The sequence below is a fragment of the Myotis yumanensis genome, unplaced genomic scaffold (genome assembly GCF_028538775.1).
Source record: "Myotis yumanensis isolate MYYU_CA2020_CCGP unplaced genomic scaffold, mMyoYum1.0.hap1 SCAF_10, whole genome shotgun sequence".
In the NCBI taxonomy this organism is placed as follows: Eukaryota; Metazoa; Chordata; class Mammalia; order Chiroptera; family Vespertilionidae; genus Myotis; species Myotis yumanensis.
The window spans coordinates 2,794,796-3,065,551 of NW_027223761.1; the positions used below are offsets into that span (position 1 = coordinate 2,794,796).

Consider the following 270,756-nt stretch of genomic DNA (forward strand, 5'->3'; position numbering starts at 1 on the left):
GCTCCAGGCACCATAGTTATAACCATAAGCGTACTGTAACCGTAACCGTAGCCGTAACCGTAACTGTAACCGTAACTGTAACCGTAACCATACCTGTGTAACGACGGCCATTTCCGGGGCGGGGGGGGGGGGGGGGGTCAGGGGGAAGGGCCCGGAAGCGGCTCTCCATGCTGATGAGCCGGGTGACCTTGGGCAAGTCATTTCCCCTCCTGAGCCTGATTCTCTTCCTATGAGATGGGTGGGGAGTGATCCCTGCATGGCAGGACTTCTGGAAGCTTCCATTTAAGCATCATGCAGGGCTTGTGAATCTTAGTACCCCCTGGAGTGTGAGGGCTGGTCAGCTCAGCCTCCCCCCCCCCCCCCGCCCCCCCGCACAGGCCTCCTCCCTGGGGGTTGTGCCCGGAGGCCCAGCAGCTGCCCCTGAACGAACCCACCTGCCCTTCACCCTTCCCCGCTGGGCCTGCTGCAGGCCTCCCGGTGCCCGGAAGCTGGTGTTCGGGAAACAGCCCACGGCCCATGGCCCCAGGCGGGTGTGAATCATGGTTTCTCTTCTGGTGCTTCTGTGAGTGAGATTGGATTTGTTCGGCCATGGAGCCTGCGTTCTGATCGAGAAAAGGCCGCCCACAAGGCAGAGCAGGACAAGTGCTAACCGAGCCCATTTTTCAGATGCAGTAACTGAGGCCAGAGCGGTTAGGTGAATTCCCCAGCACGCGGCTCACCGACAGTGCCGTTAGGACTGGACCCCGGGCCTCCTGGTCTCCGGGCTCCCCTTTCTCAGCAGGGCCTCTCTCCTCGGGGGCGGTGCTGCCCCGGCCTCTGGGGGCCTGGGAGGCGCGCAGACCCCGCTGTGTCCTGGGCCCGCAGCCCGCGCTCTGGGAGCCTCAGCTCCCGTCTGTAAAAGGGGCACAGGGCCTATCTGCAGGGTCAGCATTTGTAAAGCCCCGGGGCTGTTGGAATCTCCCCGCTCTAGTTTCTTTCTTTCGTTACCCAACCCGAGCCTCTGCTCTCCAGCACCAGCACCTGCTACAAAGCTCTTTCTAGAACAAATGAATGAATGAACGGCAGGCACATGAGCAGGCAGACACTGACTCCCCCTGCTCTCCGATGCTGAGCCTCCAGGCACCTGGGAGACCCCGGCAGGCAGCTGGGACCACAGCGGGGACGCTGCACGAGGGGCTGGGCCTGAGGGAGCCCAGGAGGAGGTGCATCTAATCCATCTTCTGGGAGAGTCAGGAAGGCTTCCTGGAGGTGGTGACATCAGACTGAGACTCGAAGGGTGAGTAGGAGTTTGCCAGTTTGGCAGTGGGATGGGTTTTCTGGGCCGAGGGCACAGGCGTCTGGGTTGCATTATTGCAATAACCGTGTTACTCGGGGTGAGAAGGGCCTAGAAGTTGGGGAACCTGGGTGTCGGTCCTGACTCAGCCCCTCACCCTCCCCGACTCTGTGCCCAGGCTGGCGTGTCTCTCCCAGGCCTCAGTTTATCTATGAAGTAAAGGGGCTACACCTGTTGGCTCCCGAGAAGGTGGGGAGACCAGGCGAGAGGCAGATAATGGCCACCCCTCCCCTCGGCGTCGGACCCGGCCTCCAGGAGGAGGGCAGGGTGATGGTGCGCTGATGGGAGAGGCGCCATTCCGCTCAGAAACACACAAGCTTTGAGGGCCACGTGTGTACAACAGTTGTGGTCCCATTAAATAAAACACGAGTGAGTGGAAAAGTCAGATAAAACCTTTTCTCCGTTCACAGATCATTCTTCCAAGTGAGGGTAACAGGATTGTGGGGGATGGACGTCAGCTGGGGAGGCAGAGTGAGCTGGCGGCTTTGTCTCTATATTCTGCATTAATTGTTTTTCAAAGAATGTGCGTTACGCTCTTGTGCTGAAACGCCCCGTGAAAGGGGCCCGCCAAAAGCCTCTTTAAATAAGAGCCCCATGTATGACCTGTGAGTGATATGTGTCCCATGTATGACCTGTGAGTGATATATGCCCCATGTATGATCTATGAGTGATATATGCCCCAGGGATGACCTGTGAGTGATATATGCCCCAGGTATGACCTGTGAGTGATATATATCCCATGTATGACCTGTGAGTGACATATGTCCCAGGTATGACCTGTGAGTGATATGTGCCCCATGTATGACCTGTGAGTGACATATATCCCATGTATGATCTGTGAGTGATATATGCCCCAGGGATGACCTGTGAGTGATATATGCCCCATGTATGACCTGTGAGTTACATGTGGCCCATGTATGATCTGTGAGTGATATATGCCCCAGGTATGACCTGTGGGTGATATATATCCCAGGTATGACCTGTGAGTGATATATGCCACATGTATGATCTGTGAGTGATATATGCCACATGTATGATCTGTGAGTGATATATGCCACATGTATGACCTGTGAGTGATATGTGTCCCATGTATGATCTGTGAGTGATATATGCCACATGTATGACGTGTGAGTGATATATGCCCCATGTATGACCTGTGAGTGACATATATCCCATGTATGATCTGTGAGTGATATATGCCCCAGGGATGACCTGTGAGTGATATATGCCCCATGTATGACCTGTGAGTTACATGTGGCCCATGTATGATCTGTGAGTGATATATGCCCCAGGTATGACCTGTGGGTGATATATATCCCAGGTATGACCTGTGAGTGATATATGCCACATGTATGATCTGTGAGTGATATATGCCCCAGGGATGACCTGTGAGTGATATATGCCCCATGTATGACCTGTGGAGTGATATAGGCCCAGGTATGACCTGTGAGTGATATATGCCACATGTATGACGTGTGAGTGATATATGCCCCATGTATGACCTGTGAGTTATATGTGGCCCATGTATGATCTGTGAGTGATATATGCCCCAGGTATGACCTGTGAGTGATATATGCCCCAGGTATGACCTGTGGAGTGATATGTGCCCCAGGTATGACCTGTGAGTGATATATGCCCCATGTATGACCTGTGAGTGATATATGCCCCATGTATGACCTGTGCGTGATATATGCCCCATGTATGACCTGTGAGTTATATGTGGCCCATGTATGATCTGTGAGTGATATATGCCCCAGGTATGACCTGTGAGTGATATATGCCCCATGTATGACCTGTGAGTGATCTACGCCACAGAGCACTTTATATATGATTTTCCTCAGCAGTGAAAAGAAGCAGGCTTAGTGGGAGAATCAGGAAGAACAGTGGAGTAGAACGAAAACTCACACCACCCACAATCTTTTTTTTTAATTTAAACTCTTTATTGTTGAAAGTATTTACATGCCACCCACAATCCTACTTTTCGACATGACCACTGCGAACATGTTAGGGAATTCATTTTCATTCTTTTTTCTATTTATAATTACAAGTATGCTTTGTTTTGAAATTAGCATCATACATATGATATACGTCTTTATATGTAAAAGACGTCTATGTCCATTTATATATAAGGTGTGGAAAGGTATACAGGATGGGGCAAAGGATGTTTGCAGTTGTTTGGATGGGAAATAAGACAAAAATAAATAATAATACCAGAATATACTCTGTTTTGCGTACTCACAACTGTAAACCTCCTTTGGCCCCACTGTGTGTGTGCGGGGGGGGGGGGGGGGGCACTACTTTTTCTCTTAAAATACATCCTGCGTGTCTCCCCATGTCATAGACTTATGTCACATGCTGTGCAATAGCTAACGTGTAAAGCCCTGGCGCTCCTTGCTTCACGGGCCCTTCCTGCTGGGCATTTGCGTTGTTCTGTCTCCTTTTTGCTGCGAAACATACTCTGTTTGTGAGTGTTTCTGCACAAACATCCTTTTCCCATCTTCATTTCCTTGAAGTAGCATTGTCTGAATCGCTCCCACCGGCTCCAGTAACCCTGAGTGCCCGGTCGGGTTTGTTTAAAAGGCGGGCAGACCGAACGGGGCCACCGTCACCTCAGGGTCAGCGTTCTCTCATTCTGTGAGTGGTCCCTCCAGGTGCCCCCGATAGTCAGTGAGGGAAGGCCAGGAGCCCCTGGGAGCGTGTACTGGCGAGGTGAAGGCACATTGTTGATGATTTACTGGTGTCAGGGCTCCCCTATATACGACGCCGGTGGGGGGATCCGGACCCCGCGGTGGCAGATTCTAGAGCCGAGGTCACTGGCTCTGGGTTCAAGACGAGGAGGCCGAGGTTCTGAGAGGTGAGGGGTGGGCCCCGCGAGGCCGGCCTTGGCCCGGAGAAGAAGCAGGCCCAGGGGCATCGGGGAAACAGCTCTGGCCTGGGGTGGAGGGTGGGGCGTGGGGAGCCCTCCCTGGATGGGCTCCCAGGAGGCCCCAAAGCTTCAGAATGCGCCCCATGTCCTTGCTTCTTTAAGCCCCACGGGGGGCGGGGCCAGGTTGGTTGACCCCACGAGATGGTCTAGATCAGCCGTGGGCAAACTACAGCCCGCGGGCTGGATCCGGCCCGTTTGAAATGAATAAAACTAAAAAAAAAAAAAAGACCGTACCCTTTTATGTAATGATGTTTACTTTGAATTTATATTAGTTCACACAAACACTCCACCCAGGCTTTTGTTCCGGCCCTCCGGTCCAGTTTAAGAACCCATTGTGGCCCTCGAGTCAAAAAGTTTGCCCACCCCTGGTCTAGATTTACAGTGGTTCTCAACCTTCCTAACATCGCGACCCTTTAATACAGTTCCTCATGTTGTGGTGACCCCCAACCATAAAATTATTTTCGTTGCTACTTCATAACTGTAATTTCGCTACTGTTATGAATCGTCATGTAAATATCTGATATGCAGGATGTATTTTCATTGTTACAAATTGAACATCATTAAAGCATCGTGATTAATCACAAAAACAATATGTAATTATATATGTGTTTTCCGATGGTCTTAGGCGACCCCTATGAAAGGGTCGTTCAACCCCCAAAGGGGTCGCGACCCACAGGTTGAGAACCACTGGTCTAGAAGCAAATATTGATTGGCTCTGTGTGTGGAGATAATGGCAATGGTGCTGGTGATGGCGATGGTGAAGGTGATGGTGCTGATCACAGTGGGATGATGGTGGTGCTAATGATGGTGGTGATGAAGGTGATGGTGGTGATGATGATGGTGGTGGTGGTGCTGATGATGATGATGGTGATGATGGTGGTGGTGGTGATGGTGGTGATGATGATGTTGGTGGTGATGATGATGGTGATGATGGTGGTGGTGATGATGGTGGTGATGATGATGGTGGTGATGATGATGGTGGTGATGGTGGTGGTGATGATGGTGGTGATGATGATGGTGGTGCTGCTGATGGTGCTGCTGATGGTGATGATGATGATGGTGATGATGGTGGTGAAGGTGATGGTGGTGATGATGATGATGATGGTGATGATGGTGGTGATGATGATGGTGATGATGGTGGTGAAGGTGCTGGTGCTGATGATGGCAATAATTGGTGGTGATCACAGTGGGATGGTGACAATAAAGTTGGTGATGATGGTGTTGATACTGAGGATGGTCATGATGGTGCTGATGATGTCGATAAGCTGAGGACAGTGAGGTTTGTGACGCTGATGGTGGTGACGGCTACCCCTTCCTAAGGGCCTTCACTGTGCCAGGGCCTCTGGGTGACGCATCATCTTGTTTCTTCCCCAACGTGTATCCACTCTCACGGAATGACTGGCGGTGGCTGGCTCACGGACGAACTTCTTTACCCCAGTAGTTACGTGTTTGTTCTAATGTATATTAACTTAATATACTCGTGTAGGGGAGAAACATCTTTACCCTCCCAGGTCCCTTTGGCTGGTCGAATAATGAAATAGCTATGAGAGACATTAACAGAGAAAATGACCAAAGTGAAGTACATACATACGTATGGGAACTCCACACATGGGGGAGTCAGAGACCCCACGTACGTGAGCGGGTCCGGGGCAGAGAGCTAAGATGAGGCATTTGTGGTAACCCTGAACTTGAGAGGGGAGAAGGTCATTTGAAGGGTAAGGAGAGCAGGTGTTCAGTACTAGAAGCTTGCCTCGACCCTTGGATGGGTCATAAAAGTCATTTCTGGTGACAACTCTTATCACGGGCAAGGCCCCCATTTCAGTTCTTTCGGGGGGAGGCCACGGTTCCTCGTGGGCGCACAGGGTCTCAATGCCTTCGTCTCCGAGTCATTCACAAACCGCAGTGGCACCCGTGGGGGAGGCCTGTCCGAGGTAATGAGCACCCAGACTCCTGCCTTGTGAGCGGGAAATAAAGTTTCCTTTTTAGGTGATTTGGGTAAAACTGCTGATTGATGCCAATGAAAAATGTTCACACCTGACACGTGGACGAGGTAAACCTCATGAAGGCGGGCTGAAGTCACGACCGGGGAGGGCAAGGGGCGGGGCCATTCCTCGTTTACCACATTCAGCGGGGGACGGGGGGCTGAGCGGGAATCGGCTGAGCCCCCCTGTGTACCGGGAGCTGGGATCGCCCCGATGCTTCATGGCAAACCCACTGCATTTACTCGTGGGGCGCAGCGCGGGAACGATGCGCGGTAGCTGGGCGGTGGTCCTGACTTCTGGCGCCATCGATGCTTTTGCCTCGTCTTACACTGTGTCTGAGTGGTGTCACGCGGTTGGACTAGTTTGCGTCTGGCTTTTTTTTTTCCGCTCAACATGACGCTCCGGCGATTCGTCCAGGTGCCGTGCATAGCAAGAGCCTGTCCTTCCTCGCTGCCGAGTCGCATTCCAGTGTGCGATGGTCCCGCAGTAAACGTACCCGTTCTACCGCGACGGACACCGGGCCATACAACGTTTTTTTAAAAATATGGTGTGTTTTTACTGATTTCAGAGAGGAAGGGAGAGAGATAGAAACATCAACGATGAGAGAGAATCATGGACCGCCTGCCTCCAGCCCGTCCCCGACTGGGGATCGAGCCCGCAACCCGGGCCTGTGACCTTGACCGGAATCGAACCCTGACCTCCTGGTTCATAGGTTGCCGCTCAGCCACTGAGCCCCGCCGGCCGGGCCAAAGTCCTCGTGTTTTAAGCTTGAAGCTCTGCTGCCTCCCACAGATGCCGGCGCATCGCAGAGGGGCCCGGGCTCTGTAGGAGCTAAAACCGAGGTGGGGTGGGGGGGGGTGTCAGTCCACAAACCCGCAGTGACGGCCGGTGCCGCCCCCGTGCCCAGCTGCTCGAGGCGGGGAGCGGTTTGGACCATCTTCATGCTTCCCTGTGGCCTTGCCCTTCATACCGCACTTTCCCAGGCAGCCTCTCCCGCCCCAGTTCGGGGGTGGGGGTGGCAGGGGGAGGCCCGGGGTGGGGGGGGCTTGTCCCCCTGCTTTCAAAGGAGGAAACTGAGGCGGAAGGAAGCGACTCCCACACCACCTGGCAAAAACGAAACCGAACTGGGATCTGCAGGGTCTCCTGGTGCTAATTCCTTGGCTGTTAGCACTCCTCCCCACAGCCTGGTCAACGGGGTGGGGATGGGGGTGGGGGGGGGGGCCGGCATGGAGACCCGCAGCCGGGATTCAAGCGCCTTCTGAGGAGCATTTCAACCAAACAAGCCTCTGGCGCTTTGAAGTGAGAACCTGCCTTCTCCTGAGCCTCACTCACCTCATGTCATTTGCAAAACAGGGGAGGGAGCTGCCCTCCAGGGGAAAGGGTGCTGCCCTCCAGGGGGGAGGGTGCTGCCCTCCAGGGGGGAGGGTGCTGCCCTCCAGGGGGGAGGGTGCTGCCCTCCAGGGAAAGGGTGCTGCCCTCCAGGGGGGAGGGTGCTGCCCTCCAGGGGGGAGGGTGCTGCCCTCCAGGGAAAGGGTGCTGCCCTCCAGGGAGGAGGGTGCTGCCCTCCAGGGGAAGGGTGCTGCCCCTCCAGGGGGAGGGTGCTGCCCCTCCTGGGGGAGGGCGGTGGTCCCCCAGGTCAGCCACCCTGACTGTTGCCCTGGCTGCGCGTTGAATTTCACACTCATTGTTGCTGTCAATCATGAGCCCTCGGAGGGAGGTAGTGCAGCTAACGTTCCCCCGCTTTTCAGAGGCGAAGTGACCCCCATACTCAGGGTGAGTGTAGGGACCCACAGAGACCCAGGGCTCCCGACTCCCCACCCAAGAGGCACCCTCCTCGTCCCCCGGAAGGCCAGCCTCCGGGACCGGCCCCCAATGGGGCCCTGGGCCTGGCACGCAGGCTTCCCCAGGCACAGCCAGAAGGGCCGGGCCGGAGGGGCGGGGGGCTCCTGGTCCCGCCGTTGGCAGACAGGGCAGGGTGGGCGGGGTGGGCAGGCAGGAGGCTGTGGCACAGAGAACCCCACGCAGGCTGGTTCTAGGGCAGCCTCGCTGGTGGGCACGGGGGTTCAACAGGCTTTAAAGGCCCTTTCTGCTCTGAACAGCTCTGCCACTCGCCCGCTGAGCTACTTCGGCAGGACAGGAGCAAGGACGAGAGGACAGGAGTAATGGTGAAAGGAGTGATGGTGACAGGAGTGACGGTGACAGGAGTAACGGTGACAGGAGTAATGGAGACAGGAGTGATGGAGACAGGAGTGATGGTGACAGGAGTGATGGTGACAGGAGTGACGGTGACAGGAGTGATGGTGACAGAGTAATGGAGACAGGAGTGATGGTGACAGGAGTGATGGTGACAGGAGTAACGGTGACAGGAGTGATGGTGACAAGATAGGGGGAACATCTATCAGAGACGGAAATGAGATGGACTTGTTATCAGCTTCCCAAACTGAAATGCAAGCTCCTTTCCTACGGGCTCTGACGCGGAAAAATCCAGACGACATCTGAGAGGCTTAGGCAATAAAAAGGCACCGCTTTCCGACCGGGGTGACCTGCCCCACCCCCCACCCCCAGGCCCGGCAGATGGGCCCCTTCCTCCTGACCCTCCGCCCAGCCCTCAGCACTCGCCTCTGTGTGACTCAGTTTCCCTCCCGACCCTCGACCAGGGAGCCTGGCTTCCTTTCTGATTAGGAAAACAGCACCCAGTCACTACCCTTTGTCCGAAGGTGGGAGGACACAGAAAATACAGAGAAAACATTCATCGCCCCAGAACCCCACTCCCCACGGCCCAGCTCCCGCCCCCCGGCCGCCCCTCGCGCCTCTGCCGCAGCGAGCCCGCCGTCTCCACGCCGCCGGCTGAGCTCAGTAGTTCACTGTAGCTTCACCTGTTGTTTTAAAAGCGTTTTTATTTTTGTGAAAGTTGCGGCTCACGGAGAACGTGGGGAAGCAGAGAAAGGCCTTTCTTGTCTTTGAGGGAAGAGAGGAACCGCACACTCCCGGCCCCTCGGTCGCCCCGCCTGGTCCTTGGACACGGGCGCACACGGGCGGGGCCCTGGCCTGGTCCCGGCCTCCTCCCACGGCGGCTCTCGGACCCCACGGGACGCTCCTGCGTTTTCCCACGGCCTGGTGGGGGGCGGGGGGCGGGGGTGGGAGGTGGGGGGAGCCCTTCACCCCAGGCAGGGACGCCGAGCCCACCCGGTCTGATTCCGAGCCGGCCGCCTGGCTTCCAGTCTGTCCCCTGGTCACTCGGTGACGTGCCGTCTGGACTTTTGGTAACGCCCCTGGCTCTGCTCTCCAGAGACGCAGCCGCCGGCTCTTAGCGATCCAGGAATCACTGGGCCTGAAGGCCGCGCAGAACCCAGCCCCCCCCCCCCCGCCCCCACCCACCATGCTTATTTCTGACAATTCACCTTTTTGTGTGCACAGATAGTCCCCATATTTTTATGGTTGAATGATTCAGCTTTGAATTATTATTTTTTCATTAATCTCATGTTGTCGTATTTCCCGAGTCCATGGACCCGCACGGAAACACGTAATTTCTGTTGATGGCTTATCGGTCCACGCAGGAGGGCCGCAGGGGGTGTGGGCGCCTCCCGGGTGGGATTTCAGGCGGGCTCTCTCTGAGTTTATAAGTAGCGCAGGGATCGGTAACTTCCCGTGTTCAGTCCGCCTCTGTGTGTCTGCCTGTTTCTTTGGGATGTATTTCCAGGAACGGGATTACGGATGTCGCAGCTCTTAGTCACTCTGCCCAAGTATTTCACAGGTGGTCGGGGCTCTTCACTCTCCAGCTGGCAGCGCCCGCTTTATCCCTAATTGGATGAATGTAAAATACTACCTTGGTTTGACTTGGGTTCCTCTCATTCGTCATGAAGTTAAAAACTTTAATGTGTTTGCTAGTCATCTGCGTGTCTCCTGTTGTGAGCTGTCTACGCGCTTTCGTAACTTTCTGAAGTGGAGCGATGGGCTCCGTGGTGCCGTCTACGAGGACAGATGCTGGCCGACTGTGGCTGCTGAGCTCCTGGCGTGCGGCTAGCGGGACTGAGAAACTGATTTTTAAATTTTACTTAAGTTTGGCTTTAACTGAGTTTACTTCCGGTTTTCACTCAAATCTAAATTAATTTAAAAATAAAGGCAAGCAGCCCGTGGCTAGTGGCTGCCGATCGGGTAGCACAGGCCGGAGTCTCTCCCCGATGACGGTGGCCGTCTCGGTGGCTGCTTTGTATTGATTCGTGTGAGCTCTTTACATATGACGGCCACCCATCTCGGGGCCTATGTGCTGCAGACAGCTCCCCCGCTGGCAGTCTGACCTTTACCTCGCTGTTCGCTGTTTACTGCGCGTCAGGACGTCGGCTCACCCCATCTCGTGATCTGCTCTTTTGTGGTTTCTCCCAGCGCTGCAGGCTAGGAAGTCCTCCCCCTCACGGGGTTTGACACAAACTCTCATCAACATGATGCGAGTCTTTCTGTGATTTTCACCCCCCTTAGCCCTTTCATCCACCCAGAATTAACCTTGCTGTCTGGTATGAGGAACGGCACGGCTTAGTCATCCCTGTGCCTGGAGTAAAATATGTGCTCCAGCCCTAGCCGGTTGGGCTCAGTGGATAGAATCCCGAAGGGTCCCGGGTTCGATTCCAGTCAAGGGCACGCACCTCGGTTGCAGGCTCCTCTCTGGCTCAGGCCCTGGTCGGGGCTCGTGCAGGAGGCAACCCATCGCTGTGTCTCTCTCACATCGATGTTTCTCTCTCTCTTTCCCTCTCTCTTCCACTCTCTCTAAAAGTCAATGGAAACGTATCCCTGGGTGAGGATTAACAAAATTAATAAAAATGTACTCGATACATCTTATCTCAGATGGGACACTTGGTGCCTGAAGGTTAGGGTGCGTGGGGGATGGTAGACAGGCGACAGTACATAGCAGGTACCCCTACTTAAAACATCTGTTTTTAAATCTTGATGTTTATGAAGATTTTAGGGACATCAGAGAACGACTCTGATTCAATGCTATTTTCAAGGAGAAACACAAAACCATACTTACACTGTCGTATCAGCTATTTAAAAACGCAGCAAATACTGGAAAACATTCCACAATATTAGCCGTGTCGGGGAGGGGGAATTTTCCTCCGTGATCCTCCTCCGTCTTTACAGCTGGACCAATGATAAGATAATAGCGCTGGCACCGCACAGGGCGAACAGGAGGAAGCCGGACGATTGAACACGTGCTCGCGGGAGAATCACAGAAGGAGCCCAAAGAAGCGACTGAGCCCCCACCTTCGTGTAAATTTTTACACAAAGAAACGCTGCGTTCCTGAGGGACTGACAGGGCAAAGAGGGGTGTCGCTCACTCGGAAGGGACCCAGGCCAGGCTTGGGTGCTCACTGAGAGAAACGGAAACAGAGCAGCCAATCAGGGCAGGCGGCAGGACTCGATGAGACAGGCTTGGGGCTCCGAGTTAACCTTGGCAGCAGCAGGTTCCAGTGACGGTCACTCAAAGTCACCAACAGGCCACGTGGGGCATCGGGGGGGAGGGGGGCCTGCCTGGGGCCCCGACATAGGCGTCGTCTCTGAGTGGCCGGCATTGTCCCCCTGCCTCTTAGCGTCTCTATGCGTCACAGCGACTGCAGGGCTGTGATGAGCGGAGATATCAACCCGGGACTGGAGAGACTCGGCCGCCTCCAGCCCCACAGCGTCACGGCCAAGTGGGCAGTTCACAGGCCGAGCTCTGGGCAGGGCCGGGGGTGGGGAGGGATGGGGAGGGGAAGGCCCTGGCTTTCGGGCCAGGCCAGCTGGGAGCCGGGCTGAGTTCCCTTGGCGCTCACAGCACGCGGGGGTCTCAGGCCAGTGGCACTGTAACCTCTACAATAGAAGAATGGAGACTCTGTGGGGGGCCTGTGAGGACACACTGTTTTATTGTTAACTACACACACATACAACATACGCACAGTATCTAATGTGCAAATTACACATATCATAGAAACATATCATTGAAGGAACACCCACATAACTCTTTTTTAATTTATTTTTAAAATATATTTTTATTGATTTCAGAGTGGAAGGGAGAGGGAGAGAGAGCTAGAAACATCAATGGTGAGAGAGAATCATTGATCGGCCTCTTGCACGCCCCACACTGGGGATCCAGCCCACAACCCGGGCATGTGCCCCAACCAGGAATCGAACCGTGACCTCCTGGTTTGTAGGTCGATGCTCAGCCCCTGAGCCACGCCGGCCGGGCCCCCCATACATTTTTAGAGGCGACGTTCCCTCGTCTCTGTCCCCCACCACCAGGCCCCTCCCCAGGAGGAACCAGGACGGAGAGTTGGGTCTGAAGCTTCATGTGTCTTACGTGCTCACTTACAAAATGTGCCGTGTTATGCTTGCTACCTCCCACACCCTTGCTGGTCTCCTTTCCTCTTCCCATAAACCATGACTGTCCTTGGCAGGACACCGGGATTTCTGCCGGCTCGTTCCCGCCTGCACAGTCACCCGGACGTAGATGCCGTGACTTCGTTTACCCTTTTCCTCTTCGATGTGCGCCTGCCGCCGTGTCTGCGGGCGCGTGGATTCCCAGGCGGGTGTAGGAGAGCCTAACGCTTTGAAAGATGAGGCTGCAGTGGGTCTTTTAAGAAAGCTGAGCCCGGCCGGCGTGGCTCGGTGGCTGAGCGTCGACCTGTGAACCAGGAGGTCAGGGTTCGATTCCCGGTCAAGGGCACGTGCCCCGGTTGCAGGCTCCATCCCCAGTGTGGGGCGTGCAGGAGGCAGCGGGTCCATGATTCTCTCTCATCATGGATGTTTCTCTCTCTCTCTCTCTCTCCTTCTCCCTTCCTCTCTGAAATCAATAAAAGTATATATTTTTAAAAAAGAAAGAAAGTTGAGCCGTGGACGCGACTCCTGTCAGGGCCGCGCCCTCTGACGCCCCCTCCTCCACGGCGCTGGTGTCGCCGGTGGTTTGCGCTTTCATCTGTGTCTCGGGCTTGAGTATCTCGTTGGCTTCTGCGTCTTCATTTCCTCCGTGGCCTGTCCCTCCGGCCTGGGGCGCCGAAGGGCTTTCTGCGCGATGGCGGCGGCTCTCCCTCCAGCCCACGGGCTGCGAGGATGGGGCCAGCGGCCATTTTGTTGGCGACAGTTTATTTTTGTGCCCTTTCACTTTATAAGTCAAAAGTGTTTATGTCATCAAACTTCTTTTTCTGTCTCTTGATGGCTCCTGGTTCTTTTAAAAATGTGTTTTTATTGATGAGAGAGAGAGAGAGGGAGAGGGGGGCTCGATCGGGCTGTAACCCGGGCGTGTGCTCCGACGGACAATCAGACCTGTGACCTCACAGCACGGACGGTGCTCCCCCAGCTGAGCCACACTGGCCGGCCTGGCTCCTGGTTTCATGTCGTGCTTAGAAAGGCCTTTCTACATTGAAATTATAAAATTTTCCCTGATGTTTTTTCCTAGTGATTTTGTTCTTTTATTTTATTACACAAACATCTTAATTGCACCTGTATTTTTTTTTTTTTACTATGGTATTCTAATGACTTCTTTCAATTTCTTAAAATTATCTTTAGCCCTGGCTGGTTTGACTCAGTGGCTAGAGTGTCAGCCCGCGGACTGAAGGGTCCCGGGTTCGATTCCGGTCAAGGGCACGTACCTCGGATGCAGGCTCCATCCCCGGCCCTGGTCATGGCCGGGGTCGTGCAGGAGGAAACCAGTCGATGTTTCTCTCTTTCGGTCTCTCCCTCTCCCTTCCACTCTATCTAAAAACCAACAGAAAAATATCCTCGGGTGAGGAGTAACAAAACAGAAATAAAGGCATCTTTAAAGTTTCTATTTATAATTTGTTTTTTTTTCCCTCCGGAAGGAGACGCATTGCTTCAACACCATTTGAAAATTCTACACTTCCCCTCACGGGTTAGGACACGATCACATTATCGAATTTCCTTATAAATCTGGGTCCTTTTCTAGATTTTTCTCTTCTTTTCAATTAGTTAGTTTATTCCTCAAATGGCACACCCTGTTTTAATCTCCGTAAATCTGTGGATTTAACTATACTCTCGACATATGGAAGGACATTATTTTTCTTTCTCAAGCAATTCTGAGCTCTTCTCACTCATTTTCGAATAAATTTGTCACATTTCCCACCCCAGGAAACCCCATGAGATTGAATTTCAGTGAATGTACGGATTGCTGGGGGGAGGGGGGCACCAGCATGATCATAATATTGTAATCATGACAGACCCCTTCCCATGGGGTCTGGTATTCGGGTCAGTAACATGCGTGCTCTAGGCCTCCGTTCCCCATTTGCACAGAGAGGAGGTGGGAGTGGCGGTGAGGTGTCCCCGGGCTCTATGGTGGGAAACCGACAGCAGTGGCTCTAGGGCCCCCGCACCACGCTGGGCGCCAGACACGGGGGGCAGCTTCCTGAGCCTCGGGAGCTCCTCGCCGAGGGGAGACGCAGGGGCGGGAGCCCGCGGCCAGGGCCCCGTGAACAGGCGCTGACCCACGGACAGAGGCAGATGAGAGGGAAACATCAATCGGTGGGCGGAGGGCGCTGCGAGCGGAGGGAAGGCCTTGCGGGCGCAGTGAGATTCCAGGACAAAGGGACAGCGGGTGGCGCCCACATTCCCAGACAGGCCCCCCCACCCCGGGTCTTTCTGTTCCCAGCAGCAGCTGGTGTGACAGCGTTTGCCTCTGACAACACGGAACGTGTCCAGGCTCGGACACCGCTGCTTGGGGCCGGGAAGCCTCGGGGCCGGCTCTGTGTGGTGTGGACCCCGATAACTGTGCGGAGACGGGAGGAGGGGGCCAGGGCCCACGGCACATTGGAGCCAGGGCTGCAGGAGGCTCTGTGGCGAGTGCAGCTCACCCTTCCCCGGGGCTCGGGGGCTTGACGACCCTCTGCCCACCCCAGGCCGGGGGCGCAGGGTCTGTGGACTGAGTGGGAGTGGGAGTGAGCAGCGGGGGTGCAGATGGGGCTGCCCCTGTGGGGCGAGTGGGTACCCCCTCCTGCTGACCCAGGCGCCTGGGGAGCCCCGGCTTCTATCTGGAAAAAGCCCCAAGGCGCCCGACAGGGCTGGGGCCTGTCCGTCCGACCGAGCAGCCTCCCGCCCTCGGGCTGCCGAGGAGCAGCGAGCAGAGGGTCTCTCCTCCTGGCTACTCTGTGCTCCTGGCATCTCGCTGGTGTGACCTCAGTCGGGAGGGTGCGCTGGGGGGTGACGGCCAGTGACTGAGCCTCAGGGAGGAGTGGGCGCCACAGCCCCACTCACACTCTCGGGGGCCGGCTTCATTCACAAGCTCTCGGGATCCGCCTCTTCGATTCCCCCACGAGGGAGGGCGAGATCCCATGGAACATCCCCATGTCGCTCAGTCTGGGCAGAGGAGTCCCCCCCGCCCCGCCCCCCCAGCCCCTGCCTACCCCCTCACCACCCCCCGCCCCGCCACTGAGAGTGAGACTTGGCCCTCATCCCCAACGAAGGCAGGAAACGGAGGCCCTGCACCCTCCCCACCCCCCCCCACCCCCCACCCCCCCCGGGGCTGTCCCAGGTGAGGCCACTTCTCCCCAGAAGCCGGTTCCCGCTCACCCTGCAAGGTGGGGGGGCGGTGGGGGGGATCCTAGAAGGGGCTCCCCCCCTCTCCCCCAGCCTCAGCTCCTGGACTGAGATGTTTATTTCAGAGCAGGGATGTGGGTCGTCTGTGCGTGGCTGCTCAGCATTCGTTCACGCATCCCTTTGCTCACTCATGGAATAAGGGGCACCAGCACCGCCTTCCCTGGGGCACAGGGGTGGGGTTTGGCCAATGCCCCCAGGCTGTGGGGAGGCGGGTGTTTCTTGGAGAGGCCGGTCCATCGGGGGCTCTAACATGGGGTGTGCTGGAGGTGAGGGGGACGCATTGCCTGTGGCCTGGGCTCACTCTTGCTTCAGACCATGTGCCCTAAAGCAGGCGCGGCTGGCCACCCCGCTGGGCCTCGGGGTCACGGGCACATCTCGCCTGGGACGTGGTCGGCCACACCGAGGGCCACAGCAGTGGCCCCAGAGCTGTGTTTGCTGAGCCTCTGCTCTCACCTCGGGGGGCGACTCCCCTCCCCCAAGCAGGAAGTGGTTCTCTGCTCTGACGCTCAGCGCTCGGCACCAGCTCCGGGAGAGGCAGGGCCTCGCTCACACCGCTGGACGGGCGGTGCCCACCTCCCCTGCACACGGCCGGGCGGTGCCCAGTGCCAACCTCCCCTGCACACAGCCGGGCGGTGCCCACCTCCCCTGCACACGGCCGGGCGGTGCCCACCTCCCCTGCACATGGCCGGGCGGTGCCCACCTCCCCTGCACACGGCCGGGCGGTGCCCACCTCCCCTGCACACAGCCGGGAGGCCCAGGAGCTCCTAAGTGCTTTCCTCCTGCAGGCGCACCTCCGTCTGACCCAGGAGGGCATGGCTCCCTGCTGGTTGCAGAGGCTCTGTAGGTGCAGGAAGAACAGAAAGGGGGCGGGTGACCCATGGGCTCTCTGGCCAGAGACCAGCGCTGTTGACGTTTCTGGTGGCATCTTCCTAGACACCTTTCCGTGCGAACACGCACACCTTTTAACAAATAAAACGGCTCACGCAACACACAGTTTCATGCTTGTGCCGCTCTGGGGGAAGCAGGATTCGGGGTGTGGGCCCAGGGGTTCCTCCTCCCGCCTCTGGCGCGTGTCATGGGCCTCAGCCTGGTCTCCGGCCTGTGCGTCCAGGACGCTGAGGCGCTGCTGGGGTTTGCACCGGTTATGCTGGGACAGCGACGCCGCAGCTCCCGGCAAACTGAAAGGCAAGACGGGTGCGAGGGGTGAGAGAGCAAGAGGCACCTTCCAGGATGGCGGCGAGGAGAGGGGGGAGCCATGGGCACCAGGGGACACACTGCCCACCCAGATCCACTCGGACGGGGCACCAGGGGCAGGGGACACACTGCCCACCCGGATCCACTCGGACGGGGCACCGAGGGGACAGGGGGACACACTCCCCACCCGGATCCACTCGGACGGGGCACCAGGGGACAGGGGGACACACTGGCCACCCGGATCCGCTCAGACGGGGCACCGAGGGGACAGGGGGACACACTGTCCACCCGGATCCGCTCGGATGGGGCACCAGGGGACAGGGGGACACACTGCCCACCCAGATCAGCTCGGACGGGGCACCGAGGGGACAGGGGGACACACTGCCCACCCAGATCCGCTCAGACGGGCCACCGAGGGGACAGGGGACACACTGCCCACCCGGATCCGCTCAGATGGGGCACTGAGGGGACAGGGGGACACACTGCTCACCCAGATCAGCTCGGACGGGGCACCAGGGGTCAGGGGGGAAGGGGAAGAGCTTGGCTGCCGAGGCCGCGGCCCCAGAGGGAGGTCGCTGAGCCTGGACTCATTCATTTATTCAACGTAAGCACCTACTATGTGCTGGACACTGTCCTCGGCGCTGGGGAGAGAGCGGTGAACCAAACAGACCCCAAGCAGCTCTGCCTTCGGCTTCTTACCTTCTAATTGGGAAAGACAGACAATAAACAAGACCAGGAAGGAAAGGTGTGTGTGTCCGAGGGGCATGAATGCTGCGACGGGGCCTGGGGGAGGAAGGGCACTTCAACAGGGCGTCCAACAAGCCCCCCCACCCTGGGGCGAGGGAGGGCGCGAGTGGGTATCTGTGGGAAGAGAGGTCCAGGCAGAGGGACGGGCAGTGCAAAGGCCCTGGGGCAGGAGGCAGCGAGGCGGGAGGGGGCGCAGAGGAGAGCAGGCGGCTGCACTGAGGGGGCGAGGCCAGAGCAGGGACGCCTGCCAGGAGGTGGGATGTGGCGGAGGCTCGGACCAGGGTGGTCCCCGCGGAGGTGGTGGGAGTGGTCAGACTCTGGCTTCGTGTTGAAGGTGGAGCCGGCAGGCTTTCTGCTGGACTGCACGTCGGGGTGAAAGAAAGAGGCGTCGGGATTGAGGGAGCCCTGTCTTGGGGAGAGGGGGGCTCAGGGCTTGGCTTTTGACCAAGTGGCCACCCACCGAGACTCACGTGGCCTGTTCCCAGCCGGTGCCCCTGTGCCGGGGGGCGCCGGTTGCCCCGCTGCTCCTCAGTGTGAGCTCGGAATGGGAAGTGGCCGATTCTTTGCGGCGCTAAGCGGGGGCCGGGGCCTGTGTCCACTGCGTGCCCCCCGCAGCCTTGTTCCCCAGCCGCCCGGCGGGCCGGCCCGCGGTGACGGGGAAATGCGGGGGGTTGCAGCCTCGCATTTCACCCGCAGGATTCAGACCCACGCAAAACCGTCCTTGACTGAGACGCTCATCTTTCGGTCCCGCGGGTGAGCTCTGAAACACGCTGCGAATGAGTTTTAAAGAACCACGTTTATTTCGCTTTTATGTGTAAGCGCACGCACAGAACCCCACCAGCTCGGCGGTGGGTGAGCTCCGCCCGCTGCGCCTTCCCGCGCGTGGAGTCCGGCGCCTGCTCTCGTGTGTCCAGTTCTTTCGCTCACGGTCATGCCGTGTTCACTCACGTGTTCGCGTGCAGCGTGGTGTGTGCGTGTCTCTCGCTGCCCCGGGACCCATGGCCTGCGTCTCTCCCTTGTTTAACGTGCGTGATTCTGCCCTAAGCAACATGGAGGTCTGGACGCTCTTTCTCAGCACTGAACCCGCGTGAGCCTGGCACTGAGTTTGTCCCATAAATGAATGAATTGTTCTTCTTCCTCCAGGGGCCCCGCCGCACAGTGTGTGGTCACCCCGTTGGTGGGCCCCCTCTCGGCCATGCTGGGAGGACCCGTCCAGGACCAAGTAGCTGCTCATGGGAACCTCCGGGAGGAGGGCCCGGCGTCCGTCCTGTCCCTCCCCCTGCTCCGGGTGTGCGTGTCCCCTCTCTATCGGGCACGGCAAACCCCCAACCCCTTGTTTCAATCCTGGGCCGGGGCTGCTCGAGCCCCTGAAGTGAGCCCTTGGTCCCCCCCTTGGGAACAGGAGGGGCACCCCACTATGCGGAGCTGAGGCAGGATGCAGACCGGATGCCAGAGCCTGCTGTGTGACCGCGGCCACACCACTGCCCTCTCTGGGCCTGGCCTCCCTCATCGGCACGAGCGGTCTGGCTTCGTCCCATTCCAGGTTCTCTCGGGGTTTCTGCCCACGGGTGCTGCCACGGTTGGCTGTGGGCGCCTGCCGGCGGGGCCCGCTGGGGGCGTGTGAGAATGTCCCTCCTCTGGTGGCTGCAGGGACGGGCTGGCAGGGCCCCGCTGCCGTCCCAGAATCGCTCCTCCAGGCAGAAGCCGCGCTCAGCCAGGCAGGCGGCTGATGAGGGGCCCAGCCCTGCCCGGCCTGGCCTTTGATGGTAAAATGTGAAATCAGGAAGCGGCTGGCTCTTGAGTGAAGTTGTATCGAAATGAATCCTTCAAGGCAAATGGGATCTTGGTTTTCTTTTCTGTTGCGAGGCTGCTGCTTCCTGCGTGGAAACGTGAGCGATGACAGGGCGCTTTCGGCCGAGAGCCAAGAGACACGGGGGAGGGAGCGCACGCTGGGTGGGAACGTTAGACCCGGGACCTGTGTGCGGCCCTGGATCGCCTGCCTTCATACTCCGGGGCGGCCCACACGGTCTGTCATCCAGGGGGTCCAGAGGGGAAGGGGCTGCATGTGTTGTCTACACGGGTAGTAAATGCACGGCACACATAGGACCACTGCACTCCTGTGCCCATAACAGACATCACTAGTCAATCACAGCACTTTCCTGCTGAATTCGGATTCATTCCCAGCGCTCACAGCGTTTCCTACCACGAGATGGGGGGTTCTAACTGAAACCCCTTTGCTAACTCTGGTCTAGGCTGCCAGCTATCTGTGCCTGCTGCCCTGTCTGCAGACTGGGCCCCAGAACTGTGCCTGTCGGTGGCACGGGCGAAGTGGAGACGTATCTGTCTTTCCCACGGGTGGTGCCAGGGGGGCTCGGCCCTGTCGCCTCTCCGATGGGGGCTGGCCTTCTGCCTGCGTCCACCCAGGCTTTCCCACAGCTCCTGGTTCCCTGCTGCCTCTGGTTGAAATCAGAGCAGGCCGGGGGTTGGAGGGTTGGGGGGTTGGGGGCTGACCATGAAGCGAGGCTGCTGAGCACCCCACGGCCCGGCCCCTGCCACTGCGTCCTTCCCCCTGCGGTGGAGTCCGCGTACTCGGTGCTGCGGGGCCTGCACGGTGACTCCGAGGGCACCCTCCTGCCGTCCCGACGGGCTCCTCTGGGCTGTTTGGAGTTCTCTGTGGGCCTCTGGCTCCACAGGAAAGCCAGCTGCTCCCTAGGGAGGCGTGTCCCGAACCCCCAGGAGAACACAGAGAAAGGCTTTTCTCCCCTCCCGGCCGGGCCCGCCTCCCCGCTCGCTCTGGCCAGCCTTCCTTCAGGAGCCGCCCGGGAGCTCCGTCCAGCAGGACCCCGTCAATCACCACCGCCCGCCCCCCGCACTGCACACCCCTCTTCCCAGCTCTCCAGCCCCTCGTGTCCTAGACACCCCGCAGGTCGTATCAGGGAACTAGCTGGGCCAGCCAGGGGAGACCTCAGGGAGGGGTGGGGCCTCCGGCGAGCTGGGGCAGGAGGGCGGAGAGCCACCCAGCCTGACTGTGGCCACAGAAGGACAGAGGCCCCGTGTTCCCAGATCCCGATTTTCAACACAACCTGGGAGATTGAGTGTCTATGAAATCTCCCCCTTTGCAAGCCTCGACTCATCTTTTTAAAAAGCACCGCGTGGGCCTCCAGCCCGGCCTCTCTGTGGGCCGCACACCCACGCGCTCGAGGGATGAGGGCAGGTCCCGGGAATGCCACGCTCTTTCGCCTCCGTGGCTCCCTGAGGCCTGGTCCCCACGCTACCTTGGCAGGTCAGCGTGTCCTCCTCACCCCTGCTGTGCTCATGCCCGCCCTGGGACGTTGGGCCCGATGGGGGCACATCCTGGTGACGCAGGTCCCTCCTCCCTCAGGTGGAGATCACGAGTGAGGGAAGGTCACGTGAGTTGGTGACCTGTGACCGTCAGCATCTCCCTGGCATAGGGTAGGCGCTGAGCAGGGTGAGCTGACCTCTGCTCTTGGCGGTCACCTCCTCCGAGAAGCCTTCCCAGATGGCCCTCGACCAGGGACCGAGTTCGGGGGGAGATAAAAAAGGTGGTCAGGTGAAAGGAGGCGCCAAGGTGCACGCCATGAGTAAGCTTAAAAAACAAAAGTAAGAAAATAGAGAGTAAGCTTAAAAAGCAAAAGTATAAGAAGGCCTAAAAACAAAAATAAGGTGGGGAGCCGAAGTGTGTCTTTTCTCAATCCTTTCATCCCCCCGGCTCAGGATCACCAGGGCCTGAGTTTGGGCTGTAAGAAGTGGCGTCGGACCCGGGACTGAGTTCGGGGGAAATTTAAAAGTGGTCGGGTGAAAGGAGGCTCCAAGGCGCGCGCAGAGAGTAAGCTTAAAGAAACGAAAATAAGAAAATAAGTTAAGCTAAAAGCAGAAAGTTAAGCTAAAAGCAGAAAGTAAGGCTAAAAGCAGAAAGTAAGGTAGGGAGCCGAGGTTTGGTAATAGTTTGGTGTAAAACATGGGGCAATGCTTAATAAGCATTTTTAAAATTTTCTTAAGGAGAGAATAAGTAAAAAGTAGACAAGAAATAAGGTAGAAAATCATAAAAAGAAGAGGATCCCAAAAAAACAAAACAAAACAAAAAAGCGGTAGAAATAAGGGGTAGAAGATAAGAATTCTCTTAGATTTTGTTAAGCTAAAGATAGGTAAGATAGAAATAAGCTGTAGAAATAGAGAAATAGGTAGAAATAAGCAGAAGTAAGTAGAAATAAGTGGTAGAAAATAAGAGATCTCTTAAATAAGCTGTAGGCAGTAGGAATAGAGAAATAAGTAAGCTATAGAAATAGGCAGTAGAAATAGAGAAATAATTAGAAATAAGCGGTAGAAAATAGGCGGTAGAAAATAAGTAATTAGGAGATACAAAATAAGGTAGAAATCTCCTAGGTTTTGTTTAAGCCACTGTAAAGCAGAAAGATGGCTGTGGTGGTTGATGTTTAAGGAAGTAATTTTTTTAAAAATATATTTTATTGATTTTTTACAGAGAGGAAGGGAGAGAGATAGAGAGTTAGAAACATCAATGGGAGAGAAACATCAATTAGCTGCCTCCTGCACATCTCCCACTGGGGATGTGCCCACAACCCAGGTACATGCCCTTGACCGGAATCGTACCTGGGACCCTTCAGTCCACAGGCCGACGCTCTACCCACTGAGCCAAACCGGTTTCAGCAAGGAAGTAATTTTTATTTTAGACCTAGATTGTAAGCTCTTGCGGCAGCTGCATTGGTTCTAGGCTTTGGTTATCTTGCTTGTGCGACCTGACGGCTCCCTGGGACTTTGGGTCTGTGTGAGACACCAAACTCAGAGTTGGAGGTCTCCAGCTCTGCAGGCCATGCAGCCGCGGATAAAGAAAGAGGCTGAGAAGGGACCGGACTTCCACCGGCGTGGACAGGGCTGATTTGACTGGGACTGGTGCGGACTCAGTGTCGAGGTCAACCGTCCAAACAGCGTGATCCAGGGGACTAGTTTTGCATCGGCGACATCTTTGCATCGGCGAGATGTCAGCATGGAGTCAGCTGGAGAAGATGGCAACTGAGGCCAAGCAGATGTTAGAGAAGCAAGTGGAAGCTGTGCTACCGTTGGTGAACTGTCAGTTTTCTGTAAAATCTTGCGGAGCTGAATCTAAGGACTTTGAGTAAGATAAGCTGAAAACGTTAACATGTTTGTAGTTTGGTTTTGCATGGGTATTGCTTTGTTATTAGCCGGAGTTTTGTTCTCTCTTGTTAACATTGCTCTGTCTGTGGTTTTGTTAATAGCCAGAAGTTTGCTGTGATGTTTTGAATAATTTGTTAAGAGTTTTTTGGATAATGTAAACAGGCGTGTTTAAAAACAAAAGTAAAGGGGGAGATCTGGGGCGCAGCTACAGTGTTTTGGCCAGGTCCAAGCCTCGGACTAATGAATGGACAGGGTCCTCTCATTGCCACGTGCAAGTCCCAGCTGGAGGGCAGGGCCCTCCCAGCACAATCATAGCCAACAGCTATGGTTGTAAGCTTGAACCTATGGTCCAAACACGTGGCCCCACGTGCCTTGTGCTAGAGTTCAGGTGCATATAGTTCAGTAGGGTTGGAACTCACGAGAACGCTGTAAACAACGTGATCACGCCCCTACTTTGCCTCGTGGCATCTGCTATAAAATAAAGACACGGCTTGTGGGCACTGGTGCTGTCTCCTCATCAGGGAGCAGCGTCCCACCGAGACCCAGCTTTCTTTCTCTTATCTGTCTTTCCTTAATCCTTTGACCCCCCGTCTCTCCCCCCCACAACTCAGTTTACCTTTGGCCGCAACACCCAGACTCTTTGAGGACAGACCGCCCCCCTCCCCTGGCCCTGCAGCACCTGTGCACCCGCATCCCCGCACCCCTCTGCCTGGCTTCTCCGTCACCCTGGACTGGGCGCACCTGGGGAGGGAGCTGTGTCTTCCCACTCGGCCAGGGCGGCCGCTGTAGAGGCTGATGACGGGGGTGGGCCATGAGCGAATGGGGGTGGGGGGCCTGGTGAACTGGGGGTGACAAGCCAGGCCAGGGGTGAGGCTGGTGGGCCCCCCAGGGCGCCACCTCCCTCTCTCCCAGCAGCAGCCCTGGGCCTGGAAGCAAAGACACAGGAAGTGAAATTGACAGGCAGGGACCAGCCCCCTTTCGCTCCAGGTGTGAGTGAAAGAGACGAGCCCCCGGAGGTGGGAGGGGGCGGGCGTGAGTCACCGTGTGTCATGGAGGTTTTTCTGGATCATCTTTCCGTTTCAAAAGCACGAAGCCCCGTTACTACGGCCCGAGAACCTGGAGCGCCGAATGACTGTGTCCCCGTGGGCCGCGGCTCGTCTCGCCGGGTAAAGTACCTGGGAGTTTTCTTTGCTCCCAGCCAGGTTGGCGGCTGGGCTGTGGGCCTCATGCGCTGTGACGGTTCCAGGCAGGCGTGTTCCTGCGCCTCTGAGCCCTGACTAATTCTTCTCCCCTTTGAGCTCATGTTTAAAAAAAAGAAAAATCATACAAAAACCCTCTGTGGTCAACCAAGATGTGCTTTGAGCCCAGCCCACTCCGGCACGTTTCTGGAGGCTGCGAAACTCCATTGAACTGCCTGTCATCACAAGGGAGCCGGCGAGTGGGGGGAGACAGTCAGATCACACGAGTCCTGTTTCTCGCCGCGGCACAAACAGGCGCTTGCCGGAAGCGGCCCGTGGGAAGGAGGGGGGCCGGCGAGGGCCCTGGGGAGTCTTTGCTGGGAATGCTGGAGGTTTTTTGCGTTCTCACTTTCCATTACTCGCATACGGTTATGACCCGGGACTTTTTGTGTGTGGGGTCCGGGCTGGGTGTTGGTGATTTTCAGGAGTTCTGGTAGGAGTCAGGCGGGGCCCGTGCATGGGGCGAACCTGACACTTGCCCCAAACTTGTGTCCCATGCATCATTGCCAACGACCCTCACTCCTCAGGTGGGTCACATGTTCGAAAGGTGCTCGGTGCGGCTGAGAGAACGTGGGGTTTAGAGTCCACGGGGCTTGGTCCCTCCCGGGCAACGTGGTGGGATCAGTCCCCCCACCTCTCTGAACCCCAAGTCTTCAGGCATCTGTGATAGAGGATTAAAGGGAAGGTGTGCAGACAGGTCTCGGGGCAGAGCGGGCGAGACGTGGTGGCTGCCAGTGGCTGCCCCTCCTCCCACTCCCCACGCTCCAGGCAGATTGACCTTGGAGCCGGCAAAGGTCGGCCTCAGAGGCATTCGCTTGCAGGGGTCCTTTCACGGCCCTCGATCACATCTCATTTGTTTACTCTTGGATCCCAAATGATAGGAGCTTCGGCCTGATAAAGCCTGGTCTGTCCCTGACCCTGAGCCTTGATAATGCCGAGTAATGATGAACCGGCTCATGGACTGTTGGAGTCTTGGCTCCCTCTGTGGAGAGGGCCCCGCTAGGGATGTATGTGTTCACCTTGCTTGTAGTTGCTGTGAAAAGTGTTTGCTTAACACCCCAAACGGGAATCAGATCGGAGGAGCCAGTGGACCCGAGTAGATGGCAGCTGGAGAGTCCTTGCTTCACTGTGACATGTGTTTGATCGGCTTCCGTGGCAGGGAGAGCAGTGTGGAGGGCTGGGTCCTCGCTGGGGTTTTCGGCCACATCCCTGCACCCCTGGTGCCACACGAGCCACAGGCGGGACTGAATGGACCACGCTGACTATGAGGGGTGCGGGGCAGGGCACCCTTGTCCCCGCAGGAGAACATTGTGTTGGGCTGGTCTTCAGCTGGTTACTAGGGCTGGTTGCTCTGTAATTCAGTTGCAATTTCGATTTGGTCCCGGGAGGAGGTGTCACCTCCGCTCGCTCACTCCGCCGCCATCTCGGACCCCTCCCTCCTGTCCCCTCTCAGCTGGGCACGGACGGACCCGGAGGGGCCCAGCCCTGCGCTCAGGTCCTCTCTGCCCCGAGGGGCAAGGCTGGGGTCCTTGAGAGGCAGTGCTCTTCCCACTGCCACCTCGTTGCTCCTCCAAGAGGCCACCAAAGACAGGGCGGCCGTGCCTACAGGTGTCTGCTCTGGACAGAGTGACCGCACTCGAGCTCCACCCGCCACGGGCGGACGGAGCTAACAGGACCCGGGGGGCCTGTGGGCTGGGCTCAGTGCCCGGCAGTCGCCACCTCTCGGTCCAGCCAGGCCTGCTCCTCCCCCGGGTCCACGGGAGAGGCTCTAACCCTGCCCCACCCGCTCCCCTGGACTGTCAGGTTCAAGGTGAACCTGAGGAGGGTGGCAGTGGTCCCACTGGTGGGGGTGGAGCCGTGATGCTGTTGCCAAGAGCACAGGCTCTGGGGTCTGTCTGACCCGGGTTCCATCCAGGTTCGAACTTAACCTCTGTGAGCCTCAGTGTTCGTATCTGTGTAAGGGACGTAATGGTACCAGCTCCTTCTCAGCCTGGGCCTGGGGACTAGCCCAGAGAATGCACTGAAACCACGCAGCACACAGCCTCTATCAACATCGTTAATAGACCCTGGCCAGTGTGGCTCAGTGGATAGAGTGTCAGCCTGCGGACTGAAGGGTCCCGGGTTCGATTCCAGTCAAGGGCACATGCTTGGGTTGCGGGCTCGATCCCCAGTGGGGGCGTGCAGGAGGCAGCCGATCCATGATTCTCTCTCCTCATTGATGTTTCTATCTCTCTCACCCTCTCCCTTCCTCTCTGACATCAATAGAAATATATAAAAAAGAAAACATGTCAATCCCACGGGGCTGGTGTGAGTGCTCGGAATGGGTTAGCGGGGGCCGTGGGGAGCAGGTCACAGTCTAAGCTGGGTGAGGCCCCCGGCGGGCACCCTCACTAACTGGGTAATGGGCAGGGGCGGGACCCGCATGCTCAGGAGCGCGGTGTCGCAGGCCGGGGCCACGCGGGAGCTGGGCGGGCGGCTGGGCGGGTGGGGAGGCCCCTGAGGCCCTCCGCCATCTCCTGACTCTGCACTTGTCTCAGGAGGGGGTGGGTTCCGAGTTGAGTGGCGAGAGTGGGCGGTGCGGGGACGGTGCACTTTGAGATCCAGCTAAGACGTGTTTTCCCAGGAGCCGCTCTGCTGTCGGGGGGCAGATGGGACAGGCAAGGAAGGCTCACAGCGGGTGAGCTTGCCCGGCCGGCCGCCCCGGGGACATGCGGCTGGGGGCGCTCTGCCGGCCGCCCCCAGAAAGCACCAGAACATGGCCGAGCTGTGAGGAGCCTGAGACCCAGCCTGCATCCTGTTAGGTCCAGCCCCCGACCCCCCGCTCCCAGCCTTGGTCAGAATTCCCTCTGTCCAGGCTGCACCCCAAACCAATTAAGTCAGGATTGCCAGGAGGCCACAAATAGCAGGATTCTTTTTAAAAATTATATATATAATTTTATATATATATTCTTTAAAAAAAATGATTTCAGAGTGTGGAAAAGATGAGAGAGAGAGAGAGAGAGAGAGAGAGAGAGAGAGAGAAACATCAATGAGAGAGAATCATGGATGGGCTTCCTCCTGCACGCCCCCTATTGGGAATCGAACCCACAACCCAGGCACGTGCCCTGACTGGGAATCAAGCCGAGACCTCCTGGTACGTAGGTCCATGCTCAGCCCCGGAGCCGCCGGCCGGGCCGGACAGCAGGGTCCTGTGTGCTCTGAGCTCAGCCTCTCTTCGCATCGTGATGAACGGGTCACGCCTGCAGCGCTGTCTGCCCGCAGCCTCCTCTGAGCTGCGGGATAATCATGGCGAGGACGAGGGTGAGGAGAGCTGCCCGCACTGAGCACATGGCCGTGGGCAAGGCGCCTACCTAGCGACTTGCATCATTAACCCATTTAACCTTTACATCCGCCAACGCGAGGCTGTTACCAGGGAAGAGAAAGCAGCCTGCGGCCCGAGCTGAGGGGGACTGTGGTCGCAGCGTGGCCTCCCCCAGCCTCTCGTTTTCCGGATTCCGTCCCAGGCAGGGCATGGTGGCCGCGGGCACAGCAGGCTGGGCATGGTGGCGCGGGCACAGCAGGCCGGGCATGGTGGCGCGGGCACAGCAGGCTGGGCATGGTGGCGCGGGCACAGCAGGCTGGGCATGGTGGCCGTGGGCACAGCAGGCCGGGCATGGTGGCGCGGGCACAGCAGGCTGGGCATGGTGGCCGTGGGCACAGCAGGCCGGGCATGGTGGTGCGGGCACAGCAGGCCGGGCATGGTGGCGCGGGCACAGCAGGCCGGGCATGGTGGCGCGGGCACAGCAGGTGGGAGAGGAGAATAGTTCCGTGCAAGCGCTGGGCGTGGCCATGCTCAGTGCGTCTTCCCTCCAGGCACGATGTGTTCCTCCGAGCTGGTGGGTAGGAATCAGAGGCCCCATGTGCAGGCGGCCACGTTCACAGAGCTTTTACCGAGGCCGAGGGAGCCGTGGGGAACGGCCGCTCTGAGGCTGGTGCTGGGCTCTCGGGGTTCTCCCCGCACCCGTGCCCGCGGCTGCTCAGATTGCAGGGCCGCGGAGGGGGCATGGCCGCCCTGAAGCCCACGTGCCAGGTGTGAGGACGGAAACACGGCCCCCTGGGAGGGGCACCCTCAAGCCAGCAGGGGAGTGACCTCGCGTCTTAAGCCGTCGTTTTTAACTTGTAAAATGCTGAATGTGCAACGTGGAAATATAATTTCAACTTAAAAACACCGGTTGCTGATTATTTGCTGAAACGAATGTTTATACCTGAATAGCTCCTCCTCCGTGGGCCGGGGCGCTCAGCGGCCCTTGCTGTCTTGTCGAACCCTCGCAACCTGGTGCGGCCATTTCTCTGCTTCTCCCCCTTCAATGCGCAGGTCAGGAAACGAGGGGAAACTTGCAAAAACAATGCTGAGGAGGAGGCCTTCCATTCCTCAGGGGTGGGGAGCCTGCGTCTGGGCAAGTGAATGTTTTTAGGTGTTGGGCGTTTGTAAAATGTTAGCCTGTGACCGTACAGGGAAGGGTAACAGAGAAACACGTTTCCTCCATCCTCTTAGGTCCAGTGCCTGGGCCTGTGAATCAAGCTGGTAAAGGACAGATTAATGGGAGAAAGGGTTTGTTTTGCACGAATTTATAAAAGTGAGAACACGAAGGGGAGATTAGCCTGGCTGCTTCTATACCAGCAGTTCTCAACCTTCCTAACGCTGCGACCCTTTCATACAGTCCCTCATGTTGTGGTGACCCCCAATTTCACTGTTACAAATTGAACATCATTAAAGCATAGTGATTCATCACAAAAACAATATGTAATTATGTATGTGTTTTCCGATGGTCTTAGGCGACCCCTGTGAAAGGGTCGTTCACCCCCAAAGGGGTCGCAACCCACAGGTTGAGAACCGCTGTTCTATACCATTTTATTTTTTTAAATATATTTTTTATTGATTTCAGAGAGGAAGGGAGAAGGATAGAAACATAGAAACATCAATGATGAGAGAGAATCATCGATCGGCTGCCTCCTGCACGCCCCCCACTGGAGATCAAGCCCACAACCCAGGCATGTGCCTTTGGCCAGAATCGAACCTGGGACCCTTCAGTCCGTAGGCCTAATGCTCTATCCACTGAGCCAAAGGGCAATAAACTGTGAGCAAAGACAGGGCGGGAGGGGGAGGCAGGCTCCAGGGGCCTCGGGGGAAACTGGGGAAGTAAGCGTGTGGGGGGGAAGCTTGAGGCGGACAAGGGCCCAGGGCAATGGAGTGAGGTTCGTCTTGCAGATGGAGTTGGTCCTTCCCCCCTGATGAGCCCCCCCCCCCCCCCCCCCGCCCGCCCGCCGGTCAAGTCGCCTGCTCTTCCTGGTGGGGGAGGGGCAGGCACCTCTGCGATGCAACTTCGTGGCCCGTCAAGGGGAAGCGGGGCCTCCTTTTTAGGTAGAAAAGAGGAGCGAGCAGAGCTCATGGCTGTCAACTCAAAGCCATGTCCCCGCCGAAGCGGCCTAGCTCAGCGCGGCACCGTCCACCTCGCCCAGCTGTGGGTGACGTTTAAATCGGGGGAGTGTGCTTGCGCTTCTTTTTTTTAAAAATATATTTTATTGACTTTTTACAGAGAGGAAGGGAGAGAGATAGAGAGTTAGAAACATCGATGAGAGAGGAACATCGACCAGCTGCCTCCTGCACACCCCCCACTGGGGATGTACCCACAACCCAGGTACATGCCCTTGACCGGAATCGAACCTGGGCCAAGCCGGCTAGGGCGCACTTCTTGTTGTAAATGCACTAACTTTAAGGTCGAAATTTAAAGGGGAAAGATCTGTGCGTTTAAATGTCCACGGCAGGCCACCGTGCCGCCGAAGACGCGACGAAGGAAGGGCCACAGGCCGCTCGGATGAAGCGCCGTCCACAATGACAACCCGGAGGGATGGCGGCAGAACAGCCCAGGGGAGTCCCGGGGTGTGGCATGACATGGCATGACATGGCATGATGTGGCATGATGCTGCGTGATGCGGCATGAGGCACATTGGGAAACTGAGTCACACGGAGCAGGACCCGAGGGGGCAGGCTCGGGGCGCCGTGGCCTGCGGGGACACGAGGGCTGTGGGCTTCTCTCCGCGTTGGGCCCCTGCGGGGGGTCTCGCTCATGCTGCTGTGAGACGTGGCTGACCCAAGGGGACAAGCTCAGTCCATTCATTTTAAAAAAAAGGGAAACAAAGACAGTCACACGAAACGCCTGGTTTTTCCATCACAGAGCAGCCTTTCACCACAAAACAGAGAAAGGAGAGCAAAGGGTCCTCTTCCCTTTCCTGAAACCGCGGTGGCGGGTTTTACAGAGAAACCGAATTCAGCCCAACCTGCCGTGAGCGAGGGGAACAGACGGCGGCGGCTTGGGGAGCCCGGGAGGAGCAGGAACCACAGGCCCCGGCCACGGCGATTCGGGGAGCGCTTGCGGGACGCCGGGCACCGGGCACAGCGCACCGGCTGCCCGAGGATGCGGTGGTGAAACCGAGCCGGTTCATGCCCACCAGGAGCTCTTAGAGCCACAGCAGCCCCGGGAGGAGAGAAGCGGAGCCCCGCGGAGGAAGCCAGCAGCCGCGTGCAGTGTGGGTGGGCGCCAAGCCAGGCCCCGCGCCCCCAGGAGGAAGCTGAGGCCGAGGGAGGCCGAGCCACGGGCTCAAGGGCAGGGTGCACGCCCAGGCAGCGCGGCGGCTAAGGACCGTGTCGCGGGGCGCGCATGCTCTTCAGGGGTGCTACTTTTTATTTATTTTTCATGTGTTTTTCAGAGAGGCAGGGAGAGGGAGAGAGAAGCATCAGATGAGAGAGAATCACAGCTCGGCTGCCTCCTGCACACCCCCCACTGGGGATCGAGCCCGCACCCCGGGCAGGTGCCCCGACCGGGAATCGCACCGCGACCGCCTGGCTCCTGGGTCCCCGCGGGAGCTTGTGTGGCGCCCTGTCTTGTGCTGCTGGGCCGGGCCCTGGGCTGTGCGATCACGAGTCGAACACGCACAGACGCTGCGGGGAGAGCTGACCGCGACCCTTCGCCAAGGCCAGGTCTGCGCGCCAGCGCTGGGCGGGGGCGGCGGGCGCAGCAGGAAGGGCAGCCTGCCGCGTTCCCTTCCAGCAGAACCTTCCACATCCCCGGGGCCTGATGCCAGGCCGCTCCGTGGTGTGTGGCCTTGAACTCGGACACAGTGAGAGAACTGAGCGGCATCAGCATCGAGAAATCCCTGCCAGTCCCGTCCGCCCTCCCTCGTGGTCTGTGAAAGGGACACACAGGGTGCCAACGCCATCGGGTTTTAGCAGGAAATAGTACCCACGGTGGATACAGTAACCACACGGGGGTGTCTAGGCATTAAGAGAGAGATACGTCTCCTGTAAAATCCAGCTTTTGTGGCTAGTAATTGTTTATCAAAATCGCAACACCCATGTCATTTTGATGTGTTACTACCAATAATTGTAATAATTATAACATACTCTAGGGGGGATTTTTTTTAAATCAGAGCCTTATGAATGGTGACGTTTTAATATTTTAATTTCCATAGGATTTTGTTTCAAAGCACGGCAGCATGAGGACTGTGAGACTTACAAGCATGCACCTGTATCAGGACATTAATAGGTTGGGGGAGTAGAATACGAGTTCAGGAAGGAGAGGGAATGGTGTAAAGCTGGTAACGGTTAAAGGGCGGCTCGCTCACATATCTTTTAAAGTGGGAGACACGCTTGTACCGCTGTTTGCTTGGGCCTCTCCTGGGCCGGAGAACTGCACCGACAGGAGACGATTAACAAGAGGAGCCGTGCCCGTTGGCTTAAGTGTCACCCAGAGACCCAGAGAAATGGGCTCCTCGGGGCTTTTCTGGCGGCTGAAGGAAGCGGCGATTGTGGAAAAGGCACGGGACTGGGTGGGAGGCTAAGAAAGACGAGGACTCGTTTAGCAGGGCTGTTGGCACAGCGCTCTCCCCGCCACAGTCTCGCGGCCTTCGCGGGAGTTCCCTTCCGTGCAAGGACGTCTTTCATGTGGGAATTCTCCTGCTTTTCAGGAGGAAGGAGGACGGTCGGGGTGTTTTTCTTGTATTTGCTGTTTCTCGGGGGCCTTTAACGCCGGGGGGGGGGGCAATGTGACTTTTAAGGGGGGCAATTCGAGAATGAGTTACTCACAGTGAGCTTTTTGCATTTCTTATGGTCCTAGGGCCTCATATACAGGATATAAATATATATTGTGACACATTTATGCATTTCCGGTCTCTAGTATATGTCTTGAAACTTTATTTGCTATTTTTTCCTATCACTTCATATTATTTTTTTTTAAACAATTTCTTAGCGATTTCTTCCCCAGGACTTCCACTGTCCTTCCGTTCTTTTATTTTTCTCCTTCGTGGATGCCATGTTCTTGGGAAGCTTGTTTAGACCAAGTTCATGGCCTTGTAGGCTTCCTCCACGTGAATAGGGGTTCGCTTTTTGAATAATAAGAATGATATGTCACGGGGTTGGGGGGGCTTCAGGGTTTTAGAGACGCTCAGGTGGGGCGCGACCAGAAAAAGGTTGGGGACCACTGCTCTAACGCAAGCTAATCCTTTTGCCGAAGGGGCATGTCTGGGGATGGTTCATTCTGCCTCCCTTCAACACCCACATTCGCAGCAGCGTGAACAGTAGCTGAAATGTGAAAGCAGCCCGGCCAGCGTGGCTCAGTGGTTAAGCATCGACCTACGAACCAGGAGGTCGGGGTTCGATTCCCGGTCAGGGCGCATGCCCGGGTTGCGGGCTCCATCCCCAGTGTGGGGCGTGCAGGAGGCAGCCGATCCATGATTCTCTCTCCTCACTGATGTTTCTCTCTCTCTCTCTCCCTCTCCCTTCCTCTCTGAAATCGGTAAATATATATATATTTTTTAAATGTGGCAGCAGCCCACTGACAGGTGAGTGGGTAAGCTGAGCATGGCCGATCCATACAGCGGAATGTTGTCCAGCCTTGAACAGGCGGGCGATTCTGACACCCGCCACAACAGGATGACCCGCGAGGACGTGAGGCGAGTGAAACAGACCAGCCCAGAAAGACAAGTATCCTGAGTTCCCGCTTACGTGCGGCGCTGAGGGCAAAGCCGCCGCGACAGAAAGCGGGATGGTGGTTTCCAGGGGCCGAGGGTGAGGAAGTGGGAGTTCCTGCTAAACGGACAGCGTTTCCGTCCGACAAGATGACAGGGTCCTGAGACGGAGGCGGGGATGGCCGTGCACACGACAAAGGCAGCGCCACCCCTGGGCGCACTTTGCACGGCTCAGGGCCCAGGCGGTCAGTTCTGGGTTGTGTGTATGTCACCACGATGAACAATTTTGAAAACAAACAAGTGACAAATGACGACAAAGGCCGAGGGTGGGTATTACCCAAGTCCCACCCCCAGGTTCCATTAAAGGAGGAGGTAGCCGTCTTCTTCTAAAATGTCAGTCCGCGGCCCATGGCGCTGAACGCACGCGGTGCCTCACATCCTGCCCCACCGGGCTCCTGATGACACGGGTTAGCAACAGCGTGCACGCGCGTGAGGCTCGGCTGCGGCTCCTGGGGACCGTGGCCGTGAGTGAGGCCAGCCCCCTCCCTGCCCCCGGCCCACGGGCGGGCGCTGGCCCGGGGCTGGGCTCCACACGGCCTGCAGGAAATGCCACCCATCCATGGACCATTCACCAAGTGGGGGTGGAGGGGGGACATTAAGAGAGAGAGAGGCATTTCCTGTGAAATGTAGCCTTTGTGGCTAGTAATTGCTTATCCAAATGGCAATACCCGTGTTATTTTAATTGGTTGCTAATAGTAATTGTAATAATTATAATCTCTAGGGAGATGTTTTTTATCAGAGTCTTATGGCCACAGGAGCTGAGAATGTTCTCATATTTTTAAACGGTTGGAGAAAAAGTAACAAGAAGACTATTGTGTGGCATAAAAATGGTGTGAAATTCCGATTCTGGCCCCAGAAGGAGTGGGATGGGCGCACACCGACTCGGGGTCACCGCTGTCTACCGCCGCGGCCCGGCCTCGGGCAGGGTGGGTCGTTCCCACAGAGACCGTGTGGCCAGCAAGTTCTGGAACGCTGGCCACCTGAGAAGGTTTGCCGACGCTGCCCGGGGCCCAGGCTCAGGAAGGCGGCTGGTGGCCCCGGCCGTGCCCGCACAGAGACCAGTCGCGCCCTCGCCCGTCTAGGCTCCGGCTGCGGGGACAGGAGTTCTCTTCCTGCTTAATCACGGGGCCTCCTGGGGAGCACGCACAGGGGGCGGTGGTGGCTGACCCTCCCGGGAGCACTCGCCTGGGGCGCCAGCCGTCTCCCCAAAGGCGCAGCCCCTTCACTGAACTAGACGACGTGCCCCAGACGGCGGGACTCCAGGCACTGGGGTGACGGTGGGCGCCCCAGCATCGCGCCATCTCGGAGTCTGTGGGGAGCAGACGCAGGTTTGTACAGACCAGTCTGTCCGGTTACAAACCCCACCAACCGCCCCAGAGGCCAGTCCCGGCTCCTGCCAAGCCTTCCGGGCCTGGCCGACGCCTCGGGAAGAGCAGGCGAGCAGACAGACCCGGCACTGAGTTAAACTAGGCCCCCTGCCCCCCCAGGGCCAGGCTGGCTGACGGGCACAGCACATCTGTTTTTCACCCCTCATGAGGGGCTGGCAGGAGCCGTGGAGATGCCAGGCCAGGGACAGGCCACCCCGCAGGCCCGTGTTCCAGGTGCCCTGGGCTGGGGGGTGGGGGTACGGAGCCACCCCACCCACTCGGGGGCACAGTAAACGGAAGGAGGGGAGGGCTGTGCGTTCGGGGACTCCCTCCGCCTCTCCCCGCTTCCCCGGCTGGGCCGCCACCCTTCCTGTGGGTCCACCATGGCCAGGCGGCTTTCTGGGAGGGAGAGGCCGGGGGGAGCGGGGTGGGGTGCAACCCAGGGCCACCGGATCCCCAGCCTGGGTGCCAAGCTGCCGGGGCCACCTCCAAGGGCTGCCCCGTCTCTCCTGCTCCAGCCCCAGCCGACTGTAGCCGGTCATCGGGGTTCTAGGCCTGGGGTTGCCAAAATTTCCAATTTTTCCAAAGAAACCAGAAATCTGGACTTGCGTACGAAATCTGACTTTCAACTGTTGGCAGCTCATGTAACAAACATCGACTGGCCTTGAAAAGTGCCACTGCAGACGCCCAGCCGGCGTGGCTCTGTGACTGAGCATTGACCTATGAACCAGGAGGTCACGGTTCGATTCCCAGTCAGGGCACAGGCCCGGGTTGTGGGCTCCATCCCCAGTGGGGGGCTGCAGGAGGCGGCCGATCCATGATTCTCTCTCATCATGGGTGTTTCTCTCTCCCCCTCCCCCTTCCTCTCTGAAGTCAATAAACATGTATTTTAAACGTGCGGCCTCAGGAAAAGCGTGGGCTCCAGGCTCCAGGGTGAGGCCCATGGGAAGGACAAGCTGACCTCTGACCCGGCTGGGACTGGGTCTCACCCTGGCCCCGACCGTGTGGCCCCCGGCCCGGCCCTGGAGCCCTCTGAGCACTGATTGGATTTTTTAAAATTATATTTTTTTTATTGATTTTAGAGAGAGGAAAGGCGAGGGAGAGTGGGACAGAAACATTGATCGGCTGCCTCCTGCACGCTCCCTACTGGAGATGGAGCCCTGACCGGGGCCCGACCTGGTGACCTCTTGGTTCTTGGTCCACACGCAACCACTGAGCCACGCCGGCCGGGCTGAGCATGGGTGTTTTCATCTACAAAGTGGGGGACCGGCCCAGACTTTGCCAGGGCCATGAAGCTCCTCTCCCAGGGAGAAGGCTGTACGCGAGTGTGCGTGCCTGTGTGTGCAAGTGTGTGGCAGTGTGTGCATGTGTGTGTGTATGGCAGGGTCTGCATGTGTGTGCATGTGTAGCAATGTGTGTGGCAGTGTATGCATGTGTGGCAGTGTGTATAGCAGTGTGTGCGCATGTGTGTGTGGCAGTGTGTGTGCTTGTGTGTGCATGTCTAGCGGTACGTGTGCGGCAGCGTGTGCATGTGTATACGTGTGTGACTGTGTGTGTGTGTGTGTGTGTGCACGCGGGCGTGTGTGTAACAGTCCTCACAAACATTTCCTGGCTTGGAAATGGCCGTGTTTTCGGATGACAAGAAGAGGGAAGCGCCCTGGCCAGTTTGGCTCAGTGGATAGAGTGTCAGCCTGTGGACCAAAGGGTCCCGGGTTCGATTCCCATCAAGGGCACGTATCTCGGTTGCAGGCTCCTCCCGGCCTGGGCCCTGGTCAGGGCATGTGCAAGAGGCAACCCATCGATGAGTCTCTCTCACATCCGTGTTCCTGTCTGTCTCTCCCTCTCCCTCCCACTCTCCCTAAATATCAATGGGAAATGTCCTCGGGTGAGGATTTAATAAGAAAAAGAAGAAAAGGGGAGCTGGGTCTGGGGTCCCCCCGCTGCTGCTTGTCTCGTGCCCGGGACGCTCGGTGGGGAAGGTGCCCGTGTGGGCGCTGCCAAGGCCTGTCTGTGGCCCCTCCGCCCACCGCCCACCCCAGGAAGCCTCTCAGACCGAGATGGTCTAGATCCCACTGCTGGGCCTGGGCGGGCGTGGCTGCGATGGCGCTGATAACCCCGAGGCACGACGTGCCAGGATGCGCTCGCTCTCTGTGGGCGTCTTCCCCGGGTCTGGGCGGGTGGCGGGCGCCGGGTGGGTGGCAGCGCGCAGGCCCTGGACTCCGGGATCCGGGTTTGAACCCCATCTGCTGTGGTCACTGCTGTCCCCCAGGCTTCTCATTTCCCACCGTAGGAAGGAGATGTGACCGCCGTGAGTGCCCGGGCTGTTCGGTGCAAGGCGGCCCGGTGTGTGCCATGCCTGGCACGGGGCGGGCGCGGGCGGAGGGGCTGGAACTGGAGCGGGATCGGTGCCTGCACATGCAATGGAGGCGGAGGAATGCGCCAGGGGCCGTTCACTCCGAGCCGGGGGTCGGGCGAGGACTCCCTGCCTCTGCTCTTGGAAGACGGTATGACTCCACCACGGGCCCTGAGGCCGGCTTTCTCGGCGTTTCATCGTTTCTTCCTGCTTCGTTAGAAAGTCACATCCAGCCCGGCCGGCGCGGCTCAGGGACTGAGCATCGACCTAGGAACCAGGAGGTCACGGTCTGATTCCCGGTCAGGCCGGGGCTGCGGGCTGCGGGCTCCATCCCCCGTTGGGGACGTGCAGGAGGCAGCCTGTCCATGATCCTCTCTCATCAGGGATGTTTCTGTTGCTCTCTGCCTTCCTCTCTGAGATCAATAAGATATAAACATCTATTTTAAAGTCATATACGAGGGACTGTGGTGTGCAGAGGTGCCACCCCTCTCACGCGGGCTCCGTGCACGGGGCTCAGGACCACAGGCTGGGCCTAGGCTTCCGGTGCACGGGGCTCACTATCCAGCAAGGACCGATGGGGGAGGTGTCGGGGACCCTCAGGAAACCGGGGCACGCCCTACGGGGGCTCCATGGGGCGTCGGGAGGGGCACGGGGAACAGGGGAAGGCCAGGCGGAGCCCCCTCACGGCTTTAAATTGGGGCAGAAGCGAGGGATGACAGTGACAACCATTCACAACCTTTCAAAAAGCCTTTTTGGGACACAGATGTTCAGGTTGCGGTGGATTCTATTTATAGACGCGCAGCCAAAGAGCACGGCCGCCTCTCAACAGACAGAACCAACCGAAGACCTTCCGACACCGAGAGCCGCCGCATCCCCCTCCCCAGGGCCGAGCAGGGCCCTGCGCCCCACCCTCCCTGCGTGGGGAGAGCAGGCCACGGCCAGGGCGAGGGCCAGGGCGAGGGCCAGGGCCTGCCGAGCCTCCTTGGCTTTGGGGTGGTGCCACCGGTTCTCCTCCTCCCTGAGGCCCGGTGTCTCCACAGGATGATGCTTCATGTCGTGTCTGAGCAACGCAGCCAGCAGGCCCGGGAGGCGGAGGGGCAGCGGGAGCGCTGAGGCTCCTTCGCGCCTTTGGTGGGCCCCGAAGGGTGTGTAGAGGAGCGTGTGTGTGAGGGACGCGGGGGCCGGAAGCCTGAAAGGCCCTGGATCAAAGCCCTGAGCACCCGTCCCCCCTCCCTCCCTCCCCAAGAATTTATTAGTTGTGTTGCTTCTCTGTTTTCTTTTCTATTTTATTTCCTGGTATATTTTTTGTTTGTTTATTAATTAACTAATCCTCACCTGAGGATATTTTCCCACTGATTTTTAGGGAGAGGGGAAGAGAGAGGGAGAGACAGAGAGAAGCATCGATGTGAGAGAAACTCATCGATGGGTTGCCTCCTGCACGAGCCCCGACCAGGGCCTGGGCTGGGGAGGAGCCTACAACGGAGGTACGTGCCCTTGACAGGAATCAAAGTCAATAATAATGTATCAATGATCAATTGTGATACACCTAGTCAATAATAATGTACCAATAATCAATTGTGATACACCTAGTCAATAATAATGTACCAATAATCAATTGTGATACACCTAGTCAATAATAATGTACCAATAATCAATTGTGATACACCTAGTCAATAATAATGTACCAATAATCAATTGTGATACACCTAGTCAAGAATAATGTACCAATAATCAATTGTGATACATCTAGTCAAGAATAATGTACCAATAATCAATTGTGATACATCTAGTCAATAATATTGTACCAATAATCAATTGTGATACATCTAGTCAATAATAATGTACCAATAATCAATTGTGATACACCTAGTCAAGAATAATGTACCAATAATCAATTGTGATACATCTAGTCAAGAATAATGTACCAATAATCAATTGTGATACATCTAGTCAATAATATTGTACCAATAATCAATTGTGATACATCTAGTCAATAATAATGTACCAATAATCAATTGTGATACATTTAGTTGATAATAATGTACCCCTTCCTCCCTCCCTCTGTCTCGCTCTCCTACCTACCTACCCACCCATACACACCCAGATTCTTTTTCTGAACTATAGGGTGTCCCCCAAAAATGTGTACACACCCCTTGAATAATTACAAAGGCCGTGTTTGTTAAAATACATTTCATTTTCAACATTGAGCTACAGCTGTTACGGGGCATATACATTTCGGGGGGGACACCCTGCATTTAAAAATAGGTTGTCCCTGTACATCTGAAGCTAACACACAATAATAGTGACTGTAAACTGTAATTAAAAAATAAAAAATGTGGCTGTCCCTTCGCTCCTGAATACTTCCAATGAAGGTATTTTGTAAAATGGCTCAAGTCTCCTTTACAATAAACGTGAGTTTTGAAACACATGAGTCCATTGCGAGAAAAGCTGTTAAACAGGCGAGAGAACAGATGGTCCCCTGAAAAAACAAAACCTGAGGTGTGGTGTCAGTCAACGTTATTCCGCCCGGAATGGCCACCCCCACCCCCGACGCTAAGGGGGTCCCCGCAGCTGGAGGCGCAGGATGGCCTGGCTGCCTCTCCTCCTTCCGCACTGGGGGGCGGGGGGTGTGGGCCCGGGGGGTGGGAGCCAGGAAGGGGCACCTGCTCAGCCAGGTTGGGGCTGGGTCCTGGGGGGACAGGGGGAAGGCGGGGGGGCATGGCTACCCTCCCCCAAGAAAGGAGGCCTCCCACCCGCCCCTGCTGGCTCTGCGCCTGCTCCCCTTCTATCTCCTTCCTTTCCTCCTCCCTGCCTGCCCTGTGCAGCCCTACTGTGTGTCTGGCTCCCAGGGTCCTAGCTGAGTGTCCCTAGTCTGTGACTTATCTGGGCTTCACTTTTCTTTTTTTAAATCCTCACCCGAGGATATTTTTTCATTGATTTTTAGAGAGAATGGAAGAGAGAGGGAAAGACAGAAACATCGATGTGAGAGAAACACATCGACTGGTTGCCTCCTGCATGTTCCCTGACCAGGGCCGGGGCCCCGGAAGGAGCCTGCAACCGAGGCACGTGCCCTTGACCCGAATCGAACCCGGGGCCCTTCGGTCCGCAGACCGACGCTCTATCCACTGAGCCGCACCGGCCAGGGCTGGGTTTCACTTTTCTTACCCAGTCAGAAGGCGACAGAGATTCGGCCACCTCACTGCCCCGAGGGTGGGAGGACTGAGTGAGCACACGCCAGGGGTTCAGGCCGGGCCTGCTGCCTCTCCCAACGTCTGCCCAGGCACGAGCGGCCTCGCTTATTTCTCTCTCTCTCTCTCTCTCTCCCCCTCCCTCCTTTTGTCTCTCCTTTGTCTTCCTCTGTTGCTATTTCGGTCCTTCCTCGATGATGCTGGTGCGGGGTGCGCCTCTTTTCATGTCAGGATGCAGAGCCCGTCAAACTGGTAAACAGCTGAAGGATGTGGTGGGAGATGAACTTTCCATTGAGGCCACTTTGAATGGGTCTCCCCGCTCCTCCTCGTGTGGAGCCTCCGTCCCACCTTCACGAAGCCGGGGGATGGGAGGGGGTGCCTGGGGCCACGCTGAGAAGGTCCACACGGCGTGGCCACAGGGGCTCAGCCACCTGCCCATCCCCGAGCCGTCGGGAAGGCCGCAGGGAGGGACGGAAGTGGACGCCACAGAGGGGGCGAGAGGGAGCGTGGGAGCCGAGTGGGGGCCGCAGCTGTGCCTCCGAGGGGGGCGTCCAGTGGGAAAGGCCGGGAACCAGCCGGGACGCCCCGCCTGGGCGCGGGACCGAGCGCCCGAGCTCCTGGACTGGCCACCAAGTCGCCGGAGCCCCGTCTGTGCAGCCCAGGGACAGCGGTGGTTCTGCCGAGCCCTGGCCTCGTGCGGGCTCCCCCGACGCCCGGCCGCAGCCACAGGCCGCAGGGACGAAGCAGGAACGGCGCTGCCCTGGGGGGCGGAGCAGCGCGGGAAGGGCCTTCATGGGGAGGCCGCCTGGAAGCAGCCAGGCCCGCCCCTCGCCCGCCGACCCGGGAACGGCTCTGAATGTCCGGCCTGGTCCCCCCGCCCTAACGTGCTGCGGTGCGAACGGCACTGTGTCAGAAATGTGGTGCCCGGAAAGGGCGGGCACTGCGGCTGTGCCCACGGGCATCTCACTTCACCTCCCTGGGCCCCTTTCCTCCCCTCGGGACTGGTCGTCTGAGAATTGCCGTGCTCAGCCTCTCCTTAGGCTGGTCCCCTTTGACCTCGCGAACCCCCAGGTTTCTGATTCGGTCTTTGATAGGCCATTCCCGGGCCTTGGCCTGCCCCTCCCTCTCTCCGTCCATTGCAAACTCCTACTCAGCCTTCGCAACCCCACTCGGGCATCACACCCCAGGAAGCCTTCCAGGCGGCCTCTCTCCAGCCGGGCCCTCACTCCCCGTGCACCATCCTCTCCCGGCGCTCCCACAGCTGTGAGTCGGCCACCCCGCCACGTGTGGATGCCCGACATCGGGGCTCAGCGGCACCTCCATTCCCCTCCCAGAGCCCCGAGGCTCAGTATGCCCCCTGGCCCCCTGAAAGGGCAGCTCTGCTTGTGACTTCCCTCAGGCGGACGGTCTGAGTCCCCTGGAGGCACAGACATTGGGGCCCTCCCTGTGAGCAGCCCCCCATCCCACCCGGGGGCCGGCTCTGGCAGGTGCCGGCACCAGCCCTCAGGATGGCCCCTGCCATGTGTGCCCGGGGCCTCCGGGCTGCCCGGGGCTGGAGGGGCAGGCAGCCACATCTCAGGAGCCCCAGTTCTCTGTGCTGGTGTGGGAAAACTCGGGGAGAAAAGGGTGTCACCATCTTCCTGGGGCGGGGGGGGGCTAACTCTCTGAGTGGCCATGGAGCAGGCCTTCCCCGGCCAGGCCTCAGTGTCCTGATCTGACCATTGGAAAGGTGCCCAGTGCCTCCAGCATGAACGGCTGTCTCCTCCCCTCTCTCCTTTAAAAAAAATATTTTTATTGATTTCAGAGAGGAAGGGAGAGGGAGCAAGAGAGACATCAATGATGAGAGAGAATCAGTGATCCGCTGCCTCCTGCGTGCCCCCCACTGGGGATCGAGCCTGCCACCCGGGCAAGTGCCCTGACCCGAATCGAACCGGGACCTCCTGGTTCACAGGTCGACGCTCAGCCCCTGAGCCCCGCGGGGCGGGCTCCCCTTTCTCCTTCTACGGAGACCTCCGAGCCTCCGTCCCTCGCCGTCACCTCTGTGGTGCCTGCTCCTGCGTAAACACTTTACAGACAAACTTCCCAGCAAAGGCTCAGAGACGCTGGGTGACTTGCCTGAGACCACACAGCCAGGACAGGGTGGAGTCGGGACTTGAACCCAGGCCACCTGCCAGAAAGAGGCTTCCACTGAGTGCCCTGGAGTCTGTCCCGCCCGCCAGCCCTGGCTCCTCCCCCAGGAATCCCCCTCGGCCTGGGGAGGGGCCCATCACAGCAGCAACCACATCCTGTGACGGTTGCCCTGGGGGGGCGGGGGGGGGCAGCGGCTCCACCTCTGGGACAGGTGAACAGACACAGGCCCCCGCCCTGAGAGCAGGTCCGCCGCCAGCCCCCCTGCACCCCTGCACCCCTGCCTGGGACGGCCCAGAGGACACTGGGCCCCAGCCTCACCCTCAAGGCCGAGGGCGGGCATCGGCCACAGCAGCCGACTGAAATGCCAGCGCCTGAGCTGGAGGGGAGTTCCTCTGAGCCATGTCCACAGCCCCTCTGTGTCCACAGCCCCTCCCCCGCCCCTCCCGGGCCTGGATCAACTTCTTCACCAGGCAGCTCTGAGCATGAAACCCCTCCCACTGCCCCAGGTAGGACCCACTCAGCCCACAGCCTAGTCCCCTGCGCCAGGCTGGGCTGGGCAGGCCAGGGAGCCTGGTGGCTGCTGAACTCTGAGCCGCTGCCTCCGGGGGACAGGCCTGGGCCTTGTCCTTGCATCCCCAGCATCCGTCAGGGCACTGGCCACAGTGCGTTTCCCAGCTGCCTCAATGGATAGACCTGCGCCCACCAACACACGCACACGCACACGCACACACGCACAGCACACATGCACCACATGCACACATGCACGCATGAACAACACATGCGCACAACACACACATGCACACACGCGCACAGCCTGGGTTCTATAGGAGGTCAAGGACTGGTCACTCCACGCCTGCTTTCACTCAGCAGTTAGTTTAATCCCAGGCTGCCCCGGCCTCCGTGGAGGCTGTGTGTGTTCAGGGCTCTGGGTCTGGCGCTGCATGTTCACAGGCTGGTCGGGGAGGCTCCCACCTGCCCAAGCAGACAGACGGCACGTGGCCCCTTCCGGCGACTCCTTGCGCCTTCGCCCTCAGGGACGGAGCCGCGCTGGGCCGTGCCGGGACGAGCCGTGGGAGGCTCAGATGCGGATCCGCTGCAGGGACGGCTGCGTCACGGGGCCTCCTGGCAGAACAGATGGGCCCGTGTCTGCCCCTGGTTACTCCAGCTCTGGGCTGCCTGAGCCTCGGCACCAAAGCACCAGAACCTGAGGTCGGGGTCCCAGGAGTCACCCAGTTCAGCCCTCGGTGCAGCTGCTGAGCGGGGCGGGCGCGTCCAGTCCACCCTGGGGGGCGGCACCGCACCCTGCGGGCTGGGGGGGGGGGGCAGAGGCGGTGCAGAAGGTTCTGTCTGGTGGACGGAGACGGAGGGTGGCTTCCTCTTCTCTCTCCAGGGGGGCCCTCAGCGCCGGGGCAGGAGCACGGTCAGGTCCGGGAGGACAGGGCGGGACAGGGCGCAGGCAGAGCGCCCGGAGCCTCGCGGGCCAGCTAAGCTGCCCCGATGTCATCGTAGTCCTCGTTGTCAGTGGAAGCAGGCTGGGGGCTGGGGGACCCTGCGAGGCCGGAGGCTCGGGTCAGCGGGAGGCCCTGCCAGTGCCCAACTGCCCCACGGGACGGAGCTGAGTGGTCGGGTCCACGCCCCCCTCCCCGTGGGCCTGTGGGTGAGGGGGACAAGAGTCCCACCTGGCCCTCTGTTCTCTGCATCTCCCTCGCTCGGATGCCCGCCCAGAGGGCAGAGCCTGACCTTAGTCCAGGGCTGTCCTGCTCCGTGGCCCCAGACCCCGAGGACCATGGAAGCTGGGAGCCCCTCGGCCACCCCAGCTCCCCCGGGCCAACCACTGCTTCCGCTTGAATGCCTCCCCCAGCGGGGAGCTCACTCCCCGTCCAAGCCCCTTTCAATCTCTCTGTCCCACCCACCTCCATTTCCCTCTCTCTCTCTCTCTAATCCCTTTACCTCTTGTTTTTTCTCCTTGGGCTGGTGGGCCCAACGGAGCCAGATGTGCCCCACTCCCCAGCCCTCTCTGTCCCCGCTCCCAGGACCCCCGCCCCTGTCCCTGGCACCTGGACACCCAAACGGCTCCTGGGGAGGGGGTGGGGGCAGCGGCGGCGGCTGAAAGTTCTGGTACCACTCCCTGGAGGAGGTGCTGGAGCTGTCGTCAGCCGAGGGCCCTGCAGGAGACCCCAGAGCCAGTCACCCTCCCTGGAGGCAGCCGCCCGCACACGGCCGGCCGGGGCTGGGAGGCCTCAGGACTCCGCTGAGTCAGGCCTCTAGTTTGATGAGTGTGGCGATGAAGGCCCAGAGAGGGGAGGACACTTGTCCGAGGTCACACAGCTCGTGTCTGCGGAGCTGGAACCGGAAGCCTGCGCCCAGCCTGGTCAGGGCTCCTAGCTTAATGGGTTCTCCGCCAGGTTGGCCGCAGGATGGGAGGCTGGGCACACAGAGCCCTCCGGGCCCGGCTTACCTGAGAAGGTTCCCTGGGAGCCAGCCAGCTCCAGGCGCGGGGGCTGCTCCGGGAGGGGGCCCCACGGCGGGAGCCTGCTGCTGGGGCTGTTGCAGTAGCCCTCCCCGGACGACGTGCTGGACCCGCTGCTGCTCCGGGGGCGCTGCTGGGGGCCCAGGCTGGGGGGATCTGCAACGCAGGGCCCAGGGTTGGCAGGGGGACCTGGGAGGCACGCGTCTCTTCACGTCCCCGCCAGGAGGGGAGGACGGCGAGGAAGGACGAAGGCTTTGGCTTAGACTTGGCAAGGAACTGACCGCCATGAGGAGATGTTCACACCGGGAAGGGCCTGCTGAGGGGGCTGCTGGGGCTGCCCGGGGGGGCTGAGCTGCATCACCCCCTCCCGCCCCCGCCCCCGCCCCCGCCCCTGCCAACCCACCTTCCTCCAGGGGGGGCATCCGGAACCGGTTCTGCTGGGCCTGCTCCTCCGTGACCCGGTATCGCTGGGAATCTGCAAGCAGAGGGCGGTGAGGAGGGGCCGAGGCTCCATCTCCTTGTTCCCTGAGCCTGGAGGGGGGCCTGAGGCTGGACCGGCGGGAGGACCACCCCAGGGCAGGAGGGACCGTCCAGGGCTCACTTCCTGGTCCAGGAAACGAGGGCGAGGACAGGCTGCCTCTGGCCAGAAGCCCTCGGCCTGTACCCCTTGTCCCCAGGTGCCCCTCCTGCTAGTTCAGAGAACCTCGAGGCCCGGGCCTTCCCTGCCAGTGGGCAGATCTGGGTAGGAGACAGCAGTCATGGCCCTTAAGGAGCGCCCAGAGCGTAAGCTGGAGGGTCTGGGACCTGCCACAGGTCCCGCTCCTTCCTTCAGAACCCAGGGGAGGCAGGCCCACAGGAGCTCGAGGACGCAGGTCTGAATCTGCAGTCGGCTCTTTCGAGCCTGGGACCCCTGAACTCGTGGCCTCCCGGCTTAGAGGCCTGGGCTCAGGCTCTCCGCTCCCAACACCAGCACAGGCACCAGCAGAAGTGGAGCCATTTGCATCCCGGAGGCCCTGGCGTCCCCAATATCCACTTCCCCTCCTGCCGTGGGAGGCCCTGGGCCTTGATCTGGACACAAGGCAGCCTAGGACAGAGGCTCCGTGTCCCTGCCTCCCTTGCAGCTGGTGGGTTAAGTTCCACTGGCGAACCCTGAGCGGGAGCCACGTAGGCACCTCCGGCCTTAAGGGGAGGGCACGCCCCACCTTCCGACCCCCTTTCCCGCTGGCTGGGACGTGGGCATGGAGGTGAGCCATGCTGGGCCACATGGACGAGGGCAACACCTTAGGGACTGCAGAGCAACGAGAGGGAAGGAGCCTGGGCCCTGGGCACATGTCTGAGGACACTGTCCCTCGGGTCTCCGTCACACACAGCAAACTGTCACCCGCACTGATAGAGCAGGTGCGGGCGGGGCTCGGGATTCGCCACAAGCTCCCAGGGATTCCTCAGTGGGTGCGGGAGTCTCTGCTCTCGTTCAGCCCCCCAGCTTTGCCCGGGCCCTGCTACCCTGGGAGGCAGAGCCGAGAGCCACAGGAGCTGGAGAGCAGGAGGAGCTGGGCTCACGGTGGGGATTGGGGTGGGGGAGACTGCTGGGGAGAGTGGGGCACAGAAAGAGCGTGTGAGCGTGTGAGCGTGTGAGCGTGTGAGCGTGTGAGCGTGTGAGCGTGTGAGCGTGTGAGCGTGCAGGAAGCCGACTGGACTGTGTCTCCCTGACTCCCTTGTGTCGCACAGACACAGCCACCTTCGGGCGAGTAGTGAAGGACCGGCCTGAAGGCCCTGGTGGCCAGAGGCGAGTGTGGGTGAGAAGGAGGCGGGGACAGGAAATGCCTGGAGCATGGAGAGGCCTCCAGGGCCACAGAGCACTTTGAAAACGTCAGTGCGGGGCCACCTACAGTGGGCCCGGTAGGTAACAAGGGGGGTTCCACCCCGGCTGTGCAGGGGTCATCAGGTGGGATCTACTGGAGGCCCCCGGGCAGCAGGGCCTCTCCCTGGCTCAGGCTAGAGGGCCCTGGGCCTGGGCCCGGCACTCACTGTAGAAGGTGGTCAGGGCCACGGGAGGCTGGGCGCTGAAGTCATAGTGCTCATAGTCTGAGTCGGAGCTGGAGTCCGAGTCCGCGGGGGGCGGGGCCTGGACCTGGATGGGCAGCTTGGGAGCTGGGGAGAGAACAGAGTGGGTGCCAAGGGCAAGTGGTGGGCGGAGGGCGGAGGGCGCAGGGAGAGGCGCAGACAGTGTAGATGGCGGGAGGCAGAGAGGCAGGGAGAGCGCCAGGCAGCCCATCTGGCACAAGACCACAGCCTGGGTTTTCCCAGCTGTTTCCGCCCGTTGCAAACACGGGGACTACATCAGTCCTCACAGCAGCTTCGGGAGGTAGGGTCCGTCGGTGCCCCATTGTGCAGCTGAGGAAACTGAGGCACAGAGGCCCTCACCCGGCCCCTCGACCTCATGCTCAGTGAGTGGCCGCTCTGAGCCAGCCCTGCTAGGATCTGTGTTCATGCTCACGTATGGGTGCTGCAGGGCGTGTTATTAATGCCTGGCTGGGCTCCGCCTGGTTTTCAGACAAAGGCGATTTGATAGTCACAACACAATGTGCGTAGACTCCAGCTCTGTGACCCGAGTTCCGAAGGGTACGGCCCGTGTGCATAAAGCATGGTGACGACCCAAGTTCCGATGTCCCAGGGGCCCTGCAGGGAGGCCGAGTGGACAAGCCACCGAAAGAGGAAATGACAGCCCTGGCCCGTGTGGCTCAGTGGACAGAGCGTCGGCCTGTGGATTCAAGGGTCCCGGGCTCGATTCTGGTCAATGGCACGTGCCAGGGTTGTGGGCTCGATCCCCAATAGGGGGCGTGCAGGAGGCAGCCAACCAATGATTCTTTCTCATCATTGATGTTTCTCTCTCCCTCTCCCTTCCTCTCTGAAATCAATAAAAACATAAAATATTTTAAAAAGAGAGGAAATGACATCACAACCTACTAGCCAATTAGCAGAGCAGAGATTTCCGGGGGGAGCAAGGTCCTGTGTGGGTCCTGAACTCAGAAGCCGAAGGCAGTGGTCGGCAAACTGCGACTCACGAGCCACATGTGGCTCTTTGGCCCCTTCAGTGTGGCTCTTCCACAAAATACCGACTTCTGCGCATGGGCCACGAAGGTTCAATCACACTGTATGTGCGCGCCGCACGTGGTATTTTGTAGTATTTTGTGGAAGAGCCACACTCAAGGGGCCAAAGAGCCGCATGTGGCTCTCGAGCCGCAGTTTGCCGACCACGGGCCTAGGGGCCTAGAATGATGGCCTGGCAAGCTCCCCCGTCAAGGCCCGGCGGAGGCTGGCCCAGGCCTCCTCCTGGCTGGGGCCCTGCTTGGAGCCCTTCCTGTCCGCTCCAGCCTCCCACCCCAGGGAGTCACAGCCTACCTTCCTCCTTGGGGACGGTGCTGGGGACCTCCTGGTAGCTATTGACCCCGGCTGGGGCGGCGGGCCGGCGTTGGTGCGTCACCGCGGAAGGGAGGGCTGAGGGAGGGGGCAGAGACCCTGCAAGTCATCACTGGTTCCCTTCCCGTCTGCCTGGCTCTGTCCGTCTGCCCCTGCCCCAATGAGGCACACACACATGGTCTGGTCCTCCCATGGGGCCACATTGGTCCACTTCTGCTGGGCATGCTGGGAAAATCCTTCCCATCAAGAGGTTCTCCCAAGTCCAGGGCTGAATCACTGCTACTCCTTCTGGGGTCCCCCTCCCCCTGAGAGGGCTGCACCCCGGGCCTGGGCCTTCCCCGCGGCTCCCGGGGCGCCGCACCCACCGTATTTCCCTTTCACTCTCAACAGGAGGACCAAGATGCTGATGAGCGCGCCCAGCAGGAGGGTCCCCAGGACGAAGCAGAGGATGAGGAGCATCAGCTCCCGAGGCGTCCAGTCCTCTGTTGGCACAGTCAGCGACGGTTCTGGAAGCAAGAGCCCCGAGTCAGGGAGAGAGAGGAGCGGACACAGACTTCTCCTCGCCCTCCTCCTCGCCTCCCCGTCCTGCCTGCAGCGGACCCTCTTTTCGTAGGACCTGGGCTCCTCTGCCCTTTAAAACATGTCTTCCCCTTCAGCCTGGAGGTGCCTCCGTAAACACGTCCTGAATGAGTCACGACTGGGTGACATTTTCTCCTGGCCCCTCCCCCCCACCCCGCCCCCGGAGCTCTCTGCTCAGCTGCGTGACCACAGTGTCCAGGCCGCCAGGCCTCTGCCCAGCGGGGTGATCCACAGTCCACTCAGCCCAACACAGTGAGGGGCCCGCTCTGCTGGAGGGACGGTGGGGACTGGGGGCCCGAGGCCCTGCCAGGGGCACCTGGTTCTCCGTCGGGGGAGGAAGGCTGGCCTCCCAGAGAAGGGAAGTGAGCCACCTGCAGTGCGCGTGCGGGGTCCAGGCTGGACTCAGTCATCACAGAGCAGCCGACGCCCAGACAGGGCTGACGGGCCGGCTCCCCACTCCATTCTACGCGCTTCATACAAACTCATCCGCAGGGGCTCCCAGCAACACTGGGCGAGTGCCACGCTTACCCACCCCACTTCCCAGCCAAGGGCCTGCGCTCAGAGAGCGTGAGACCTGCGCCGTCACACGGCTGCGGGAGGCCCCACTGGGGTTCCTCCTCGGAGTCTGCCCTACGCCGGCCATGCTACACGCCGCTGGCGGCAGGCCGAGCGTGGGTCTGGGGTTCAGAACTTGGATGCAAATCCAGCCCCACTGGCTGCTGCCCTCTCACCCCTGAGCCTGGCCTCCTCCCTCCGCGTAAGGGTTCGGACAAGACCCCTCCGGGCGGCGGCTACAGGACGAAAGGCTGGGAAACAAGGACCGCCGAGTGCCGGGCCGGTGCCCGGACCACGATAAACATGCTGGCCGCTCACCTCGCCCCCCACCTGGCCCATGTCAGACCCAGCGCTGCCTCCTGCCCGAGCAGAGCAGCAGGGGAGCGGGGAGTGGACTCCTGCCCTGAAGCAGCAGGATTCAGGGAGCTGTGGAGCTGGCGGGGCGGGGGTGGGGGGCCCCAAGGCACCCCGAGAGCCTGGGGGAGGCAAGTCCAGTGTCTGGAGGTGGGGACAAGCCTCGATCAGGCCCCACCCATGCAGACACACACATGCGTACACACATACACACACATGTACACACACACACGTGCACTTATGTCCCCGAGTCTGAGGCACTCACCTATGGTGACCGGCTGTGCGCTGGTAAGAAGGTCAGACGTGGACTGATTGAGCAGCTTCCGGGAACCTGTCGGGGAGCACCATGCATTCACTCACACATGTGACAGAGCACCTACTGTGCGCCACGACAGACAGTGACCTGGGACCGGGACAGGGTCCCAGGGGGCATATGGCTAAGGAAACCATCTTTTCCACCCCCCCACCCCCCCCACCCCCCCCCGCGCGCACACACACACACACACACACACTAAGGAGAGCATCATGGGTTTCATGCTGGGAAGGCCCCTTGGTTAGAATGTGGGGCCAATAACAGCGCGCTCCCCCTTCCGTGCAACCTGCTGCAGACCGTGAATCCCTTTCCCATTTGGTGGGTTTGCTGGGGGAGGTGGGGGCTTCAGGAGGGGGACGCTGACCCTCGTCATTATCATAAGCACTTGGCAGGTAAGGGAGGGCACCACCCCAAGGTCGGGGGCGGGGGGGGTGTTCCGGGATTTCCCAGCCGCCGGGCACGTACTAGCGTCAGATCCTCCTGGCCTGAAAGTAAAGCCCAGACACGCTCATACCGCGTTTCCTCAGGTCTAACCCTCCCGCGTGTTCACCTTAACTCCCTGAAATCGGGGTGATGGCGTCAATCATCACAACTGATGACAGACACGTAAGAGTTTACTTGGGCAGCACTTTGTCCGTCACGGCGCATACGACAGCGACGGCGTGCCCTCTCGCTGCCATCAGGGCAGTCGAAGGTCAGTACGACCCAGGTCCCACGTGGGTGTGAGTCTTCGCCAAAACAAGACAGACCCAGCGCTTGGGGAGGCCGGGCCCAGGACCAGGGCTCCAGGCACGGTCAGTGCTGTTATTACTATTCATGTCTCCTACTGTGATTTTTACTATGATCACCAGCCCTGGGGTGGCAAGTTGCTTTCATCTCCTGGGCCAAGCCCAGCCCACAGACACCACGGACCAGCACAGAAAACGCATCCTAAGCTCCGGTGCCTGGTCCTGAGGCTGCGTGGGGGGTTTGTGGGACAGACGCCCTAGTTAGCTAGCGGCGTCTGCCGGGGCCTGGAGGCGAGATGGTCCCTCTAAGGCCAGGACGTATCATTCCCCATCTAGTCCACGCTGTGGGACTGGGGCTGCCGTTCCCAGGCTGTGGATTCAGGTGGAATTCCTGGTCCACACCTGTGGGGGGGGGGGGGGGCGCAGGGGGCGGTACCTGAGCAGAGGACCCTGGCTGCCTTCGACTGGCTGCACAAGTTGGAGTTGTTGAACCGCCAGGAACAGTCCGAGAGGGTGGACTCGTCTCCCTGGCACGAGTAGTACATCTGGCCCGGCAGGGAGTGGGGCAGCCCCCTGGGTATTCCGGCCACGGTGCCACAGCCCAAGGCCCGGCAGAGCACCTGGGCCTCCGATGTGTACCACTCGCTGTCGCACACCGTGTTCCAGGCCCCACGGAAGTGCACCTCCACCTGCCCCTCACAGCGGTCGGTGCCCCCCGTCAGGTGCAAGGTCTGGTGCTCTGTGGGGAGCGAGGGGGGAGAGAGAGTCAGGTCAGGATCCTTTAGGCCCAAAGCCCCACCAGCCCAGACCCACAACCGAAACAGCCCACGGCCAGTCAGTCTCCACACACGTGCTCTCCCTCCGGCGTCTGCAAGCCCCTCTCCTCTGCCCCGTCTGCTCTAGCTCCTACGTCTTTGTTACTCAAAGTGTGGTCCATGGACTGGCAGCGTCAGGGTCACCTGGCTTGTAATGGGCAATGAATACGCTCTACTTCTATCATCTTAGTACACGTTAAGCCCAGCTGGTGACTCTAACCTGACTTTTCTATCAACACTGGAATCTGCATGTTAAAGTTTTTTCAGTATCGTTTACAGATCAGCAGTGTCAGTTCCTGCAGGAACCTAAGGAGCAACTGACCTCAGGGCCTCAGAAAACCAGATGGCCACTGGAGGACGCTGACCATGAACATCTATACTGGGACCAGCAGGGACACTGCCTGCCTGTCCACAGTCCCCCCCTCCTGCTCCTGCTTTCCCTCTCCCTCCTTATAAAAGCCTCTGCCCACACTAAGATGTTAAGATGGGCTTTGGGACAAGAGTCTCCCATCTTCTCAGGTGGCCAGCACTTGAATAAACCTATTTCCTTCTCACCAGCACCTGTCTTTCGAGTTTGGCTTTTGTGGAAAGAGGCAGCTGAGCCTGGGTTTGGTTACAGGATCTTGTGAAAAATGCAGAATCTCAGGTCGTGTCCCAGAACCACGGAATCAGAATCTACATTTAACGAGACCCTCCTTACTCCCGGTTCCTGTGCACATTATAGAGAAGCATTGGCTGGACCAGAACTTCATGGCCTCCTCTGGGCCAGCAGCCTCCTCAGGGCCTCCCTGCCTCCGTTTTCCCGTGCTGCTCCGACCAGGTGACTACCTCCCACTCAGGAAGAGCCTCCCCCTAAGGTGTGGGCGGGTTTAACCCTCCGGCTCTGGGTTGCCCGCTGCCTCTAAGCTTCCCTTGGCTTTCTCTCTGAGGGCAGTTACCACTCATTGCCTGGGCTTATGCTGGTCTGGTCTCATCCTCCCTCCTGGACAGTGACCATGCAAGGACAGGGACAATCTCTCCAGCACGAACTCCAGGCCTGGCGCCCAAGAGGCCCACAGTGAGTGCTGGTGGAGGACCGGGATGCAGAGGCGTCACCCACTGACCTGAGCACACCACGCCAGCGTCCTCCTTGTGGCCACAGTAGCGCTCTCCAGGCCGCCCCGGGCAGTCCCACAGGTAGGCCTCGGTCCCGGAGCAGTTCACCTGGTCCCGGTGGATGGGTCCTCGGCCGGGGGCGAAGTGCAAGCCCGGCAGGGCCTGGATGGCCCAGCCGCAGCTCAGCTGCCTGCACACCACATGGGCGTCCTCCAGGTCCCACGTGTCGTCACACAGAGACCCCCACTGGCCGTTCTCCAGCATCTCCACGCGGCCAGCGCAGGGGCTGCCACCATCCACCAGCCGCAGGTCGCGGTTCTCTGTGGGTGGGAGGGAGGGGTTATGGGGGAGTGCGGGGAAGAGGGAGAGGAAGGGAGGGTGGTGGTGGGCAGGGCTGTGACCCAGTGAGAGGGGCTGTAACCCTGCGGGCAGGACGGGGCAGCCCTGCAGGGCAGGGGACTTGGTGAGCAGAGGTGGGGGGACTAGTCAAGACTTGGGACTCAGTGGGCAAAGCTGGACATTTTGCAGGCAGGGCTGTGGAGCCAGTGGGAGGGGCTGGGCACCTGGAGCGAACTAGTGGGCGGGGCCTGAAGAGCAGGGCCCAGGCCTGGGAGCTCAGTGCTAAGGGACCCTGGGAACCTGGCATATTGATGTATTTTGGGGTCAGGGGTGGGGATAAAGGAGACAGAGGTCCAGAGAGGGATGAGGGGCGGGACCGTGAGTAAAGCCTGCAGACGCCATGAGCACTGGGGACTTAGGGGTCGGGCTGAGGACCAAACAGGCCAGTGGGAGATGGGGGCGCGGAGGGGGGAGGGGGGTTGGCCTGCAGGCCGATCTGAGGACAGGCTCAGAGCTGGACATGAGACTAAGCTGTGTCCTTGGGTGTGGGCACCAGTTGTGTTTGCGATGGTGGTGGGTGGGGCTGGACATCCGGAGGGCAGCTTGGGTGCAGTGCCCAGGGCTGGGGCAGCAGTGAGGGCAGTGGCTGGGGCAGGCTGTCTGGGCCCCGCATGGCTGTACCTGCACAGGTGACCTGGGCCGGCTGCCCGTCGGGGTCGCACGGGTGCTGCTCCATCAGGCAGAGCTGCCACTCGCTGCTGCTGCACTGGACGCTGGGCGCCAGGGCCCACGTGGCGTTTGGGGTCCCGCTGGCGTTCCCCAGGGCACGGTCCAGCGGCAGCGGGGTGGGCGGGGCGGGCCACCACTTGGCCCCGCCGCAGCCCAGCGCGCGGCACGCGGCCTCGGAGGCGCTGTGGTCCCAGAGTGCCCCGCACGGGGGCTCCCAGGGCCCGCCTGCCCGCACCTCCACGGTCCCGCTGCAGCGGTTGCTGCCGTTCACCAGGCGGACCTCCAGCCGCTGCCCTGTAAGCACCAGGCCCGGCTGAAGCCCCGCAGGCCCTGCTGGTGCCAGGACGCAGGGGGGCAGCGGCTCCCAGGGCCGCCCCCTTTCCTGCCTCCTGACTCCGGGCCTCAGGGGCTGGACTGGTCATCCCAAGTCCCCCTTAGGCCTGACCCCTGCTTCTTCTTAGGTCAGGAGGAGGGGCTGAGGGTGGCTCTAGGGGTGAAGGAGAAGTGGGCCTGGGACCCAGGGGGCACCCCTGTGTGAGGAAGGGCAGGGCTCTGGGCTCAGAGGCCCCTGGTATTGCAGGGCCAGGGGTGCCTCCAGGCCTCTCTGTCCTGAGGGTACTGACCCCAGTGGAGGCCCCTGTTACCGGGAACCCGCAGGGCAGACGGGGTGGGGCAGTGACGGGTTGATGGGGTGACAGGGTGATGGGGTGACCGGGTGATGGGGTGTGAGGTGGTTCTCCTTCCCCCAGAGCCCCTCCTTGGGGAGCCTCCCAGCATCACACCCCCAGTGTTAGCGCTCAGCTTGGCACAGAGTGGGTCCTTTACAAATGTCTGTGGAGCTCACCTAGGACCCACCTGGTGGGAACCCCCGCCCCCCCACACACATACACCCATCCCCACCCATCAAGGCTTTTCAGCTTCTTCTCAGCAGATCCCCTAAGATGCTACCCGCACCCTGGCCATGTGGATGTGACTTCCCAGTTCCCTCAGATGGTGGCTCTCAGACTCCCAGGGAACCTGAGGAGGCCCTGCAGACACTGGGTGAGGAAGGGGGTGTGATCTAAACTTAGGGAGCCTCCCTGGCAGCCTACAAGTCCATGTCCCCTTCCTGTCCCCCCAGACACCCCTGCTGGGCCTCGGGACGCTGACCAGGGCCCCGAAGGCCGTGTCCTCACCTGGCTCCAAGGGCTGGCTCTCAGCATGGCTGGGTTTGGGGCTGGGCTGGCCGGATGGGGCTGGTGATGGGTGACCTGAAACCAACCAGCGGCAGCCGTGGTGGGTGAGAGAACTGGGCACGGAGGGCACAGAGGCAGGAGGGGCACTGGCTGGAGCCGCTGTGGCTGATGGGGCCTCGGAAAGACAGGGCCTGGGCCTGGGGTGCCCTCGCCTCCCCCAGGGGAGGGGAAGCCTCAGGCTGCGGAGCCACAGCGTCCACCACGTCACATGTTAAGTGCGTGTGTCCTCGGGAACCACAGCAGAGCAGAGAGGAAGGGCCGGGCGGTGGGGCTGGACCACGCACGCGCGAGTGACCCCTCACCAGCCCGGTCCCTCTCCCTGCCAGAGCCCAACGCGCTGGCAGTAGCTCAGGAAGATATTGTGGCTGAACGGGTACAATCTCTGTAAGACACCTGACATACCAAAGAAGCTGGAGCCCTAAGCGGTTTGGCTCCGTGGGTAGAGCATCGGCCTGCAAAGGGTCCCGGGTTCGATTCGGTCAAGGGCACGTGCCTCGGTGGCAGGCTCCTCCCCAGCCCCGGCCCCTGGTGGGACACATGCAGGAGGCAACCCATGGACGTGTCTCTCTCACATCGATGTCTCTCTCTGTCTCTCCCTCTCTCTTCCGCTCTCTCTAAAAATCAATGGGAAAATATCCTCAGGTGAGGATCTGAAAAAAAAAAAAAAAAGCAGCAGCAGCAGCTTGAAAATGGCTTTATTTTTAGAAAAACGTTTTGGTGGAGAATGTGTGTGGGAGATTCGTGCCAGGCCCTCGGGGAGCGGGTGCTCCTGGGCTGCGAGCCGTGGACGGCACGAACTTCCAGGCGGAGGGGTCAGCGCTGGCCGGGGCCGACCGTGGGGCCTTCGCATCTATCAGCGCGTTTGCCTTCCCCGGCGCAGGGAGGACGGGCCAGCCCCCCCTCTTCACAAATGAGGAAGGGGCCGAGGGACAGAAACCGGTGCCCGGCCAGACAGCGCGGCCCCGGGACTCTCCTCTTTCGTGACTGAGGATGGAGACGCAGGGAAGACGCAGTGACCCGAGCTGCCTCTGCCGCGCGGCCCGGGCGAGCCCGGAGCAGCTGGACTGCGGTTCCCGCGCGGCACTGGGCGCGGCCCGGGCCACGGCGCGTGCTCTGGGGGCGCATGGACACTGTCTGTGAAATGCTTAGCTCACGGTCCACGGCAGCTGCCGCTCCTGCCCCACGCGAGGCGCTGCCCTGCTCGCCGCTGCCCGGTCCTGAGAGGAAAGGGCCCGCTGGCCGCTGGCCACACAGCTGACTCTTGAGCCACGCGGGGGTCCGGGGTGCTAACCCCCCACACGCAATCGAAAATCCACGTAGAACTTTTGACTCCCCCTACACTTAACCACGGATAACTTCCTGCTGACCAGAAGCCTTCCTGCTGACATACACAGCCGGCGAACACGCATGTTGTAGGTTATGTGTGTCACCTACTGGGCTCTTACAATGAAGCAAGCTAGAGAACAGACTCTGTCATCAAGGGATCCGTAAGGAAGAGGAAATAAATGCATAGCGTTTGTTTTTTAAATCCACGCATGAGTGGACCCCCGCAGTGCAAACCCCTATTGCTCGGCGGCCAGTTGCATCTTCCACCCGAGGCATAAACCGTCCGTCCTCTGAGGCTACGGGGCCATTCCTGCCCCCCCCCCGCCCCCCCCGCCCCGGGAGCCTCAGCAGAGCTGCCCCCACTCAACCTGCAGTCCCTTCCCGGGCTCTGCACTGGGCCCTGTGGTCCAGGAGATGAGACGTGGACGGCAGTTGCCATGGAAACAGGAGTCCCTCTCTGAGCACGGGCTCCTGTGGTGCTGGCCCGAGGCTCGCTCAGGTTCCCGCGCCAAACTAGCCCTTCTCTGCAGCTGCCAGGTGGTCAGATGACCCCCAGGCTCAGAGGGGACTGAGCGGCTCAACGCAAACCCCTCGGTGCGTGTGCACCTGCCCCTGGGCAGGGGGCGCGACCCGCCTCCGTTTACCGAGGACTCGGTCTGTGCCGCGTGCTTCCCTCCAGAACCTCATGCCCGCCCCCTCCTCCAAGACGAGAGGCCGTGTGCTCTGAGGGCGCTGGGAGGGTTTCTTTAATGTGGTTCTCGCCCCACTTTTACAATAAGGATGATTAATGTTTACGTCACGTCTCATTTTCAGCGGGAAGCGGGTGGGAGTGACCCTGAGAGATGACAGAGCCGGGGCCAGCTCTCACTATGACCCTGGGTAAGTCCCGGCCCCGTTTCAGGGCCTCAGTTTCCCCCTGGTACGTGGGTGGGGTGGGCCGGTGGAGGTCTGACTGTGGGGGGCAAGGGCCTCTTAGGCTGCGGGCCAGACTGTGCTTGCCTCCCTCCCAGCACCACCCCCACTGCTCCGCCCGGCTCCCGGCTCATCTCCCCAGCGGTGAGCGGACCCGTTAGGATTCCAGGCTAACAGCACTGAACCGCAGCGTAAGCACGTGATTCCTTTTCTAATTCCTCGGCCCTCGAGCACCGGCGGTGCCGCTCAGCCTCTGACCCCTAACCCCGTTAACGAGGGCGCTGACGGGCTTGGCGGGCGGGCTGGTGGCTGACGCCGTCCTCAGCGTCTTACTCGTTTCTGGGAATCTATTCTGGTAACTGAAGTCACACTGGCTTGAGGGCTGGGATAGCGATGGAAGGTTTCGAGGTTTAAATAAACGTATGTTGAAAATGGAGCTGGTTGTAAAAAATATTTGCTAAATAATAGGATACACGTTAAGGCAAATCAGATCACATTCGTTTACGCATAAAGATCTCCAAGGCTTTCCCGTTTGCCCTGCATCCGTTCCAAGCCCTGAGGGGACCTGTGGTCCCTGACACCTGCCAACCTCTCCGCCCCACCCCTCCCTCTGCAATGTCCTCCAGGGGTCAGCCTCACCCCTGCCCCAGAGCCTTTGCACCTGCTGTTCCCTCAGCCCTGAATGGCCTGTCCCCGGGTCTTCGCCCTCCGACTCATCTCATCAATCTGATCTCAAACGCCCTCGGAGGCCTCACCTGTGTCCCACCCCAGCCACCCTCCGTCTTCCTCTCTTTGCTCTGTTTTCCGGTTGCACATATTCCTCTGAAATGAGGCTGCATCCAGGATGTGCTTGCCTGTTCGCCTGTCGGAATATAAGCTCAGTGAAGTCGGGGCCTTGTCCCCTGTCCTCAGTGCTGGAAACCAGCACCCAACACTTAACAGCAGCTCGACAAGCGAACGGCAAAAAGTCTAAAGATGGAGGGAGAACGGCCCTGGCAGCAGAGAGGAGCCCGACCAAGTTCCAGAATCTGAGGGAGGCGAGATGCCGGCTGCCCTGTCCGAGCTCATCCCGCAGGGAGCCCGCACCTGGCCCGTCAGCCACCGCCATCAAGGCCCTGAGCCGCTGGCTCCCAACCCCTGAGCCGCCAGGAACGCCAGCAGCGAAGGCAGCAACTGAACGGGGGAAGGAACACAGAGTCACAGCACCGGGTCACAGGGGTGACAGCCGGTGGGAAGGCCGGAGAGGCACCACGCTGGCAGGTCTCCGGAGCCGGCCACAGGCCACAGGCTCATTTACAGGAGGAAAGCAGCTGTGCCGAGCTGACCGGACCCGGCCACACAGTCCCAGCGGGACGCCAGCCCGGGCACAGCTGTGAGAAACCACACGGGGCTTCCTTCTGCAACAGGCACGGGTCGCACTGCCGCTCGTTCTCTTTCTGCCGCCATCTTGGCTCCGTGTTCCCCGCACAAAATGCCCGGTGAAGCCGCAGAAACCGTCCCTGCTACAGAGCAGGAGTTGCCACAGCCCCAGGCTGAGACAGGGTGAGTCAGGACCGGAGCTCGGAGAACAAGATTCCACACAGGCCACCACACAACAAGCCCTGCTGGCGGCGGCTGGAATCGATGAAGAACCAGTCGGCAAAGCAAAACAGCCGGAGTGGAAGGAAGGCACGGAAGGCTGTGTCCAAACTGGGTCTTCGACAGGCTACAGGGGTCACCAGGGTCACCATACCGAAATCTAAGAACATCCTCTTTGTCCTCACAAAGCCAGATGTCTACAAGAGCCCTGCTTCGATACCTACATAGTTTGGGGGAAGCCAAGAACGAGGATTTAGCTCAGCAAGCACAGCCAGCAGCTGCTGAGAAGTTCAAAGTTCAAGGTGAAGCTGTCTCAAACATTCAAGGAAACACACAGGCTCCACTGTACAAGAGGAGGGCGAAGAGGAAGAGGCTGGTGAAACAGGTGTGGAAGTTAGGGACATAGAATCGGCCATGTCACAAGCAAATGTGTGGAGAGCAAAGGCAGTTCGAGCCCTGAAGAGCAGCAGTCATGGTACCGCGAATGCTATTATGGAATCAACCATGTAGCCATCTAAAAAGGAGGACCCCGCCGAAACCGGTTTGGCTCAGTGGATAGAGTGTCAGCCTGCGGACTGAAAGGTCCCAGGTTCGGTTCCGGTCAAGGGCATGTACCTGGGTTGCGGGCACATCCCCAGTAGGAGATGTGCAGGAGGCAGCTGATTGATGTTTCTCTCTCATTGATGTTTCTAACTATCTCTCTCCCTTCCTCTCTGTAAAAAAATCAATAAAATATATTAAAAAATATAATAATAAAATAAAAAGGAGGACCCTTCGTGTGTGTGTTTCAAAAGAGTTACTGCAGCTTGGTTTGAAATGTGTACTGTTTCTATCATTAATAAAGTTATGGCTTCTTGTGGGGTGAAAAAAAATAAAATAAAAACAACAGGAACTAAGCCCTTTACAATGGAGTCCACGCTGTCCTCCCAGAGGGACTGCCCCGCGGGTCTGGCTCCTCAAACCTGTGGAACGTTCGGACTGAGCAGAGGAGCCTCGGCCTGGCCTAGCGCAGTGTCTCCCGGACAACTATCTGTGAAGATCGCGGGAGGGAGGATGTGGGGGCCGCCGGACTGAGCGGGAAAAGCATGCTTTAGAGCCAGGGTGGCCGAGTTAGCTTCTCTGCACCCACCATACCCCTTCCTCCTACACAGGCCTGGTTTCTCTCTGAATTACTGCTTCCTGAGTAGCTATTCTTTGGGATCTCAAATAAATGCCCATGCCCTCTCACTCTGGCCATTTATTTATTTATATTTTTATTGATTTCAGAGAGGAAGGGAGAGAGGGAGAGAGAGAGAGAGAGAAACATCAATAATGAGAGAGAATCACTGATCGGCCGCCTCCTGCACACCCCATACTGGGGATCGAGCCCACAACCCGGGCATGAGCCCTGACTAGGAATCGAACCCTGACATCCTGGTTCATAGGTCGATGCTCAACCACTGAGCCACACTGGCCGGGCTGGCCTTTATTTTTAGGTAAGTTTCCCAGCTGGTCCCAGGTGCCTCTGCATGTGATGCCCGGAGGACCCAGCAGCCCGTCCGTGCTGTTCCTGCCAGGAGGCACTGCTTAAACCCAATCGCGGGGCATCAACAGACAAGCCCAGATGAGGGACGTCACTGGCCTGTTCCCTTCAGAAGGAGCAACGCCGATGGGAGAGAAAGGAGCCCTGAGCGGCGGCCTGGAGCACAGGACCGTGAAGGGGCTCGGATGGCACGCGGCACATTCACGGGTTCTCTTTTGCCTTCGAGGGCGTCGTTGGAGCAGTTGCCAACATCGGGAAAAGGCTGTGATTATCTGAGAGATCTCATCCACGTTAATCGCCTGCTCTTGATACGGGTGCTGCACTATGTGAGATCATTTTAAGGCACGTCGGTGTAGCTAGGAGAAAGGACCGCCGTGCCTGTCACCTACTCGCTATCGGTTCAGAGAGACAGAAAGTGATGCCGTGATGGGGGTAAGACGTTCACAGCCGGGGAACTGAGCGAAAAACACATGGAATTTACAACTTCTCCGTATGTGAGAAATTACGCTGAAATAAAAAGTTGAAGAGCCCCGGCCGGTGTGGTTCAGTGGCTAGAGCGTCGGCCTGCAGGCTAAAGGATCCGGGATTCGATTCCAGCCAAGGGCACATGCCTGGGTTGTGGGCTTGGTCCCCAGTAGGGGATGTGCAGGAGGCAGCCGGTCAGTGATTCTCTCTCATCATTGATGTTTCTCTCTCCCTCCCTCTCCCTTCCTCTCTGAAATCAATACAAAAAATATATTTTTTAAAAAGTTAAAGAAATTGCACATGTTGTAGACCCGACTGCCTTCTGCCTGCAGATGGCCCGGGAGGCCTCGCTTCTCCCTCTGCTGTCTCCTGAGCTCCTGCCCCAGCCCTGCCCGGCAGCAGTGGTGACTACGAGGCCCTCCAGCACCCCGAGGAGCCCTGTGTTTCCCCACATACCTCACAGCCCACGCCTCATGGAGCCCCACCCCAGCCTGGGCTCTGGAGCTGGCCATCAACCCGACTTACAGCTGGGGAAACTGAGGCCCACGCGGACACGCGGTAAGAGCCCTGAGCGCCACTCAGGAGACCTGAGCTCCAGTCCTGCCACGTACTAGCGACAGGCCTTGGGCAGGTCTCTCAGCCTCGCTCACCCTCAGTTTCCTCATCTGTACAATGGGTTTGTCATGTGGGCAAACGAGCTCAACGTGCAGAGGAGCTCTGTTAACCACCAGGCCTGCGCCCGGGGCACGAGCCCTTGTCCCGCTGCACAGCCGTGTGAGCTGACACTTGGAGGGCGCTGCCGGCTCAGCATCCCCAGGCGCCTCAGCCAAGCGGCCTTTCCCCGCGGGAGGGCGGCGAGCGGGGATGTTTCCCTGCAGCGAACACGCCCAGGGAGGCCAAGCAACAGTTCCCGGCCCCCCCAGAGCTGGATGGGGAACCCACGCGGCCTGGCACTGGGGTCTCTGTGTCGCACCCGCCCGGCTGGTTCTAGCAGCTCTGCTCCACGCCCACAGGGTCTGGAAGAGCACACGGAGGCCTGGGGTCCCAGGCCGGGTCTCTGTCCAACCGGCTCATCTTTGCAGTGAGGAAACTAGGGCCCGAAGGTTACTCGGCAGGCTGGAGTCAGAGCGTCCCCAAGCCCCTCCCGCCCCCCTGCCCCCAGCAGCTGGGGCTCAGTTTCCCTGAGCTGAATCGGGGGACACGAGTTGGGGCACCACCTCTAATGTCCAGGCTCCGCAGGAAAATCCCAGCTGCCCGGGCGCCGGGGGACGGCCTGGCACCGCCGTCCTGTCCAGGGCGCGGCCTGGGAGGTGAGCAGTGGCTTCCCGGCTCCGTCAGGCCTGGGGACAGACGGCCACCCCCGCTGCCCTTTCTCCGGGCCAGTGTGCCACGACCCAAAGTCTGGAGAAGCGATGGAGGTGGCCCCGATGTGGCACTAGAGGCCATGCCGCTGCAGGGAGTGGGGCCCTGCCCCAGCCTCTCTGCTGACTCGGCGGGGGGGGGGGGGGGGGGGGGGGGGGGACACTCCCCGAACTGGTCCTCGGCATCCCTGCCCGAGAGGGCAGCCAGCGTCGGCCAGACCGAACGGCCTGGTTCTGTCTCCGTCTATTGTCGCCATTGCTATCCGTAAGGTGGTTTGCACTGGCTTCATCTTTACCAAGGTTTTTCCCCCTAAAAATAAATGTATTTTCACTTTCAACTCAATTAAGAAAGACTATTGAGTAAGTCGTCAGGGAAGATGGCAGCTCTAGCTAACACTGAGCACTCAGGGCACCGCAGCCTGGCCAGGGCCGGTGCTGAGGGCGGGAGGCGGGATGGGGGCGGGCACGGGGACGGGGGGGGGGGGGGGGGGGAGGGGGCGCTGTGACTGGGGAGGGAGGTGGCCCGGGGATCCCAGGCCCACCCCTGTCCGCCCAGGGCAGGCCGGGCACCGGCGTGGGCGTTAGTTAGTTGGCGGTTTCCCGGCTGTGGTCCAGGCGGAGGGAAGGTGGCTTCAAACCGGGTGGTCCTTTCCTGCAAACCCCTGTCCCGAAGCCTCCACTGGGGCCCCCGGCTTCTCCCACCTGCTTATTCCTCTGCATTCAACATCGGGGAGACCAGTTCCACTCCTGGGCTCCCCCACGAGGAAACGAGGCCGGCGTGGAGCGGGCCTCGGCAAACGCAGGCTGAGGGAGGGGGCGTGGGCAGCGTTTCTCCCCATCGGATCCTCGACGTGTAGCCCCAGTGCCCAGCTGCCCTGTCCCACGTCACCACAGACGGCCAGGCTGTCCGTCCCCACCAGCCGCTGGCCTGTGACCGGAGAGCCAGGCTAAGCCGGAGAAGTGTGAGACAGCGGGTGTCCGTATGGATGTATAAACGCAGGGAGAACGTGAAGAAAAGAGACTAGGATAGTAAACACGGTGCTGTAATTTAATCCAACCAAGCGGGGGTCGGTAGGGGTCGGCGGGGGTCGGTGGGGGTCGGCGGGGGTCGGCGGGGGCGGGGGGCAGACCGAGAGAACTAGGTTGTATGACTTGGACCCAGTGGTCATGGGTCAGGGCAGCCCCATGGGAGGACATGGGCTCTCGAAAAGGCACTGCGTGCCGGCCAGCCATGCAGCAGTCACAGTTACACCTTATATTTCGGCAAAACAACCTAAAGGCTGACTTCACCTCCGTCCACTGAGATGGAAACTCCACCCAGATCCAGACAACCCCAGGCCCCGCCGACAGGAAGCCCTCAAAGATTCGAATTTAAAAATAAAGATGAGCCCCGGCCGGTGTGGCTCCGAGGATAGAGCGTCGGCCTGCGGACTGAAGGGTCCCCGGTTCGATTCCCGTCAAGGGCACGGACCTCAGTTGCAGGCTCGATCCCCAGCCCTAGTCAGTGACTGACAGAGGAGAGAGCCCTTGAGAATCGCTGGTAGAAATGGCCGGGCTGATCTACGCAATGAGATTTGTATGGTGCCTTCTAAGTTAAGGAAAATAGATTTTTTTTAAAAATTGCTAAGAAACCACAATGGCTTTTCAAAGAAACCACAGATCGCCCTGGCCGCGCACACCGGCAGCCCTGGGGGACCTCAGCGACCACAGTCCAGAGGTCCCGGAGCCCCGGCCTCAGCACCGCCCAGCACCATGGCCTGGCTCTGTCCCACGTCCCACGCACAGGTCGGATCTGACCAAGCCCTCGGGATTGTCTAACGGTTAGACAAACTGGTCGGCAAACTGCGGCTCGAAAGCCACATGCGGCTCTTTGGCCCCTTGAGTGTGGCTCTTCCTAAGCCTTAGGCATACCCTAATTAAGTTAATAATAGTTTAAGTTTAAAAAATTTGGCTCTCAAAAGAAATTTCAATCGTTGTACTGTTGCTATTTGGCTCTGTTGACTAATGAGTTTGCCGACCACTGGCCTAACCAAAGCACCCCATTCCACCGTCAGGAACCCCGAGATCCGGAGAAGAGAAGGAACACACAGTAAACCAGAGGCCCGGACCCGGCAATACGTCCGGCCGCCCCACCCCACCCCGTCCTCCCAGTCATGGGCTTCTAGCTCATTCCCTCTGCCTCTTCATCCCCAGGTGGCTGATCAGAAAACAGAGGCACACAAAAAGGAAACTGAGGCACAGAGCCGGAGGGAGGGGGCCCCAGGTCTCCAGGGCGCACCAGCCGAGGACTGGGAAGTGGCTCTCCAGGCCCCAGGCTCCGCCCTGGTCACTCATCAACAGCGAAACCCAGGCCTGACGAGAGGCCGGCCCAGAGCCCAGGCCAGTCTGGGCAGAGACACGGCTGCGTGAGGCCCGGATGGAGCTGAGAGCTGGGCCTGGGAAGGGGAGCAGGACCGCGGAGTCCTGCTGGGCACCACAGCCATGGCCAGGTCTGCCAGGGCCCAGAGAGCCAGGCCCCAGCCTCCTGCCGCCCAGGGCGGAGCCTGGTGACCACACTCTTCTCCGTTCGTTTCCTTCCTTTCGCTTCCCCCTGGGAGTCCTGACCTCCTTTCCCGCCCCGGCTGCCCAGGGAGGACCACAGGCCTGGCTCCATCGCGGGGTCCGGGCTGCTAGGCCAGGCGGAGGGAGAGCCGGCCAGGCGGAGGGAGAGCCGGCCACGTCTCCCCCACGCCAGCCGCTCTGGCCGCACCAGGGGCTCCGCTGGCCTCTCCTCCTGGGGGGCGAGGCCCACAGTTCCTTCGCCCGGGAGGCCCTTCCTGCCACCGTGTGTCTCAGCAGCGGGACAGACACCCTGGGCCCGCAGAGGAGTCAGGGAGCATCACTTAACGCCATTAAACCAAACAGCGAGCAGACGGCTTCCTGCTTAAAGGGGTCCAGGCCCCCCACAATGTGGAGGCAGGCGCCTCTGTCAGTCCCTCTGCTCCCCTTAAGCGGACGCCAGGGTGGGTGGGCTCCGGCGCCCGGCTTTCCCACCCTTTTCACGGTTCGTGGAGAGAACTTGGTTTCACCACCACTTGCTCCTCCGCCCGCCTTCACCTCTTACTTATGGCGAGTGATGTTGGTTTTCCATTTGCAACAGCGACATCGCTTCCTTTCAAAACTAAGCTTAGTCCCAGGTGAGTCCAGCGAACACAAATGCGGTTTTAAAAACACGCAGTGAGTCCCCGTCCAGGAGCGCCGGGATGAGCTGGGGCTGAGTGGAGGGAACGTGGCTCCGAGGCCCCTTCGCTCACCGCCTGAGCCCTGCCCAGGCCAGGTTCCTGCTGCCCGCCAGGCACCGGTCAAGGTCGGTTCCTCCAGCCCGAGCACCGAACCACAGACCTTCAGACTCAGACTGCCTTCTGGGCCGAGGCCGGCGGTCGGGCCTCTCGGAGAAAAACCGAGAGTGGGAGGACGGAGATGGGGCGGAAGGGGGCCGCTCTGACCATCCGCCTCAGCTCAGGGCGGAAGGCGGCTGAGCCCAGGTGCTCCCGGTCCTGCGGGAGGGCCAGGCTGACCCGCACGGCTGAAGGCCCTCACGTGCCCGCTCCTGGAGCTGAACGCTTTCCCGGAACCAGCGTGAGGGCAGGAGCTCGGAGAGGCGAAGGAAAGAGCTCCCAGGCTCCCAGCTGCCTCGGATCCCTCTGTGGGCCTCCCCGTCACCAAACTGGAAGCACCTGGCGCCCAGCTGCAGGTGGACCCAGACTCCCTCGGCCCAAAATTCCGTGTTCACACCCGTAAACCCCCAGTAGCCTCCAATGGCCATGGCCCAGCTCCCAAGCCTCCTGGTCACCGATGGCCGGCCCGGTCATGAGGGCCCTGGCACCCGGGCGAGCTCAGAAGGGAAGGGAGGCGGCCACCAAGAACTTTCCTGGTCATTTGTGTCCTAAACTGCCCCAAACGGCTGTGCCCAGGCCCCCAGCGACCGGCTGCCCTCACCTCCCCGGCTGCCAGGACCTGCCCAGACAGCTCTGCTGTGAGTGGCCCCACCAGGGGAGCCCACCTTAGGCTGTGGCTGGTCCTCTCTCTGGAGGCCAAGGGCCCCTTCCTGAGAGTCGGCAGGACTAGGGGTGGGGGCTGCTGAGCCTGCGGTGGGAGGCGTCTCCCCCCAGGGCCTGGGAGCCCGCTGGCAACAGCACCCTTTTCCTGACCTTGGCCTCAGGCCCAGCCCAGCCTCTCCGGGGGGTCCCGTCCCCTCTCCAGGCCCCGAGACTGTGGGCATAACGGGGGGGGGGGGGCTCCCTGGTGCCGGAGCACAGCCTTGGGGCAACCAGTCCCCAGAAAGGCGGGTGGAGAGAACAGTTAGGAAGTGGCCCAGAGGCCAGAGCCGCGTCCTCCAGGCGGGTGACAGGCGGCGGGCGGCGGGTGGGGGCCGCGGAAGGGGGGCTACCTGAGAGGCCTGCCGTGAGCGATCCAGCGACCACGAGGAAGAGCCACAGGCCCGGGGCCATCTCTCGCTGCTCCGCGTGTCCGCTGGAGGGAAGTGGCATCCCAGGGCCAGGAAGCGGGCACGGCGCTGAGTGCCCTTCTCGCCGCTCGGCCTGTGCTGCGCCTGCTGGTCCCTTCCTCTGCGCAGGAGCGGGCGCCCTCGCACGCAGGCGGCGCCCCAGCCTGTGAGCCTCAGCCCTGGCCTCTGCTTGTGGTTTGTTCTCCAGGAAGCCAGGCCGGTGCTGCAGGGGCTGTGGGAGGCCCCGCTGCCTCTGCTCTGAGCCCACTGAGCCTGGTTGGACCCAGGAGTCACAGTGACACACACACACACACACACTCACACACACACATGTGCACACTCATGCACGCACACACACATGCACACACCCACGCACACGCGCACACACTAAGGAAATCGAAAGTGGACACGGTATGCCTCGTGTCTGGAGACCTGACACATAGTAGGTGTTCAATTGATCTCTGATGGAAAGGTGCACGAGGGACCCACTGCGTGTCCCATTCGGTGGAACCTGGCTCTCCTGGGATTACGTCCCCAGAGTCGCCTTGTTCCTGGGGCAGTGATGGCTGGGGAGAGGGAAGGAGGTGAGGCCGGGATTGAGAGCCTCTGGTGTCCTGGCAGAGCCTAAACCGGGAAGGCCTGAGAGATGGTTTGTCCCCACCCCGGTGCAGGCCGCAGCACCCCCTGCGCTGGCACTGGAGAGGCCGGTGCCCCCCACACACTGGGCCCCAGCTTGGCGCCATCCCTCTGAGGAGCTGGGCCCGGAGGCTGAGCCGGATTCCAACAGGTAGGGCTGGCGGAGGCCTCGGGCCGGCGGGAGCAGGGGGAGCAGGGGGTCGGGGGGACAGGAACACAGGGATGTCCAGCTGGGCCGCACTGGACACTGGGAAGGAGGCACGGGCACCTGTGTTAGTTCCCGTCCGCTCCCTGTGGGGCTGAGGGGGCAGAGGAACAGACCGCCCAGTGGGTTCTCCAAGCAGAGCCCTTGCAGGGGTGAGGAGACGGTCCAGGTTCCGGCCGGCGGCCCTGTGTCCCCCATCTCAGGTCCACCTGGCCCCGCCCTCCCCTGTCCCTGCGCCTTCATTTCCCCCGCCAGCGTCTCCCATTTCCTGGTCTGTGGGGTCCTCCCTTCAAACGACTTGTGACGGCAGATTCTGGAGGATTCTCGGTGGGGTCCCACCAGGAGGGCCTGTGATGTTGCAGATTTTGGAGCCACAGGAGGCCAGGCTCCTCCCACCTAGACCCTCCGGTGCCCGTGGGTAGAAAAGGCTCCGGCTCTGGCACCGGCTGAGGCTGCCCCCTGGTGGGAGGTCGCTGGAAGCACAGGTGGAGGATGGGTGCCTCCAGCCTCCAGATTGCATTTCATTCAAATGACACTCAGCGAGCTGTGGTGGGAGGAGGTCTGGTGTGGGCTCCAAGGGAGGTGGGGGGACCCGCCTGCCCTCGGGGAGCACGCAGGCACAGCGCAGGGGGCTGGACACAGGCCAGGGCCAGGGGAACGCGCTGGGGGTCTGCTGACGGGCAGGGTCTGGAGAGACACGCGTTTGGAGAGTCCAGGAAGGACGGCTCGACGTCTGTTTCTGGCAATATGGCAGACACCACAGAAAAGTTCCAAAACCAAACACAAACAAAAAATCTGGGCAAAAAAATCTAAAAACATACTGAGAAATGCTTCGCTGAGGTGGCAAGACACTGCGGATAATTATCAGGGACCAAAGATGAGAGGAGAGCACAGACCAGAGGGCCATGGAGAGCGGAAGCTGAGCGTGCCCCGAGGCACCTGCTGACCCAGGTGGCAGGAGCCTCCGTTGGATGGGACGAAGCCTTGAGTCCTGAGCAAAGTGGCAAACAATAAAACCCAGGCCTCATGGGAGCGGACGAGGCCCGCCGCTTAGGGGAGCGCATCTGCTTTGCTCAGTCTCTTGGTTCAAATGTGTGTCTCCCCCAGGAACACCCTCACAGACGCACCCAGAAATCTTACTTAACCAAACATCTGGGCACCTTGTGACCAGTCAAGTGGACACGTACCATTCACCATCACAGCAAGGCATTTAAGTGAGAAACACACAGAGCAGTAAACGATGGACTTGGACCTTCAAAACCCTTCGATGGAATTATGGAATCCGTAATAGAACGTACGGATGCTTCACAGGCTTAAAGAAGTAAAAGTTAGTCATCCCCGGTATAGACAAGGACTGAGACTATTTTAAATGACCAGGAAGATTTGAAAGGAAAAAAAAAGTAGTACTTCTACCAACCAAAAATATCATCTTCCAAACTAACAACATAAAGATGGATAGAACAGCAGATGAACACAGCTGAAGAGAGAGCTAGTGAGCAGGAGGACAGACCTGGAGAACTGACCCAGAATGCAGCAGCACAGAGACACAAAGGATGGAAACTATGAAACAAGGGTTTGAATAGGTTGATCTGGAAAATTTCCAGAACTGATGAAAGGCACAATCCTCGGGTCCTGGACGCTCCCCCAAACCACGCGCGATAAATAGGAAGAAATCGACAGCAAGCACTTACGGTGGCAACGCTGCCAACCACTCAAGAGAAGGCGGATGAACTCTGGGCTGGTCTTGCGGCCGACTTCTCAACCTCGGCGACTGAAGCCAGGAGAGAGTGGAAGAACAGCTCGAAGTGCTGGTGAACAGGAACGTCCACTTTGCAATGTTTCCAGACTGAGGTTGAACAGGTGCAGGTCCAGACACAAACTGAGAGCATCTACAACCAACAGGCCCGGGTAGGATCCTCGGGAACAAGGAAAACCGTCCCAGAAGGACGTGTAAGACCCAACTGGGAACGGCGAGCAAGACGCCATGTGGACAGGGAGACGCATTGCGTGAGCACGGATGGCATGAAGCAGTTCTAATTTGTGGGGTTAGAAAAAAAGATCAAAGTTAAAGAACCAGAAAACCATAACAAGCCAGCTGGTAAGGAGTGGCGAGTACAGAGGGTCTCTTACTTGGCGGGAGCACAAAGCAGTGGCTAACGTTTGACTTTGTTAAGGGCAGTGCACCTATTAAACTGGCAGATCAGTAAAATGGAATGCGGGGGAGCCCGCTCTAACGCCAGGAGGAGGCGGGAGAGGAACAGGAATGACATGAGAGGCGGGACCAGCAGCAGGACGGGCGGGCGGGCCTGGCTGGCGGCAGGCAGGGCTCTCCTGGCAGAGGGCACAGGGCACACGGGGGCAGGCGCTGTGCTGAGAGCCTCGTGGGGACCTGATGGGACGTGCCTCACAGGCGTGACTCTGCTCGGGAAGCCGGAGGATGTTCCCCGCCAGGCGCCCAGATCGAGCCCCGTCACCGCAGCTTCGAGGAAAGACGGTGTAGGTGGTGTTCCGTGGAGAAACACAGACGGAGGAACAGAAACCAAACAGCAGCTCGTCCCGCTCGCAAACCAGCCGGCACCAGCGCGTGTCCCAGGAGCCCGTCCCAGGGGCCCGTCCCAGGGGCCCGTCCGGGGGCCCGTCCGCAGGACTCAGCGCGAGTGCCGAGTGGGGCTCCCGTCTTGTCGCGTAGAACGCTCAGGAGCAGGCACGTGAGGATCGAGGCTCACAACGTTAGTAACGTCCCTGCTCCGGTGAGGGCGCCTTTACGTAACAGGCGATTCGTTTTCCTCTCCCACCCCGGGTGCTGGGGGGATGGACCCCATGGGGTCTGGTGCCATCTCGTGCCCACGCTTCCATTCGGGCTCCGGCACCAGCAGTCTCACCACCGTTGCTTTGGGGCCACAAGTTCCATCTTCCTACTGTGTTGCCATAAGAAGGCCTTGGCCTCAGTGATCCCTGAGGGGGTCAGGGGCTCGTAACGGTCCGTGGTCCGCAGGTGAGCACCAGTGGTTCCGAGGGAAGGTCCATGGCGCTCAGAGCTGAGCCCCGGCATCTTGTGTCCCGCTCGTCCCTTCAGCGTTGCCCGAGACGTAGACCCCTCTCCCAGGGGCAGCTTTGGGGAGACCTGACAGCAGGGACACGCTGTCACTTGTCTCTTCCCTCCCATGGGTAGGCGTTCAAGGCCTTTCCCCGTCCTGGCCACGCCCCGTGGAACCTTTAAGTGTGGTCCCCACTGAACCCAACACTCCCTGTGGGGCCCAGAGTCAAGCAGCGATACCCGGCACCAAACTTGACCTTCGTGTGATCATCACAGCCTCAGAACCACATTAGAGGAACTCGGGAAAATTAGGGAGAGGAACAAAGTCACTGTCATCTCATCGCCTTGGCAACCGCTGTGACGCTGTGGCCCAGGGTGGCCCTGAGCGATGTGACTCATCCTGAACCACCACTGCTGAAAAGCCCCCGGATCTTTCGGATCTTTCGGTCCTGCTGGTCCCTTCCAGGTGGGTCTGAGGCCCCGCAAAGAGGGCCTGGCCTTCGGGTCTGTCCACTCTGCCTGCACGGAGCTGCCTGCGGTGGTGTCCTCTGGGCCTCGAGTCCCCAGGCAGAGTGTTTACCAACCCTTCCAGCTCCATGCGCCCTGCAAACAGGGCCACCCGAGTCCGCGCCAACGGTCTCTTTCATAAGTTCTCCGGCGGGAATTCGAGTCTTGGACGATGGCGCTCAATAGTGAAACTGCCCTCGTGACCTGTCTCTTCTGTACTCGCGTCCAGTGGCTGCTGTAACCGATTTCCACGAGGGTCAGCGGCTGCCCTCCCGCCGGGGCCTCTGGGAGACCCTGTCCCCGGCCTCTCCCCCCTGTCTGCTCTGTTCTGCTCTTCTCAAGGCGTCTGGCTCACCCAACTCAGTGGGTGAGTGTCGACCTATGAACCAGGAGGTCACAGTTCCATTCCTGGTTGGGGCACGTGCCCGGGTGTGGGCTTAATTCCTAGTGTGGGGCGTGCAGGAGGCAGCCAATCCATGATTCTCTCTCATCATTGATGTTTCTATCTCTCTCTCCCTCTCCCTTCCTCCCTGAAATCAATAAAAATATATTTTAAATAAACAGATAAATAAATAAAGGCACTGACTCTCCTGGTGGTCATGGGAGGGAATCAAACAGCAGTTCGAAAGCTTGTCCTGCAGCAGCACGGCCGAGCGAGGGCGCTCTGGGGCTACTACGCGCCTCCCCGGGAATGGGAGGGCTGCATGGGCATCCGCTGCTGGTCAGTCCAGTGTGTGGGGTACCTGCTAGGCAGCAGGGCATGCTGGGAGTGAGCCCTCGCCCCCCACAGAAAGTCGCGTGGGTGGACCTGCCTGCGCAGCCGTCCAGAGCGGCCAGGGCTCTGTCCTTCTCACGCCACGGCCATGATGCTTTCATCCTGGCAGGTCTATGTTATGGTTTCCACCTATTCCCAGGCCAGGATCCCCAACAGGTGCGGGGGGTCAGGTATAAGAGGAACACCGCTGGCATGTGGCGGGCCTTGGTGGGCCTGGGACACAAGCTCGGCCACACTGCGGGGGCCACACCCTGGCGGTCCTTGTGGAATTGCCATGAGGCTGTGCATGTGCGAGGCCGACAGTGGCTGCATGGCCAGGGGTGATGTGGCAGCGATGTGATAAGATTAAACAATTTTTAAAATTAAAAAACAGCCCGCTGGTGAGGCTCAGTGGTTGAGCGTTGACCTATGAACTGGGTTCGATTCCCTGTCAGGGCACGTGCCTGGGTTGCGGGCTTGATCCCCATTGGGGAGCGTACAGGAGGCAGCCTATCCATGATTCTCTCTCATCATTAATGTTTCTATCTCTCTCTCCATTCCCTTCTGAAATCAGCTTTCCTTTGGCCTTCCCTCTGCTGCCCACATGGTTATGCGGGACTTTCCCTCCGGCCGCTGCGCCCTGCAGGTCCCCGGCAGCAGCTTAGCACTCTCATTGGCAAGGCTTGGTCCCTGGGTAGCAGGTGGCCTACCCACCTCCCTGGCGCCAAAGCCAAGAGAGGACAGAGCTGTGTCTGACGTGATGTGCACTTTGTCACCACACCCTGGTGACCCTGAGCTTCCTCTAGAGAGAGGCCGAGTCGGCTGAGCTGGACCAGCGGGCGAGCTGGGGGCCCGCCCGCCCACCTCCTCCCGAGCCCTGGTCCCTGCCCGCGGTGGCTGACCCAGAGGCTCGGGACAGCTCTGCCTTCTCGTCACCTGCGTTACGCCCGGCCCTGCAGGGGCTTGTCCCATCTCTCACCGCGTGGCTTCTTACCCCTTCTAAAAATTGTAACAGCCCTGGCCGGTGTGGCTCAGTGGATAGAGCGTCGGCCTGCAGACTGAAGGGTCCCAGGTTCGATTCTGCTCAAGGGAACATGCCCGGGTTGTGGGCTCGATCCCCAGTAAGGGGCGTGCAAGAGGCAGCCGATCCATGATTCTCTCCCATCACTGATGTTTCTGTCTCTCCCTCCCTCTCCCTTCCCCTCTGAAATCAATAAAAATATGTTTAAAGAAAAGAAAGAAAGAAAAAAAATTAGGCCATGAAAAGACATGGAGGACACTCAGGTGCACAGGACTAAGTGGGAAGGAGCCAGTCTGCAAAGGCTGCCTCTGGCGGGACTGCAGCTGCGTGACATTCTGGAAAAGGCACAACCAGCAAGGCAGTGAACAGGTCAGGGGCTGCAGTGGGGATGGGGGGCGGGGGGCAGGGAGGACGGAGACTAGCAGAGCACAGAGGGTCACTGGGCAGTAGAGATGCCCGTATGATGTTATAATGGATACGGGTCACCATGCCTTTGTCCAAGCCCATACGATGCACAACATCAAGCGTGAAGTCTCGGGTGATGATGGGAAAAGAAGCTACCATCCAGGTGAGTGACGTTGAGAAGGGCGGAGGCTGTGTGTGTGTGGGCGCGGGGGGCAGGGTGTATGGGAAATCCTTGTATCTTCCCCTCAATTTTGGTGTAAATCTAAAACTGCTCTAAAAAGATAAAGTCTTAAAGAGAAAAGTTTGACAAGCCCCCATGGGACGTCTGTTCTACTGGGAGGAAACAAACCAGTCATTGAAGGAGCCCTGTGTGCCCTGAAGACATTAAATCAGGACAACGCTGGCGGAGAGACCGTTCGAGAATCCACCCGGTGCTACTTGGGGCCATCAGGGGAGGCATTTCAGCAGAAACCTAAATAAAGAGCAGCAGCCGGCCATGCAGAGGCCGGGAGGAAACGGCAGATGCAAAGGCCCTGAGACAGGAAGGAGCTTGGCCCATTGGCGGGGGGGGGGGGGGGGGTCGGTGTGGCTGGACTTGGGTGGACGTGGGCTGCTGGAGGCTGGAGGAGGGCAGGGGTCAGTCTCGCGGGGCTTTGGCCGGGGGAGGGCTGGCTCTTCCCCCAGGTGCCCTGCAGGCTCTGAGCAGGGGAGTGCTGAGGCCCGGCTCTGATTTCGTCTGAGGTCCGGTCCCTCTCAATCTCAACCCGCCTGTGGGTAAGGATGACGCCACATGCGTCCCGGGGATGGCGACTTCCTTCCTGGCGGGGAAACTTGCACAATCTGAACTGCATTTCGAGAGCTTCCCTGTCCCTCAGGGGCCGGGCAAGGGTTCCCCCTCGTTCAGTTCCCATAACCCCTCATCCTGCCTCCCTCCCCCTCCCCCGGGCCTCAGTCTCCCTGTTCACAACGTGGGCGGGCGGGACCCAGTGGCACAGGGCCTCTCCGGGGCATCATTCCAGCTTGGATGGCGGCTGGGAGAGGATGCAGCCAGAATGGGCTCAGGGGGAAATGAAAGTGAAAATGGACCGGTTCCTCCGGGCGCGAGGGCGGGGGACAGGCAGGGCAAAAGGGAAATTTTTAGAAAGCTGGGCGGCTGGGACCCTGTGACCAGGCTTTCATTTCTCCTAAACACCCCGAAGCACCACGTGACGCAGCCCGGCCACCGCGGCCAGAAAGGGGAAGAAGCCAGGGGACCGTTTCTCAAAGCGCAGAGGGCTGGACAGAGGCCGGCGGGACCTGGAGGGGAGGTGGAGGCAGCTGAGGGAACAGCAGAGGGCCCTTCCCAGAGAGGGGCCAGGTGTCAGTCACCAGGGAGGGGGCACAGTTAAGAAGGGGCCAAGGGGGAGACCCATTAGCTAGAAGGAAGGGGGGGCAGAGAAGCGCTGGGCGGAGGGGGTGAGGGTCGGAGGAGGGGGAGCAAGAGCGAGTCCAGGTGGAAAAGGAGGAAGAGTTGGGGGTGGGAGGGGGAGGAGAGAGAAGAGGGGAAACCTGGGCGCAGCAGAGGCGGGCAGAGAGGACAGGGAGCAGGCCGGAGCGGAGGGGGTAGAGGACAGGGAGCGGAAGGGGTAGAGGTGGGGGGAGAGAGGACAGGGAGCGGAGGGGGTAGAGATCGGGGGAGAGAGCGGTAAGGGGTGAGGACGGAGGGGGCCAGTGGGGGGAAGGAGAGGACCGGGGGCGGGGCGGGGCGGGGCGGGGCAGCGGGATGCCCGGACCGCGCGCCCCGGGGGAGCCTCGCGGGCGCGGGGAGCGCCAGGCGCTGCTGGGGCGCGGGCCGCGGGGCCCCGGGCGGCGGCGGGCGGCGGCGGGCGCGGTGCTGCTGGTGCAGGCGCTGGAGCGGGCGGCCTTCTTCGGCGTCGCGGGCAACCTCGTGCTCTACCTGAACGCCAGCTTCCACTGGGCGGGCGAGCAGGCGTCGCGCGCGGCGCTGGTCTTCCTGGGCGCGTCCTACCTGCTGGCGCCCGTGGGCGGCTGGCTGGCCGACGTGTACCTGGGCCGCTTCCGCGCCATCGCGCTCAGCCTGCTGCTCTACCTGGTGGCCTGCGGCCTGCTGCCCGCCACCGCCTTCCCCGACGGCCGCCGCTCCTTCTGCGGGGAGGTGCCCCAGGCGCCCATCACGCCCGCCTGCCCCGCGCCCGGCTGCCCGCGCCCCGCGCCCGCCCCGTACTGCGCGCCCACCCTCTACGTGGGGCTGCTGCTGCTCGCCCTGGCCGCCAGCTCCGTCAGGAGCAACCTCACCTCCTTCGGGGCCGACCAGGTGAGTGGCCGGAGGGCGCCCCCTCGGGAGGCCGGGGCGGTGGGAGGGGAAGCCAGGGACCTGGGCAGAGACCCGGGGTCGGGAGGCCTGGCTCCCAGGGTGACCTCGAGCAAACAAACCACTTCCCCAGTCTGGGCCCAGTTTCCTTGTTTGAAAGAACTGCGGGGGGGGGGGCACCGCGACCATAGTCACTAAGCCGAAGTGTCCGTCTTTCTCTCGGTGCCACTCTCAGTGTTTCAACTCATCTCATCCTCTTGACCAGCCAGGAGGCGGGTGGTATTGTTGTGCCCATTTTACAGATGAGGACAGTAAGGTTTCAGGACGTTAATCGCCCTGAACAAGGTCACGCAGAGAGCAGGCCGAGGGGGGCAGGGTGGTGGACTCCAGGCCTCACGGTGAGCCCCACCTTTACGTGTCACAGGGCCTGGGGGTCCGGGCCTTCCTGCCAGCTATGCCCGAGGTGGGGTCAGGCCGGCTTGTCGAGCCCAGCTCTGCCACTCACTAGCCAGGGCCCTCGAGCAGTGCCTTCACCTCTGAGCCTTCTCCGGACCCTCTGGGCAGAGCAGGGCACACGGGAGGCATCCAATAGATATCTGCTGGATGGAGGAGAAAGGGCCTTACCACGTGACTATATTTCAATCGCTCCGCTCAGTGGGATATTAGGCGATAATTTTAAATAACATGGAATATGATTGAGAGCCACGGGCGGCGTTCATGGGCAAAAGCAGACGCAGGGCGCATGCAGAATGTGACCACCGCCGGGCCGAAAGTCTCAGCGCCAACCGAGGGGACAACCGGCCAAATCGCTACCAGTGGGTAATCCCGTCACTCACTGCGCTGACTGCGCTTTTCCCAATTGTCCCTGCTCTTCAGCGTCTTCAGCTGCGTGTCTACAGCCATAAAAGGGGCCTTTTTTTAAAGGGATCATAGCACCCAGCTGGCACCCACCAGCCGGCACCCAGCAGTTCCCAGGGTCCTTGCCAAGGGCTTGCTCATCAGCCTGTCGGGTTCCTCTGATGATGGGGACTCAGGGCCCCCAGAGCAGCCCTGACCATTTCTGAGCCGCCGTTGACCTTCCTTCCGACCAGGAGACCCCACTATCTGCGAGAGGAACTCATCTTCCCTTAATTCTCCCTCATTGGCTTCCAGGACACCCCCAGGTGTGGCTAACCTGTGCTCTTGCCCTCATCAGCCTCCAGAGGGCCTCAGCCATCCTGCCTCCCTCCCCGCTCCATCCTTCCTCCCCGCTACCCCCTCCTCCCTTCCCCCTCCCCCTCCCCCTCCCCCCTGCTGGGTGGGGAACTGTCCCTGGAGGCCAGGCTACTGGGCAGAGCCTTCAGTGGCATCAGGAGGGACAGCAGCTCCTATGCCTTCTCCCATGCTCTGGGCATGGACTTGGGGGCACCAGGCCACGCTGGAGGCTGCTTGAGGGGTCTGGGCCTGACCCCCGGGACAGTTCCGGAAGACTGACGTGACTTGAGGCGGATGGACAGCTTGCATGTGCGTTCTTTAAAGTGGCCCTGGTTCCGTGGCTGGGAGGGACTGGAGTGGGCACAGCAGAGCAGTGAAGGCTGTTGCAAATCCAGGGGGGCAGTCAGACGGGGCGTGCGGGTGGGAGGGCTTGGCACCATCAGGCAGACAGCTCTGCCGGGGACCCACGTGTTCACACACTGCCGGTCTCCGAAGGGGCCATCCATCATTCCCGACAAGTGTTCGTCTGATTGCCGAATGGGCTGCCTGCTCTTCCCCTTAGAGCTGCAATTGTCAGATTCATTTACATCCCATTCAGCCATGGAAATGGTTGCTCATAATGGGACTTACTCGATTTTCTGCTTGAAAGTCCTCAGCCCGATTCCCCAGGAGGGGGCATGCCCGTCCCCCTCCATCGCTCGGAATCTCCAAGGGAGTAGTTTCATTTTATTTTTTTTAAATATATTTTTATTGATTTCAGAGAGGAAGGGAGAAGGAGAGAGAAATAGAAACATCAACGATGAGCCCTAACTGGTTTGGCTCAGTGGATAGAGCATCGGCCTGCAGACTGAAGGGTCCCAGGTTCGATTCCGGTCAAGGTCATGTACCTTGAGTGTGGGCACATCCCCAGTAGGGGGCGTGCAGGAGGCAGCTGGTCGATGTTTGTCTCTCTCATCAATGTTTCTAACTCTATCCCTCTCCCTTCCTCTCTGTAAAAAGTCAATAAAATATATTTTTAAAAAAGAATAAGAAACATCAATGATGAGAGAGAATCTTCGACAGGCTGCCTCTGGCACCCCCGGAGATCGAGCCTGCAACCCGGGCATGTGCCCTTGACCGGAAGCAAACCCAGGACCCTTCAGTCCGCAGGCCGACGCTCGCTCCACTGAGCCAGCCCAGCTCGGGCGGGAGTAGAGCTTTAAAGGCCCCTCTGTGGACTATCGGTTCACATTTGGAAAAGGAATAAAATGCGTACCTTTCCCCCAATGCAACTGCAAAAGCAAAGCTTGACAAAACCTTCACTCTGGAAGTCTCTCTCCGGATAGAAGGAGAGCGATGGTGTTGGAGGTGCGGGGTCCCTGAGCAGGTGAGGGGCTGACAGCGCACAGAACCGTTTATCAAGAGGGGTGACCTCCAGTCCTCACTGCTTTTTAGAAATGCAGGTGCCCAGGCCGTGCCCAGACCTGCTGAGCGGGCCTCTGGGACCAGGGTCTGGGCAGGCTGGGGTGCCAGTGTGGCTGCCCCAGGCCCGCAGACCGGAAGGGGCCTGGGGCCTGGCTGTTGCAATGGACTCGAATCCTGGGTGAAGATTTGCAGCCTCTGCCCTGGCTGGGGCCTGCACTCCATTCCCCTCCCACCCGGGGGCTGTGTCTGCTCTCCCTGAGGCACAGGTCAGCGGGAGGCGAGGCCGGATGGAGGGTTGGGCCACCGTGGAAAAGTCTGCAACTCCCAGGGGTGGGGGACTCTCCGTGAGACCCCTCCCTGCTCCCGCAGTAACACGCATGCAACACGTCGAATCACGTGGGACATGATTACAATCATGGGCTTTTTTTCTTTTTTTTTCTTTTTTTTAAAAATATTTTATTGATTTTTTACAGAGAGGAAGGGAGAGAGATAGAGAGCCAGAAACATCGATGAGAGAGAAACATCGATCAGCTGCCTCCTGCACATCTCCCACTGGGGATGTGCCCGCAACCCAGGTACATGCCCTTGACCGGAATCGAACCTGGGACCCCTCAGTCCGCAGACCGACGCTCCATCCACTGAGCCAAACCGGCTTTGGCCATGGGCTTTTTTTCTGATTATGAAGTTGGTGCGTAGTGTAGGGCGCGCAGTCAGAGACAAAGCGATACGTCACCCAGACAGGAACTGGTGGCCTCAGACATCTGCTCTGTGCACTGCTCGGCGACAGTAAAAAAGCGACGTGCGTCATGGGCATGAAGAAGCAGCCGTGCCCAAGTGATCGCTAACCGGTGACTCCCAACAAAAGGGTTAATTCACGCAGTCACCAGATGTTTATTGAGCATCTGCTTACTGCGCGGGGGTGAGGGAAGTGCCGGGATGCCCACCCACAGACTCGGGGACGTGCCTCTGAGGGAGAGGGGGTGCGGGTCCAGAGAGCGCGCCATGGCAGGGCGCCCCTGGCCCTCGCGGGCCCTCACTCTCCCACCCTTGCCTGGCAGGTGATGGGTCTTGGCCGCCATGCCAACCGCCGCTTCTTCAACTGGTTTTACTGGAGCATCAACGCAGGTGCGGTGCTGTCGCTGCTGGTGGTGGCCTTTGTCCAGCAGAACATCAACTTCCTGGTGGGCTACAGCCTCCCCGTGGGCTGCGTGGGCCTGGCCTTCTTCGTCTTCCTCTTCGCCACCCCCATCTTCATCACCAAGCCCCCCGAGGGCAGCCAAGTGTCTTCCATGCTCAGACTGGCTCTCCAGAACTGCTGTCCCCGGCTGTGGTGCCCCCACGCTGCCAGGTGAGGGGGGCCCTGGGTGAGGGGGGCTCTGGGTGAGGGGGGGCCCTGGGTGAGGGGGGCCCTGGGTGAGGGGGGCCCTGGGTGAGGGGGGCTCTGGGTGAGGGGGGCCCTGGGTGAGGGGGGCCCTGGGTGAGGGCGACGTCATGACCCAGTTGCAACACGTTGTGGCAGCCCTTTAGGGTGACTGATCTCCAGGGGGCCAGGGCTGCCTCTGGGACTGAGGGCGGCGATGGAGGTCAAGGCGGCAGTGGTGGTGGTGGGATGGGCGATGGGCTAACTACGAGGGCGTTAATGGTCTTGACAGTGATGGTGGGGATAAAGCCGGGGTGATGGTGTTAGTGGCCACGGTGAAGAGAAGCCCTGTCATGGTGATGACAATGGCAGGAGAGGTGGTGATGGTGGCGGGATGGTGTCCCGGGAAGGCTGCTGGGTATGATGCACGTAATTCTACACATCCCTGCTGTGAAGTCTAAGAACTCAGCCACATGGACTCCTCCCAGGCCTGGCCCTTGCACTTGCCTTTCGGCTCCCTCCTGCCTCTCTCCTCCCTATGTTAGCTGCTAGCCACTAGCCGTTAGCCGGCTACTTGTACGAGCAAAGCTGCCCCAGGCCTTGGGGCTACAGCTCCTGTCAGTAGATCTAGAGCAGTGGTTCTCAACCTTGGCTGCACATTAGAATCACCTGGGAATCTTTTTAAAATCCTGATTTCTGGGCCTCATCCTCTGAAAATTCTGTTTCTTTGTTATTCATGTTGTGGCTCCACCCCATAACAAAGAAACAGAATTCCCGGAGGATGAGGCCCAGAAATCAGGATTTTAAAAAGATTCCCAGGTGATTCTAATGTGCAGCCAAGGTTGAGAACCACTGGTCTAGCAGTGGTCGGCAAACTCATTAGTCAACAGAGCCAAATATCAACAGTACGATGATTGAAATTTCTTTTGAGAGCCCAATTTTTTAAACTTAAACTATATAGGTAGGTACATTGTTATTAACTTAATTAGGGTGCTCCTAAGGCTTAGGAAGAGCCACACTCAAGGGGCCGGCGTTGGTGACTGGTCACCTTCCCAAGGGCAGTGGCCGTGAGGACGCGGGCGCTGGTGATGGCGCTAACGGTGGAGTGGAGACGGGGGTGGCGTCGGAGGGGGGCTGTGGTTACCGAGGCCCGGGGAGCAGGCTAAATTAGGAGGTGAAGCCTTGGCCATGTGCAGGGATGACACCCCCACTTTATCCGCTGCCCACAGAGACCCTGAAGGGGCCCAGCTGCTGCCTGACCAGAGGCCGCCCCAGCCTGGCGCTTCCCCCCAGCAGGACATCGACAACTTCCGGGGGCTGGTGAGGCTCCTGCCCATCATGGTGACCCTGGTGCCCTACTGGATGGTGTACTTCCAGGTGAGCACCCCTGCCCCTCGCTCTGGGGGGACAGGCTCCCCAGGCCCCTCACTGGTTTCCTCTCTCACCAGAGAAGCAGGGCAGCGGAAAGGGGGAGGGTTTGCAAAGTGAGCAGCTGGCTTAGGTCCTTAGTCAGCCCCCCTCCCCCGGGAAGGGGGGGGTGGAACACAAGGCGGGAGGCGCTCCGGGGCCAGGCCTTGCGCCCTTCTCTCTGGGCCTCGGCGCCTTGTGCGAATGAGAGTGTGGACAGAGGCTAGGGGCCCTGCTCCGTCAGCTCTCCCCAGACCCCACAGCGAGCAAGGGGCAAGCTCAGGGCACTGAGTGCTTTGTAGCAGTGGCTCCCTCCTGGCTGTGCCTCAGTGTCCCCTGCAGAGCTTTTAAAAAATAAAGTCCCGCCCTAGCTGGTTTGGCTCAGTGGGTAGAGCATCGGCCTGCGGACTGAAGGGTCCCGGGTTCAATTCTGGCCAAGGGCACATGCCTGGGTTGCGGGCTTGATCCCCAGTAGGGGGCATGCAGGAGGCAGCCGATCAGTGATTCTCTCTCATCATTGATGTTTCTATCTCTCTATCCCTCTCTTCCTCTCTGAAATCAATAAGAATATTTTTAAAAAATAAAAATAAATAAAATAAAGTCCCGCCCCAGACCACCGAGAGGGAACTGCGGGGGGAGTGCCTCGCGGAATCAGCTGCTCAGAGACACTGCCCTCTGCCTCTCGCACCGCCCCGCGGCGAAGATGAGCAAGTGTGTGTGCATGTGTGTGCACACGTGTGCACATGTGTGCATGTGTGTGCGTGTGAGTGTGCACGTGTGCGTGTGTGTCCATGGCTGATTCTCAGTCATACCGCTGGTCAGGATATTGACGTCCTTCCACACTGGTTGATAAACAGCGGCTGCCCGCAACCAGCGCCTGCCCCGGCCCAGGCCCTCCTGTGGGCGCACCAGGACCCCTCCATTTTATAGCATCTAAAGGCGCAGAGCCTGCGCCGTCACCAGGTGCAGAGCCACTCCAGGGGGTCAGCCTGGGACTTGCTTGGCCTCTGTCATGAGCCCGCCCAGGGGACAGCGTGTCATTACTTCCCCATGTGGGAGCCCTCGGCCACGCCTGCTCCGGGCCTCCCTTGAGACAGCAGGTCCCACCAGCTGCACCGGCTCTGGAAGAGAGCCGCCACGCAGCGCACAGCCAGGCCTGCTTCTGGGGAACAAGGGGGGTGGGAGGTCATGCCCCCCGAGGCGGGGCCGGGACCCTGCCCGGCGCCCTGTGCTGTACGCGCGATGCCTGCCCGGGAGACAGGAGCTGGGAGCCCGAGCGTCCGGCTGGCGTGAGGCGGCCAGCTCTGCCCGCTCCCTCTCCTCTCTTGCAGATGCAGTCCACGTATGTCCTCCAAGGCCTTCACCTCCACATCCCGAACATTTTCCCAAACTACCCCAGCAACAGCTCGGGGGCGCTGGGAGCCCAGGCCGGCGGCTACAAGGTGAGGCGCGGTGTGTGCAGCCGGGTCAGGCCAGGCGGGCTTCCCCCTAGAAGAGGAGGGGATGAAGCGGCCTCTGAGCTCCCCTCGCCCCGGCAGGGTGTCCTCGGGGCACGGGAAACGCACCTGGAGGGTGGGCGGATTGTGCCACCGCCTGGCCACCCTGCCGGGATGCCCAACTGCTCCAGAGAGTTCAGGCCAGTGCACTACCGCCCCCCCCCCTCCCGCCCCCCGCTGCTCTGAGTGGGCTCGCTGCCCGGTTTGTCCCCCCTCCGCTCCGCCTCTCCCTCTCAGAACCCTGCCTTTCACCAGGACTTTCCAAACCAGCACCTTGGCATCTCAGAGCTGGCAGGAGAATGGCATATAGGCCACCTACCCCCTTTGCTGCCAGTGGCAGACATCACAAATCAATCCTGACATTCTCTAGTCTATGCTGAGCTGGTGGATGTGCAGGCAGCCACTACCAATGGGGAGAAGTTAGAGGAACCCATTTGCCCACCCCTAGTTACACAGCTGAGGAGTGTGCCTCCTGGAGCAAGGGGTGGAGGGGCTGGCTCTGGGTCACCCAGGGACAGTCTGGGGTCCCGGTCTCGGGCGCCAGGCCCGAGCTCCTTCGGCCTGCCAGCTGCCTCTCTTGGGTCCCTCGTGCCCAGATCCCGGAGGCCTGGCTCCTCCTGGCCAACGTGGTGGTGCTGCTGATCCTGGTGCCCGTGAAGGACCGCCTGCTGGACCCCTGCCTTCTGCGGTGCCAGCTGCTCCCCTCGGCTCTGCAGAAGATGGCGCTGGGCATGCTCTTCGGTTTTGCCTCCGTCGTCGTGGCAGGTGTGTGGGCCACGTGCGGGCGAGGGCGAGGGCGAGGGCGAGGGCACTGGCCTGGGCTGGGGCGGGACGCGGCCAGCTCACTGTGGCTGATGCCGAAGCCAGGCCTGGGCCAAGTGTCCCCCCACCGCGGCGCCATTTCGGCCTCCCAGAGGGTGGGCTCGGAGGGAGGCTTCCCTGGGAGCCAGCACCCCCTCGTTCGACACCTGAGGAAGCGACGAGAGAGGAAGCAGGTGTTCCCAGGGGGACGCCTGCTCGCCGAGGCCCGGATCCTTTCCTTTCTCACTCACAGCTGTGCACACTGCACAGGGCGCTGAACACAGGTCAGGTTTTCCAAAGACATGCAGCCTCTTAGGAGCACCAGGGACATCTTTTTTCAAATATTTATTTATTCTCTTCCTTCTTCCCTTTCAAAAGAATTGGAAGCCACTTATCAAAAAGGCGCTCAGGTGAGGCAGCCTTCCCTGCTGGCGCACAGACCTCCGCCGTTTGCAACTGGTCACCTAACGATCCCCAAGTTTCTCGGAGCCTCTGAGCCTCGTCTTTAAAACAGAGAGAGAGTCATCCATCCCGAGCCGGCGGGGCCAGGCTCCGCCCACGGGATGCAGCCCGCAGGAGTGCTGTGCAGGTTAAAGGGGATGAAGTCCGCAGAGCGCCCAGCACTCTGCCTGCGGCACACGTAGGAGCCAGAGCGATGAATGAACAGACTTGTGTTGCAAGGATGGAACCAAACTAGGTTCATCGCGGGCGATGTGCTTGAGTGCACTTCGTCCTGTTCCGTCCTCGCATTAATGCGGGCACTTCCTGCCCTGCTCCCTGCCGGGGAACCGGGTCTCAGCCAGGTTAAGTGATTGGCCCAAGTCACACAGCCAGTCGGTGGTGGGGCCAGGACTGGACCCCAACTCCACATGCTGCCTCCTAAGCCGTGAAGGGGAAGGAGGGACACCTGAAAGCCAGGCTAGAAACCCTACGGTGATGCTGCCGTAGAGGAGTCACGCGATACCACGGACAGTGGGCCAGCTTCGAAACCACACACCGAGGCTCAGATCCAGCCCCGATTTCTAATCAGCTGTGTGACTCTGGGCTGGTTGCTTAACCCAAATCTCTCTTTCTTCATCTGCTAGGATGTACATTAAATGCCTCACACACAACAGGCTCTCAATTAGCAAGAGCTGTTCCTCTTACTGAGCGCCAAACCTAGCTCTGAGCTTCCTAGCGGCCAAGGCAAAAAAGGGAAGAGTTGGAACCCAAACCTTGACACACACACCCTAGCCCGGTGTTGCGTTCCTTGCCTGCTGCCCAGTCACTGGCTGCTTAGTGAAGGCCCACGGTGTGCCACGCTCTGCCAGGGGCTAAGCTGCCTGGGGTGGGCCTGGCTGCAGTCCTTCTCTCCCACGCAGGATTGCTGGAGATGAAGCGTCTAGAATACATCCATCACAACCAGACGGTGCCCCAGCAGATCGGGGACAGCGTGTACTATGCAGCACCCCTGTCCATCTGGTGGCAGACCCCTCAGTACCTGCTCATCGGCATCAGTGAGATGTTTGCCAGCATCCCAGGTACCCCACGCCCCTCCCCCGCGCTCGCTCGCGCCGGTAATGGGCTCGGCCTGGTGGTGCCTCCCGGTCAGAGGTCTCACGGCACAGCCTCTAGAGCCCATCTGCGTGGAGGAGGCGGGACCAGTTGTGGGGCTGCGTGCACCCAGTGGGGGTTCATCGGCACCTGGCCATGCCGGGCACTACAAGGGGCACGGGGATTTGGGGGGTGACTAAGACACTTCCCGTTCGGACTTTCCACACGTCTCCCGGCTGCCACGTCCCCAGCAGCTGTTCCCTCAGATTGAAAGTGAACTCCTGTTTCCCCTTCAATTCCGGGCCTCAGTGCCATCTCCCTCACGAGGTCCCCCCCCAATGCCCCGTCCGAGGCACAGGGTCCTCCCCTCATCACCTGTCCCTGCGCACAGGTCGAGCTGCTGTAATAATGCAATTGTGTGTCTGCATCCTGGGCTGGGCTGTGAGTGAGAGAGCTCAGGGCTGGGCCAGGCTCTCCAAGGAGCCCAGGAACAGGGCCTACTCAGCTGCAGGCGCAGCAGGAGGCGGGCGGGACTCCCTGTGGGATGAGGGTTGGGGGGTCAGTCTCCTGAACAGCAAGCCCGGGGAGTGCTGTGGAAGTGACTGGGGTGTTGGGGAGCCTGGGGCCAGCGGGGGAGAGGACGGAACTCAGCGGGTGGCAGCAGGGACCTCACAGGCTGGGAGCAGCACAGCGGGGAGCTGAGTCTTGCAGGGAGCGGGGGGCGGGGGGGGGGGGGGCTGCAGGTGCAGGTCCATGTGGGTGGAGCCTGGATGTTGAGGTCCCGCCCCCAGGACGACAACCCCACCCGAGGGACCTGGGCAGGGAGGACCCCATAGAGAGGTCCCCGGCATCTGGCTGTGGGGAGGACGGAGGCATTTGCAGAGGCTGGGCCGGAAGTGAGCACTGGGGTTTGGCCCAGGGCAGAGGGGACCCAGAGGGGGGCAGACACTGAGGAGAGGATCCTGAGGCTCAATCCGGTGACTTGCTGATGACACTGAAGGTGAGCAGAGGACAGGGGACAGAGGGGCTGAAGACGGCAGAGATGGGGGGAGGGGGACCCAGAATCCTGGGACCGTGTGGGGGTGTCCACGGGGAGGTCACGGGGTGGATGACAGGGCAGAGGGGATAGGCCCGGGCGTTGTCATGGCCACGGAGCAGTCAGGCATCGAGGGAAAGCCAGGGTGTGGCTGGCCGGGGGAGGGGTGGCCCAGTGGGCAGGGGCCTGGCCACCTGGCTCATCCCCCCCCTCCTCCCTCCTCCCTCCTCTGCAGGCCTGGAGTTCGCGTACTCGGAGGCCCCGCGTTCCATGCAGGGCGCCATCATGGGCATCTTCTTCTCCCTGTCGGGGGTGGGCTCGCTGTTGGGCTCCAGCCTGGTGGCTCTGCTGTCCCTGCCCAGGGGCTGGCTACACTGCCCCGAGGACCATGGTGAGCGGGGCCGCCCTGGGAGCGGGGGGGGGGGGGGGGGGGGGGGGGGGGGGGGGGGGGGGGGGCGCGGGGGGTGAGGCATGGGAAGGAGGCGGCCCTGGCGAAGTGCCCTGACCCGCGGCCGAACGGAGCAGCAGGCTGGGCTTAGAGGACGGGCTCGCGCTGAAGTTGGCCAATCGCCCCAGCACGGCTGCCCTCCTTGGGCCTCAGTTTCCCCACCTGTCAGAGGGAAGCAGGGAACTCGGTGGGCCTCGCGGTGCTTCCTGCTGCTGGAAGCCGGCCGTTCCGGGGGAGGGGCCGCTGGCCCTGTGCTGTGTTCTCAGCCCCAGAAAAAACACCTGCTCACAGGGCGCAGAGACCCGGGCGGCCAGATGCTAGAGGGCCCCCCGCCCTGGGCCTTCCCATCCGCCTCCGGGCCACGCTGCCAGCTCAGGGGGGCCCTGCCTGCCCCGATGCCAGCCTCTCCTCCCCCCCCCCCCCCCCCCCCCAGGGAACATCAACAACTGCCGGATGGACCTGTACTTCTTCCTGCTGGCCAGCATCCAGGTCGCCGCGGCCCTGCTGTTCGCGTGGATCGCCGGTCGCTATGAGAGGGCAGCACAGGGCCCCGCCTCCCAGAGCTACTCCAGCAGGGACAGGGGCTGACACGCCGCCACCCCCCCCCACCCCCGTCCCCTGTCCCCCGTCCCCCCCGGACAGACAGCAGCAGGCCTGCTGGGCTCCCTCCTCCATTTATTCTGTACCAACATCAGATGAAACAATTCCCATAAATAAGGGGTGAGCCCCTCCTCGGGACGGCGGTCCATGGCCAGGAGCAGAGCAGGGGCCTGGGCGGGGGCTGGTGAGGGGCCGGGCAGGCGGGATCGGGCCAGCGAGCCCGGGAGGAGAAGCAGGAGGCCGCCCGCGGGCGGGCTGGGCCAGGAGGCCGGGGCAGGGGTCAGGAGCTGCCCCGGATCCGCTCCATGTAGCTGCGGAGCTCCTCGGGGTCCCTCAGCCCCATGTCCTCACACACCCAGCGGATGTCCTCCTCGCCCGCCACCAGGATGGAATGTACGGCGGGGGGCCGCCACGGGCTCCTCGGGCAGCTGGGCTGGGGGGCGCCGGCGCGAACGTCACGAACTCGACACGCTTCCGGCGCCCCCCAGCTTCTTTCCGGGCCAGGGTGCTGGGGGTGCCGGGGGTGCCCGCGGTCGGTGCGGGGACCAGGGTGAGGGTCTCCCCGCCCCCGCTCTCGCAGGGGCAGCCCCGCTCCCCCTTGACGGGGCCAGGGGGCTGCCCATCTAGCTGGCGGCCCAGGTCCTCCTGGTCGGTGCCCAGCCACACCCAGTTGTGGGGCTGCGGGGAGGCGGGGTCCGGGGCGCTGTCGGGGGGCTCCTTGCGCTGGTAGCGCAGCACAAACACCACCCCGTTGACCAGGAAGATGAGGATGGCCAGGCAGAAGATGCCCAGCAGGGCGTACATGCCCAGCTCCAGGTTGGAGACCCTCCGAGGGGCGGGGACCATCTCCTCCTCTTCCCCCTCCTCCTCCCTCGCCTCTGCCTCCTCCTCCTCCTCCTGCCTGGCCTCTTCTGTCCGCTCAAACTTGCCCCTCACACGCCCGCCGCCCCCCACACTGCCCGCCGCCCCGCCCTTCACCACCCACACTGGCCTCCGTGGCTGGTGCGTTCCCGGCAGGACCAGACGGCAGGGCCGGGGCCGGGGTGGGAGCCGGAGGCCGCCCGAGCCAGGTGGTGCCCGAGGCCAGGGGCACGCGGGTGGCGGCCGCGGCGGCAGGGCTCCGGCGGGTGCAGAGACACGTGCAGCGGCAGCGCCTCGGTGCCCGCCCCCACTCACCACCACCCCCGAGCCGGGCACCCCGCCCCTCGGCTGGCAGGACGGCGCTGGGCTCCTCGGCCGAGACGGAGAGTCCCAGGTCCTGGTGGGGGTAGAGCTCGGCGGGGGCCAGGGTGTGGTCGGAGAAGGACAGCCACAGGGACAGGGCCACCTCCTGCGGGGCACAGACAGGCAGACACGCGAGGGCAGGCACGCATGCACACGGCACTCCCACAGAGACAGGCCACACGGAGGGGAGGGACCAGAGAGGAAACAGACAGGCAGATGGACAAACACAGGGAGAGAGGGGACGGGCGTCAATCGCCTGTCGGCCACTCGGCCCCAGGGTCCGAGCCATCGGGAGGGTCCTCAGTTTAGAGCCATAATCAACCTCCCACTGACACACTCCAGCCGCGGCTTGGCCACCTCTAGCCACGGAGAGCTCGCTACCTTCCAGGGCGGTCCGTCCTTATTCTGAAACCCTGAGGTGAGGGGTCGCGGTCCCTCCCACTCCCGTCACCAACCCCCACCTGGGGATACTGACCGTAGCCCCCTGACCCCCAGCTGTCACCTGCTTTGGGGCGGGAAGGGCTGACTGCGCCCAGCACGTGGCTGTGACCTCCCCGGGGTGGGCGGCGCCCCGGCTCAGGGCCAGTGATAGGCCCATGACCGGCTGCACCCGCAGCTCCAGCACCGAGACCTTGTCGTCTGTCACGGCCAGCGCCTGCTCCCCCAGGATGGAGTCAGACAGGGGGGACCGCACCTGAGGGTGACAAGGGCCGGCGGTGGGGTCCGCATACACAGGCAGCCTTTGCCCTCTGCGACCCCGGCAGCCCACAAAGGGGTCAGGTGTCTGCTCCCAGAACCCGCACAGGCTGCCCCCCCCACCCTCCCTGCTCCAACACCAGACCCTATACATTCCTGCACCCCAATCCTACACGTGGGGTACAGTTCCCTCCTCCCTCCAGACCTGGTCCCCCCACACCCAACCCAGCCTCTGCCCCCCATTCCACCGCCATCCATTCCCACCCAGTCTCCATCCCGCTGGGCTCAGGCCTCAATGGGTACACGCCCCCCCCGCCCAGCCGCTCCGACACCCTTCACGCCCGCCCCTGCACATTCTGGGGGACGCCTGCACCCTTCTCCGAGGAGCTGCTCACCTCGATGGAGGTGACCCCGGGCTCCAGGCCCACCAGCACCCGGCCCGCCCTCCAGCGACGCCACGCGCGGGTCCTGCACGCGGGCGTGCGGCGCCACGAGGTGGGACACGTCCAGCAGCCAGTCGGGGCCGAGCAGGTGGGTGAGGCCGCGGCCGCCGTCCAGCGGGTGGGCCGCAAACGGGACGAGGAAGCGCACGCCCGCGCGCTGGTACTGCAGGCGGCAGCCCCGGGCCCGCCGCTCCGCCTCCTCCCCGGCCGCGGCCTCGGCCTCGGGCGCCCTGCAGGGAGGGGCGGCCCGGGGGAGGGGCGTCAGCGCAGGCCCCGCCTCCCGCCGCGAGGGCCCGCCCCGTTCCCTAGACTCCGCCCACAGGCGCACCTGTTGGGGCAGGCGCTCCACCTGCGGGCGCCGAGTGCCGGCCCCATTCCTGATTGGTGCCTGTACCTATCCATCAAGCTGCTCTCCCCGCCCCCTCCCTCCTGCTCCTAATTGGAACCTGGTGGTGGCTGCAGGAGAGCCCCTCCCGTGGGGAGACAGGGTTACCAGGGTTACGGTTTGCAGGGCCCCGAGCTCAGGTTCCTGAGGCCTCGCACCCTTGGGCTCTGGTGAGTGAGCCCCAATCTTTACTGATCTAGACGCCATGGTAGCCTTTGAGGACACAGCAGAGAGCTGCCTCAAGGGTTTGCATTCTAGGGGAGGGGTGTGCAGGGGCAGACCGTGCACAAACAGGACGAGTCAGAGGACATACGAGAAGGGGTCTGTACCATCCAAGTGCGGGACGGTGGGGAATGGGGAGAGTGTGGAGGTCGGCACGATGGGCAGAGGCTGGGCAATGAAGGGCCCGGATGGTGGCAGGAACCACAAGCAGCCGGGCAGTTTTCCAGACCCCAGCTGGAGCCCTGCGTCTGTCCCCGAGCACCTTCGCCCAGGTTGGCCAGCGTCTCCAGGCCTCCACTCACCCCTCCGCCGGGCTGGGCACCCTCCAGCCTCGGACCTGCTCCAGGGTGGTGTCCGTCAGCTGGATGCGCAGGGGCAGCAGCGGGGCCCAGACGGTCAGCCGCAGCGAGGCCCGCAGCCGGCGCCACCAGAAGTCCACCCGCACCCCTCGAGCGCCCCGGCTCTCCTTGCCCGTCACGAACACGGCGTCACAGGCCTCGGATACCTGTGGGAGGGCAGGGCGTGGGCCACGCCCGGGAGGACCTGTGTGAGTCAGAGGGCGCACCCTGACCCCGCCCAGGGAATGCCTGTCCTGAGAGCAGGACTTCACCAGGCAGTTGCCGTAGCCGGTTTGGCTCAGTGGATAGAGTGTCGGCCTGCGGACTCAAGGGTCCCAGGTTTGATATCGGTCAAGGGCATGTACCTTGGTTGCGGGCACATGCCCAGTAGGGGGTGTGCAGGAGGCAGCTGATCGATGTCTCTCTCTCATTGATGTTTCTAACACTCTATCCCTCTTCCTTCCTCTCTGTAAAAAAATCAATAAAATATATTGGGAGGAAAAAAAAAACTTCACCAGGCAGGCAGGTCGGCCTCCCTGGAGGGACCACCACTCCAAGCGCACGAGGGGCTCAGCTGGGGGAACTGGCTATTTGCCGACAACAGAACCTTTCTCCTGACAGGGGGGGATTTGAACCCCAAAATTTGCCTCCTGAGTGCTGGCCTCTGACTTTGATGCCGGAGCTACCTGGCACCCTGCTCCAGGGAGGTAGGAGCCACCCACACATGGACCAAGTGTCACCAACAGTGGCCGAAGGCACCTTTCTCCCCTCAGGGGCCAGGATTTAGGAAACGCAGGCTCTTAGAATGTCAAGGTGGGCGGCGTTGCCCGGCCCCCGTTTTTATCTTATGGGACATGACGAGAATCAGCACTATTTTTATCATGTCACTGTTATAGCAACAGCACCTGCTGGTTGTGCCCCTGCGTTCTGCTGCGTATTGAATTGGGCTTTTATTTTATTTTTTAATATATTTTTTTATTGATTTTACAGAGAGGAAGGGAGAGAGATAGTTAGAAACATCAATGAGAGAGAAACATCGATCAGCTGCCTCCTGCACACCCCCTACTGGGGATGTGCCCGCAACCCAGGTACATGCCCTTGACCGGAATCAAACCTGGGACCTTTCAGCCCACAGGCCGACGCTCTATCCACTGAGCCAAACCGGTTACGGCGTGAATTGGGCTGCTTTTAATTCTTGCAACATCTCTAAAGTGCATTCCCATTTCAAAGCTTGGGAAACTGAGGCTCAGAGAGGTTAAGAGATTTGCCCACAACCACACAGCTAGCTGATCACCAAGGGTTTCAAACAGAAACCTTCTGGTCCCCAAGTACATGCTGTTCTCTCTCCCACGGCAGCTCACTCGCCAACGCAGCGATGACCGTGACAGGGCCTGAGCTGGGGGCGGGGGGCACTCAGCTCCCACTGGACTCGGGGGAGAGGTGGTGGGAACAAGGGAAGGTGACCCTGGGGCCACGGAGCTGCCTCGTGGGGACCTGAATGGGGAGGGAGGAAAGCGGTGTGTGCCTCACTGCACACAACTGTGTGCTCACGCCGGACTGGCACGTGCCACTCACCTGCAGGACCTGGGCATTGGCCGACTCACAGCCAATGTGCTCTGTCACCTCCACCAGAGCCCCCCCGCTGTCCACAGTGACCAGGCGCACGGGGACCCGCCGCAGCACTCCGGTCAGCGGTGCTGTGTTCACCAGCTCCTCGGCCTGGGGGCGCAGGAGGAGCTCAGCCCCAAGCTCTTCCCCTCACGCGGCCCCCCACCTGGCAGGGCAGAGGGGGCCCCCCTTACCTTGGCCAGTGGGACGAGGGCTCGTATGTCCCGCTCCGATACCAGGATCTCCCACACCATTTTGTCCTTCTCTGCTTCAGGAGCCTGGCCTGGGTACTCCAGCTGCCATGTGACAGGGCGAGTGACTGCCAGGCCCCCGCTAGTGCCATTGTCCACCAGAAAGTCCACCCACAGGAACTCGGACAGCTCGCGGGGGCTGCTGGCAGAGGAGAGAGAGACTGAGAGCTTGCCGGCAGCCAGGCGCTCTGCGTTCCTGAGGGAGGGTCTATGCTCAGCCCCATTTTACAGATGAGGAAACCGAGGTTCAGAGGTCACATAACTCGCCCAAGGTCACACGGGGAAAGCGGCAGGGCTGGCTTTAAGCCCAAGCTTCCTGGCCCCAGCGCCCAAGCTCTCCTCCAGTCTTGCCCCTGCAGGATCCATGAGGCTCCCTCACCCTCCCCCACCCCCAGGCTCGCTCCCTCTCCTGCCTTCCTTGGCCTCCTCCGCTCTACCCTCCGCCTTCCACAGCCATCAGGGCGGCAGAAGGCACCTGGCTCAATTTCTACCGAGAGGGAAGATTCACTTCCAAGCCCCACAACTGGCACACGACCCCCGGCCTCACAGCGTCCTTGGACCAAGTGCCTGCTGGTGCCAGGAACTAGCCCGGATGTTGGCTACACAGTATCTTATTTCATTTCACAAAGCCTCAGGGATGCAGTATATCCCCATTTTACAAGTGGGGAAACTGAGGCTCTGGTGTTGGGGTGGGGAGGGGGAAAGGGGGAGTGGAGTGGCAGGGAGATGAACTGGTTTGCCCAAGTAAATGTCAAAACCAGGATTCAAACAGGAGCTTCAAAGCCCGTGGCCTTGACCCAGGCTCGGGGCATGAAGAAGAGTGTAAATGGTAAGAGCTGCAGCTGGGCCCTGACCGGTTTGGCTCAGTGGATAGAGCGTTGGCCTGGGGACTGAAGGGTCCCAGGTTCGACTCCGGTCAAGGGCATGTACCTTGGTTGCAGGCACATCCCCAGTAGGGAGTGTGCAGGAGGCAGCTGATCGATGTTTCTCTCTCATCGATGTTTCTAACTCTCTATCCCTCTCCCTTCCTCTCTGTAAAAAATCAATAAAATATATTTTTTTAAAAAAAAGAAGTGCGGCTGGGCTTTGGAATAGTAACAACCCCCAAAAGGGACCCATCTGGTGCTGAGGAGAGGTGGGGTGGTGGCTGTGAGGGCTGTGACGGGGGGCTGGGCATCACCTGGAATAAGACTCAGGGACACTCACTGTACCGGGCATGTGGCTGGGGATGGATAAATAGTAGCTGAATGGGTGGATGGATGGATGGATGGATGGATGAATGAATGAGTGGATGGATGATGGATGGATGGATGGATGAATGAATGAATGAATGAATGAGTGAGTGAATGAATGGATGAATAAATGGATGCTCTATCTGCGTACACTGCTTCCTTCAAGGAGTCTGTTCCTTCGCCTGCTCACATGGGGAGACAATGCAGAGCGCAGCCTCTGTCCTGGAGCCCGTCATCAGCCCGCAGTCCCCCCTCCTCTGCCCGCACCGCGGGAGCCAACTACCCACCTGGCGTCCGGTCCTGTGGGCCCAGCGCGGTGGCAGGTGATGAGGGTGGTGTGGTGCTTAGAGCCCTTGAAGCGGTCCAGCTTGGAAGTCCAGAGGGTGGGCTGGGCTGGGCGGGCGGCCGTCACATGCAGCCCCTTCTTCACCTTGATGCTGCGGGGGGGGGGGACACAGGCGCAGTTAGACCGGGTGGGTGCTAAGCTGTGGACGGGATCCGGCGGGAAGACACGGGGCTGAAGACGTCCCCGAGTTCAGGTCTGACTACCCTCCTCGCCGTCTCCAAGCCAGAAGGACGCGGCCTCAGTGCAGGTCAGGCCATGTCGCTCTCCCCACCCCAGGGCCACTTATGACCCCCCAGTGGCCACAGGTCACGTCCAAGCCTGGCATTCAAGGCCTCCCAGAGTCTGGTCCAGTTTTATCTCCAGCTGTGACCTCTCTCCATCACTCTGCTTTCGCTGCACCCAGAGTTCCTGCCCACATGCGCAACGCCAGCCGTGCCTCTCCGCCTGGCTCAGGCCGGGCCTCCCGCCCGCCTGCCCTTCCTTTCTGCCTCTGCTGGTTCTCCCAGCCTCCAGCAACTCAGATGCCAGTCCTTTAGGAAGCTCTGCCCGGCAGGATGAAGGTCCCATCCTCACTCCCCGCCCCTGCCCCCCCGCACTGTGCCCCTTCAGCAGAGCATGCGCTCCAGCTCATGCCCATCCTGCCCCCTTCCCTAGCGCTGGGGACCCCTGGTGCCAGCAGGGCCCTGGGCTGGCTCCCCTCTCCAGAGTGGAGAGACGGGGCTGGGAGTAGTTTAAAGTCCAGGGAAGATCTGATGAGCACAGGACGGGAGACGGGGCTGGGACAGGCACTGAGAGACACGGGGGAGGGGCACACACAAGTCCCAGATGGGAGAGGCCCTCGATGCTCTGCAAAGCCTTGTCGTGGGCTGGGGTGGGGGTGCTTTAGGGAACTTCCTGAGGGAAGGAGCAGAGAGGAGGTCCTTTCTGTGGAGGCTCGTGGGCTCAGTGCAAAGGGGAGGGACCCGTGGTGAGGGCAGCAAGCGGGAGACCGTGCCAGTAAGTGAGGTAGGGGCAAATACCCCTCCTGAGGCGTCAGAGCATTCGCTACCCCCAGGCACTGCACCTGCCAGTTTCCAAGCCCTTTCCCGTTTCCCCTCCCTGGAGCCTCACAGCGGCCCCGTGAGTCAGCCCACTAGACCCAGGACCCAGGAGAGGAGAAGGTCCTACTTCGGACTTCAACTCAGGGCTGTGCCCACGGCTGGGTCTGCCTGGTGCCGGGCAATCACGGTGCTCGGCCTGGAGGGGTGGGTGGACTCATGCTTTACAGTTAAAGATCCCAGTGAGGACCCCAAGGAGGGGCACCTGCCCAGGCTTCCTGCAGAGGTTCCCGCCTCCGGCCACACCCTGGGAGCCGGCACTCACCGCAGGGTCAGGACACTGGCCGTGAAGTTGTGGCGAAGCAGGAGGGTGGCACTGAAGAGCTGGCCAGGCCGCACGGGCACGTCGGGCACCCGCAGAGTCACTGCCTCATCCAAGGGCACCTCCTGGTACTGGGGGGGGGTCCGCTGGGCGCAGCTCCACACTGCCCACTGGCAGGGCCTGCTCCCCAGGGTCCTCCCCGCCAGGGCCGCAGCCCCCGGGGCCCTCGGCGGCGGGCTCCAGCATGTAGGCCAGCTCGGCCCGCGAGGAGCCCAGGGAGAACCAGTGGGAGGGGAACGCCAGCTCCACCACGCAGGCGCCCAGGGATGGCTGCAAAGACACGGCGGCCATGGTTGGCGTGTCAGGGACCCGGAGCTGACAAGCAGGGCCAGCATGGGCCAGAGACGACTCCCAGGTGGCACGGCCAACCAGGGACAGGGCGGGGCGAGGTCTCGGAAGGCGTCCACGGGCCACTCTGCCCTTGGGAACAGTCTCATTCCAAAGGGAGCCGACCCCGAATGCCTCCCCCACCCAGGCCCCCGACCACCCTGACCACAGCTCAGGGTTCTCAGAACCCCAAAGTCCACAACGCGCCTCTCCCGCAGATTCCTGCGCTAGACCCCAAAGCAGTGGACCGCAGTGACAAACCCCACACTGACGAGAATGCAAACCCTTGCTGGAGGGCGGGCGGCTCTGCGCCAGGCCTGGCACTCACCCCACTCGTTCCCTATCCCGCCTCCCTCTGAGCTGGGGGTTATTGCTGCCCCATTTTACAGATGAGAAAACCGAGTCCCCGAGATTAACTTACTTGCCCAAAACCATCTACACTGAACTCCATGAGGGACCCTAAGTACCCTGCGCAGGGTCCCGGGAAAGCCAGCAGAGAAGATTGGAGCCAGCTGGTCCGTGACCCCGCACTTCCCGGGAGTGGCGAGCCCTCTGTCTTCTCCTCCAGGACCCCCTCCGGCAGGCCCAGCAGTGGGGCGGCCTGGGCGGGGCCGCCCGCTCACCTGGAAGCGGCAGGCGCGGTGAGCTGTGCCTGCCGGGTGCGTGGCGTGGAGCCGGGCACAGGGCAGGCTGCCAGGCCCTGGCGGCCAGTCCTGCCCTTTGAGGTGGAAGAGCACTCGGGCGTGGGGCTCTGCTGGCGTCACCGCCGCTTCCACCAACACGGCCCGCACGTCCCACGGGACTGGCCTGTGGTGGGGCTCGGCGACCCGAGGAGGGACGACCTGCAGGGAGAAGGGGGGTGCTCAACACAGCAGGGGAGGGGGGAGTAAGCTGTGGGAAGATGGGATGCCAGGCTTCCAGTTCCAGCCTGGCCGGAGAGAGCCTGTATGGGCCTCAGTTTCCCCCTCTGGAAACTGGGCGGGGCAGGCCCGAGCCGCACACAGCAGACCGTGGCAGAGTCCTGTTCCCCTGGGAGCCCCCGGTGCCCCTCCTTACCTGCTGAGTGGCAAAGGGCGGGTAGGAGGCCCGGAGGAGTGGCTGGGCCCTGGGCCAGGGCTGCAGGAGCAGGAAGGTCTCGGACCGGGAGCTCAGGGAGGAGTTGGCGGGCGGGTAGCGGCCCACCTGCTGCACGCGGAAGTGCTCGGGGGCGTCCAGGAGCTCCAGGGCTGCCGGCAGGTACACGGGGTCCAGGGGGCCCTGGTCACAGCCCACTGAGGAGCGAGAGGGACAGAGAGATGGCGAGAGCTGCAGAGCTGGGGGGGGGGGGGGGCACAGCTCCGCGGGCAGCGGAGGAAGGGTGATACACGCCCAGCCTGGGGTGTGGAGGGTCTCCACTGCACAGAGGAGGAAACTGAGGATCACACAGGTAGCAGATGGCAGGCCGGGATGTGAATCCGAGCCCAGGACCGGATGCCGGCCCCCGGCCATTCCTTTTCCTGCCTCTCTCCCTCCAGCAGCACCTCCTCCTCCGCCGCCCCCGTCCTACCCCTTATGTAACTGCCCCTGACACCAAGGCATCTGTGGGGGCAGCTCTCGCTAGGCAGGACCCTGCAGGTAACAGGCGAGTCTTGCAGAAGTAGAGACCCTTTCTCTGCCCCTAGGCCCTGGCCAGATGTCCACCCGTCTCTCCATCATCACCATGGCAACTCTGCACCAGTTTCCCAAACGCGCTCCCTTCTATCCTGATCCCAACCGGTACTGAGTGCGAGAGGGGGAGGGGTGTGGGTGGGGACAGGCGCTGGAAGAGAATCTGGTACTAATAACCAGGACAAGGGACCACCAAGACCATACTCGGTGTGTACCCCAATACCAGTCAGGCCTAACAATAATAATTAACACTTTAGAACACCAGCTATGTGCAGGCCACCATTTAAAACATGTTACATACGTGTATTAACTTTCAGTTTTTGTAACAACTGAGAAGGTTCTATGACTGTTAATCTCATTTTATGTTTGTTTATTTTTTAAATTACTTTTGTTGATTTCAGAGAGGAAGGGAGAGGGAGAGAGAGAGATAGAAGCACCAATGATGGATGAGAGAGAATCATTGATCGGCTGCCTCCTGCACGCCCCCACTGGGGATCGAGCCCACAACCCGGGCATGAGCCCTGACCGGGAATGAACTGTGACCTCCTGGTTCATAGGTCGACGCTCAACCACTGAGCCACACCGGCCGGGCTAATCCCATGGTATGGATGGAGACAATGAGGCTGAGAGGTTAAGGTACTTGCTGGGGTCCCACAGTTGGTGCATGGCGGAGCTGGGAGTCAGAGCCCAGGCACCAACCACTAGACCACCCTGCTTCCACTCTACCTCTCTCTCCACCCTATGCTGTTCACTCCCTAGACCAGTGATGGCGAACCTATGACACGCGTGTCAGAGGTGACACGCGAACTCATTTTTTTGGCTGATTTTTCTTTGTTAAATGGCATTTAAATATATAAAATAAATATCAAAAATATAAGTCTTTTGCAAATATCAAAAAATTTCTATAGGTGACACGGCACCAGAGTTAAGTTAGGGTTTTTCAAAATGCTGACACACCTAGCTCAAAAGGTTCGCCATCACTGGTCTAGACTGTGGGTCTCCCTTCCCCTTCAGGGCCAACAGAGAATGCCGCTTCCTTAAGGAAGCCCTCCTTGATTGCTTGCACTCTCACCCATCCCCTCCGCTATTTGCGGCTCTGGTTGCCTTCTCTGAATTAGTTATCTTCCCGTTTATCACCCGGGGCCTGGCTGATCCTGGATCCCACGCTGGATCCTGGGCAGCTCTCCCCGGAGCAGATGTCCTGGGAACCTGGAGCCGTGCATTTGCGCCCTAACTCGGCCTCGGGGGAGGTTGGGCCAGTCCTTTAACTCTTGGAGCCGGGAGGGCTTTGTAAACTGTGGCGTGTGGAGCAGGGGCTGCTGCTGCAGCTAATGGATGTGACGGGCTCTCCTCCCTGTGAGAGGGTCATGGGCTCCTGCGGTCCCCGGGGAGGGGGGCAGGTGGCTGAAAGCAGCCCCAGAGCCGCTCAGCCCCGCTGCTGGGCTGGGCTTTGATGGTTTCAACCTCCCTCACGACCCTCCCCATCAATGAGCCTGTGTCTGAGACACTTACCACCCCCGCCCCCCCCTCCCCACCCCCAGTGTAACAGGTGAGTGACTGGCTCCAGGGGCAGCCACAGGCCTCCCTCCCTCCCTCCTCCTACTCCATCGCCGGGATAATTACAAGATGCTGGAGGCCTGACTCCCACGGATTTCCCGCATCCAGATCCCAGCTCTGGGGCGGGGAGGGGGGTGGGAGAAGGCCTCACTATGCCCCCCTCTTCTGTGGCATCATCCACCTACAGCCGCGGCCCATGCCAAGGGGCGCCGCGGCCCCTCTCCAGGGATGGGGATCCCCTAAGCGCCAGGAAGGCACGGATGGGGCGATCTCCTGGGACTCCAGGGTCACGGAACTCCCTGGGGCAGGGAGAGCGGCCGCGTATCTTCTCCCAGGTCCCTGCAAAGGGGCAGCTTCCGCTCCCGGGTGGGGTGGTGGGGGACGGGGCTAGCAGCCAGCGGGGTGCAGCTCTGGGAGGGCAGAGGAGGGAGCTGGTGCGCCCGGGGGCAGCGGGGTGGGTGCCCTGGCTGCAGGGGAGGCCGTGGAAGGTGCGGGCCCTGGCCGCTGTCCCGGGTGGGGAAGGGGTGCGGGGCGGGGCGGGTGGAGGCAGCCGGGGACGGGTGGAGGCAGCCGGGGGCGGGACCCTCCCGGGTGAGGTCTCCCCAGCCCTCCGGGCACGTGGGCTCCGTCCGAGCACCGCAGACTCCCGCTCTCGGGCATCCCTGGAGCTCGGGCTCGGCCGGCCCCGCCGCCCCCCGCCCCCGGCCCCGCACCCCTTCCGCTGACCTCTCACGACGTGCAGGGCGAGGGCCAGCAGGAGGCAGGGCCCGGGGGCGCAGGGTCCCCGGGGGGCCGCGGCCGCGCGCCCCTCCATCCGGGCGCGTCCTCCCCACGGAAGGCGGGGGCTAGGCGGGCGGACGAGGTCGCGGGCCGCCCGGCATCTCCGCGCCCGCCCGGCGCCGGCCCGATCCCGCGGCGGCGGTTCCGAGACAATGGAGCGGGCGCGGGCGCGGGCGCGGAGGAGCGGCGGGGATGTGGGCGGGAGCGGCGCACGCGGCCCGGGCTGGCCCTCCGCCCCGCCGGGTCCTAGTGCCCCGCGCTCCCACCCCCGGGCGCCCCCCAGCGCCAAGGGGGGCGAAGGCCGCTTCCCTGGACACTGCCCCGTAGGGCCCGCCCGCCGTTGCCAAGAGGGACAGGACGCGTCCGTGCGCTCGGTCTCAGAAGCTCCGGACCGAGGCGGCGGCCACCCCTCTGCCTCCCCCCTCCCCACGCAGCTCACCTGTAAAGGCGGCCGACCCCGAATCGGAACCTGAATCAAGGACAAGGGGGACCTCGGGGCATCGGGTGAAAGGGGCCAATGGGGCCGGGTGACAGCCATGTGGCCTGCCCTGACCGGGGAGGGAGGACTCCAGGTGCAGGCGGCTAGAGTGTCATGCCCAGCCCCATCCCAGGGACAGGCCTGTGGGCGCAGGAAGTGCGGGGCCTTGCCTCTGCTCCCAGAGAAGGCCTGCCTCCCAGGTCCCGGCCTCCCAGGTCTCAGGCTCCCAGGTCCCGGCAGCCTCCGGGCCAGGCTGGCCTGCTAGGCGGTTGGGAGGGTCCAGAGCAGGGCGCCTGGCTGAACAGCAGCTCCCCCAGGGAAGCTTACAAAAGGAAACCCGCCCAGGCCCTCCGTGGAGTAACTGGGCCCAGCTACGGGCTGGGTGAGGAACCCAGCGCAGGACACCCGTCTGTGGGGCCAGGAGGGAGGCGCAAGTCTCCTGGCTCAGGGCCAGCCTCTGACTCCTGCACAAAGGGCCCGGCAGGGCTGGGGTGCCAGTCAGCTCCTGGGAGGCTTGTGATGGGGGCAGGCCTCCCACATTCCTCACGCTCCGGAGGGGAGGGTACCTGGTACCAGTCTTCCTTCCCATCCCCAGCCTCACTCAGCGCCAGGAGAAAGGGTGGGACCACGGGGTGGGTTCAGCTGTGGCGGGAAATCAAAGCCGTCCAGACTGCGGGTGCATGTAGGCGGCACCAGGCAATGACACTGCGTGCACTTTATTTAAAACCACCAAGTGCTGATAAAAACACGTTCACTCCAGCCGTGATTCCTCCTCAAACCTTGACAGTAAGAGCTGGCACGTGGTCACTCCACGTCACGTGTGTCACATGCCCGCCGGCAGAGGAGGGTGGCCACCCCACCGGAGCCTCAGGGGAGAAGGAGCGCCCGGTGGAGAGGGGTCTGCAGGCTCCCCTGCTCCCCGCAGAGCATGTGAAGGGAAGGGGGGGCCATCTCGGTGTGTCTGCTCCGTGACCCTCCCAGGCCCTGGGAGTGGCCTGATCAGCAGCCCCTCGGTGGCGGTGGCAGGAATGGAGAGATGGAGGCCGCCTGAGCTCCGCAGACAAGTCCTTTGTCCTCAGGTCCCTGAAACCCCCACGGGGCTGAGCCACTGCTGGGCCTGCTTGCAAGCACCCAATGGAGCAGCCAGCCTCTGCTTCGGCTGCAGGGGAATCAGGCTCCTGAGAGGAGCCACTCTCTACGGGACACAAAGCAACCACAGCACACTTTCCTACACACAGTAGGGCAGCCGGCAAGCATGGGGCCCACAGCACGCATGGGGCCCACAGCATACACGGGGCCCATGACACACACAGGGCCCACGGCACGCATAGGGCAGCAGGCAAGCGCAGGGCCCTCTGGCTCGGATTAAGGCACTTGTAACAGACTCAGGTCCATCTTGCCCCCAGCCCCACGGGGCAAGGTCCCCACCTCCCTTCCCCTCAGCTTCCATCGGCCCTGCCTCTTTCCCTCCCTGGGCAAGAAGGGGAAGGAGCCGGCCTTGAAGGACAGTGGTGGGTGGGGGCCCAGGGCGGGGAGGAGACGAACAGGGAGGGAGCTGGAACTTGGCAAAGGAGAAGAGGAGGAGAGCAAGAGCAGCAGCAAGAAGGCGAGGGGGCTGCAGAGTCACAGGAGGCCGATGGCAGTGATGCTCGGAGAGCAGATGCACGAGCGGGGGCGGGGTGGGGGGTGTAAGGGGGGGCTTCCAAGCCGCCCTGCGGAGACGGAGACGGCTGGGGGCAGAGAAAGGGGTCAGAGGACCAGCAGGGGACGGGTCTCCCTCCCGCTCAGCTGGGGGGCTGGGGCAGAGGTAAGAGTCCTGAGGGTCCAGAGACAGGGCAAGCGAGGGGCAGGGGCGGGGGCTGGAAGGAGGGCCAGCGGCCCAGAAGCAGCTCAGCTCTTTGGTACGAAGACGACGACGAAGGTGCCGGGCGTCCTTCTCACTCCTCCTCCAGGCCCCGGGTGCCCTTGACCGCTCGCCTCTGCCGCCAGCGCATCTCCTCCACCTGGCGCTCCAGCGCTCGGACCTTGGCCTCCAGCTGGACCCCCGAGGCCCGGCTGCCCGTGAGCCGGCTCAGCAGAGCGTAGAGGGTCAGCAAGCCCAGGAGGAGCAGGGCCCGGGTGGAAGGGTCGGGCACCGACCGCACCAGGGCCACGAAGCCGACCAGGAAGAAGACCAGCTTCAGGCCCCACAGGATCCGCCCCAGCAAGGCCAAGAGCACGCCGAGGAGCAGGGACAGCAGCCAGTAGGCCACCAGGGCCCCCGCGCCCCACAACAGGAAGGTCTGCACCTGGCTGGGGCTGAGCTGCAGGACCTGGGTGAGGTGATCACCTGAGGGGGAAGAGTCACAGGATCAGCCAGCCTGCAGTGGTGATGGGCCAGCGGGGGGGTGGGGGGTGAGGGGGGCGTTAAAACCCAAAGAGAGGGAGGACTTAAACCCCCCTGCAAAGGGAAAAACATCCCCTCCCACAGGGTCACAGAGATGTAGGGACGTGAGCCTGAATCTCGCTCTGCTTCCTGCCGCCCTGGGCAGGCCACTTGCCTTAGCTGAGCCAGTTTCATCTACAAAATGGGAGTAATTCCTGGGCTGTTAAAGGAGATGCTATGGCTGATCGGCAGGTGGCGGCGGTCTCTGGCCTGCTATTAAGCTGGCCTCTGGGGAACCCTGGGAGGGGGCACGAGGCTGGGGGACAGTTTAGACCCTGAAAAGATAAGCTCCCACCAACAGGAAGTGATGGGCTAGGCTCCAGCTGACCCAGCAGTCCCTGCCACTCACCATCCAGCCCCAAGGCGTTCAGCAGCTGGGCGGCGATGCCCGACAGAGCGAAGAAGCCCACGGAGAGGCAGGAGGAGATGGTCCCCAGCACCTGAGCCGCGGTCTGTGGAGAGATGCGTCCCTCACTAGTGAGGCTCCTCTCCAAGCCTCGCTGCCAGTCCAGGCCGGGCCCGCGGGACCGGCTCCCACCCGCTTCTCAGCCAGGGTTTGCCGCCCGGGCCTTGGGGGTCCCTCCCAGTGCAGGGGCCTGGCCAGCACCGCTCCTCCTTCCTGGGCCCTGACTCCGCACAGTGCATCTGCTCTGTGCTGTGGTAGTGGGTGTATGTGGGGGAAGCATCAGATCCCATTAGGTGGGGGAGAGAGCCCTGCCTGAAGCCCCTGAGCCAGCCCCGCCCCCACCTCTACGATGAAGAAATGATACAGGTCTTGATGTGCCAACTCACGACATTAGTTCACATGTAGACTCTACAGTGACTCTATAGTGACCTGGTGACATGGATTTGTAAAGATGGCTCCTTTCCCAGCCTTTCTGGCCAGAAGGGCAGGAACAAAGGAAAGACGGGGGTGGAACTAAGGGCCTTCAGGTGGAATTCAACCAATGGGAGCGAGAGAGGCAGGTATGTCTGCTTCATGGTGTGGACTCTGAGGCCACTAGGGGTTATGACACGCAGGACACAGAGCGAGAGACGGAGTGGCCGCCAACGTCTCCTCCTGTGTCTTTCTCGGTGTGTGTGGTCCCAGCAGGGACCACCTCCCTCACCTCAGAGACCAGGTGCATGGTCTCCGGCCCGATCCAGGCATCCAGCGTCCCGCGCACGGCCCGGCCCATCTGGCTCAGGAGGTCGGCGGGGACCTCCCTCTTCTGCCTGCCGGGCGGCACGAAGTCCCGGGAGGGCTCGGATGACGCTGAGTGGAGGAGGACGAGGGCCACGAGGACCAGCAGGAGGGCCTTGGACAGCTGCTTGCTCGATGGCCACGTGCTGCCTGAACCTGCCATGACGGGTCTGCGGGGAGAGAAGCACAGGGTGAGCAGGGAGCCGACGGCAGGGAAACCCGCTGTCACCACAGCGGCACCCCTCGCCCTCCCGTCAGTGGAGAAAGGGACTGGCAGCTTAGGCTGGGCACAACCCTCCGATTCCGGGATTCCTCCCTCTCACCCTCTCACACCCCTTATCCCGAATATTAACTAACCGTGAGCATTGCTCAATGCCTTAGGGGGATGAACGCGCTCTCTAACCCTCACTCCAGCTCTAAACATCCGAAAGCCTGGCTGTGTCTTAGCTGCTTCGGGCATAAAAAATAATAAGTCTATAAGGCTTTGTTCCCATGGAGATTATAATCGACTTAAGACAAAGCTAATATAAAAACAACTTAAAAACAGTGCGCACACAGGATGACCCCCATATAACAACATCAAGAAAGCGCTCGGTTTCTGCTCTCGCAGGAAGATAACGCACGCACGGGCTCTGCAGGGCCATCGCGGGAGGGCGCCGGCCTCCTCGCCCTGTCGGTGCAGAGGAGGAGACTGGAGGGAAGTGTGAGCCCAGGGTCCCTGCCAAGTGGAAAGGCCGGGATTTGAACCTAAGCTTCCGCTCTCGAATCACAGACTCGCTGGGGTGCAGGCAACACAGCGGATTGCAATGCGGCTGCTCCCTGGGGTCACCGGGAGCTTCGCCAGGGCTGGTGCTGCCTCCCACGCCCAGTGGCGCTGGCGCTGCCTGGAGGTGCCGAGGCGCAGACCACAAGCTCCCGGGGACTCCAAAGTGCGAAGGCGAGACCCCAGACTCAGAAGGCCCTCTGCTCCCCAGCCACCATGGAGGCAAAGGGTGAGAGCACCACCTTGAAGGAAAGATATTATTCCTAATAGAAAGCTGCCCTGGCCGGTGTTGCCCAGTGGATAGAGCGTCGGCTGGCGGACTGAAGGGTCCCGGGTTCGATTCTGGTCAAGGGCACATGCCTGGGTTGCAGGCTCCATCCCCAGTAGTAGCCGTGCAGGAGGCAGCTGGTCAATGATTCCCATCACCAATGTTTCTCTCTCTCTCCCCCTCTCTCTTCCTCTCTGAAATCAATAAAAACATATTTTAAAAATAATTACAAAATAAAAAGCTAACCATGCACCACCTATCTCATCTAATCTTTTTTGGTTTTTTGCTAATCCTCACCCGAGGATTTCCCATTGATTTTTAGGGAGAGTGGAAGAGAGAGGGACAGACAGAGAGAAAGAGCGATGTGACAGAAACACATTGATTGGTTGCCTCCTGCACATGCCGCAACCAGGGCCCGGGCCGGGGAGGAGCCCTGGCCAGTCCTGCTCTCAGTGGTTAGAGCATAGGCCCGGGGATTGAAGGGTCTCGGGTTCAATTCCTGATCCAGGGCACGTACCTCGGTTGCAGGCTCAATCCCTCACCAGAGTCAGGGCCAGTGTGAGAGGCAACCAATCAACGTGTCTCTCTCACATTGATGTTTCTCTCTCTCTGTCGCTCCCTCTCCCTTCTTTCCACGCTCTCTAAAAATCAATGGAAAAATATCCTCAGTTGAGAATAATAATAATAAAAAAGAAGTGGAAAAGCCCAGCCAGTGTGGCTCAGTGGTTGAGCGTCAACCTATGAACCAGGAGGTCACGGTTCGATTCCCGGTCAAGGGCACATGCCCGGGTTGTGGGCTCGATCCCCAGGGTGGGGCATGCAGGAGGCAGCCGATCAATGATTCTCTCTCATCATCGATGTTTCTATCTCTCTCTCCCTCACCCTTCCTCCCTGAAATAAGTTAAAATTTATTTATTTATTAAATAGAAAAGCCAGGACATGAATCCAGGTACATTTGACAGCAGACACCTCCCTGCCACATGGCCGCCAACGTAGCTAAAAGGGAGTAGGCGTCTATCAATCATCTCCGTGACTTAGAGGTGACAAGTCACTTCACCACCTTGGGTTCTGCGCTCCATGTCGTGTTCCGTGATGCTACAGGCAAGTTAGGGCCCAGCAAGCACTGACTCACTGAAGCAGGGAGGATCGGCCAAGAACCGTTTTCAGCACCAACATCTCTGGGCCGCCATGCTCCAGAGATGTCAATCAGCCCCCTTCCAGGCCCGAGAGGAACCTGTAGCTCCAGGGCGTTCCCAGGACTCAGAGAGGGCGGGTAAGGGAGGAGCAGCCAGGGGCAGGCAGAGAGCTGGCCCGAAATCAGAGCCAACAGGATGGAGGAGAAGAGACAGAGGACATTCCCTTCCTTGCTTTGTGGGGAGGAAGAGGGTTCGAGAAAGGGTTATCTATAAAAATATCGAATTCGGGCACTTCCTGGCCCTGAAACCGCTGCTGAAGTCTCCCGAGGCCAGTGGGACCAAACAGGGCTGTGAAGCCTGCAATTCCCGAGGGACGGCCCCAGGCTGGGAAGCCTTCTACTCTTCCTGGCACAAATCAGGAAGCAGATGGCTGCTGCCTGCCGTGGTCCGAGGCGAGGAAAGCTGGCGGCTCCTGAGCTATCTGGGTCACCAGCACCCGGGACTAAAGGGCAGGCCTGCTGTCGTGGGTGGGATCCTATATCCCAGGAGCTCCACCAGCAGGAATCAGATGTCACCTCTCCATCCTAGGACACATGAGTTGCTCCCCCGTGGCAGCCTGCTGAGTTCTGCGCTGGCCTCCGCTTGGAAGCGGCCACCTGGCCGCCCTGAGGGGAGCCGGGGGACCCTGAAATAAACCCTCAGCAGCGAGGCCATGGCCCCGCGGCTGAGGGTCGCCGGGAACCTGAACGGGACTCTGGGGCGCGTCCTGCGCAGAGAAGCATGCAGAGGACTGGCTGCTCCGTCTCTTCTGTTTTCTTTAACAGGAGTCTCCGTCTTTTCCTCCAGGTTAATCCCAGACGGCAAGAACCTGACCCCTCACCATCTGCCGCCTCACCTCAGCTCAATCACACACTCTCTCGCTAAAGAAGGCCACTGTCAAGGGCAGGAGCAGCCTCGGCTCTGAGGGGAAGTGTGTCTACTCGGCCTCACCTCCTGCAGCGGCCGGCCTCACCTAGCAGGCATCCCCGAGCACAAACTGTGTGTGCACACACATGCATGGTGCATGTCCCTTTATAATTTACAAAGTGCTTGTGAGCCCACCACTCCATTCAACTCTTAAAACTACCTTATAAGGCACTGCTACTCCCCGCATTTTACTCAGAACACCATGCTTAGGGAGGTCAGGTGACTTGCTCAAGTTCACAAAGCAGAACTGGGACTTGACTCCAGATGCCCTTTTGCTCATTCCACACCCACGCGCTGCACCCGTAAGACATGGCCCCTGCCCTCAAGGCACTGAAAGGTCTCCCCAATATCAACAAGCTCAGAGTGAGAGGGCACCCAGACTCCCAGGACAAGGCTACACACCAGGTGACCCACCCCACCCGCTGGGCTTACAGGTCAGGGTTTGTACCAAGCAACAGGTGGGGACAGCAAAACTCTGGGACCAGACCGGCCGCTGCTGTTCAGGCCGCTGCACTGTGGCTGGGGAGGGCCGGGAAACCCAGCGGAGGGGGGACGGCTCCTTCAGCCATGGCGGTGGGAAGCTCCCCATGTTTAGGTGTGGTTTGCCAACAGGCAGGGTGGCTCCTTCCTCTGGCTGGTTTTCTTTCACACTATGAATCACCACGGGGCAGGAGGGTGCTGACTTCGTGCCTACCCGGGCTCTGACTTCCTCATCCTGGGGGGCAGCCGTGGTTCTCAGCTCGGGCCGCCCGTCAGAATGGCCGGTGGACCCGTCACAGCCAGGGGGTCTGTGCCATCGGGGTCAACGACCCCCGACTCTCCCCGTGAGGGGTCAAACTTGTGTTTCCAGAGCTCCTAGGGAACTTCTGATGCGGAACCAGTGTCGGCAGTTCAGGGAAAAGTATACTCCAGGCAAAGCCCTGGAAGTGTACCTCCATTTTGGTCCCAGGCTCAATTCTGCCACAAACTAGAAGCCACTATCTCCTGCCTATGACTTTAGCTGAGATCCAGTCTCCTCCAATGTTCACCAGGGTAAAGCGGGGCCACGAGTTACTGCAGGGAGCGAGCCTGGCTCTGCAGGAACTCGGCACACTGCGCACACCTACAGGCGTGGTGGGGACAGCACAGAAAGAAAAAATAACAGAAAGTAGAAAAAACAAAGCAAAGGAATGTGCAGTACACAAACTCAATATACTACCCACTGCACTGCAGCGGGTTTAAAGGGTTAAACGCCTGCCTCCCTTTTAGGCTTTGAGCACCTCCTGGTCCCGACCTGACAACTAACTTTTCTCGGGCTCCCCAGCGCCTGGTACATCCTTGCTGGTGACTATTAGAAGCCTGGCCAGAAGCCGAGAGGGTGCAGGGGAGGCAGCAACGGGGAGCCATACAGACAGAGGTGGGGGAAGGCTTCTTTTAAAGTTGATCCAAACACGCAGCGGCCACCCCAGGGTCGCCTGTGTTAAAAGGAAGCTCCGAGACGGGGCGAAGCTGCCACGGAGGGGAATGAAGTCAGTGGCCTGGCAGGTGGGGGCGGCCCCGCTCACCCCCAACAGCTGCTTCCCAGCAACTGTTTGGGGGCAGGGCGACAGGCAAAGGGGCAGCTTCCCAGCCTAACCGAGCCCTCCCCAGGGCCCAGCCTACCCAGACAGGGTGTCAGTGGCATGTGCTATTTCGAACAGCGTGTCCCCTGCCAAGCCCTTGCTGGGTGGCGTCTCTGGCGAGGGATCCGGCACGGCCCATGGGTTCGGGGTACCCCAAAGGGCTCGGAGCGGGGCCGCAGGAGGCTGGGCCGGCGGGCGGGGGTCTGGGGCGAGGCGCTCAGCGCTGGCCTCGTTCCCCAGCCTGACCGCGCCGCGCCTCGGCCGGATTTCCTAGCAGCCTCGGAACCCTCGGCTCCCAGGAAACGCGTGCTTCCCGTTGCCTGGTAACGACGCCCCCTGTTGCATAGCAACAAGGATCCGGGTCCCCAGTCGGACCCCTCCCCAGTCGTGCTCGCCGAGCCTCGCGGCTCCGCCCCGGCCCCGCCTGCGTGGCTGCCGCTTCCCTGGCCCGGCCAGCCCCTGCGCCCCGGTTTCGGCTCACACTCACCGCCTCCGGCCACGGCTGCCCTTCACGTGCGACTCCGCTAAACGCGCCACCAAACCCGCGCCTCGATCCCCGGGCGTTGGTTTATGGTCTGCGCACGCGCAGGGCGGACGCGCCCGGGACCCGCCGCTCCCTCCCGCCCCGCTCGGCGCGCTGTGCGCATGCGCCCTCCCCTCCCTACGGTGTTTTCCCCGAGCTTTCCCACCGGGAGCGCCGTGGGGTGGGCGGCTCGAGCTGGGAACGGAAGTCTGGCGGGAAAGGGGAAAGGCGTGACCACATCTGGGCTGCAGGGTGGGTCAGCTGCATCTCTCAACTCGGGGTCGAAGCCCAGCCGCCCCTCCAGCGCCTCGGCATTTGGGGCGCTGTCGTGCCTGAGCGCCGCGGTGCCTCCTGGGTAGTGTCCTAAGGAAGGGGCGCCCCAGAGCCCTTGGTCTTTTCAGGAACTTTTCTCGCTGAAAAGGCACAAAGGGAAGCGGTGTTGGAGCAGTTTCAGCCGCGCAGCGCTGTTCCCTCTGAGAGCAGTTCCACGCCCAGCCTGCAGGTGGCGCCCAGCGGTTCAGTTGCAGAGAAGGAGGGGCGCCAACTCTCCTGCCCCATCTCTGCCGCACACGGGCAGCATTGGGGGGTGGGGGGGGAGGGGAGTGGGGGCGGATTTGGAATGAGGTGACCCCTTGCCGGCTTCATCTCTCTGAGTCTCAGTTGTGTGGAAATTCAATGAGGTAACAGTATGCACTTAAAAAGCATCCCAGGTGCATTAGCCGGTTTGCCTCAGTGGATAGAGCATTGCCCTGCGGCTCCGGGTTCGATTCGGTTAAGGGCACCGGTGGGAGCACGTGCTGGAGGCAACCAATCGGTGTGTTTCTCCGTCTTTCCCTCTCTCTGAAAATCCATGGGGAAATATCCTCGGGTGAGGATTAAAACAAAAACAATAAAGTCACACAAAATTAATCTCATTTTTAAAAAACATCCCAGTTGCTGTTTCAATGTTTAGATGACATCGGCTGCCCTAGGGGAGCTCGCCTTTGATGCTAAATCAGTTCCCCAAACTCCACACTCCCTTTCCCCGACCTGCACAGCCTTCTAACTCTGTCTTCTTCCCCGACCCGCCAGCACAGGAGTTTTGAATATTAGATCCTCACAACAACCCTCTGAGTTAGTGCAACCCTTGTTGTCACACACACACACACACACACACACACACACACCCCTCCCCCCGGTTTTACCGATGTGGGAATTGAGGCAGAGAAGTTCACAAGTTTACCAGCTGGATGGGGCTGGGATTAGGGCACACACAATCCGACCTCAGAGTCCACGCTCCTGGGCACCATGTCATACTAATCTTCACTCCTGCAACTTCTGCCCTTCTCCCCAGCCCTTGCTTGTGCTGTCCCTCCTCTTGGGGCGTCCTCTGTGCTGCTTCTCTTCCATCTGCATTTTGCCCACCTGTTAGCATCAGCCACACCTCTTCGGCGAAGAAGACACACCTGTCTGTCCTGCTGCTTGGTCTGGACCCCTTATAGCTCACACCACATGTTCTGTACATGATTTCTGGGAGTATCGTATTTTATAGGTATCCACAAAGAACCCTACACGATCTGAGTTGGAAGGGAAACAGAAGTCATGTAGGAAAGGGGCAGAGGAGCTGATGACTTGCTGGAGATCACAGAGCAAATTGGGAGTCCAGACAGGGCCAGCACGGCTTCGGCCAGTGGCTGCTTTCTTCACCGGGTCACCTAGCAGGCTCTCTAAGGCAGACCTCAGGAATATGCGTTTTACCAAGTTTGTTAGGAAATGCTCGCGTACACTTAAGCGTTTGCAAGATCGTGGCTCCACGGCCCAGCGCGCACGGGTCTCAAAAAGGTTGCGAAAATACATTGGTTTTAAAATTCCCGCTGCATCATGGGAAGTGTAGTTCTGGACCTCTCCTCTCCCTGCCGCAGGGAGCATTTTACGGAAGGAGCCGAGTTGGTCCGGAAATAGCCGAGTGTTCCCTGGCGCGCCCTTTCCTGCCCCGTGGCGTTCTGGGAAAGGGCAGTTTCCGTTAAGTACAGGCAGAGGCGCGCGATCCGCCGCAGTCGCACGTGAAGGGCTGCGCGATCGTCCCTCGGGGTGGTAGCTCTCCGCTCGCCGCGGAGCGTCCCGGAAGCAGCGGGGAGCAAGAACTGTCCCGCGGCAGCTCCGAAGCTAAGCCCGGAGCCCGGCGTGTGGCGCCTCGGAGCACAGCGGCGGCGCCATGTCCTTGATCTGCTCCAGTGAGTACCTGCTGCGGCCGATCGAGGGTCGCAGGAGGCCGGGGAGCCGAGCGGGAGGGGCTGCGGCCGCTGGGGCGCCGGGGCCGGGCGGAGGTGACCGCGGGGCGCGGGGGAGGCTGGGCGGCCGCCTGTCAGCACGGGGGTCCTCCCCCTCTGCGTGGGATGCATCTGCGCAGCGCCTCACCGTTTACGTAACGCCTCGAGCTCATTGTCGCACGCATCGCCGAGGCCTGCCACCTCGCTCACGCAACGGGCTTCGAGGCCTGGACGGACGGACGGAGGGAGGGAGGGAGCCAGCTCTGGCGTAGGTATCGGGATCGCGAGGGCTGGTGCACGGTCCGCCTGGGGGGCCTGGTGCGCGGCTCGGGGCTCCCGTTTCCCCTGCAAAGGCGATCATTGCACTGGGTGTCGTTGAGATCTCGCTCGGGTGGGCCCCGCTGCTGCAGTGTGCGCGGGTCACGCGGAGAGGCGGCGGCGGCGGCGGTGGCGGGGCTGGCAGCCAGGTCTGCAGCTCCCCGCCTCACCCCGTGCGAAAGCCGCGGGCATTAGCGTCGCCTTCCTTGGCTTCCAGCTCAGCGGGCTGGTGGCCGCCTCGCAGGAATCCTCCCGAGCGGGAGTAGAGGCCCGTGGTGGTGGTGGTTTCGGATGAGACGTGAGGTCCGGGGAGGTGGGCTTTTCTCGTGCCGCGCAGCCGGCCGGGGGCAGAGCTGGGTGCTGCGGCGAGGCTCCCTGATCCCGCATCCGTGCGTTTTCCATGCATGCGCCGCCCTCCCCTTTGGTATTTGTCGTGGCCTCCAGATGTCCATCCTCGCTGCTTCAACAGGTCACTGCCTTCGCATCCCTTTCTCTATTTGCTTCCTAACGCTCAAGCTCTTTACTGTTAGAATCTTTCCATTAAACCACCCCCACCCCCCACCACACACACACACACACACACACACACTCCCAGGCAAAGAAAAGGAAGGGCAGTGGTGATTAGCAGAAGGAAGCCTTTGCCTTGAAGAAGTCACCGTGTGCAGAGTATTTTGCATTTATTGTTTCCTCTCCGTCTGGAGGAAGCGCGTTCCCGTATCCCCAGCATCCTTCCACCCCTTCCATCCTCTGCATGCGACATGTTTACCGTGTTTACCAAGCGCCTGCTGGGCTGCGGGAGTCCAGCTGCAAGCGCGGTCCTCAAGGGATGCGCACTGCGCAGCAGCAGCAGCAGCAGCAGCAGCAGCAGCAGGAGAGGGAATGGTGCCTCTGTTGCGGGAGATGGTGCAGATGAATTAATCTATGGAGCTTGGCGACTAGTAAACAACATGTGACTGTTTTGTATCCTTATAGCACCTGTCACGTTGCTTTGTCATTTCTTTGTCCGATACTCCATCTAGGCTCTGGACCAGCAGTGTTCAGCTGGTTCTTGCAGGAATTTTGAAAACACACAATACCTGGCTGTTAGGCAGGGACAGGGACCCCTTTCCCTTAGGTTGTCAAACAAAAAAATGGCAGCAGCCAACACGATCCTGGCCTCCAGTGGAGGGAATCAAACGATAAATGCTTCTTTGTGTCAGCCGGACAGACAGTGTAGCGTATTTTCGGGCGGAGGAGTTGTAGGAATGAGTTTACACAGGGGGATGAAAGAGGGTGGCAGTCACTGCTCTGGACTGAGGTTCCAGTGGCCTGTGTGTCTGCATGTCCTGGAGTGCGAGCATCTTGTTCAGAACGAGGCGGCGGGAGGGTGGCTGCTCTCAGGTGCCTGGAACGGCCGTGCACGTGCAGGAAGTGCGTGTGGGCTTCTGGCTGTCAGGAGGCCGTGGAGGAGCTGCTTATGTCGCAGGGAAGCGTTCGGGGGACAGGACAGAGCTGGCGGCGTGGTGTCATGTCTTGACTCCTGTTCGTTGAGGGTGGGGACACATGGGCGTGTGGGGCCAGCAGCAGAGGAGGCGTCCCCTTGGCCCAAGGTCCCTTCGTCACCCCAGCCCCCTGCCCGCCGTCTCCGCAGTCTCCAATGAGGTGCCGGAGCACCCGTGCGTGTCCCCCGTCTCCAACCACATCTACGAGCGGCGGCTCATTGAGAAGTACATCGCCGAGAACGGCACCGACCCCATCAACAACCAGCCTCTGTCCGAGGAGCAGCTGGTGGACATCAAAGGTGCCTGGAGGCCGCCCCATTTGTCCCAGCGCAGCTCGTGGCGGGGAGCGTGCTCGGGAGGAGCCACAGCTGAGGGGGGAGAGGAGGGAGAGGAAGGGTCCCCCGGGGGGTGGTTCTCATGCCGCTCCCCCTCTCTCGGCAGTGGCTCACCCAATCCGGCCCAAGCCTCCCTCAGCCACCAGCATCCCAGCCATTCTGAAAGCCCTCCAGGATGAGTGGGTGAGTCCCTGGGGGAGAACCGGTGCTCCCGCTGGACATCCTCACTGGACGGGGCCTGGGGGGGAGGATGGAGCACTGTTTTCTCATTCACGGGCAGGATGGTCGTGGAGGGGCCTGGTGCTGACATCCCACAGATCTGGGTCCCACCTGAGCTCCGCGCTCACAGGCCGTGTGAGTCGCTGGCATTCATGCTCTAGTGTTCCTCCCCGTACAGCGTGGTCAGTGCCGCTCAGGGCGTGGGGAGAATTGGGGTCTAAATTCATGTCTTCAGGGGCTTGTTTCATCTGTCGGTGCATCTGCAGCACCAGGAGCTGGGCCAGAAGTGGTAGGTGCTCTCAGATGTGAGCGAAGGCACGGGTGTGCCTGGCGCGGTGCCTGGCGCTGTGGGCGGCCAGTGTGTAGCATTCTCGGGCCCTCTCGGGGAGGTTTGCCGGTGAGGTCGTGGCGAGGGCTGGGGAGAGTGGCTCCCGCTCCTGTGGGTGCCCAGGTCGGGCAGGCCCGGGCGCTGGGTGGCTGCGGCGCGTTCGGGGCCACGCAGATAGTGCTCAGGTCGCCGAGGCCGTGTCCTCTCACCACGGCCGACCCTTCTGCTGGGTGCGCCCAGCTCCTCGCTGCCCCTCACGCGTGGTTGCCCCCAGGACGCGGTCATGCTGCACAGCTTCACTCTGCGCCAGCAGCTGCAGACGACCCGCCAGGAGCTGTCCCACGCGCTGTACCAGCACGATGCCGCCTGCCGGGTCATTGCCCGTCTCACCAAGGAAGTCACCGCTGCCCGAGAAGGTACAGCCTCCGCCCCACCCCACGCTGGGCTGGCCTCGCTTCCTCACGCCCGTTCCTAACGCCGTCTTCTCTCTCAGCTCTGGCTACGCTGAAACCGCAAGCTGGCCTCATTGTGCCGCAGGCTGTGCCGAGCTCTCAGCCCAGTGTTGTGGTGAGTGCCGTCGGCGCCCCCCCCCCCCCCCCCCCCCCCCCCGCTGCCCTTTCCTGCACGCGCCTGGCACCCCAGGCCTCCCTCACCTTCACGTCTTCCCTGCAGGGAGCCGGCGAGCCGATGGAGCTGGGCGAGCTGGTGGGAATGACGCCCGAGATTATCCAGAAGGTAGGTTTGCTGGGGGGGGGCGGGGGGGGGGGGCTCGCTTCTCCCTGGAGGCCGGTATGAATAGGACCAGGCTGTTGGGCAGTGGGTCGTGCAGAGCACAGACGGTCGGCGCAGACGGCCCGGCTGTGTTTATGTCGCCTTTTATGAACTTTATGACCTTGGGCCACTTACCAACTCTTTTGTGTCCATTTCGCTGCTTCTAGAATGAGAACCAGTGCCTCCTCCACAGACGTGTGGGAGTTAGACAGACTGTAACTCAGCGCTTCCCTTGGGGGTTCTTTGCAGATGTTAAACACTTTGTTACAAGTCTTCAGGCTTTGCACTGAGGGAGCCGGACAGGAGTTAGCATCTTCCTTTTCAGGATGGAGACTCAGATCCCAGGGCACAGCTCACACGCGCAGAGCGGGCCGGGCCCGGCGGGCTGTGAGACTGCAGCCCTCCCCCCAGGACGCACTCGTTTGTGTCTAACGAGCAGTGCAGGCCCCCAGCTTGCCCCTCAGCTCAGCGCCAGGCCGGGCCTGGTGCTCTGCACCTGTCTCCTCGCTCTGCCGTTGTCCCCTCTGTGGCCTTGGCCGAGTGACCACTTCTCCGAGGCTCCGTTTCCTCTGCAGCCACGTCATCAGCACCCGCCCCGCAGCTTGGAGGGCGAGGGAAGGGCTCATGCTCGGCCCCTGACAGACACCTGTGGGATAGGGCTGTGCCCGCACCCAGCACCCCTCATCTTGACGAATAGCCTGCCTGCACTGAGTCTGTTCCCTCTCGTCCGCAGCTTCAAGACAAGGCCACCGTGCTGACCACGGAGCGTAAGAAGGTGCGTGTTCTCCCGGGGCGGGGGCAGGTGGCCGGGGGGGCAGAGCCCCTGCAGGGGCGGCTGCATCCTGCACTCACGGCCCTTCTCGGGCCCTTTCCTTGCTCAGAGAGGCAAGACGGTGCCTGAGGAGCTGGTGAAGCCGGAGGAGCTCAGCAAGTACCGGCAGGTGTCTTCCCACGTGGTGAGTGGCCGCGTGGGGCGGGCCAGCCTGGAGCCAGCGGGCAGCGAGCTGTCCCGCGCCTCTGGCCCCGTCTCCAGCCTTGGCTGCTTCCTGGTCACCTCGCTTCCTGCCCGCCCTGGCTTCCCAGTGGTGCGGTGAGGGAGGTGCTGGTCCAGGCAGAGGTGGGAACACAGGCCGCTGGGTGGGTGCGGGGGCCGGGGGGTGTGGGGCCCTGGCCTGCCGAGGCTGAGCCCGACTGGGTTCGCTGTGACAGGGCCTGCACAGCGCCAGCATCCCCGGGATCCTCGCCCTGGACCTCTGCCCTGCTGACACCAACAAGATCCTCACTGGTGAGAGCTGGCCTGGCCTGGCCCATGGAGTGCGGGGGGGACGGGAGGTGCTTGTCTGTCCTGTGCGTGGGCCTCAGGGCAAAGGGAGCTGGAAGGGCTCGACTCTGGGACCTCACGCGCGTCCTTCCAGGCGGGGCGGACAAGAACGTCGTCGTCTTCGACAAGAGCTCCGAGCAGATCCTGGCCACCCTCAAGGGCCACGCAAAGAAGGTCACCAGCGTGGTGTTCCACCCCTCCCAGGTGGGCTCCCCCCCATCTCTCAGCCCCTCCCCCTCCCAGGTAGCGCGCTCCTGCCCCCTCATCTCTGAGCCCCGTGTCAGCAGCTCAGGCCCCAGAACCAGCCCTGCCCCGCCCCTGCTGCCTCCTGAGGAAGCGCTCTGCTCTCCCGAGTGGACAGTTAGGGGCTCTGTTTCCTCTGTGGGGCCCACAAGGCGGCCCTCGGGCCAGGCAGCAAAAGCCCTTCATTACGTAGTGTTATTAGAAGGACCAAGGCCCCCTGTGTTTACAGTACAAACCGCAGGAAACAAAGCCCAACGGAACCTGGGATCCGAGGCAGTCGGTACCCCTGGTCCTCGGGTGGGGGGGGGGCGGGGGGGGCGATGTGTGGGGACGTGGTGCCTGTCACAGCGGGTGGGGCAGGATAGACGGGACGAGGGCCGCGGGAGAGGCAGTCCTGGCAGAGCCCTGGCGTCGTGGGTGTGGCTGCTCAGGCCTCGGACGGTGGGTCTGGCGCTGAGACAGTGGGGGGCTCAGCCAGCCTTTGCCTATTCCTTCAGGAAGTTAGAAACAGAAAAATAACATGGAGAATCTTTCATAAAATCAAATTTCTCTGAGTGAAAGCCTTCCTTTCTTACTGGGGCTAATATTTCTCTTATGAAATCATGTTGACAAAAGATGGTGGTTGGTTTTACCTTCGTTTTTAATGTTCTAACCACAGTGGTTGGTAGGCGACACTACAGAAGTTCCCTCCCTGCCCAGACTTTCCTAGGAGCCTTAGATGCGCTGGGCATGCCTTGCAGCCCTTCGGGGCCAGTGCTGAGGCCGCCACCTGCCACCTGCCACCCCCCTGGAGGCACTGGCCCCTCCCGGCTATGTAAGCAGCAATGCGGTCCCATCGCCCGGCCAGCTTCTCTGGTCCTGGGATGCTGCACCTGCTGCAGTTCTCCGCTCACCACTAGGTGGCGGGGCCTCCAAGGCCGAATGCTGGTTGATTTAGCATCTGTGTTTACCCGGTGGCCCTGGGAGGCAGGGCCGAAGGAGAAGCCGTGCGGGGGTGGCCATCCCCAGCCTCTGAGGTCGTTGGGTGCACCTCTTCTCTCCCTGAGTGTCCGCCTCTCTGTCCTCTCAGGAGCTGGTGTTCTCTGCGTCCCCAGACGCCACCATCAGGATCTGGTCGGTCCCGAGCTCCTCCTGTGTGCAGGTGGTGCGGGCCCACGAGAGCTCTGTGACAGGCCTCAGCCTCCACGCCACTGGCGACTATCTCCTGAGCTCCTCTGATGACCAGGTGCGGCCCCAAGGGCCCCGAGCATCGCGGGAGGAGGGACAGCTACACACACACACGCCCCGGGCGCTCCCAGCATGGAGAGCGTTTCCTCTCTGCCCGTGGGGCTGGCTTCACCAGGGCTTGCCGGACGGGGTCCCTGCTCCCCGGAGGGCACCCCCTTTCTCACTCCTGCCTGGTGTCTGTTTCAGTACTGGGCCTTCTCTGACATCCAGACGGGGCGCGTGCTCACCAAGGTGACGGATGAGACCTCCGGATGCGGTGAGTGGTGTCCCTTCATTTGCTGTCTGTCGTTTATCTTCATGTTTCATTTGCTCACGTGTTCTTATAAAAACGCACTAAGTGCCAGGCACTGGGGGGCACCTTCTGCCGTGCTTGTCCCCCCGGGCTCTGACCACGCCCTCCCTTCCCCCAGCTCTCACCTGTGCGCAGTTCCACCCCGATGGACTCATCTTTGGGACAGGAACCATGGACTCTCAGATCAAGATCTGGGACCTGAAGGTAGGACCCACAGCCTCCACCTGCCGCAGCCAGAGCCCGTGATGCTCGTGTGCGGCCTGGGGTCCCGAGAGGGGAGAGGGCCATGTGTGACGTGAAGGGTAGTCGGGGGCCCTGGGCTGGCCCCACCCCTGCTCTTCCTGCTGCTGTCCTTCCCTGAGAGACAGGACGTCTCAGAGGGAGGGTTCAGCGAGCTCCGTTCCTCCCTCTCCTGACCAGTGGTGACCTTCTACTGCCCCCCCCACCCCCCCATGCAGGAGCGCACCAACGTGGCCAACTTCCCTGGCCACTCGGGCCCCATCACCAGCATCGCCTTCTCTGAGAATGGCTACTACCTGGCCACGGCGGCCGACGACTCCTCCGTCAAGCTCTGGGACCTGCGCAAGCTGAAGAACTTCAAGACGCTGCAGCTGGATAACAACTTTGAGGTGTGCCCCCCGCCCCCCATCTCGCTTGCCTCCCCATCTGTCAGTTACTCACCGGAACATCTGAACAGCCTCGCTCTCTCCCGGTGGCCCGATCCCCTTGCCCTGGTGTGACCTCTGTCCTGGCTCTGGCAGGTGAAGTCCCTGATCTTTGACCAGAGCGGGACCTACCTGGCCCTGGGGGGCACCGACGTCCAGATCTACATCTGCAAGCAGTGGACGGAGATTCTCCACTTCACAGGTGGGGCCTGGGGGGCTGGCCGGACGAAGTGGGGGGTCTCACTGGGTTAGGAACTTCTAGGCGCTCATGTGCCTCAGCAGCTGTGAGCCAGCCTGAGGCCGGAGCGCTTAGTGACTGAGAAGACGGACTCGGGAGGGGCGTGCTGGGCTGTCCGCGCCGGCTCTGCCCGCAGGCGGGGACACAGCCAGTTCTCCGCTCCCAGGGGCCGAGGAGCGGGCGTCAGCACGGGGTCTGCCTGTCGGGAGGATCTGCCCTCAGTGCTCCGCATGCGTCCTGTCCGTTGTGGGGTTAGAGCCGAGTGCGAGGGAGGAGGCCCCCGCCCTGATGGGCTTTCTGGTTGGGTGAGGGAGGGATGCACGTGACTCCCAGGTAAACACCTAAACTGCATGTGACCGTGTCGGAGAAGAAGGTCCAAGGTGCTGAGACGGTGGACACAGGTCGCCACCTGCCATAGCTGTGGCCTGGGCGCGTGACTGTCCCTTGCAGGGCTGTCGCTCTCCACCTTGAAAGTGGGCAGAGTGGCTCTGCTGTGCAGGTGGCGCCAGCAGTGACGTGGTGGCGTGCGTGGTGACAGGTGCCTGCTGCTCTGTGGCAGCTGCTGTCTGTGTGGACAGTTGTTGTGTGAGTGGCAGGTTGTGGGCGGGACGCAGGATACTTCTCCCTCCGCATGCTCCCAGGCCTGCACAGCGCAGTGTTTCGGGGGCTCCCAGGCCTAACTGCGGCTGTGGCTGAACCCTTCCCCGACGCCGGGGTCTGAGGCCGGCGGGAGCCAGGGGCCTGCAGTGGACCCTGAACTGCTGGCGGCAGGTGACCCTGAACAGGCCCTGAGGAACATGCAGTGACGCCCGAGTCCCGGGGGAGTGCTGCCCAGCCCCTCTGCCCCGCCCCAGGCCCTGTGAGGGGCCCGGGTTCTCTAAGAGTTGGAACCCATGAGCTAGAGCAAGCGGAGGGCCGTTCCAGCTACAAGCAGGCTGACCACTGACACTTCAACCAGGAGGCTCAGCCACAGTGAAAGCCAGCCTCTGCCCACTTCTGGCTCAGCGCTCGCCGCCCGGCTCAGGGCAGCTCACGGACGGGCAGGACTGCAGCTGCCCGGAAGCTCGGGGCCGGGGGTGGGGGCTGGTAGTCCTCCGTGCACTCAGCCCACGGCAAAACCTCTTGTGCTCGGCACCACGTGAGGCCCTGCGGGGAGATGCAGGTCCCACCAGAGCCCTGCCCTGCCCTCGGAGTGTAAAGTCCGGGGGAACCAGACGAGCCGTCACATGGGGGGAGGGGGGGGCGTGTGTCGTCGGGTCAGTGCTCAGACCCGAGGGGAAGGCCTCACGATTCCTCGTCTCTTGCAGAGCACAGCGGCCTGACCACAGGGGTGGCCTTCGGGCAGCACGCCAAGTTCATCGCGTCCACGGGCATGGACAGGAGCCTCAAGTTCTACAGCCTGTAGGCCCTGTCCCTTCTGACGGTGGGGTAGAGTTAGGGTCGGGAGGGGGGAGGCAGGGGAGAGACTACTGGGGGGGAGGGGGGTCCTGGGGGGGACATTCACATCATTTCACTGGTCTGGGTGGGGGCCTGAGAACCCTGGCGGCCTGCACCACCCTCACCTGCAGCTTCCAGGCCCGGGAGCAGACGTGGAGGGAGCGCTGTCATCCTCCGGAGGCGGGTCGCACGGCCGCTCCACGCCCTGGGCTCCAGTTCCAGAGACGCACAGGCTGAGCCCAGGGAACTGAAGGGATGGGCACGAGGGCTGGCGCAGGGTTTTGTAAGCAGCGACCTAATTTCATTAAAAAAAGGAAACCATAAAGGTGGCCATCTCCTCTGTGTGTGTGAGTGTGTGAGTGTGTGTGTGTGTGTGTGTGACAGGGACCTGGGTGTGGGTGTGACAGACAGGGACCTGGGCTGCGTCAATGGCGAGAGTGGGTGGCAACTAGGGGTGCGGCCCCTCAGGAAGCCGGCAGCCTTCTGTCTTTTGCTTTCGTCGCTCTCTTACACGCCTCCCCCACCCCCACCCCACCCCCGCGCCCCCTTAAAGAAATCAAAGAAAACAAGAACAAACCTACAAGCCATTTGCCAGAATGTCTCTCCAGGTCCCTGCAGGCCTAGGCCTGTGCTTCGTAGGGTTTCATGTCACTTGTGCTCCCACTTGCCACCAGCCTGGCAGGGAGAAAAGTGTGGCAAGTGGCCTTTTCTTGCCCGGCCGGTGTGGCTCAGTGGTTGAGCATCGACCTATGAACCAGGAGGTCACGGTGCGATTCCCTGTCAGGGCACAGGCCCAGGTTGCAGGCTCCATCCCCAGTGGGGGGCGTGCAGGAGGCAGTAGGTCCATGATTCTCATCACTGATGTGTCTCCCCCTCTTTTCTTCTCTGAAATCAATAAGAACATATTTTTTAAAAAGATGGCCTTTTGCTGGTGAGGAACTGAGCAGTGAGCAAGGATCCTTCGTTGTGAAAGAAACCTGTCCCCAACTGGCTTAAGCAGAAAGGGTTTGTAACTGGCAGCTGAGAGTCCGCAGTAGGGCCAGTTCTAGGGGAGATGGGTAAATAGTAAAGACCAGTGCCGGAAGCCAGTCCATCCTTGCTGCTTGACAGTCGCTGCAGGGAAGAAACATCTGCACAGCGTATGTTTCAAGGGACCTGGCGTATATATGGCATACTGTTCTTAATATGTTTGCTCCCCTTCTTAGCGCTATGTGTTTTAACCAAGGTCCCCTCTCCAAGAAAGGTTGTTTCCCCAGGTGGGGATTTTTTCCCTGGAGTTAGGGATTAACAGGACTAAGGAAGGGAATAAATCCGTAAAACTCCTTAACTAAGTGCCAGGCGGGTAGTTAGTCACTTTACAAATAATCACGCTTAAACTACATAATCTTTACTTAGGATAATCTCCTTCAGTTACTTCCTTGTAGCTTAACAGAACAATAGAGTAGTGATCTTGGAATGGAGATAACAAATGCCCTAACCTTTGGAATAGAATGGATAGGATTAATCAACTGGTATAAATACAGATGTAACAGGAGAATAAAGACAGAACCTGGCTAGGCTGCTGATCAACTGAACACTGTCTCCGTGTCATTCCTTCTTTGCCGACTCCGTCCACACCTTTGGGAACCCCTGGACCTGCTGGGGCAGGACCCCAACAGACCAGGAGACTAGTGTGCCCTGGAGGGCGTGGGGCTGCCTGTGGTGGGATGGTCGGGAAGGGCTTTGCTGAGGTGCCGATGGTCACATTGAGCCCGAGGGGACGGCTGAGGCTGGAGCGTTGGGGGTGGGGGCGTGGAGGGACAGGACAGGAAGGGGGCCAGTGTGACCACCAGCCTGGCAGGGTGGTGGTTAGTACTTGACGAGCAGGCCCAGTGCAGCGTGGGAGGGACGCCTGGGGGGAGGAGAGGGTAAGAGAATGAGGAAGCGGGAGTTAGTGCCGCGGGTGAGGGGTTGTGCGGGAAGGGAGCTAAGACGGGCTCCAGGCCACAGGAGAGTCCGTGCGGTGCAACAGGCCCGTGTGTCTCGCCGGCCAGTGCTGCTGGTCACGCAGCGGGGCGTGCGGGCCCCTGCAGGCGGCACGCTAACAGCTAGGACAACCTGGAGCTGCCCTTTTCACCCCGTTCCCTCGGTCAGCATTGGTCCTGCGAGCCTTTCGTGGGGCCTGGAGCAGGGGAGGAGGCGGGCGGCCGGGATCTCGGCCCGAGTGCCGGGGGAGCTGCCACCGCCTGGTGTGGGCTTGGCTGCCTTGTAGGAAGCTTCTCCGACCCGTGTGGTCGGGCCACTGAGGCTTGTATTTCGGGCCCAGGAGCAGCCGTAGTCCTGCATGTGAAGGGAAATGGTTTGGGGGTGTCCCCGGTGCCTCTTGCCTCCCACGTGAACCTGAGCGCCCCAGCAGGCATGCCCCCAGCCCCGGGTCCCCCCTGCTGAAGGGGAGAGCGTGGCTGCATTGCTCTCAGCCTTGGCGCGCTGCCCAGGGCGGCCACCTGGGGGCACTGTAGTTACGTAGCCTGCCCCGTGGCCCCCCTTCGCCCCAGGCTGAGCTGGGCACCGCAGGGCAGTCCTGCCTGGGCCTGATCTGCCACAGGAGACAAGCGGAGGAGTGAGGCTGAGACTTGAAGCCGTCTGACTTGAGACCCCACGCGGACCACCCCCTGGCCCTCTAGGGCGGGACGGGAGCTGAGGAGCCGCTCGATTTCCAGGACGGAGTGGCCGAAGCTCCGCCGGTCTGTCAGCATCTGCATCTGAAAACCCGAATCGATGTGCCTGCTCCCGGGCTGATCCGGACCCATGAGCTGGCACCGCCTCCCCTGCTTCTGCCCGTCCCACACCCAGGGACACTGCCGGGGCCGAGCCTGCAACCTGGGCATGTGCCCTTGACCGGAATCGAACCCGGGACCCTTCAGTCCACAGGCCAACACTATCCACTGAACCACACAGGCTGCGGCCACAGGCTGCTTTTACTCCACGTTTGTGCTTGTTTCGGTCCTAAGTGTCAGTCTTTTTTCTCCCCTTTTTCTTTTCCATGTTATCTTAGTGATTTCAACACGTTTTCTAAATGTGCTGACACAGCCTGCCGTGTTATTCACACCAGAAGGCTGACCGAGCCGCCTCTCCTGCTGCTGCACCAGCCGTGGCGCTCGTGTGTGGCACGCGCTCCCAGACATGCCTGGGCGCGGAGCCCGTGGCGGGAGCTGCATTTTACTTGAGCTGGAGCCGCCTCCCCGCCTGTGTCGCGCGGGCACCTGGCACCCATTTGCTCTCAACCACGGTGTCTAGGAAGCAGCCTGGGGAGACAGGCGGGAGCCCGTGGTCTCGCCTCGCAGCCACTGCCCGGGCCCCGCCCCCGCCCCGGAAAAGGCAGGAAGAGACCTACCTGACCGGCCCCCAGCTCTGCTTCCTGCCCGCAGGCCAGCGACGTGGTTTGTTATCGCCCCATCGGGTCTGACTCGGGTCCCCAGGGCTCAGGTGCTGCTGTGCTGGGAGGCGGTGTGGGGAGGGAAGGTTGGAGTTGGGCAGGAACGGGGCGGCGAGGTCTCAGCATCTAGGAAAGCAGAGCGTGCCCTGCCTCGGCAGAGCTGGGGAACCTCGGCTGCACCCGTGTTCGACACAGAAGGACTGAGAGAAACCCGTGCACAACTGAAACATCGATCCCCAACGTCACCTGGCCCGGCCGGCGGCCCAGGGGCTGAGCGTCCACTAGGAACCAGGAGGTCTCGGTTCAATTCCCGGTCAGGGCACAGGCCCGGGGTGTGGGCTCCATCCCCAGTGTGGGGCGTGCCGGAGGCAGCCGATCCCTGATTCTCTCTCATCATTGATGTTTCTCCCTCTCCTTTCCTCTCTAAAATTAATCACAATTTTTTAAAATCTTGCACCTCAATACAGTGGGCAGGAGGGACACACGTACACTGTGTATCGCGAGAAAAGGGGGCACTTTCAAGAGTACGTGGGGCAGGGGGAGATCTTGCCATGTTCCAAGATAAAAGCACGAGGGGAAACACTCGTTACATAGCAGCTTCTTCCACAACAAGCCCCCCGCCCCCCGAAACTCAGTGGCCAGCCCCGGGGGACGTGTCAGATGAGGGTGTCGACCCCTGAACTAGTGGGCGCTCTTTATAGACGAGAGGCGCTCGGTGGCGTACGCAAAAGACAGAAGAGGCGATTCATGCGTGTCGAGATGCTTGGCCTCTGCTCAGAGGCCCATTTTCGGTCAGCAACGCCATCCGCGATCGACAGGCTGTGGGGCCAGGCCCATGCCCACCCAGAGCCCGGGCATCGGAAGGCGCCGCTCTGGACCCAGCAGCTCTGAGTCTCTTCCAGGAAAAAGGGTACAAAGGATGACATGCTGATAGGATTGTGTGCAGCACCTGTCATCCTCAACAACAGGTTGGGTCTCCATCAGAAACACCGCTTAACCGCACTACAGAGGAAACTACAGACAGAATAAGAAGTGACACAAGAAGCGTGTGTTTAAAAGTTAAAGAGTCGGTTACATGATTCTGATCGGTATCTACAGAATCGCACTTGGTTTACACAGCACCGATGCCATTGATAGCAGTACCTTCGTGCAGATGCCGTTTGCTGAGAACGCACAGGGGAGAGGGGAGAGGAAGGGGGGGAGAGGAAGCGACGATCTGGGCTGGAGCCAGAAGCCTGGCCTCTGAGGGCAGCCAGCCTGGCTCCTCCGCCACCAGCCAGGCCAGCACGACTGTCTGTCGGGGGCCATGCTGCGCCCCCCTCCCCCCCACCAGGCCTGTGTTCCTGTGTGACTGGTTGTGGGGCTGAGGGACAGGGCCGGGGAGGATGCTGGCGCCCAGAAAAGTCACCCACAGCCTGGAGGGGGAGGCTGGGGGCTCAGCAGGACTGGGAACAGCTGTTCAAGGCGGTTCAGTTCTTTTGGCCCCAGGGGCTCTGGGTCGCTCCTAGGCCACGAGCCCTGCGGGCTCCAACTCCCAGCTCCTGTGGCCTCTGACTGCCCAACTTTACCTTCCTCTACCTTGAGGTGCCCCCCCCCCCCGCCCGCCCTGAAAACCACCTTTCCTCGCCAAGAGGCCGAGCCTCCCAAATCCAGACGCGGGGAACCCGGACGGGCCCCAGCGTGTGAGACAGGCGACTGCGAGGGCGGCGCCGACCTAAGGAACAGGTTTTGGGAACGAGAGAGAGTCTGCTCCGCACCAGAGAGCTTGAGAACACGTTTATTGAGCCGTTCAGCCCCTGCTGCCCCCCAGGAGCCCCGGGGCCTGGGCCCTACTCAGGCCCACGAAGACACCGATCCCCAGGACCAGGGCCACAGCCGCCAGCAGCAGGGCCACCCCGAGGGGAAGCCTCGGGTCCGAATTCCGGGCGGAGCCTGCAGAGGGGAGGCGAGGCTGTCAGGGTGGGCGGCCTCCCTCCAGGCCTGGTAACCTCCCGCTGCAGCCGCCCGGCCTTCTCTCTGTTGCTCCCACGGAATGAATGACGTCTCCTGCCCTTACTACGCGGAGCTTCCCTGCTCAGTTAGCAGCCCCGGCAGCCAAGGCCCGGGGGGCCGCCCACAGGCCCGTACCTGTGGCCCCCGGCGCGGGCTCCTGCCTGTACGAATCCACGAAGCCCACGGGCCCCGGAGAGCTGACCACGTCCTGCGGCTCGGCAGTGTCCCCGAGGCCCCTCGCGGCCCGGCGCTGGCCTGCGGGGCAGGAGCGGCATCTCGGCTGGTGTCCGGGCCCTAGAGGCCCAGAAGCCAGGACAGACGGATGCAAGAATACAGACACCCCCGCCCCCATCACCCCCACCCCAGACGCACGTTCAGTCCTGGAGCCGCAGGGAGCGGAGCAGGGCTCCAGCCCCGACGGGGAGCAGGCGGAGGCGCTGCAGAAGAAGTAGACCTGGCGGAGGAGAAAAAGGCCGAGGCAGGCGCTGGCTCTGGCCCTGGAAGAAGCACCGAGACAGGGACCCCGGACCCAGGCGGGCGGGGGGGCATCTGGGCCCGCAGGCCAGGACTGCACTGCGGCCGCTGCCAGCGGGGGCACAGTGTGTGCGTGCTGCCCCCCCCCCCACCCCCCGTGTGGAACCCATGCGTCTCCTCTCCTTCCCCACGCCCAGGTCCTTAGGGCAGGGACCACTGCCTAGCCCTCGGCCTGTCCCCCCTGAACTCCTCTGGCCGCAGAGCCCCTGGGAGGCCGTCTTGCTCCCAGAGCGAGTGACTGACAGAGGAGGTGTCTAGAAGGTGGGGTTTGACCTGGCCTGGCCCCAGTGCCCACGGGCAGGGGGAGAACAGTCCGGTGCTTCCTGAACACAAAGCCTAGGGCGGCCCCGGAAGGAGCAGAGTCAGGAGGGGCTGACCCGAGCCTGCACCCAGAGGCCGGCCAGGGCCTCGGTCTCGGGTCGCGACAGGAAAGGCTCACAGCTGCGAAGAGGACTCGACCACCCTCAGGGGCCGCCCGTGAAGCCTCTACCTCCGAGGTGATGCGTGTGCAGCTGTTTAAGATGTAGAGGGGCCGGCCAGCGTGGCTCAGGGCCTGAGCATCGACCTATGAACCAGGAGGTCTCGGTTCGATTCCCGGTCAGGGCACATGCCCAGATTGCAGGCTCCATCCCCAGTGTGGGGCGTGCAGGAGGCAGCCGGTCCATGATTCTCTCTCATCACTGATGTTTCTATCTCTCTCCCCTTCTCCCTTCCTCTCTGACATTAATAGAAATGTTTTTAAAAATAAATAAAATATATAGAGGATCTGTGTATATTAACATGAAAGATAGATATTGCTCAGTGGGACAAAAGCTATACGACGGGTGTGACCTCTGTGCCATGTACGTGTCGTGCAGGAACCCTAAGGACACCGTGTTCGCCGCGTCTGCCTTCGGGAGACGCTGCTGGGCAGACAGACTCCCAGCGGAGCAGGCCGGACACGCTGCAGCGCCAGGCGAGGCTGCTCTCAGCCCTTGACGGGGCTCAGCCTCAGGGTGGCATTCCCCCCTCCACCCCCCCCATGTTCACCGGCCACCTCGGCTGCCCTGAGACCAGCACTGGGGCCTCCAGGACACCTGGTGAAGCGAGCCGTCTGGGAACCTGTGTCTGCCCCAGCTGGCCGGGTGCCAAGGGATGTGGTGACAGCAGGCACGGGGAGCAGGCACAGGGCACGGGGCACAGGGAGCCCAGAACAGGGCACGGGCTTCTCACCGGTCCCCTGAGGGCCCTGCTGGAGCCGGAGTCCAGGAACGCGAAGGTGGCCACGGTGAAGCGCTGGTAATGCGCCGGGAAAGGCAGCTCGGCCCTGTCCAAGGCCACCAGGCGGGTCCTGTAGCTGTCGCCCTCGAAAGGGCACCTGGGAGGAGAGAAGGCGAGGCAGCCACCCACTGAGGCGGGGAGGCGGCGGGGGAGCCTGGGGGGCCCTGAGGAGGCGGCGGGGGAGCCTGGGGGGCCCTGAGGAGGCGGCAGGGGAGCCTGGGGGGCCCTGAGGAGGCAGCGGGGGAGCCCTGGGGAGGCGGCGGGGGAGCCCTGGGGAGGCGGCGGGGGAGCCCTGGGGAGGCGGCGGGGGAGCCTGGGGGGCCCGGGGGAGGCGGCGGGGGGAGCCTGGGGGGCCCGGGGGAGGCGGCGGGGGAGCCCTGGGGAGGCGGCGGGGGAGCCCTGGGGAGGCGGCGGGGGAGCCCTGGGGAGTTGGCGGGGAGCCTGGGGGGGCCCTGGGGAGGCGGCGGGGGAGCCCTGGGGGGCCCTGAGGAGGCAGCGGGGGAGCCCTGGGGGGCCCTGGGGAGGCGGCGGGGGAGCCCTGGGGAGTTGGCGGGGAGCCTGGGGGGCCCTGGGGAGGTGGCGGGGGAGCCCTGGGGGGCCCTGGGGAGGCGGCGGGGGAGCCTGGGGAGGCGGCGGGGGAGCCCTGGGGGGCCCTGGGGAGGCGGCGGGGAGCCTGGGGGAGCCCTGGGGAGGCAGCGGGGGAGCCTGGGGGGCCCTGGGGAGGCTGGGGGAGGCCTGGGCAGCCAGCAGCCGCCACCCCTCACCCGTCGGACAGGAGGGGCCACTGCGGCTGCTGGAAGGGGCTGGCGCCGGGGGTGGCCCAGCAGCGGTGCAGCACCAGGGCCAGGCGGGGGTCCGTCCTCTGCAGGAGCCGGACCTCCACAGGGACGGGCTCCAGGAGCAGCCGCACCAGCGGGTAGTCCCTCTCCTCGTAGTAGGAGCCGAAAGTCTCGTCTGCGGGCAGAGGGCGCGTGAGCCGCGTGAGCCTCGGGCTGCGAGCCCCAGGTGCGGGGCGGAGGGGAAAGCGGGCCCGGGGACACCGTACCCTTGGCGATCCGCAGCTCGAGCCGCAGGGGGCCCGGCTGGGCCACAGAGGCGGGCGACGCGGGCGGGAAGATGGCCGCCTGGAGGGGCAGGAAGTCGCTGCCATTGAAGACGCAGCGAACCTGAAGCCTGGAGTTCGGGCGAGAGAAGGGGGCTCAGGTCAGTGCCTCCAGGTGCCACGCCGTGGACTCGACAACAGGCCCAGGCAGGCGGGTGGGCACCTGGGTTCGCTGGGGTGACGTGCACCCCGGCCCTCGCCTCTGCCCTGCTCGCCTTCCTGGGACAGCTCAGCCTGCCATGCCCAGCTGCCCTCCCCGTGCAGGGCCCAGCCGATGGGGGCCGGGCACGAGGCACAGGGCACGGGGCTGACAGGGGCTCCCCTCGTTCTGGCATTTGAAGCTCCCTAGTTGCCTGCCAGGCAAGCCTGGTGGGCAGACCTGGGCTTGAATCTTCTTAGCATGCACTTAGCATGCACTTAGCATGCACTTAGCATGCACTGGCCACAGGACCCCCAGCAAACGGCTTAGCCTCCGTTTCCTTGTTTGTAAAATGGCAGTAGCCCCCTCCCCTCGAGGGCTGGGGTCGGATCAGTGAGATGACAGGACGTGCCCAGTGTGGTCCTTGTCCCTGTCGTAGCTGGTCCGTCACTGGGTCTACGGTCCCTCGCCAGCTGAGTGCCCTGCACAGTCTTAGAGGGGCCACACCCAGTGCCCGGAGGTGTCTGCAAGAGTAGCTGACCCCCCCCCCGCCCCCGCACAGCTCCTGACCCCACCTGACCACGCCCGCCTGCCCCCCAGCTCCTGAGTGCTCTATCTACCGCTACCTCCTCCGCTTGAGACAGGGCCCTGGGTGCGAGCCTGCACTTGACTGGGGGGCCCTGGAGGAGACACCCTGCAGGCAGAGACTGGGGGCGTGGGGGCTGGTGCAAAGTAGGAGCTAACAGGTGTCCGTAATCCCGCCCTGACCTGAGGCCTTTGGTCCTGGAGCCTCCCACGGCCCCTGCTGGGCTGCGGCTACTGCGGGGGGGGGGGGGGGGGGGGGGGGGGGGTGCCTCCCCAACCCTGGCCAGCTCCCTCCCTCCTGTACCCACGGGCCTAACGCCTGACCACTTGTCCCCCTCCCACCCCTTCATCCTTAGGTGTCCCCTGAGGCCAGGACCTGGCCCCAGACCACGGCAGTGCGTGGGGAGAAAACGCCCGGGCGTCCGTGTGGTGCCAGGCGCGGAGCGCCTCCAGCCATGGGTAACGCGCTCGCTCTGGCAGGTACAGGGGCCTTGGTGCCTGGCGCAGAGGCAGCGTGACCAGCAGATCCCCCGGGCACCCCACGGGCATCCTGGGCACGGGGTGGTTATGCCCGAGTCAGCAGGTCCTGTGCCCCTTTCACAGGGGGCTCTCCCTCGGCTCCTCTGCCCACCACCCCGACCGCCCGGCCCCAGGTCCCGCCTTCAGGGACTAACTCAGACAGGAGCGGCCACAGCCACAGCTCGGCTTCTTCCTGGGGCCGCAGGGGACCACGGCCATGCTTCCCTGTCAGTTGGGCAGGCCCTGGCCACGCTCACAGCAGCCCTGAGTGAGGGCCTCACGGGGGCTGGGCCGAGGTCACACCACCCGGCGGCAGGGTTTGAACCTGAACCCCGAGGGCCCCAAATCCTGTCCTAAGCTCACCACGCTCCCTTCACCCGAGCCCACGTCCAGCCTTTGGGAGGAAGGCCGCCTCACCGGAAGCTGCCGTCCCGGGTGATGGCTCCACGTGGTCCCACTTGGACATCGAGGTCCGACACCAGCTGGTTCTCATAGATGAGCTGGTTGCCAAGCACCTGTGGAGGAGACAGCGGGGTGAGCCCCCGCCCAGAGGCAGCCCGCCCGGGCTCACCTCCGCCACGCCCCCCCCCCCCCCCCCCCCCCGCGCCTGCCTGGACGGTGGTGCCGCAGTGGGTGAACGGGAAGCGGAAGACCACGAAGGCCCCCGTGTCCTGGGTTGGGGCGCAGCCGGTGGGGGCGTAGGCCAGGCGGATGTTGGCCAGTGTGACCCTGTGCGCCAAAGCCGTCTCTCGGGACACCACCAGGACGAAGTGGCCATCCCTGAAGCACTGGACCGTCACTGGGACAAAGGCGGGTCAGAGACTGGTCAGGGCCTCGGGGTTTAGGCACGTCCAGCACGGACGCGGGGCTGCTGGCCGAGGAGCGAGGACCCAGTTCTCTCCTCTCCACTGGGGCCGTGCCAGCCGAGCCAGCCTTCCCAGACCCGGTTCTCACGCAGGGAACAAGCCACCGGTCGCACTATTGTCTGAGAGTAAGACCACCACCTAACTCAGGGGTCCTCAAACTTTTTAAACAGGGGGCCAGTTCACTGTCCCTCAGACCGTTGGAGGGCCGGACTACAGTTTAAAAAAAAAACTATGAACAAATTCCTATGCACACTGCACATAACTTATTTTGAAGTAAAAAAACAAAACCGGAACAAATACAATATTTGTATTTGCATGTGGCCCGCGGGCCGTAGTTTGAGGACCCCTGACCTAAGTCATCCCCCCGGGAGGTTCTAGATCTGAAGCGAGGAGAACAGCCCGGCCAGCGTGGCTCAAGGGCTGAACGTCGACCTAGGAACCAGGAGGTCTCGGTTCGATTCCCCGTCAGGGCACATGCCCAGGTTGTGGGCTCAGTCCCCAGTGTGGGGCGTGCAGGAGGCAGCCCATCAATGACTCTCCCTCATCATTGATGTTTCTTCTCTCTCCCTCTCGCTCCCTTCCTCTCTAAAATCAATTAAAGAATAAAAGATAATTTAAAAAGAGGAAGAGGAACATGCGCAGGTAGATCTGTTAGTGGGGAGTTCCCGGGGCACCTCCCGTCGAGAGGTCTGCTCTGCGGTCCACGCTGGGCCGGGATCTCCAGGGAACAGGGTGGAGAAGGCCCTCCTATGGCTTCAGGATTCAGAGGATGGGACCCTGCTGGGCATGGAACGTGGTACCTGTGTTGCCATAGTAACAGGGAACATCCCTGGTGTTGTCATAGCAGCAGCCAGCCTGCTGACAGGCTTCCTTTGAGCTTCCTCGCGCCATGCAGGGGATGTGCCCCGAGTCCCCCCGACACTGCTCCGGGGTCTGGCGGGTGCCTAGGGCCGGCGGCAGAGTGATGAGGTCATGAGAAGGAGCCAGGGTAGAAATTGCAGGGAAATGGAGGGAGCGGCTTCTTGAGCCCAGGAAAGGGCGATGCCCCCCCCCCCCCCCAGCCCCCGCCATAGGTCCCAGGGCTAAGCACACAGGAGAGTCCTACATACCAACGTCCTCCGGCTTGTCAGCTCCCCAGGCCACCTCTGTGGCCCCCTGGGTGCCGGCCTGGGTGGGGTGGGTGGGGCCCGATCCAAGGGCTGGGGAGGCACGGGTTGGGGGGCTGACACTGGGCTCAGTGGTGGGACGGAGCTCGCGGGTGTGCGGGGTGGAGAGTGAGAAGCTGGTGGATGGGACCAGCGGGCCGTCGGGTGTCGTCCAGCTGTGGGCGGGTTTGGGACAGACCAGCGTGAGGTTTTGTGCCACGTCCACACGACCGTCAGGCAGCAGAGCTTCGATGAACACGCTCAGGTGGGAGCGCCCGGCCTGCAGGGGAGAAGGCAAATAGGAGAGCAGCTGGGGGCCGCTCCAGCCAGGCTGAGGGCCAGGGAGCGCCCAGCTGGGCGGAGGGTGGGGGGAGGGTGGGGGGGTAGCACCCAGCTGGGCGGGGGGGTGGGCTGGGTTTGTGGGCGGCAACCCAGGACTTAGTCCCCCTCGTCCACCCGCTCCCTGAGTGATGTGGGTACAGCCCTGGCCCATGAGGGGCCTCCCAGCCTGACGCCGTGAGAGGCCAAGCCGGCCCCCAGCCCTGGGACGCCCCCCAGAGAGGGGGTGGGCCCACCTTCTCCAGCACGTGGCAGCCTTTGTAATCAGCAGAGAAGACCGCAGGCCCCTGGGGCTTGGCCGTGACCCAGTGGTAGCAGCTGGAGCAGTTGTTCACCTCAAATTGGTTCCCAAATTCATCTGCAGCGGGAGAGGGGAGAGAGGCTGGAGGGGAGGGGAGAGAGGCTGAGGGCAGGGGAGAGAGGCTGGAGGGGAGAGAGGCTGGAGGGGAGAGAGGCTGGAGGGGAGGGGAGAGAGGCTGAGGGCAGGGGAGAGAGGCTGAGGGCAGGGGAGAGAGGCTGAGGGCAGGGGAGAGAGGCTGGAAGGGAGGGGAGAGAGGCTGGAGGGGAGAGAGGCTGGAGGGGAGAGAGGCTGGAGGGGAGAGAGGCTGGAGGGGAGAGAGGCTGGAGGGGAGAGAGGCTGGAGGGGAGGGGAGAGAGGCTGGAGGGGAGGGGAGAGAGGCTGGAGGGGAGAGAGGCTGGAGGGGAGAGAGGCTGGAGGGGAGGGGAGAGAGGCTGGAGGGGAGGGGAGAGAGGCTGGAGGGGAGGGGAGAGAGGCTGGAGGGGAGAGAGGCTGGAGGGGAGAGAGGCTGGAGGGGAGAGAGGCTGGAGGGGAGGGGAGAGGGGCTGAGGGCAGGGGAGAGAGGCTGGAGGCTGAAGCCACAGGCGGTGGGATCTGCTGAGAAGACTCCTCCTGGTTCAGGAGCAGAGACCGGGTTCCAGCCTCAGCTTTGCTAGCTGCTTGCTGTGTGGCCTTGGGCAAGCCCCTTGGCCTCTCTGTCCGAGTTTCCACCTCTGTGAGGGGCAGGTGGCTTGCCCTGGTCTTAGGCTCTTTCTAGCTCGGTTCCCCTTGACAGCGCTCAGCCGCAGGTGGGGGCGAAGAAGTGGCGGGGAAATAAGTAGGTCCCGGGCACCGGCTGCGTGTTTTACGTCCGTTCTTTCCAACCGAGTCCTCCCCGTCCTGGGTGAGGCAGCTGAGGCCGGAGTGAGTGGGGAGCCTGCCCGCCGTCCCCCCCCCCCCCCCCCCCCCCCCCCCCCCCCCCCCGTGAGGACGGGCACCTGGGGCTGCACTGAGTGGGAAGCGCTGAGTGTTCACCAGGTTAACCGGGGTTTGCAGCCACTTCACCTGGGCACACCTGCTCCGCGTCCACCTCCCAGGTCAGCCCGGCACAGCCAGGGCACCCTGGGGTGGCCATGTCCCCTGCGTGGGTTCAGGCCTCAGGACACACCTTGCCCATCTTACGGATAAGGAACTGGGGCTCCCAGGGGCCAGGTGGACGTTCACGGTCACACAGCCGAGGGGCTAGAAAGAGCCGAAGCCCAGCGGGAGCCCGGCCGCTCACAGAGCTGGAAGCTGATTGGAAACCCCCCTCCCTCTTCTCCCCACGGCCGCACCCTGCCCCCGAGAGCGGTGGGCAGGCCCACTGGGCCTCAGAGCCCGGGCCCTGCCGCTCACACAGTGGCCAGGTGGCACCAACTGGCACAACAACACTGCCTGGGGGGCCAGGGAAACTGAGGCAGGGACCAGCCTTCCTCCTCCTCCCTGTGTGGTGGGGGAGGCCCCTCCTCTTCCTGTCCCTGCGACAGGGAGAGGGCCCCAGCCCCCCTGCAGCCAGGGCACGGAGTCCCCGAGTCAGCGGGCACTCACCCATCACCTTGAACCGCACAGTGCGGCCTTCCGGGGGGAGCACCAGCAGCTGCATGCCCTCGACCCCACAGTCATAGCTGTGCTTCAGGCCCGGGGCGCCGGGCGTGGGGGGTGGCCGCTGCCCCAGCCCCGGCGTGGCCAGCAGCAGCAGCAGCAGGGCCAACCCGCGATCCCAGGCCATGGTCAAGGCTCCCGCCATCAGAACGGATCCCATAGAGCCCCTCCCAGCTGCAGCCGGCTGAGGGCGGAGGGCCGGGCCTAATATAGGGACCGTGGCAAGTGGGCGCTCTAAAGGCAAAGAGGCCCCACCTGGGGGGCGCCGGCCGGGGCGGGCCTGGGGGCTCTGAGAAAACTCCTGCCCTGAAGGCCGGGGGCGGTGCCCTCCCAGCCTGGGCCCTGGAGCTCCGCTCCGAAAGCACCTCGTAAGCGTAAGCGAGAGCGGCCCCTCGCCGCCCACCCGCCGGGTTTCTGCCTGGCAGCTGGGGCTCATGCGGCTCAGGTGGGTGAGGCCGCTGGGGAGCGGGCAGCTGAGGGCGGGTGAGCTGCAGGTGGGCTGTGGGCGGATCCACGGCTGGGGCCCTGCGGGCTCGCCCACTGCCCTCAGGTCCCCTCCCTGCCAAGCCAGACTCTCAGGGCCTCGGGTTGAGCTGCAGGGCAGGGGTGGTGGGCGGCAGGCGGGTGAGTTTACACCCCATTCCTCAGGTCCCCAGAACGAGCCCGAGCCGCGGCCCTGCCCTCAAAGCCTGCAGCCAGCCAGACGGACGGGCCACAGGTGGGCAAGTAGCAAATCACAGCGCTCTCCTGAGAGTCAAAGCAACCACTAACGCGTGGTTATTGCTCATAAAAGCGAACAGGGATGATGGGCATTAAGTGGCACCGGCCTCCTATGGTCCTGGCACAGGACAGGGGTGTCCGGTAAGAGCTGCGGCAGCCACTGCCGTTGCTAACCATGGACGACCTCGGCTTCTCAGCCCAACACCTGCGCCACCCTAGTGCCAGGCGCTCACGACGGGCAGCCTGGCTGCGGGCGTCTGGGAAGCCTGTGCCGACCTCACGGTGCGCTGTCCACCTGGCGCCGTCCTAAGAAATCAAGTTTATTCCAAACAGCCCGGCGCCCGGCCACTCGCAGGCGGGCACAGCCCAGGGCTCGCTGGTGTTCGCTCTTGACGGTCATCCTCGGAGGGTGTCCCCGCCCTGGCTTCCTGCCACACGGGGCCCAGGGCCTGGCAGAGCCCCGCCCAGCAAGTGCCAGCGCACAGGGTTGGAGTAACCTGAGGCCGGAGCCCGGAGCGGGGTGCGGGTGGGGGCGGGGTCCAGCCAGCACCGTCCCCTGCAGGCTGAGGCCCACGGCTGCCTGAGCTTTGGGTTTCCTGTGTGTGAGCTGGGGCCGATAGTGCAGTGATTTCAACCTTTGTTATCGCATGGCACACCCCACAATATATTTTTGGCTGATCTGACCCAAAAAAAAGAAAAAAATGGTATCATTTTGATTAATTCACACTGGACGGCTATTGTTGTGTTGGCTGTTGTCTTTCTATTTTTCAATCTAAGGAGAAAGAGGCCAGGGCCCCTGACTGAATAGTCGGGGATTGCGGTTGCATGTTTTTAAAATCCTTGTGGTTGGCGTGTCATTGGTGCACCAAGAGGTGGGGGTCCATCCCGTCAGGGTGTGTGGGGGAGGCAACCAGTCGATGTTTCTCTCTCACGTTGATGTTTCTCGCTCTCCCACCCCCGACTCCAATCTAAAATAATTTTTTTTTTAATGTTATGCCTTGCCCGGCCGTGGTGGCTCAGTGGTTGAGCATCGACCTATGAACCAGGAGGCTGAGTGGTTCGATTCCCGGTCAGGGCACTTGCCCGGGTTGCGGGCTCGATCCCCAGTGTGGGGCCTGCAGGAGGCAGCCGATCCATGATTCTCTCTCATCATTGATGTTTTTCTCTCCCTCTCTCTCTCCCTTCCTCTCTGAAATCAATAAAAATATATTTGAAAAAAAATAATTTCAGACTCACTGCAAAGAATACCCATATACCCTCCGCCCAGGTTCCTCCAGCAGGAACTGGTGTTCTGACTCTTGTACACACACACACACACACCCTTCCACGCCATCTGAGAGCTAGTCGTCAACACACCTGATTCCTCCTTCGCCCCGTAAGGTCTTCAGTGCCTATTTCTTGAAAACAAGCAACCACAATGAACAGATAGAAATCAGGAGGTCAGCATTCTGTACCCACTTGTGTAACCTACGAACCTCACGCACTCGGTTCATGGGTGTTGGCATGAGGACTTTTCTAACCAGAGAAAGGTCTGTTTTTCTGTGTGTTTGTTTCCTAGGCCAGCGTCCCGTCCAAAGTCAGGATCCTGTTGCCTTGGCCGCCTCCGACCTGGGACAGTCCCTGTCACTCTCCCCTCGTCACCCCCTGCACATCCCGGGGGCCTGCAGGCCAGGTGCACCAGGCCGGCCTCGCTGGGGTTCTCTGCCGCTTCCTCCCGATTAGACGCAGGTGGGGCTCTGGGAGGCCGTGGCTTAGCTTGGGCGGCCATGACAGACACGGACGGAGGCCAGTGGCTGGGCCAGACACCGATTTCCTCGGAGTTCTGAACGTTGGAAGTCACGTCTCTGAGTGTCCAAATTTCCTCTTCTTACCAGGACACCCATCGGACCGGGTTCGGCCCCCCTCGTGGCCTCATGTGAACTTCATCACCTCTTAACGCCTGTCATTACCTCTTAATGCCTGTCTCCAGCAGGGCCGCAGCCTGACGCTGTGGGGTTAGGGGGCGGGGGGCAGGGGGAGGGGGGGCTGTTCAGCCCTGAAGAGGCGGGACCACCCAGATGGTGCGTTCCTCCCAGCTTTCCGCGGGGCTGTCCTGCTGCTGCCGAAGCGAGTGATCACCTGGGTGAGCTGGGGCCGCCAGGTTTCTCCACTAGAGGTTCTGTTTCTCTGTGAACAGCAAGGATTCGACGGGAGGGACTGTTGCCACGGCTCCTCGAAGCCGCCATTCCTTCTGTGTGTGTCGCTCTCTTCTGGGACCCAGAACTCCCCCTGACCCAGACGGGGGCTTGTGGGGAGCAGGGGGGTGGGCTTTGGCGGCAGGGAGGCCGGTGGCGGCCGGAAGAGTTGAGGGACCTGGATTCCACTCTGCTCAGGGCTCAGGAGGGCAGGGACCGCCCCCATCTGTAAAGGAGGGGTGAGCGGGATCCCGGTGGGGGTGGAACAGGTGACACGGAGACAGGTGTTTCCCAACTGGTCCCGAGCCTTACCCAGGGGAGAGCGTGGCCCCCGAGGCCTGGAAAGGCAGAGAAAGACAAGGGAGCTTCCTGTGGCCCCGGGCAGCAGGGCCTTCAAGAAAAGTGGTGCCAAGTCCTAACCGGTTTGGCTCAGTGGCTAGAGCATTGGCCTGCGGACTGAAGGGTCCCAGGTTCAATTCCGGTCAAGGGCATGTACCTGGGTTGCGGGCACACCCCCAGAGGGGGGTGTGCAGGAGGCAGCTGATCCATGTTTCTCTCTCATCAATGTCTCTAACTCTCTATCCCTCTCCCTTCCTCTCTGTAAAAATTCAATAAAATATATATTTTTTAAAAAGTGGTGCCAATATGTCCCGGAGGGGAAGCCCTGAGCCCCTGGTGATGACTCCCGATTTGTCCAAAGGCTCATGGGCGCCAGCTCGTCAGCCTGGGAGGGGTCCCGGCTCCACCGCTCACCCCCCACTTGGTAAAAGCACTTACCTAGTTAGCGACTCGATGTCCTCACCTGTGCAGTGGGCTGGTGCCTACACCCAACCTGTGGGCGTGGGTGAGGAAGGCATGGAATCAGCCACCTCCAGCGCTGAGAACAGCGTCTGCAGGGAGTGAGCATTCGAACCCGACAATGACTGATTTATTCATCTGTGAAATGGGGTAAGAATAAGGTCAACCCACCCGGCCGGCGTGGCTCGGGGGTGGAGCGTTGACCTATGAACCAGGAGGTCACGGTTCGATTCCCGATCAGGGCACAGGCCCGGGTTGCAGGCTCAAACCCCAGTGCGGGGCCTGCAGGAGGCAGCCGATCTGTGATTCTCTCTCATCGTTGATGTTTTTCTCTCTCTCCTCCCTTCCTCACTGAGATCAATAAATATATATATATATATATTTTTTTTTTAAAGACTGAGATCAACCTGAGAGGATGCCATGAGACGTAAGTGCTCATTAGGTGTTAATTCTCCCTCCTGTCTCTCCTGCTCATAAAAACCAGGAACAGCCCTAACCAGTTTGGCTCAGTGGATAGAGCGTCGGCCTGCGGACTGAAGGGTCCCAGGTTCGATTCCGGTCAAGGGCATGTACCTTGGTTGCGGGCACATCCCCAGTGGGGAGTGTGCAGGAGGCATCTGATCAATGTTTCTCTCTCATTGATGTTTCTAACTCTCTATCTCTCTCCCTTCCTCTCTGTAAAAAATCAATAAAATATATTTAAAACAAAACAAAACAAAACAAAAAAACAGGGACAGACTCACTGGCAGAGAGTAGTTCTCCACCCCGTGTGTCTCGCAACATCACCGCCCCTCTCCCAGACTCGATACAAATGCAAAGTCCAGGCTGCACCAGGCCTGCTGGACCCTCAGACACGTTGCGGGTGCGCCTGGCAGTCGGGGACTTGCAGGTCTGTACCCTCGAGGCCTTTGCCAAAGGCCCCGCCACCTTCCTCTGGACTCAGCTAACGAGGGCCCGCCTGCCCTTCCTGGGTCCCGCCTGCAGCTCCGGCTGACACCGCTGCGGAGGCCTCCACAAGCCGCTCTGCTCAGATTTGCTCCTGCTCAGCCTCAGCCTGGTAGGTTGCTGGCTCCAGGTCCCGTCGGTTGCTGCAGGCTCCTGCCTCTGCCTCGGGCCAGCAAGCTCCCCTGCTCCGACTCCTCTGCTCCAGCTCCCCTGCTCCGGCTCCCCTGCTCCAAGCTCTCTTGCCCCGGCTCCCCTGCTCTGGCTCCTCCCAAGACTCTTCCGCTCAGAGGCTCTGCTCTGGCTCCGGGTCCTGGGCCCCAGGGAGAGGTCATCCTGCCCTGCTGGCGTCGGTCCATCCGTCCGTCTTCCACGTGGAGAGAGTGGGTTCCCGCTGGCTGCGGTGCGTGTTGGGGCAGCCGGTTCCCACGGTGGGAGCCCACAAAAACAAACACCATGCTGCTTCCTCAGAAAAGGCCCTGGGGCCTCGCCTCTGAGTGCGTGCTGGTGTGTCCGTCACTCTTCACCAGCTGCCCCGGGGAGGGCGCCAGGGAGCCCACTGCTGCCCTGGGGAGGGCGCCAGGGGGCCCACAGCTGTCCTGGGGAGGGCGCCAGGGGGCCCACAGCTGCCCTGGGGAGGGCGCCAGGGGGCCCACAGCTGCCCTGGGGAGGGCAGCCAGCCCCCCCCGCCGCCCCCCGCAGCGAGGGAAGGACAGGAAACGGGATGGGAGAGGGCCAGGAGTGAGGCTCTCAGCCACCAAAAGGGCTGTCACTGGGAGGTTGAGGGAGGGACAGAGGAGGGGCTCAGGTCAGAAGCATCTCCGAGGGCTGAGAGGGTCCTGGCGGGCGTGGAGGGCGGGCTGGGCCTGCCCCAGCAGGCCTGGCGCTGGCAGGTTCTCCGCGGGGGAGGGGGTCCCTTCTTAGTCCGAAGGGCAGTCTGCGCACCAGCCCCTGCATTTGGGAGAACGCCAAGGAGAAATCAGACTTAATGGCTGGGAAGGGACTTGCGGAGCTCACCCGGCCAGGGAGGGGCAGTGCCCTACCCAGTGCTGGCAGCTCACCCGCTGCACTGGCGGGAGGGGAGGCCCCTGGGTCGGCAGGCGGGGAGGTGGGGGAGGCTGCAGGCACGGGTGTTTGGGAGACGGAGCCCCTCGGAGGAGGAGGACAGTTCCAGGCCGCTGAGGATTTGGGCGATCAAGCCTTTGATTCATCAGCCCTCTCGGGCACCAGTGAGAGATGCCCCGCACGTGTCACCTCATCCGTTCTTCTCTTCGCTCAGGGCTGCGTTTCTCCGCCTGTGGGTTAAGCTTGCAGAGTCAGTCCACGGAGGCGCACCCTTGGCCCTGATATGGGGGTGCTGAGTTCTCAACATGTTTTTGGTGGTGGTGGTGGTGGTTTTTTTTAGAGAGAGTGGAAGAGAGGGGGGAGGGGGAGAGAGAGAGACATGGATGTGAGAGACACATCGATCGGTTGCCTCCCCGTCAAGCCCCCACTGGGGCCAGGGCTCTAACCACTGAGCATGCCGGCCAGGGCTTAGCCTGTGTCACTGAGTAGCTCCGAGGTGCTGGGACATTGGAAGGAGTGTCCTTGGCCCCGGAAGCTTCGTCAGCCACGGGAGTGAAGACTGAGGGGCAAGTCAATGCACCGTCACAGCTCAGTGCTCGCCTCCCAGGGCACTTTATTTCATCTTTTTAAATGGACCCCAGGGCTAGGGCATTCTGAATAGAAGCGATATTGTTCTCACCCTGTGCCTATACCCATTGTTCCTCCAGAGGGGAAATAAAGGGACTTGTATAGGCACCTACTGTGTGCCAGGCGCTCTACTTGCTGGGGGCTCTCAAAAGCACCGCCTGGGCCCAGCCAGGCAGCTCAGTAGGTTAGAGCTTCGTCCCGATTCGCCAAGGTTTCAGGTTCGACCTCTGTCTGTCCGGTCAGGGCACAGACAAGCAGCAACCGATGATGCATCAACAGGTGGAACAACAAATCAACGTTTTTCTCTCTCAAATCCATCAACCAATAAAAGTTCAACCAACCAATAAAAGTTGTTTAAAAAGCACCTGCCTCTGCACACGTGGGCTCAGTCCCGGGCACACACCTGTCTCCCACGTGCACGTGCACCGGCTTCTGTAACGTCTCCTTTGTCAAGGGGGGGGGGGGCGGGGGGAGGGGGGGCAGGGGGGAGGGAGGGGGGCGCAGTCAGGTCCCTTCCCTATCAAGCAGATGAACGTTCCTGAACACCGGCCGCCGGCTGTCCCCGCCTTCCCCGACCCCACCCCTAAACACACACACACACACACACACACACACACACACACACACACACTCACTGACCGAGAGGATTTCCTCCCTCAGCCTCGCTCCTGCCTCCTCCTAACCAGCGCTCTTGTCTGGCTGCCACCAGAACCGCCTGCGTCCAGGGCCGGGACCCTGTGCCCCCTCCCTCGGTGCCAGGTAAGGAGGTGGTGACGGGCTGGGCAGCACGGTGCCCTCTCTGCACCGAGAGATGTGTTTCTCCAGGGGAGAGGCTGATGCTAGGATGGCAGAGGGCTGGGTTTGCCACAGACTGGAGGGGACGTGCTGCTCAGAGGAGTGCCCGCATTATCTTCAGCATTAACTGGACCGCACAGCGGTCTTGGGGTCACAGGCCCAAGTTCACCCCCCAGAAGGTCGAGGAGTCGGGGTGCAGACCCAGGCCCCTGACTCCAAAAGCTGGTGTTCTCTGCTCCAGCCCCTGCCAAGACGGCCCCCCCCCCCCCCCCCCGCCCCATGCTGGGCTCCCTCCGATGCCTGAGGCCAGGGCTGACTCTGCAGCCAGAGCACCCACCTGGCTGCTCCCCGGGGCGGCAGGCCGGTGCTCTCTGAGCACCCCCGGGGCCCTGGGCACAGCTGCTGGACGGCAGGGGGTGGCCAGGTGCAGAGGGGATGGCACTCGGCTGCCTGCCGGGAGACTTTGGGCGACTTGCTTCTCCAAACCTCAGTTCCTCTTCTGAAAAGTGGGATCTCACAGGCCACTGTGCGTGAGTGAGTGAGTGAGTGAGTGCTCCACAAACTAACGCTTAGGAAGTGAGCTTTCTCAGGCAGCACGGCCCCTCAGCGCCCACCGCCTGCCTGCATCCCAGCGCCAAGGGGCTCATCGGCCAGGGAAGTTCTAGACTGATATCCCAGGACCTCACCCTGCAAAGGGGGCGGACATTCTCATCCTGGCGACAGCGCTTCCCCTGGGGAGAGGGACACCCTCCCCCCACTTCCTTCTCTTCTTCCTCCATCATCTCTCACCCGGAGCAGAGGGAGAGGAAAGAACTCGGGCTGAGCGCTAAACGGTTACTTCTCTGCTTGTCTGTATGGTTTTGGTGGCTTTGGGGCAAGTTATTTAAACACTCGAGCCTCAGTTTTCTCATCTGCAAAATGGAATGGAGAGAAGTACTGGCACCTTTCTTGCAGTGCAGTAAGCAGGAGAGCATTCGTGTAAGAAACCTACCACAGTCCTGGCGTGCTGTGGGGGCCCGGGCAACCTGAGCCCTTCCCCCCTTCCCCCTTCCCCCCTTCCCCCCTCCCCCGCCCTCCCCCTTCACCACCCGACCCCGGACGTGGTCCAGGCAGCCCCAGTCTCTCAGCCTCCTCAGCCCTCACATCAGATGGAGTCAGGTTCTCCGTGAGGCTGTGGGCGTGCACATCTCGGGGGCCTGAACACCTGCCGGAGGCTGGCTTCTCCAGCGATTCCCGGAATAGCTGCTCAGGCAGCATCTGTTGCAGGAGTGCACGGCCCAGTGAACAAGTGAATGAACAGGCGGGGCTTCCTGGGGCAGCCGCTGGCTGGGGCTCCCACCCGGCAGGGGAGGGGTCTCTGCCGGAGGCCCAGCAGGTAGTTCCTCCTGCGCAGCGCTCCCCGCTCTTATCTTAGTTCCTCTTCAACCATCAGAGGAGGGGCCGCTCCATTATTTACCATCAACACACCCAGCCGGCCACCACTGTGGGAGCAAAGGGCCCCAAGGAGACTCTGCAGAGACCCAAGGTCAGAGGCTGCTGTGGGTGGGGGAGGGACGACATCGCTTAAAGGCACAGGCTCCGTCCGTTTGTCCATCCCCAGGCCCGTGGAGCCCTCCTGCCTTTGAGGGGAGGCCTCAGCCACGCTCGTTCTCCCGGGTCAGGGGAAAGGGGTCCTGGCCCGACCTTGTTCCTCTGTCTCCACGTGAGCTTAGGCATCTGCTTAACGATAACCACGCTGACATCCGCGTGGGGTGGCTGTGGGCCGGTCCTGCTCCACATGCTTCTGTATATTAGCTCATTTATTCCCCCAACCACGCTCTGAGCGAGGTCATGTTATGACTGACAGGCATGTTGCCCAGAGGGAGGCTGCAGGGTCAGCAGTAGGGGAGCTGGGAAGTCCCTCATCACTTCCCATCCCACGGGCCTCGCCAATCACATCCGTGAGCCAGACCCCGTCTCCTGGCCCGGGTCCCCTGTTGCCCTGCACCGCCCACCTCCGTGCCTGCTTCTCTGCAGGGCAGCGCCCAGCATGTTGGCCAACGTCACCGCGAAGCCGCTCTGCCCGCTCCTGGAGCACATGAGCCGCCTCCAGAGCCACAGCAACTCCAGCATCCGCTACATGGACCACGCGTCGGCGCTGCTGCACGGGCTGGCCTCGCTGCTGGGCCTGGTGGAGAACGGCCTGGTGCTCTTCCTGGTGGGCTGCCGCATGCGCCAGACCGTGGTCACCACCTGGGTGCTGCACCTGGCGCTGTCCGACCTGCTGGCCGCCGCCAGCCTGCCCTTCTTCACCTACTTCCTGGCCGTGGGCCACTCCTGGGAGCTGGGCACCACCTTCTGCAAGCTGCACTCCTCCGTCTTCTTCCTCAACATGTTCGCCAGCGGCTTCCTGCTCAGCGCCATCAGCCTGGACCGCTGCCTGCAGGCGCTGCGGCCCGTGTGGGCGCAGAACCACCGCACGGTGGCGGCGGCCCACAAGGTGTGCCTGGCGCTCTGGGCCCTGGCGGCGCTCAACACGGTGCCCTACTACGTGTTCCGGGACACCATCCCGCGGCGGGACGGGCGCATCATGTGCTACTACAACCTGCTGCTCCTCAACCCCGGGCCCGACCACGACGCCACGTGCAACGCGCGCCAGGTGGCCCTGGCCGTCAGCAAGTTCCTGCTGGCCTTCCTGGTGCCGCTGGCCATCATCGCCGCCAGCCACCTGGCCGTGAGCGCGCAGCTGCGCCACCGCGGCCGCCGGCGCTCGGGCCGCTTCGTGCGCCTGGTGGCGGCCGTGGTGGCGGCCTTCGCGCTCTGCTGGGGGCCCTACCACGTCTTCAGCCTCCTGGAGGCCCGCTCGCACGGCGACCCGGCGCTGCGGCCGCTGGTGTGGCGCGGGCTGCCCTTCGTCACCAGCCTGGCCTTCTTCAACAGCGTGGTCAACCCGCTGCTCTACGTGCTCACCTGCCCCGACATGCTGCGCAAGCTGCGGCGCTCCCTGCGCAGCGTCCTGGAGAGCGTGCTGGTGGAGGACGGCGAGCTGGGCGCGGGCAGCCGCCGCCGCTCCTCCTCCACCGCCCCCGCCCCGCGCGCCCCCCGCGTGCCCCGGCCTGCGCGCCTGCTGGGCTGGCTGCGTGGAGGCCGCGCGGCGCCGCCCGCGAAGGGCCTGGGACCCCAGGAGGAGAGGGGCCCCCTGAACCGGGAGCTGAGCAACACCTCGGATTAGAGGCGCGGCCGGCATCGCCGTCCCCCTGCAAGGCACCAGCGCAGGCATCCGGGAGGCACCGGCGTTAAAATGAAGATCCCCGGGCGCGGCCTCGGAGAGCGTGTCCCAGGGGCAGGCCCGGGAGTCTGCATTTTAAAGTGCCCACGTGGCTCAGTGAAGCCTTTTCAGCAACAGCCACCGCACACCTCCCTGCGCGCCGCCTAGGGACCCCCGTGCAGTCTGCCAGCAGCCCGGCGGGCGCTGAGATCTGCGTTGCTAACAAGCCCGGGAGGCGATGTCCCAGTCGGTGCCGCTGGTCCACCCACCACGTGGGCTAAGATCCTAAGACTCCTCCAGCCAGGGCAGGATGCCCTAAGGCACACAGGGCGCATCTCCTTGGGGCTCAACTTTACCGGATTTGGGGGGAGGGGGGCGGGGTTTTTTTTTTTTTTTTTACAGAAACTAGTGATGTGGTTTTGGAGTAGAGGAGTGAGGAAGGTTGGGGAGCACTGTTCCAGTCTAAGGCTGCGGAGCAATGTTGAGCCAGGGCCTTGCCCACATTCTGGAGGACCGGTCCTTTCAGCCCGTTGCTACAGACGCACAAATGGAGGTGCAGGGAGGTTAGTGACTTGCCCGGAGCAGAGTCCGCCCGCTGACCACCGAGTTCACTCGCTCAGTTACTATGTAGCGGTGAGAGCACAGCCTGGCACCCCAGCTGATGGAGACAGTGACTGTGGGGGCCCCGTCTCCACCCACTGGCCCAACATTGTTGTGTTAAAGGTGGAGAAGCATAGGGGTGCCGTGGTCAAGTGTTTGGGAACTAGGCTAGCCACGTGCAGTGGGTGTCTTCACAGATGCTCCTGGGTCCGGAGTATTTCATGTGCACAGCAGCTGCGGGTCACAGCCCGTATCCCTAGCTAATGTGCACCTCTGGGCGCCTGCTGTCCCATGCATGCCGCGCGGGCAATGCTGGTCACCCCAAGAGCCTTGCAGCGCCCACCTCCGACAGCACAGGCGCTTGTGTGTCTGGGACAGCAGGTCTCCTTCCTCCGCCTGCCGGGGACTCAAGGTCAGACCGCACATTCGACTCTGCATCCTGGGGCCTGGCGCAGAGCTGGTGCCAGCACGTTTGGGGGCGAAGCATTAGTGGAAGAGCCCGTGCTCCCTGTGCCACCCCCTGGCTGGGCCCCTGGAGTCTGGGCAGGTTTACTGCTCACTCCCAGGACCAGGCAGGGCAGCCCACAGCAGGTGCCCAGCAAACTGAACAGCCGCTGTACAGCTGACAGACAGACATCCTTAGGAACCCCTGGCCCAGGCCCCTCCCCGCTTTAGTCACTGCACCGCTGCCACCTGCTGCGCAATACACTGTTTATTGTTTGCTCCGTGGGAGTGAGAGCTCCTGGGTAACAACTCGTCTGCGTTCCCTGGCACCTGTGCTGTGCCTGTATACAGCAGGTGCTCAATAAATATGCTTGTAGACTGGATGGGCGTGAGTTCGGCACATCTTTGGGGCTTCTGCAGAGGCTGGTACAGGAGAGGGTCTGGAGGGGAACCCTGCAACCTCCCCTTTCCACCTTTCAGTGTTGAAAGTGGGTGGAGCTGGGCTCAACGGGCTCAGTGGGTGCAGAGGTGCCCAGCAGCTCAGGAAGGGATGGGGAGCTGGGTTCTCCCTGCCGGCCTCCTGGTCTGGGACGGGCCCAGACCTTGAGACAGAACATGCACATTTGGGGTAGTCACCCTTCAGGCACCAGCTTCCCGAGGAGGCAGAACAGGCTCTCCTGGGCTTGAAGGCACTTGGGGAAGGAGGGGAGGGAGCTGACCCTCCCCCGGCCCCCCAACCTCTGCCAGGGCCCAGCTCCCTCTGGGCTGTCCCACAGAGACCTGCCTGAGAGTCCCAGAGGCTCAGGGCCCCATCCAGAGTGGGTCCCGCCCACGGAGCCGGAGTGGGAGTGCGGGCACCGCAGAGGCGAGTGACAGCGGCCGAGGTGCTGCGCAGAGACCTGGTTGGCTCCAGCGGCCTCCGGCGTCCTGCTCAGACCTTGGCTGCCGGCCGGGGTGGCTGCTGCAGTAGGGCCAGCGTGTCCCGCTTCTCGATGGAGCGCAGCTGCTTCTTCTTCGCCCGCTTGAGCTTGGCGGGGTTTCGGATCTGGGGGTGCGAGGGCAAAGCAGTGATGAGGCTGGAGTCTCCCCTGCTCCCCAGGGAGAGGGAGGCCTGGAAGGGGCGGGGGGCGGGGGGCAGGAGGCAGGGGGCAGGGGGCAGGGACGGGGCACCACTCACCACTTGGACGATCTCGGCCTTGCGCTCGTTCTCCAGGCGACGTTTCAGGTTCTCAGCGCGGCGCTGCTTCTTCTCCTGGGTGTACAGGGGGGAAGACGTGGGTCTGGGTGAGGCAGCCCCGGGCTCTCAGGCCCCTGAGGGAGAGCTGGCAGAGTTGGAGGGGCGGGGACTTATATCCGGGTCCTGGTGGTGGGACCGCCGTATGGGGAGGTCCTGACTCCACCTGAGAAGGTGGGCGCCTGGGCAGGCAGCTGAGGACAGAGGCTTAGGCGGGGCTGCGGGAACTCAGACACCGTGCTCCCCACTGGGAAACTCAGGCACATGTAGACAGAGGCCCCTGGGAGGAGGGGGGCCGGTCCCCTCACCCCACCCTCTGCCCCTGAAGTCCAGGTGCCCAGGTGCGGAGCTAGGAAGGGTGGAGGCCGCAGGAAAGAGGCTCTGGTTCGAATCCTGGCTCGGCTACTTCTTAAAGGGTGACCGTGTAGTTAACCTCTGTGCTTTGCCGTCGTTACAATGAGAACGCCCACCTACGCTTGTTCGGGGGAGTGAGGGGGGCGCGTGGGGTCGGCCTGCGGTGCCCGGCCACTGGGAGCCCAGCAGGTGGATGTAGAGGGAGACTGTCTGGGAATGGAAGCAGGTTTCCAGCTTTGCTCACTGCCGTCCCTGCTGGGCCGGGGTGGGGGTGGACTCCAGGTTGCTGCAGGGCCAGGGGCCGCTCTGGGCTATGGGAACTGAGGGGGCAGGCGTGGCCTGGGCCCCGGTGAGAAATGAGAAGTGAGACTTGGGCTCCCAGGCAGGAGGTCTGGGCGGGGCAGGACAGGAACACCGTGCGAAGCACAGCGAGGAGGCCTCTTGCCCAAGAGGGAGCCGGCTGCATAGGAAGTGAGATAAGGCCTCAGCGAAGGCGACAGCCTCCCCTTCTAAGGACCTCAGGCGCTGGGGCGACTGCAGCCGGTACAGACGACTGAGTAACGGGCCTCCTCCCCTCGGCGGAGTCCAGAGCCTGGGGCACGGGATTTGATGCCTCCTGTGCCCTGGGAGCACCAGGTGGGGGTGTCCCCTGGTAGCCCTGGTCCTGGTGGGCGTCACCGCCGAACGCCTCGGCCTCGATTTCTCTGCGTGGCCCGCTGGGGCTTCCCCGAAACTGAGAGGTTGGGCGTGAGCCTCCAACGGGCATGCGTGGCCCTGGGAGAGTATCGGGGAGCTAACGGGGGGAAGCGTGGGCACCCACGGTGCCGATGTGTGGCAGCCGCCTCGTGGAGAGCGATAGCAACAATCCGGGAAAGGCTTCCCCACCTGAGCAGGGCCCGGCGCCATCTCACCATCTCACTGAACGTCCTCTCACCTCCCACCTCCTGCCAGTGGGCATGGAGCTTCCTCCCGGCCTCCCCCATCCCCGGGCCGCGCAGAGCCCGGGCTACACTGGACAGCCCACTGGCTTCCCTGCCCTGTGGTCCCAGACTGCGCTTCCGCTCCCGGCCAGGCCCCCTGCCACCCTTTGGCTCCAGAAAGGCCGCCAGCCTCCCCCTGGACACCTGTGCGAGCCCCCCCGCCCCCTGCCCAGCAGACACTGGCTCTGCCCTCACCTGCCGGCGCCTCTCCTTCTCCTCCTCCAGGTGCCGGGCGAAGTCCTTGGCCAGCTTCCGCTCCTGCCGCTCCTTCACCTTCCGCTGCCAGGAGGTGCGCAGGGGCTTGTCCTGCACCATCTGGGAGAACCTGGGGCAGAGGGGCTCGTGGGGTTCTGCGCTGCACCCGGCTCTTTCCTCCAACCCAGTCAGAACCACCTCCCGCCTGCCTGCGTGCGGGCAGTCGCCCCCCCAGGTCAGACCCAGGGCAGGCAAGGGCTCCCCTCGGGCTGCCTGCCGTGTCTTAAGCCTCTGAGGTGGGGACTCCTGTTCTGTCCGTTTCAGAGGAGCAAGCCCAGGCCCCCTGTTCCCGAATCCCTGCTTGTGACCGAGTCCAGGCCCCAGCCTCTGCCACGAGGCCCTGGGAGTGCCCTGGAGAGGGGCTCCTCCCTCCGGGGCGGCGTGAACGGGCACAGTTCTCTGTCACGTCCGGAACCTCTCTCTCCAGGAGAAAGGTGGGAATGGCGCAGCGCAGGCTCGAGGTGACCAGGGGAGTCTGGAGTTTCTGACGTGCGAGAGTGACATGAGCCACAGGAGGAAAGAGGTCACCTCTGGGCGAAGGTGCCATGACACCCAGGTCGGGGTTCTGCCCCGGCGCCGAAAGCCGTCCCCGGGAAGGGTCAGTCCAGCTCTTCTGGGCCGTCTTCTCCCCGTCCTGCTCCACGTGTACGGCACAGTCTGTACCTTCACCCACACCTGCCCACCTCCAGGCTGGTGTCCTGCTCCCCCAGTGGGCCTGCTCTGACCCCACATGCCCCTCACTGCCCCTCCCCTGCACAAGGCCCGCTGCTGCTGACCTGGCCTCCTGCGCACAGAACGGGGCTCAGGATGCACTTCCTCCTGCCCCAAAGCGGGGTCTGCGCAGCCCGGGCAGTGGGGACTGGCACGCAGCCAGAGCAGAACTTTCGGTCACGGTCGCAATGCTCTACATTCACGCTGTTCAACACGGACGCCAACAGTCACACTGGCTGCTGAGCACCTCAAATGTGCTTGGTGTGACTGAGAAAATGAATCTTTAACTGTATTTCATTTTAATCCATTTAAATTTAAATGGCCGCACGTGGCGGTGGCTAAGGTGTTGGGCCATGCGGTTCCAGAGCATCGCTTTACCTGGAGGTGGAGGGAAGACAGGACTGGGTTCCTAGGCCTGAACCAGCCCCTGTGGGATGATGGCCAGGCTGGGGGCAGGAAAGGGCTCTCTGAGTCTCAGCACCTTCACACGGTAAATGGAGACAAGAGCTGTTCCCATCCCAAAGGCTGGTGGGAGGGTCACTGAGACAGAGCCGACGTCCTTAGCACAATGCTCTGCACATAGTAGGTGCTCAATAAACGCCACCCTTCAGAGAAGGGACAGGCCCGTCCACGGAGCACCGTGCAGAGGCGGCATTTGGCATGAGCCGGGACGGTGGGCTGCAGCCAGGCCTCCAGCAGCAACGGCCGCCCTCCCCGTCTCTGGGCTCACTCCCCAGCCACTGCAGCTGCTTCCTCGAAGGTCCCAGGCATCAATTCCGTGGCCTTTCGGCCCTAATCCACAAGACCTGCCTGCAGCCTCTGAAGGTGCTTTAATGCTAGTGCGACCGCCTCCTTCCCGGTTTCTCTGCTTCCACCCTGGCCTCCGGCGGTCTGCGCACCCCCAGTCTCTCTGCAGAGCCCGTTTCTCACATGTAACATGAAGAGGATCCCGGTATGTGAGAGGAGGCTAAACCGCTGCTTCCCAGGGCTCATGTGCAGACCACATGCAGGATGCATGCTGGTCCCTGTTGGAAAGGCTCACCCCCGGCCAGCGGCCCAGTGATGGTGAACCTATGACACGCGTGTCAGAGGTGACACGCGAACTCATTTTTTTGGTTGATTTCTTTGTTAAATGGCATTTAAATATATAAAATAAATATCAAAAATATACGTCTTTGTTTTACTATGGTTGCAAAGATCAAAAAATGTCTATAGGTGACACGGCACTAGAGTTAAGTTAGGGTTTTTCAAAATGCTGACACGCCGAGCTCAAAAGGTTCGCCTTCACTGGTTCGCCTGTCCTGTGTACTCAGTGTTGGTAACACTGTATCACAAAGACACACGACTGTAACATGACAGCGGGTGGACGCAGACCTCACCGCTTCAGCAAGACATGGCTGGTTTACTGGCTTCTGCCTCCCGCTGGAGAGGGCAGACAAAGGTGCATAACTGCCTGTTGCATGAATTCACAGGTGAGGCCTGCAGGAGAGGCCAGGGGCCGCGGAGGAAAGCAGCTGGAAACAGCCGAGCCGTCCCCCTCCCCGCGGCCCCAGGGCTTCCGCCACCTTCTCAGGATCATCACCGGCTTCCAACCCGGAGGCTGTCTCCAGGCGGCACCTGCCCGGCGCCCGGGGAACCCGCCCGCCACGCCCGGCGCTCCCCTCCCGCTTTACCTCTTCCTGGCGCGGTCCTTCCACACCCGCCCCGACTTGGGCTTTCCCTTCGGGATGATGGGAACCTCCGCCTCCTCCTTCCGCTTCTTGGGCGCCGGGGCCTGGGCTGAAGGTCCTGTCCGCTCCTTCGGGCAAAGGCCGTCTCTCGCCAGCTCCCGGGCCGGCGGTGGCTGGCTCGGCAGGCGCTGGCCCCGGGGGGCGCCGGGGGGCTGGGGTGCCAGCTCCTGCGGTGGCGGCGAGGGCTCCGGGCCCGGCGCTTGCTGACCGGGGTGAGGTTCCGGGGACCCAGGGCCCGACGGCTGATGCTGGAGGGGCCGCCGGGCCAGCTCCTCCGCACGCGGGGCCACCCTCGCGCCCGGTCCTCCGCGGCTCCCGAGGACCTGCGGGGACTCCCCGCTTGGCTTGGGCTCCCGTCGGGGGCGCTCAGGACTCGACGCTGGCTGTCTGCGGGGAGACTCCAGGCCTGGACCTTGCTGGCCCTGGGGGGACCCTGGGCCCGGACCCGGCTCCCTCCGTGGGGGCCCCAGGCCCGCCCCCTGCCCTAGGCTGGGCGATCCCGGGCGTGTCTCGGGCTGACGTCGGGGGGACTCCAGGCCGGGTTGCCGCACACGCCGAGGAGACGCGGGCTCCCTCGTTTCTTCCAGGCTCGACTCGAATTCCGCAAGGGCTCGTCTCGCCCGCGGAGCTGCGGTGGGGCTCTCGGGAGGCTCGGCCTTCGGGCCTCCCAGCCGCCGGCTGCGCCTCAGCGGGGTGTCCATGGCTCAGCCGGGAAATTTCCCAAACCCGAGCGCACGTGCAGTCTCCGGGGCGGCCGGCGCCGTCCTATGACGTCAGGAGCCGCCATGTTTGTGCTGGGCGGAAGCGTCCGTAGCCAAAGCGGCCATGTTTGTTTTGGGCGCAGAGGCGGGTTGGCGGCCTGAGGGGCGGGGCTTACTAGGCGCATGCGCAGAGCGCTGTGGCGCATCTGCGTGTGATGGAGTGAGTTCTAGCTTGAGGTCGCGGTGGCCTTTCCTGCTGTCTGCAGAAGGGGAGAGAGTGCGCAGGCAGGGAAGGGCAGGGAGACCCATTTCCGGGAGAGAAGAGAACTGGGAGAAGATCCAGGGAACCTGCAGGCCAGGCTGGATGAAAACTTGGCCGCTAACCCACTCCTGGGCAATTGGGTAGGGGCCCGCCCCCTCTGGCCTCAGTGTTTTCGTGTGCCGCGTGGGTGGCCTTGCACTGGCTCAGTGCACGGACCCTGTGGGAGCACTCCTCCCTGCCCAAGTGAAGGTGGCCTGGCAGGTCCTGGAGGCGGGCGATCTCTTCGTCCTGAGCTATGGGTTAAATGTGCACACCCTCGCCTTCTCTTCTCCCGCCCTGAGCGGAAGTAAATGTATGGCTCTCGCCCTGGCTGGTTTGGCTCCGTGGATAGAGCGCGGGCCTGCAGACTGAAGGGTCCTGAGTTGATTCTGGCAAAGGGCACGTGCCAGGGTTGCGCAGTATCCCCGGTAGGGGGCGTGCAGGAAGCAGCTCATCCAGGATTCTCATCATTGATGTTTCTCTCCCTCTCCCTTCCTCTCTGAAATCAATAGAAATATATATATATTTTTAATATATCTTTATTATAGATTTCACAGAGAAAGGGAGAGGGAAAGAGGGAGAGAAACATCAATGATGAGAGAGAATCATTGATTGGCTGCCTCCTGCACATCCCCTACTGGGGATCAAGCCCAAAACCCAGGCATGTGCCCTTGATCGGAATCGAACCTGGGACCCTTCAGTCTGACGCTCTATCCACTGAGCCAAACCAGCTAGGGCCAAATATGTTTTTTTTTTTTTAAATTAAATAAAACTTATGGCCCTCCCTTTTCAACATTTGCAACATTTATGGGTGAAGTTGAGGTACTGGTAAGACCAGGAGTGGGCAAACTTTTTGACTCGAGGGCCACAGTGGGTTCTTAAACTGGACCGGAGGACTGGAACAAAAGCATGGATGGAGTGTTTGTGTGAACTAATATAAATTCAAAGTAAACATCACTACATAAAAGGGTACGGTCTTTTTTTTTTTTTTTTAGTTTTATTCATTTCAAACGGGCCGGATCCGGCCCGCGGGCCGTAGTTTGCCCACGGCTGGGTAAGACGCACCCCCTTTGCCCTGGCTCACCTGGGCCCTCAGCCAGGCTGCATCCCCTCTCAGGCGCCCCTTCGGCCCCAGTTCCAGCAACAGGGTGGATGGCCTCTGAGCGTCCTTTCGGCCAGTGGCTGTGTCCCAGGGTAAGACCTGCCTCCTCCCCTTTGCATGAGGCCCAGGCAGGGTTTGGAGTCTTTCTTAGGAAGAACATCCTGGAAGTGGCCCAACTGCATCCCCGCTCTCCTCCAGGGCTATTCTTAGACCTGCCTGGGAATGGCCGTCTGGGGTCCCAGGGCTCCTGTCCCAGCGGCCCCTGGCTTCTTTGTTTCTCCATCGGAAGGGTTGGGCGGGGCCTGGGAAGTTATCCAGGGATGCGGGGGTGGGGGGCGGAGGGGGGGGGGGCAGAGGCCAAGGGCAGGGCAGGCGTCCTGGGCCTCCGCGCTGAGCACAGCTCCCACCTGCCGAGTCATCTGCAGGGTCTGAGGGAGCCAGCCCCCACTGACCGCTGGTCAAGGAGGAGATGAGGAGGCTCAGACGAAGGGTCCCGGAGGAGGAGTGTGGGGCGCGGCTACAGCGTTTGGACAGGTTCAAGTCTCGGACTAATGAGAGGGCACGGTCCTCTCATGGCAAAACCAGGTGCAAGTCCCAGCTTGGAGGGCAGAGCCCTCCCAGCACAATCATAGCCAAAGGCTGTGGCTGTAAGCTCGACCTTATGGTCCGAACCTGTGGTCCCACATGGCTGAGTGATGTGGGCTTGATAGAGTTCAGGTGCATGTAATTGAGTGGCTTAGAACATTGTTAACATCTTGACCACGCCCTTACTTTGCCTCGTGGAATCTGGTATAAAATGAAGACTCGGCTTGCGGGCGCTGGCGCTGTCTCCATCAGAGAAGCAGCGTCCCACCGAGACCCAGCTTTTATTCTCTTGTCTGTCTTTTCCAAATCTTTCACCCCCACACCCCACTCCCCGCCCCGTCAGGTTCACCCTTGGCCGGGCGGAAGAAGTGGATTGAGGATCCCTAACACCCCGCCCTCCCTGGCTGTGCCACTCAGCCACACAGTGCCCCCTGATGAGGTCGCCTCCCAAGGGTAAGGCAGGGCACAGTCTCTCCAAGGCCCTCCCTGTCATCGGAGTAACTGCACCCTGTGCCGCTCGCTCGGGTGTTAGTCCCTGGCCCCCTGGCTCTGGTGCCCGATGCAGAAGCAGCCTGGCTGGTCCTCGCCCAGCTCCTCCAGCCCCAGCTCTCGGTTCCTTAAAGTCCTGCACCTGCCGGAGACCCGAAAGGCCAGCCACCGGCAGCCACGCCCAGCACGTGTGACCAGACCGGACACCACCCCGCCTCTGCCCGCCTCAGGCTCCCTGGCTCCCTGCTCCTGGGCTCCCCCGGGCCCTGCCCCAGCCCTGCTCACACACCTTAGAGCAGTGGTTCTCAACCTTGGCTGCACATTAGAATCATCTGGGAATCTTTTTTAAAATCATCAGGATTTTTAAAAGATTCCCAGATGATTCTAATGTGCAGCCAGGGTTGAGAACCACTGCCTTAGAGAGCAATCCAGGTGCCTGCCAGAGGGGTGTAGGGGAGATGTGTTACAGATGGCCCTGGGGTGTCCCTCGCATCCTGTGGAGCCACTGTTAACCCGGGCAGCCGTGAACTCCGGCCCAGGATGCTCCGCTCTCACCCGAGCCGTTCCCAGGTCCTCATATGTGTGTGTGGGTGGGGGGTGGGCGCGGTCGGGAGACGCCCGGCTACCTCAGAAGGGCCAGCGTGGCAGTGGCTGTGGGGACCCTGGCCCCGGACACTCCTTTGCTGTCCTCACGAGCATCCCAGCCCCCCGCCCTCGGAGGAAGGGTCCTGGAGGTCTCCGCAGTCCCCCAGAGACCCAGCGAGCCCTGCCTGCCTGCTAGGATCACCTGGCCGCTCATTCTGAGAACAGACTGTCTGCACTTCACTCCTGGTCTCAGCCCTGGAGGGAGGGACCCCCTACAACAATGGGGCAGCAACGCCAGGCTTCTTCCCGTGCCCTGCAGGACAGACTCCCACTCCTCGGCGACCCTGTGAAGCGGGTGCTGTTGTTATTCCTCCCATTTCACACTAAAGAAACGGAGGCACAGAGAGGCCCGGAGCACAGCAGGGAACTGGGCCGTACTGGCCCCTCCTCAGTGGCTCTGACATGGTCTTGAAACAGTTAAATCTCAAACTGTCCCTTGAGGACGGCTCAGGCTCAGCTGAGCGAGCGGAATTGCGGAATTGCGGGAACTGCGTCCCCTGTTCTGCAGGCGGCGAGGAGTGGAGAGGCAACCTGACTTGCTGAGGGTCCTGCAAACGCCAAGGAGCAGACCTTGAACTTGGGACACTCCACCTTGAATGCTGCCGCCAGCCCCTGGCGGTGAGCAGCTCGGCTCCTGGGGTTGGGTTCAGATGGCAGAGCGAGAGACCCTGGACACTTGTCGGTGGTGACAGCTGGGGCTTCATCCTGGGGCCTGGAAGGAGCTCTTGACAGACAGGTCAGCAGGCACCGCCCCCTCCGCCCACGTCCACACACACAGCTTTCAGTTCCTAAGATGATGGCTGTGCAGGGAGTCACGCCCTCTCCCTTCCTCTCCGTCCCCCCATCCCTGCCCGGCCCTTTCCTCTAGCACCTGGCTTCTTCACAGCTGTGGCCCGTCCAGGGGCAGGGTGGGCCCCACCTCCTCCATGGCAACCCCGGGACACCTGCCGCTGTGAGCCAGGAGCCCGTGATGAGGCCCTTGGCCTGCGGCGCAGCGGGCACAATGGGGCTCGGTTCCGGGGCAGCATCTGCTGCCCTGGGCAGGGCGCCCCGTTCCCTTGGCCTCGCGCTCCTGCAGCGGAATGGCCCCAAACCCCACTGAGCCGCGAGATGAGGTTTTCCTCTGATTCAAAGCGTTCGTTCTCGGTCCTTCTCATGGGGCCTCAGGACCCTCGGGGTCCCCAGCTGCAGCCAGAGCAGCTGCCCCAAGTGCCCAGAGCAGCCCGGGCCCTCCTGCCGCTCTCACACCCAAGGCTGCTCCAGTGAAGGTCATGTCCCCTAAAGGGACCTTCGAGTCCAGAAGCAAGTCACCCCAATTTCCCTGGCAGTTGAGATGGCAGGGCTTCTGCCCGAGCGCCTGGCGAGCATGGAGGGCGTCCGCAGGAATCATTTCACTCTCACGCAGCCCCGTGAGGACGTGGGTCCTGCCCCCCCCCCCCCCCCCCCCCGCCCCCGTTTTTTAGAGATGAAGGGGCTTATCAGGGCCAAGAGAGAACCTGAGTCCGGGACTCCGCCTCCACGCGGGAGCTTCGCCCCACACCTCCCTGCAGGCACGTGACCTACATCAGGCTGAAGCCCGGGCCTGACTTCTGTTCTCTGAACACGAGGCACAAGGCGGACACTCCAGGTCATCAAGCGCCTTCCATGCAGGGGACGTGGGGGGGGGGGGGGGGGGGGGGGGCGGGATGACCGATCAAAGGGTTAGTCTGCTCTGTTATTTTCTGCTCAAAATCAAAGGTTACCCACACTCGGATGGTATCACTGCCCAGCGGTTCAGCTTCGCCCGGGAAGCGACTCAGGACAGACGCAGATGCCCCGGGTTCGGAAAGTAGATGCAGAAGGTGTGGGGGTTGCATTTCCGAAATGTGGCTGCAATAGCATCTCCCGTCCACGTGACCTCGGCACCCTTTCCCTCAGTTGCGGGGCCTGCACCTCCCCCACCCCGAGCCTGGGTGGGCCTGGGTGATGGCCTTGGCTGTGGCTGGAGGCAGAGGCGATGGCTCTGGGACTCACCCCAGGAAATGCGTGTTTGGCTGCGACCCTCGACCCTCGGGGTGGCTCCTGCAGGAAGAACTGCACGGGGAGGCAGGGGTTCCCGGTCCCAGAGCCCCCGGGGCAGCCCGGCTCCCCATGAGCCCTCGTGCTGCCAAGTTTGCTGTCTGGGAAGGATGTGTCCCCAAGGGGGGCATCTGTGTCGCATCCCAGTGTGACCTCGGGGCAGGGGTAGCGGGGCGTGTGGGCTCGAGGTCTCCCCGGGCTCTGCAGAGCATGTGGGACCGGGTCCTAGAAGGACCCCCAAGACTCCCAGGCCCCGGCTGTCACCACCCGGACTGCGTGAGGGACACGTGGCCCGGGTGTCCAAACACAGGCTGTCCCGTGGGTCTGGGTGAGTTTCTAACGGTTCCCAGGTGATGCCAGGCCCTGGTCCCGGGACTACCACGTAGCAGGGACCAGTCTGGACTCAAGAGGAAGGAGCGGAGGCTGAGGGAAGGGAGCCGCCTGCCGGAGCCGGGCTGGGAGAGGCGGGTCTGGCTGGGCACCAGGCCTGTGACTGAGCAGGACTGGGCTCCATGGCCTATAGCGATGGCTGCATTTCTGAACTCGAGTGCCACCGTGTGGGGAAACGCCTTCCTTCCTCCCTCCTCCGACTGAACCTGCTGGGCCGGCTCTTCTACTTCCCTCCTGCCCCAGCCCAGGACGTGCAGCAGCCCAGCCCGAGCTGAGCCCCCTCTCCGCCTCCCCCCCGGCCCCCACCACCAGCGCCCTCCCTCGGGCCTCCCAGGGCCTCCCCTCCTGCGTGGGCGAAGGAGGCCTTCCCCTCCCACTCAGAATGGCTCTGCACCCTGCAACGTCACCCCCATTGCAGACTTAGCCGCTCCCCCAAGGGCCTAGAGCGGGAACAGGGTCCCCAAGTCCCTGTAGAGCACCGCCCCCCCCCCCCCCCCCGCCCCCGGCCACCCCTGGGTGAGGTCTCACAAACACTCCGCTGCCCGTGGACACCAGGAAGTAGCAGGAAACTCCCTGCAGCTCAGGTGGCTGCCAGGATGCCCACAGGGGGCACGGAGCCAGCTGGCTGGGCCTCCTGCTCAGATCCCCGGCCCATCCAACCCTTGGCCTGCTGACTCTATGGCAGGAACGGGGTCTCCTCCTGCCTGGGAGCCCCCTGCACTGACGCCGACTCCCACATCCGACCCCGTCAGCTGACATTCCTGAACCTCCTTTTCCGCATCTGGGTTGATGAGGGGGTTAAGTGGCCCCGGCCTTGGCCCAGATGCACAGCGTGGTCGGCATCCCTGGGCGGGCTCTGCAAATGCCCGGAGAGTCCGGCAGGGGGCGGAGGGGGCTCAGGGGCAGGAGCGCTGGTGAGGAAGCCCGCGCTGCGGCACAGCCAGGCGGGAAGCAGAGAGGAACAGGCGAGGTCACGGACGTGGGGGCAGGTGAACTTTGCTTTATTCTCATCCTGTTCACACTGGTCCTGTGGTCAGCTGCTTCTCATGGGGAGACACGGACTCGCTGTTGCCGATACAGTGTCCCCTCACGTAATATACGAGAAAAACAAGGTAAGGGCAGGCAGGGGGCATGTGATCGGCCCACAAACAGGCATCGCGAGGGTCGCCCTGGGAGGCGGGGGTGTGGGGACGGGAGGAAGGCGGTCCCTCCCCTCGCCTGTCACTCAGCACAAGCAGCTGTGGAATCGGGGCTGCCGTCTCCCAGGCGACCGCAGCGGCCAGGGCGTCACAGCATCCCTGACCGACTCCTGACTCAGAGCCGGCCCGGGGTCTGTGCTCACGTCCCCCGCCTGCCCCGCACGGTGCGGTCAGAGACACGGAGGCCCAGAGGGACGCGTGGACAGTGGAGGGAAGACTCGGTCGTGGCTTCTGTCTGACTCAGCGTCGCTGCTGCCCCCGCCCCTGCACCCAGGGACCCAGAGCCCAGACTCTTACAGGTTGAGTCTAGCAAAGGCCGGGCCTCCTGGGCGCCGGGCACCCTCTCTGGCTCCTTCGCAGCCCACGCGGACCAGTGATGGGGGAAGGCGTGGGGGGGGGGGGTGGGCGGTGTGGTGTGGGCCCCGTAGGCTGCTCCTGAGTTGGCAGGGCGGGTGGGAGGGCCTGGCCGTGCCCTGGCCAACCAGGTGCTGAGGTGCTGGAGGGGGTGGGGGTCTGGAGGCCCTTCTGTGCCCAAGGGGATGGGGACCACCGGCCACCTTGGCCACCAGGACAGGCCACCCAGTTCTCCAAACAGCACCGTTGGCCCCTTGCAGGGGGGGCCCTCGGGGCGGGGGGTGGGGTGGGGGGGACCCGGGTGAATCTGCTGCTGCTGGGCGGCGCCCAGGGCCTCTTCACTTCTGCTGCGGCTCCTCCCGCGTGCCTCCTCCAGTCACGTCCTCATAGGATGGGGGCGGGTCCTGGAGCGCCCAGGCCACGTCGGGCACAGGGGGCAAGTCATCCCTCTGCACAAGGAAGCCACCGTCACCACCGCACACACGTGGGCGACTGGCCCTTACAGAGCACCTTCCGCTGGCCCCCTTGGTGACGGTTCCCCAGGAAGAAGGGGAAACTGAGGCTGGCAAGACAGGGGGACTTCCGTGGAGGGGGCGCATGGCTCTCTCCACCGCCCTGTTCTTGAGAAGGGAGCGGGGAGAGGCCCACGGGGCTCAGATAACTGGGCCCTCGTTCTGGCCGGCTACCCACGTGCAGGCGACCCCACTCGAGTCACTCGCCCCGTCTGCTTCCCCGTGGGGCCGGGCCAGGGGACACCCCAAGGTCCTTCCCAGCGGCCATGCATGCTAGGAGCATGTCTAACGCTAAGAGCGTCAGAAAGAAGGCGACCCTGCTTCTAGCCCCGGGAAACCCCTTTCAAATCGCTGGCCGAATGCGTGAGGAAGCAGTGGTCCCTGGCTGCCCAGCTCGGGGCCGGGGTTGGTTCCAGCAGCAGCAGGAACGGTGCCGTGTCTGATGGGGTCAGCACGGCGCCTGCAGCGAGTGCCGTAGCAGGAACGGCCCCCAGTACCCCTGCGGCCAGGCAGGGCCTCGTCCCCCACCCCTACATGTGGGTGGCCCAGGGCTGCAGGCGCCTGCCGCCTCCGATGCCCTGAGGAGCAGGCGCCCTGCCAGGCGCGGGCAGTGACGGGGACACGTGCTTGCCTGGTGCCATAAAGCCCGGCCACCCCTCCTGTCTGCGTTACGAGAAAACCCAGTGGGTGGTGGCACGGACATGACCACACCAGAGTGTTCCGTTTGCAGGACCACTGGGATCTGGAACACGTTTGTACCGGGTTCCCAAGGTCAGCTGATAATAGGGCATTTTTCCTTTAATAACAGGAGCCCAGGAAGGCCCTTCCGCTCAGGGCGGGTGGGGCAGGGGTAGGATCCCACTCCCCGGCCTGCTGCTCTGCCCTTCACACGTGTGCACAGGGCTCGGCCGCGGGTTGCACATGCCTGGGGCCGAGGCCTGGATTTCCTTCCCGGCGGCTTGACCTTGGGGAGCGGCCTGACCTCTCTAAGCCTCAGCTTACTCATCTGTAGGATGGGGGAGCAAGGACCCTCAAAGGGTGGCTGAGGAATTCGGCTAAAGTTACCCACCCAGGGTGCCCGCCCCCACGGCCAAGCCCCCTCCCGCCTCAGCTCTCCCAGACCTCCCCCGGCCTGTGGCCAGGCCCTGGCACACGCTGCTCCACGCTGTCGGTCCCTTTGTCACTGTGGCCTGGCCCTGCCCCCCAGGCCTCCCCGATGAGGTCCCCCTGCCTCCCGAGCGGGGAGCACCGCAGCCTGTTGCCCCTGGCTTTCCCTCTTGGTGGCCCTGCATCTTTCACCTCCAGTTGGCCTCCTCTGCCCTGTGCCTCCTCGCTCCCTCCAGGCTGTCTCTGCGGCCGAGCTGAGCTCTCACACACCCCGGCCTGACGCCCCCTCCCTGAGCCCTCTGTCCCCTCGGTCCCCACTTCGTGAGGCCCTCACCTCCGCAGACAGGGGGTCGTCCCGGCAGGCGATGGTGGTCGTGGGTCCGAGCAGGAAGAACTCCAGGCAGGTGAGGCAGAGCAGGGCCAGCTGCAGCCTCTGGATGTGCACCTGAGTTGGGGGGGCGGGGGGGGGGGCAGGGCGAGGCCTCACTGGGTGCCTGCAGGGTCACACCTGCCAGCAGGGGGCAGGCCAGCGAGGCGGGCCTGGGGAGGAGGGTGCTGTGCGGCCGGAGCGGGTCGGTCTCTGTCACTGCTCCACGCCCAGTGCCTGGCACCCAGGGGTCTTTGGTGGAATTGCCTAAGGTCTGTGAGCTGGAGAACCTCCTGGGTCCCTCCCGGAGGGGCTGCGGGGGGCCTGGGCATGACCTCATTGCACCCCACTTAGATGGGGAGATCAGGGCTCAGAGGGGAGCAGTGTGGCTTACAGGGTCCCCGTCTGTAAAGGGGGGTCGGACTCGGTGATGGGAGTGGTGCTGGCCAGCGAGAAGGCAGCACCCTTTGCGGGCACCTCACGGGGGAGCGCAGGTTGGCCGAGGTCCCCCCACCTTCGCCGGGGCTCCCGGAGGAGCCAGAAACTTGCTCGCAGCCGCGCCCCAGGCGGCGCCTTCCTGGGAGTCTGAGGACCCCGGGGCCTGGGCACTCACTGTGCTGATGGGGTACGGTCTCCAGATCGGGGTCTCAAACGGACTCTCCAGGAAGAGGTCCTTGGCAAGGACAAAGAGGCCGGCCAGCACGCAGAGGAAGCTGAGGACGTTCGCAACCAGGCACAGCGCCTTCTGCAGGCGGAAAGCAGCAGTGACGACATGGTTAGGGTTAGGGTTAGGGTTAGGGTTAGGCTTAGGGTTAGGGTTAGGGTTAGGGGGCCAGGAGGAGTTGGCAGCAGCGGGTAGTAGGGTCAGGCTTGAACTTGAGAACAGTCACTCGGCTGCTGTGTAGAGAACAGGCTGGAGGGCACCTCCAGGCCAGACACCGCGGTGGACAGAACGGGTGGAGCAAGGGTGGGGGGTGGGGGGGCGGGAGGCAGGGACCTGAGTGAGGGGCAGGCCTCCAGGGCCTGGGCACCTCTGCGTGGACGCCCTCTGCCGTGGGGAAGGCTTGTGCCTGCTCCCGGCAGATCCTGGCCGCCGCCTCCCGGGGCCCCCCACACACAGGGCCCTGCACAGGCGCCCCAGGCTGGGGGTGGAAGGGAACGGCTCAAAGCTCCAACTCACCAGAGAGGTTTTCGAAACTGCCGCCGCTGCTATCGCCAAGATCCCTGAAATGAGGAACTGAAGGCCAGATTTGAAACAGTTGTAAGAGAGAAGCTGGGGGTCCTTGAAACCCACAAATTCCTACCCTTCTCACTATTCTTTAGGAAACGCACCTGTGGCGGGCGGCCAGCGGTATAGAGGGCACCATTTCTCCAACTAAGGGCCAGTCCCAGGCCCGCTCCAGCCAGCGCTCTGCCCTCCACACAGACCTCCACAGCCGGGGTCAAGCTGTGCCCTGCACTCCAGGTGCCCTCCCAGCCTCTCCGCTGCCCCCAGTTCATTAGCCCAAACCTCCCCCGTGGGGTCAGCTGCACTACCCCCTCCACACGGACCCTTCCCCCTTCCTGGATCTGGTGGGGGGAGGAGGTCGCTCTCTGTCCAAGGACTGGGGTATTCCTGGGGTTACCCTTTCAAATGTTCGCTGAGCACCTACTATGCGCCCACCCGGGGCCCAGGGGTGAAAGGGCACTGCACGCGGAGACGGTCCCATCTCTGTGCATTGGGAGCTGGGAGCGGGGTGGCACAGGGGGCCCATGTGGCGGTGGGGGGCTGGGACGCTGTGAGCAGGACTCCGCCCGGAGGAGGCGGCCCTGGGAGCCTGGGGACTGTGTGCACGGCTCTCCTCTCACTCCCGTCCTGCCCCAGGGCCTTGGGAGGACAGGAGCCCCCGTTTACACCCTCGGGCTCCTGCAGACCCACCCGACAGACACTTGGCTCCAGGGATGTGTTGCTGCATCTAAACGCAGCCTGGCCGCCTGGAAGCCTGGGGAATGCATGCTCACCCCCTTCTCTGCTGGAGGCGAGTTAAAAGAGGGCAGAGAGCAGAGCGCCTCCTGGGAAGGGTACTTAGACAGAGCAGAGAGAGGGACCCCGGAGGCCCTGAGCTCCCAGCCCCACCCGCATCCCGTCCCAAATGCCAGAGCCGGCCCATGCTTGGCTCCTACTCACAGAGGCAGCTCCCCAGAATGGGTACCAAGACTTCAGCGCCACCAGGTGAAGGTTCTTGACTGCAAAGACCAGGTAACCCCCGAGGACCGCGTGCAGCACCGCGATGGCAACATGGGAGGCCTGGGCGGGGAGGGGGAGCCACTGTGAGGGGCCGGCCCTGGAGAGGCCATCGGTGCCTGGCCCAGCCGGCTCCCCACACTGAGGGCTCCTGGGTCTGCGGGAAGGCCCACTCCTGGGGGAGGCAGGTGGGTATGGAGAGTGGCTACAGCGTTTGCACAGGTTCAAGCCTCGAACTAATGAGGACAGGTCCTCTCTGGCAAAGCCAGGTGCAGGTCCCAGCACAATTACAGCCAAAGGCTATGCTTGTGAGCTTGACCTCATGGCCCGAACCTGTGGTCCCCCGTGGCTGAGTGATGTGGGCTGCGGGAGGGGCAGCAAGTAAACAAAGCTTGATCAGGTGCATGTGATTGAGATTTGAAACCCCCGAGAATGTTGTGACCACGCCCTTACTGTGCCTCGTGGAATCTGCTATAAAATGAAGACTCGGCTTGCAGGCCGGGGCGCTGTCGCTAGCTCTCCATCAGAGAGGGCAGCGTGCCACCCAGACCCAGCTTTCTTCTCTTGTCTGTCTTTTCTCCGTCCGTCACCGCTTGCCCTCAGGCTCACCGAACCTGGCTGAGCTGTCGCAGCACGTATGGCGCCCAGCGTGGGGCTGAGTATGCCATGGCCGTGCCGGCTCGCCACAGGTGGGGATCAAGTAACTGTCCTCCCACTGCGGCCACGCCGGTGCCCTCCAGCCTGGGTCTGGTGGGGGGATGGGGGAGAGAAGGGAGGAGAGGCAACGTCTCCTGTTGGGAACCTCCTGTGAGGACGGGCAGGGCTGGTGAGCATGACAGCCTCTCACCACCTCTCACCCTGAGTGTGACGCCGGGAAGGGTCCTCCTCCATCCTCAGGGCTCCCCAGCACGCTCCCCGTGTACCCCCTTCTCCTCCTCCCCACCCCAGGGCCCAGGAAATGGACACTCACGCCCAGCGCCTGGAGAAGGATGCGCCTCTCCGGGGGCCTCTCCTGGCGCCGGTCTGGAGGCAGGTGGCCGTGCTGGGTCGCCTTCGGGGGTGGGCTTGTCTGGCCAGGCTGGGCCGGGCCGAGGGCCTGCCATGGCTCAAAACCCCCAGCTCCAGATCTGGGAACACCTGCGGCCGCTCGGGGGGCTTCTGCTGCCATGACTCCGGCGAGGATCCGGCTGCCGGCCAGGGAGACAGGCCGAGTCAGGGCCCGTCAGTGCCTGTCACCTCTGCCCTCTGGGCCAGGGCCTCCCGGAACCGTGGCTGCCCCGCCCAGCAGCCCCTGGATTTGACCTGGAAGAACCTGGCCCCTGGGGGTGGGGTTTGCAGGGACACAGCTACTTCTGGGGCAGACCGACCGACCTCCCATCCACCCAGAAACAGGCCTCACCGTCTGGCCGAGTGCCGTTTGGCAAGAGCCCTGGCAGGCAGGCGTGGGGAACTCTACACGGTCCTACCCGCTGACCCCGTCAGGCAAAGGAGGGCGGGTGGGGGTCAAATGGCCGCGCCTCCTGGATTGGGGACGAGGGGGAAGAGCTCGGAAGGAAACTCCTGCGGAGGACCCGCTCTGAGCCGACATCGAGCTGGGAAGTCAATGTTTAACCCAGACAATGAGCCAACATTTTAGAAACGTACCTTCCCTGCCGCTGGCCGAGTGAGCAGCATTTTACATTCACGATCTGATTTGATCCTGATCCCTGCTCCCCTTTTGCAGATGCTGCTCAGAGAGGTTAAGCCTCAGGTCACACAGCGAGTAAATGACTAGGCCGGGACTTGACGCCTGGCAGACCAAGCTCCAGAGCTTGTGGGCTTAAACCGGCGGTTCTCAACCTGGGGGTCGAATGACCCTTTCACAGGGGTCGCCTAAGACCATCGGAAAACACATATATAATTACATATTGTTTTTGTGATTAATCACTATGCTTTAGTTATGTTCAATTTGTAACAATGAAATTGGGGGTCACCACAACATGAGGAACTGTATGAAAGGGTCGCGGCGTGAGGAAGGTTGAGAACCACTGGCTTAAACCCTTCGTGTACTGTTGCCTCGATGAGTGAAAATGAGTGTCCTGGGCATTTCAGTAGCACGAGAAAGGGTGGGGGAAGCTCTGCAGGAGGCTCGAAGCAACACTTGCTGAGGGGCCTGGTCATTACCTTGTATGTTTGTTTGTTTGTTTTGTTTTTTAATGTTTTTTGTTTGTTTGTTGTTAATCCTCACCCAAGGATACTTTCCCATTGAGTTTTAGGGAGAGTGGGAGAGAGAGGGAAAGACAGAGAGGAACATCGATATCAAGAGAAACACATCGATTGGTTGCCTCCTGCAGGAGCCCCGGTGGAGCCTGCAACCGAGGTACGTGCCCTTGACGGGAATCGAACCCGGGACCCTTCGGTCCGCAGGCCGACGCTCTATCCACTGAGCCACACCGGCCAGGGCTATGTTGGATGTTGATGACGGGTGCGCATCAGAACTTGGGGGCTGCCCGGTGACTGGGTAAAAGGCTGAACTCTTTCCCCGGAGAGTGGAGTGGGTGAGGGCTGGGAGGGACGGAGAGAGGGGCTGGCTGTGGGGCTCCTGGCAGGAGATGGTTCTCCACGGGGGCGGGACTAACGAGGAGACTCTTTAGAGCAGTGGTTCTCAACCTTGGCTGCACGTTAGAATCACCTGGGAATCTTTCTAAAATCCTGATTTCCGGGCCTCATCCTCCGGAAATTCTGTTTCTTTATTACTCATGTTGTGGCCCCACCCCATAACAAAGAAACAGAATTTCTGGAGGATGAGGCCCGGAAATCAGGATTTTAGAAAGATTCCCAGGTGATTCTAATGTGCAGCCCAGGTTGAGAACCGCTGCTTCAGAGGGAGTGGCTTTTACTCTTCCTGATAAAAAGAAAGGAGGAGCACATTCCCTAAGATTTCAATCCCGAGCGCGTGGGTGCAGGAGGTCCTGTGTGAGCAGCCACGCTTTGCTGTGCTCCAGCAGTGGTGGTGACAGTGGGCAGGAAGGAGCCTGGGGAGGCCGGAAGGGTGGGTCGCCTGGAAGATGAAACCCTGAGCAGGGCCAAAGCCAGGGGGCCTTCGGGCCGGTGAGCACCGCTCTCTGCTAGGCATGGTGCCTGTGACGCCCCTGGGTCCCCAGGAAGGCGCCACAATCCCAGAGAAAAAGGGACTGAGGCTCAGGGGGGGTCCCAGTGCCTTGGCCAGCGTCGTACAGCGAGGAAGTGCCTGGGACTGGCACTGAGAGGGGTCTGACTGCTGGGACCCTGATCACATTCCCACTGGCCTGAGTGACAGCTCCCGACTTAGTGGAGGGAAGGCCAGGCTGTTCCCCCTCCTGGGCTCTGAAAGCTGAGCCCTGAGACTCGCTGCTGCCCCCCTCTTCTCTGTGGCCTGACCCGCTGTGCTTGGGAACGTGTCCGTCTCTCAATCCCCAGCTCTTGCGGGCCCTCTGACACGGCTGGGCTGAGGAAGGGAGCTGGCGGCGGGGACCTGCGTCAGTTAGCCACGGGCTACACCCAGACCTCAGGGCCCCGGGGAGGACAGAGCCGGGCCCTGGGCCTGGACGCGGCTGGGACATATGAGAGAAGGAAGACTTCTTGGCAGAGGGGTCTTGGGCGGCACAGCGTGTGCCGGGCACTGGAGGTGTGCCTCCACCTGGCATCCGCGTCCCAGTGTTGTGGCAACAGGAATGGTTCAAATATCCACCAGGGAATTAGATCCAAGAAGCCCGAGTAACCTTTCTCAAAGTGTGTTCCATGGAACACGGGTCCTGACAGATCAGCTGCCGAAGGGTTCCATGGTCAAATAAGTTTGGGAAACCCTTGGTATGATCTTCCCCCTCATTAGCATATCAAAGGCCCTGAGAATTCCTGCCGTGGAGCACTCTGTATTAATAAGGGAATTTTCCAAACTTCCTTAGCCGTGGACCCTTTTCCTCAATGTCCAATGGTTCTCTCTACTCGGTCATCTGTGGGGGTCACTTTTGGCCGTAACTTACAGACGTCTGGTTGTGGGGTTTGTATTGGGGGGAGGAGTTGGAGCCCCTCTTTTCGTTTTCTCTTGTGCCTGTCACGGTGCGGGCGGGGACTGGACTGTGACCTCTAGGGTCACTTCCAAGTCTGTGTAATTGCCTCGGAGGAGAGCGAGCTGCTACAGGGAGCGGGGTGCACCCGCAGGGGGGCGTGGCGAGGGCAGGACCTTGATAAGCAGGGGGGAAAGTCTGCTGGCTGTGGTGAAGCCACCAACTCTGAGTCCCCAGAAGGCTTATGCCCGCGGTGGGGCCCTGGGGCTCCGTGGGGGACACTTTCAGCCTTGACCCTCGCTGGTCCCTTCAGCAGCTCAGGACCTACAGGTCCGGCCAGGGCCTGGGTCTCCACAGGTCCCGCAGCGCCCACAGAGCGGACCAGGTCGTGAGCCCTGGGGTGGCCAGGCCGGGGCCAGACCCTGGCTCTGCTCCGGGGAGCCTGGCTCTTGGGCGATGACATCTCAGCATCGAGGTCTCCTCACTGTCCCCTGGGGAGCGCTGGTGCCACGCTGGGTGGGGGCAGTGGCTGTGAGGACTGAGTGGGATCATGTCTGCCACGTGGCGGGGCCGGGCACAGAGCAGATGCTCAATAACCCTTAGTGTTGCCACTGCCTGCCACGGGCCTGGAGTCCTGCCAGCGGGCACCATGCTCCTTGTCGCGTTGTCACCCTCCGAAGGGGTGACCACAGGGGGGAGGGGCGTGGGGCTCCAGACCCGGGACGCCGGGAAGGGCGCGCTGAGCGTAGAGAGGCAGTGGTCTGAGGCTGCCTCTACACACAGAGAAAGCCTGGCAGGGGAGCCGTGACCTCGTCAGAGGCCTGGGTGAGAATGCCCACGTGTGCACGCATGTGCGTGCAGGTCAAGCAGAGGCAGGCAGGAGCTGAGAGGTATCAAGTCACACCATGTGACAGAAGGATGAGTAGGGGACCAGGGACCCCCTCAGAGGGTTGGGGTTCAGGAAATGCTGGTTAGAAAAGAGCTGTGAGTGCACCAAAGCCAGCCTCCCCCGGAGCTTCAGGACGGGGTGCTGGTGTAAAGAGGGGTTCACCTGCGAACCCAGGGCCCTGCGGGAAACGGAGGCCTCCCCTCCGGGGTGCGAGAGGCCCGGGTGATCTGAGTGCTGGGCAAGGCCCGGCCCCTGTGTGAGTGGAGTGTGGGAGGGGAATGGAATGGCTGAGACCCCACCCCCACCCCGACCAGCTGCAAGGCAGTGACTGCCCGCAGGGCAGGGCTCTAGGGCGGGAATCCCTCCACGGGGCACCTGCTGTCCGTGCCCCTCCAGTCCCGCCCGCCCCCCCCCCCCCCCCCCCGGCTTCCTGGGATGGACACCCATTTCCAGCTGCTGTGGCTGCTGGTGCTAAGGGCTCACAGCTGCCCGCTTTGGGGAGTGTGAGTCATACCCTTCCCCAAACCCTGCATCTTGGCCTAGGAAACCCCGCCTCCTGGCTTCACGGTGGGCACGAGTCTGTGCTTCGGAGCAGCCCCCACCACGGGGGACCCGCCTGGAGCGCGGGGGCAGCTGGGACCACACCGGGCCCTGGCTCATGTCACCTGCCTGGTCCTGCTTCTCTGGAGAGCGCTCCCCCTCAACCAGGGGCACAAAGTCCTTGTCGCAGGCTCTGCTTCTAGGAAGCTGGCCAAGACCCCCTACCTCCCACTGCGGGGCCACTCACCCCCCTCGACTCCACTCCGAGCTCCCGGCCGCTCTGCGTCGGGCTCCACCGCGGCCCCACGGAGCCGGCGCGGAGACCGGCGTTTCTTTATAACATTAGACTTTGTCTCTTTGCCCTCCGGCCGCACCTCCTGCTTCGAACCAGCGGTGTGAGCTGCCCACGTTTCTGTTCCCCAAACCCAGGCGGGTGAAAATCCTAGCAGATCGCCTGGACTCACTGGGCAGTGAGGAAAGGGTCCATGGCTGAGGAACGCTGGCAAGCCGACCCCTTCACAGAGCAGGGCGGCCGGAGCCAGGTGATGGTGAAATCTTCCCGGAGCCGGAGGGAGAGCCTCGGAAAAGATCTCATTTTGGACCATTTCAAACACGCACCCGAGTGGGGAGAACGGCCCAGGGGACCCCACTCAGCTCTGGGCCGATTGTGAAAATGGGGGGCAGGGTGATGGGCAGGCCACTCGGCAGGTGATTTACCAAAAGGCAACCCCACAGCCACAGGCCCTGCTTGGGTCCCGTGTGGAAAGCTAAGGTGGTTGTGCTCCCTTCCCTTCCCAAACCCCGGCGCCCCGTGGAAATCTCTTAGGAAGCAACAGGGAGAGTGGCAGGTCCTTCCTCGGTTCCTTTTTCTTAACCACCGCCCCCCCCCCCCCCCCTTCGAAACCCATGTGCACAAGGCAAACTGCAAAGCTGGGGTCCTCTTGACTCCCACCGCCGGGCGGCCTGGGGAGCGGCCGGCCCACAGGACACCACCCGCCACCAGGGGGCAGCAGGGCTCCTGAAACCAGGCCTGGCCGCTCCCAGGCATCTGGCTGGGGTCTGCGGGGCTGGGACGGTCTCCCCCATATCCTAGGCCTCCCGGGCTGGCCGGGCCACAGAGGAAGGTGTGGGACTAAGGGTGGCTGCTCCTCACCCAAGTCCCCTCAGGCCCCCCTCCACCCCCTGGACGCTGGTGCCCGCTCAGGCCCTCGGTGGCCTGGCCCAGGCCCCACACCCAGAGCTGCCCTGCTGCCACGCCTGCCGCAGGGAGACCACCGGTCTGAGTCCCAGCTCGGCAGGTGGAGGGGACTCCACCCCCCAAGAAAGACACGGGTCCCACCCAGAACCTGCCACTCTGAGCCACGGCCGGAGGCCCAGCACCCCAGCCCCCCGTCCCCCCTCACTGGCCAGGCTCCCCTCGCCCCTCACCCATCCACGCGCCCATTTGCCAGCCCGCCCTGGCACAGCACCCAGTCTATGCCACTCAGGACCGACTGAGGGGGGAGGACACACCCTTGCCTCCCGCCTGGGCTCTCACTGGCCGGGTCCTGATGGGCAGGTCGGCCCGCCCCTGCGGGTGCCCCGCCGGGAGACATAAAGCCTGCCAGGCCGCCTCTGGGGCACCTCTGCCGTCACCATGAAGGTGAGCAGCACCCTCCTGCTGGTGGCCGCCACCCTGCTCTGCACCTGCGGTGAGTCCGCTGCCAGGGGCCTCAGCACATTCTGCTGGGGGGTGGGGGGTTGGCGGGAGGCAAGGAAGCTAGAAACCCAGGTGCTGGGCCCTCACGGTGGACAGCGCCCATCTTCCCAGGACCCCACCCCCTCCTCCATCACAGAACAGACGTGGGCAACCACCCGGGCCCCTGCCAACTCCATACCCACCCCAGCCCAGCCTGACCCTCCCCTCCCAGCCCCAGGCTGGCCAAGCTCGCATGGAGGGGGAGTTCCCATGTCTGGGCTCAATCCCCCCCGCCCTGACCCCCGGACCCAGAAGCTTGGAGTGAAGAAAGCTGAGGTTAGGGTGATGGGCGGCGTCCGCAGGTGGGTGGATCGGGGTTGTTGTGAGGAAGATCGGGGGCAGGTGAGGCAGGGTCATCGTGGGGGACACCTGGGGCAGGTGAGGCAGGAGATCTGGAGGGGCGGGCGGCACTGTCCCCCCACCGTGCAGGGCTGGCCGCGGACGAGGACAACAGCGAGTTCTTCATGGACTTCCTGCAAACGCTGCTGGTGGGGGACCCGGAGGAGCTCTACAGCGGGCCCCTGGGCAAGTACGAGGTCAACGCGGCGTGCAGGGAGGCGCTGACCACGCTCAAGTCCTGCATAGACGGCCTGCAGCCCACGCACAAGGCAGAGCTGATCAAGCTGCTGGTACCGTGGCTGGGGGGGCGCCCTCCTCCCCCGCCCGCAGCCCACACACCCCAACCTGCCTCAGCATCAGGGCGACGTCCAGGCTCACTGCCCGGGAGCAGCCCTCAGCACCCCCGACACCCCACTCCCCCAGTGGCTGGGAGGGCCCCAGCTGCAGTGGCCGAGCTCACGGGCCCTCACAGGGTGGCCTGCGCCTGTTTCCCCGAGGCTCTCCAGTAATTGGTCACCGGAGCGGGCACCCCGGTGTCTGCCTTGCAGGTGCTTGTGCTGGGCTGAGCACGGCGCCGAGGGACCCGGACGTGGCCACGAGCAGCCACAGGACCAGCTACAGGAGCCGCCGTGGCCACGCCACCCACTGCCACTTCCCCAGCGTGATTTTATCCACAACCGTTCAATCAATAAAGCCTCCTGCAGCCCAGGCTCTGGCTCCTGTCTCTTCACACACTCAGGTTCACAACCACACACACATGCACATGCACGCACACGCACACACACACGCAGGCGCCCATACACGGGGTTGCACGCATGAAGCATGCATCTGTAAGTGCCCCACACAGACGGCAGACCCCCCTCCCCCAGCCTGAGGAAATCCAGTCTGAGGCCCGTGGAAGCCGAAGGACCGAGCAGATGGAAGGCAGGGAGGCCACGGGCAGGAGAAGGCGTGCAGCCGGCGGTGGGGGCAGGAACGGGCCGGGAGCCAGGCGGGCAGGGAGGCGAGGGGAAGTGGCCAGGCTGGGGGCGGGGGCTGGGAGGGTGCTCGTTCTGAGACGAGAAGCACACAGGGTGAGCACAGGGCCCGGGTCCAGGGGGCTGTGAGCAATCAATCCCTGAAGTTGCCCACCGGAGGAGCCCAGGAGGAACCCCGAGGGGTGAAGACAGGCGCCGGCCGTGAGGACTCCGAGGGGCTATTGGCCAGCAGGGCGCCAGCACAGAGCCCCCCTCCAGCTCCCGCCGAGCACAACCACCCTCACCTGGGACCGAGCCCCTCCGGCCTGCTCCCCGCTCCGTGGGCGCTGCTGGGGGGCTCAGAGGTTTGCTCCTGGGCCACCCGGGACCAGGGCCTGGCCAGGGCGGGGTTCCTCTAACAGAAGCCATTGTCTGCATCACAGAGCCGGCGATCTAGAACCCACCATCCCACAGAGCCACATTCTAGAGCCCGGGGGTCAGGGCCCGACTCTTAAAGCCCCCCGGTGGGAGCGGAGGGAGGAAGCCTTCCTCTCCATGTCCCTTTTTCGGGAACTCCCTGACACGGAGGATGATGCGACGGGACCACCTCTGAGGAGGCTCGGTCCATAGGTTGCTCGGAGCGCTGCCCCTGGACCAGGTAAGGGCCTCCCAGAGAGCCCCTCGCTCGCCCCCTAGCACAGCCTCAGCCCAGAAGCTCCCACCTCCACCCGGTACGCCCAGCACCCTCTGAGCGGGAGGAAGCTGGCCAGACCCCCTGGAGCAGGGAGGGTGGTCGGGGAGGCCCAGAAGGGACAGCCAGCCTGGGCAGGTCCCCGACCTCTGACGCTGCTGCCCTGGGCCTGGGGAGGCAGAGCAAACCCACAGAAGCGTCCACTGCTCTGAGGCGTGGGCCCCAGCTCGCCGCCCTGCTGAGGAGTGGGGGGTCTGCAGCCCTGCCCACGGTGGGAGCAGGAGCTGAGCCGGAGTCGAGCTGGAGTCGGGGTGGGAGGGGGCACATCCTAGGCAGCCTGGGCGCCTTCTCCTCGGAGCTGCTGACCCCGGGGAGCCCTGACCACCTGGCCCAGCGCTGACCTGGGCTTTGCTGGGCCCCTGCCCACCCCAATGCCCCCTTTGCACGGGGCGGGGCGGGCCTCTCAGCCTGTGCTCACCTTCCTCACAACAGAGCCGGCCATGACGGAAGAAGTATGGGTGGGAACCTGGAGGCCCCATCGCCCCCGGGGGCCCATCATGGCCCTCTACAGCAGCCCGGGCCCCAAGTACCTGATTCCACCCACCACAGGCAGGTGCCTGGAGCCTGGAGGGGGTGGGAGGGACCAGCCAGGTGTGGGGTGGGCCTGGGGAGGGGTGGGGAGGGATGGGGAAGGTCTGGGGGGGTCCGGGGCTCGCCCCAACTCCCAGCATCAGCCCCTCTGGGGTCAGGAGGCTGGGGAGCTGGGTCGGCTCCAGGTGCTCAGAGTCCATGCCCACAGGCTTCATGAAGCACACGCCCACCAAGGTGCGGGCACCTGCCTACAGCTTCCGCGGGGCCCCCCTGCTCCTGGCCGAGAACTGCTCCCCGGGGCCTCGCTACAGTGTGAACCCCAAGGTACTGAGGACTGGCAAGGACCTCGGCCCCGCCTTCTCCATCCTGGGGCGCTACCACACCAAGACCACGATGACCCCTGGCCCCGGTGAGTGACAGTGGCCCAGCCCAGCCCAGCCCAGCCCAGCGGCAGCCACTGCACCCAGAGCCGAGCTGAGCCGGAGCCGGAGCTGAGCCGGAGTCGAGCTGGAGTCGGGGTGGGAGGGAGCACATCCTAGGCAGCCTGGGCGCCTTCTCCTCGGAACTGCTGACCCCGGGGGAGCCCTGACCACCTGGCCCAGCGCTGACCTGGGCTTTGCTGGGCCCCTGCCCACCCCAATGCCCCCTTTGCACTCGGCACACCGCCCGCCCACCTCAGTCACCCCCCCCGCCCCGTGTGGGGCCCCCAGGGCCTGGCGCCTACAATGTTGGGGGTCATCCCTGAGGCCCCGGCATGGGCCAGGCTCTGCAGGAGGGTCCTGGCCTCCCAGCACCCCCTCTGCTGCTGTCCTCCCGCAGGCGACTACTTTCCAGAGAAATCTACCAAGTATGTGTTCGACTCGGCGCCCAGCCACTCCATTTCTGCCCGGACCAAGACCTTCCGGGTGGACAGCACCCCAGGTCCGCGGCCGAGCGGGTGGGGACCCGGGTGAGGGAGGTGGGCAGCCCAGGGCGGAGCCGGCGGAGACTCAGCACTGCGCCCCCCGCAGGCCCTGCTGCCTACATGCTGCCCATGGTGATGGGGCCCCACACGGTGGGCAAGGCCTCCCAGCCCTCCTACTCCATCAAGGGCCGCAGCAAGCTGGGCGGCTTCAGCGAAGACCTGCATAAGGCAAGGGGCGCCCGGGGGGCCCATCTGACACCTCCCCCAGGACACCCCCCCTCGCCTGACCCCACCCTCCTGAGGCCCCTCATCGCTTCACCCCTTGGGTGTCGGCCACGTGCCTGGGCCACATTCGAGGGCAGAGGAGGGCTGAGCAGCAGAGGGGTCCCCGGGGCCCTGTGTTGGCAAGGGCGGCTGGCAGGAGGCAGGGAGGACACACTGAGCTGTGAGCACCGGGGCAGGGCTCTGGAGGTGAGCCGCTCCGACGACCCTGCTGCCCAGCCCGCCCAGCGCCAGGCCCACAGGACAGGTCCCCGTGGGCAGTGGCCTCTCACAGCTCACAGGGGGGATGAGCCGGGGCTGCCACATGCTGGGGCGTCACTGCCACCACAAGGCTGAAATCGGGGGCAGAGGGGAGATGTCCACACAGAGGGACCCACAGCACTGGGGCTTCATTGCCATGGGGAACGCTGTGGAGACAGGAGGGCCCTGACCCACAGGCAGTGACTCGGGGCCGGACACCCCGGCCAGCACTGGCCCTGGCCTCCGGGTCGCGTGCCTTGGCAGTCAAGCCTGTCTGAGCCTCTCGCCTCCCAGACCCCAGGTCCTGCGGCCTACCACCAGACCGACGTGCAGGTGACGAAGTTCAAGGCTCCCCAGTACACCATTGCGGCCCGAGTGGAGCCCCCGGGGGACAAGACCCTCAAGCCAGGACCAGGAGCCCACAGCCCCGAGAAGGTCTGGGAGGCCGAGGGGTGCCAGGAAGAGGGTGGGGCCAGGGAGACCCGGCCCAGACTGGCTGGGGCGGGAGATCGGCCCCTCATAGCTTCTCCTCCGCCAGGTGAAACTGACCAAGCCCTGCGCCCCCATCGTCACCTTCGGCATCAAACATTCCGACTACATGACCCCCCTGATCCTGCAGGTGGACTAGCCCCGGGGCAGGGCAGGGACGGGCAGAGCCCAGCCACCACCCGCCTGGCCCGCGGGCCGAAGCACGCTTCTTTGGACAATTATGACATTTTTCTATGCATCCCCTTGCTAATTGTGTGCCCACATATATAATAAATCATGATTCCATTTGCTATGGACTTGTCTTGGGGTAGGGGCTGGCGTTGCCACCCTGGGGTCTGGGCAGACAGGAGGGCTGGGGGGCGAAGCTGCCCTGACCCCACGGGCACACCTGTGCCTCCCACACGCTCTCCCTTCCCGATGGGCTCTCCCCACCCCAGAGAAGGGGTCTGTTCTGCCCCTCGAACTGCTGCTGGGTGACTTCTGGGCTGGGCCACACAGCACAAGGAGGACACATGCCTGCCTGGACACCCACCCTCCCTTGCTCCCCCCTTTAGCAACAGCACCACGTTGTGGGGCGCAGCCCCTGCAGCACCCGGGCAGCTGGCCTGTCTGACCTCTGCTCACCCAGCGCTGCCCTGCGGCTGTGGGAGCAACCGCTGGTGATGCAGCCAGTCTGTCCAGGTGAGGCCTGGCATCCTGTCCTGTCCCAGCCACTAACTGTGGGGCATCGGTCACCTGTGACTTTTTAAAAAATATTATCGATTTCAGAGAGGAAGGGAGAGGGAAACATCAATGATGAGAATCACTGACCCGCTGCCTCCTGCACCGCCCCCACTGGGGATGGAGCCCACAACCTGGGCACATGCCCTGACCAGGAATCCAATCACAACCTCCTGCGATTTGACTGACGTTTGGGGGGGCTTTTTTGGCCCACACAGGAGGATATGTTATTAATTTCAGAGAGACGAAGGAGAAACATCAATGTGAGAAACACCAACCAGCTGCCTTCTGCATGCATGCTGACCGGGACCAATCCCGTGACCTCCTGGTGTACAGGGTTACGCCCCAGGCCACTGAGCAGCCCGGCCACGGCTGAGTGACTTGGTAGGGTGCCCTGATACATCCCAGCCAGGCAGGCAGCACAGGACAGGGCAGGTGTCAGCTGTCGCGTGGTCACTCACTGGCCCCATACGAGGCGATGCAGCCTTGTCCCTGGCTGAGTTACTGAACCTGAGCAGAGCACGCGTCTGAGGGAACGAGTGAGGAGGCGCAGGGACCTGGGAGAACCCCAAGAGAAGCAGGCGGGCCCAGCCCCTAGGTGCCCACAGCATCCAGGGACCGGGGTCAGTGCCACAAAGCCCTCTCAAGCCCAGGGAAATGAGGCCGTTTATTCCAAATTTTTATTGTCTTGTCCTTGAGTTGTGGGGGAGCCTGGCAGGTCGTCCTCACAGGACATGGGCTGCTCCTAGGGCTCAGTGTCAGCAACCCTCCCAGCAGTTAGGTGGTGTGTGCACAGCACACCCTGCCGAGCAGGGTGATGGCCTGCGTGCCGCCTTCATGGAATCCACCCTCACACAAGAACGAAAAGCAAGAAGTCCTGGCCCCAAAATGGCTGAAGTTGCAAGGGGCCCTGGAGACAGACGGAGGTGGGCAAACACAGCGAGGAGTCAGAGCAGGACGCTCCTGGAGGCTGCCCGACACAGAGCCTGCACTCCTCATCCGCACCCGCGAGAGGCAGAGCCCCGGGGTGTGGTAACCTCGTGCCATAGCAGAGCCATGTTCTCCGGGCGAGGCCAGCACCGCAGGCCAGGGAGGCGTGGGGGCCGTGGAGCGCGGGCTCAGCCGTCTGCAGGACTGGGCGGAGGCATGGCAGGCAGCGGCAGCAGCGTGGTGACGTGCACAAGCCCCCATGACGGGGTTCACTGGAGAGAAGCAGAGGCTGAGCCAGAGCTGAGGCGCCCGGGGTCACAGGGCTGGACCATCATGGAGGGAAGCAGCCCCAGAGACAGGTGGGTTCGAGGGCTCCGTGACATCAGCATGTGCTGGAGGGCAGGGCAGACAGAGCAGAACCCCTGGACCCCTCCCGGAGGCCGAGGGGCCCAGCCAGGTGTGCTAGAGGACACCACGGTGACTGTGAGGACAGGCTTGGCCTGCTGGGAGGAGCAGCGGATGGCAGGAGCCAAGAGGCCCCGTGGGGTGACCGTGCAGGCAGGTGGACAGTGGGCCGACAGCCTGCAGGCAGTAATGGGAGAGACCGGGAAGGCAGAGGATAGGAACAAAGGCGTGAAGGACAGAGCCAATAACTGGCTCTATGTGAAGACAAGGGCACTGGGGTCTCCCTGGGGTGAGAAGCCGCTGGCCTGGGGTTTGGTTTGTGTGGGCACAGGGCCTGCCAAGTGGGCAGTTAGGGCCCGGGACAGGCTGTCGGGAGGACAGGCTGCATAAGCTGGGGAGGAGGCCTGGCTCAGAGCTCCCTCACAGCACAGGGGACTCCCTGTGGGAGGAAGGGCTGGCTTGGTGCAGAGGGAATTACCCAGGAACCCTCAAGAAGTGACCACAGGTCCTACGAACAGGGTCCTTACAGGGAAGCCCGCTGTCAAGACCCATGGAAACCCTCACACACGTGCACGCACATGTGTACGCACACGCACACGCTGCCCGACTCTGAATTGCCAAAGGGACCTTCTTCTAGAGCCCTGGTCTCCAAGAAATGCATCTTTGGGTGGATCCTCAATCCTGAGAAAATGTGGATTTCTGCTCTTGGATACACGGCCGCGAGATCCAGAAGGCTGGGGCCTGGGGCCCGGGGTCCCCAGCCAGCCAGGACTGCATTCCACTCCTTCATCCGCACCACCTGCTCTTCCCTGGAAGTCTGGCTTCAGCCGAGGGACTGGAGGGCAGGCTGAGGCCGAGATCGAGGCCGAGCAGTGGCCCTCAGCACCGCCGCCCACCCCACTGTGCTCAGCAGCCCGGCGCAGGAGGAACTACGACCCTGAGCTGGAACCCACGTGTGGAAGATGGCGCTGATCTGAGGTTCGCAGCCTCACCTGCTTCCCACGTCAGATCCAGGCACCTGAGAGCAGACGTGGTCTTTCCCAGACAAGGATGGGGTGTCAGAGCCGAGGGCTGGGAAGGGCTGCGGGTCATGGGCGGCCATGTCCAGGGTTCCCGGCTGCTCTGTTCCTAGGAGGCTGCTGGTGCCGCGAGCACCTGGAGCCCCTGCGCCAGCCACACAGCTCAGGTCGGAGGCAGCTGGTCTCCCAGCCACACGGGAGGAGACCCTAAGCCAAAGTCACCATGTCAAAGCAGTGTTAGGTAGCAGGGCCTCTGCAGCCAGGCACGGGGCAGGAGGCCCTAGTTGCCCAGGGCACCCCCGGAGCCAGCTCCACTGGCTCACGTCCTTGCTCTGGACAGTAGGTAGTAGAGGATGAAGAAGACCACGATCAGGCCCCCGGCCACGCCGCACAGCAGCTTCCGGTTGTCTCGCCCAGACCGTGTCATCGTGGAAAAGCGCTTCACGCTCCCCGTGAGCAGGCCTGTCATGCTCATGAAATCCGAGCCCTGGGGGAGGAACACAGCACGGTCACACGGGCAGAGCCTCCCCGGTCCCCAGGGCTGCCCAGCGGGCAGAGGGCAGGGCTGACCAAGACACGCGTGCAAGTCGCAGACCTTACCATGCCGTCCAGGTACCGGTTCTGGTCCTCCGTATCCCTATCGATGTCCAGGGCCAGCTGGTCAGGACACAGAGGGAGGGGGGTCAGGCCAGGGCACACCCACTGCACAGGACCTGACCCCACCACAAGACCAACAGACCCTGCCAACGATCCTGACAGACCCTGCCACCACCAGGGGTCAGGTCCAGGTGTCACCTGGGCCTCACACAGGTGGGAAGCCCATGAAACCCTTCCAGGCCTCTACCCCCTTGGGCCCCCGCTTCCAGGTGCCAGCTGGAGCGACAGTGGCCCACTACTGACCGATTTGAGCCTGGTGACCTTGGAGGCCAGGCTATCAGCCATCCGCCTGTTCTCCTGGTCTAGCATCTCCTCCACGGCACCGGAGCTCTGAGCTGCAGGAAGAGAGAGGCTGAGGGGGCACACCGACCGCGGGCCCTGGACCCCTGTGGCCTCCGGGCTTCACTACAATCCCATCTGGCCAGGTCTGACGTCCCGGGGGCCTGTGGCCGCCTGTGTGGGTTGAGCAGTTCCAACCCTAACCCGGGGTCTGGTGCCTGGACTTCACACTCGGGGGGAAGGCTGCATGCGCACCTATCATGTGAGTACATGTCCTACCTACACGCGCAGGCCGGGGTGGGGTGGGCAGGCACCCCCCAGTGTACAACCCCACAGGCTCAGTCACACGGGCACTGCCGGACACTCTGTCCGTGACAGATCTGCGCACCCTCCGCGGACATCACCCTCCGAGTGCTTGGGGCCTATTCTGAGCCGCGCAGTAACCGCTGGGGCGGGCATGGGAAAGGCAGGCGGGCCAGCGGGAGGGCCCTGCGGGGACCACCTGTAAACTGTGTCCTGAAGTGACCAAGTGACCAGGGAGGAAACCACTCAGCAACACTCCCCAACAACAGAAGGGGGGCTGATGTCCATTCCGAGGGCAGGGCCTAGGTGCTCCCCTGAATGAGCTCAGTGCCTGCCGAGACCGGGGGCATCAGGTGCCAAGACCCAGACGCCCCACGTGACCCAGCTGCGGGGGCGCGGCCCGAGTCGCCCCTGTGTTCACACCACAGGGAGGAGGACGCGCGTCCTACTGGCCACTCAGGGTCACCAACCCCTACTGGCCAAGGCAGCTCAGCGACAACCCACTGCGCAGGTGCGAACAGTGCTCCCTGAGGAAATGGGGTGCCCGGACCCCATTCGCAACGAGACCGGCTGCGGCCCTCCCAGCACGCCGCCTCCGGGGCCCCGAGCAGACGGCCCGGCCCCGCCCGCCTCCCAGGACCCCAGCAGGGTCACCGGCCCCGCTCCCCGGGCTCACCGCGAGCCCAGTCCGCCATCGCGCCAACCGGCCCGACCCAGGCTCCGACCCGCAGCTGCCTCCCGCGACGTGGCACCGTCACGCGAGGGCGCTTCCGGCACGCCCCTTCCGCCCTCCGCCGTCAACTTCCGGCCGAGGGGCTGAGGCGGCGCGGGGAAAGGAAGTGACGCGCTGGGAAGGGCGGGGCGCGCCTGCGCCCTGCGGTGGGTGTGCACGGGGCGGGGCGCGGGGCTGCCCCGACTGTTGCGTGACAACAGAGGCGCGATAATGCTTGTTGCGTGTCCCCGCCCCCCGCACCTCGGTGGACGCTGGCTGTGTCGCGACTCCTCGGCCCCCGTGGGAACGGGACGTTCTGTCGTCTCTGTCCTCCCAAAGGGTGACCTTCGCACGGGCCCTGCGGCCTCCCCGCGCGGTCTCCTGTCTCCGCGCTCACCCCCCGGGCCAGGCTGCCACTCCTCCTGCCAGTCCTCTGAGCCCGCGCGGGGCGAGCCGCAACCCCTACCGCACGCCCCGCCCCGAGGAGCGGAGGCGGTCACACTGTCCGGCCCCAGGGCGACTCCGGCCCCGAGGCCATGGTCACCAAGTCTGATCTTGAAGCCCCGGGCTGGCCCCGCTGCAAAGCTTTCAGGTCCCACGTCACGCCGCCTTAGGGTGCGCGAAGCCCAGGCCCCGCCCCCCGCGCACGCCCCGCCCCCCGCGCAGCCCAGGCCCCGCCTCGCGCGCACGCCCCGCCCCCGCCTCGCCCGCGCACAGCCCAGGCTCCGTCCCCCGCGGCGCCGCGCACGCCGAACCTGGGCGGGGCGGGCGGACTGGGGCCCGGAACCGTGGAGACAGCCCCTCCCGCCTTCCCGGCGCCGGGTGCCCGAGTAGTCATGGAGCCCCGAGCGGTTGCGGATGCCGTGGAGACTGGGGAGGAGGACGTGGTCATGGAGGCTCTGCGCGCGTACAACCGCGAGGTGAGCCGGACCGTGGACGTGGGACGTGGGACGTGGGACGTGCGAGGCAGAGAGGGCAGGGTGGGGCTCGCGCGTGGTCGGCGGAGGTGCGGGAGTGGGACGGGGAGCGAGCGAGGCGGGCGGGGCGCCGAGGCTGCGGGGCGCGGCTGGGGAGGCCGGCGGCGCACCTGGGGCAGGTGAGTGAGGTGGGGCGCCATCCTTCCGGGGGTGCCTGCGGCCTGTGCCCTGAGCCTCCGGTCTCCCCGCAGAACTCTGAGAGCTTCACGTTCGATGCTGCCCAACAGGAGGACAGGCAGGTGCGTGCTGGCCGCGGGCGAGGGGCAGGCCGGTGGCTCCCGGTGGGGGGCTGGGTGGAGCCGCTCTCCTCTCCCCGCAGAGACTGGCGAAGCTGCTGGTTTCGGTTCTGGAGCAGGGCTTGCCCCCCTCCCGCCGGGTCACCTGGCTGCAGAGCATCCGAATCCTGTCCAGGGACCGCAGTTGCCTGGACGCCTTCACCAGCCGCCAGAGCCTGCAGGCCCTTGCGTGCTACGCCGGCGTCGCCGAGGGGGCGGCCCCTGGGCCCCTGGACATGGACGTTGTACTCGAATCCCTCAAGTGCCTGTGCAACCTGGTGCTCAGCAGCCCCCAGGCCCAGGCGCTGGCAGCAGAGGCCCGCCTGGTGGTGAGGCTCGCCCAGCGCGTGGGGCTGCACGGGGAGAGCAGCTTCCCCCACGAGGTCCAGCTCTTTGACCTGCGCCTCCTGTTCCTGCTCACGGCACTCCGCCCCGAGGTGCGCCAGCAGCTGTTCCAGGAGCTGCAGGGCGTGCCCTTGCTTACGGAGGCCCTGCAGCTGACGCTGGGAGTGGCCCCCGGCCAGAGCCCCCCAGAGCGCCTTCCTCCCCAGCAGACCGAGCGGGCCATGGAGATCCTCAAGGTGCTCTTCAACATCACTTTCGACTCCGTCAGGAGGGAAGTGGACGAGGTGAGGGCTGCCCTGCGCCGGTGGCTGGTGCCTCCTGGACCTGCCGCGCTGAGGGGCACCCTCGGACAGGACGCTCAGCCTGCAGCAAGGGGGTGTCCGTTCTGGGCAGCGGCATCAGGGGCGGTTCCTGAGGGCGGGGGAGGCTGTGTGGCGAGAGGCTGAGGGCAACTTCCCTACACAGTGTGATGTCGTTCAAGGGACCCATGGCCGTTCTTAAGGGGGGGGGGGGCGCATTAGAGGAGACAGCACGGGTGGCCCAGGCGGCAGGACCTCGCTGGCAGCAGGGGGCGGGTGTGGCTCTCTGCCACAGGAGCCCCCTTCTCTCTGGTCAGGACGACGCTGCCCTTTACCGGCGCCTGGGGACTCTGCTGCGGCACTGCGTGATGGTGGCTGCTGCTGGGGACCGCACGGAGGAGTTCCACGGGTGAGGCGGGCCCGTTGTGCTGGAGGGAGGGCACTCACCTGTCTGGACGGTGGTCCCAGCTCGCCCTAGAGCACCCACATCCATCTGGGGGGGACCAGCATCAGGGGTTTCCAGAGTCACTGGGACAGGAGCCCGGGGGAGGGGCAGGGCCGTGCCGCGGGGCCCCTGGGCAGTGGCAGCGAAGGCCTGGTCTCTCCCCACTTCCCAGCGACCAGAGCTCGGGCCGGTGCTGGCTTCTGGAGATCGTCTGGGATGCTTCAGCCCAAACAGGGTGGCAGGCGGGGCGCCCTCCTCGGGGACCCTCCCCGAGTGCACCCCTGAGACGAGTCCCCCCTTCAGCTCCGGCCCCTGGTTGCTGGCTCGTGTCACGTGTAGCCCCAGCAGGTGCACCGAGAGCCGTGCTGCACAGGGGCCTGGGCTTACCCAGTCCCCTCCCTCTGTCCCCAGTCACGCAGTGAACCTCCTGGGGAACCTGCCCGTCAAGTGTCTGGACGTCCTGCTGGCTCTGGAGCCGCGCAAAGGCTCCCTGGAGTTCTTGGGTGTGAACATGGACGTGATGGGCACCCTCCTCAGCTTCCTGGAGAAGCGCCTGCACCAGGTGGGGGGGCCCTGTGGGGCTGCCCAGGGGCCCTGCTTCCCACTGGCTGGTGGGGGTCAGCTCAGTAGTGCTTGTGTTTTAGATGTTTGAGGGGTCCGGACCCTGGACTCAGTGTCACTGTGCACAGGCATCCCTTGGGGACCAGCACCCGCTGTCCCGTGACCCACAGGATCCCCGAGCCAGAGGCTCCTGAGGCCTGTAGCTGCCCAACACCGGCCGGCGGGCGGGCTCTCACCGGCCCTCTGGGAGCTCCCAGGCGCTGTGAGGCCACAGAGCCAGACGGTGGGTCAGTGGGTCCCTTGGAATCCACGTCGCCCACGCGCACGGAGAGCTGGTCACACACCTGGCATTGGACATGGCTGTGACCATCTGTCCCTGTCACTGTTGCTACCGCTGCTGGTGTTGGGGTGCAGGGAGGTACCCAGGCAGCGGTGCCGGGGCTGCAGGCGCTCCCTGCAGAGGAGGGGGTTTGTTCTTATTAGTTGGCCACCGTCTTCTGAGGGCGACTTGGTGCCAGCGGTGTCCTAACAGCGGGAAATGCTGTGTTTCCCACAACCCTGGTGTGTGGGCGAGGGAGTTGGACTCGGAGCAGTCGAGCCACAGAGCACATGTGAGGCCTGGGAGTCCCACCCGGTCCCTCCGAGACCAGCGTGTGTGCGTGTGGCCAGCCTGGGGTCTGCACACCTCACCGCCGGCTCCTCCGCAGACGCACCGGCTGAAGGAGGGCGTGGCCCCCGTGCTGAGCGTGCTGACCGAGTGCGCCCGCCTGCACCGCCCCGCCCGCAAGTTCCTAAAGGCCCAGGTATGGCAGCGGCCGGGCGGGCCCTGGTCACCCCGCCCTGCAGGCCAGGCTGACGGGTGCTCCCCCAGGTGCTGCCCCCGCTGAGGGACGTGAAGACCCGGCCTGAGGTGGGGGAGCTGCTGCGGAACAGGCTGGTGCGCCTCATGACGCACCTGGACACCGACGTGAAGCGGGTGGCCGAGGAGTTCCTGTTCGTCCTGTGCTCGGAGAGCGGTGAGTGTGGGTGCCCGGCCCCGCCCCGGCCACCAGCCCGCCCCCAGCCAGTGCGCATGCTGAGCCCGCCCTGCCTCTGTCCGCAGTACCCCGCTTCATCAAGTACACGGGCTACGGGAACGCCGCCGGCCTCCTGGCTGCCCGGGGCCTCATGGCAGGGGGCCGGCCTGAGGGCCAGTACTCGGAGGACGAGGACACGGACACGGAGGAATACAAAGAGGCCAAGGCCAGGTGTGTCTGCGCACCCTCGGGCTCCCCCACCCTCTGGGCCCTGGGCTAGGGGTGGACTCTGAGCCCGAGCCTGTCCCTGGGTGACTCGGGTCCTGACCGGGGACTCAGTGCACCCCCCCCACTCCTTCCCCGGGAAGCAGCATCAACCCGGTGACCGGGAGGGTGGAGGAGAAGCCGCCCAACCCCATGGAGGGCATGACGGAGGAGCAGAAGGAGCACGAGGCCATGAAGCTGGTGAACATGTTCGACCGGCTCTCCAGGTACTCGGTCTGGCCGGAGGGCCATGGCCTGTCCCGAGACCCGGAGGCGGGGCCAGAGGAGGCCTAGGGTCCTGGCGGGTCTGTTCCTCATGTTTGCAATCACCTGTTCTGGATCAGTGATTAGAGTTGAGGTCAGCATTATGTCTTTTTTTTTTTAAATATGTTTATTGACTTTAGAGAGGAAGGCAGAGGGAGAGGGAGAGAGAAACATCAACGATGAGAGAGAATCATTTATCGGCTGCCTCCTGGTCGCCCCTTACTGGGGATGGAGGCCGCAACCTGGGCACATGCCCTTGACCGGAATCGAACCTGGGACCCTTCAGTCTGCAGGCTGGTGCTCTATCCAGTGAGCCAACTGGCCAGGGCAGCATTTTATGTCCTTTTTACAGATGATGGGAACTGAGGCCCAGAAAAACTAAGAGCCTGCCTCAGGCGTCCAGGTCACTGGGCAGCAGTTAGGGTTTGGCTGACAGTGTGAGCAGGGCAGCCTTGGGGGGTGAAGGCAGCCACTGGAGCAGGATGCCGCCCATTACCCCTCTCCCTGCAGGCACCGCGTCATCCAGCCCATGGGGGTGAGTCCCCGGGGCCAGCTCACCTCCCTGCAGGACGCTGTGTGCGAGAGCATGGAGGGCCAGCTCTCCTCTGACGCAGACTCGGACCCCGACTGAGGGCGGCCGCCCTGCCCTGGCGGAACCGGTGCTGCTTCCAGCCATGTCCTCGGCCCCTTGCTCTTCACTCCCTAAGTTTTGTTCCCGCTCTCACCCCTGGGACTGAAGCCTTGTCCTGCTGTCACTGTGGAAACCGACTTCCTCAGGTGGCAGGTCTCGTGAGCCAGGAGGGTGTGGCGGCTGCTCCCGAGGGCGGGCCTGCATTGGGGAAGGAAGCCCAGAGCCAGGCGGTCGGGGGAAAGAACCTACTAGAACATGTACTAATGTCAGAAACACTCGCGAGGGCTGTGCTGTCTCCGTGCCCAGGGAGCGCCTCCTGGGTCCTGGCTCAGCTGCCTCTGTCTGTCCACGGCGCCCGAGCTCCCCCAATTTCACAGTTGACTCTCCGTCGAGGCCTCTGGTGTGGCTCATAAACGCATGAGGAATCACTGCTCGTGGGCCGTTACTCTGTACCCTACCGTGTCCCACAAAGCGTCACCGAAACATCCCGGAGTTTCGGGCAAGAGCGTGTGTGTGTGTGTGTGCGCGCGCGCGCCCATATGTGTCAATACCCAGTAAAGGCGTGTTAAGGAGAAAGAAACGGCTTGTTCTTTGCACAATTGAACACTTCTCCCAGGTTGACATTCAAGTCTTTTAATATATTTGTATTGATTTCAGAGCGGAAGGGAGAGGGAGAGAAACATCAATGATGAGAGAAAATCATTGATCGGCTGCCTCCTCTACGCTCCCTACTGGGGATGGAGCCCATAACCAGAGCATGTTTCCTTGACCGGAATCAAACCCGGGACCCTTTAGTCCGCAGGCCAATGCTCTATCCACTGAGCCAAACTGGCTGGGGTGACAGTCGTCTTTTCTTGTTGAGTGAGGCCACCAGACGCCCTCCTGAGGAGCTCAATCCTTAAACCTGCTCCATGATGCCAGGAAGGAGGGAGCAGGTGGGGCAGCAACTGGGAAGGGGTGGGGGTGCCGTCTGCGTCTGAGGTGAATCCTAGTGGCGTGCCTGCAAGGGGAGTCGCAGGGTCTGGGACAAATGGTTTCTGGGGGAGGCTGTCAAAGGCAGGCATCAGGTGAACAGGACGTGAGGGGTAACGCAGGACCCACGTTCTGTCCTTGGGCCCCCCATGTCCCCTTTCCACACTCCTTGCCAGCACTTGCCTTCCCTTTGAGGGGGCAGAAATGAAAGGATGCCCGGTGTCTACAGTAAAGTTTATTTCACCCGGAAGTGAAGGACAGTAACCCTCCTGAGGAGCCCGACGTGCCAGCAGAGCCCAGGGCACGGCCTGGGAGCCAGGCCCCACTTGGGAAGGGGGCGAAGGGGGCTGGGCCCGCTTGGCCTGAGCCAGGCCTCTGACAAGACGCTGAGCCTGCCCTGCGGGTGGAGGTCTGAACACAGGCCTGAACCCTGCGTCCGCGGGGTCTCCTCTGCAGGGCAGGCGGGACTCCCTACACCGAGGGGCAGTGCGGTGGGAACAGGGTGGGAATGGCGCCAGCGGACCTCGCTCCGCCCCTCCGGTCCATGTTCTGGGTCAAACTTCACACACCTGCCCAAGCTGTCCTTCAGGCAGGTCCGCTCAGAAATGCGAGGTGACTCCATGCACCCGGTTCTGCTAGGGGGCAGCGCCCTATCTGTCCCGGCCGCTGAGCTGGAACAGAGGAGAGGGCCGTCGGTGACCTGCAGACCCTTGGACAGCAGAGGTCAGCGGCACAGACCCTAAAGCGAAGTGTTTTGTCCACATTAGCTGACGCCAGCAGGGCGGGAGCAGCCAGTCGCGGCCCGGCACTTCCTCCTGGGCAGCAACTCAACCCCTGAAATCACAACCCAACTTACACCCCTGGTGAGAGTAGGAGGCACCGCAGGGCAGGTCTTACAGGACTAGCTCCTCAGCCCACAGGGCTCCCTGCAGCCTGCGGTGGTGGGAGGTGGGCCTGAGCGGGAGCCCCAGAAGCTGCTGGCGACTACGCCAGGCTGTGCCTCTGCCCCTCTGCCCGTGGGCGTCGGGACCTGGATGGTCTTCACTCGCCTCCTGGTGACACATGGCACCAGCCTACGTCTCAGCCCTTAGAACCAGACCCAACGAAAGGCCTGGAATGACGACGGAGACCTCAGAGCAGTCTCACCCTTGGCCTCAGCTCTCTCTGGTCCAACTTGGCAGGAAATGAGGCTGCGGCCAGAGGGGGCTTCTGCCAGTGGGTGACAGCGCAGCCAGAGGGTGGGGTTCCCAGGACGTCTGCCTGGGGCCTCAGGAACCAGACCAGCACACCCTGGTGACCCCGCGGGCGGGCGAGCGGTCCTCCCTGCCTGCAATGTGCCCTCCAGAGCCGGTCAAGGTGTCCAGACCCCTCCTGGGGAAGTCACCCAGCACGGCCACATGGGGGTCTCCTGGGAAACCCCCTCTTCTGTAACCGCTTGTCTGTGGGTTGGACACCTGGAGCTTCATGGCTCTAAGGCCTCTTTCTACCCTCAGCGCGGCCACGGTCAGCATCGCCCGCGGGCTCCATCCCATACGCGTCAGCTCAGCCTCGTGCCTCGGCCTGGAGCTGCCGATGCTGCTTTATGTCAGGGAACAAAGGCCCCTGGGTCCCTGCCTCCCTGGCCAGCGGGCTCCGCCGCTTCTCGGGCCCCTCAGCCGAGGTCACAGGAACCACACTCTGTGCGAGCAGCCGCCCAGGTGGGGCTGGTCCAGGGTGACAGCCAGGATCAGTGTCACTCTCTGAGCCTGTACCTGCCCCGTCTCCCGCTGGACGAGGTCCTTCAGCTCCTCCGTCCAGCCCAGCAGCTCCACCAGCTTGTCCACGCCGTCCACCAGCTCCCCCAGCTGCAGCACGTCCCTGCTGCGAGGGCGCCAGGCCAGGGACCCCGCCGCCTCCTGGTTCATGAACACGCGGGGCACCGAGCTGCGCACGGCCTCCGACAGGCTGGCAAAAGGCTCCACCTGAAAAACGGCCCAACGTGAGGGGCCATGTCCAGCCTCGGCCTCAGGAGACTGCGTGTGACCGGAGAGGAACCCCCCGCCCGGGGCCCTCCCCCCGCTGCTCCCTCACCACGTCCCAGTCAGTCCTGTCTCCCACTGCCAGCCTCTGCGGGTCTCCCTGGCAGGCTCCCCACCTGGCCTCCCCGCGCCAGGCCACACCCTCCCCAGCACAGCCTGGCACACGGCAGTCTGGTCTGCCCTCGCTCCGCTCCGAGGGCAAGGACCTGGTCCCGCACTGAGTGAGTGTGTGTGAGATGTGGCCTTTCCCGTGACCAGTGGCGCTCATCCCAGCCCTGCACGCCGGGGGCGGCCCCTCCGCGCCCTCCCTGTACAGACCCTGACAGGCCTGACTCATTCAAGAGTCAGTGTGACAGCCCCAGCTGGTGTGGCTCAGTGGATAGAGCATCGGCCTGCGGACTGAAGGGTCTCGGGTTCGATTCCGATCAAGGGCATGTACCTCGGTTGCAGGCTTGATCCCTGACCCGGTCAAGGGCGCGTGCAGCAGGCAACCAATCAATGTGTGTCTCTCACATCGATGTTTCTTTTTTTCTGTCTGTCCTCCCTCCCTTCCACTCTCTCAAAATCAATGGAAAACACATCCTCGGGTGAGGATTAACAACAACAAAAATGTCATAGATCCATAATCCCTTCTCTCTCAACTCTTGGGGCTGGATGTGCTCTCTCCCCTACACTCTCTACTCCCCCCCCACACTCTCCCTGCACCACCACCCCTGCACTCCCTACTCCCACCTATACTCTCCCTGCACCACACCCCCACACTCTCCCTGCTCCCCCCACACTGTCCCTGCTCCCCCCACACACTCCCTGCACCACACCCCCACACTCCCTACTCCCCCCACACTGTCCCTGCTCTCCCCACACACTCCCTGCTCCCCCCACACTCTCCCTGCTCCCCCCCACACTCTCCCTGCTCCCCCCACACTCTCCCTGCTCTCCCCACACACTCCCTGCTCCCCCCACACGCTCCCTGCTCCCCCCACACTCTCCCTGCTCTCCCCACACACTCCCTGCTCTCCCCACACACTCCCTGCTCCCCCCACACGCTCCCTGCTCCCCCCACACTCTCCCTGCTCTCCCCACACACTCCCTGCTCCCCCACACTCTCCCTGCTCCCCCCACACGCTCCCTACTCCCCGCTACACTCTCCCTGCCCCCTTTCCCCCCTGCCCCCCTGTACTCCCTGCTCCCCCCACACGCTCCCTACTCCCCGCTATACTCTCCCTGCCCCCCTGCCCCCTGTACTCCCTGCTCCCCTGCCCTGGGACCAACCTGCAGGGAGGTGCCCAGGATGAGCAGCAGGTCTGCGACGGGGAAATCCACCACGTGCAGCAGGAACCTCTGGGGCAGCGCCTCCCCGAAGAAAACGATGTCGGGCTTCACGACGCCGGTGCAGACTGTGCAGCGGGGGACCCTGTCCCCCATCACCGCGGCCTGGGGACATGGAAAGGGCCGGAGGAAGCACAACCATGACGGTCACAGGCAAACGAGATCTCCCTTCCCGCAGCTGAGCAGCGTGACCAGCCCACGTGCTAAGGAGCGGCTGCTCCGAGGGCTACCCCTTCGTCTCAGCGCCCCAGCTGCGGGGAGGCTCTACTGTGACTCCAACTCCGGGGGGCGCGGTGGCGGGACGGGCTCAGGGATGTGTGGACCCGGTTCCCTTTTGGGGTGAAGCATGTTTTCCACTAGAGAGGGGGTGGCTGCACACCAGGTGACTGTAGAGATGCCTTTACCACAGGTCATCTCGGGTTGTGTGACCGTCACCTCAACACAAATGAAAGACAGGGCCCCGCGCCATCGCTAAGATGCCCAGCTCCACCCACTCCGCCGGAAGGAGCCAGCCCACTGAGGCACGAGTGGGCCTGGGCCTCACGGCTCCGCCAACAGGAAGCACTGCAGGCCTCCAAGCCGTCCCCGGAGGAGCGGCCGGCAGTCCGAGTCGCGCTGCCCCGGCTCTGCACTCCCCGAGGGAGCAGTTGTCCTTTTAAGCACATGGTCCGCACTGCACACACAGGGGCTGCGTGTGGGAGGAGGTGGGTGTGTGATGCGCACAGATCTTTCTTAAAGGTGTCAACACCAACCTGGGACAGGTGGTTGGTGGGAGTCACCTTCCCTACGTACTTCTGTCCTGCCTTCGCTTTTTACAAGCACGTATGGCAGTTCTAACTTTAACATAAAGACATTCCCAACTATGACCGTCCGTCTTTATGACACGTGTTCATAAGCCAACACCGCCTGCGGGTCAGCCCGCGAAGCAGAGGACCCCGGGGCCACTCACCCAGAAGCCCTCCATCGGGGAGGCTCTGCCGCAGACGGTGCAGGTGGCCGAGGCGAAGGAGCCGTGCGCTTCGACCAGCCTGGAGTCAGGGATGCCCGCCGCTGGAAGGGAAGCCAGAGCTCAGCCCGCTGCCGGGGCAGGGCCGGGGGGGGGGGGGGGGGGGGGGGGGGGACGACACACACACACACACACACACACCGAGGCTCCAGAGCACAGCGTGGGCTTCAGGAGTCCCTCGCTCAGAGGGGGGCTCCCAGACCAGCCAGCCTCGGTGAAGACAGCCTGTCAACAGCACAAGCACATCTGATGCACCTTCAGATCAAACTATCCCACACGGAGGAAGACACTCCACTCCACAGACACCAAGTAAAGGTGAGGAAGTGACAGAAATGTAACACATTTCCAAAACTTGTGGAGAAACACAAACAGTAGCTTGTTCCGGCGGCGGTTGGCTTCTGAACGCTGTGGGCGGACAGACGGTCCCAGCTGCAGGTGGCCTCCCCAGGTCCCTGTCCCGGTGTTCCTCCTGACTCCACATCCAGGAAAGCCCAGGGCCAGGGAGCACACAGTCCCTCCGGGGCGCCCCTGCTGGACGACCTGCTAGCAAGGAAGCATTTCCCGAAGTCGAGGTGACGGACGCCTGGCTGCATGGTGGGCAGCTGGCCGTGTCCGTGGGCACAGGTCGGCGTCACTGCAGGAGGGAGAGGGCCCAGCACGTGCTCCTTGAAGGCGCACGGCAGCGCTCAGTGCTCAGCGCCATCTGGGAATCACTGCTCATCCACTCCGTACACACGAGAAACCACCCGTCATACACCGAGTCTGATGATATAAGGAATTACGAGTCCTCCGTATGATGATAATATCGCAATTACATTTTAAAAGTCCTTATCTGGTGAGGGCATGTGCCAGGGGGTAGGGGAGGCCAGGGGAAGGTCAATGCAGGGGGGGGAGCGGGGGGCGGGAAGGAGACATATGTACTACTATCTGTGATACTTTAAACCAGTGGTTCTCAACCTGTGGGTCGCGACCCCTTTGGGGGTTGAACGATCCTGCCTAAGACCATCAGAAAACACATATATATGATTACATATTGTTTTTGTGATTAATCACTGTGCTTTAATTATGTTCAATTTGTAACAATGAAAATACATCCTGCATATCAGATATTTACATTACGATTCATAACAGTAGCAAAATTACAGTTATGAAGTAGCAATGAAAATAATTTTATGGTTGGGGGTCGCCACAACATGAGGAACTGTATTAAAGGGTTGCGGCATTAGGAAGGTTGAGAACCACTGCTTTAAACAATAAAATAAAATTAAAAAGAAATAAAAATAAAAGTCCTTATCTGCTAGAGATACCCATGATGGATTTGTAGATTAAATTTATAACGTGAGGAACTTGCTTCGAAAGGATCTGGAGGTGAGAGAAGACGGGTGAGCGCGCAGGAGGACGGGATGAAGGCTCATTACACTTTGTCCTCACAGGCTCAGTTAACTCCGTCACAGCGTTTAAGAAGGGGGACGAACAACCCTGGAGCCCCGGTGTCAGCTCCAGTTCTCTCCAGACACCACAGCAGGTGCTGGTGAGCGGGCCCTGTGAGGCCCGGACATGGCGCTGGTGTCAGAGCCGCGGGAGGGAGGGTGTGGACAGGCCCCGGGAGGCCTCACCTCGCTCCAGCCCATCGATGTTCTGTGTGTAGAGCCGCAGGAGCAGCCCCTTGTCCTGGAGCAGCCGCAGGAAGTAGTGGATCACGTTGGGCCTGTAGTTCCCCGGGTACATCTTCTTGGCCCACGTGAAGAAGGGCCTGGGGTTGTGGAGGAAGAAGGTGAGTTCAAAAATGGCCTCAGGGTACGGGACATCGCAGTGCTGGAAGCTGCTGTAGAAGCCAGTCCCTGGAGACCTGCAAGAGGAGCCAGAGCCTCAGAAGAAGGGGAGGGGGAGGACAGTGCGGGGGAGGGGCGCGGGCGGGGGTGGGGGTGGGGGGAGGGGGAGGACAGTGCGGGGGAGGGCGCCGGGGGAGGGGCGCGGGCGGGCTGGCACCTGAAGTCCGGGATGCCGCTGGGCGTGCTGATGCCAGCCCCCACCATGACCACCACCCTCTGGCAGGCCTTGGCTCGAATCAGCTCCGCCACGTCCTGCAGGAGGAGCTTCTCCTGCGTGCTGTCGCCTCCGTTTCCAAAGACACTGGAGACACCGGCAGAAAGACATGTGGGCGGCCTTCCACCTGCAAAACTGAGAGAAGGGAGAGTGGCCGGAGCCGCCAGGCAGCCCAGGTGGGCGGTCAGAGCGAGCGTCTGCCCCTCCCCACCCCACCGCTGAGAGGGCCACGGTCCCTCCTGTCCCCAGGCCCGCCTTTCCCGTCCTACTCAGGGCGGAACCATTCCCGTGAGTGGGAACCGTGCGAGGAAAGCAGCGCCCCCACCCCCACCCCGTGGTCACAGGCCAGGCTGAGGGGCCGCCCCCTCTGTGGGCTGCGCTCGCTCTGCAGAGCCGGCCACACTCGCACTGTGACACAGACCAGTGACGTTTAAAGAAAGTTGAACTTAGACTTTACACCAAATGTTGTCGCGATGAAAAGGGGGCTGTGGAGGCCCCTCCAGAACGAAGCATCCGCACCCTGACAGACAGGGGTTCTACCTGCTGCGACCCAACATCCACCGCCATCCAGAGGCGGGTACAGCCCGACGGGGCGGCTCCCTGTTCGGGAGCGAGAGGGTCCGCCACCGGGAAAGGAGCCAGACACGCAGCCAACAAGCCACAGGCTCGGCGAGGCCTTGGGCAGCACCAGGAGGAAAACAAAAGCTGCCAAGGAACACGGGGCCTGAGGTGGGGGGGGGGGGGGGGGGGGCTCACTCGGCACCCAATCTGGGCGCTGGCCACTCGCTCAGAGCTCAGGACTGCCAGCAGCTCAGGCCCTTCCCATGCCCGGGGCTGGACAGCCATGACCTGGGTAGAAACCCCTCCAGCCTGACGGGAAAAGAGGCAACACACTGAAGGGACAACCCTCTCCAGACGGTGACTCACAGCCAGAATGTATTTAACTCACTTGGGACCCTGAAATAAAGAAGCCCCTAATGCTCGTCCTCAGGCTCACGGCAGGACCGGTTGGGGCTTGTCTTCCAGGAGGTGGCCCACGCCCTCTCGTCTGCTGTGCTGTCCTTTCGTTCCTTACAAAGCCAGCACCAGCCCCTGCAGACGCCCTGCTCCACAGGCTGAGGGCCCGCAGCGCCCACGGTCCCCCGCGTCTCAGCCACAGTCCCCTCCAGACACGAGCCTCACATACCACTCCTTCCGAAGCAGAGTAATCCCTCCTTCGGAAAACTGCTGTTTGAACTACTCCGTTATTCTTAGTCCCTTGTTCTATAGGTCAACTCTGTTATTTTTAGATAGTCCCTTCTTCTGTAAAGTAACTGTCTTAGTTTGATTAATAGAAAAATATAAAAACTTAACTGTGTGACCTTGCAAGCCAGCCATCTAACGTAATAGACTAACACTGATAATATTCCCATATTCTCATGCCAAGTGTTTGTTCATTGCGTATCCAAGATGACAAGCTGTCTGCAAAAATCACTCGCACAGAAGCTCTTCGTAAAACCTGCAGACAGAGCTCGGAAGGTACAAATAGGGAAAACGTGCTCCGTGTCTTTGCTCAGAGCTGTGGGAGACATCTCCCTCTGAGCCGGAGCGTAATGAAGACTCCTAACTACTTGGCTCGTGAAGGCATCTTGTATGCAGCTCGCTGACTTACGACACAACACTTTCAGCCCAAGGGGCTCCCTGGTTCTCCCGCGCCTCCACTCAGCCACCTCGCTCCGCGGCTGCGCCTCCACAGCTCCCAGAGTCCAGGCCAGCTCCTAAGGAAGCCGCTGCTGAGCCCAGGGAGAAGTCCCTTCCCGCCTCTGCAAGGTGACAGTCCTGGCTCCCAGCTCCCTTTAGGGCCACCCCTTCCCCTCACGCAGCGACCCTCAGGGCAGCCGCACTCACTCCACTCTGGGGTCAGTGGCTGCAGTTCAGGGCTTGCCTGTCACTCAGTCCACACGCACCTCCTGTGTTGCCACTTCTCCGGCCACACAAAGCATCACCTGGGTGACCCAGGCCTGACGGGTGAATAGTGAGAAAGGGACGTGGTGCACATGCAGGGCTGAGCTTGCCGCCTGTCTCATCGTCAAACACCCTGAGCCTCAGTGCCAATGCCAAGCAAGGCAGCGACAATTCTCTTCCTTAGAAAGACCCAGAGCTGTGGGCCTCCCAGCCCCCAGGCGCCCCCCCCCCCCCGCCCCCCGCCAGCTCCTGCAGATGCCCATTCCCCAGCGGGGCTACCGCACCCAAGACCGCAGCTCTGCCTGCAAGTCACGCCACTGCCAGAGGGGTTTGCTGAGAGCTGGTCAGATGGTCAGGAAGGAAACCCACACTTACTGAGCTCCCCCTAGAGATCACTAAGGGAACTGCAGAAGGACAGAGGGAAGTGGGGGGTCCTGGGATTTCTAATAAGTGCATTTGGTCTTCTCTCACACGCGGCATTTCCTAAGTGACGAGAGCACCGGGAGCACCTCTTGCTGCAGGACTTGGCCTCTTACCCTCAGTTCCAGAAGCCGACTGGGAGCCAGAAAGGTGAAATGGGGTCGTCACTCATAGCAAAGCCCTTTCAACCACACCGCGCTGAGGTTAACCAGGGACTTCGGGAAATCCCCTAAGGATGGGCTGGTTCATTAGAGGGCTGGAGCCTCCCTAAAAAAACAAAAGGAAGGGACTCCGCTTCCAGATTGGGAACCAGCCCCACATGCCAACTGAAGCCATGCGTGGGGGCCCGTCCAGGCCGGTCCTGTATCTCCCCACCCACTGTGCCTGCCCTTTAATATAATAAGCCAGGGATCTGGTAACTGAACTGGCTTCCCGAGTACCGTGAGCTGCTCTAGCAAATGCATCAAAGCTGAGGGGATCATGGGAAGCTCCGACCGACAGCCAGTGGGTCAGAAGGTGGGGAGCAGTCTTGGGAGATGGAGCCCTTTACTGTGGGGTCTGGCGCTATCTCCAGGTGCTGGTGTCAGAACTGAGTCAAGTGTGGACAACTGGACGACTGCTGTTGGGGCTGCAAATAAGCCTGAACCGGAGAAGCTGCTACCACTGCTGAGCGCGGCTGAGGGTAAGGTATCACTCAGGGACCCCCATGTGCATTGCTCACCCGGAGAACACATGGCCAGGATTTTACCAAATGTCTAGAATATACTTAAGATGTGTGACAAAGTGTACATGCCACATGGAATAAGAGTCACTGGATGTAGGGGACCCTGAGGAGCCAGCATGGGTGCTGCCTGGGAAGGGGAAACAAAGGATGATGTCACACAAGAGCCCCAAAATCAAAACTCAAAGGGCAGCCCGGCAGGTGTGGCTCAGGGGTTGAGCATCGACCTGTGAACCAGGAGGTCTGGTTGAGCATCGACCTGTGAACAGTTGGATTCCTGGTCAGGCACATGCTGGGTTATGGGCTTGATCCCCAATGTGGGGCGTGCAGGAGGCACCGATCAATGATTCTCTCATCATTGATGTTTCTCTCTCGCTCCCTTCCTCTCTCTGAACTCAATAAAAATATAGTAATTTTTTTTAAAAAAAGCCCTAACCGGTTTGGCTCAGTGGATAGAGCGTCAGCCTGCAGACTGAAGGGTCCCAGGTTCGATTCCGGTCAAGGGCATGTACTTGGTTGCGGTCACATCCTTGGCAGGGAGTGTGCAGGAGGCAGCTGATCGATGTTTCTAACTTTCTATCCTTCTCCCTTCCTCTCTGTAAAAAACCAACAAAATATATTTAAAAAAAAAAGGGCAAGAAATTGCACAGCAGAAAGCCGGTGCGAACGCACTGCTCCTCACAGCCCGTGCCTCCTGCTCTGGGACAGGGGTAGCGAGTCCTTTAATGATAGTCCGGGTCCTTAAGCGGCCCCTGGTAGTTCAGGTCACTCTTCAGCTACGCCCCTCACAACGGCCTGCAGAGCCTGGGGCCGCATGAGCTGCAGGGAGCAAGGTCTGCCCAGCGTCTCTGTGCCTCGAAGACCCAGGGTTTACAGGTTTCTGGGGTGAATAAGACTCCTCGGTATCACCCCATGTCACTCCTCACGGCGGCGGTAGGAGCTGTGTAGGGTGGCATCCTGTGACTGTATCCCCATTTTCTTAAGACTCCTCCACTCCTGGCAGTTAAATTGGTTTCCTAACAACCATGGGCCTTAACGGCCTTCCACGGGTAGCTCAGTTCCCACACAAGGATCCAGAGTCCACAGTGACTGTGGGGGGCTCTGCACACGCAGGTGGGGCGCTACCCGCACGACCTCGCAGGGGACGATAAAAATGCGCTCAGCTTTAGACCCAGGAGTGGCACGAATTTACCCAAAAGGTGAGCTACTGCCTGGCCGAGGGGTTCAAGGGGTTCAGTGGGTGAACGCTGACCGGGAGGTCAGGGTTGATTACACAGGTCGGGGCACATGCGGGGGTGGGGAGCTGCGGGCCAATCCTGCAGGAGGCTGTGGGTGGATGTTTCTATCTCTCCCTCTCCCTTGCTCTCTGAGACCAATAAAATATATATATATTTTAAAGGTGAGCTACAAACTAGGTAATTCACTGCAGCATTGTCTGTAGTAACTAAAGATTAGAAACTACTTCAATGAGAGAGAGTTATACAAATCAGGGAACGCCGGTTCTGAGATGACAGTAAGTCCTAGACTTACCGTTAAGCGAAGGGCAGGTACAGACCAGACTAAGGGCGGGATGTCAACAACCGGCACGTGGGTGTCGCCGGTCACCCCGGGAACCGCGAGAAGAAACGAGAACTGAGCCGGGAACGCCCCGGACAGTTCAGGTTCTGCTGCCGCCCCGCCCACCACGCGAGGGGAGTCCGAGGGTCGCCTCGCCTCGCCGGGCACTGAACCCCCTGCGGGCCTTCACCCGGCCACCGGCCACCACGGCCGCCCCGAGGCACCCGTCTGCCCCTGCCCGCCCCGCGGCTGCTACCCGGACGAACCGAGGCCGGTGGGCCCAGGCCAGCTCACCGCCCGGGCCCCAGAGCCTGAGAGCGCGGATAGCAGGCCGAGCCCACTGCGCCATGTTCACCGGAGCCTGCTCGCTCGCGTCGTCGTCCCCTCGCCCGGTCACGGCCCCGCCCCCCGCGCGCTCGCCCCGCCCCCGCGCGCTCGCCCCGCCCCCGCGCGCTCGCCCCGCCCCCCGCGTCTCCCTACCCCAGCCCCGCCCTGGGCGGCCCGGGGGCGGTAGACGCCATGTGAAGGCGGTTCCCAGCCGGCAGAGCTCCGCCCCGACACCCCAGCAGGAGTGCGCATGTCTCCCTCCCGCGCGCCCACCTCCTTCAGCCGGGGGCGGGACGCTCCATGAGCGCCTAGAGAGCAGGCCGCGCCCGCACGCTGTGTCCTGAGACACCGCTAGGAACGTATTGTCACCGCCGCCCTTGAGCTAGGAACCTGCGGGCCACAAGGGCCGAGGCCACACAGGCCGTTGACCCCAGGCGCGTACTCCTCACCCTTCAGGGCACCAGAGGCGCGGTTACCCTGACAACCGGCGGACGCCCAGTGCCGCCGACGGCGCTCCCGGCGTGCCCCGCGCGGCGCGGCGCCGGAAGTGAGTGAGCATTTCCGGCAGCCGTCCCCGCGGCGCGGACTTCTCTGTGGCAGCGGCGTTCTGGCTTCTTTTGCCGACATGAAGGACGTGCCAGGCTTCCTCCAGCAGAGCCAGAGCTCGGGGCCCGGCGAGGCCGCCGTGTGGCACCGTCTGGAGGAGCTCTACACGAAGAAGTGAGGCCGGGGCGGGCGCCGCGGAGGGGGCGGGCGGGGGGCCGGGCGGGCGGGCGCCGCGGAGGGGCCGGGGGCGCCCGGACCTGCGGGGGAGGTCAGGGCCGAGGGGCGGGGTGGCAGTCACGCGGACGGGGCCTTGGGGGCCCAGGGGTCACTGCCTTCGCCTTCCTGCCGAGGGGCCGTGCGGAGGTTCCGAGCTTGCTGGTCTCAGGAGAGGGTTCTGGGCTGCGCGGTGATGCCACTCTCGTTCCCCCCCAGCGAGCCCGCGCCTGGTTGTGGACAGCGGGTCCTGGCGTCCTGCGCTCGGCCTTGTCCTGCCGCCTGTCCGCGACCCGCTCCCCCTGGACTGGGGGGCCGGGGGCCGGCGCGGGTCTGCCTTTTCCGCGTTGACTCTGCATTTGGTGGCACGCTTCCTTTCCCTTTCCCTGGGAAATAAATGAGAATATACTTAGAGAAATGTATATGTTTTTATTGAAGAGAGGAAGGGAGAGGTGTAGAAACATCAATGATGGGAGAGAGCCACCGGCTGCCTCCTGCACACACACACACAGCCGGGGGTGGAGTCCTCGAACCCGGGCATGTGCCCTGACCAGGAATCAACCGTGATCTCGTGGTTCACAGGTGGACGCTCAGCCGCTGAGCCACGCTGACAGGGCAGCACTTGGTATTTTTCAAGGCATTCTATTTGCATCCGTAAAAACTAGCCTTTGGTTTCAAACGTGCTGTCGTTCCAGAGGTTTTCCTGGACTCGCTCTCAGTCACCCCGTTCACAGATGAGGCAGTGAGCCGGTGTAAGCTCCCTCCCTGAGGCGCTCGGCTGCCAGGTGGGAGAGCTGGGGTTTCAGCTGGAATACGCACGATTCCAAAGTTATTGTTTCCAGTCGCACCTCACAGGATCCCGGGAGGTGGTCCGGAGAGAGGCTCTCCATTCATCGCTGGGAGGCTGGGTCTCAGAGAGGAGAGGCGATCTCGGGGCTCATACCGTGGAGGAGCGGAGCCGGTGGCACCCATCCTGGCACACAGTGGAGAGGTCACTGCTCCCGCACCAGGGCTGGCCGTGCCTATGACTGGACATTAGTTTCTCGGTCTTACGTTTTTCAGGTTGTGGCATCAGCTGACGCTGCAGGTGCTTGACTTTGTGCAGGACCCGTGCTTTGCTCAAGGAGATGGTCTTATTAAGGTAAGTGACTTGCCATGCTAGGTCACATGGCATACATGTGCTCGGAGACTCTAAGATCTCGGGGGGCTTTGCAATAACAATACGCTACATTGAGTCAGCAGTCGCTGTGTCAGGTACTGTTCACACATTTACTCTTCACAGCAACACTGGGAGACGGCCGTGCTGTGACCCGACTCTGTGCCGTAGAAGCAGGGCCAGGAGGTTTCATACTTGCCATAGATCACAGTGAATAAGTGACGCACATTCTGTCTTCTAAATCCGTAACGTGCAGTCGTATAGCATGCTCCCGTATCTCGTTGTCAGAACAGGCGTGTGAGCACGTGTCTGTGGAGGCTCAGCCCTGACCTCCCGCTCGCTGTCTGTCCTTCAGAAATACTCCCACAACACAGGGCCAGGTTTCTCCAGCATGCGGCCCATGCTCCCCCCGTCTGGCACATCTGGAGTGTTCTCCAGCTGCCCCTCTCCCGCACCAAACTTGCCACCTCTTTGCTCTGCATTCCTTAGAACCCATCACATTTTTGGAATAACCTTTGGGACCTCTCCCTTTGTTGTTGTTTTGTTTTTACATACATATTCTTTTTTATTGATTTCAGAGAGGAAGGGAGAGGGGGGAGAGAGAGAAACATCAGTGATGAGAGGGCATCATCGATAGGCTGCCTCCTGCACAGGATGGAGCCTTCAGCCCAGGCATGTGCCCTTGACGGGACTCAAACTTGGGACCTTTCAGTCCGCAGTCCGATGCTCTATCCACTGAGCCACACCAGCCAGGGGGAGCCTCTCCCTTGGGCTGCTCTGCCTGTGTGCTTTGATTTCCCTTGCTCCTGAGTTCTCGGCGACGCCATTTATTTGTCTCTACGAGGCCAGGGCCCCAGCGGAGCCTGGGGAAGCGCCAGGTGCTTGCTGAGTGGCTGGGGATCTGAGATGGGACCTCGTGAGCCTGCAGTCTTCTCATCTGCTAGGGTCCTGGGCCTCGTGCTGGTGGCCTGTTCCACTCTGCTTTGAGGAGGAAATGGGAATTGGTCTGCAGGAGACCCTTCTAGGGCCGGTATAATGCCCCAAGCTAGAGACAGCCCAGCTTGCTTTCACGTCCATTGGTGAACGCTTATGTGAACCTAATAACCAAACGCGATCTCCTGGGAAACGTGCCCGCCGTGTGCGGTCCCGGCTGGGTCTGCAGATGCCAGGCGTCCTGTGACTTTCTCCATGTTTTGGCTCCACAGCTGTACGAGAACTTCATCAGTGACTTCGAGCACAGGTACAACTCTGCTTGTTGACTTGGGAAAGGAAAGCGCTGGTGCCGTGTGCTGATGGCTGTGCTTGTGTTTCAGGGTGAACCCCCTGTCCCTGGTGGAAATCATCCTCCACGTGGTCAGACAGATGACGGGTGAGTGGCCCGCTGCTCACAGGGCCGGGTCCAAGTGCCAGCTGCTTCCGTGGCCTCGAAACGTACAGAAGGGAACTTTTTTGCATTTTGATAGAAAATATCCGGTTCTAATGTTTTTGTCTTATTTTGTGTTTCAAACCTGAAGATTACCCCCACTGAAGCGTGCTGGTTGGTAGGAACCAGTCTGTAAAGAGCCCGTTGGTGGTGCTTCTGAGCTGGTTCTGCTTCCTTTTCTAGATCCTAACGTGGCGCTTACTTTTCTGGAGAAGACTCGTGAGAAGGTACGTGTGAAGCTTGAGCCAGACCTTCTGAAACACGTGTTTGTGTCTGTGCTCAGTGTCCACAGCCCTAGAGACTAGGCTCTGCCCGCGCGAGCCACGCAGGGTGCGGGGGCCTTGCTGTGGGTCCACTGCCCGCGCTTCCGAGGTTCCTTGTCTCCGCGTCTGTAGGTGAAGAGCAGTGACGAGGCCGTGATCCTGTGTAAAACTGCCATCGGCGCCCTGAAGCTGAACATCGGGGACCTGCAGGTCACAAAGGTGAGCTGAGCTCGCCATCACACAGGGTTGTCTGTGGTTTAAAGGTTGTTTAAGCCCTGGCCAGTGCCTCAGTGGTTAGAGCGCTGGCCTGCGCACCGAAGGGCCATGGGCTTGAATCCTGGTCAAGGGCACCTACTGTGCTGCAGGTTCCAGCTCGGCCCCGGTCAGTGTGTGTGGGAGAGACAGCCACTCCCTGTGTGTCTCTCACATTGATCTTCCCCTCCCTTTCACTTTTTAAAAATCAATGGAGAAAATATCCTTAGATGAGGGTTAGCAACAATGATTAAAAAAAAAAACTACAGGGGGAAAATCCTATTTTCCCTCTTTTAACTATTTATTTAAAATAAGTGACAGGAAAGTTGCAAGAATAGCATAAAGCTCTCCTGTGCCCTCACCTCAGGTTGTTAGCATTCCCCGCTTTGCCCATCATTCTGTGTGTGTGGTTTTTTCCTCCAAAACCACTTGAGGGTAAGTTGCTGGTAAGTCGCCGTTACCCGCAAGCAGGACCCAGCGTGCTGGTCCCGCAGGGGTCACAGCCTCCGTCAGGCACCGCCTGTGGCCCCTGTTGACCAGGGTCTGCCCTTCCGGTTGCACGCTGCTGCCCCGCCTCTTCTGCATCCTCATCATGTCCGTTTCCTGTCCTGGAACTTTTTTATTTTTTAATCTATTGATTTTAGAGAGGAAGGGAGAGGGAGAATCATCGATCGGCTGCCCCCTGCACACTCCCTTCTGGGGGTCGAGCCCACAGCCTGGGCATGTGCCCTGACCGCGATTCGAACTGGCAACTCCTTGGTGCAGGGGTGGACGCCCCACCGAGCCCTGCTGGCTGGGCTGAAGTTCTGTTTTAACACCCAAATGCAGAGCAGTGTGCTTTTCATCTTGTCACATGTCACCTTACGACATTGAGTTAAAGGAAGGCCTCCTCTCTCCCTGTGAGCAGGAGACCATCGAAGATGTGGAGGGGATGCTCAGCAACCTGCCTGGGGTGACGTCGGTTCACAGCCGCTTCTACGACCTCTCCAGCAAGTACTACCAGACGGTGGGCAGCCACGCGTCCTACTACAAGGACGCCCTGCGCTTCCTGGGCTGCGTCGACATCAAGGACCTGCCAGGTGGGCCTGCAGACGCCGCAGCCGGAGGGGCTGGAGGCAGCGGGTCTCAGGAGGCCCTCGGGGGCCGCACCCCTTGGTCAGGAAGCCGTGGTCAGAGCGGGAAGGTGGTGGCAGCCGTAGTTTCCCCGCTGTCCGTCCTTTGCTGTTTGATTCAGGAGGAATGAGCCCTACTGCCCCACCTCCAGGGCCTTGTCAGTGCCTGGACCCCGTCCCCGCCCTGAGACCCTCTGAAAACAGATGCTAGGACCAGGGGAGCGAATGACAAAAACCTTTCACGGATTTGAGGGAGGAAAGAAAAGTGACCAGAGTCTTGGGGAGAGTGCAGTGAGTGTGTGTTTACAAAAGAAATTCCAGCAGATGTTAGAGGTTTCTCACGGTTCACGGTGGAAGCACCGAGACCAGCACCTCCTGGAAGTGTTAGTGAGTTGAATCACTGCATCTCCAGCAACACCGGGGGCAAGGCAGCCACTGTGTCGAGGACAAGGGGCTTGCTGGGGGGGAACAAAGGAGGCCAGTTCTAGGTGGAAAGGGGCTGAGCGAGGTCTGTAAGGGGCTCGCTCTCCCATCCGAGGGCCCGGGAGCACAGCGGGAACTGTAGGTCGCCACGTGGATTTGGGGGGAGTGAGGGAGCGAGTGCGCTTCCCACAGAGCCCGTGAAGGCGGGTCCCGCGTAACCTGAACCCAGCGCTGGCACCGGTGGCGCCTGTCAGCTCTGCTGTGGCCACCCCAGAACGTGCTGCCACGCTTCTCCCTGTGAGGCCTTTAAGGCCGAGCCGTACGGGTGCTTGTGACGTGTGTGACGGGGGGTGTTGTCGTTCTAGTGCCGGAGCAGCAGGAGAGAGCGTTCACGCTGGGCCTGGCGGGACTTCTCGGCGAGGGAGTGTTTAACTTCGGAGAACTCGTAAGTGGGCCCTGGGCACAGACGTGTCACCACGGGCACGGCGCGCTGTCAGCTAACCAGCTCTGTCCCGCAGCTCATGCACCCCGTGCTGGAGTCGCTGAGGGGCACCGACCGGCAGTGGCTGATTGACACCCTGTATGCCTTCAACAGCGGCAACGTGGAGCAGTTCCAGACGCTGAAGGCCGCCTGGGGCCAGCAGGTCAGTCCCGGCCGTGCTGCCTGTGCCTGTCTCTCCAGCCGGCGCTGGGGAGACCGAGGCAGGCAGCCTGCTCTCACCGGGCAGGAGGCCTCAGGCAGCTCAGGTGCAGCTGTCATGCTCCGCCCTGCAGACAGCGCCAGGGGAGGGTGACACAGGCCTCCAACAGAGTGACCTTGCGTGTGTGGAGAGAGGAGCGGGGTTGGGGTCACGAACCCGTCTTGGGTGTAGTTCTGAGCTCAGCAGATGACTGTCCCCCTGGGCTGCCTCCAGGGAAGCTGGGAACTTGTCTTCCCTCAGGACAAGTCCCTGGAACTGAGGAGTGCTCCTCAGGCCCCGGCCCACCCGCCGCCCCGTGGCCGCCCCCTGCTGTCTGACAGGAGTACAGCCCTGCCTGGTCAGGTCCTCGTCTTGGGAAACAGCCTCCCGCTGGGCGCTGTTCTAGTCATTTCCTACAAAAAGCGAAGCCCGGGACCTGATGCTGGTCTGGAGCCTCCGGGCCAGTGCTGTGCAGGGCCCGCCTGTCTCTGTCCCACCTGCAGGTGACCTGTCTTTCTCCTTCACAGCCCGATCTCGCCGCCAACGAAGCTCAGCTTCTGAGGAAGATCCAGCTGCTCTGCCTCATGGAGGTAAGTGAGCGCCAGGACCCTCTGTGCCGTGAGGCCGGCAGGTGGCGCGGGTCCTGCCAACCCCAAGCCCTGGGTGCAGCTGAAGCTGGTGAATCAGCTAGAACAACAGTGCTGTCCCGCTTGCTCTTCTGTTTGTATTTGGGTCTCAGGGTCCATGACCTCCTCAGAGAGGCCTGGCTGGACCATCGGAGCTAAGGTGGCTGCCGCCTACTAGCACTCGCCACGCCTTGTCTACAGCCCATCTGACTTTCCTGCTAGAGTTTGAGCCTTTTGATATCTTTTTCTTTTTTAATATATTTTTATTGCTTTCAGAGAGGCAGGGAGAAGGAGAGGGAGAGGGAGATAGAAACATCAGTGATGAGAGAGAATCATGGATCGGCTGCCTCCTACATGCCCCACACTGGGGATGGAGCCCACAACCAGGGCCTGTGCCCTGACCAGGAATCTAATTGTGACCTCCTGGTTCATAGATCGACGCTCAGCCACTGAGCCACCGTGGAGGGAGAGTTTGAGCCTTTTGAGAAAAGGGCCTTGTGTTCGGCTCAGTGCATTGTCCCCGGCTCTAAGCACCTGCTCGGTGTGAACAGTGACTTGCAGAAAGCTGCCGAACGGCTAATCTTACCGTCTCACCTCAGCATTGGAAGCTGGTTGTTAATGAGATATGTGGCTACTGTTAAGGAAACTTTACAAAATAAAAACAAAAACAAACAAAAAAACAACAAAGGAAGCTTTAGTGTAGAGGTACTAAGCCATCTACATTTCCAGAGCAAGTATTGATAAGTGTCCTTATTGTTCAGTTCTCTGGCAGTTCTTATTTGGGGAAATTTTTTTCAGATGACTTTCACACGACCTGCCAATCACAGACAACTCACTTTTGAAGAAATTGCCAAAAGTTCTAAGATCAGCGTGAACGAGGTATAGTGTTAGGACTGGGGCTGTCCCAGAGGGGCCGCGCTCCTGCTGGGGGCACCCTGCTCCCCGACTCAGACCACAGAGAAGCCCGCCTGACACCGCCCTCTGCGCAGGTGGAGCTGCTGGTGATGAAGGCGCTGTCGGTGGGGCTGGTGAAAGGCAGCATCGACGAGGTGGACGGGCGCGTCCACATGACCTGGGTGCAGCCCCGCGTGCTGGATCTGCAGCAGGTGACGGGGCCACCGGGAAGGACGCGGCGGGGGGCGGGCTCCTGCCGCGGGGCAGGGTGTCAGGGAACCTAGTTTAATGCCGCCTGGGACCTGAACCCTGTGTTTAAAAGCGATTGTGGTAACAGTGCTGGTCATGCTGGTGGTGCCCCTTAATCCTAAAATTGGTCCTCTGATCAGGTACGTTCCTGCTTATGTGATTTGAGCCTAAATCCGTCCTGCTCACATTTGCTGGAATTTAATCCTGTGGATTTCCTGTGCTTGCCAGCTCTCTTTCCTGCCAGCGTGTGAAATGTGGTGGTGGGGAGATGCCTGTGCAGTGCCGTGTCCTGCCCCCACCCCCACCCCCCAGCTCAGGGTCCCCCCGTTAGGGCCCTTTTTGCCTCACTGTGTGCTCTCCGCCCTCAGATCCAGGGGATGAAGGACCGCCTGGAGTCCTGGTGCACGGACGTCAAGAGCATGGAGATGCTGGTGGAGCACCAGGCGCACGACGTCCTCACCTAGCGTCCTCCCAGCAGCGCCCGCTCCCCGCCATGGGCTCCCCGCCAAGGGCTCCCCACCGAGGCGGGTTCTGTTGGGCAGGACTGTTCTTCCTGTGAAAGCAGGACCGTGGTGTCTCCGGGCCTGCAGGGAGGGTGGGGCCCGCAGATCGGGAGGGTGGGCCCTGCGTGTGGGCATCTGCCCCCCTCCCCCCACCCGTGTGAGCAGCTTCCCAGGTGGCCCGAGGACCCTGCAATAAACGCCTTTGCCATGTCCTCTCTGGTTTCCCTTGGCGCGCCCTCCAGGGCAGGCCTGTGTATGCAGAGACGAGGCAGGAGAGGGAATGGGAGGGTTTTGGGGGAAGTGGCCTTGGCCTCCCCTCAGAGGAGAGCGTTCCTGCACACGGGATGGGCGGGCCAGGGGCCGGGGACCAGGGACACCCCCTGCCCCAAGCCAGCGGCTCCTGTGCCAGGACCCGAGTGCCCTGTGCTGAGGATCTGGGAGGTGGCGCACGTGCATGAACACAGGCGAGCTTTCGGTGGGGGAGGGTTTAATGAGAGCTCCTTCCCGTGTCCACGGCGGCGGCTGCCTGTCCTCGCTGGGCAGAGCCTCACTCGGCGGAGCGGCTCTTGTAGCTCTGCAGGTGGGACAGCACCCAGCCCGAGGGGACCATGAAGCTGAGGAAGGTCACCACGAGCGCCGCAGCCTGCTCCTGCGTGGGAGAGCACATGTGAGACGCCGCCCCGAGCCCGCCCGGCCCCCTCGACCTTGACTCCCTCCCGGGGGACTCGGTGCTGGTCAGGGCCTGCAGGGCGGCAGGCAGCCCAGGTTCTAAGTTGCTTGCAAACAAGGACAGGGCCTTGGAGTGGGGGGTCCTGTTCCGGACCCGGGGGCGGTGGGGCTCCCTGGATCCATGTTTTCCCTTCTGGGCGGGTTCTGGAGAGGCAGCCCTACTTCCCTGGTTTCCTCCTGGAACAGCCTGGGCCCTCCCGTGTCCGAGATCGGGTGCCAAATGGGGGCTAATCCTTTTAGCTTCAACCCCCAGAGGCCTCAGGCGGAGCTCCGGGCTTCGCTTCCTAGCACATGACCTTGGGCCGGTGACCTTCCTAACCGTGGTGACTTAGGCTGGAAACGGGTCTTGTCTGCTCTCCCCTGGCCCTCAGCGCACCCTCCCCTTTCACGGGTGACGCTGCGGGTCCCACAGCACCTCCCAGCTCAGCCTCAGCACCTGCCTTGGCAGAGGCAGTGGGAGCCTGAGAATAGGCCCCAGGGACAGCTGGCTGCCGGGACCCTGGCTGCATTGGGACAAAGCTCCGCCCTAGGACAGGCCCCGCACCCGTGTCCCCTCCAGCAGCACCAGGCCTGAGAGGACGTCCCCTCTCCCTTTACCAGCCTGGCTTCCTGGAGCCCACCCTGGAACCCGCCTCATCCTGAGAACTCTGGGCCTGCCAGCCCTCCCTGGGCCAGCCCCTGTCGTCTCCCGGGTACTTACGGAGGCAGAAGTGGGTGTTTTGGCCGGCTTGGCGGAGATATGCGCCTTGGGGACCACGCAGGCCCTCAGGGGGGCTTGCAGCAGCCTGATGGCGGGGCCCAACCTCATGTTGCTGGGCCGAGCTCTGAGCTCCGAGTCCTGTGCGTCCTGTCCCTTGCTCTGCCCTCTGCTCGCTGGGCCGGGCTTGGGCTTTTTATAGCTTGAGGGGAAGCCGCAGCTGCACCTCCTGTCCCAGGGCTTGGCAGGAAGGTTGCCTGGAGTCAGCCTCAGGCCGCAGCCTGGGGCACGTCCCCCTGCAGGGGCTCTGAGGGTTCCAGCTCCTTGCAGGGCAGGCATGGCCCTCCCAGCAAAGGCTCCCACTCCTCAGCGGAGCCTGTGGGCGCTGCAGGGAGAGCAGCACGGTTTAAGGTGACTCGGATGCAGCCATGATGCCCGGGAGCTCTGGCTTTGGCATTTCTGGCTGAGCTGCCAGGTGTCCCCAGAGCCCTGCTGCCCCCTGGGCACAGCACGTGCGTGGCAAGGAGCTGCCCCGTTGTTGGCCTGGGCGACCCCTGCCTCCAGCCCACGTGCAGGTTGGGCACCTGGGGCGGCTGCTGGCTCAGGCACCCAGCCCCCAGCAGGGCGGGCGCTGGCGTCCCCGCCGCTCTCCGAGGGAACAGTTACCGGAAGCTTGTTTCCTGCTCCCAGGAGACGCACCTGCAAACATCACCCGCCCAGCCAGGTCCTCGGGGAGGGCAGGGGGCCTGCCTGTCCCCACGTCCTGCCAGACGCCAAGGCCATGTCCCAGCGTCGCCGCCAGGCACTCTGCAGGATGCTGGGTCCTGGCTGTCCTCCCGCCTCGTCCAGGCCCCGTGTGACCTCTAGCAGCCCTCCACCCTCCACAGACCTCATCGGGCTCAACCCCGAGCTGTGCCTGTCCACCATCAGGATGCATGGATACCAGCCCTTGTCCCCATGGGGTTGAATCCCCGAGGCCCCGGGCCTGTCCCCCACCTTCAAGCCAAGCACCTTACCTGTCTGATGCTCACACTCACCCCTGGGCCACCACCATGCCACACCCGCTGACTGCACTCCCCACCCCTGTCCGGCCTTGAAGGGTCCCCCACAACCCCACACAGCAGCCGGGACGATCCCAGAGCAAGCGGCCCGCGCCTGAGGGTCCAGCCCTCATGGCCACGCTGCAGCAGCTGCCCCTCTGCCCCAGGGCTCCCGAGTGTGTTCACCTGTGTTCACGTCCAGGCCCGGGTCCGGGGGCATCGCTCGGGCATGTGCTCGTGTAGCTGGACATGAGGCCTGTGAGGACCAGCACTCGCTGCCTCAGCTGGCTTCAGTCCTTGTCGGCTGAACAGATTGAAGTAGGAGAGGGCGGGGGCCAGAACTGGGTCACATCACCTCCCAGGGACCTGAGCCCTAGTGTGGACTGTGTTGGAGGCCGCAGCCCTGAGACCAGGTGGGCGTGGGCACAGGCCCGGGGGCTGAGAACCACATGGACAGCCGTGGTCACTAGGGACAGTCGTGCCCCAGCCAGTTGGCGTTGCTCAGCGGTTAAGTGTCAACCTATGAACCAGGAGGTCACGGTTCAATTTCCGGTCATGGCACATGCCTGGGTTGTGGGCTCCGTCCCTAGAGGGGGGCGAGCCGGAGGCAGCGGATCAATGATTCTCTCTCATCATTGATGTTTCTCTCCCTCTCCCTCTCCCTCTCTGAAATCAATAAAAATATATTTTTTAAAGAAGAGTGCCTTAAAAAAAAAATGGTGAGTTGATGACGTGACTGCATCGCCTGAGGAACATGTTTACTTCTACTTGTTGCCAAGGTAGGGCTGGTTCCGGGCCGCCCCCGCCCCCCTGTGGCCTGTGACCCAGGCAGGAGCCGCGGGGGGCCGAGGAGGGCGCTTGCTCAAGTGTCACCTCCAGCCAAGCCGGGTCCCTGCCAGCGCAGGCCGGGGGCTCTGCCCCTCGGAATAATCCTTCCGCCTGAAACGATAATTACAGCTTTGGGGAGCAGCTGGGGGTGAGGCTGTGGGTTAGACAACCAGTCGCCCAGCCAGGTGGCTCTCAGGTGAGACCTGCTGAGCGCCCTCCCCCGCTTCCCCGCGTGGGTGGGGTGGGGGCCGGCAGGTGGGGGGCAGCAGAGTGCCTGCTGGACAGCAGCTCCCAGCAGGTCTTAGGGGTGAGGCTGCCCCAGAGACAGAGCCCCTCCCTCAGGCCTGGGTGGCCCCCCAGCCTCAGCCTCAGCCCTTCCCACCCGCATGGCCTCGGGGCCTTTCCGACTTTCCAAGCGCAAACCTGCCCCTTCCCATTGACCCGACAGCAGCTGGAGCTTCAGGCCGCGCCCTCACTGAGCTTTTCCTCCCCAGAACCACTTGTTCACACCAAACCCTAGAGCCCTGCTGCCCACCCCACACAGAAGCTCCCGTCCCCCCGCAAAGCCCATTAGGTCCCCACAGAGCAGGGCCATGTCCGGGCTCCCCCTGCCCCGGGGTCTGCCCACCGGGAGGAAGCGAGGTGACCCAGAGAGGAGAGATGGTGGCCATGGGGGTCACATTGGACAAGGGAGTGAAAGGCTCTGCGGGTGCGGGGGGATGGGGGCCCCTGTAACACTGGGGGAAACAGGCTTGGGGAGGGGGCCGGAGCAGGACGAGCTGTCGAGGCGCCGGAATCCTCCACTCACCTCCATCTACCACCCTCCCACAGCTATCTGTCTGCCCAGATCTGTCTCTCCCGCCCCTGCTGTGTGTGGGGGTGCGGGGGGGTGGGGAGGGGGGCAGCCATCGTGCACTATCGCTCACGGGAAAGCCGCAGCCCCCCCGGAAGGTCAGTGCTTCATGTGGCCCTTGGCACCACCCTGTGTCTGAAACCTGAACCTCAGACGATGCTGGGGGAGCAGAGAGAGGTGATGGGCAGACCCCCCAGCAGACCCAGGGCCCCCCAGCGCCGTGCGTGCTGTCGTTCACGCGTGACTTCCATCGCACAGCGGGTCCTCAGCGTGTCCTCCGGGCCCGCGGCACCGGGAACCTCGGGGTGTCCCCTCCCCCCGGGGAGTCCTGATGCACAGTCACGTTGGAGGCTGCTCTCAGGTCACATAAAAGCAGGGCTTTACCCTTTTCATTCCAAACTAAATGGCCACGTCTGGAGAAACCAAAACCTCACCCAGGCTGCAAACTCAGGCCCTTCCTTTCACCTACAAAAGCATATGTCCCCCCGCCTGTGTGCCTCAGGGGTTGAGTGTCGACCTAGGAACCAGGAGGTCACGGTTCAGTTCCCCATCAGGGCCCATGTCCGGGTTGTGGACTCGACTCCCGGTGGGAGGTGTGCAGGAGGCAGCCGATCCATGATTCTCTCATCATTGAGGTCTCTTTCTCTCTCCAATAAAAACATTTTATTTTGTAAACATACCTCCACTAAGTATGTCTTCAGTTTGGCAGGATTTCCTGGAGCTTTGGGCCTCATGGGTACAGACCCTGGGGCGGCCCGGCGGCCTGGCCTCACCCACCTCTGCGCCTCCCTCTCTGACGCTCCGCTTCCTCTTCTGGATCCTGCCAGCGACAGCGTGTCACAACCCTGACGGGTTTGTTGGTGCCACGGTTAACGTCCTGTGTCAGCGTGGCAGGGCCACGATGCCGATATTGGCTCCAACGCTATTCTGGATGTTTCTGTGAAGGTGATTTTTGAAAAAGAGTAACAGACCACTTATCCTGGTGGACTCTGAGTCTAGCAGATGACCCTCCACAGCGTGGGGGCCTCGCCCAGTCAGTCGAAAGACGTAGAGACCAAACTCTGAGCTCCCCGAGGAAGACAGCCAACTGCAAGCCCGGCCTCCCCAGGGCCCCAGCCGTCTCCCCACCTTCCCCCCAATAGAATTTGGATTTACCAAGTCTCCCCAGCCATGAGCCAGTTCCTTCAAATAAATCTGCATGTACATCTACATTATGTCTACGGTCCTGCTGGTCCCGCTCCCTGGAGAACACTCACTCACACGCTTGCTATGATGCGTTTGTCACAATCAATGAACCAATATGGACACATCGTGAACTCAATAAAGCCATCCTGCACTCAGACGCCCTCAGTTCCCCCGAATGGCCCCCCCCCCCCCCCTCGCCCCGGGACCCGCCCAGGACCCCGCCAGACATGTAGCGTGTGGGCACCTCCTGGCGGTGCAGCTTCTCGGGCTCTGGATTTGAGGCCTTGGCCGGTTGAGAGGAGCGGCAGGTGTGCTGAGGGCGCCCTCTGCTGTTCTTGTCGGGATTCGGCTGAGGCTGGATTGGGAGGATGACGGTGTGTGTGTGTGTGTGTGTGTGTGTGTGTGTGTGTGTCAAGCACCCTCTTGTTACACCATCCAGGGCACCATCGGCAGGACTCACGGTGCCACGTGACCTGAGCACCCCGAGGTGGGGTTTGTCGTTTCTTTCTTCTCTTCCCACCCTGTTCTCTCTGGGAGGACACCCAGGACTCAGCCCACGCTGCAGGACCATGGGAGGGGGCTCCCCCTTGTGACAGGGCCGGGGGGGGGGGCTCCCCAGTAATTACTTGGAATTCTTCTGCATGGGAGAAGAATTTATTATTATTTTTTATACATATATATTTAAGGTACATATTTATATTTTTTTATTTATTGCCTTCAGAGAGAAAGTGAGGGAGAGATAGAAACATCACGATGAGAGAGAATCATGAATCGGCTGCCTCCTGCACACCCCCTACTGGGGATCGAGCCCACAACCCGGGCATGTGCCCTCCACCGGGAATCCGCCGGTGACCTCCTGGTTCATAGGTCGACACTCAACCACTGAGAAATATCAGCCGGCAATATATATTTTATTGTTGATAGTATTACAGATATCTCCCATTCCCCCTGCTTTATCCCCCTCCTCCCAGCCCCTACCCCCCCACCCCAGGTCTTCACTACCCTATTGCCCATGTCCGTGGGCTGTGCATGTAAGTACACTAGGGTCCCTCGGCCTGACCTGCGCCCTCTCGCAATCCAGCTTGGGAAGGACCACGGGAGGGCTCCAGGGCATGTCCAGCCTGTCTCACCCAGTCCTGATTGGCCGGACCCCAGCAGCAAGCTAACTGCTGGTCAGAGCGTCTGCCCCCTGGTGGTCAGTGTGTGTCATAGCGACTGGTGGAACGGTCGAACAGTCACATGAACAGTCAGACACTTAGCATATTACACTTTATTATATAGGATAAGTTCTTTGGTTTATCTTTTCTCATCCCCTCAACCTCACACTGAGGCATGTCAGTCTGTTCCATGCCTCCCTGCTTCAGGTCTTATTTTGTTGGTCCATTTATTAGTACTTACTAGAGGCCCGGTGCACGAATTTGTGAACAGGTGGGGTCCCTCGGCCTGGCCCTCCATCAGGGCCCATTGGGATCAGGCCAGCTGGGGGGGAGGAGCTGTGGGAGATTGGCTGGCGGCTTCCTCATTGGGCTGATGCGGGGGTGGGGGGGCAGCTGGCTTCGGAGAGGGATGAGGGGACGTTGGCCAGCCGTGGGAGGTTGGCTGTGGGAGCACACTGACCACCAGGGGACAGCTCCTGCATTGAGTATCTGCCCCCTGGTGGTCAGTGCACATCATACCAACTGGCCCACCGGCTGTCCGGGCATTCGGTTTTAAGGGTTGCTTAGGCTTTTATATATATGGATTATTTGTATGCATTAGTTATGTGTCACATGCTGGATTCTAATCAGTACGACTTAAGTTTGTTGCTCAAATTTTCCATTTGGGCATTGGAAATTTTTTTCTTCTCTTGGGGGGGTTGTTGCATCCATCTGGTATACCCTTACCATTATGGAGTTTTTTCTCTTTTATTTGTTTGAGCACTTCCTTCCTTACTGGCCTATAAAATGCTCCAGACTCATCTTTTTTGTTTTGTTAATCCTCACATGAGAATATTTTTTCCATTTCTTTTCAGAGAGAATGGAAAGGAGGGAGGGAGGGAGGGAGGGAGGGAGAGAGAATGGAAGGGAGGGAGGGAGGGAGGGAGGGAGAGAGACATCAATGTGAGAGGCACATCGATCGTTGCCTCCCACACGTGCCCGACCAGGGCAGGGAACAAACCTGCAACCCAGGTACGTGCCCTTGACCGGAACCAAGCCCCAAACCCTTAGGGCAGTGGTTCTCAACCCTGGCTGCACATTAGAATCACCTGGGAATCTTTTTAAAATTCTGATTTCTGGGCCTCATCCTCCGGAAATTCTGTTTCTTTGTTATGGGGTGGGGCCACGACATTAGCCACACTGTGAGCCTGGCACCCTCACCCAGCACAGCCGCACTGTGAGCCTGGCGCCCTCACCCAGCACAGCCGCACTGTGAGCCTGCACACCCTCACCCAGCACAGCCGCACTGTGAGCCTGCACACCCTCACCCAGCACAGCCGCACTGTGAGCCTGCACACCCTCACCCAGCACAGCCGCACTGTGAGCCTGCACACCCTCACCCAGCACAGCCGCACTGTGAGCCTGCACACCCTCACCCAGCACAGCCGCACTGTGAGCCTGCACACCCTCACCCAGCACAGCCACACTGTGAGCCTGGCGCCCTCACCCAGCAGCATCCTTCTGGACCTCCGCGTTGTTGCCACAACCCCGCCCACTGCAGTGGTGGAGCAGAGGGAAGCCCACCTGAGTGCCGGGCACGCCGACTGGGCACACGCCGTCCGGCAGTGTGGTCAGGCTCCAGTCCCACCAGGCATCCACGCTGCTTAGGCTGCCGGAGGAGCTCCTGGCACCTAACGCAAGAGCAGAAACAAAAAGTCACTTCTGTAACAAGATGGCAGGCAGGCTGGTCTGCGGGAGCTAGCGGAAGCCTCTGCACCGTGAGGCACAGGGCCCTGGAGCGCCTGGCCCTGGAGCGGCAGCGAGAGGACAGGGCAGGACAGTGGGTTCCTTCCTGGTGGCTCACCCGCTCCGTCACCCTCTGAACCGGTGCCACTGGGGAGGACCACCGCCTGCCCGGCCCTCTTCTGGGCGCTGGGGACACGGACAATCAGATCCCTGTCCTGTCAAATCCCACGTCACAAACATATAAGCCGAACACATCAGTGACGAACATCAGGGAGAGAAAACAGCGGGAGACACCGGCGTGGGCTGAGGGCCGAGGGCAGGGGAACCTCAGTTTGAGCAGCCGGGACCTTCAGCACGCGGGGACGTTTCCGCAGAGGTGAAGGCGATGGGGGAGCCCACAGGGACGTCTGAGGGGACACAGGCACAGGCCAGGATGGGCATGTGGCAGGGGTGACGGGAGGGCAAGGAGGCCGCTGAACGGGGGCCGAGCCAGCGCGGGACCCGCAGAGAGAGACAGGGTGCTCTCTACACCACCACCCGCTGGCCACGGCTTCTCCTCCCTCCCGGCCTGCAGACCAGAGCAGCAGGCCCAGCTCCGACGGCTGAGGTCAGATGAGGCGCACGAGCCAGGCGCACACAGCACACAGTGAGGGTCAACAAGCCTAGCGTGCTGCCTCCCAGTGAACTGCTGACCGTGAGGTGGCCGTCTGCTGCCCTCCCCCAGGGAGCTGACTCCAGGACGCTGAGCGCTTCAGACCACGAAACCCGTCAGCTCAGCCGAGGCCCCCGCTGAGCAGAGCCTGGCCATCGTGACAAACCCGGGCCCTCGCGAGGAAAGGAGACAGAGCAACATGGAGCTGGTGGCAGGTCAGTGACATGTCACCAATGTGTGGACTCAGAGGAGGGCAGGGCGGGCCGCCTCCCTCCCCATCATGGCCTTCACCGCTCAGAGCTTCCTGCGTTTCCAGAGCCCAGGCTCCCACTGCCCCCCTCCCCGCTGCACGGGCTCCTGGGCCAGCTGTGTGCCACCCTGAGCGGCTGGAGGCCCCAGGGTGAGCTTCCCAGGTCCAGGAGGCCACCCAAATGATCACTTTGTTGAGCACATGGCGCCACCTGCTGGCAGGAACTGTCCGTAACCGACCGTGAACACGGCTCTGGGCCTACCTGGTGAAGGTGTTCCGGATGGCGTGGTTGAGAGAGAGTTCATCCCGGGGGAAGTCGCGTGGGTTATAAGCAGGTGTGGGAGCAGCATGAGGACGGACATGCAGGTGTCCCTGTAAGAAAGGCATTGGGAATGGCGTCTTCACAGGCCGCTGTGCAGACCAGCCGACCGATTCCAGTGGACACTTTTGCGTAAGGGTGAGGTCTGTGAGGAGGCTCATGTTTTGCATATTGGCCTCCAAGTTCCCCAGCGCCAGCCTCAGAATGAACTGCCTTTGTGCTTTTGTCAAAGACCCGCTGGGCATCCGCGTGGGTCTATGTCCGGGCTCTGTCCTGCTGGTCTGCGTGTACACCTCGCGGTGTCTCGGGTCCAGGGCTTCAGGCCCAGCCCTGAGGTCGGGGACTGGCCGCCTCTGACTGTCCTTTTCCAGGATGGCTCTGGCCAGGCCAGCCCCTTGCTTCCCGCACACGTTTGGGATCAGTCTGTCGGCATCTACAAGCTCAGCTTGCGGGTTTGGGTTGAGACCGCCCTGACTCTACACTGGAAGGATCTGATCCGGGGCCATGCCGCGCGTCCGGCCGTGAACGCAGCGTCTCTCCCTTGCTCCGGCGCTGAGCTCTTCTCTCGGGTCTTGTGGTTTTCAGATCCCAACTCCGCGCTTCCTTCCACCCGGGGCTGAGCGCTTCGCTTCCGAGTGCCGTGTCGGTGGCTTCGCTGTTTCAACCTCCGGTTCCCACTGCCCGTGGCTGAGGTGGGAACCCGCCTGGGCTCCCACCGACTCGATCCTGCGACCCTTCGGGTCTCCTTGCTAGTGATCCCAGGAGCCTTTCTCAGGATCGTTTGGGGTTTTCTGTGTAGACTATGCACGCCACCTGCCCACAGGCTGTTTTATTTCTTCCTTTCAAATCTATAAGCTTTCCTCTCTTTCCCTTGCCCCCGGCCCGGCTGGGACTTCCTGGGAGGGGCAGCAGGAGCCGGCTTCTACCTGAACAAGCACCCACTGTCCCAGCAGGTGTGAGGGAGGTGGGGTCACAGAGGCCCCCTATGAGTGTGGGGACAGTCCCTTCTAGTCCTACTTTGCGGAGAGGTTTTCTCGTTCTGTTTTCATGAAGGAGCATCGACTGTGTCAAATGCTTTCTGTACGTCTCCCGAGACGCTCACGTGACTTGTCTTGTTGGATCCGTTCAGACGGTGAACCACGTCGACTCCTTCGTCTTGTGTCTCTCACCCCCAGGTAGCACCGCATCTGCCTCCGTTGGTCTCTCTGCGCCCGTCCCTCCCACCCACCCCGAGGCGCGCGGGGTGCTGTCCCTGGAACCGCGAGCGGGCACAGAGCTCGATCACATTAGGACCTGGCCGAGTCGGGGAGGTCACCCTGCAGGGGACGTGTTTGCTGTCAGGAGACACTCGACATCTGGTCCTTCTTTTTCTTCCTGTATGTTGGTCGCTGTGACGATCGATGTTTAGGCCCATGAATTCATCAAAGGCTGCCCACGGTCAGGGGGGCTCTGTCGCTTCCTGTAGGGCTGTGGCAGGTCCATAGGGAAAAAGGGCCGGTCAGTCTGCCACCACTTCCCAGGCCTGGAGTCCATGGAAAGACGGCCGGGCCTCCATTGTGTTGGCTGACACTGGTCCTGGTGGGGGGGGGGGGGGGCATCTGGTGCCCTCATGGCTGCCCCCTCCAGCGTGTGGGTGTCAGGGATTCCCAGGTGCTTCACCAATGGCACCAGCAAGATGAGAGGGAGAGCAGGCGATGCCTGGAAGTCAGAGAAAGATCCGCTGCCAAGTGCACGAGGCTCCCCACAGCTGTCCAGCCCCACCCACGACCAGGTGGGGGTGTCATCCAGAGAAAGGTGTCAGAGGCCACGCTGGGGAGGCTTACCGGGCACAAGCACTTCCTAACCTTTGGGTTTCATCTAAAAAGCATCATGTCGATGTTGCGCTGAGCTCCACAACGTATTTAACAGGCAGAGGTTTGAGAACATCGCCCGGCTCCATCCGCGTCCCAGGTAGAGGTGTTTATCTTAGGCTCCAGCACCGTGTGTGTCCCGCCTGCTCACCACCAGCTCACCACCAGCTCCTGCACAGCCCGGTCACTCCAGCTGCTTGGCATCCCGTGGACTGGGGCGCACGGCGGTGGCTCTGGGCCAGCGAGGCGTCCCCCTTTGCTCCCCCTCCCAGATGCTGGCAGGCTGCTCTGGACAAGAGCGTGGGACCCCCGAGACCTGTCCCGGGACAGTCCCTGCCGGGGGGGAGGGGGTAGGAAAGGCCAGATGCCCCCTCGGGTCACTGGGCACATGGCTAGCTCACGTGTGGCCGCGTGGCTGTCTCACGCGTGGGCCCGCCCTCCTCCCGGCACTTAGGGGACCGGGTGGGTGAGGGGCACCATAGACACAGGGCGCGTGTCCTCGGCAGCTGGGCTCGCTGCTCCTTGCTGGGCGGCTTTTGTGGTAAGAAACGTACAATTCTGATGCAGTGCCATCCTCCCACCTTCGCTGAGGAAAAACCCTTCCTTATTTCTGCTCTTGTACATCCTTTCCCGTCGCCAGGCCTTGGAGTGACTTCTAAGTGTTTTCGCCTTTAAGTCTCTAGCCTTCAGGAGCGCGTTTCTGGGCATCGCGTGACGTGAAGGCTTCACGTTGCTTTTCCACACGGAAGCCACCGTCCCCGAGCGCCTCACTGCGTGACCCCTGCTCTGCTCGGGGCTGCACGGCCCCGGCATGCCTCGTCTGCAGTCTGTCCCATGCACCCGTCTGTCCGTCTCCGGGCGCGCGACACTCTCCTAGCCCGTCCCACCCCAGCTGCCTGGTGCTCCTCGGAGCCCGCCTGCTCCCCCTGCTGGCGACACCACCCTCGAAGTCTCTGATCTCTTGTGTTGTCTTCCAGGTAAATGTTAGAATCCGTTTTTTCAGCTCCACAAAACCCTCCCTGAAGTTTTGGTTGGACTTCATGGACTTTAACCTCTTTGTGCCTGGTTTTCACCTGTAAATGGGTCTATTAATAGAACTCTTTCCAAAGTGTTTTGAGGTTTGGGGGGAGTAAAAAAAACCCAACATAGTAAAGTCCTAATTCCTGTTAGCTGCTGTTATTACTGTTAATGTTAAAGGTTAATGTGGGAGAAATGACAAGGAAAACTGGTTTTCCCGTCCATGAATGAATATTACTGTATATTTACACTAGAGGCCCCGTGCACAATATCCGTGCACTTGTCGGGGGCGGGGGGCGGGTGGAGATCCCCTCAGCCCGGCCTGGGCCCTCTCGCAGCCTGGGAGCCCTCATTCCTTACCGCCCGCCTGCTCACTGCTCCACGGAGGCAAGAGAGGCTCCCACCACCACTGCTGCGCTCGCCAGCTGTGAGCCTGGCTTCCGGCTGAGCGTCTGCCCCCTGGTGGTCAGTGTGCATCATAGCGACTGGTCATTCTGGTGGTTCTGCCATAACGGTCTCTTAGGCTCTTATTATATAGACTAGAAGCCTGGTGCACAAAATTCGTGCACTGGGGGTGGGGGTCCCTCAGCCCGGCCTGTACCCTCTCACAGTCCGGGACCCCCCGCTCCTTACTGCCCAGCTTACTGCTCCTTAGCGCTGCTGTGGAGGCGGGAGAGGCTCCCACCACCACCGCTGCACTCGCAGCTGTGAGCTGGCCTCTGGCTGAGCAGCGCTCCCCCTGTGGGAGTGCACTGATCACCAGGGGGCAGCTCCTGCTTTGAGAGTCTGCCTCCTGGTGGTCAGAGCACATCATAGCAACCGGTCATTTGTCATTTGGTCAATTTGCATATTAGCCTTTTATTATATAGGATATTTTATGCATATTGTGCCAGTTTTCTCATGATGGTCTTGTGGGTGCCCGGTGTGGTCATGATGGGGAACATGTGGTCACAGTTATGTGTCCTACGTGGTCCTTGTTGTTGCATGAAGATGCCTTTGAGAGTTTTTACTGTGAGAATAAACAAGTCATCTTTTCCGTCAGAGAGCAGTTTAGGCAGCCACCATGCTGGCTGCGTGACTTGGCAGTCACCATGTTGGCCTCAGGGCTTGCGGCTCCCTGGGGGCCATCATCTTGAAATGGCAAAGGCCAACCCCTCCCTTTGAATCAGCCAATCTCGCAGACTGTGTGCCTGCGCTCCAGTCAGGAGTGAGGGCAGGCCAGGCGCGGCTCCCGGACCAGGTGCCTCCTGCAGGAGGAGAGACGCGGCCTGCTGCCCGGCTCCGAGTGCGCTGCCTGTTCCACCAGGACCCTGGAGGGGGGCTCGCCTTACTCTTACATTTACTGAATCATGTAACCCAGCGATTTTGTTAAACTTTCATATTGATTCTCACTATTTGACAGGCGCCCGGCGCAGTGGGGGCAGGGGAGGTAGGGGGGGAAGGGGGGCAAGGTGCAAGCTCCAGTGGCTCCCGTTACGGGTTACGACTCAGACCCAGCGTGAAGGGTCAGCTAGTGAGTTAGACGTGGGGCTCGGCCTGTGTGTTTGTGTGCGGCTTCCAAGGCCGGGACACTGCTGTCCTCAGCGTGGACCTGAGGGCGCATCGCAGACATCTTTGTGGGGTCAGGGGACCAGAGTGCTGACATCTCCATGACAAACGCCCCCCCCACCCCCCCCGCCACCAGTCCAGGGACAGACTGTGCACCGTGTCCGTGATCCGGGCGCAGCCGGTGCCCATCACGGGTCACCGTGAAGACGGACTCTCCCACAGCAAACCTGTCCCCCTCGCTGCTCCATGAGTAGGGCCCTTCCGCGCTAATTCTGTGCCCTGGCTCCGAGGTGCCAGCAGAGAACCATGTAGCAGAGAGCGGACAATTGCTTTAGTGCAGAAACGAACACATGACTATCCCAGGGAACACTGAGCCCACCAGCATGAGCAAGCTCCCAGCATCGGTGCTGTGCGAACCTGAGTGGATGTGAGAAGCCACGGATGGCGGCCGGGCGCCGCACACGGTGGTCTGGACACACTGCCTCCTCCCAGGTAGCTAGGAGATCGCTTTGTGATTCAATCTTTAAGATAATGATGATTTCTACATGGGCCTACCAGGTGTTTCTACTGTAACAAACACAGCCACGGCCGCTGATAGAACAGCCAGCTCTGCATCTGGATAAAGAATTCCTGACCGGGGTCCCAGGGGGTGCGGGGAGAGCAGAGGCCCCACCCGAGGGGGGTCATCAGCATGAGCAGGACACAGCAACCCACAAGGGTCTCATCCATCCACCGACTCCTTCGTCCACCAGATGTTCGCTGAGCACCACCACGTCCCGGGGGAGGCACGTGAACTCCCCTGGGGCTGCTGCAGGTGGGCCAGATTCGGCCGTCCCTGCAAACCCGACTCCCGCAGCATCGCCTCACCTGCAGCTCACCTTCCCCGGGGGAGCTGCCAGCTGTGGGGGGAGACTCTCAGGCTCCCGCCCTGGGTCCCAGAACAGGCAGGGGACCCCCGGGAAACGCACCACGTAGCTCCCGGTCTCGGCCAAGTACCTGTTGGGAGATTCCCTGTCGTAGTCCGCATCCAACAGGGACAGGTACCCCTGGGTGTGGCCTGAACAGACCATTATGACAACTAGCTCAGAGTCACATATAATGCAAAAATGGGAGTAACAGAATTTTGTCAATTAAGAAATGAAATCAAACTGACAACTTGCTTAAATACTTTACGTCTGCTGAAGGTTGTTGACTTGTTGTGGAGACGTGAAAAGAAACAAAAAACAGTTAACCAGTTCTTTTATCTTTTCTACAGCAGTTAATTGATTTATCAATGGAGAAATGAAATCAAATAAACCAAAAAAATTGAACTGTCAAAAAAAAAAAAAAAAAAAGAATCACAACCTGAGGTTTGGGAAAAGGCGCCGCCTGTTCCTGCAGCGGACGAGCGGCGGACAGACAGCAGCACCGCGACACCCACGCCACAGCCGGGGCTTCATCACGGGACAGACAGGGCCACGGCGTCCCGTCCACCGACCTTTAAATGCCCTGGTTTAGTTACTGCTGCCCCGCCTTTCAAGTTCCCATTTCCATGAAATATCTTTTCCACCCTCGACTCCCAGCCTGCACCTGTGGATCTGAGTGGGTCTCTTGTAGGCAGCACATGTGAGGGTCTTGCTTTCTTGTCCATTCACCATCCTCCATCTTCTGGTCGGAGCATTTAATCCGTGTGCACCTAGTGATTGCTGACAGACATGTGATTTCCGCCATTTTATTATTTATAGTTTTGATCTTTTTCCCCTTCTTCTTTTAAAGAAGTTCCTTTAAGTTTCTTGTAATACCGGTTTGTTGGCGACGAACTCCTTTAGCTCTCTCTTGTCTGGGAAGGGAAGGTTTCCCAGGCAGCTGTACACTTGTATTGGCCCTCAGTGAGCATGTTCTCGCTGACAACGCGTGACCAGGAGGGAGTGGTTCCTCCAGCCCAAGAACAATGCTTAATAGATGTACAACCACGGACAGTTCGTTTGTTGAGTGAATAATGAGTGAGTGAGAGTGACTTGTCTCCCGCATGACCCGATGGGTGGTCAGGGAGTCCTTTGTTTAAGACTCAGTGCCCTGTGCTCTTTGGCCGTCCCCCTGATCTGCCTGGACGCTGGTTCCTCTGGCCACCCCACACTCCTTCTGCTCCCCGAGGCCCGTGAGGGGCTCACTTCACACTCCCAGCAGGCACTTCATAAGTAACGCTGAATGAGGGAAAGGCCTGCGTTCACAAGTCACTCCTCCTGATGGTTCAGTCCTTCTAACCCAGCCGTGGGCAAACTACTACCCGTGGGCCGGATCCGGGCCGTTTGAAATGAACAAAACTAAAAAAAAAAAAGATCGTACCCTTTTATGTAATGATGTTTACTTTGAATTTATATTAGTTCAGACAAACACTCCATCCATGCTTTTGTTCCAGCCCTCCGGTCCAGTTTAAGAGCCCATTGTTGCCGGGGTCCGACCCCAGCAGGTCCAGGGGTCCCCAAAGGTGTGGACGGAGTCGGCAAAGAAGGAATGACACGGAGACAGCCTTCAGTTGATCAGCAGCCTAGTCAGGACCTCTAGCCAGGATCTCCAGCCAAAGTTCTGGTTAGGAACTCCAGCCAAGTTCTGGTTAGGATCTGATGAGGATCTGATGATGATCTGATCTTTATTGTCTTGTTACATCTATATTTATACCAGTCGATTTTAATCCTGTCAATTTCTATTGCAAAGGTTAGGGCATTTCTTATCTCCATTCCAGGGAGTAAAGATTATGTAGCTTAAGCGTGATTGTTTGTAGTTAAAGTGATTAACTACCCGCCTGGCACTTAGTTAAGGGGTTGTATCCCCTCCCTAACCTCAGGGAAAAATCCCCACCTGGGGAAACAACCTTTCTCGGAGAGGTGACCTTGGTTAAAACACATGGCGCTAAGGAGAGCAAACATATTAAGAACAATATGCTATATATGCCAGGTCCCTTGAAACATATGCTGTGCAGATGTTTCTTTCCTGCAGCGACTGTGTCAAGCAGCAAGGATCGACCGGCTTCCGGCACATTGTGGCCCTCGAGTCAAAAAGTTTGCCCACCCCTATAACCCCAACATGGATCCACTTTATCATTTCACCTTGTTTAACGGCATTTGTTTGGAGTCTGAAGTCGACATTTCCTGAGCAAGCCCGGCTCCCTCCCCCGCTGGACAGGCAGACATTGTCACTCTGTTTCCTGTCCCGGAGGTGGCAGACCCCACCACCTGGAGGCGAGGCCGGTGGGGGGCAGGGGGCGGGGGGTGGGCAGAGGGGCGCAGCTGGGCGAGAGGCCAGACCGGGAAGGGTGTGGCAGGTAGTTCCTGGCCAAGAGGTGGTGCTTTCTGAGGAAACGCATGTTCGTTCTGCAAATGATGCCCGAGGGCCGGCACTCAGGACCGCAGGGGTCGCGCACGGAGGTCCCGGAGCACCAGAACGCGGGTCCTGCTGACCCTGCGCCCACCTGCTGCAGATGTGGCTGGCGGAGCTGTTCCCCCGGCCACCAGGGCCGCCCCCAAAGTCCCAGCGGTGCCGAAGCTGACTCCTCACTGGAAGGTCACGGAGCGTTCACCAGAGCCGAGTCCGTGACCACGAGTCCTCCCTCCACGTGGGTCTGCAAGGCGAAGGACACTTTACCGGAGGAAGTGGGTGGAAAACGGTGGGAAACCGTGGTGCCTGGAAGGAGAGTGAAAGGCAGAGGGGTACCGTCTCAGAGCTGCTTCCCTGGTCACACACGCCCACAGTTCCCATTCCTCATCTTCTCTCCTTCCATTCCAATACATTCAAAATTCAAAGTTTGTGTTTTGGAAACAGACAGGCCTGGGAAACATGTACTTTGTCACAAAATTTCTCTCAGTAAAATGTTAAGTGTTGCCCGGCTGGTGTGGCTCAGTGGTTAAGCATCAACCTATGAAACAGGAGGTCACAGTTCGATTCCTGGTCAGGGCGCATGTGGGCTTGATCTCCAGTGTGGGGTGTGCAGGAGGCAGCCAGTCAATGATTCTCTCTCATCATTGATGTTTCTATCTCTCTTTCCCTCTCCCTTTCTCTCTGAAATCAATAAATATATATATATATATACATATATATATATATATATATATATATATATTTTTTTTTTTTTTTTTTTTTTTAAAGTTAAGTGTTTTCTCTCTGGAGAGGGCCCTGCCTGGACTCTGTGTCGGTGCCTTTGAAGTGGTTTGCTTCTGTGTTGCATGGGGACTTGTGAGGATGTGGACGCCCAGAGCGTGGGGCCGGGTGCCCAGCGCCCAGGTGCACGGCTTACTTCTCGGATCCGTGGGGGAGCCCCCGAAGGCACACAGGTGGCCCCCGAGGACACTGCTGGCATTCGGGAACACAGATGTGGCCTCGGGGCCCAGTTCCACGTCGTAAGGCCCAAGTCGCACCTCAGCCCCGTGAGACTCGCTGTAAAGGACGGCCTGGAGCGCGGAGACACCGTCTGCACACAGAAGAAGGTGGTTGCTTGGGGAGTGTGACAAGCACGCACAGCAGCTAACACTGTGGCTTGGCTGGGGGTGGTGGGGGGCAACCAGCGTGAGAAATGACATGACACAGAGGCCACGATGTTCCTTCTCCTGTGGGAACAGGGCCGTCTCGTGGGCTCGCTCCCCTGCTGTGGCTCAGCCCCCCACTCCACAGGGCACAGCACGTGGCTGAACACCCTGCTGTCTCACACTCTCAGTAAGGTTATTAACAGGGGGTGGCATCTTCATTTTGCCGTGGGCCCTGAGGATCACGTAGCTAATTCTGTGTGGAAAAGTCGCAAGAATGAAAATAGCTGTTGGCCTCCCACAGCTGGGCAAGAAGACACTTCAGTAACCGTCCAGTGGAAATGGACTGTAGGACCATCACGGCAGGTGACAGAGTGGCCCCGTGCTTCCTGGCCTCACACCGGATGACACGACCCCGTGACCCTGCAGGCTGCCCCGCTCAGGCTGGCCATCTCCACCCCGTGAACTGGTGCCAGACGGGGCAGGTGCCTGCGCGTGGATGGCTCTCCTCAGCTGTGTTCGTGTGAAGAAGCTGGCGGGCCCGCTGAGTCACACCAGACCCTGACTGACGTCCCCATCGCCCTGGTGGCAGCCAGCCCACCGCCAGGAGCAGCCTCTGACGGAAACCGCCTGAGAGGAGGAGCTCCGGGCTGCGGGCGGTTGTCACACGGCGGCAGGTAATGACCATCAGCAACTCCCTAATCCAGTGATGGCGAACCTATGACACGCGAACTCATTTTTTTTGGTTTATTTTTCTTTGTTAAATGGCATTTAAATAAATAAAATAAATATCAAAAATATAAATCTTTGTTTTACTATGGTTGCAAAGATAAAAAAAATGTCTATATGTGACACAGCACCAGAGTTAAGTTAGGGTTTTTCAAAATGCTGACACGCCGAGCTCAAAAGGTTCGCCATCACTGTGCCCTAATCCCAAGCCCACCTGTGGGTTTTCACTTGCTCATCTGACTCCCAGCTTTAACATGTTAGGACCGTGGTCGGCAAACTGGGGCTCGCAAGCCACATGCGGCTCTTTGGCCCCTTGAGTGTGGCTCTTCCTAAGCCTTAGGAGTACCCTAATTAATTTAATAACAATGTACCGAGCTATATAGTTTAAGTTTAAAAAATTTGGCTCTCAAAAGAAATTTCAATCGTTGTACTGTTTTGATATCTGGCTGTGTTGACTAATGAGTTTGCTGACCACTGATCTAGACGAGTCTCAACGGGGCTGACGGGGCACTTCAAGTCTCCGCCACGTATCTGTTCCACGCCAGTAGCTGCCTCAGGACTGTCCTCATGGAGATGACAGAAGCACAAGAAAGATTAAGGCCTCTCGAGTTGTAGACTTAGAAGCACCATACTTGCACTTCTGCTTCATTCTATTACCCAAAGCCAGGCACATGGTCAAGTCAGGAGACAGAGGCAGAGGACACTTCAAAGTTAAATGCCCAAGGGGGTGATGCAGAGAGGGTAAAAGATCATTCAACCCATCAGCAAGACCTATCAATTCTACCTTAGAAATACTTTGCACACCTGTCCAATACTCCTTCTATCTTATTGCTACCACCACTTCAGTTCACCATGATCTCTCTCACCTATCACCACCTGACTGCTCTGTCCAAATGTTTTTTGTCCATTCCTTCTCAGACCATTCTCAATGCAGCAACGAGAATCAACTTAAAAAGAAAACCTGCTCTGACCACTCATTTAATTAAGTCTGCCAAACGGTTTCCTATTGTTCTCAGGATAAAGGCGAAAATCCTGACGAAGGCCTGAATTGTTTTCAATTTGGAGGGGTTGTTTTAAAGCAAATAGATGAACCGGGTGAAAGGGAGAAAGAGAGTGAAGATGGAGTGTGGGAAAGAGAGGCTTTGTCATGACTTTCATGTGAGGACAGCCTGGAACCCCTTTCTCCAACCTCATCTCCTCCTTCCATCCTCTCTTTCACTTTATGGTTGGAACACATCATAATTCCCCAACTTGTACACTATTTCAAGCCTCTGGGATCTTATTTGCACTGCTCTGGAAGAACTGCAATAATAAATTAGAGATTAGGATGAGATAATAAGTCGTCAATATACCCATAGCTCTCCCAATATGCTCTCTTGCTGTTCTCACCATCTTTTCATCTAGATAAACATGTACACATGGTTATGCCAGGGTGAGGTGAGAGCAGGATACAGGTGTGACAACTCATCCGAGAGGTTTATGAGCCTGAGTCTGAGATACAACTGTTCAATAGGCTTTGCGGAGAAGAAATCTAAGAGGATGAGGTCAGAGGAATGGGATGGAAAACATACCCATGGTGCAACTTCTTCTCTAAGTGAGGAAACCCGCTCTCTGGAAAAGGAATATTAAGCCAAGACATTCTTCAAGACCGAGGCTGACCAGAGATGCCTTCTAGTCCACAGGGAGTTCTCCTGTGATTCTTTCAGAGTTTGAGAAGGCTTCTCAGGAGCTACGCACACATCACCTTATTCCCTGTCTCTTCTCCCCAATTTTCTCCGGGGAATATTTCTGAATATTAGAGACAAGGAAAGAAATGACATATTCTCCTCTTCTCTCTCTTCATGTAGGGATTTCACAATGTAACTACAGGGGCCCTGTAGAATTCTTTCTCTCTCAGTGGTCAACAAGAGGCAAATGTGAGTGCTTCAACCTCAACAAGTGGTCTTAGTTGAATCTACAGAAAAAAGAAGGTGATTGAAACCTTCTACTTTAGGCCCCCCCAAAAAAAAGAGAGAAGAAGAGTGCAGATTGATTTGGCTCAGTGAATAGAGCATCGGCCTGGGGATTGAAGGGCCTAAAGTTCGAATGCAGCCAAGGACGAGAGAGAGAAAGAGAGAGAGAGAGAGAGAGAGAAGGGAGAGAGAGAAGGGAGCAAGGGGGGAGCGCCGCTGGGGAGGAGGGAGGGAAGGAGGCGCTGAGCTGGAGAACACACAGGCCCCACTCCTGTCGGCCTAGGCCTGCACTGAGGCTCCACTCACTGTCCACTGAGTGTGAGATCACCTCACACTCCACCAGCGACAAGGCTTCCAGAGATTTCTCCATCACTGGGTGTCTCAGCCAGGGCTCTGGTGCCACTGGATGTAGAAGAGTTCTCTTCTGGGTGGATGCCCTGAGCACTGCGTACCGTTTAGCAACAACCCTGGTCTCACCCATTAGATGTCAGTGACACACCACCCACCTGTGAGGACACAAAGATATCTCTGGACCCAGACAAATGTCCTCAGGGGTGGGCGCAAGGAGGGGGAGGATCATCCCCAGGAAAGAGGCATTGGAAAGAAGTATTCTTCAGTCTCTCAGAACCCCCTTGCCATGCCCCTAAGGGCCAGGGGTTTCCACTCTGGAGGCCCATGGTTTGCAGGAAATTCCGGCATAAGCTACAGGAAAAATTAGTCACAGAATGAGAAGATAATGGTGTAGAAATCAAATGAGCCCTATGGGCTGTCACAAGTGTGTGGGGATGAAATATTTAACCACACAATTTGTGGAAACATCAAGTTATGTAAAGTTCAGGGTTTTCGTGAAGGAGCCAAGGAGAACTGGCTGGAGGTGGCACTTAATCCTGAATCAGTTTCCAAATCCGGGTCCCTGTCCCCAGGCATTAGATGGATCCGGGTCAGATGGGATCAAGCTAATGTTTACTGATAACGAACAGGAGGACAGAGGGGGCCCAGGGCCTGGATGTCAGAGCTCCAACTTCTTGCTCTCCTGACTTGGTCCTACCTATGGTGATGCCACAGTTCTCTCTGGAAACACAAAGAACTCGGTGTTAGCACCAGGATGTCAGGCTGATGCCTGGGTTTAGTGTAGGGTTGGAGCCTTGCCTTTATTAGAGTTTCCAGTTAAAATGCATGTCTCCTTCTAAATGGACCTAATAAGTAAACATGTTATGTAGTCAGAAAATTCTTTCTAGAATGGCAAATCCTGTTCCTTAAGGAAGTTACACACTTAATTAGACACCTACTGTATCACTGTTGTCACTCAAAAACCAGAAAAGCACAGGGCATGACCTCCAGGGGCTCAACATGGAGGAAAGGGCCATGGTGTCAGGTCCTGGTCACCTGGAGAAAGGTGCACCCAGATGCCAAGGGGTCTTGGGAAGGGGATCCCTAGAGATTCAAGGCCACCGTCTGAAACAAGAAATGGGCTGTCTGTGCTGTGCCATCGGGAGTAAATAATGAGTTTCAAGGTAAAGGGACACAGGAAAGTACAGTGGAGGAGACTTCACCTGGAGCCAAGGCCTTGAGCAGAAAGCTGTGGGGCCTGCTCAGACATCTACCTGGAGCCCACACAGGGCAGTTGGGCAAGTCCAGTGCACGTGACTCCACCTGAGTATTAACGTGAAGGGCCATAAGGGTCACACTAAGGGACCTGTCTCTGATATCAGAACACCTGGCTCCTTACCTGGCTCTGCCACCCCTTCCCCCACGAGCTGTGTGCCCTTGGTCAAGGGACTTGACCTCTGTTGTCCCACTGTGTGCAGCTGGGGAGAAATGGTAACCCTACCTCATGGGAGGGAGACCACACATCTCAGTTGCTCAGGAGGATCCTGGTCTATGCTGCTGCCCTGGCATTCCACCCATTTAGTGACCTCTTCTCTCTTCAGAAGTGCCCCAGTTTGGACACTATCTTCATCATCACTCTACTCATTGGGTTGTTGTTGTGAAGACAAAGAGAAGTGGTCACCAGTGCTCCACAGGGAGTAAGTGATGTACCATTCTTGGCCACTCATGTTTTACTGAACCTGGATGTAAGTAACACAGGTAGCGGCTGGATATTGAGAAGGTTAATAGACCAACGTTATGTAGACTATGTTCAAAGAGAAGATCTGCATAAACTAGATCTCAATGAAACTCTTTCATTGAGTCAGAAAAATATCAGGTAAGAATGGATCAAAATATAGTCCTCAATTTTCAACTTTGACCTTTTCCCTCGTATCTGAACGTGATTATCTCTGGATCTCTTAGAGGATGGAGTTGTGCAGCAGAAAGTTCCATGGTCTGTAGTGGTCCTTGTAGGCCACCAGGGTTTAATAGAACAGTCTTCTCAGGTTTATAAATTAACTAGAGGCCTGATGCACGAAATTCATGCATGGTTTGGGGGGGAGGGGCTCAGACTGGCCTGCAAGGATGCCAGCATCCCTCACCTTGGACTCTGGCGCAAGGCCCCTGCCCTCCCCTCCCTCTGTGCATCCAGGGCATGACTCTGGCCCGAGGCCTTTCCCTTCCCCTCCCTCCGCCGGGCCAGGGCACAGACGCTAGGCATCTGTGGAGGCGGACTCCACGAGCCCAGTGTTCCTCGCCACGGACTCCGGCCCGACCATCCCCTCTGCTCCCTCCATGCAGCTGGGTTGGACGATCAGCTCAAGTTGCCCGAGCAATGCCACCAGCATCTCACCTCGGCCACTTAGGGTGCCGCCATCTTTGTCGTGGAGTGATGGTTAATTTACATCTTACTCTTTTATTAAACAGGGTTGCTAGCAGCTGACGTGTAGATAGCACCTACTCTGTACCCCATTCAGGCCTCACAACAAGTCTAGATCTCTTCCCATTGTACAAAGAGACCCCGCTGGGAAACCCCACAGCCGGCTTGGCTCAAGGCACGGGAGGCACCTGCTCTAGGCCTGGACAACAAGATCAACAAACATCTCACTGCCATCAAGATGTCTCTAGGAACAGAGCCTGTCCTGAAAAATTCAAGGATCATATACACTAAAGATCCTTGTATCGATTTTATTTCCAGTGAATCACTGAGAATAACAATAGCTCTCACTGAATGTTATTACTTTTATTAAGTACAAGACCTCAAATAGAGAATATTAGTGTGAGTGTATCTTAGGTCTTGGTGGAGCCTGAGTACCGGTCCAATATAATTCTAACCGCACATTTATGTCCCACCTCTGACTGAAGAGCTCACCTCTACAGCAGGGTCTTTCATAGCAGGTGCCCTGGAGATGTCACTCCAACACTGAAACCAAAGTTTACTTCAAAGTTCCAGTTTCTGAACTTAATTTGGGGACCTGAGTCAAAGGACCTTTGGGAGCAGGAACCATCAGGCCAGCAATACAAGCATTCACACCTTTTGCTTTATCTATTTCTGCTTGTGAACACTTCTTTTAAATGAGTCTCTTATGAGCCGAATTATAGCTCTATGACGCACCTGAGAATGGTCATCGGAAGCACCAGCATCTGTCTAGCTCTGTTGATTTTAATCTTATCTATTGTCTATGTTTCTACATTCTATTCTAACGGTTAGTCTCTGTGTTTCATTATAAGGGCTAGTTTGTTATTTCTATTCCAAGGTCAGTATTCTACTGCTCTACTGTTAAGTTATAAGGAAATAACTAAAGGAGATTTTCCTATTCTATGGCCTAAGTAAAGGTTATGTCCTTTTAGCTTTGCTGGTGGTCTTCCTTGGGACTTCCCTGCGTCGGCGAGTTTTTAGGGGTATAGGCTTTGGTATTTTCTCTGGTGGGTACACCCCTGGGGATGTGGGCCTAGCAAGTCCTGAATTTATTGCTAACAGTCTTAGTCTAAGTTCCTCATAAGTAGTACAGTGGGGCCTTGACTTATGAGTGTCCCGACTAACAAGTTTTTTGAGATACAAGCTGTCTCTCGGACGATTTTTTGCTTTGAGTTGCGAGCTAAAATTCAGGTTACGAGCCAGCTTCAGATACCCCAGCGTTAGTTGGCACAGTGAACGTCACAGTGAACGCCACAACATGAGCCCAGCATCACGTGTCTCACTCGTTCACTGTTGATTTGACATACGAGTAATTTGAGTTACGAGCTCCGTCACGGAATGAATTAAACTCGTAAGTCAAGGCCCCACTGTACACAGTATTTCTGTAACACTAGGGTGTTTTACTGATTTATTCCCTTCCCTAGTCCCGTTAATCCCTAACTCCAGGGAAACATTACCACCTGGGGAAACAACCTTTGTCGGGGAGGTGGCCCTGGTTAGAACACATAGCGCTAAGAAGGGGAGCAAACATATTAAGAAAAACATGCCAAGTCCCTTGGAACATATGCTGTGCAGATGTTTCTTCCCTGCAGCCACTGTGTCAAGCAGCAAGGATGGGCTGGCTTCCGGCACAGTTCATAGGTCCATGCTCAACCACTGAGCCAGGTCAGGCGGGTGCCTTTGTTTCATTGCTGACCAGTGGGAAGGACAGAGGACAATGAGCCCCACAGAACGATTGAGTTCTGGCAATAGACGGACAACCAGAGAAAGGAAACAACCTCTGAAGCCCAGGCCCCCCTACCCCTACCCCACCCCGATGTTGTGGGCCTCCCTGTGCAGCTAAGAGCCTGTAGCAAGAAGCCAGAGCATTGCTGGGTGCAGGAGGCTGCGGCAGGCGCTCTGTGGGAGGGCGAGGCCTGTGCAGCAGCTCACACATGTCCCGGGAGCCTCGGGGCCTGGATCTCGGGGCTCAGTGCACAAGGGCAGGGGAAGAGGCAGTAGCATGGCATGTGGAGTTGGTCAGGTGGGGCACGTGGCTGATCTGGGCGCCATCAGGGACCTTTCCGTTTTTGATGCTTCTTCTCAAAGCGAAAAGCTGTTGATCAATGCGTCTCCTAATGCGCTGAAGGGGGCTGGTTTCCATGTTCTCTATCCATGGCGGGTATCATTTATTGGTCACACAGAGGCCATTGTAGTCATGGCTTCCATCCTCAGGGGCCTAACTGCAAACATGCTTGTCACATGATTGTGCGGATGTGAGAAGAATGAGCCATGTCACTCAATTCCATGCACCCTTAAGAGTATGGATCTAAACTGCCTTGGGATCTATCACTCACATTATTTCAGTCTGGCCAGCGGTTGGGCATCGACTTATGAACCCCGAGGTCACGGTTTGATTCCTGGTCAGGGCACAGGCCCAGGTTGCAGGCTCAATCCCCAGTGGAGGAAGTGCAGGAGGCAGCCGATCAATGATTCTGTCTTATCATGGATGTTTCTATTTCTCTCTCCCTCTCCCTCAGGCTTCCTCTCTGAGATCAATAAAAGTATATTAAAATTACTTTTAATGAGTTGTCAGCCACGGCTAAGAGTCCTTCTTTAATTCCATTGAAAGCAAGGCCAGGGAGGCCCCTGTCATAGAGTTCCACACACGACACTGACGCTGCTCGTTGGCACGAGAGCTGTAGCTGTGGAGTGAATGCCTGCAGGTCTGACATGACGTGTGGGCCTCCGTCGTGTAACACGGAACAGGCTGAGTGTGACGGGGACGGGCCCATGGGCACCGGTGTCTCTAGAGGCTACGTAGACGGCACAAGCCCACGGGGACATCACGACCCCGAAGTGATGTCTGAGGCGCCTCCATGACCAGGCACCTGGGGACCACTTAGAGCCTGAGCGCTGGAGAGGCCCTGGGATCCAAAGGACGCATGTGACCAGCGCCTCCTGCTGAGGACGGGAGTGCAGAGACCCGAGGGCCTCAGGGACATTATCCCTGTCCCGCCCCGCCCCCTCCTGTTCCCTGACTCCAATACCCTGTGAAGGATTATAAAGTCACAATAAGCCTCGTTTAGATGTGACCATTAAACAGTCAATTAATTGACTGAAAAGTAACCAGCTGGTAGTGCCAGAGAGAAATCCCAATAAAACCAGAGCCAAATTCAGATGCCCATTAGCCCTGAGGGTAAACCAACACTCCTCCTGGCAGAGTCGGTGAGATCGCCTGATATTGGCCTTTGGGATGAGGCGGTCTGTTCTGTTCGACTGTCACTCACATTTTTCCATTTTGGTGCATAATTGTAACAGCTGACACTGGCTGCCAGGGACTGCGCCCAGCATTTGTCCTGGATGAACCTACTTGTCCTAACACACATCTGTGCTGTCCCCTTATTTCCAGACGAGGACACCGAGGCAGAGGGGTCAGCACCTGCTGGGGACCCCACAGGCGGGAAGCTCCAGAGCTGAGCTTGAACCCCGGGAGTCTGGCCCTGAAGATGGGCTCTTGCTCACAACCCACTGAGGGAAACGTCCCACATTTGAAAGAGAGATCCCAACGGCCTCCAGATTCTCAACAATGTGTGAAGCTGCCGGTTAGGGCTCTGAGGTGGCGGGACTGAAACTGCAACAATCTGAGGATAAGTTGTGCAATAAATGCTCTAATGTTCCTCAGGGGCAAGGTGTGTGCGTGGTGATCTTAGATCCCCCGTCCCGTCTCTGAGGAAGTGTTGGTGATTTCATGCTTCAGGGTTTGCCTGCTTCAAGTGTGTGGACGTCAGTGTGTTTTTGTTGCTGCTACAGTTCCTGTCGCCAAGGGGCCACTGTTTCTGTTAGGTCCACAGTGCCAGGTTTGCAGGAAGGATTGCTGTCCCTGGGCTGATCCTGAATTCATCTACAGCATCAACTTTCATCCATTCTCACTGCGTTTCTCACTAGATTATGTTAGATTTCTCTGATGGTTGATTAATTATCTACATAGTAATGGCCCGGTGCATGAAATTCGTGCACATTAAAAGGGAATTAATTAAAGGGAATATTTTAATAATGCTATTTGCTCTTTCTCTATAATAGAAGTTTCAGAGGTGAAAGAAAATTAGTAAAATGTGTATGAAAATCTCCCTCCTGTCAGAGTCTGGGGCAGGCTGCGGGACCCGTAGTTTAGTCCCACCGGCGCCTGCCTCCAAATTTCGTGAGACCCAGACCTGGCCAGCCTCACCCTCATCAAGTCCTGCAGGGCAGGTGGCTCAGCCTCAGGTCCCCCAGCCAGGCGCCGGTTGTCGGGTGCAGCCTCAGGTCTTCTATCAAGCCCTGCCGGATGAAGGGGCACAGCCTCAGGGGCGCCATCAAGCCCTGCTGGGGGGCGCATAGGTTCAGGTCCCTTGTCCAGCACTGCCGGGAGCGGGGAGCCACCTCAGGTCCCCCGTGAAGTCCCGCTAGGAGGGGGGAGTGTGGCCTCAATACCCCGGCCTGGCCTCAAGTCCCTCGGCCCCAGCACGAAGGTGGGAGGGTGTGAGCACATGACAACCATTTGCATATTACCTCTTTATTATCTAGGATTATGACCAACTTACTGATGGCTTTTTATATGCTTCCACCCCGGTGTGAAGGGAATGTTTTCAACAAGTTGAGAGCCTCTATGTTTACTAGTCTGTATTTCACAGCAGCTTTTAGTTCACAGAAAACTTGACAGAAGGTATCCAGAGCCTGGCTGGGGCATCTCAGTGGTTGAGCGTCACTCTGTGCGCCGATGGGTTGCCGGATCGATTCCTGGTCAGGTCCCACACCAGCTGCCGCCTGAATGCCCGTCCAGCACGTACAGAGGCGCCCGCTGGGTGCTTCTCATGGCCCTGGTGGGATTAGAACACAAAGAGAAAGTGGAGAGAGGTCCCACCTCCCCCTTCCTTCCGGACACACGGAGCCTCACGGGTCAGCACCAGGCCCGGTGCTGCCGGGACCCCAGGGTCTCAGGTGCTGGGCCGGGTGTGGTGAGAGGGCGTGTAGGTCACGGGAACTGCCCAGCTGTCCTGCCGAGTGGCCGTGCTCCCGTGCACCCCTCCAGCAATGGGGACACGTTACTGCTGCCCCGCACCCCTGCCAGCACCTGGTGTCGGTCAGTGAGCTTCTCCAAACAGAGAAAGAGGAGAAAGGGCTGAGCAGGTGGAGGAACGAGGTTGGCATCACTGAGAGGACGGGATTGAGTCAGAAACCCAGATGCAAGCAGCTGAGCTAGAACGTCAGTGCCATGTCCCTCCCTTCCGTGTGACAGGTCCCCCCGCCCAACACCTGTCAGAATCCTGTCTGTGCTGCGTGGTCTCAAGCCTGCTGCCCTGTCACCTGCTTCCCACAGCCTGTCTCCGAGTCGTGAGGCCTCCGTGTGCCCCATGGAGCCGCGGCCCACGGTCGGCCCAGGTGGGGGACCAGCCCTGTGGGCGCTTCTCCTGTGGAGCCCGATGACCACAGGGGCCTCCTCTGAACCGACAAGTGAAAGCGTCACCAGGACACTTGAGCGTTGATGGATCTGAAGTTGTGAGCATGGCTTTTCCACAGGCGCTCGAGTAGGAAGGTGGCAGTGGGAGGGTGGTCCTCCTCTTGGCTCTGTTTTCTCTGAGGAGGCGGACACCACGGACTTACTCCCTCCACTGCCCAGAGCAGCCCTGGCACAGCGGGCACCATTTTACCCTGAGGGTGCAGCCCAGCCCCACTGAGAGCTCGTTCACTCAGGGCCACGCATCTCCCGCAGGAACATGTGCTGACCCTCTTCTCTGTGCCAGGCCCTGGGCTGAGGGAAGAGCAAAGCGGACCCTGTCCACACTGAAGGAGCTGAACCCCAGGGGCTCCACCCACCCACTGGGCACGCACTGTGACCCTCCCGCCTCGGGCGGTGCCGAGGGAGCCGTGCCCGGTGCCAGCAAGTCCCGCTCTGACCAAGTCCCCGGGCTGTGACGCTGATGGATGGCATCAGCCGTCCGTGAGGAAGGGTGGCTGGAAGCCAGGCCTTGTGACCTGCCCCGTCCCCTGTGGCAGGACCAGTGAGGCTCACTGGGTACAAATAGCCCTGGGCTCCCCAGGCTGCTCAGTGCAGCTCCTCAGCGCTCACTGTTTGCTCAGCTGAACGCTCAGCCGCAGGAACCATGAAGCTGGCCCTGTCTCTGCTGCTGGTCACTCTGGCCCTTTGCTGCTCTGACGGTGAGTGTCACGTCCACTCAGACACCATCAGCGGGGAAGGGCCCTTCTCCGGTCCAGATGACTTACATGGGGAGAGGGGACGGTCAGAATCAAACCTTTCCCGCGCCCTGTGGACAGCCCTCAAAGCCCAGCACTCGGGGTGTCCGATCCCGGGGCTCTGGAACTTCTACAGAAACCCCCACAGGCCAGTGTGGGTGGTCCCGTGGGAGGCCCCACTGCCGCCTGGTCTGTGTCCCAGAAGCAGGAGGACAGAGTCACCTTCTCGTGAGTCAGGGTCCTGCCCCTGCAGCGCTGTGGCCTGGAACACAGGCTGCATCTCCCCAGGCCTCTCCTCCCTGGATCCCAGCGCCCAGGAGAGAAGCTGGGGCGATGGCGGAGAGGAGGTGGTCCGAGGCCGCCCTGGTCTCACCGACGTCTCCTCCAGGGTCTCTTAGGTGCCAGGTGAGCCCAAGCTGTTGGACTCCTAGGTTCAGACTCAGAGAATGTTCCAGCAGGAGAGGGCTCCGTTCCAGAGGAGCAGTGCTGCCTGAGGCTCAGAGTGGCCAGTGTCCACGTGGCTCTGAGTCCCAGAGGCGCTCAGGGGCCCGAGAGGCCAGCTCCTCCTCCAGGGGCCCAGCCAGGACGTGTAGAGCCAGTGGGAGCGCTAGGGCCCCAACTGCCCTTTTCCAGGTGAATGTGGCCAGTGGCCAGCGATGCTGGGCGTGTCCTCATGCCCTCGGGGCTGAGCCAAGTCCTTTTGAGTCTCTTCCATCTGAACTTTCTGAACCCGGTCCTCTCTCCCCACCTGACCTGTGACCTGACCCTCCACCTCCCTGCAGAGCGGCTGTCTCCCAGGTGGGAGGGGCCTGGTGGGCACAGTCCCAGCTGCAGGAGCTGGCAGAGGCCTGGGGTGGGGATGGAGAATCCAGACCCGGAAGTGGTTCCTGCAGGTCTCAGCACAACCCACTGGGTGGAAAGTCAGCCCAGTCCCTGTGCCCCCTCCAGGGGGTTCTGTCTTCAGGGCGGAACCAAAGAGCCAGTCGTGGTCTGAGCCTCAGTGTCAGGTGTGACACTCACAGACTTCCTTGGTTCAGCCTGAGCCCTCTCCCTCCCATGACATGATCCCAGTGTTAGACTGAGCCTCCAAGGGCATCCTCCATCCCTTAGTAGCGTTCCTCCCTCTTCTCCGCATTTACTGTCTCCCTCTGGGCCCCCTGCCAGGCCCTGACCCTACCCTTCCCTGGAAAGACTGAGGGCTAACAGCTCCCTCCCCCATTAGCCAGACAAAGGCAGGTGTGGCTCTACTGAGGGGCAAAGCTGAGTCCTTGAAATCCAGGGACAGTGACTGGGGCAAAGCAGGGGACTCTTGGGAAGGCCTGGGTGTACTTGACAAAGGGGAAGACTGACCAGGGGTGGTCACCTGTGCTCCATCCGGGCCCCGCTGTGTGCTCTGTGACCCGGCGCCAGTGAGGACTTGGGGGAGATGCATTGTCCGGGGCACAAGTATGGGAGGAGACCATAAGCCCCTGGGGTTCCTGTCTAGGTCTGAGGTCAGGGAGCCGTGGGGAAAAGTGACTTTCCTACATCCAATGTGTTTCTTTTTCTTCTCCTCCAGCAAATGCCAAAACCTGTCCAGCCCTTCAAAACGAAGCGAGAGCCTTCGTGTTGGACATTAAACCGCTCTTTTATCGCGTCCTCAAGACGTTTCCGGCACCTAAACCCGCCTATGCGTCCACGATGGCTGTGAAGGATTGCGTAAATCGGATGTCCTTTAGCGACAGACACAAAATTTACGACGTCATGGTAACTCCATTCTCCTTGTGCATAGAGGCTGCTGCTCAGCTGCATGGCCGGGAGGGAGGAGGGTGCTGCTCTGGGGGCCACAGGTGGGGGGCACCGGTCCCTCTGCTCACCTCTGAGAGAGGGGCCCGTGACCCGACACCCGCTGGGCCAGCCTCAGGCTGCACAGCCTCTGCAGGCCCCTCCCTGGGCTCCGGGTTCCCCACGTGTCCTGAGCGGGGACAGTCAGGGCCCAGGCGGTGATGGTGAAGGGCCAGACCCTGCTGCCTCCCTGCCTGGGAGCGTTCTGGAGGGCGAGGTCCCTCACTGGAGGCAGGAGGCACTGTCCCTGGGGAATAATGCCATGGGGTGGGGGTGCGCTGCAGGAGGCAGGGAGCTGGCCCCACCCCTTGAGGAGGGAGGCAGGCGGGGCTCTGGCAGCTTTTGCAGAGCCAGGCCCAGTCCCAGTCCCCTCACCCCTCTCCCTCCTCAGCCATCAGGCCAGAAGGCAGGGCCCCTCTCAGTCTGTCCTCTGCAGCCACGGGTGGAGCTGACCACCTCCCTGTCTCTCTGAGGAAATCATACATTGGGGGGAGGGGGTGTGTCTCCGCTCCTCCGCCCCTGAACCAGGTCGGGCTTTAAGCAGGAGTCCCCAAGGGCAGGGCCTCAGTGTGGACATGTCAGTGCCACCAGGGTGCATGTCCCCGCTGGGGCTGCAGATCTCCGCAGGCACATCCTCCCGTGGCCCCTCCCGCCTGGCCCTCCTCCCGAGTCCACTCTGGAGTGAAAAGTCCTGTCCTGGGACCTGGGACTCAGAGAAAGCAAATCCCGGGCTCTCGGCCCCCACGTCCTCCTCCGGCTCCATCAGAAACCCGAGGCCACTCCTGGGCTCCTCGGCGTCTGCGTCTGGCCGTGTCCATGGCTCTTCCCTGATGCGTCTGCTGCTGGGCCTGCACCGGGACCATTGAATCCCCACCTGCACCCTGTCCGCCCGTCTCTCGCTGGCCTGTGCTGGTTGCAATGCCTTCATGTCTTGGTTGTGAACACACGCTATGCCCGTGGCATCTCCAGGGGCAGCGGGACTGACGGCCCTTTCTCTCTGTGTCTGTTTCAGGAGGCTATCGGGAAAAAGTGCAACAAATAGATTCAACAAACCCCACCTATGAGGGCCCCTGCTTTCAAGGATGCCCTGACCTTCCCTGGAAAATGTAGAGGTTTCAACGTCTTGCTTCAATAAATCGCTTGCCCTGCACGTCCCGCCTGTCTTGTTTTATCCCAGTCTCTGGCCGTGGGTGGGGGCATCATGAGGGGGCCTTGGGTGGTGACAACAGTGCCTCACGCTGACCCGATGGGCAGTGACCTGGCACCTGAGGGCACGGATCACAGAGGGAACGTTGGCTCAGGGCCGGGCCAGCGTCTCTGCACAGGCCTCCCAGGCCCAGGCCCTGCATGAGCCACGCGGGCTCCCGCACCTCCGTCCCCGAGGGGCCCCCTCAGCCAGCCGCACGCCTGAGAGCTCAGACTCCTTTGCAGCGGCTGCTGCCAGGCCCGCTGCGCACTGTGGTCAGGGGAGTCTGTCCCAGGGGCCAGGACAGGAGGCTGCGGTCTGTCACTCTCTGCCCAGACCCCAGGGTGCTGAGGCCCTGCTGGCTGTGCAAGTCCAGGGGGAAGCTCTTCCTGGCGGCTTCCCGCTGGGAGGCGGTTGCAGTCCTTGTCTGGCTGCATGGCCTCCAGGGCCCAACGGGGCTGCCATTGCGCCTCCTTCCTGTGAAACCTCTGCCTCCTCCTCCCCCACGTGTGGGATGGAAGAGAGCAGGCCCAGGAAATCCAGGGATGTGGCCCCCACTCGGAATCCGTACCTTTATCCCAGCTGCAAAGTCCCCATAGAGAAGAGAGGGAAGTCCAGGGCTTAGGGCATGGAACGTTTGGGGGCTTATGACCCCACTGCAGCTCATCTGAGTCCTGACACCTGTGAGCCACCCCGTTTCCCTGCACGGCCCTCCTCCCTCCTACAGCCTGTCCTTTCCATCTGCACAGCCATCGTCATCGTCCTGCCCTCGTCCCTCCTGGCTTGTGCCCAAGGCTCCTACCCGGTCCCCTGGGGGTGGAGCTGCCCTCCCTGCAATGCGCCTGGGCATCCACACCACAGTGACCTCCCACAGGAAGGGGAACCGTCCCTTCTTCTGCACCTGAGAGCCTAGGTCATGGTCCCCCATGTTTCCAGGAAGAGGATGTCTCATTAGTCCTCAGCGTCTCCCATGATGAAGGGCACATGATGCCCACATGACTGAGAGCATAGCCGATGGGTGCCCATGTTATCAGTGATGCCCCTCGCAGCCACAGTGAGTGTGTATGTGTCTCATCGGGAAACACGCACACTCAGTTGCCTCTTTTCTGAAGCACATGATGTGCTCAGTCTGCAGCCTGTGCTCGGTGGACGCAGGATTCTTCAGCTCTTGCCACAGCCTGAGAGACACAGGCTGGGGTCCCACCAGGAGGGCCAAGGCCCCTGCTGGTGCTGCTCACAAGGCCTCGCACTGAAGCATCCCTCTTATATAAAAACTGCTGTTTGAAATTTTAATCCTGCCATTTTGGCTTCTGTAAATACTTTCTTGCTTAAATAATAAGGAAAGTAAGACTACTCCCGTTCCAGACAGGCCGTTGACTATGCCCCAGACAGAGTTGTCAGTGCTGACACTAGGCCAGGCCTTGAGATATGGTGTCATGGCCCCTTCCCAGCACGCAGGCCTTCTTTCTCAGAAGGCCCGGAAGTCTCATTCCAAATTCGGGAGACAAAGGACTGGAAAAAGCATCAGTAAAGAGAGTTTCCTCCGTGTTGGGAGGCCTAGAATTGAAAAGACATTTTTTGTTTTTTTCTGGGCCCCTGCACAGAATTTAATAATAAAATGTAACTCCCTTTCTCTAAGCGTGGCTGGTTTTTTCTCAGGTCTTCTGGAACATTAATGGTTCCCTGACCGAGAAGAAGGCCAAACATGCTGGCCTTTTGGCCTCCAGTGAGTGGACCTGGTTTGAGTCCAGGGGAGCCAGACAGACCTCTGGGAGGCGCCACTCTGCTGATTTAGCAGAATTGAAATGGGTACTCTGGGCACTCCCGGACCTCAGCCCAGGACCCAGCCGGCATCTGGAGAGAGTGGACGGACACTTCAGGACCTGTGAACAGAAACTGTAAGGGAGGGGCCCTATCAGTCAAGCCCACTCCCGGTGAGTGGAAGGGGGGCCTGATCACCTCCCTGGAGGTCATGCGACTTCCTCAGGCAAATTAATCAGGAATCAGGTGGACTGTTCAAACTCTGAGTAAACATGTGGTAGAAGTAAAAACTCAGAGGATCTGGTGTATGAATGTAAGTGTGAGAGTCTGTGTGAAGAGAAAGCTCCTTTGTGCCATCTGGCTGTACACATGAGAGTATTTGTTTTATCTTTCTGTTGTTCAATTTGTTTAAAGATAGGGCAAACCCCGCTTTAGGGGGAAGACAGTAAAGAACTTTTATTTATTTATTTATTTTTTAAATATATTTTATTGATTTTTTACAGAGAGGAAGGGAGAGAGATAGAGAGTCAGAAACATCGATGAGAGAGAAACATCGATCAGCCGCCTCCTGCACATCTCCCACTGGGGATGTGCCCACAACCAAGGTACATGCCCTTGACCGGAATCAAACCTGGGACCCTTCAGTCCGCAGGCCGACGCTCTATCCACTGAGCCAAACCGGTTTCGGCTAGTAAAGAACTTTTCATTGATTTTCCCTGATGTGTAATTTGGCTGTGTTAGGTTAAGATTTTAGAAGTCTAAGGTTAATTAAAGGTATAAAATTTGTGAAGGTTGCAACCCAGAGAAGTTTAAACAAAGGCTTATTGGGTTAAGATTAGTAGATTTTCTCATGTCCTGTGTAGGGTGAGGGAGAGCGACTGCTGGACTTTTATCACGAGACCTGTGACCTGCCTGCCCTTCCTGATAGGTGCACAGTGGGTCTCTGTTGGGGACAGCATCCGTTCTGACTGGGGGAGAAAGAGAGCCGAAAACTGCTCAGGAGCAGGTGTGAGATGGGGTGGTGGTGGGATTCTCTAGATAGGGTGATAGGCTCTCAGCCTGCTGAGATGGAGGAGCCTGAGGCTGCGGGATAGGGGGGTGGTCAGAGAGATCACAAGTGGTACAGGAGGAGAAGGATTTGAGCCTCTGGGGCTTAGAGTAAAGGACGCAAAATCTAGGAGGGAGAGCAGCTCAGAGTAAATAGTTAATGCAGAAAAGCGGGGGGCATCGGCAGGGAGAGCAGGGAGAGATGGGCTTCTGTTGATTTTTACTTATCTGAACTATGCTGGACTCAAGGCCGCAAGCTCCTACTAAGCACAAGTTTTTCTCTGCCACAGTTTGTTCTTTTTAACCCTTCCAATACTAAATTAGACCAATACAATATACTTGAACTTACATAAGGAAAAATATAGCAGTTTTTACTAGACTAATTTTAATTTACCTGCTCTTAGTAATCTAAGAAAAACTGGCTGTTTACTTTTTAGTAATCATTAAAGGATGGATGTTTCTCAGAATATGGAATTACTGAGTAGAAGGTCTGAGGCATGGTTATGCATTTTTAAAGGACATAGAAAGAAGGTTTGAATGCCAGTTTAGATGTGTAAAATTCCTAAAGGTTGGGTATGTAATAAGAAGGAGAAAAGAAATGTTAAAAGGAAGTTAATCAAATATTACAGGCCAGTAAGCCAGGAAGAGTAAATAATTTACATTCTGCCTTCCTAAACAGAGGGTAAATAGTTATGCCAAAGTACTTAGCGGGGACTGATAAAAGAAATCCAACAGTTACTGTTTTGTTATAACTCTAGAGAGTCCATAAAAAGAACTGGCAAGGAAAGTCGGAAGATCTTAAAGCAGGTCAGTATATTTTTCTCCTTATACAATTCCTCCGACATTTAGCACTGCTTAATAAATGATTTCAATACATTTCTTTGCATAAATTCAATAAGGCCGGTTTCCAATAGTGGTTTTATTGACCGAAAACTTTGACTGGAGCCGAAACCGGTTTGGTTCAGTGAATAGAGCGTTGGCCTGCAGACTGAAAGGTCCGAGGTTCGATTCCGGTCAAGGGCATGTACCTGGGTTGCGGGCACATCCCCAGTAGGAGATGTGCAGGAGGCAGCTGATCGATGTTTCTCTCTCATCGATGTTTCTAACTCTCTGTCTCTCTCCCTTCCTCTCTGTAAAAAATTAATAAAATATATTTAAAGAAAAAAGAAAACTTTGACTGGAGTACCATGTTTTAAAGAGCCCTGTCTGAACTCTGAAGACTTGAAGCCAATAAGAGTGCCATGGAGAAAGCCTGGTATCCTGCTTGGTAGCCCTGAAAATAGCTGGTGCTGGAGTATCAGGCCCATGCCCTACCATCACTAGCGGTTGGTCAGAATAGAAGGGGAGCAATAAGGGCGCCTCTGCGTCCCTGCAGAACCCCCACGCACTCTGGGCCACGATGAGTAGTAGGGCTGCTGACAAGGGCCTTAATGCAAGGACAATGGGCCCAGGTAGAGCCACTGCAGGTGAGGAATTCACCTAACTCAGCAGATACTGCAGGCAGGCCTGATGGCAGCTGGATGGCTTGGCTTCCTGGCCCTACGGGGCACATTAATACTCAATCATGAAATTCTGGCAAAGGTAGTCAGTTACCATTCTTATTGTGTTTATGCAAACAATCAGGCCAAATTAAATACAGTAAATAAATTAGTCTTTTAAGAAACAGAGGGGTACTTTTAAGGAGGAAAAACTCTATTTCAATAAAGGTTATTAAAACTGAAATGTTTTCTTTCCCTTCCACCAGACCATTTGTTACAGTTTGTCTCTGTCAGGTCACAAGTCCAGCTCCTTCTGTGCCCAGGCCTCATAGTCCCCTCTGACAGACAGCAAGGATCTCTTGGCTCTGAGAGCAACCTCTGACCCACCTCAGCAGGAAGTAATTACAGAAGAAATCCAACATCTATTATCCCTGAAAGAATTCAGAGCCAGGATCCCTGAGGTAATATAGTAGGCAGTTAGACAGACATGAGCAGAGCAAGGATGATGGGCCCACTGGCACTACCAGATGTAACTAAGTGTTTCCACCTCTATGTATGTAAGACAAGGGGACTCCCAGAAGCAAGAGGGAACTAGGCTGTAGATAAAGCTGCTCAGGAGGCCACCCTAAAACCAATGGGGCCTCTACAGATTCTAGTGACTCTTCCAGACCTTGACCTACTCATCTCACCAGCTTACACGGAAACCCAATCTAGAAAAGCTGAAATCCATACCCAATCTTTACTCGAGTTCTTACAGGCTTTACAGTCCACCCAGAAAGCAGTCCGGAAGCATGTTAGAGATGCTATGCCTATACCAACTTCTGATCCGGTTCATCCCTTCCAACCTGCTGACTCTATTTGGGTAAAGAAGTTTGCCACCCAAGGACTGACTCCTACCTGCAAAGGATCACCCCCACGGCAGTCAAGGTCGACAGGATCCTGATGTGGCTTCATCACACCTGGCTTAAGACAGCCCAGGCAAAATAGAGAGTCCAGGACTCTTCGGACCCTCTACAGATTACTCCTGGCCCTCATTACAGGCCCTTATCTTATAAACAGGCCCACTAACTTTTTTCGGCAAAGAATTAATTCTATAAAGCTTGTAGTCCTCAGGGGTCAATATAACTCCCACCCAACAATGACCCAAAAGAGTCAATGATTTGATTCATGTACATAAAACCAGTAGGGATTGAAGCATCCCTCTTATATAAAAACTGCCATTTGAAATTTTAACCCTGCTATTTTGGCTTCTGTAAATACTTGCTTGCTTAAATAATAAGGAAAATAAGACTACTCCCATTCCTGAGAGGCCATAAACTCTGCCCCAGACAGAGTTGTCAGTGGTGACACCTGGCCAGGCCTTGAGATATGGTGTCATGGCCCCTTCCCAGCATGCAGGCCTTCTTTCTTGAAGGCCCAGAAGTCTCATTCCAAATTTGGGAGACAAAGGACTGGAAAAAATATAAATAAAGAGAGTTTCCTCCATGTTTGGAGGCCCAGAATTTGAAAGACACATTTTTCTCTGGGCCTGCACAGAATTGAATAATAAAATAGAACTCCCTTTCTCTAAGCGTGGCTTGGTTTTTCTCCGGTCTTCTGCAACAGCACGACCCGTCCCTTCACCCTCTGACCATCTCCCTGCTCAGCCTGGATCTGTGCTCAGATCTATATGCCACTCATGCAGGCAGTATGTTGGGTCACACCCCTGCACGTGGACATGTTGGGGTCCCTCTGCCTCCACATTGCTCCCTGCACAGGACAGGTGACCATCTCCTCGGTCAGGCCCATTCCACGTCTCCTCTCTGGCGGCCCTCTCTCACTCTCACCCTTAAAATAAACCTTTGTACACAGACACACAATTACATTCAGCGACACTCACAGAGATACACATATTTACACACACACACAGACCTCCCCCTAAGACATGCATAGCAAGACTCATGTGTGTATGTGCCCTTGTGTGCGCACACACACACGCGCACACACACACTAACACAAACAGACATGCACACAGGCAGACATGCACACAGACAGACAAGCACACAGGCAGACATGCACACAGACACATGCACACACACAGGCATAGTGAGCCGTCTGTGCTCACTGTGTCTCTCTGTGATGTAGTAGTCGCATCACAGCGTGGTTGTGGGAACACAGTGAATACATCCATAGTGAGGACAAATGGTATCACCCATTGCTGTGATTGTAAACTGCCTCAGAGTTTGCCAGCAGCCAGCATCCCCTGGGCCGATGGGGTCCGGGAAGGTCACAGTCCTGCCTGCCATTTCCCGGTGACTGGTCTCTAGGAAGGTGAGGGCCGTCACCGCCACCGGACATGGGGATGAAGCAAGTCCTCCCACGGCCCCTGCAGCCTGGCTCAGGTCCTCTCAGAACCAGCAGGGAAGATTCAATAGCAGGGATGCCCCTGCCCTCCCAGACTAAGGTTTGGGGATCTCTGCAGGGAGAGCCCAGGTGGTCCCCAGGCATCAGCTCCCCGCCTCCAGGGCGGCGCCCATGGCCTACGGAGGCAGGGCCCGCTGATGTGGGGGTTAGCAAGGCTGTGCCTGAGGGTGAGCAGCTCCCAGCACAGCAGGTGCCCCAGGACCCTGCCCTTGCCCCCGCACCCCAGCCCTGCCCTTGGGCCCTCAGGCCTGTCCTCAGGGCCCCCAGCCCTGCCCTTGGGCCCTCTGGCCTGACCTCGGCCCCCCAGCCCTTCCCTTGGGCCCTCAGGCCTGTCCTCAGGCCCCCTGGCACTGCCCTTGGGCCCTCAGGCCTGCCCTCAGGCCCCCAGCCCTGCCAGCCTGGAAGCTGCTGGCCCATCCTCATTCCCAGGCTCTGCCACTGAGAGACCCAGGTCTGCACAGGCTATTTCTCCTGAGCTGCTGACCGAGGGGGAGGGAGCCACAGGCGGCATGGGCGGGGCTGGGTGGGGGAGGGGAGGTGACTGTTTAATGGGGAGCCCCGGTTTGGGCTGAACCTGGAGAAGGCAGTAGTGACATAAAGACAGTGCACACAGCAATGCCAGTGAATGCTGCAAGTCATTTCAGGCAACTTAGCTTCTACATTGAACCAAACTGAGGAGAAACATGATGTCTTTTGTTGAAAGGATTAATTGATTTCCTTAAGAAATCCATTGGAACAGAGGTTCTCAACCTGTGGGTCTTGAACCCTTTGGGGGTTGAACGACCCTTTCACAGGGGTCGCCTGAGACCGTCGGAAAACACATATATAATTACATATTGTTTTTGTGATTAATCACTATGCTTTCATTATGTTCAATCTGTAACAATGAAAATACATCCTGCATATCAGATATTTATATTATGATTCAGAACAGTAGCAAAATTACAGTTATGAAGTAGCAACGAAAATAATGTTATGGTTGGGGGTCACCACAACATGAGGAACTGTACTAAAGGGTCGCGGCATTAGGAAGGTTGAGAACCGCTGCAGTAGCATGTTAAATGACCAGACCTAAGACAGGGCAGAGAAGGGAGATATGAGGTGTATCACTAGCATGAAATTGTATCATAGAGATTAAAGGCCTATAGACATTCAAGGGAGACCAGGCCTTCTGAGCTTGCATTCTCCAGGAAGAGAAACTCTGTGAGGAGTGAGGACTGAGTTGGACCTTGAAGGACAAAGTCCATGAGGATCACAGACAGGAGAATGTGAGGTCCTCCAGGAGTGAGGACAAGCCAGGCGAAGTCACCACCTTGAAGCTGAGCTCCGAGCTGGAGAACACACGGGCCCCAACCTGACGGCCTAGGCCTGCACTGAGGCTGCACTCACTGTCCACTGAGTGTGAGATCACCTCACACTCCACCAGCGACAAGGCTTCCAGAGATTTCTCCATCACTGGGTGTCTCAGCCAGGGCTCTGGTGCCACTGGATGTAGAAGAGTTCTCTTCTGGGTGGATGCCCTGAGCACTGCGTACCGTTTAGCAACAACCCTGGTCTCACCCATTAGATGTCAGTGACACACCACCCACCTGTGAGGACACAAAGACCTCTCGGGACCCGGACAAATGTCCTCAGGGGTGGGCGCAAGGAGGGGGAGGATCATCCCCAGGAAAGAGGCATTGGAAAGAAGTATTCTTAGGTCTCTCAGAATCCCCTTGCCATGCCCCTAAGGGCCAGGGGTTTCCACTCTGGAGGCCCATGGTTTGCAGGAAATTCCGGCATAAGCTGCAGGGAAACTTAGTCACAGAATGAGAAGATAATGGTGTAGAAATCAAATGAGCCCTATGGGCTGTCACAAGTGTGTGGGGATTAAATATTTAACCACACGATTTGTGGAAACATCAAGTTATGTAAAGTTCAGGGTTTTCATGAAGGAGCCAAGGAGAACTGGCTGGAGGCAACACCTGATCCTGAATCAGCTTCCAAATCCGGGTCCCTGTCCCCAGGCATTAGATGGATCCGGGTCAGATGGGATCAAGCTAATGTTTACTGATAGGGAACAGGAGGACAGAGGGGGCCCAGGGCCTGGATGTCAGAGCTCCAACTTCCTGATCTCCTGACCTGGTCCTACCTATGGTGATGCCACAGTTCTCTCCAGGAACACAAAGAACTCGGTGTTAGCACCAGGATGTCAGGCTGATGCCTGGGTTTAGTGTAGGGTTGGAGCCTTGCCTTTATTAGAGTTTCCAGTTAAAATGCATGTCTCCTTCTGAATGGACCTAATAAGTAAACATGTTATGTAGTAAGAGAATTCTTTCTAGAATTGCAAATCCTGTTCCTTCAGGACGTTATACATCTAATTAGACACCTACTGTATCACTGTTGTCACTCAAAAACCAGAAATGCTAATGGCATGACCTCCAGGGGCTCAACATGGAGGAAAGGGCCATGGGGTCAGGTCCTGGTCACCTGGAGAAAGGTGCACCCAGAAGCCACGGGGTCTTGGGAAGGGGATCCCTAGAGATTCAAGGCCACCGTCTGAAACAAGAAATGGGCTGTCTGTGCTGTGGCATCGGGAATAAATAAAGAGATTCAAGCTAAAGCAGTGGTTCCCAAACTTATTTGGCCTACCGCCCCCTTTCCAGAAAAAATATTACTCAGCCCCCGGAAATTAATTTTTAAAAAATTTTAATAGCAGTTACTCATCGCCCCCAAATGCATCTGTGGCCATCACCGCCCCCCTGGATCGCTGCAGCGCCTACTTTGGGAATCACTGAGCTAAAGGGACTCAGGCAAGGACAGTGGAGGAGACTTCACCTGGAGCCAAGGCCTCGAGCAGAAAGCTGTGGGGCCTGCTCAGACATCTACCTGGAGCCCACACAGGGCAGTTGGGCAAGTCCAGGTCACAGGACTGCACCTGAGTATTAACGTGAAGGGCCATAAGAGTCACACTAAGGGACCTGTCTCTGATATCAGAACACCTGGCTCCTTACCTGGCTCTGCCACCCCTTCCCCCACGAGCTGTGTGCCCTTGGTCAAGGGACTTGACCTCTGTTGTCCCACTGTGTGCAGCTGGGGAGAAATGGTAACCCTACCTCATGGGAGGGAGACCACACATCTCAGTAACTCAGGGGGATCCTGGTCTATGCTGCTGCCCTGGCATTCCACCCAGTTAGTGACCTCTTCTCCCTTCAGAAGTGCCCCAGTTTGGACACTATTTTCATCATCACTCTACTCATTGGGTTGTTGTTGTGAAGACAAAGAGAAGTGGTCACCAGTGCTCCGCAGGGAGTAAGTGATGTACCATTCTTGGCCACTCATGTTTTACTGAACCTGGATGTAAGTAACACAGGCAGCAGCTGGATATTGAGAAGGTTAATAGTCAACGTTATGTAGACTATGTTCAAAGAGAAGATCTGCATAAATTAGATCTCAATGAAACTCTTTCAAGGAGTCAGAAAAATATCAGGTAAGAATGGATCAAAATATAGTGCTTAATTTTCAACTTTAACCTTTTCCCTCGTATCTGAACGTGATTATCTCGGCATCTCTTAGAAGAGCGGTTCCCAACCTGTGGGTCATCACCCCTTTGGTGGTCAAATGACCTTTTTACAGGGGCCGCCTAAGAGCATCTTCTATATCAGATATTTACATTAGGATTCATAACAGTAGCAACATTATATTTATGAAGTAGCAACAAAAATAATTTTATGGTTGGGTCACAACATGAGGAACAGTTTTTAAAGGGCCAGAAGGTTGAGAACCACTGTCTTAGAGGATGGAGTGCAGCAGAAAGTTCCATGGTCTGTAGTGGTTCTTGTAGGCCATCAGGATTTAATAAAACAGCCTTCTCAGGTTTATAAATTAACTAGAGGCCTGATGCACGAAATTTGTGCAAGGCGGGGGGTTGGAGGGGGGGTCCCTCAGCCTGGCCTGAAACGATGCCAGCATCCCTTGCCCTGGACTCTGGCCCAAGGCCAATGCCCTCCCCTCCCTCTGTGCCACTGGGGCATGAATCTGGCCCCAGGCCTTTCTCCTCCCCTCCCTCTGCCAGGCCCGGGCGCGGACGCTCGGCATCTGTGGAGGTGGACTCCGCGAGCTCTGCGTTCCTTGCTGCAGATTCTGGCCCGAGGCCCCCCACGCCCCTCCATGCAGCTGGGTCTGACGATGGGCTCGAGTTGCGGGGGCAATGCTGCCAGCGTCCTGCACCGGCCACTATGGGCGCCGCCATCTTTGTCGTGGACTGATGGTTAATTTACATATTACTCTTTTATTTAATAGGGCTGCTGGAAGCTGATGTGTAGATAGCACCTACTCTGGAGTTACAGGCTGTACCTAATTCAGGTCTCACAACAAGTCTAGATCTCTTCCCATTGTACAAAGAGACCCCACTGTGAAACCCCACAGCTGGCTTGGCTCAAGGCATGGGAGGTGCCTGCCCTGGGCCTGGACAACAAGATCAACAAACATCTCACTGCCCTCAAGATGTCTCTAGGAACAGAGCCTTTTCTGAATTTCGTTCTGGGAAAGTACCTCCCCAACCAACTTCTAGATACTGGCATGACCTTAAGGAAGAAGAGGTTCACCTCCAAGAACATCCTGGAGGCTAGTGTCTCCACAGCGCTGGAAGTGAGGGGCAGAGCCAGTTTTACAGAATCAGTGAGAAGGAAAGTAGAAAGTTTCACGTGTCCAAATACTGTAGAGCTAATTTCTTCAACTAACTTACAATGAATGAAAAAGTCAAGGATCATATACACTAAAGATCCTTGTATCCATTTTATTTTCAGTGAATCACTGAGAATAACAATAGTTCTCACTGAATGTTATTACTTTTATTAAGTACAAGACCCCAAATAAAGAATATTAGTGTGAGTGTATCTTAGGTCTTGGTGGAGCCTGAGTACTGGTCCAATATAATTCTAACCGCACATTTATGTCCCACTGCTGACTGAAGAGCTCACCTCTGTTACAGGGTTTGTCATAGCAGATGCCCCGGAGATGTCACTCCAACACTGAAACCAAAGTTTACTTCAAAGGTCCAGTTTTTGAACCTAAATTGGGGAACCGAGTCAAAGGACCTTTGGGAGCAGAAACCATCAGGCCAGCAAAACAAGCATTCACACCTTTTGCTTTATCTATTTCTGCTTGTGAACACTTCCTTTAAATGAGTCTCTTGGGAGCCGAGTTATAGCTCTATGAGGCACCTGAGAATGGTCATCGTGGGCTCTGGGGAAAACATGGAAGGAAAGAAACACAGACTTCATTGTACATGACATGGGGTTGCTTTTGCTCTGAGGGCCCAATGTCCAGCAGACAACAGGGCAGGTCCATAACCACGGGGACACCAGCAGAGTCCTCACTGAGTCCTGTTCAAGGAGAAAGTCTCCCATTCCATTATGAATGTCATTCCTGTGCCTTTGGAATGGTGGCCAACAATGGTCAACTGGGAGAAGGTGCGCACATAAGCACACAACCTTCTTTATCCCTAGCTTCTTCCAAAACCAATATTTTGCTTGGAAACGTAGGATGCAGCTGAATGATGGAAAGAAATGGGTCCCAAATCATCCCCACAGAGGACAATGCATTCACGGGTCATTAACTATTGGCTCATCTCTCAGGCTCTCTCATCCATTTCTTTTCTTTACTCTAAGCCACGTTGGCTGTCTTATTCCTTCATACAGTTGTTGCTTAAACTGATGTGTGTTTTCTATCTTATGAGGTGGCCTGCCCCTGTCTGACACCGAGAGGCACACTCTCCATGCTTCCCTTCCCTTGCCGAGTGCCATCTGCACTCAGGGCCTCTGGACATGCTGTTGCCTCTCCTAGAACACTCCTATCCAGAAGGTTCCTTGGAGTCAATGTTCACTGGTGCAGCAAATGTCACACAACAGAAGGAGTCCTGGTGGGATCGCCTGCTGGACCTCCTCGCAGGATGCTGCCCTGGTGGATTTCTGTGGTTCATGTCCCAATCACTTTCCCTTTATTTCATATTCAAATGCAGGCTTGTTAGTGGCCTTCTAGTTAGAGGTAAGCTGCACAGGTGCAAGGTTCTGCTTTAACTTGTTCCTGTGGCTGAATCTGTGACATGAAGCACAGGGCCCAGTCTTAGAAGAATCCTGGTTGTTATGGACATGAATGGATACATGAATGGATGAGTGGATGGATGGGTGGATGGATGGATGGATGGATGGATGGATGGATGAGTGGATGGATGGGTGGATGGATGGATGGATGGGTGGATAAGTGGATGAATGGATGAGTGGATGTATGGATGGATGCATGTTTGGATGGATGTTTGGGAGGATGGATGGGTGGATGAAAGGATGTATGTATTTATTTATGCATGTATGTATGAATGGATGGATGCATGAATGTGTAGATGAAACATCGGAATTAGTCATGATTACCCTTTCTAAGCCCTGTGCCAGGCTTCTACCCGGAGTGTCTGGGATTCTTACAAAAGCAGCCTTGGTGTCATTTATGCTCGTTGCAGAAACGAAGGAAAGGAAGCTCAGGACAACCAGCACTATCTTAGCCAAGGACACTTCATGGGTAGCGGTGGCATCCAAGATGCAAGTCCACATCTGCATGCGCCCAGATATCATCACGGCATCCGGCACTGCCTCCCTTAAGCATCAGTAATTCTACTTCTCACATCATCTACTGAATCAGTAGAAGAAAAACCCTAAAGCTAACAAAACTGAACAAAATGTAACTCTATATTTTACTAAATTTATAAAATTGGCTTAACTAATGAGATAGTCTTTATACAAACAACCTTCAACCAAGGCGAAAAGCTATTGCCATTTCCAACAGAAGGCAGCTGACTCAGTCTATGGGCGAGGAAAGCCTGCCCTCCACAGGCGCTGGGCGGTATGGCCCCCAGCCCAGGTGATTGGTGGAGGAGGAGGCACAGAAAGAGGATGTGAAGATCTCTGTACTTCACAGAAGCAGAAGAGAAAAAAGAGGAGTAAGGGGGGTAGAGGGGAGAAGGAGAGGGGAGGAGGCACGTGGAAGGGTAGGAAGAGCTGGAGGAGGAGGAAGAGGTACTGAGAACCACAGAATGAAAACACAAGAATGACAACACAGACTCACAGTGCTGAAATTTACCTTCTTATTTCATAAGCATGAATTTCATCTAATGTCGTTACCATGATTGCAGTTCTGAAAATTCTCAGATTTTTTAAAGCTCTGTTTCCTTGGCTTCTACAAACAGACCACGGGCTGGCTGGGTTCTAGATGATTCTCCTGTCTTTTCTGGGCCCAATGCCAGGTTCATCTTGTGACTCATTCCATCATCTGTGGGAGGGATTAAGTGGCCGCCGGGAGAATAAAAGGAGGAGTCTGGGCTCTCACCTCCAAAGTGATCCTTCTTCCCTGCCACGTCCAGTGACCAGCCAACAGCAGCCGCCTGAGCCATGAAGCTGGTGGTGGTCCTCATGCTGAGCGCCCTCCCCCTTTCCTGCTATGCCGGTGAGTGCTGACAGGGCCCGGCTTTGGGAGGTTGGTGTCAGGGCCCCTGTGGCGGACCTCCTACTCCCCAAGCCCCAGGCCAGAGCCCCTCCTTTCTCTGGTGTCTTCATTCCTCATGGCTCCATCGTGTTTGGCTCCGGGGGGTGTGGAAGCCAGGGAGCTGGAGGTGTTGTGTGCGGGAGGGGGGACAAGGAGGCAGAGGTCTTGCTGCTCAGAGAACATCCAAGACCCTGAGTTTGCACTCCCAGAATTGAGGACTCGGACCATTGCCCATAATCTCTCTGAGTGTCTGTCTCTACTGGGAGGTAAGAAGATGACAATCGTCATGGTGACGCCCAGCAAGGAGTTGGTGCCTCTGGAACTGAGCCTGGCTTTGTGTGCTTTCTTCCCAGGTTCTGGCTGCCAAAGGTTGGAGGACATGATTGATAGCACCATTGATCCTTCGGTGACGGAGGATCAATTCATCGAAGGTCTTGAAGAGTTCATACCGGGTGATACCACGGCACAGCTTCTCAGGGAATTTAAGCAGTGCTTTCTCGACCAGAGTAACAGAACTCTGAGCAATGTACAAGTGATGATGGTAATGTGGGTTTCTTCCTACCTGCCCTTGAAGCACTGGCCAGGGACACGCGGGCTCTCAGTGTGCTACTAACTTCTTAACAGCAAGTGTTGGTCATGCTTCATGTCACCTCAGTGAACGTGGGTGCTGACATCCAGAAAGCCATGCAAGGGGCCGGGGCTGGTTTGCCTGCTCACGTGGTGGAGTCTTTAGTGAGTGACACATGAGAAAGGCCACGAGGGGGGAGAGTGCGTGGGCAAAGGCTTGCCTACCCCTCAGCCCAGAAACATCTGATTCTCAAGAGAACCCTCACGTTGACGAGTGATAAACACAAATGGGAAAGCGTTTTAAAGAATTTCCTAAAGAGAGCAGAAAGCTACATGTCAGGTAGATCCCACCCCTCAGGATCGTGATTCCCAGTTCCCTTTGGAGCACCCACGTTTGCTAGAATAAGTGGCTGAATGTCCTGGGCATGAAGGAAGGCCCCACGAGTGACAGGTGGACAACTTGGCTATTTACCCGCCATGGGTGGTGGAATTGTTGAAAACAAAAGTCAGTATAAGCAAGGAGACCTTCTTCCTATTTAGAGCAGATATGGTTCAGATTTTCCTGGTATTCATTCCCTATGCAAGCAGCCCATTGCAAACAGTCCAGGGCAGCAATAGAGAAATATTGCCCCAGCAGAGACATAAACATCTGCATAACTAGGAGCTTTCTGACACAGGTGTCTGACAAGCTGGGGAATCTGCAGGAACCATGATAAACATAAGCGCGTCAGGAAAGGACACGTGTCGTGATGTGTGCAGTGGCCAGTCTCTGAGGAACAGGCAGAGCGTGGCTTCCAGGGGAGGGTGGGGGAGTGGGAGACGTTCAGGGCCCAGGGCTGCACTTGAGCGAGAGGAGAAGGCCCTGGAGGTTGGGACCTTAACACGACTAAACTGTCCATTGAAAAGGGTGAAAGGGTCCTATTTATGGGACAGGCATTGACCATAGTCACACCTGAAGCCATGAGCAGCCCCTTCAATGGCAGGTGATGGCCTTTCTCTTTGCAAACGGAGGTCAGACAAACCCCTCGAGTGGGCGGCCCCAGATGCACACGGGCTCCTGCTGGGCTGAGACCCGGAGAAGTGGCAGCACAGCAGGTCCATGGGAGGCCTCTTTTAAAGCAGAGGAAACGCACAGGGAAAGGCTCCCAGGGCCCCGGCGGGACCGCGTCTGGTAGCAGCGCGTCCTTGGCATCAGGACGTGCCTCCTGAGCGACAGAACAAAGAGAGAATTCTGGCTGAACCCAGCCCGCTTCTCTCCGTGGGTGCGGACACAGCCGGGAAACAAGGAGAGGCCCCGTCTGTGCTCCAGGACGGCCTCTGTGGCACAGGGGGTGTGAGTGCTTCTTGTCTGTTTCCAGGACAAAATATACAACAGCAGGCAGTGTGCCTCCTACTGACCCACAGGACCTTCCCTCCGACGACAGATGGCCCGACAGCGACTCTCCATGGCAGAACCCACAGCTTAGCTCCCCTCTGTGCCTTTTGATCCTGAAACTGCAAGACAATTGTTGAAACCTCCCCCACATGTTCATTTCAATAAAGCACCTGCAACAGCAAGGCTCTCTTTGATTACTGACCCAAATGGGGACCTTAGGAGACGCCTCTCACACTGCACTGCTCACAGCGTGGACAGGGGCGTTCAGTACAGAACTCGTGGATGAGATTCGGGATTTGCAGGGCGCACTGCCCCTGAGCATTCCAAGCCCAACAGGACCCTGTCCCTGGGATGGTGTCCTTTCTGCACCTCCCCCCGCCAACTACCCCCCCCCCCCCCCCGCCCCCGCCCCCGCTCCGCCGCCGTCATCCCCAGGACCCTCTGGGCCGAGCACAGGTGTTCAGGCTCCAGGACCCATCCAAGTCCTCACGTCCACTATACACCGGCTCCCGAGGGCCAGGCTCCCCTCTGGGTGCTCTCTGTCCCTGACCTGAGGTGCGGGGAGGGGGCAGAGCAGTGAGAGAGGGGACTCGGGCAAAGCAGAGCCGCCTCCTGTCCTGAATGCCCTCCTACTTCTCCAGAACACCACCCCCCCAGGGCCTGACACCACTAGGCCCAGGCAAAGGACCCTTTCCCCACACCCACAGCTTATAGCTTACCCAACACACACACACACACACACACACACACACACTCACATGCAGACACACATATGCATGCACACACACTCATATGCAAACAGTTCTATAGTGAGAACTCCTGGGCCATGCAGTCCTGGGGCTCTGAAGCCTTTGGGAAGTGCCCTTTGCTCCTGCTTGACCCTGGCCATTTGCAGAGGCGTCTGTCCCTTCGCAGTTGGTGTGAACGTTGTGATGGAGCCCTGAAGGCCCTGCGTGTGAAAGTCGCTGAGTTGAAGGTAAATGGTACCTCAGATGAAAACTCTATATTTTTCCACGTCTAAGCATGATAAACACAGAGTTCTGAGTGGATACAGACTGTACATACTGTCCTAGTGTGCTCAGGCCGCCTGAGGAGGTGCATAGACCAGGTGGCTGAAGCATTTACTGAGACTGGGAACTCCAAGGTCAAGGTGCTAACAGAGTCAGTGTCTGTGGGGTCCCTCCACCCATCCTCCCACTGCTGGACTCGCCCCGGGTCGGCCACCCACATCCCGATTGGGGGCGGGGCAGGCCTGCAAACCTCCAGCCTTCCCTCCCCCATCAGGACCCCACCTGTGCATGAATTCGTGACCGGGCCTCTAATAAAAGTATAAGCAGCAGAAGGGAAATAACAAAGGTAAAGCAGAAATCAATGACACTGGGAAAATGTCATAGAAAACATTTAAACCAAAGCTAGTTCTTTGAGAAGCTCATAAACAATTCACACACCGGTCTAGACTGAACAGGATAAAGAGAAAGAAATGACCAATGCCAAGAATGATGGAGGTAAAACCACTACAGGCTCTACAAATATTAGGAACAACGATGGCAATACATTTAAATGTAGATGAAATGAGCACAAATTCCTTGGAAGGTACAAAATATCACAGTTCACTCAGGGAGAAAGAAAAAACCTAAATAGCCCTATTTATGAAATTTGTAGTTTAAAATCTCACAGAGAATACTAGGCTAAATCATTTCAGTGGTAAATGTTACCATTTATTCAAGAAAGAAAGAATACCAATTCTACACTACCTCTCCCAGGACATTGAAGAAGAAAGAATACCTTCCCACTCCATCCATGAGGCCAACCAGTATTGTTGGGATCCCTAAACCAGACAAAGATATTGTAATGAAAACCAGAGAATTATTCTTCATGAACATCAACATAACAATTTTAAACAAGTTGCTAGCAAGTCAAAATCATTAAAAGGGATAATACACGTTAATCAAATAAGTTTATCTCCATAAGATGGATTGAACACTTGAAAGTCAACTGATACAATTTACCATATCAATACATGAGGAAAACCACGTGATTGATAGATGCTGAAGGTGGGTTTGACAACTCAGTAATTTATGATAAAAGCTCTAGGCACATTATGATTAGACGGAGTTTCCTTGGTTTGATAAAACTCATTAAAAAAACCCTCTACCAAACATCATGGTGCATTTCTCCCAACAAGCTGAGTGCAAGGATGTCCAGTGCCATTGCTTCTGAACATTTTAAAAAATATATATTTTATTGATTTTTTACAGAGAGGAAGGTAGAGGGATAGAGAGTTAGAAACATCGGTGAGAGAGAAGCATCGATCAGCTGCCTCCTGCACACCCCTGACTGGGGATGTGCTCGCAACCCAGGTATATGCCCTTGACCAGAATTGAACCCGGGACCCTTCAGTCCACAGGCCGACGCTCTATCCACTGAGCCAAACCGGCTAGGGGTGCTTCTGAACGTTTTGTAGGAAGCTCTAGCCAGTGCAGTGGAGCAAAACGGAAAAGGCACCATAAATGAAGAATCGCTTCTTGGCCTTTTGGCTAAGATCAAGTGTAAAACTATTTTCAGAGATGACTTGTAGAAAATCTGAGAGTGTCTACCAGAGGGTTAAGTGAGTTTAGCATGGTTGCAGGATATAAGATAAATATACAAAAATTAATTATCCTATCTAATAAAAGGCCAGAGGCGTCATGACTGCAACAACCAGAGACCAGACCATCATAGCCCATCACGGACTGGCCCCAACCCCAATCAAGCAGTTAGGGGCAATGAGGCAGGCAGGCAGAGTGGTTAGGGGTGATCAGGTAGGTAGTCCAGGAGTTAGCGGTGATCAGGGAGGCAAGCAAGTTGTTGGGGGCGATCAGGTAGGCAGGCCAGCGGTTAGGGGAGATCAGGTAGGCAGACAACCCCTCGCAGGGCTGGCCTCACCCCCCAGCAAAGAAAGAGGGAGGCCCAGGCCAGCCAAGCCATTGCACTCCAGCCTGTTACCTGCAGAGGGGGGCCACAGGTGGCAGGTGAGGGGAGGCCGTGCTGCACAGATTGCAAGCACTGGCAGCGGTTGGGGTGGAGCCAGCTGCCTGCAGCTGGGGGAAGGAAAGCCCCAATAGGCCCTGATCTCAGGCCAAGCCTAGGAACCCTACCCAAGGGGTCCCGGATAGTGAGAGGGTGCAGGCTGTGCTGAGGGACCCCTGACTGCATGAATTTTCAGGCACCGGGACTCGAGTATTCTATATTCTTGAACAATCAGAAACTGAAATTAAGGAAGTGCAATGTACAATAATGTCTAAAATGATCAACATCTTAGGAATACACTTAATAAAAGACATCAAATACCTGTACAGTAAAACCTATGAAATATAGCTGAGAAATTCATGAAGACCTTCATGGGATACACATAGTGTTCATGGATAGGAAACAATATTCTTAAGATGTCAGCTTCCTCCAAATTGATTAATGGATTTAGTGCAATGCATTCTCAACCAAAGTCCAAATAGGCTTGTTTCATTTTGGGAAGGTTATGAAAAATCTGGTTTCACAATTTATATTTAATTGCAAAGGACCTACAATAGCCAAAACAATTTTGAAAAATGAGAACAAATATGGAGGGACAATACTGCATAATTTCAAAACATATCACAAAGCTACAGTAGTCAGGACAGTATGGTATTGATGAAAAGATGAACAAATAGATCTGAGGATCCGTAGAGTCCAGAAACAGAACCATGTCTATATGGTCACTTGGCTTTTCACAAAGGTGGGTAAGCTCCAGTGCGGGAAGGACACGTTTCAACAGACTGTGTTGGAACAACTGGATATATTAAAACACCTCCAGCCCCACCAGTACATCAGATGTAACTCATGATGTACCATAGGACTGAATGTAAAATCCAAAACCATAAACCTCCTGGAAGAAAACAGGACAGAATCGTAGTGTCTTTGTTGGGCACAGAGTTCTTACACGTGGCAAAAAAAATATGACTATAGAAGAAAAAGAATGATCAAATGTAAAACTTTTTGCTCTTAAAAGTCACTGTTATACAGCATTTCCCCTCCGCATTAGTGCTATGGTGCAAATAACCGACCACATTCCAGGAATCGAGTTGGTAATGGTCACCACCTGGTCAGAGTGAAGGTAAATGAAACAGGTTCAGCCAGGGGTGGGGAACGTCCGGACCCACGCTGTATAAGGCCCAAGAAATCATTTGGTCGCATTGCCAAGGCATTAGAGGCAAGTTAATGAAATGTTTGATCAAAGTTAGCAGGTTAATTTTAAAGTTGATAATTTTGTATGGCCCACGAGTGATGTTCTAAGTATCCAAATGGGCCTTGGCAGAAGGAAAGGTTCCCCACCCCTAATCTAGGCTCTCTTGCGTCCACAGGTCCCATCCATGCGTGCCAAGCCCACCCCTAACTGTAGCCCATCCCCTCGCCTACCTGCCACTGCCTGTCAGGCCCCAGCTGGTTACCTGCCTCACCAGGCTTTCCCTGTCTCGCTCTGGTCGCTGAGGCACAGCTGCTTCCTGCCTCCGTCTGGGTTGTGGGCAGCTTCGTCTGCTGAGCAGCAGTGGATGCCGGGTAAACTCTGCTGGGGCAGGAGCCATGGTATCTGCTCCCTCTGGGCTTCCATGATGCCAACGTCCCTCCAGAAGGTCTAGGAGAGAGAAGAGCAGGCATGAGAAGGGAACCCAGCCCTGACCTCTAAATGTTTGCCAACGACCCAGATACCAGGTGATTGTCTTGTCTGAGCAGCTTGGAACTCAATTCTGAAGTTCCCTTGGGCACCTGTAGAGACGGAGAGGACGATGCTGCAGCCAACGGAGCCACAGGGGCCAGGCCCAGCGCAGCTGTTCCATGAGGAAACGTGGAACTGAAGAGCTTGGCTGCACCTGCTGCAGAGGAAGCAGGTCTGTCCTAAGACACGGTCAAGAGCAAACGCCAAAAGGGTGTAGAATCCATGGATCTTCAAGGAGCCGCCAGTAGGAGATGGCTCATCAGGTGTCAGGGCTGATCTCCCTACACTTTTAACTCTTCACACGTGTGACTGTAAACCCGCTCAGTGGGAACCGCCACTGCTACCTCTGTCTTCGAAGTGGCTTTTCTCGCCTCCCGCTGTTTGGTTTCTCAACATCCTGCGCCTCGTCTTCCTGGGACCTGGAGGTGCCCGAAGGGGAAAGGTGCCGAGTGGTGCGCTCCCATCTCGGTAGCTGCCCTTTGCCTAGAATCTTGACCCTCAAGTCCATACTGCCTTGGGGCGCACCAACTCCGTCAGGCAGCTGACTTCGCATTTCATGTAGATTCTCTGCTTGTTCTTGGGGGACGTGTGGGTCTTACACAAGCTGTACTGTCATCGGCAGAAGTGGGAGTTTGTGGGGCTTCTTTACCGGGAGTGGGATGGCTCATAACTTTGGCATTTGCTTGTGGATTATTAAGTATTTGTGATCCCATTAGTTTCACTTATTTCCTTTGTGGGTTCTAATTTCCCAGATGTCGGACCTCTCACATGGATCGTGGGGTAAGGAGTGGCCAGGCAGGTCCCCAGGGGGACTGGCACCCAGCAGGGAACAGCCTGAGTTTCCTTACACTGAGCGCAACTGTGAGTCCTGCCCACCAGGGGGCGCCGTTTCATGCAGAACCTGGGCTCTCCCTGAACACGTGCAGTCTACCACCCAACACTAGGCGGCGCCTGTAGGCTTCCTCTCTGGATGCAATGGCCAGTGACTCTAAATCACAGTTTCACTTGGATATGAACTTCAAAACGAAGGGCCAGCTGTTCTCTCCTTTATTGTTAATTCTCACCCAAGGATATTATTCCATTGATTTTTAGAGAGAGTGGAGGAGAGAGGGAAAGACAGAGAGAAACATCGATGTGAGAGAAACACATCCATTGGTTGCCTCCTGCACGTGTCCCAACCAGGTCCCAGGCCAGGGAGAAGCCTGCAACCAAGGTGCATGCCCTTGATCAGAATTGAACCCAGGACCCTTCGGTCCCCAGGCTGATGCTCTATCCAATGAGCCAACCCGGCCAGGACCAGCTCTTCTCTTCTAGACAAAAGAGGCCTTTCCATAGCCCCGCCCAGCGGACTTAATGGCTGTGTCTTCCGATGTCACACCCACAGAGCAGCAGACGAGAAACTGAGGCCACCAGGAGCCCCGGAAGCTTGAGACACAGATGCCGCTGAGCCCGGGGAAGGCGTGAGCGTGGAGGGCACAGGCCTGGAGGGGCAGCAGGTGACCAGCCTGGTGGTGTGGAAGCACAGGAGGAGGCCCTGGAGGAGGAGCCGGGAGGGAGGAAGGTGACTCAGAAGTGCTTTCTCTGAGAGGAAGGTCAGGGTCTGCATGGACGACCCCTGTCAGGGGATCATCTGACCGAGACCCGGTGCGGGGTCTTGTACAGATGTGATCGTTTAATTCCTGTTATTTTTATTTTTATTTTTTTTTATTTTTCGCTTAAAGTATTACAAAGGGTATTACATAAGTGTCCTTTTTTTCCCCCCGCCCTTGACAAGCCCCTGCCCTCCCTTACCCCCCAGTGTCTTATGTCCATTAGTTATGGTTATATGGGTGCATACAAGTCCTTCGGTTGATCTCTTAATCCCCTCTCTCCTCCCCCCCAACCCTCCCTGGCCTTCCCACTGCAGTTTGACAATCAGTTTGAGGCAGCTCTGCCTCTGTATCTATTATTGTTCAAAAGTTTGTAATGGTCTTTATTATCCATGAATGAGTGAGATCATGTGGTATTTTTCCTTCATTGACTGGCTTGTTTCACTTAGCATAATGCTCTCCAGTTCCATCCATGATGTTGCAAATGGTAGGAGTTCCTTCTTTTTAACAGCAGCATAGTATTCCATCGTGTAGATGTACCCCAGTTTTCTAATCCATTCATCTACTGATGGGCACTTAGGCTGTTTCCAGATCTTAGCTATGGTGAATTGTGCTGCTATGAACATCTGGGTACATATATCCTTTCTGATTGGTGTTTCTGGTTTCTTGGGATATATTCCTAGAAGTGGGATCACAGGGTCAAATGGTAGTTCCATTTCCAATTTTTTGAGGAACCTCCATACTGCCTTCCATAGTGGCTGCACCAGTCTGCATTCCCACCAGCAGTGCACAAGTGTTCCTTTTTCTCCACATCCTCTCCAGCACTTGTCGTTTGTTGATTTGTTGATGATGGCCATTCTGACAGGTGTGAGATGGTACCTCATTGTTGTTTTGATTTGCATCTCTCGGATGATTAGTGACTTTGAGCATGTTTTCATATGTCTCTTGGCTTTCTGAATGTCCTCTTTTGAAAGGTGTCTATTTAGATCCTTTGCCCATTTTTTGATTGGATTGTTTATCTTCTTTTTGTTAAGTTGTATGAGTTCCCTATAAATTTTGGAGATTAAGCCCTTATCAGATATGACGTTGGCAAATATGTTTTCCCACGAGGTGGGTTTTCTTGTTGTTTTGTTGATGGTTTCTTTTGCTGTGCAGAAGCCTTTTATTTTGAGGTAGTCCCATTTGTTCAGTTTCTCTTTAGTTTCGACTGCCCTAGGAGCTGTATCAGTGAAGAAATTGTTTTGGCATATGTCTGAGATTTTGTTGCCTTTGTATTCTTCTAGAATTTTTATGGTTTCCTGTCGTACATTTAAGTCCTTTATCCATTTTGAGTTTATTCTTGTGTATGGTGTAAGTTGGTGGTCTAGTTTCATTTTCTTGCATATATCTGTCCAATTTTCCCAACACCATTTGTTGAAGAGACTATCTTGGCTCCATTGTATGTTCATGCCTCCTTTGTCAAAAATTAATTGAGAGGAGAAAATGGCGGAGGCTTAGACGGACGTGTTGGTGCTTCGTCCCGGACCAGATAGGGGCGAGCAGCTGAAACGGGTAACAATCAGCCTGATCAAGCTGGGGAGGTTCAGCTGAGAGACAGTCTGCAGCCAGGAAAGACAGAAAACTCCTAAAAAAATGCGGATGGTTAGAGATTGAGGCTGAAACCTCCCTCTGGGCGCCAGCGCAGCGGCGAGACCGCGCCATCTCAGGCAGCGTTTACCGGCATCCAGAGATCGGCTACTAACCCGGAGGCAACGATTCGCAAACAGCGCGACTGCAAGAGCCAAGGGGAGACCTGCACCCCTCCACGGAAAGGTTAGACTTACCTCAAAGGTGCGGTTCGCAGTTCAGGTTGGAGCGAGGAACGCGCGCAGCGCGGGCGCAGGGGGAAATCTGCGTCCGCCAAAATCCGCGCTCTCCAAAATCCGTGCCTATAGAGGCCAGCGTGTCTCGCAACGGGGGAGGGCTCCCACAGGGCTGCTGCCAGAAGGTAACACTATAAATGAGCCCATAGTTGGACTGGATGCAAAAGGGCTGCCTCAGAGTTTCCCTGATAGCCGGCTACTTGTTGTTGCCAGGGGCTTGAGCGCGCGCAGACACTCCGCGCAGTCCTGGAGGGTGGAACCCTGCGAGTTCGAACAGCTTCCCAGGCTCTAGTTTGCACACTTCCTCTTACTTCTGTGAGTTTGATTGTTGAGCCCAGTGCATGTGAGTGCCCAGTTGGGGTCACTAGCAGAGCTTGTAGGGGAAGATTGTTTTTGGGGAGCCTGGGAAACAGAGCTGGGAGTGGCGCCGGGGGAACCACCTCTGGGCGGAGCTGTTTCAGGCACAATAGAGAACTGGTCGGAGAGAACTTATAGCCTCGGAGGTCAACCCAGACACACTGCCACCCAGAGGCAGAGCCACAAACTGACTCCTCTGTAAATACAGATAAGGCAATAAGGACTGTGGCTTGCAACAAGGAGGAACAGTGTATCAGAGGGAAAGTCAACATTCTCCTGAATTCCGGGCGTGCCAATAAGAAGAGTAGAAGATCTGAAGCACCTGCATTAATGCACATTTTTATTTTTATTTTTTTAAATTACTTTTTCTCCTTTTAACTAAGAAAACATTTTTCTTTTTCTTTTTTTTTTCTTTTTTTTTTTTTTCATTTTTCTTTTTCTCCATCACCCGATTTTGCCCTTTCAGCTACTACATTTTTATTTTTAACTAGTATTATTACCGCTAGCATTTTACCAGTTTTTAAAGTGTCATCTTATTTTGTCTTTATTTTATTTTGGGACTAATGTTCTCCATTCTATTTTCATCGTTCCTTTAGCAACATTTTTCTCTACCTCAATTTGCCTCTGTGCTAAACAATCTTCCCCACTTTTTCCCTTTTGCTGTCCTGTTTCTCTTACCCTACTCCAGCTTTAGATCTTCCCTATTCTTTTTACCCTCTGTCAAAATTTAACCCTGCTTAAATATCCTATGTCCAATCCCCTGTTCTAAATCCTTATACACCTTTCCCTTATCTTCCTTCACTATCCATTTTTTTTCCTCTCTCTTCTTCTTCTTTTCTCTCTCTATTGTTTTATCGTTGTTTGCCTGATTGACGAGTATATTGTTTTTCTTTTTTTTCTTTTTTTTTCTTTTTTTGATTGTTTGTGAGGTTAGACTGCTTATTCTTTTTATTTTCCTGCCCCTCCCTCTCCCCCCCCGCCCCCCCCCCCCGGTTATTTCTGCGCTTCTCTGTCCCCTTGCGTCGCTTGATATTATTGGTTGTTTGTAGTTTGTATTCATCTCCAGGAATCTGTTGCTGCAATTTGTTGGTATTAGTGGCGGACCTATAGGAGTTTTCTCCTCACATAAATAGTCTCTCCCTCTTTTACACTTCACTCTCTTTTCTCTCTTACTTTTTTTCTTCTTTCTTTTTTTTTTCTTTTTTTTTCTTTTTTTCCTCCTCTTTTTCCCCTCCCTTTTCCAATCTCATTTTTGCACTCCTTTTTTTCTTTCTTTCTTTTTTCTCTTCTACCTTTTTCTCTTCTTTCCCCCTTATCTCCCAACTCTCTTAGCTCGGGTGGCCACCTTTATTTGGGGTTAGTAATATCGTAAATACAATAGTGTTCAGTGCCTGGTACGTTGTGCCTTGTTGTGTTGTATTTTGTGCCTCTAAATCAACGCAACAGATTCAAGCAACAGCGGCCTCCTGATCACCACACGCTCTGTCTGGGGAACAGTTGCTGCGTCTGAAGCCTCCCTCCACCAGCCAGAAGAGCCACCACCACAACTGTGAACAGCACCCATCAGAGGCCCTGCTATCAACAGAGGAGCCGCTGCTACCACAACCGCCCAAAGGGCAACCACAGCCCGAGGAGCCACTGCCACCCAGGGAGCAGCCACTGCCACCCAGGGTCCAGCCACTGAACGATTCAACAACTAGTAATGTCAGTGAGATCAAACATGGGTAGACAAAGAAACCCCCAAAGGAAAGAAAAGGAGGACTCGCCAGAAAAGCAGCTAAGTGAGACAGAGATATGCAACATGACGGAAAAAGAATTCAGAATAAGGTTCCTAGAGTACATGCACCGGATGTTCAAGAAGCAAGAAGAAACAGATGAAAAAATCAACAACTTAAGTAAGTCCCAAGAAGAAATGAAGAGCGACATAGCTGCAATAAAAAACACCATTGAAAGTATCAACAGTAGACTGGGAGAAGCGGAGGACCGAATCAGTGAATTAGAAGACAAGGAAGCAAAACACACTCAAACTGTACTGCAAATGGAGAAAAAAATTAAAAGACAGGAGGAGAGCCTAAGGGAACTTTGGGACAACATGAAACGAAGCAACATACGAATAATAGGGGTGCCAGAACAACAGAAAGATGAACATGGATTAGAAAACCTATTCGAAGAAATAATATCAGAAAACTTCCCTGAGGTGGGGAAGAAAAAAGTCACACAAGCCCAGAGAGTCCCAAACAAGGTGAACCCGAAAAGACCCACACCAAGACACATCATAATTACCATGGCAAATGTTCAGGATAAAGAGAGAATCTTACAGGCTGCAAGAGAGAGGCGGAAAGTAACATACAAGGGATCTCCCATTAGATTATCAAATGATTTCTCAACAGAAACACATCAGGCCAGAAAAGAATGGACGGAAATCTACAAAGTGATGCAAAGCAAAGGACTGAATCCAAGAATACTCTATCCAGCAAGGCTATCATTCAAAATTGAAGGGGAAATAAGAAGCTTCACAGACAAAAAAGGGCTAAGGGAGTTTATCACCACCAAGCCAGCCATGCAAGAAATGCTAAAGGGACTGGTGTAAAAGAAGAAATATCAAGCTCAGAAAGAAAACAGCCACACACACACACAAAAAAGAAATGGCTACAAACAAGTACCTTTCAATAATAACTTTAAATGTAAATGGACTAAATGCTCCAAATAAAAGACATCGAGTGGCTGAATGGATAAAAAAACATGACCCATACATCTGCTGTCTACAAGAGACCCACCTCATTGGAAAGGACTCACACAGACTGAAAGTGAAGGGATGGAAAAATATCTTTCACGCAAATGGAAAGGAAAAGAAAGCTGGGGTAGCAATACTTATATCTGACAAAATACATCTCAAAGTGAAGGCCATAACCAGAGATAAGGAAGGCCACTTCATAATACTAAAGGGATCAATACAACAAGAAGATATAACCCTGGTAAACATATATGCACCCAATGCAGGAGCACCCACATACATAAGAAAACTTCTGGAAGATATCAGGGGAGATATCGACAATAACACAATCATAGTAGGGGACTTTAATACACCACTGACATCACTGGATAAATCCGCTAGACAAACAATCAGCAAAGAAACAGCAATCCTAAATGACTCACTAGATCAGATGGACTTAATCGACATCTTCAGAACACTACACCCTACAGCTGCGGAATATACATTCCTCTCAGGTGCTCATGGGACATATTCAAAAATAGACCACATATTGGGTCACAAGCAAAGTCTCCACAAATTCAAGAAGATTGAAATCATAAAAAGCATCTTCTCAGACCACGATGGCATAATGCTAGAAATAAACTACAATAAAAACAACCCAAAATACTCAAACACTTGGAAGCTGAATAGCATGTTATTAAATATTGATTGGGTTACCGATGACATCAAAGAAGAAATTAAAAACATCCTGGACACTAATGACAATGAAAACACAACAATCCAAAACCTCTGGGACACAATGAAAGCAGTCCTGAGAGGGAAGTTTATAGCTCTACAGGCCTATCTCAAAAAACAAGAAAAAATGGTAGTTAATCATCTAACTCTACAACTCAAAGAATTAGAAAGAGAGCAACAAGAAAACCCCAGAGTGAGCAGAAGGAAGGAGATAATAAAGATTAGAGCAGAAATCAATGACATAGAGACCAAAAAAACAATACAGAAAATCAATGAAACCAAGAGCTGGTTCTTTGAAAGGATAAACAAGATTGACAAACCCCTCGCCAGGCTCACCAAGAAGCAAAGAGAAAGGTCCCAAATAAACCAAATCAGAAATGATAGAGGCGAAATAACAACAGACCCCACAGAAATACAAATGATTATTAAACAATACTATGGGCAACTCTACTCCAACAAACTAGACAACCTGGAGGAAATGGACAAATTCCTAGAAAAATACAACATCCCAAAACTCAATCAGGAAGAATCTAAAAACCTCAATAGGCCAATAACTATGGAAGAAATTGAAGCAGTCATCAGAAAGCTTCCAGCAAACAAAAGCCCAGGGCCAGACGGCTTCACAGGGGAGTTCTACCAAACATTCAAGGAAGAACTAAAACCTACCCTCCTCAGACTACTACAAAAAATTCAAGAGGAAGGAACACTTCCAAGCTCATTCTATGAAGCCAGCATCACCCTAATACCAAAACCAGGTAAAGACATCACAATGAAAGAGAATTACAGGCCAATATCCCTCATGAACATAGATGCCAAAATCCTCAACAAAATCTTAGCAAATCGGATCCAGCAGTACATCAGAAGGATCATACACCATGACCAAGTAGGATTTATCCCAGAGATGCAAGGATGGTACAACATCCGTAAATCAATAAATGTGATACATCACATAAACAAATTGAAAGAAAAAAACCACATGGTCATATCAATTGATGCAGAAAAAGCATTCGACAAAATCCAACACCCATTTTTGATAAAAACTCTCAGAAAGGTGGGAATAGAAGGATCATACCTCAACATAATAAAAGCCATATATGACAGGCCCACAGCCAACATCATACTCAATGGTCAAAAACTAACACCATTTCCCCTAAGAACAGGAACAAGACAGGGATGCCCACTCTCACCACTCCTGTTCAACATAGTACTGGAAGTATTAGCCATTGCAATTAGGCAAGAAGAAGAAATAAAAGGCATCCAAATTGGAAAAGAGGAAGTAAAACTGTCCTTATTTGCAGATGACATGATATTATACATACAAAACCCTAGAGACTCCATCAAAAAGCTACTAGACTTAATACATGAATTTGGCAATGTAGCAGGATACAAAATTAACCCCAAGAAATCTGAGGCATTTCTATACACCAATAGTGAACTTTCAGAAAGAGAGATTAGAAAAACAATCCCATTTACCATCGCACCAAAAAAATTAAGATACCTAGGAATAAACTTAACTAAAGAGGTTAAAGACCTCTACTCAGAAAACTACAGGACGTTGAAAAAAGAGATAGAGGAAGACATAAACAGATGGAAGAACATACCATGTTCTTGGATTGGTAGAATCAACATCATTAAAATGTCCATACTACCCAAAGCAATCTATAAATTCAACGCACTTCCCATTAAAATACCAATGGCCTTCTTCAAAGATCTAGAACGAACTCTCCAAAAATTCATCTGGAATAAAAAAAGACCCCGAATAGCTGCAACGATCCTGAGAAAGAACAAAGTAGGTGGGATCTCAATGCCAGATATCAAACTGTATTACAAAGCCACTGTTCTCAAAACTGCCTGGTACTGGCACAAGAACAGACATATAGACCAGTGGAATAGAATAGAGAGTCCAGAAATTAGCCCGAACCAATATGCTCAATTAATTTTTGACAAAGGAGGCATGAACATACAATGGAGCCAAGATAGTCTCTTCAATAAATGGTGTTGGGAAAATTGGACAGATATATGCAAGAAAATGAAACTAGACCACCAACTTACACCATACACAAGAATAAACTCAAAATGGATAAAGGACTTAAATGTACGACAGGAAACCATAAAAATTCTAGAAGAATACAAAGGCAACAAAATCTCAGACTTATGCCAAAACAATTTCTTCACTGACACAGCTCCTAGGGCAGTTGAAACTAAAGAGAAACTGAACAAATGGGACTACATCAAAATAAAAAGCTTCTGCACAGCAAAAGAAACCATCAACAAAACAACAAGAAAACCCACCTCTTGGGAAAACATATTTGCCAACGTCATATCTGATAAGGGCTTAATCTCCAAAATTTATAGGGAACTCATACAACTTAACAAAAAGAAGATAAACAATCCAATCAAAAAATGGGCAAAGGATCTAAATAGACACCTTTCAAAAGAGGACATTCAGAAAGCCAAGAGACATATGAAAACATGCTCAAAGTCACTAATCATCCGAGAGATGCAAATCAAAACAACAATGAGGTACCATCTCACACCTGTCAGAATGGCCATCATCAACAAATCAACAAACGACAAGTGCTGGAGAGGATGTGGAGAAAAAGGAACACTTGTGCACTGCTGGTGGGAATGCAGACTGGTGCAGCCACTATGGAAGGCAGTATGGAGGTTCCTCAAAAAATTGGAAATGGAACTCCCATTTGACCCTGTGATCCCACTACTAGGAATATATCCCAAGAAACCAGAAACACCTATCAGAAAGGATATATGTAACCAGATGTTCATAGCAGCACAATTCACCATAGCTAAGATCTGGAAACAGCCTAAGTGCCCATCAGTAGATGAATGGATTAGAAAGCTGTGGTACATCTACACGATGGAATACTATGCTGCTGTTAAAAAGAAGGAACTCCTACCATTTGCAACATCATGGATGGAACTGGAGAGCATTATGCTAAGTGAAACAAGCCAGTCAATGAAGGAAAAATACCACATGATCTCACTCATTCATGGATAATAAAGACCATTACAAACTTTTGAACAATAATAGATACAGAGGCAGAGCTGCCTCAAACTGATTGTCAAACTGCAGTGGGAAGGCCAGAGAGAGTTGGGGGGCAGGAGGGAGGGGAGTAAGAGATCAACCGAAGGACTTGTATGCATGCATATAAGCATAACTAATGGACATAAGACACTGGGGGGTAAGGGAGGGTAGGGGTTTGTCAAGGGCGGGGGGGAAAAAAGGACACTTATGTAATACCCTTTGTAATACTTTAAGCGAAAAAAAAAAAATTAATTGAGCATATTGGTTCGGGCTAATTTCTGGACTCTATTCTATTCCATTGATCTATATGTCTGTTCTTGTGCCAGTACCAGGCAGTTTTGAGAACAGTGGCTTTGTAATACAGCTTGATATCTGGCATTGAGATCCCACCTACTTTGTTCTTTCTCAGGATCGTTGCAGCTATTCGGGGTCTTTTTTTATTCCAGATGAATTTTTGGAGAGTTCGTTCTAGATCTTTGAAGAAGGCCATTGGTATTTTAATGGGAAGTGCGTTGAATTTATAGATTGCTTTGGGTAGTATGGACATTTTAATGATGTTGATTCTACCAATCCAAGAACATGGTATGTTCTTCCATCTGTTTATGTCTTCCTCTATCTCTTTTTTCAACGTCCTGTAGTTTTCTGAGTAGAGGTCTTTAACCTCTTTAGTTAAGTTTATTCCTAGGTATCTTAATTTTTTTGGTGCGATGGTAAATGGGATTGTTTTTCTAATCTCTCTTTCTGAAAGTTCACTATTGGTGTATAGAAATGCCTCAGATTTCTTGGGGTTAATTTTGTATCCTGCTACATTGCCAAATTCATGTATTAAGTCTAGTAGCTTTTTGATGGAGTCTCTAGGGTTTTGTATGTATAATATCATGTCATCTGCAAATAAGGACAGTTTTACTTCCTCTTTTCCAATTTGGATGCCTTTTATTTCTTCTTCTTGCCTAATTGCAATGGCTAATACTTCCAGTACTATGTTGAACAGGAGTGGTGAAAGTGGGCATCCCTGTCTTGTTCCTGTTCTTAGGGGAAATGGTGTTAGTTTTTGAACATTGAGTATGATGTTGGCTGTGGGCCTGTCATATATGGCTTTTATTATGTTGAGGTATGATCCTTCTATTCCCACCTTTCTGAGAGTTTTTATCAAAAATGGGTGTTGGATTTTGTCGAATGCTTTTTCTGCATCAATTGATATGACCATGTGGTTTTTTTCTTTCAATTTGTTTATGTGATGTATCACATTTATTGATTTACGGATGTTGTACCATCCTTGCATCTCTGGGATAAATCCTACTTGGTCATGGTGTATGATCCTTCTGATGTACTGCTGGATCCGATTTGCTAAGATTTTGTTGAGGATTTTGGCATCTATGTTCATGAGGGATATTGGCCTGTAATTCTCTTTCATTGTGATGTCTTTACCTGGTTTTGGTATTAGGGTGATGCTGGCTTCATAGAATGAGCTTGGAAGTGTTCCTTCCTCTTGAATTTTTTGTAGTAGTCTGAGGAGGGTAGGTTTTAGTTCTTCCTTGAATGTTTGGTAGAACTCCCCTGTGAAGCCGTCTGGCCCTGGGCTTTTGTTTGCTGGAAGCTTTCTGATGACTGCTTCAATTTCTTCCATAGTTATTGGCCTATTGAGGTTTTTAGATTCTTCCTGATTGAGTTTTGGAATGTTGTATTTTTCTAGGAATTTGTCCATTTCCTCCAGGTTGTCTAGTTTGTTGGAGTAGAGATGCCCGTAGTATTGTTTAACAATCATTTGTATTTCTGTGGGGTCTGTTGTTATTTCGCCTCTATCATTTCTGATTTGGTTTATTTGGGACCTCTCTCTTTGCTTCTTGGTGAGCCTGGCGAGGGGTTTGTCAATCTTGTTTATCCTTTCAAAGAACCAGCTCTTGGTTTCATT

The 270,756-nt window shown here is 59.3% G+C and overlaps 17 protein-coding genes, 1 long non-coding RNA gene and 1 pseudogene across 31 annotated transcripts; 10 read left to right on the forward strand and 9 right to left on the reverse strand.

The window, feature by feature from the left end:
• Positions 1-43,123: 43,123 nt before the first annotated feature.
• CD6 (CD6 molecule) lies at positions 43,124-66,819 on the reverse strand. Of its 3 annotated transcripts, XM_070426371.1 has the most exons (13): positions 66,492-66,819; positions 54,839-54,913; positions 53,616-53,957; positions 52,604-52,915; positions 51,122-51,424; positions 49,910-49,975; positions 48,522-48,662; positions 48,139-48,234; positions 46,765-46,887; positions 45,140-45,211; positions 44,725-44,892; positions 44,324-44,431; positions 43,124-43,815 (listed from the first exon to the last, which is right to left on the reverse strand). In XM_070426371.1, the coding sequence occupies exons 1-13, from the start codon at positions 66,589-66,591 to the stop codon at positions 43,751-43,753; spliced, it is 1,971 nt and encodes a 656-aa protein (XP_070282472.1). In that variant the 5' UTR covers positions 66,592-66,819; the 3' UTR covers positions 43,124-43,750. The 3 variants fall into 3 exon arrangements, with proteins under 3 accessions (XP_070282472.1, XP_070282473.1, XP_070282474.1); XM_070426372.1 differs by lacking the exon at positions 46,765-46,887; XM_070426373.1 differs by lacking the exons at positions 46,765-46,887; positions 48,139-48,234.
• Positions 58,608-59,224, forward strand: LOC139017770 (nascent polypeptide-associated complex subunit alpha pseudogene; annotated as a pseudogene).
• Positions 66,820-74,862: 8,043 nt separating the features above from the next.
• SLC15A3 (solute carrier family 15 member 3) lies at positions 74,863-86,820 on the forward strand. The gene is made up of 8 exons (XM_070427253.1): positions 74,863-75,427; positions 79,081-79,370; positions 80,612-80,759; positions 82,121-82,231; positions 82,882-83,050; positions 84,448-84,606; positions 85,891-86,046; positions 86,537-86,820. Exons 1-8 carry the CDS (start codon positions 74,876-74,878, stop codon positions 86,689-86,691), a joined length of 1,740 nt encoding a protein of 579 aa, XP_070283354.1. The 5' UTR covers positions 74,863-74,875; the 3' UTR covers positions 86,692-86,820.
• Positions 86,759-99,321, reverse strand: TMEM132A (transmembrane protein 132A). The gene is given in 17 exon segments (XM_070427252.1): positions 86,759-87,127; positions 87,130-87,678; positions 87,680-87,799; positions 87,801-87,872; positions 87,875-88,033; positions 88,430-88,621; positions 89,019-89,063; positions 89,065-89,296; positions 89,976-90,178; positions 91,587-91,730; positions 91,814-92,009; positions 93,390-93,539; positions 94,811-94,947; positions 94,949-95,137; positions 95,818-96,036; positions 96,251-96,465; positions 99,125-99,321. Coding segments are annotated over 17 exon segments (3,054 nt in total). The 5' UTR covers positions 99,213-99,321; the 3' UTR covers positions 86,759-86,983.
• A 1,012-nt stretch (positions 99,322-100,333) lies between these two features.
• On the reverse strand, positions 100,334-108,594 carry TMEM109 (transmembrane protein 109). Of its 2 annotated transcripts, none has more exons than XM_070427254.1 (4): positions 108,486-108,594; positions 103,191-103,434; positions 102,431-102,533; positions 100,334-101,985 (listed from the first exon to the last, which is right to left on the reverse strand). In XM_070427254.1, the coding sequence occupies exons 2-4, from the start codon at positions 103,425-103,427 to the stop codon at positions 101,594-101,596; spliced, it is 732 nt and encodes a 243-aa protein (XP_070283355.1). In that variant the 5' UTR covers positions 103,428-103,434; positions 108,486-108,594; the 3' UTR covers positions 100,334-101,593. The 2 variants fall into 2 exon arrangements, with proteins under 2 accessions (XP_070283355.1, XP_070283357.1); XM_070427256.1 differs by lacking the exon at positions 108,486-108,594 and adding an exon at positions 108,039-108,257.
• Positions 108,595-110,507: 1,913 nt separating this feature from the next.
• PRPF19 (pre-mRNA processing factor 19) lies at positions 110,508-119,654 on the forward strand. The gene is made up of 16 exons (XM_070427257.1): positions 110,508-110,734; positions 112,719-112,868; positions 113,011-113,087; positions 113,726-113,867; positions 113,945-114,018; positions 114,124-114,186; positions 114,956-114,997; positions 115,104-115,178; positions 115,432-115,507; positions 115,638-115,747; positions 116,856-117,011; positions 117,200-117,269; positions 117,424-117,509; positions 117,764-117,934; positions 118,067-118,172; positions 119,516-119,654. The coding sequence occupies exons 1-16, from the start codon at positions 110,716-110,718 to the stop codon at positions 119,611-119,613; spliced, it is 1,515 nt and encodes a 504-aa protein (XP_070283358.1). The 5' UTR covers positions 110,508-110,715; the 3' UTR covers positions 119,614-119,654.
• A 5,195-nt stretch (positions 119,655-124,849) lies between these two features.
• Positions 124,850-133,604, reverse strand: ZP1 (zona pellucida glycoprotein 1). The gene is made up of 12 exons (XM_070426277.1): positions 133,406-133,604; positions 131,778-131,899; positions 131,167-131,482; positions 130,858-131,001; positions 129,803-129,990; positions 129,609-129,706; positions 127,892-128,019; positions 127,611-127,800; positions 126,799-126,943; positions 125,425-125,506; positions 125,188-125,307; positions 124,850-124,992 (listed from the first exon to the last, which is right to left on the reverse strand). Exons 1-12 carry the CDS (start codon positions 133,602-133,604, stop codon positions 124,850-124,852), a joined length of 1,875 nt encoding a protein of 624 aa, XP_070282378.1.
• A 6,870-nt stretch (positions 133,605-140,474) lies between these two features.
• On the forward strand, positions 140,475-143,791 carry PTGDR2 (prostaglandin D2 receptor 2). 2 transcript variants are annotated; one of them, XM_070426375.1, is made up of 2 exons: positions 140,475-140,544; positions 142,597-143,791. In XM_070426375.1, exon 2 carries the CDS (start codon positions 142,610-142,612, stop codon positions 143,789-143,791), a length of 1,182 nt encoding a protein of 393 aa, XP_070282476.1. In that variant the 5' UTR covers positions 140,475-140,544; positions 142,597-142,609. The 2 variants fall into 2 exon arrangements, with proteins under 2 accessions (XP_070282476.1, XP_070282475.1); XM_070426374.1 differs by lacking the exon at positions 140,475-140,544 and adding an exon at positions 142,044-142,105.
• Positions 143,792-145,121: 1,330 nt separating this feature from the next.
• On the reverse strand, positions 145,122-150,895 carry CCDC86 (coiled-coil domain containing 86). Its single transcript, XM_070427258.1, has 4 exons — positions 150,079-150,895; positions 147,635-147,764; positions 146,049-146,123; positions 145,122-145,916 (listed from the first exon to the last, which is right to left on the reverse strand). The coding sequence occupies exons 1-4, from the start codon at positions 150,834-150,836 to the stop codon at positions 145,803-145,805; spliced, it is 1,077 nt and encodes a 358-aa protein (XP_070283359.1). The 5' UTR covers positions 150,837-150,895; the 3' UTR covers positions 145,122-145,802.
• Positions 150,896-157,391: 6,496 nt separating this feature from the next.
• Positions 157,392-167,928, reverse strand: MS4A10 (membrane spanning 4-domains A10). 2 transcript variants are annotated; one of them, XM_070426376.1, is made up of 7 exons: positions 167,871-167,928; positions 163,140-163,356; positions 162,113-162,232; positions 161,126-161,182; positions 160,559-160,690; positions 159,913-160,023; positions 157,392-158,408 (listed from the first exon to the last, which is right to left on the reverse strand). In XM_070426376.1, the coding sequence occupies exons 2-7, from the start codon at positions 163,335-163,337 to the stop codon at positions 158,298-158,300; spliced, it is 729 nt and encodes a 242-aa protein (XP_070282477.1). In that variant the 5' UTR covers positions 163,338-163,356; positions 167,871-167,928; the 3' UTR covers positions 157,392-158,297. The 2 variants fall into 2 exon arrangements, with proteins under 2 accessions (XP_070282477.1, XP_070282478.1); XM_070426377.1 differs by lacking the exon at positions 167,871-167,928 and adding an exon at positions 163,569-163,644.
• Positions 167,929-169,259: 1,331 nt separating this feature from the next.
• Positions 169,260-170,209, forward strand: SCGB1C1 (secretoglobin family 1C member 1). Its single transcript, XM_070426278.1, has 2 exons — positions 169,260-169,314; positions 169,791-170,209. The coding sequence occupies exons 1-2, from the start codon at positions 169,260-169,262 to the stop codon at positions 170,207-170,209; spliced, it is 474 nt and encodes a 157-aa protein (XP_070282379.1).
• Positions 170,210-171,847: 1,638 nt separating this feature from the next.
• Positions 171,848-174,053, forward strand: CIMAP1A (ciliary microtubule associated protein 1A). 2 transcript variants are annotated; one of them, XM_070426379.1, is made up of 6 exons: positions 171,848-171,956; positions 172,147-172,347; positions 172,758-172,859; positions 172,949-173,070; positions 173,659-173,799; positions 173,903-174,053. In XM_070426379.1, the coding sequence occupies exons 1-6, from the start codon at positions 171,848-171,850 to the stop codon at positions 173,990-173,992; spliced, it is 765 nt and encodes a 254-aa protein (XP_070282480.1). In that variant the 3' UTR covers positions 173,993-174,053. The 2 variants fall into 2 exon arrangements, with proteins under 2 accessions (XP_070282480.1, XP_070282481.1); XM_070426380.1 differs by lacking the exon at positions 173,659-173,799.
• Positions 174,054-175,250: 1,197 nt separating this feature from the next.
• BET1L (Bet1 golgi vesicular membrane trafficking protein like) lies at positions 175,251-179,461 on the reverse strand. Of its 2 annotated transcripts, none has more exons than XM_070427260.1 (4): positions 179,140-179,461; positions 177,828-177,919; positions 177,528-177,584; positions 175,251-177,414 (listed from the first exon to the last, which is right to left on the reverse strand). In XM_070427260.1, exons 2-4 carry the CDS (start codon positions 177,891-177,893, stop codon positions 177,247-177,249), a joined length of 291 nt encoding a protein of 96 aa, XP_070283361.1. In that variant the 5' UTR covers positions 177,894-177,919; positions 179,140-179,461; the 3' UTR covers positions 175,251-177,246. The 2 variants fall into 2 exon arrangements, with proteins under 2 accessions (XP_070283361.1, XP_070283360.1); XM_070427259.1 differs by lacking the exon at positions 179,140-179,461 and adding an exon at positions 178,843-178,926.
• A 149-nt stretch (positions 179,462-179,610) lies between these two features.
• On the forward strand, positions 179,611-184,545 carry RIC8A (RIC8 guanine nucleotide exchange factor A). Of its 2 annotated transcripts, none has more exons than XM_070427261.1 (10): positions 179,611-179,798; positions 180,047-180,094; positions 180,175-180,759; positions 181,092-181,183; positions 181,631-181,781; positions 182,488-182,583; positions 182,652-182,796; positions 182,883-183,027; positions 183,168-183,287; positions 183,835-184,545. In XM_070427261.1, the coding sequence occupies exons 1-10, from the start codon at positions 179,715-179,717 to the stop codon at positions 183,953-183,955; spliced, it is 1,587 nt and encodes a 528-aa protein (XP_070283362.1). In that variant the 5' UTR covers positions 179,611-179,714; the 3' UTR covers positions 183,956-184,545. The 2 variants fall into 2 exon arrangements, with proteins under 2 accessions (XP_070283362.1, XP_070283363.1); XM_070427262.1 differs by having other exon boundaries at positions 179,615-179,798; positions 180,685-180,759; positions 183,835-184,544.
• A 27-nt stretch (positions 184,546-184,572) lies between these two features.
• On the reverse strand, positions 184,573-196,805 carry SIRT3 (sirtuin 3). Of its 6 annotated transcripts, none has more exons than XM_070427267.1 (8): positions 196,745-196,805; positions 191,270-191,461; positions 190,897-191,129; positions 189,422-189,505; positions 189,224-189,324; positions 188,218-188,379; positions 186,679-186,888; positions 184,573-185,598 (listed from the first exon to the last, which is right to left on the reverse strand). In XM_070427267.1, the coding sequence occupies exons 2-8, from the start codon at positions 191,314-191,316 to the stop codon at positions 185,578-185,580; spliced, it is 858 nt and encodes a 285-aa protein (XP_070283368.1). In that variant the 5' UTR covers positions 191,317-191,461; positions 196,745-196,805; the 3' UTR covers positions 184,573-185,577. The 6 variants fall into 6 exon arrangements, with proteins under 6 accessions (XP_070283368.1, XP_070283370.1, XP_070283366.1 ...); XM_070427269.1 differs by having other exon boundaries at positions 196,569-196,753; XM_070427265.1 differs by lacking the exon at positions 196,745-196,805 and adding an exon at positions 196,235-196,357.
• Positions 196,680-204,848, forward strand: PSMD13 (proteasome 26S subunit, non-ATPase 13). Its single transcript, XM_070427263.1, has 13 exons — positions 196,680-197,015; positions 198,117-198,195; positions 199,416-199,450; positions 199,524-199,579; positions 199,817-199,860; positions 200,029-200,115; positions 201,056-201,227; positions 202,049-202,128; positions 202,202-202,327; positions 202,891-202,953; positions 203,788-203,868; positions 203,979-204,095; positions 204,501-204,848. The coding sequence occupies exons 1-13, from the start codon at positions 196,921-196,923 to the stop codon at positions 204,594-204,596; spliced, it is 1,131 nt and encodes a 376-aa protein (XP_070283364.1). The 5' UTR covers positions 196,680-196,920; the 3' UTR covers positions 204,597-204,848.
• Positions 204,849-205,105: 257 nt separating this feature from the next.
• On the reverse strand, positions 205,106-206,661 carry LOC139018635 (uncharacterized). The gene is made up of 2 exons (XR_011472923.1): positions 206,065-206,661; positions 205,106-205,284 (listed from the first exon to the last, which is right to left on the reverse strand). It is a non-coding gene; the product is annotated as an uncharacterized lncRNA (long non-coding RNA).
• A 27,870-nt stretch (positions 206,662-234,531) lies between these two features.
• On the forward strand, positions 234,532-237,619 carry LOC139017775 (secretoglobin family 1D member 2-like). Its single transcript, XM_070426381.1, has 3 exons — positions 234,532-234,627; positions 236,222-236,409; positions 237,500-237,619. The coding sequence occupies exons 1-3, from the start codon at positions 234,573-234,575 to the stop codon at positions 237,527-237,529; spliced, it is 273 nt and encodes a 90-aa protein (XP_070282482.1). The 5' UTR covers positions 234,532-234,572; the 3' UTR covers positions 237,530-237,619.
• Positions 237,620-251,700: 14,081 nt separating this feature from the next.
• Positions 251,701-253,998, forward strand: LOC139017776 (mammaglobin-B-like). Its single transcript, XM_070426382.1, has 3 exons — positions 251,701-251,835; positions 252,228-252,415; positions 253,800-253,998. Exons 1-3 carry the CDS (start codon positions 251,781-251,783, stop codon positions 253,836-253,838), a joined length of 282 nt encoding a protein of 93 aa, XP_070282483.1. The 5' UTR covers positions 251,701-251,780; the 3' UTR covers positions 253,839-253,998.
• The last annotated feature ends 16,758 nt before the right edge of the window (positions 253,999-270,756 follow it).

Excerpts from the sequence above, each read along its gene's own strand:
- CD6 (XM_070426371.1), bottom strand. The coding sequence starts at position 66,591 with ATGCCACTTCCCTCCAGCGGACACGCGGAGCAGCGAGAGATGGCCCCG. Across the intron at positions 48,663-49,909 it reads CGCACAGCCGGTCACCATAG|AACCGTCGCTGACTGTGCCA; the intron begins GTGAGTGCCTCA and ends TCTTGCTTCCAG. Across the intron at positions 43,816-44,323 it reads GGAGCCGTTTGGGTGTCCAG|GGTCCCCCAGCCCCCAGCCT; the intron begins GTGCCAGGGACA and ends CCGGCCTCGCAG.
- SLC15A3 (XM_070427253.1), top strand. The coding sequence starts at position 74,876 with ATGCCCGGACCGCGCGCCCCGGGGGAGCCTCGCGGGCGCGGGGAGCGC. Across the intron at positions 79,371-80,611 it reads TGGTGCCCCCACGCTGCCAG|AGACCCTGAAGGGGCCCAGC; the intron begins GTGAGGGGGGCC and ends CGCTGCCCACAG. Across the intron at positions 82,232-82,881 it reads CCCAGGCCGGCGGCTACAAG|ATCCCGGAGGCCTGGCTCCT; the intron begins GTGAGGCGCGGT and ends CCTCGTGCCCAG.
- TMEM109 (XM_070427254.1), bottom strand. The coding sequence starts at position 103,427 with ATGGCAGGTTCAGGCAGCACGTGGCCATCGAGCAAGCAGCTGTCCAAG. Across the intron at positions 102,534-103,190 it reads CCATGCACCTGGTCTCTGAG|ACCGCGGCTCAGGTGCTGGG; the intron begins GTGAGGGAGGTG and ends ATCTCTCCACAG. Across the intron at positions 101,986-102,430 it reads GAACGCCTTGGGGCTGGATG|GTGATCACCTCACCCAGGTC; the intron begins GTGAGTGGCAGG and ends CTTCCCCCTCAG.
- PRPF19 (XM_070427257.1), top strand. Across the intron at positions 113,868-113,944 it reads AGTCACCGCTGCCCGAGAAG|CTCTGGCTACGCTGAAACCG; the intron begins GTACAGCCTCCG and ends CTTCTCTCTCAG. Across the intron at positions 114,998-115,103 it reads TGACCACGGAGCGTAAGAAG|AGAGGCAAGACGGTGCCTGA; the intron begins GTGCGTGTTCTC and ends TTCCTTGCTCAG.
- ZP1 (XM_070426277.1), bottom strand. The coding sequence starts at position 133,604 with ATGGCGGGAGCCTTGACCATGGCCTGGGATCGCGGGTTGGCCCTGCTG. Across the intron at positions 129,991-130,857 it reads CTGTTACTATGGCAACACAG|TGACGGTCCAGTGCTTCAGG; the intron begins GTACCACGTTCC and ends CCTTTGTCCCAG. Across the intron at positions 124,993-125,187 it reads GCCCGCGCCGGGGGCCACAG|GCTCCGCCCGGAATTCGGAC; the intron begins GTACGGGCCTGT and ends TCCCCTCTGCAG.
- PTGDR2 (XM_070426375.1), top strand. The coding sequence starts at position 142,610 with ATGTTGGCCAACGTCACCGCGAAGCCGCTCTGCCCGCTCCTGGAGCAC.
- CCDC86 (XM_070427258.1), bottom strand. The coding sequence starts at position 150,836 with ATGGACACCCCGCTGAGGCGCAGCCGGCGGCTGGGAGGCCCGAAGGCC. Across the intron at positions 147,765-150,078 it reads AAGGACCGCGCCAGGAAGAG|GTTCTCCCAGATGGTGCAGG; the intron begins GTAAAGCGGGAG and ends CCTCTGCCCCAG. Across the intron at positions 145,917-146,048 it reads AGGCCGAGATCGTCCAAGTG|ATCCGAAACCCCGCCAAGCT; the intron begins GTGAGTGGTGCC and ends TCGCACCCCCAG.
- MS4A10 (XM_070426376.1), bottom strand. The coding sequence starts at position 163,337 with ATGGCAGCAGAAGCCCCCCGAGCGGCCGCAGGTGTTCCCAGATCTGGA. Across the intron at positions 162,233-163,139 it reads TCCTTCTCCAGGCGCTGGGC|GCCTCCCATGTTGCCATCGC; the intron begins GTGAGTGTCCAT and ends CTCCCCGCCCAG. Across the intron at positions 160,024-160,558 it reads GACCGTACCCCATCAGCACA|GTGCACATCCAGAGGCTGCA; the intron begins GTGAGTGCCCAG and ends CCCCCAACTCAG.
- SCGB1C1 (XM_070426278.1), top strand. The coding sequence starts at position 169,260 with ATGAAGGTGAGCAGCACCCTCCTGCTGGTGGCCGCCACCCTGCTCTGC. Across the intron at positions 169,315-169,790 it reads CACCCTGCTCTGCACCTGCG|GGCTGGCCGCGGACGAGGAC; the intron begins GTGAGTCCGCTG and ends CCCACCGTGCAG.
- CIMAP1A (XM_070426379.1), top strand. The coding sequence starts at position 171,848 with ATGACGGAAGAAGTATGGGTGGGAACCTGGAGGCCCCATCGCCCCCGG. Across the intron at positions 171,957-172,146 it reads CCTGATTCCACCCACCACAG|GCTTCATGAAGCACACGCCC; the intron begins GCAGGTGCCTGG and ends CCATGCCCACAG. Across the intron at positions 173,800-173,902 it reads GAGCCCACAGCCCCGAGAAG|GTGAAACTGACCAAGCCCTG; the intron begins GTCTGGGAGGCC and ends CTCCTCCGCCAG.
- BET1L (XM_070427259.1), bottom strand. Across the intron at positions 177,585-177,827 it reads AGGTCACCAGGCTCAAATCG|CTGGCCCTGGACATCGATAG; the intron begins GTCAGTAGTGGG and ends TGTCCTGACCAG. Across the intron at positions 177,415-177,527 it reads ACCGGTACCTGGACGGCATG|GGCTCGGATTTCATGAGCAT; the intron begins GTAAGGTCTGCG and ends TTCCTCCCCCAG.
- RIC8A (XM_070427261.1), top strand. The coding sequence starts at position 179,715 with ATGGAGCCCCGAGCGGTTGCGGATGCCGTGGAGACTGGGGAGGAGGAC. Across the intron at positions 179,799-180,046 it reads TGCGCGCGTACAACCGCGAG|AACTCTGAGAGCTTCACGTT; the intron begins GTGAGCCGGACC and ends GTCTCCCCGCAG. Across the intron at positions 180,095-180,174 it reads CCCAACAGGAGGACAGGCAG|AGACTGGCGAAGCTGCTGGT; the intron begins GTGCGTGCTGGC and ends CTCTCCCCGCAG.
- SIRT3 (XM_070427265.1), bottom strand. The coding sequence starts at position 196,317 with ATGGCGCAGTGGGCTCGGCCTGCTATCCGCGCTCTCAGGCTCTGGGGC. Across the intron at positions 191,462-196,234 it reads GCCTGGGCCCACCGGCCTCG|TTTTGCAGGTGGAAGGCCGC; the intron begins GTTCGTCCGGGT and ends CCCTTCTCTCAG. Across the intron at positions 189,506-190,896 it reads CATCGATGGGCTGGAGCGAG|GCTGTCTTCACCGAGGCTGG; the intron begins GTGAGGCCTCCC and ends TGCTGTTGACAG.
- PSMD13 (XM_070427263.1), top strand. The coding sequence starts at position 196,921 with ATGAAGGACGTGCCAGGCTTCCTCCAGCAGAGCCAGAGCTCGGGGCCC. Across the intron at positions 197,016-198,116 it reads GAGGAGCTCTACACGAAGAA|GTTGTGGCATCAGCTGACGC; the intron begins GTGAGGCCGGGG and ends TACGTTTTTCAG. Across the intron at positions 199,861-200,028 it reads TGGAGAAGACTCGTGAGAAG|GTGAAGAGCAGTGACGAGGC; the intron begins GTACGTGTGAAG and ends CCGCGTCTGTAG.
- LOC139017775 (XM_070426381.1), top strand. The coding sequence starts at position 234,573 with ATGAAGCTGGCCCTGTCTCTGCTGCTGGTCACTCTGGCCCTTTGCTGC. Across the intron at positions 234,628-236,221 it reads GGCCCTTTGCTGCTCTGACG|CAAATGCCAAAACCTGTCCA; the intron begins GTGAGTGTCACG and ends CTTCTCCTCCAG. Across the intron at positions 236,410-237,499 it reads ACAAAATTTACGACGTCATG|GAGGCTATCGGGAAAAAGTG; the intron begins GTAACTCCATTC and ends TGTCTGTTTCAG.
- LOC139017776 (XM_070426382.1), top strand. The coding sequence starts at position 251,781 with ATGAAGCTGGTGGTGGTCCTCATGCTGAGCGCCCTCCCCCTTTCCTGC. Across the intron at positions 251,836-252,227 it reads CCCCCTTTCCTGCTATGCCG|GTTCTGGCTGCCAAAGGTTG; the intron begins GTGAGTGCTGAC and ends CTTTCTTCCCAG. Across the intron at positions 252,416-253,799 it reads GCAATGTACAAGTGATGATG|GACAAAATATACAACAGCAG; the intron begins GTAATGTGGGTT and ends GTCTGTTTCCAG.